Source organism: Cinclus cinclus, chromosome 6, assembly GCF_963662255.1.
Source record: "Cinclus cinclus chromosome 6, bCinCin1.1, whole genome shotgun sequence".
NCBI classification, from domain to species: domain Eukaryota; kingdom Metazoa; phylum Chordata; class Aves; order Passeriformes; family Cinclidae; genus Cinclus; species Cinclus cinclus.
Window position 1 is genome coordinate 11673418 of NC_085051.1, and position 288358 is coordinate 11961775.

Genomic DNA, 288358 nt, shown 5'->3' on the forward strand with positions numbered 1-288358 from the left:
CAAAGTGGAGAGGAAGCAGAGAAATAACATGTTAACTTTGATTCATTTATTTGTAGTATGCTAAAAAGAGGTCAAATATGTCACTCACTAAAAATTCTCAGAGGTTGTGGAATAACTGGGCTATAAGTAGGTTTATGCAGCATTGGTTTTAAAAAATTATGTATGGGACTCTTCATCACATATGGAAGAGAAGTTATGTTTATAACCCAGAATATAAATGAGATGCTAACTGGAACAGCTTTGTAGCATGGAATGTCTCTCTTTGCTTCACAGCTTTACATAGTTCAGTGCTTCCCCTTCTCGTGTCCTCATGCCTAAGGAATGCAGACGAATAGCTGGAAAAGGTTTGTCTTAGTGCTGTTGGGTCATTAAGGTTCTTGGCCAAAATATACCCTGACCTCCCTGGTCAGAGGAAATTTCATCAACATCAATAGTTTTACTGAGACTTTAGCTAGAGTGTCTCAGCTGTTGTGGATGAGGCCTGAGGGTGCTGAAAGGAATAGATCAAAACCTGCTATAACTCCTGTTAAGTGTGTGTCTGGTGTAAACCTTTATGCCTCATTTCATGCTAAGAGAATGCCTGCAGACGACACAGAGAGGCATTCCTCCTGTGTCCGTATTTTTGTAAAACTTTAGGATAATTCTCATCAAAATCCCTGTAACAGAGGGTCTGTTGGCCTCTCCAGCTGCAGAAATTCAGCTCTTAGAAGTAGCTGGGCATTAATTATGAAGGTGTGTTAACACTGCACTGATGGTACCACAAATTTTGAAGCAGATTGCTTCCAACAAATCTATGTGCATGGTCATGAGGCATTTTTGTTTTTCCATAGAGGAGTAATCTGCATGGCTTTCTGCTGTGCAGCTCGTGCCCCCAGCAATCTCTCTCTGAACTGGAGCTGTCTGCAGCCTTGCAGCACGAATGGAGCAGTGAGCAGTGTGATCTGAGAGAATGTTTGTGAAAAACACCAGAAGTGTTGCCAGGCTGGCATCAGGAGGAACACTACTACCTGATCAAGGGGAAGAGCCAAATTCTAGGATCTTGAATTCCAGCCAGCAAATTGGAATTCTGCAGGAAGCAATTCCACAAAAATCATGTGGAATGTTCTATATTCTTCTTGCATTACAGACAGCTGTTTCTATGTATCTGAATATAATCAAATATTCTGAATAGGCCATAGAATCCTTTAGGTTGAAAAAGGTGTCTAAGATCAGTGAATCCAAATGCCAAGGCCACCATTAAACTGTGTCCCTAAGTGCCACATCCACATGGCTTTTAAATACCTGCAGGAATGGTGATTCAGCCACTTCCCTGAGAGCCTGTTCTAGTGCTCGACACCCTTTTGGTGGAGAAATTTTTCCTTTTATCCAAACTTAACCTCCCCTGGTGCAATTTGAGACTATTTTCTCTCATCCTGTCTGCTCTTACCTGAGACAAGAAACCAATCCCCACCATGCTACAGCCTTCTTTCAAGTGACTGTAGGGGAGTGAACCTCTCTAGCTTAATTAGGAAAGGTTACATCAAAGCACTTGATCCCGTGCAAAGTGGAATACCCTAAATGTATATTAAACCAAGCTCTCAGTAGATATTCCTGTGATGCTGGGAATCCTTTCCCATTGTCCCTCTGAGGAACATGAGAAGAGTAATTGAAGAGCATGTCCCTTAAATGCAGATCAATGTGCAAGTCACATCTGTTATTTGACAGTGTAAAGCTCCCTTTCTGATAAAGATCCCATATAGGGGGAGTTGACATAATCTTCCTCAAAGCATTAGTAACTGATTTCTTTCAGATAAAGTTTATTTTCTTGCAGTTATTGTTGTTCTTAGTCCCAGCCTTTCCTGTTTTGTGACCCTTGTGGGAAGGCTAGATCTCATGATGGGGCCAGGCTAATTTTGCCACATCCAGAAGCCTAATGATTTAAACTTCTGGATTCAGTTCCAAATGACCTATGTTCCCATAAGGCTTGTGCTCATTGAGCATTGTTTTATGTATTTTCTGTGTTATATTAAAGCTTTGTGAATGTGATCACTGTTATGTATAAGTACCTGCAGAACTGAGTGTCTTTTGGGGAAGCTGAGTTTTAATTTTTTGAGCAAGCATGCAGTATTGAAACAGAGCAATGCAGACAATGTTAGAGCCCTAAATTTGTCCTTAGGGAGAGAACATACAGAATCTCTCTTCCTCCAGGTTTCCCTCCTGGAAACGTGGACTACCTGTGGGACTCCCAGAATACACATTCCACCCCACTTTTGCTCTTTATTATCTCATGCTGTCTTTCCACGTGTCTCCAGAATATGAGTGTGACTTCTGTAGGCATCCGTACCCGAAAACCGGCAAAGGGCAAAGCCCCCTTCTTAACTTCAGAGGAATAAAAATTAAAAACCCAACCACAGTCTCTTGCCCCCTGCCCCAAACCTCCCATGGTCTCTGCGCGCAAAAAAAAAAAAAAAAAAAAAAAAAAAAAAAAAACAAAAACAAACAAAAAAAATCCACCAAAAAAAACCAATACCACACCTAGAACATGTTGTCAGTAAGACATTGCAAGAGTTTTTTTTTGTTATTTAAAGACAACACTGTTTAAGGGTAGTGTGTAGGTGGATCCAAACAATGCAGGTACATGATTTAGAAAGTAGACAGCTCTATGTAAAATGGTATCTCTTCTAAATAATCTGCCTCCAGAAATTCTGTCTTGGTTTGCAGGTAGCATACAGTGTAGGATATCACTTATGAAGGTGCCTATACAGTCAATACTATTTTGAAAAAAACCCCACATTTGAAACTTGCCTGTGTAATTTCTTTGTTAATTGTATGCACAATTTTTGGCCTGTATTAGTTTTGCCCATCACTGTACCACTTTGTAGAACCTGCAGTAATTTCTGAAGTTCGTATAGTGTGGCTCGTTCTTGGTGTCTGTTCTTAGTGAAAATCTGCACTCTTGATTTTGCTGCCTCTACCTAGGAATAGGAAAGAGAGAAAAAAGTTTGTTTTGTTTGAAAGGATGGTATGTAAAGAGGAGGAGTGACTCTCCAAGACGAAAAATACAAAACCTCCAAAACTGGACTTTAGTTTTCTTCTAATGCCTCCAGCCTGCGCTTCCAACAGGCAGAGAGGCGATGCCAGGGTGCTCACAAGGATTGGTACCTGTCCTGAGGAAAACTCTCTGGTGCAGTTCTAGTTTTTCTGCGGGGCTCTAAGGATGCTCCCTGCCACATTGCATTTAGTACAAGTGGCAGAAGCTTTTGAAATTTTGTTTCTGTGGGAATGAAAAACTTAGTTTAAGATTTTGTTTTTATCTCAGACTAGCTAAGAAAGTCTGGATAGCTGAGAACCTTGCTAAGTGTGAATAATTAAATTTAGCCACTAGCCCTTTTTGTGAGCAGGAATTAGTGTTTCTGTGATGCAGTGTTTCTGTTTGAAGAGAGATGACTTCTTGCAAAGGTCCTTTCCTGTTCATACATCTGATTACATAAGCAGGGATATTTTGAACTCTGTCTGAACCAGATCAGTATCTTACCCTGGAATTAATCACCAGGAAAACCAGTGACCCAGTTTCCCAAACCTGCTCTGATACCAGGTTAGCTGCTATTTCTTCAGATTTTCCATGAATCAAAACCAAAGTGCTGAATCCCTCTGAAAAGTTGTTCTGATATTTCTCCTTCCTCTAAAACTCCCTTTTAATACCAGCCCCTGGCTACCATGCGATGCTTGTCCTAATCATGCTCCATGGTCTGTCAAGCCGGGAGGGGGACCAGCAAATGGAAACAGTGTGGGGTGTGTGGCTCTGTCAGGGAGTGGAGAGCAAAGGCTGAACCATGAGAGAGGATGAGCCAGGAACTGAAGGTGACCCCAGCACAGGTAGGACAATGCTCTCACTGACCTCAGCAAAGCCCCATGGTGTCCAAGTGGGACCAGGTTGGTGACAGTGACAGATGTCACTGATAGCCCGGTGATCACTGTATAGATGCAGAAGGAAAAGTGGAGACCAAGCTAAATCCACATAGCAAGTCAGGCCCAGCAAGGACAGGGCTGGGGATGGGCAAACTTGCAGCATGGCTGAGCCTGAGCTTACCATGGGCTTCTGTTCTCTTGGGCAGTGGCTTTGGGGGTACAAGTCCCAGGTGTGGCATTTAAGGGTTGGTGCACTTGGGGACCTGACAGATGCTCTGATGTGGGCCAAGCACCGACATAATTAATGGCACATGTTATTTACTATGTAAGGATTTCTTCCGGGCTGTGAGACAGCTCAGTGACTGAAGTGCTACTGAGCATGAGTAAGGAACAGTAGGCCCTCCTTTCTGGAGGCCCAATGGTGAATTATGAGTGTACCTCGGGCCAAAGCAAGGAAGAGTCTAACATTTCACTTCCTGAGAAGCAGACTGAGAAAGTGGTTGAGTCCTAATGGGCTGGGGCTCCTACCTGTTCATGTCCCCTTCAGTCCCAGGATAAAGCTGAGGTGGGCAGTTATGCACCAAAGAGAAGGACATTTGTGTTAATGTAGAGTTTGGGTGAAAGTGAGTTTTGGAAAAGGGAAGGAAAATATATTTTCTCCAAGTTTCTAGTCTGAGACTTATCATGGCCAATTTGTGTCTAATTTTTCTCTATGCCGGTGAGAAGAAAATAAACAGAGTGAGTGCAGTGAATGTCTGCCTTCAGGGCTTGTGGAAAAAGCTGGCTGAGCAGGTCACTCTCCTGGCCTTGCAGCAGTAGGGTGGTGACTCAACACTTGCCTGAAAATACTCAGTGCTGTTCTGATGTCCTTTAAAATGAAGGAATGTGGATCTGGCCTCAAGCTGAAAGAAGCCTGTGCAAAGGCCCTTGTTGACTTCAGTGGTCTTGAGAATGAAGCTGTGCAAGGTTTGCAAAGAGCTGGCGCCAGATGCGCCTCCCACCCACAGCTCCAGCAACGAACATGTGTGCACAAGGTCGGTGCAATAATGAGAGAGTTCAAAGGGAGCTCTACATCCAAGGAGAAATGTTCATAGGCTGATCTGTGCCTCAGCAATGCACTTCCACACAGCAGCCCTGTCCCCCAGGGCTGAGCTGTGTTGTCTAGGCGAATGAAGTTGCTGCATGTGGGGTTCACAAAATAAACATGTAGGAAAGTCGTGCAGCTTGCTTTCTTGCAGTTTGATCTGTAAGAGAGGTCTGTGGTAGCATGTGTTTTTGTAGTCAACACAGATATTTTTGGGGAGTGAGGCTGAAGTGTAGGCAGCACCTAATGATTCATGTGGAAACAGTAATTGCAGGAGTTGCCATGGAGGGGGTTACAAGAAGAGCTAGTGAGTAAGATGATGTTCTTTAACCATCATGGCCTCTTGAAATAAGCCTGATGTGTAGATGAATCTGCTGATATTTGCTCCAGGGAAATATCAGAAAGTTTGATGGTATGAAACCTCCTGCCCTGGGTTGGTGGATCTCATCTAAGTTGTTCTTTTCCATCTCCAGAAGTGTGATTTTTTTTTTTTTTATTTTTTTTTTTTTTTTTGGGTATGAAAATGCTCTGGTGGAGCAGGGAAGAGTTTACCTTCATTATGTAGAACATGGTGGGTTTTGTCACATCCTGAATCCCTGTAGGGGCACTATGGCTGTGTCACACCCCCAGTGTAGTGGCTGCATCCTGCAAGAAGTAGCTGTCAGCTTTCACACAGAGAGACAAAGCTATACTTGAAACACCAGATGGTTATCAAATATCTCTCGTTTGTGTCATAAGAGGTCGCATGGCTCACACTGGGTCAGGGTGTACTGGTCTGGCCCTCTAGTATTCAATTTCCAGACTGGTTGATTTCTCTCCTCTTCATCTTTACACTTTGTGTGAGGCTGCTATGTTGTGGTCCAGGTGCTGCTGTATTTTGCTGGCAAGTGAACCAAATTTTGTTTGTTCTGTATACAATTACAACGACTAAGGAATTTTGAAATGTTGTCACAATGTGCTCTTACCCAATGTTATTGTGTGGGAGACAGTGGGTGGTAAATGCAAAGGAAAAAAACATCAAGAGTTTTTCTTCCTTACTTGTTCCTGGAGCTAAGTGACTATCAGAAATCTTGACCCTCTCTGGCTTTTATAGCTACACTGGAAAGCTTTAAAACATGAGTCCCAGAGGCTTGAGATCTGTAAGCCTAACAGGAGGAGTACCACCTTTATTTATTCTTAAAATTCTGTGATTTGTTTAGGTCATCTCACAACGTTTCAGGGATTTATTTCAAGACATAAAGTACCAAACCCAGTAAAATTAATTTTTTCTTTTTTTCACTGTCCACTTGCTGCATGCTGTTGGAGGGAGAGCAGGAGGTGGGTCTGTGACTCAGCCCCTCTCCCAGCAGGCTGAGAGGCATGACAGGAGAAAATTGTGTCTACCTGGAGTGGTCAGAGATTGTGTTCACTGAAGGGAAAGGAGCTGGCACTTTGCTCAGTGCTTGGGTGTAGAGAGAACTTGCATTATTTTTCACACTGAGTATTTGTAAGGGATGGACAAAGCCATGCTTTTTTTCTAACTTATTTACAGCACAGTTACTTCCCTGCTGATGTCACTGAAAATACATTTAATTGCTGTAATCTCCAAGCATGGCCAGAGGTCAATGAGAAGAGGATCTGGCACTCCAGAATTCCAGCTTTGTGTAAATAAACAAATATTTTGGTAAATCCCTGAGAATGGAAGCTGGGAGCCATGGCACGACAAGCAAACCCATCAAAAATAGGCTTGTTGCTGTTGTTTGTTTTGTATTTGATTTTATTAGCGGGCTGAAATTTTCCGAGCAGGAGAATTGCACATACTGTATGCAGTTTGTCTAAAACATACTTTCTCTAGAAAGCTAGGGGAAGGAGAAGAGGAGAAAAGGAATAACTCTTCAGAGGCATTCTCCTACTGCTTTTGTCTTTCATTTAAAAAGAGATGCTAACTCATAAGCTAGAAGCTTTCTCCTGCATCAGGATAGTACAGCCTTATGGCCATGCTCTCTGCTTTGCTCTCATTTCAGGAACTGCACTGAGGGTAAGCAGGGCTGTTTGCAACCTAGGTACTCTCCTCCTGTAACATCTGCTTTTCAGAGCAGAGCTTTGCAGGAAATCAGATGTGATTGTGCATTGAGACTTTTTATCTTCCTGCCAGCCACACAGATGAGGCTAATTTGCTTCCAAAGTTTTTAATTGGGAAGAAAGTGTTTTGGTGTTTCATTTTCAGACCCTTGAAGGTTTGATTGGTCCTTGGCACCTTTCACTGCCTATCCATGTCTATTTGTTAAAATACAAACAGGTTGAAAACACTGAACTATTAAAAAAAAACAAATTGATCCAATCTTCCACCAACCCCCTGCCTCTAAAACCCTTCCAGGATTTGAAGTTCTATAGAAACTCATTGGTTGATTCTGAAAGCATGGCATGTGGGAGGAAGGTCTCCTTAGCACCAGCGACAACCAAATTGAGTGAGGACTGGCTAGTCACTCTGCTCTGTTTTTTTTTTTGACTGCGTTGTTACAGCTTTAAAACTGGGCAGATTCCCAGGGTCCTGTATATATTTAAATAGCTGTATGCTCCTGGTCAGCTTGGGAGCCCAGTGGCTGGTATGGTGTCTGCATTTTTGTGGATTCATTAAGAACAGGAACACTCACCTTCAAGTGTCTGTGGATAGAGTTTCTTATCAGTTATTTCAGCTCCTGACTAGCAGGTGCAAGCAGGTACTTGTTAATCTAAAACTCTGGCTAAATGAACCGTGCCTTCAAAGCTACATATCCCACTGAATGAAGCAGCCTCTATTGGGTAGGTGCTGTGCCTTTGTAGAGGACTAGCACAATTTACCTTGTATTACCTTAAATTTACCAGCTTAAACCTATATTGCCTAATATCTGTTGGCTTTTTTTAGATCAGTTTTATAGGGAATCATTTGTTTCCTTGCTGACCTCAGTATGCAGGTAGTGGTTACAGCTTTATAAGGCATCAGAGGAGTATGAATCATCTGTGAATGGTAACAATTTGGTTATTCTAAGCTGCATCTTTATGATACCCCATGTATTAGGTAAACAAATGTAACCCTGCATTGAGGCATTGAGATGTTCACGTGACTTTGGGTAGGTCAGTGGTACCATGTTAAAATGAAACTTAAGGTTTGGAAGGTCTTAATCTGTCCATGCTGTCACTGACTGACTCCTGGCTCTGAGCTTGCCTCCAGGTGACCTTCTTAACTGAGGATTGCAGAATCTCATTCTTCTGACATCTATGTTTTTATTTTGAGGAAAAGAGGCAGAAAATCAGGACAGCTAAAAATAAGTTAAGTATGGCATTCTTAGGAGCCAGAATGGCTTTACTTTGCCAGAGGAGAGTCATACTTCACAAGTGAATGATTTTTGACCAAAACTTAAACCATGAGTTTGGGGAACAGCCATTTATAGAATTGGTTAGGTCTGTAATTCACTGTGTCAATAGCAGGATGTCAGAAAGAGAAAAGAAAGATCCTTACTTCTCAATAATGAACAGAATAAAGAGTATCAAATTCTCTTGGGTTTTTTTTTTGTTGTTACTTGTGGTTTTTTCACTTTTTTTTTTTTTCATGGAGAAGAATTGGTGGAGTTTCAGAAATACTTTCAATCAGTGCAAACCATTTCTTATTGTGGCTGGCAGCTGTTCTGTGTTTCAGATGATGGGCACAGCAATACTTCTTAAGAAACAATTGCTTGCAAAGAACAGATGAGTCTGAGGTTATGGTTAAGGGAGAATGCACCCCCATAAATTACTGCATTATTATATATCAAGAATACTTTTGTAGTCTGTAGCTGAAGCAACCGTTGAGTGGGGTTCTGCATCCCACATTTGAAAATTGGTGCCAGCTCAGCCAAATACTTGAGCATGTGCTTGAAAGCTGAGCATTGAGTTCAGCAGCTTGCCTAAGGGCTGACTCAGGTTCCATGCTGGCCTGGAAGGCTGATGGAATTCTCACGACTCTCATGTGGTGTTTCCTCTGGCGAGAGTGGACAGCAATATTTGTGTGCTTCCTGTGCTTGTGAAATACAACGATCACTCCTTCTTTTGCAAAGCTTATTACCTGGCTGGATCACTGGGGAGGGGGGTGGGTGACATCCACTGGGGTGGTGTTGTTCTGGGGTGGGTTGGGCTGTGAGTTGCTTGAAGTTCACCTGTTGTGAGATAGGGAGTTGCATGATACAGGGAGCAAAGTTGACATGGAGCAAACAACTGATGTTACTTGGTGTAGCTGTCTCCCATTAAGGAAAGAGAGCCATAGCAAAAGATTTGATTGCTCGGGATTGACTAATGCTCTTGGTTTTCCTTGCCACCATCCTGACTCCTGTAGCATGTGACTAGCAGGGGTGATATGCCTTAGTCATGATGTCTCACCCTGAGTAGGACAAGATGTGGCATTACTTTGCTGGATATGGGTATTGCCATAATAATGTTATTTTCCCCCTTCGCAATATTGTTTTATAGTTTCTTTTTTTTTCCTTTTTTTTTTGAGATGGAAAGTACTAATCCAGTCTCAGCATATTGATGAATTGACATATCAAAAACGTAGTTATTATGTCAGGTAGGCAGCTGGTCATGTGCAGCTGTAGGGTAGGAGATGGGGTGTAACCTATTGAGCATATATTGGCTCAGTTTTTGTACAGATTGCTGGGAGATCAAATTCACCATGCTTGTTTATTCCTTCTGTAGTGATTCAGAGTTCTAAAGAGAAGATAGTTCAATGCAGAGATAATAAAGAGAAAGCAAGTCTGACAGACATTTTGTCATTTTTGGCAAAAGTAAATAATGAGTTTGCAGAGCCCTGCCTTTGTGTTTGTAGAGTGCACATGATTTACTGCGGGAATCAATTTGGCATAGCGTAGCTGTGCCTATTCAGCAGGACCTACCATTATCTTGTCATGTTTTTTAGCAAACTGACTTTTACAAGGCAGCAATTCAAGAACATGAAAGAGAAATGTGCTGAACAACCCAAACCCTTCTTGTCCCTCCATCCAGTGTGTGCTGGTGAAGTTGCCGCAGTCGTGCCCACAGGCATGATGATGCTTGGCTCCATCACTCGCTTGAAGACTCTGGGTGTTCCATGTGCATGAGCTGGTGTGGGTCTTCATTTTATTATTGTGTTCTCAAGCTCCCAAGTTGCTGACTTTTCAGCTAAATGCAACAGTTCACACATGGCTTTCTGTCCTGCTTTGCTTTACAGATTTAATAGGATTTTAGTGGTACAAGAGGAGTAACAAAAGCACTGTTAGCAACATTTTGTAAATCTTGCTGCTTTTCAGCTCTGCTCATATACAGCTTGCAGTCTCCCACGGACAGAGAAAAACGGCCAGAAAGCAGCAAGGTTCCTGGGCTTGTCCTGACTAGCACTGCCTTTCACTGCCTCTGAAGGCAGAGTATTGAGCTAGAGGCACTGCTGGTCTCACCCTGAAGGGCATTTTTGGTGTATTTCAAGTACATCTCTGTTCCAGTCTTAACACTGAAGTACCTGTAGACACAGTATTTCTGCATTCTTTTGTTTGGCAAATGAGAATGGATTTTGTTTATTTTTAAGGGGTTTATTTAAAGTGTGTAAAAATTTCCTACCTCCTGGGAATTTGGGATGTTCAGCCCCTTCTGTGCATCAGCAAATGGCTTCCATTTAATAACATCATTGTACATTACCATTGAGAGATGGTTATCTCAGAGACCTAATCTGTGTATGTGCCCAAGGGTGAAAAAAGTGAAAAAGACTGAGAGGAAGGGAGATGGGAGAAGAAACATTCTTTGTTTGTGCAGGTTTTTTCAATGGATAAAGTGTGGGGAAGGGTAGGGAAGAGATGCTCCAAGAGTGCTCTGAGATAACAAAACAGCTTGTTTAGCTAACAAGGATGGAAATGACAGCCCTACCCATCATTCTGTCTTGCTCTCCTATGAACTAACCAGCACTTAAGCAGCATTCTTCTTGCTTGAGGCAGGACTGTGCCAGGCAAAAGGACAGCTCCTTTTCTGTCCTTTGGGTTTTGAGATGACACTGCAGAGCTAGTGGGGCTTTTCCTTCCACCTCCTGTGTGTAGCAGCTTCTGTCCAGAAGCCGATGACGCTGCCAGCTCTTTGTGTTTTGACACGTCCTCTAGCACCAGGGTGTGTGCCTGTATGTCACCACACTCCATGATCCTGCTCCACAAGCTCTGTCTCAAGCCACAGTGGTCTTTTACTTGAAGGCATGACTATTTCTTCTATAGAATTTCCTTCTGTAGTAAGTATTTGTTTCCCTTCCTTTCCTCTGCAGAAAATATTTGTTACTCAAAAGACCCATTCTGAGGATTAGCCAGGCACACCAGAGATGCCAGTGAGGGAGACCCATCCTGAAGCAGCAGGTTTTGGATCACACTGCAGCCCATCACTTGTGTAGGTTTCCCTTCCTCTCTCAAGTAAGGTCTTAAAATCTTCTGAATGACTCACTCAATAGGAAAAACTCTACTCTGTACTAACAGTTAATGGGTCTTTCTAGCAGATGTAAAATCCAGTGAAACATATACAGTTTCTTTAGTTTTAAGAGGAACAGATGATTTAATAAGCAGCTATAAATCTCTTGGGAATATACAGACATAGTCCAAGAGCAAGCTTCTGCCAGAATTTTCACTGACTAGACTTATAGCCTATGAGTCATAGCAGTCTGCTTCACTCTCCACCTCAATTGCCTGTTGTTGTTTTGGCTTTTAGAGGTGCTCTGTGCTGCATATGGATTTTTTTGATCACCTTCTCCTGTTAATGGGCTTGCTCTTTCATCCAGGAGACGGCCTCCAAGCAATTGACTCTCATTCTCTGTTTGTGCATGACAGTGCATGACATTTCTTTTCCATTCGCTAGCTCACTGTGTGAATTTAGAATTGTGTAAGAAAAGTGTTTCTGAGGAATGTATTAATACAGCCTCCTAAATGGGCCTAATAGTGGGAGTCCAGTTAAATTAAAAGACATATAGCCAGTCTCTTCTTAATATAGTAATACTTTCCTTCCAGCAGTTTGTGGCCATCTTATTATGGTTAATAAGTTTATTGCAACAGAATTTCCAATAGATTCAGTTATTATTAGCCCTTTAGAGATAAGGAAACAGGCAGAAAGCAGGTAGCTGTTTCGATTGCCTGTGTCTCATGCTGAATTGCAAGGGATATTTGTATTTTCTAAAGTACTGAGCTGTCATTCCAAAAGGATATAAATTATACACAGTGTTTTACAAACATCTTCTACATTGTGGTGGCCTGCTGGTGCTCTGAGTGTCTGAGATATCTGGGAAGGGGGACTGCAAACTCTTGTTTTATTTCACAGCTGGTTCACAAGCCATGTGAATTATACCTGGGAGCTACTCTAAAGGAGGTGAGGAATTAAAATTATTAAGATTTGCGCCAGGACACACCCAGGTAAACTAGAGATAAAGCTAATGATAAAAAAAGGCTTTGTGAGGAATATTTAATCATTGTAGATGTTTTTACCAGACAGGTGCATTGCAGCTTATTTTGAATGTAGCTGGATGGAGGAGATTTAAAAAATTACTCACAGCATACATTTTTTGTTTGTTTCTTTTAAATCTCACAGTTTAACTCCAAGAATACAATAGAAATTGTGCAAAATTCTGACTTTGTCAGAATAAACAGGCAATAAAAATCAGGTTCTAATTCTTTCAGAGGCTCAGGACAGCATTTGCATTTGTTGCTCTCCAGGTAAATTGTGAGGGAAAGTTCTTTTTTCTGGGGTAAAGATGTTGAGGAAACCCTGTTCATGTTTGGCCTTTTTGGGGCTGAGTATCAAAAATGCATAGCTGTGAAGCAGGTAAAGAAACCCGAAATATCTTAGAGGTTGTTTAACGTACAGAATTATATAACGTAATCAAAAGTAGATACTATTTGAAGTTCATGGTGGGATTACAATTTACTGCATTGTTCCAGCACCTTCAGAAAGACAAACAGGCCTTGCGTTACTAGGCAAGGTAAGCTATCCAAGGCCATGTACCTGCATGGTGTCAAAAGCAAGAACAACATTTGACTCTTGTGACTCCTTGTTAGGCCTCTCCACACAGCGCTGGAGGAAGTGTAGAGGTTTTCAACATCATGCATGTGTTCAAAATAGCCCTTTCAGCTCTTTCTGGCAAACTGAGAGGGTTGCTTTATGCTTTCAGTAAGCACAGAGCTCTCACGTTTGCTGATGGGACTTTCACACGTCAGGAAATAAGAAAACTGGAGACTTAATCAGCATGTCTGTTCTTGAATGAGGAATTTTCCCCAGAGCAAGTTGTGATGTGTGCTCCTAATGATTTGCATCTTACAGTTCAGACTTTCCATGAGCTGCTTCAAGCACTGTAGGCACTAACTTGGGTTTGCAGTGCACACACACGCATCCAGCTGCAAGGGTAACAGTCATAGCTTACATGTTTAGATCTTGGCATAACTCTGTGGGATTGACTGGGGATGTCTAGTTCCTCTGGCAGCCTGGCCCAGTTGTGGGATTTAGGTGGAGATGCTGGTGCAGCATTCACTGCTACCCCCAGATTAGTGGTTAGCTAGAAATTGAGGCTTTTAAGAGAAGTTTTGCTTGCCCTCCTTCACTGGCAGCAAGACCTTTTGCAAACTTTATGGTGTGTGGTCTGTGCACACTGGATGGCTGACACTGATCCTGTGTTGTGGGATTTCACCACTTCCATAATATGAACAGCAAGCAGCAGCAGTTCCAGGGAGGGAGTGTTGTCCATCCCCTTAAAATAATGTGCACAGCAATGGGAAATATCATGAGGCCACATGGACCTTATCCAGTGTTTTAAAGGCAAAATATCTCTAACAGTGTCCTGGCCTATGTAAACTGTATAGTTTTCCCAGACTTGGAAGAAAAGCAGTGGTACTTTCCCAAGTTCTGCCCTTTTCATTTTGACGTGAAAAAAAAAGGGGGTTGATTCTTGCTTTCCTTTTGTCTCTAAAACAGGAAGTAGTTTGATGAAAATGAGAAATTATGCTTTTCTGTGTTAAGGGGCAAAATCTTATCTCTCAGCCATCTATTTTGATGAGAATGAAGTAGAATGTGTACTTTTTTTCCTTAAATAATAACCTCTACTCTTAGTGGTGAATTAAAAGTATGTAGGTGTGTGATTCTCCGGCAGCCTAAATGTGGATGTTGGGACAATCAATCCTTGGATATAGGGCTATTTGCAGCGATACCGCCCCCCCCCCCCCCCCCCCCCGCCGCTTTGTTTTGAAGAATGCACAGAATTGAAGGAGGAAGGATGTCCTTGCTTTTAAAGCATTCATCTTGGGTGCTGAGAGCTGAATTTGGGTGCTGGGACTGGCTTCCTCTGGTCTGCAGTGTGTTGCTCTGGGAATGTGCGTGCCGCACAACGGATGTCAGCACAAAGGACCCTGGACCCGAGTCCAGGAGGTCTGCACTGCCCTATAGTGCAGTGGGGTACTGTGTGGTGCCACAGCACCCTTCCCAGAAAATACAGCTGCACCAATTCAAGCACTCTTTTGTGCTGTTTGAGCCGTGCTGCTTCTAGTTCTGGTGTTAGGGTGGTTGTGGTTCATTTGGACATCTCTGTACCACACTCCAATTGTAAACCCAGGAAGCACTGAGGGTACTGAGAAACAAACACAGAATTCATAAAATGCTTTTGAACTGTCTGCATGGTCTGGTTTTGGATTTCTTTTGTTTTACACAAGCTCATCCTAGTCACTCCAATGTCACTGACTTTCATTACCTCTGTGGCACTGGAAACTAGCTAGAAAAGAGAGCCTCGTTTTGGCTGTTTCCCATGCCCAAATTGTTTTCCAGAAAGTCTCAATTTTGACTGACCCCAGCTGCCTTCCAGGCTCTAACTCTGGCCTCGGGGCAAGCAGCAGAGCCTGGTGTTTAGAGCACTGTTGGTCACACACAGTTTTCCAGAGGGCCACTGTGCAGACTTTCTCACAAAGCCATTGAACTCCTTTTTTCCGAGCAGCCACACTGGAGTAACATTTATGCAACCTTGCAATGCACCCTGAGGGCCTTGAATGAAAAGAGCTCTGCATATTCAAAGCAATATTATGTTTATCTGTTCTATCCAAAGTAGAGAAGAAAATGTTTTATTGTCTGTGGCTTAAAATTTGCCTGCTATGATTTTTATGACAGTACAAAAGACACACTCTCTGTATTCCTGAGAAAGAACATGCTGCCACTGGCTTTGATTTCCATGGAGTGAAGGTAATGGGAGTAGTACTCGGCCAGTGCTTGCACAATCCATTCTCCCAGAGATGGGAAGTGGGGCTCACAGGCACTCCCCTGTTAGCAGCAGTTCACAGGGTCTCCAGACCAGCTTGGAAGTTCAAGTCCTGACTAAAATAAAGGAAGCCAACTGTGTTAGCACACAGAGAAGTCATTGCCTTTTGTCCAAAGGAATGTCAAGCTGACACTTTTTTTCTTGGAGTCTCTTGGCTCCTAGCATTTGGAAGATAAGATCTGTCCAGTTAGAGGGGGTTGTATAAACTTCCTATGAACTTTCATAGTTGATGATCAAAAGGAATCACAAAACATGTTGTCATTATTTATCTATTTATCTATTTAGAAGTTCAAAGAATGTACAGCACTATTGGTTATGATTTTTCCCCCCCTCATGTAAACAAGGTGATATCATACTGGATGCACAGCCTTAGGCCCCACATTTTCCATTTTGACTTTGAGAGCTCTTTTGCTCTGGAAAGCATCTTTGCGGGGGGGGAAAATGCGAAAAATGCAACCACCACCCATATTCTGCTTCAGAAGTCATGCCTGCAATGTTATCTGTCCTTGTGTCCCTTGCTTTGCTAAAAGATTCTTGTCCCTTTGCTAGTTTCATATATCCAGTGTAAAAATAGAGATGGTTCCCAATAGCATCTTTTTCTTTGTCCCACTATCTGGATGCAAATACAGCTAGTGGGGTACCTTGACAAGAATTTGCTTCCCCTTCAGCCAGGGATTTGTCTTATATGACCTGTATTCCCATAATTTATATGCTCTGAGAAGGATTCTGCCCCTCTGTTCCCATTAAATCAAAGCTTTGCAGCACTTGCTCAGATTCACACAAGATTTAGTCCTCCCAAAGTTATATGCTTGTGTGTTCTGCTTCAGTGCAATTCCAGGTGTGAGGGGATCTGTTTTTTGAATTGTCTTCTAGTTCCCTGTGTAGCATCTTGCGTCACAGGACGTGTACTATGAACAGGGGGCAACAGAAACTTATCCTTTCATTTCTACCTGAAAGAAACAGTAATGAAATGTGACAAATGGAGATCTTGCATTCAGGTAAGGTCAGATCAGAAATCCTGTGGAGTTTCAAGGAACTCATTGACATCTCTCCTGATACGGCTGGTTCACAGAGGAAGCCCGCTTGTCTCATTTGCCCTCCTGCTTGGGGCAAAAATCCACCACTGGTGGGGATATACAGACAGAAAAAAATAACCTCTCCTCGGGGGCTTCTCCCCCTCTATCAGTTTTGGACCTACAGCTTCCTGTCTCCCTTTTGGGCATGCCTGGGATGCAGCAGAGCCATACAAAGAAGAAGGGTATTGACTGGAAGGAAGATGGGTTGCAGACAGGGCTGGCTCTGGTGAGTTAAGGAGCAGAAGGGCTTATTTACATGAGATTCCCACCTTTTGGTTATCACCCTGGCTTGGCTTGTGCCTTGGCCTGGTGCCATCTGACACAGTTTGCTGTGCTGGGATGTTGAGGGCTGGCTGAATTGGCTGCCTGGGCCCAGAGCCAGTTTGTATGGCTTGTTTGGCTTTGCACTGCTTCTCTAGAGGGGTGAGCTGTAATATGTGTCTCCTGTCATGAATCAGACGATAGGTATGGATAATTCTCAAACCAGGCTTTTGCATGAGTTAATTCCACACTGTTCATGTTTAAAGTTGTTTCATTAAGGAATTATTCAGCTTTTTGCTCAGCAAATTTTCAGCGTCATCAGTAGGCTTAGCATGCAAGCTGTCCCCCAGTATGGCCAAACAGTGTTTTAAAGCTTTAATTGCCAAATAAAAACTTTTTCCGCTTCTCTTTTCTAAAATATATGACATTACTAAACCACCACTTTGGTCAAATATTGTAGCACATACATTTAAGTGTATTTTTCAGTTCTTTTGAAGTCAATGTTTAAGTGCTTTGCTGAATCAGGGCCTAAAATAATAATATCCACAAAGTTAAGCCACTTTATATTTGAATGAGTGTTTGCACAGCAATTGAGTGCATGTCAGCTTCTTGTCATGACCCCCAGGTGCAGATATCCCCTTACTTTCAGTGAATTAGAAACTTTGTCAAATTGCTGTCTTGCACACAGTTGCAGTGTTAGGGTCAGACCCAAGAATGGCACGCTCTCATTTTCAGAACGAGATCAAACTGAAATGGGATATAGGGCCATAAAGGGATTGGCAGCATCTCAAAGAGATCACAGCTATGATTAGTCATTTCCTATGTACGTACTATATAAATACTGGGAATATATACATACAATCTTTTTTTTTTTTTTCCCCTGGGTTAGTGAAACCAGTACTGTGCTGCAAACCTGGTCCTTGCTGGATTATTGATGAGATGGTGGAAACTTAATTCTCCCGTTAGAAGGGAGTTGTGCGTATACTGTAAGTAATGGATCTGAAATGGGGGAAGAAAACAAATCCAAAGCTGACTGATCTTAGTCTTTCACCTGTGCAGTCCCCTTGCAGCTGGGGAGCTCTTATGTTGAATTAACTCCTTTGCTATTGTTTGCAAGGGTACAATCTACTTTTGTGCTACTTAATTGGGTACCGCAATCCCTGCAAAGCATGCGGTGGGGCAAAATTGAAGTTAACATACCACTGAAGGCAGTGGAAGGTTTCATCGCTTTGGTAGAAAGATGCCTTTGGGATCAGAGTGTTATCTTGTGCCATTTGCTTTTCTTTTTTGTTCTTACACCATCATGTTGGAGTGTTACCAATAAGGGCCAGTGCTGTGCACTGTTAATTTAAAGAACTCATTGGTGCTATGGGACTGCTTCAGAGTATGTGGTGGCTGCTGCCTTGCCTGCCATCACTTCGCCCCACCTGGTACACCACAGAATTCCCTATGCAAAAAGTGTTGAGTGCTGGGTCTCTATAAAAAGACCAAAGAGCACAATTTTTGTAGTGCATGTGTGCTTTGCATTAAGAGCTGGCTCGGGCTTTTCCCCTTATTTCCATACCTCTGCAAGTCGCTGCCTGGTGATGAGGAAGTGCTGCTTCCAAGCTCCCTGCCTCTCCCAATGAGGTCAGCAGGAGCTGCAGGCACTTGCAGCAGTATTGGGTTAAAAACATACTGGGACCAACTAACTGAGTTTCACTTTTTGTTGTTGAGTGTTAAATTATGGGATTTCCAACAAATGTGTATTTGTTGAGGTCAGTGGAAAGATGGCCAGTAAATGTGTAGAGATGACATGAGGAAGAGCAATAAGGTGGCCATCTTCAATGGAAAAGGGGAAAAAGCCCTTATGAAGGGCAAAAAGTTATTTGAGGAGGGGAAAAATCCATAGTAATTTTGCAAGAGTGTTTATCTAAAAAATGCAAAGGAAAATGTTACTGAAGCTGGAGCAGTGGTTAATTCCAATTTATACATACCAGCGGTTTGTACTGGTGTTGTGGCTGGCGTAGTCTGGAGCTCACCTCTGGTGTGTTTTCACCTACTGAAAGTGATAAAATTTCATGAGGAACAAGTCTGATTTTTGTTCCCTCTCCTGTTGCTGATGATGGCTGCTTGGAAAGCATTCAGTAGAGGCTCTCAGACCAGGCAGCTCATGTTTCCTTTGCTGGTCTCCAGGCAGAGACTCCAGGTGTGCCTGGTGAGGGCTCCTGCTGTGCACTCACCCTGCTCAGTGCATGTCTGCTCCTGTGCCTCACGTGGCTGCTCCATCTCGGGGCCAGGAGCATAGGAAGGAATGTGTTCAACCAGTCAGAAAAGGGGAAGTGTATCGGAAATAAGAAACTCAACATCAGCTGTGTGTGAGTAAGGGTTTGTCTGTCTCCTGCAGGGGATGAGGGTACACACTCTGATACATTTTGATGGCAGGATAGCTGTTTCATTGTAATTAATGCGGAATCAGTTGTTCCTTATCTCCTCTTCTTATGATTTCAAACTCTGTCCAGAGCCTAAATCGTGTTCTGAGGTACTGATGTGCTTAAATGAAAGTCCAGTGGGAAAAAAGTAAAATGTGGGAATGGCTCTTGTTTCACTGGGTTCAATCTGAGCTACATATGTCATCTTTTGGCAAGGAACTGATTTGGGGTATATTCATGGGGCTTAGAATAGAAATATGCTTGTGCTTGTCTGAGGCTTCTGTGGTAGTCACCTGCCCAAGGCCAAAGCTTGGGTCATCGTTTTACTGTTGTGCCTTGCTCGTACATATTTGTGTATGCGTGATGTATTTTAACAACTTCACTTGCTTTGCTTGGAATTTTAAACTGTAACAGAGTGTGTATGTAATACACACAGCATTTTCAATGATTTATGAATGCCAGCTTGCCCGCTCCCCCAGATCCTTGCCATATATGCAGATGTGGTCACTGAATGAAGTGCCACAGAGCCTTGCCATGAGCACTGGAGTGGGATGTGATGCAGATGGCTGGTACATACTCCCATGTTACCAATAATGGGGTCTAGAGAAGAGCTGACCAGGATCAGCCATTCTACTTGTCTATTCATCAATTCCTAGAATGTTATTTTATTACTTCTGTGTCTTTGAACAGTCCCTCTGCAGTGATGCAGTGTAAAATCTTTCTTTCCTGTGAGCAGTTAGCAGTTTCCCTCTTACTCCAGTTCCTGCTGAAATTGTGCCCACTCGCAGCATGTGATGAATTTACCTTAGTCATACACTGAAGGAACTTTCCAGGACAAAACCAAGTCATAATTCCTTAATATTTGGCCCTCATGGCTCTGGCTGGGCATCACGGGCGCATTCTTAGCGGAACTTAGCATATGGTACTTTCATATCTAGGAACTATTGGATATGATGTCAATTCAGCATCTTTTGGACCTTTGCAGCTTAAGCAGCTGCTTTGTTATATTTATCTACCTGCGAGTAGTCTGCACACAGCTTTTGGTAGCAGTGTAAAATATACCTCATGTGTATGCTTTTGTGTGATGTTCTTGCTACAGAGAGAGGTGGTTTAACTGTGCAATCTGCTGGGAGCCCTGTCACCCACAAAATCCAGAGTTTTCTGAAGTACAGGCAACAATATGCTCTGGTGTAGTTTATATGTGAGAATGGCTAGATGGAGAGAAGACAGGAATTCCCATGAAGCATCTTGGTTATCTCACACAACCAGAAAAATAATAGATTGGAACTCTTTAATCTCCTCATGTGGAAATCTAGTTATGTTGTTTATATCATGCATGTTTCTGGTGTTCAGCTCCCAAAATAGCATGCAAAGGATTTCATATGCTAGTGCTGAGTTTTAAATGCAGGCGTGGAGCATCATAATAGCACAATGAAGTGGTTAATAGATACAGAAGAAATTGATTTCCTATTTAGCTCGGTATAGGCAGCTTTGCAATTTTCTGCCCACTAGAGGGACTGCTGCTTATACTACTCATTGCAGAACACAGACTCATGAAGTCCCTTCAGTATCTTTTATGAAATTTTAAAACTTTGAATGACCGACTGATTAAATCCTCTAAAGAGTAAGTCTCCAGGGTATTTCTCAAAGTGCAATAGCTTTGGGCACAGTATTCTTTTTCTGAGTCCAAATACTTTTTAAACTGAGTTTTCTTAATAAATGTTCTTTCTTTTTTTATGAAGTATTTTCTCTTCTTGATTTATCAGCCCAGACTTTCCTATATGACGTTGGTGGGGATTAATTTGGATTCATTTTGTCAAGGAAAAAATGCTGTATTTATGTTTGGAGTAAGTTTTGTTTTGCAACCATGGTGCCAGTGAACATGGTAAACTAATCAGTTCTTGTATTCACAAATGTCAGTGAAACGGGTTTCTCCTTTAACTGGGAGATAGCAAATTTTGGGTAAGCGGCACTTAAACTTACAGTCAGTATGAGGAAACTTCCAGATGTATCTCTGTGTTCTTGTTTAGCTGGGGGATTTTTTTTTTTTCTATTTGTTTGTTTGAGTTGCATGCTCCTGACCTGTCTAATTTTCTTCTTAATTACAGAAACATGAAAGAGTACAGGAAGTCCTGCATGACCTTATGAATACCTGTGCTAATTGAGTCACTGGTTCAGTACTGGGAGCACAGCAAGGTAAGCAGCAGGCTATGTCAGCAGCATTTCTTGTAATCTGCATGATTGTATTTCAACAAAGCTTTAGTGCTTTCACATATCAAATTCATAACTAGGCAGGCAAAGACAAATAACCTGCAGGTCTGAATGCGATAGATTTACTTTTAGTTCAAAGCTTTCGTGAGCAAACATCTCTTTTTTACTTCTGGGGAAAAAAATTACAAGTTTTGTGGTAGTTTCTCTTTTTTTAAAAGGCAATATCTCTAATTTCCACAATCAATTCCTGCCCAGATCTCAGCTTCCTGGGCTGACTCTGGGGAGGGCCTGGAGGAGGGGTGGAATGTTTCAAAACTTAGCTGATGAAAAGGCATGCTGTTTTGTGGATGCCTCCCAGAATTGTTTAAATCTGTGTGTGCGTGTGCGCGCGCGCTTATGAGAAGGGGGGGAGAGAGATCTCCATGACAACTGGCCTGGCCAGTCTGTGTTCTCTGCAATCATTTTAGCTGGAATCAGTGCTGCGAGAGGTCATATGAAGGAGTTATGGGAAGCACAGCAGGTATTAGACACTAAACGACTGGTTTTCTGATTGCCTCAGATAATAACAGAGGTTTTGTCTGGGAAATACAAATCTGAGAATGGAGTGGAAAGGGAAATGCTCCAAATTTCAGGTAACAAAAAATTGCCTTTTTAATGTTCTGTCCTCCCACTGTAAAGTTTGATGATTTTTAAATTTTTTTTTAATTGGTGGTGGTGCTTACTCCCAGCCGAGAGTGCCGGCGTGAGCTTGGATTCCCTAACTCTGGGGAATGATGTCATGCAGAAACAGTTGGATTCTATTAGCCAGGGAAAGAGGAAACATCCTGCATTTTTTTTTTTTTTGTTTTTTGGGGTGGGAGGGGGGGAAGGGAGTTACTTTGGCTCTTTGTTGGATCTCGTGCAAAGGCTACAAGAAGTGTTTAAAAAAAGTTTGTAACAAACTAACTCCCAGAAAATATCATTTAATACCCAGACAGCACCAAAGCTTAAACCCACTGCAATGATTACTCCTATATGCAAGAAAATTATTATGGAACTATTACAGAAATAAGAAGACTTTTGTTTCATCTTGACTGCTCCTATATTCATCTTTAATGAGAAAATGAATTAAACAATAATTAAGCAGAGGATTTCGTGCCTCCCTGCAACTTGGGATCCTTTAATAATTGTTTGGAGAATGTGCTGCTATAGAGTTTCTTCTGGGTTGGGCTCTCTCTCAAGTGACTGCTCTTGAATAGATGATGCTGGCAGCGTTGTTCTTCATAAGGTTTTCAGTCCTAGACTGTGTATTTTGTAGCTGTTGACTACTCTTTTTGGGAGAAAGACAGTGGAGAAAGAAAGCAGAAAACTCCATAATTTCAGCAATTTAAAAGGGACTTTTCTTCCCAGCTTTCCTTTTGCTAAATGGTGTATTAAAGACTCAATGCTAGGGCATGATGCATGGCATTTTAAGCAGAAAAATACCTAATGATGAGTGTACAACTGCTGTATACTAATAAAAAGCCTAAAAGACTTAATATAATCCTACTTTACCAAACATCACAAAACCACATTGTATCAGCAACCGTGATGTATCTATTAGGTCACCATTGCACTGTTTAAATTCCCCTTTGAAGATGCTAATTTCTACTTCTATGCTGCTTTGTTCCCTTCGGTGTGTTTCAGGCATGATCCAAAGCTTGCTGGAGTCCATGGGAGTTTTCCCGTCAACTTCAAAAGGCTTGGGATCAGCCTCTGCCTGAGAACTTCCCAGCCTCTGTGTCAGTCTTTTGACTGCAGGACCAGGCCACAGGGCTCTGCCTTTTCTTTCTTGAACTTTCCAAACAGAAGGTCTTTTGTGTTGCTCCAAACAATGCCATACGCTGCTGACTGGCTTCAGTGTGGCTGCTAATAACACATGCTGGAGATAATGGTGATGCTGAGCTCCACTTTCTCCTCAAACCTTCCTAAAGGGGAAAGAATGGAAATCAGATCCTTGTATCCCACCTCCCCTCCTCGCTGTTATTTACAAGCGTGTGTGTGCAAGTTGTTCCTCGATTGAAGGGCTGTGCTTCAGAGGGGAGTTCCAGGAAGACTTCAGGGGAAAAAAAACAGTGTCATAGCTGTGACCTACCCTAGAGCACTCATGCAGGAGGAGCAGGCTGTGCTGGAGCAGAACTAACAGCTGTCATCTGCAAACTGATGCCTCATCAGCACTGCCTAATGCTTTGTGTCCAGCTCTTGCCTACTGGCTTGATTCCATAAAGAAATACTGCTGTTGGCAAATATTGATAGCCTGGTTTAGAAATGTTGTTGTTTTTCATCTCTTTGATGGTTGGAACCAGTTTAATATGAAATCCTTGTGCTGTTTTTGACTAGAAATGAAATATCTGTGGAGCTGGTGTGCTTAATTTGGATCATCTCCCCTCCTTAAAAAGGAACACTGATTATTTGCCAGCTTTAAGGTTCATTTGAGGGAAAAATGCTATTAGTTCCTGAAATGTTTAAGATGGATAAATCTAATGGTTTTCAGTGTTAGAACCGCTGCTTTTAAATGCTTACATTTTACAGATGATCAGTCTTGGGAATCCTGAGAGATGTCTCTAAGGTGTTGTAAACTGGGTATTCCAAAGGCAACAGTGGGGTTTTGGTTTGTATCTGTTTGCTGTGATGCAGTAGGAAGCCTGATGAATTCTCTCTGAGTGAAAAAAATCTGTAAAAGAAAAGAAAAAACAAGTGGCATTTCCCTTAATGGTCTGTGCTGTAGCATTTGCAAGTTGCTTTGAAAAGTGATACAAGGCATCATTCCCTTGGTCCTTTAAGATAATTTCCATATGTTTTAGTATTCTGAATGGTTTCAAATGAAGTTTTCATATGTTATGCTATACATACCTTACAAGTAGGAAATAATAATATATTTGTAACTACAATTGTAAGAAGATTGACCCATTGTTTTTTCATCTATTGAGGGAGAGCAATTGAGGAAGGCTACTGGTATAGCTGGTAAGGAAAGTGAAGATCTTGCAGGAGTATGTGCACGTATAACAGCTCTGTGTTCAACACAGCACCCCTGGACAGGTCCTGAGCTCAGCATTTACAGCTTTCTGTAGTTGTCACTGTATAAGTGCATTAATTTCTGTGTTTCAAACAGAATTGCTTTGTGTTGTCCTGATGTAAATCTCCTCACTGGTCCCAGGTGTCCACCATGTTTCTGCCAGTGACTGAATGTCCATGTTCTGTCTGTGGATAGTCAGTGGCTCTGAGTTTTCCAGAGACATTGGTGAGGTTCTTTGAAATTAATTGCTTTCTGTCCCACTGTACTTAAAATGGAAAGTGAAGGGACATAGTAGAAATATTTTTTGTTCTCTTCTTGACTTCTACTGAGTAATTTCTATATTCTGAGGTACAATGTTTTAATTGCTTGTTTCATCTTGCATAGTTCCAGTCTTCTCTAACTCCTTGTACACCCTCTGTCCATAGGCTGACAGCAGATGTTTGTGTTGTCTATTGAGGTCAATTCCTGGTTAACTGCTACCCTGATGTATTTGTCCTTATTACTTAGAAATACACTGCTTTGCAAATGAGCAGAGGCTATCTAGAAGCCTAGGACTGACTTTGTCTATGCCATTCAATACTAGTTTCTGCTCATATTCCTTTTTCTAGACTACTACAGAGTCCTTTCTATTTTTCATCTTAGGGAAAGTCTATGAGACATTGGAAACACCCTGTAGTTTTCTTTTTTCTACTGTTTCCATTGAAGGTTGATCTTCAGAGCACCTGGTGTTGTGGGCAGATGTAGCATTAAATTCTTGAACACGAGATCAGTATTCTTTATCTATAACCTAATGCCCATTACAGGTATAATTAATTGATTGAAAACAAGTGCTACATGTTTGGTAGAGCTGCTCATGAGGATGCTCAATTCTTTCCCGATTTTTCTATAAGTAAATTTCAATTCCAGTATGAACTATGCGTTCTCAGTTGTTTCCTCTCATGTTCTCTTTTCTGGTCATCAGTGACTTCCCAAGGTGTAAAATGTGACGCACAAAAGGATCTGTTCTGTGCAGCTCACACTGGATACGGGTATAGCTACCTTTAATTACAGCAAGAACCTCAACATGATGGCACTGTCATTCTGCTCTGCGGTGAAGGCTTTCATTAGTGCTAATCAGTGATCTCTCTTCTGGCTGTGTGTTTTTGACCCAGTTACTTTGCTGAACTTAGCACAGTTGCTAGTGTGACACAAAGCAGACTCTTGGCACAGCCCTGACCACAGAGCAGGGTAAGATCTGGCAACTTTCACACAAATCCATTATAATTAAGGCTTCCGGTCTGAGACCTAAACTTCTTTCTCTTAAAAGCCTGAGAGGCTGCTTAAAGTATTTTTTCAGGCTTAAAATGGACCCTCTGTTGGTAGAAACAAAGTCCCCAGATAGTACTAGCTTTGGGCAGACCTGGAAGAAGCAGGTGCTGCTCTTGTTCCTTCATCAGGCTTTGCAAACATGCTTCCGACCTGAGTGCTTTTTGAACAGAGCCTCCCAGTTTTTCCTCAGTTTCATGTCACAACAGAGTCCCCTTAGCAGTTACAGGAATGTTGCACAGTTGGCTTTCCTCCAGTGCCAGCTCTTATTCTGAGTTCAAGACTCATGTAACGTTAATCTTCTCTGTCCACTTGGAGCCGAACTGCTGTAGTCAAGGGGCTGTTCAGAGGAGTCTTGTTTCCCCATCCTCTCAGAGGCTGTACTTCCTCCTGGAACCCATTATGCCCATCCTGTTGCAGTTTGCTGACTAAAAGATGAATTGGAGGCTAAAACTTCTGCCAATGGCAAGCACATAGTCTGGCATCCCCTGGGCTGCTGGCATCCAAAGGATACAAATGATCAAATTATCTCTGCTCCTGGGCCAGCTGAGCCTGTTGGTTTATGACCAGAGCATCCCTCCTGTCTTTTAAGCTTCCTTGAAAGTTAAAAGGCATCACTAAACATTTACCACATTTATGGGTGTGCTGAGGGCACTTGGGCAATTTCGACAATCCAAAACCTGTTCCCTACAGGTTTCATGCCTTCCTGGTGGAGAGCAAAAAGCAATTTGAGAGCTGCAGCAATATAGAAACACTTGCAGCTGCACAACTCACATTCCCATGTTTCAGTCTCTCACAGGCTCATGCAGACCTTCTATTATTAGTTTTAAAAGAATAGCTGACAGCTGATTAATTTGAACAGCATATTCCAGAGAGAGCTGTTTTATGACTGTCAAGAGTGTCAAGCCAAGAAAATATTGACTGAAGTTACAAAGAGAGATTTCTGATGTAGAGCGCAATCCTGTTTATCCAAAATATTTGAAGAGGACAAAACCATCTTCACACCACTCTGCTGTCAACATGTTCAAGCCCATGCTGGGGAAGGTGAGAAGCTGAGCAGCTCAGCCTGTTTCACATTCATTCCCTTGCAGTTTTCTGGGAGAGTTCCTGGGGGTTTCCTGGCATGTTGTCACAGGGCAGGGGCAACTCAGTCTTTAAAAACCCACGTAAAAATAATTTCAAGGACTCATTCTGGTGTTGGTTTCAGAGGGAAGAATGAAAATAAAACTGCTTTTGGACAATGGCTATGCTCTGTGTAATCAGCTGATGCTCTGGATTAGAGCTGCTCTGCTGTGCATCACACAACATTTCACTGTTGTATTGACCCTGCTGCACTCAGGCTCTGGGCAGCAGATTGGCTTTTGGAAGGGTGTGAAGATCTAAGAGCAGACATTGATTTTTCAGTGGTGTCTGTCACCCCTTTAATTTCCTGTGGGAAGCACTGCCCTTGTATGCTACTTGTAAGCAAGACTCTTCTTACAGCCTGGACAGCTGAAGCCAGTTCCAATACTCTTGCCCTGATCTGAGGCTTCAGTGTGGAAGAAGAGCCAGTCCTGACCCTGGAAATCCATTTAGGCCTTCTGCCTCCTACAGCATCAGGCCTCTGCTGTGATGTTGAAATGTTGCTTGCTTTCACAGGCCTGTTACCCCAACCTCTCAATAGAGTGGGAGACTCTAATGTGGCAGGAACTACAAAAGATCAGAGTGAAGAGATGCTTGGGGTAAGAAGGCAAGATTGTGCCCTAGTGATGATATTTGTTTCATGTAAAAGTTGGATGAAGGCAGAGGTTGAACCAACTGCATTTAGAAACACTGACTTCATGCCCACATATTTGGAGCTCCCTGTATGGTGAGGAGGCTGCTATCCAAGCTGATTGTGCAGAGAACCTCATCAATGGGTTATACTCTCTTCTGCTCCAATCTCAGTGCACAAGAGAATGTGCTGTCACATTTTATATGCTCTCCTCTCCTATGAACACTTTATCCAGGTTTCTGCTGAAACACATGAAAAACTGACGTCCCTGCTGTGATTTATTTGCTATTGGCTGACACTTATGGACAGCAGAAAACAGATGTAGACATGACTCAGTAAACAAATGTAAACCTGACCTGGTGCCATGTACTGCAATAGCACAGGATGGCTCCTGGGATAAATAACCTTCTGGAAGAGCAGGGCATTCAAAAAGCAGCCCCAGGTCATCAGCCTGCAGCACCATATCAGCAGTTCCCAGGGAAGTTCTGTGCTTGTGACTCTGATAATAGTTGTGCTACCTGTTCTAAAAGTGTGGTGACATCCTAGAGGAAGGCAGTGGAGTTATGCTAAAGGTTTTAATGATTTCTCTGGAAAATCTATGCAGTTCTTGTTCTAGGTAGGGCAGGCTGTTTGAAAAGTGGCCATCTATTCAGAGATTTCAGGAGTCAGGCAATGGCTGCTCCAGTCAGATGTCCTGAAATCATGAACAAATTCCTCTTTCCCTACCTCAGTATTTCCGTGTACAAAACCAGACTGCATTAGGTGAATCCGCCTGTGTACCAGCCTCTTGCTGAGCTGTATCAGGTGTGTAATATTGTTTTGGCAGCTGCATTTCTGCAGAGATCTTGCCTACAGCACCACTGCATGTGGGCTGACTGTCTTCTGATATCTGGCATTCCAATAGTCTTTCAGGGGTAGAGTGACAGGACAGACTCCAAAGTGAACTGCCACTGGTTCCTGAGAAGGGTGAGTTTTTACTACCTGTATTGGTGCCAAATGATATGCTGGCTTCTGGAAGTATTAAAATGTTTACTATTAAAAATTACTGGTCATGAGGAAAGGAGAAACCCATTGCTTGAAGTGAGGGAACAGTCACCTGCTCCTGAGTCTGGGTGGAAAAGGGAAATTCTAGGAAATAGCTGCAGGAACAGGGCAGGAAAAAAAATGCCAGCTGATATTGCGAAGGAGTTGAGAGAACCTTGTTAAAACATAATTGTTCTTCTGGATGAGAGGTGGCTTTTCTGTAAGGTGGGCAGAAGGGGAGCAAAGTCAAAACCCAGGCTTCTGGCTCAGCTTATAATTTCAACAGTTACCATTACAAGATTTGCTTATGATCTTATTTAAAAGCAAACTGACCCATCATTGTAGATGGGGAAACCTGTAAAATACTTTTTCACTGTCATGGACGCAAGGTGTTCCCAAAACAAAACAGTTCAGGACACTTGTTGCAGTGGGGTGATGCTGGGACCTGCTGGGCTGTTTCACTGCTGAACAGGAGCAGGAACTCTTGCCTCGGACACATTGGCCTTGTGACAGTGGCTTATTAAAAATTGTCCCATCAGTTATGTTTCCATGACCACCTCAGGTCTGACAAATGTGACAAAGTTGTGTTTTATCAGCAAATCCCCTGTGGGCCCTAATCAGGAAAGCATATGGATAAGGAGAGAAAATTATTCTTCCCGCTCTTTGTTATTGACCGATTGCTCTTTGTGTGTGAAGCAGCCAGCCATGACTGGCTACATCTCTCTGCAATTTGCAGTAGTTCCTGTGTGGGGCTGAACCACTGCTGACGCAATACATTTTCCATTTTTAAGAAGTTTTAGTTGTTGTTTTGGGGACCAAGTAAACTCTAAAGGCCAGATTAAAGTTCTGGAGACTGAAGCACCAGTGGAGTTGCTACAGGGAGGCTTGGACACCCTTGAATCAAACTGACTTTTTTGCAGAACAGTTACGGAAATTCAGATAACTATGTTGGCCAGGGTTGAACCTGTGGGGTGAGCAGTCAGACTTGTTCTCTTGCAGTTATTAAAAAAAAAAAAAAAGAGCAGGAGCATGTCATTTATATTCAACTAATATCTCCCTTTGGAATTCCTCAGTGAACACTACAAGATGCAGCAGTCTGCAACTGCTTGTTATCTGTAGGTTACCTATTAGTATGTTGTACACCAAATCACACTCATACGTAAAACATGGAGAAAACAAAAGGATAAAATTATAGATATGGAGCGGTCTCTTTCTGTCATGTACCTATCAATCTTGATTCCTAGAAGGACCTGTAATACCAGTATTTGCCCCTTCTACGTGGGGAAGATAAAAGAAGGGAAATAATAGTTGTAATAATAAGATAAGATTTAACTAATAAAAAGGAGGAGAGGTTTTTGGAAGCGGAACATGATTGCCCCTTCCTGAATAGAATCAGATCTGCTTAGAAGCATTCAGTCTATCTCTAAGGGGAATTGCAAACAGGATGCAGCTTTGCTAATATTGGCAGGTATTGGAGTTTTTTTTTTTTAACTGAAGTGGTAGACCCTGGGTTTCTCTATCAGGTGGTCATGAGTTGAATCCTGATGCTACACTCAGGACCCCAAAACAAAAGGAATCAGGATGTGTCTCAGACAAAATTTTGTCACTTGCTAATAGCAAATTGTAATTTCTGAGAGAGTGGTGAGACAGAGCAACATGTTGCCCAGAGAAGTTGTGGATGTCCCATCCCTGGAAATGTTCCACGTCAGGTTGGATGGGACTTTGAGGAACCTGGTCTAGTGTAAGCTGTTCCTACCCATGGCAGGGAAGCTGGAACTAAATGATCTTTAAAGGTCCCTTCCAGTCCATACCACTTTATAACTCTATAAACTTTGTGACACACCAAGCACAGTCAGTGCGTAAATGAAAGACAAGGAATGCAAATGGGTTTGCTCACAAAGGATGAGATGTACCTCAGCACAGATGGGTATTTTGTGAGGGAATACCTTTGTTTTGCATTTTTAACAAAATCAAATCTCTATTTTCACAAAAAGGAAAAAAGGCTTCTTAAGAAGGAGAAAATGTTGCTTAATGAATGAAATATTTCTGTGCAACATTGAAATTCTGTTGTGTTTCTGGCATTGAAAGTAGCGGAGGCAACATTTGAGGACAGTCAATCAAAAGGACTTCACAACTATTTTATGAGGTGTGATGTTTGTATGTAGACTCTGCTGGCAGCAGTGGTGTGCAGCATTACCAATCATGCTGTATATTCTTTTGCAAAACTATAGCAAAATGAAGCATTAGGTAGCTCACACAGTTTACCTCAAAGTTTTCTTTGCCTCCTGGTAACAGCCAGTCCCAGCAAGGTACCTCTGCCACAGCACCCTTGTTGGTATGGTGTAAGAAACTGTGTGGATGACACCACAGCAAACTCAAATTGCCACAGTGTTTGAAGAGAAACTACTCAGGTGAGACCAACATTTTGAGTTTTGCTTGTATAGTGCTCACTATGCTAAGCCTTACTCTCTTTCTGAGCTAGTGGGTGTAATAATAGCTGGTTTAGTAAAGTTTAGGCCTATGAGCACCACTGTTAAACTGAATAGAATATTGTGTTTTTCTAGCTGTAGTTCCTCTAGAGACGCACACATTTTGATTCTCAAGTGCCATTAACTATCTTTTGGTTAAAAGGGAAGGTGAATGAGTCACTACATACCAATTTGCTCATGCTTTCTCCTAGTCCTGTCACATATCTGTGGCTAAAAATGCAGGACTTAGGAAGTCTCTTTATCCTGTATCTCAATGGGAAGTTTGCATTTTTGTTGTTTGTCTACAGCCAGCACATTCTTGTTGGCAGTACAGGTGGGGAAGTGGAAAACCAGCTTAGAATTGTGAAAAAGTGCTTTGTTTCTCAGCTGGCTGCATTGTAGCTTACATTTTCCATTCTACCTTGAAAATCTTCCCCCAGAAAAGTGAGTCTGAATCCCAGACAGTATTCCTATAAAAGCAACTGAGTCCTCTTCCTTGGGAGTTGGGAGAGAGCACTGTAGCCTGGGCTGACTATCTTAGTGACTAAGATGAACAGATAGTTAGGAATTTGCTGTAAATCTATGTTACACCATTAATTATTGTCTCTTTAGTGTGTAGTTATACAGGGAAAAAAAGAGCCAACATTGCTCTGAAACAGGCTGTGCTTGCTTTTTTTGTTCTTTTTTTTTAATTAATGTTTTTCCCCCATCATCAAAGCCTTCCAACCAATATGCTTTTGAAACAGTTCATGTTTTACAGCTAAGTGTTAAGTTTCCCCCACTTGCACTAGCTAGGTGGATCATATATTTGCAGTGTCACAGCTGAGGCTTTATGAATAATCTTATGTATTTAGGTAAAAGTAAATGTGACAAAATATCTTTGTGAGGGAGTTAACTTGCAATAAATCTGTGGTGTATGCAAAGCAGCAGATCAGGTCTCAGCAAAGTGTCTCTGAGTTGGCGATTATACATATTTTTATTCTTCCTCGCTCCCTAGGTAAAAAGGACTATATCCAAAGGGGATGTGTGTTCAGTATTGTATTCAGTCCTCTTCTTCATCTGAAAGCTGTTATGGGTGGGAAAGAAATTGCCTGCATTTCCAACTGTGGGAAAGACATGTGGACAAATGCCCTGAAGGGCAAGAGGTGTGTAAGGCTGTCATGAAAAAAGGAAACGAAAGGCATTAGAACTAATTGAATAATTAGATCTCATTCAAGCAATGATTCATAGGACTTGGTTTTGGCTGTCTTTGGACAGAAACTTTGGAAGAAGCAGTAGCCAAGAGATGAATGAAAATGCACCACAGTTCTCTTGGCATATTGCCTTCCAAAATAGATGGTGAACTATGTCATGGAGCTACTGTGTTTCTTAGTCACAAACAGAGCTACCCAGAGATGAGTTTAAAAAAGATATTCTACAGCAGCTCAAGTCAAAGCAGAGTTCATTTTAAATTGTCATCTGTGCTGTCAAATGACTGCTTAGTGTAAGTCAGACAGGTAGAAGGCTTGAAGGGATCCAGATTGTTTTATTAGGTGACCAGGTAGACAAATTATATTAATGCATTGCAAAGGAGACATGGTAGTGGCTTTGACTTATCAAAAGGAAAGCTTTTTGTTGTTATGTAGAAGTTTGGTTAATAGTTAACAGATTAATACATTTTACTGTGTAAGAATTCTCTACCTGCTGGCTGTCATAATTTCCTTTGTCTTCATTTAAAGGTTAATGTTAACTGAAGTCTAGTTTCTACTTTTCTATGTACTGTGGAAATCTGATTTGTGGTGTGGTATGAGTATATAATGATCAACCTACAGATTTCTAGTATGATAAGATCTGTGAGAAAAATTAGTATTTAGAAAGTATGTGTTAAATCACAGATTGGATTGCTAGATCACATCCTTGGGCTGAAGGACCATGTCACCAATTTCCCTTCCCCTTTTCAAGAAGAGAAAATTGTTCTAGCCCAGAAGTTGATGGGATATTTTTTTTCTTTTTTGTAATTATTTAAATTGCTTTTCCCTTGTTTGTATACTGACAGCAGATGCTTCTTTCATCTTCCTGTATGTGGACAAGAATCAGTGAAAATGTTTTCAGCTCTGTTGCAATTTTTGGAGCAGTCTTTTTGCCAGAGAAATATTTTAAGAAACTGGAAAACTGTAGACAACTGGTGCAAAATGCAGTGACCATATATATTGATATTGGTCATACCAGTGTTGTTGAATCCTAAATTCCTTTTAATTTGAACATCAGAGAGTAATGATTACCTAGAGGACCCTAAGGATGTTCCTGGAAGAGCTCAAAGTTTAGCTGATGCAAATAAGCATGTACCTTTGTGGCACATCTTAGCTGCAGAATATGCAATGACTGGGAAGCACTGGTTATTTATTTTGGGGTTTGAAGTTGTCAGGGAGCATTACTGTGATCTTACACAGGAGTAATAGAGCTGGGCTGCTGCACAGACAGTCTAGTGGTAACCCAAAGACAGAGCCAAAGTCTGAGACCCCACTTATGCTGTTACTGAGCTAAAAATTTGAGATCCCACTTATGCTGTTACTAAGGGAAGAACCTTTCTGATGCCTTTCCAGCTCACACTGTTGTAGCTGCCTGTACACAGTAGGTTTTCTTCTTTTTTTAGCCATGTGGTACATAACTGGACTTGCTTCTTCATGTTTCTGGGCAGTTGGATTCTGCTGTATTTTTTCTTTATTGATGATCCTGCTTGAAAAGTCTGCTAATCTCCATTGGACTTGACAGAAAAAAATGTTAGGGATACGGTTTTGAAACTGAAAAGTGCAGCACTATAATAAATTGTGGCTCTCTGGTTGAACATGAGGATAAAATTTATTCCAGACCCTGTGTTCAAATGGAACAGTTTATGAATTAAAGCACAGCCCCTGGATTGCATTTCAGCATTAGTCTCTGGTTTGGAGTTGTGCTGTTTCCAACACAGACAAGGATATATATTTTATAAGATTTCATTCTTCCACTCTTCAGATTGTTCGAGGATCAAAATCTCTCGTGCTGGAGTTGGCTGTGGATTATATGCCATAGGAAAAATATTTTAGTTTTTTGAAAATAGCTTTATATTTGGCTGGAGGAGAACTGGGTAATACTTAAGAGATACCGTATTTGTATTTCTTCTGCTTCACCCTAATTTCTTGTTATCCATGTTTCATTTAATGTTCATCATCTCTGTCCCAGCTCTGACACCGGTCAGATGGGGATAACTCTGTCAGGTGACAACACAGCCATGTGTGCTGTCATTTGAGCAATCGGTGCTCAGTGAAGGGCACCAGCTGCAGTAAATGTGAATTAGCATTGCCTGCGTTCAGATGGGCAAGCTGGAATACAATAACGATGTAGTTATTAATGAAACAACCAAGTCAAGAAAAGACATTCTTAAGCAGCACGTATTAGGAAACTAGGAGTCTTGGACTGAAGTCTATGAATGTTCCAGCCCCTGCTGCAGAGAAACAGCATCTGAGTAATAGATGCTTAAAGATGAAGACAGAGCCAAAACCTCCTGTCAGTTAACATACTGTGGTTTCACCCACTGCTTAGAACTGTTTAGCTTAAAATCTCTCAAATGGCTTATGTTACAATGTTGACAGAAACAAAAATGAGATGCAAGAAAGAAAAGCTTAGGGAAAAAAGCTCGAGGTGTGTTTTACGTATGTTAACTGGAAACTTAATTTTTTAAAAATGTATTCCTTCACCCTGGGATACTTAAAGATGTTGAGCTCCTATAACTTTGGCTGAGAAATGTTTATTGATATCTAGCAATTTCTTCATCTTAACTGACAAGACAGAGTTTTAGTCTTGCTTTTACTGATTAATAAGGAGGTGAAAGACCTTTGTTCAAATAGGATGCTTGCTCAGTCTTTCAAAATATCAGTTACTTTTATTTTTTAAATAATTGGAAAGAATTAAATGGGGGACTATAACAGGGCTTCTTATTTCAAGCAGAAAATTGAGGCAGCTACAGCAGCTAGTTTGTAACATCAGATGGACTAAATTGTTCAGGTACCTAAATACGAATGACTCCTGTAAACAACTGCTCCAGCAAAAATACCTCTGGAGACATTCAAACCCCAACCTAGACAAGATCCTGTGGAACTTGTTCTAGGTGAACCTGCAGCAGGAGTTTTAGCCTGGATGGTATTCAGGGGTCCTTTTCAACTGCAGTTATTGTGTGATTCTGCACAATAGTCTTTTGCACTTTCTGCACAATTCTGACTTTTATAGCATGTTTGGAAATTGCATATATAGTATGTTTTCCAGGAGAGGAAAATTCAGGTCAATAATTCTGATTATGATAAACCAACTCGGAGGGAAAGGGGCCTTGGAGTTTAAAAGTAAAAAGAGACTGTGCTGAGCACTGTGATAACTCTGCTCTGTTGCAGACTCAGAGAAGTGGAATGTTGGTTCTTTTTGGGCTTTTGCTTGCTAGCAGAACCACAGGTATAAATTTAGAATCAGTAGAACAACTGGAGAGTGAATTGATAAGGGTGTTAATATGAACAATATCGTGCTGTACAGAGCTTATTAATGAACTGCCACATAAGTGTCTTGAGACTATTTTCAAACACTGTCTCCATAAAAATGTTCATTAAAAGGAATAAGCAGTTAGATTTGCTCCTTCTAGACCGCTGAGTTGGTGATTTTTCAGATTGAAGTAAAGGAAATGGCATGACGGTGTCATCATCTGGAGATGAAGACAGTTTGGGTGGGCTGAAGGCAAGCAAACACAAATTTAAACCACCCTTGTCACAAGAACTAGGGACTGTATGAAGGGGAAGCAAGGCAAGATTGTTGTTATGGCAGGTCCTTCAGGTCTTCTATTTAGTAGGTAGAAAAAACACCCTCCCCTTCAACTGCTGAGTATGATTCAAAATTTTTCTTGCTTTCAGTTTTAGTTCAGCTTCTTTTCATAGCCCTTATTAGTAAGAACATGTGTAGGCAACAAAGTGGGAACGGATGTTGCAAGTCTTTTACTGACGCTTTGAAAGCTGTAATGCAATTGAGATAAATTGGTGTTACCAACAGCCTGTGAACTCTTCTCAAGAATGTTCTCTTAAAACAGAGGGTAAGAAGGTGGGTCAAATCCATTTGTTAAGTGGTGTATATTTTTTTTTTTTTTTGCCAAAGCATTAGTTGAAATAATTATTTGTCTGCACATTTCTATTTTTTGTTTCTTAATGGAAGCATTGATGTGTCTTCTAAAAATGCTTTTCTATCCATAAACCATAACTTGAAAATTTCCCAAAAGAATTTTTAATAGCAGCTTCTGCTGAAACTAATTCTTGGGGGACCCATTTGCTGTTTTATAAAGGAAGTGTGGGTTTTTGTTGTTGTTTATAGTGCCCAAAGAGAACTTTAATTTCCACTCTCACGCACCCCCTGACAAACCCTGAACCCCCAGGTTCTCAGAGAGTACTCAGTGAGACTCAAATTGCTGAGCTAATCTGAACAGGGCTCTTGGACCCCTTCAATCAAAATCAACACTTCTTTGCCCTTTCCCAGTTCCTTATAGAGAAGAGTACTTGTAATTTAGTCTTTGTTTTTCCTTAGATGGTTGAGTTATCAGGTGACAGGGTAAGTCAGGCAACAGTAATAATGTAACTTTTGCACTATGTAATGCTAGATAAAAAACAATCAAAAGCAGTTAAACTTTGTGAAACAAGTAAAACTCTTGACTAAATTAGAACGGAGTAAATACTTTTTACCTTGGTTTACCTTGACCTTATCACTGAATTTTTCAGACAGCTTGCTGTCTTAAATCTTCTGTACGATCTGTGGACATCAAAGCAATTTTGTCTAACAGCACAATGATTAATGGGGCTTGACTGAAGCAGGGTAGCTTTGAAGAAAAATATTTAGCTGGCAAGTAGCTTTTGCTTCTTCCAATATAAAATGAAAATTATTTATTAAAATATATTTGCTTCTCCTTAACATGGGTAAAGTACCTTGCTGACAGTGTTTTGAAAGATTTCTGTAATACTTTTAATGAAATTGTTATGCTGTTTCCTCATGTGGAATTTTGGCTCCGTGTTTTTTTTGTCTATTTTCATTGGGCATTCACTTGTGGAATTACTCTGAAAATGTACTGTATTGAAACCATGCTGTATTGAATGTTATACACTGAAAATTTCCCTCTTTTCTTGTAACAAATAAGATTACTTTCACAACCTGAACGCCTCATTGTGTGTGGCAGGAGTGAAATAACTTCTGAGAAACATGAAGCTCAACAGATGCTCCCTTGAAGGTGCCTGTTCAGCCATCCCTTGGGCTGACTGCTGAGCTTAATACTTTTGTGTTGAATGAATTGTCTGCTTAAAGCAGCACTGAAAAGAAAAGCTCATTCTAGCACTTGTACAGCACCACGAAATACACAAGATGCAGAAGAAACTACTCTTCCTTCCCCACAAAAGGGGAAGGATGGATTGATTAATCTCAGTGTAGTGAAACAAAATGCTGGGTACATCACTGTGCATTGACTCATCTTTAGTTAAAGATTTAAATGTTGTACTCTCTTGTAAGAGAGCAGCCATAGTGGCATCCGAAAAGATTCACTGTCAATAGCCTGTTGAGTTTCAACTATGTAATTAATAAGATTCTTTCCTTCCTCCAGCTGTTTACACAAATTGGAAAGACTTTATTTCAATTTATAAAAGCTATTTCCCCATTGTTTGTACCCAGAGATACTTTCCATGCCCAAATATCCATCCTCCCAAGAAAAGAAATCCTGACCCTATAAAAGAAGCCATGTGGAATGATCCTTTGAGGAGAAAGTCCAAAATGGCACAATATTGGATTTGCCATCTGCAAAGCTTCAACAGCTGGTATTCCTCTGTTGTGTATCTGTGGGTGGGGACATGGGGACAGAGCAGAATATGAGTGGGGTGTGGTTGCATTTCCAAAGAGCCCTCATTTTTGTGTTGTGGTTCCAGCTTTCCCAACAAAACTGGAAGGGCCAAAACTCACTTCTGTGAGAATTGAATGGAGCAGTTGCTTGATGCTTTGCTACAGCATGAGTTGAATTTACTACACACAGAAACTCCAACCTTATTGGCTTTTTGATGAAAAGACTGGTTAAAGGGTTAAGAAAATGCAGTTGTCTGAAAGAGCGGAGATCATACCTTGAAACTGCCATAAAATTAAACTGCAGTTTGAAAAAAAAAACCCTCAAACTTCAAACCATTTTCTCACATACATTTTCTTTAGAGCCTCACTGAGAATACAGCTACTGTGAGGAATCAGCCAAAGTGAATGTCATGTTTTTCACACCTTTGGATTCCCTAGGGTCAGGAAAAAGCTTCTTAACATGACTTTTTGCATCTAAAACATAGTATAAAGCAAACCTGTTGCATATGGATGTCCCACTGTGCATTCCTCTTTAGGTTACATAGAAGAATATTTGTCTGGGGAAAATGAGGTAGGACTTCAGAGATTAAGTAATAGGCACACATTAGAAGAGAGGGGCAGTTATTCCATCAGGAAGCTTCAGGAATTCACGCTCTGTAGGAAACTGTGCATCCTGGTGTATTTATAACACCTACAAATTTCAATGCAAATTATCCTTTAGAACATCTCATCCCTAAACCCTCAGATGAGGACCTAGGCACAAAAGGTATTTGGAGTCATAATCTTATAAATCTTTACCTTTTGGAGTTGCAAAAGGCATTTATCTTGTTGTAGCAGGGTGGAATCTGCTGTCACTCAGCTTTTGTCCACTGTGCACTAGTCACAGGTACCATTTTATCTGCCTCTATAACAGAAATCGCTTTCCTGGCATCACAAAAATGTTCATACCTTTTGGAGGACTAGGACTGAGTTTTGAATTAACTGCGGCAAAGTTTGTGGTACCACCTGGAAACCACGTGGAATTTGGCAATGCAGACTTCATGCCAGACAAAACTATTTAGTATCTATCTTGAATGTTTTGATTTGTTCATTAATCAAACACAGGGAAAAATACATTGACAGAAAGCTTACACCAAAGAGTTTCTGTGCAATAGATTTAACCTTCAATGACTTATTTATTCTGTGATGATGGAATTTTTAGTCTGAAAGTGTTGTTTATGCTCCGTGTGTATACTTTATTCTGCTCAATTTACTGGAAAAGAAGTTTTATTTGTGAAGGTTATTATCAGATTGTGTGTGCAGTATCTCAATCTGTAACCTTTTTTCTATTTGTAGATGCACATTTTTCAATTCTCTGTTTACTGGTATTGGGAAGATGGCTGTGCATACAACTGAACTGAAGGAGAAGTAGTGAAAAGAGTAGGCAATGAGAGAAGTCTGAGCTGTAATATCTTTTCTGGAATCACCCTCTATGAACAGTAGCAAATGAGTGTCTAAAACTAGAATTAAGGTGAGAACTGCATAAGCATAAACTCCATGAAAGCAGAAGAGAATTGCAGTTTTCCCTTTCACTAAATGAACTGTGTGTTGTATGCGGACTTGGAAGGGACCCATGTGGATCATGGAGTCCAACTCCTGGCCCTGCACAGGACACCACAATAGTCACACCAGCTGCCTGAGGGCATTGTCCAAATGCTTCTTGAACTTTGCTGGGCTTGGTGGTGTGCCCGCTGCACTGGGCAGCTGTTCCAGTGCCCAACTACCTCTTGGGTGAAGAGTCTTTTCCTAATATCTAGCCTAAACCTCCCCTGACACAACTTCAGGCAGTTCCACAGTTGATCATAGCAAAACCTGCTTTGACATTTTTGTTGTGAGTAGACAGGTCCAATTCTGAAAGCCTGGTTGATGCAGTTATTGTCTATAGTAACCACACTTTAAAAGAAACAATAGAAATATTTTTTTATAGGGAGCAGATCCAAATTTGACTTCTGCTGCATTCAGCTTAAAACCACAGGAGAGAAGAAAAGAAAGATGAATGCCAACTTTAGTGCCAGTGCCATTCCAAAGTTCCCTCAAATATGGTCTCCCATGAGATGGGGAAAGTTTGAGTCAAATTCTACTGTAGGCTCACTTGTACGAAGTAAGAGAGCATGTGTGTTCAGATAATAGATTTTACTCCCTGGCCTTGTTGTGAAGAAGATATTTCCATATGGGTGCTATACCAAATTTACCCTACTGTGTGTGGAATGCTTTCTGCTTGGCAAAATGCCAAAACATTCCCTGCAAGGGAGAAGGGGCTGAAATTTTACCTGATCAGAGTGTTAATCTGTGTCCCTTAGGCTTATCTTGTAGCTCTTTCTGTGTTGGAAGGGCAGTACTGCATATGCCTTTTCAATGAGATCATCGCAAAATCAAATCGCTATTAAATTATATTTCACTCAGAGTTTTGAACTGAGCTAAAGTAGGAACAACAGTGCTAAAACTTGGAGTAGAAATGCCTGTGCCAGAGCAACATTCCAAATCCTGTCTGGATAAAATTAATAATTTCACACAAATATTTCAAGTTAATGTTACATGTTTCAATATTGTTAAACATAAGTGGTAGCACATTATGGCACTGCAGCCAACCTGGAAACAAGAAATGGGACCCTATTCCTGCACGCACTGGCTACTTGTTATTCCTGGACACAGCCAGCTGACTGCAAGGGTATGGGATCTCATTTTCTACCTGACACATTTCTGAGGCTGTGCTCTCCTGTGCCCCTTCCGGCATTACAGATGTTCAGACTTGGATTGCAAGCAGAGAAGTGGGATTTGGGAAATTTGGGAGCATTCTGCAGAGGCCTGTGTGATGGGGGCAGCGCTTGTCTGACAGCCCCTGTGGGTTTCTCTCCCCCATCTGAGAACAAAGCAGTTCAGGCTGTAATGCTCCTCTGTGTCAGGTTTACTCCTGCTCTCTGGCCTGTGAAGAAAGATTGTTCCCTCTGCAGAACTTGCCAGCACAGTGGGTCTATTCAAGCCTGCATCTGGGAAGATAGTTAATGCCTTCATTTATGAAATTCCTATCATAGAAGTGTGAGTTCTTTGGAACAGTGGCTAGTCTCTTGAGAAGTCTCCAACATGTCATGTACGCAGCTGCATGTAAATCATTTTCATAAAAGGAAAGAAAAGAAGCTCTTTCAAATAATCAAATACTGTCTCCTAGCATGTGAAGGTTTAAAATATATGTGATATCATTCAGTTTGTTTGTGGATTTGTTTCTGTTTGTCTCCATTTAACCTCCCAGTGGTTCCCTCCTGCCACTCTGGATGCGGCTCACATGGGAACAGAGCTAGAGTTTGTGGCTGCAGCTTGGTTTTTATCTCTGCTGGGAAAGGCTGTTGCTGCAGAAATCCTCAGCAGAAACTCCACTGGCAGGAACCACTGTCCAGAGTGGTTTGGTGGCTGCAGTCAGCTCTGGTGGGTAGATGGAGAGGTTTCCCTGCCTCCTTCTTCAAGGAATGTTAAAACATGTTTAAGTGTTTCCAGTTGTTTCTCTGGCTAGTGGTTGGAGACCTGACGAAAGGTGATTTATAACACTTTTGCTTGTGGTAGCTTGTTGAAACTTTCCTTTCATGCAGATGACAAAGGTCATTGCTGTGGGAGCTGAACTCTTTCCTTGGGAAAAGGCTGTGTGTACCTGTGACTGAGCAATAGGTGGGAAGGTACTTTCTTCAACTCACAATCAGTTCGTGATAGTAAGGGAAGAAAGCTTATTTACATGGTTGTTATAAAGCCTGCAGGTATCATTGAGGACCATGATATAATTCAATTTTCAATACATCCAGTTCTTCAGCATTTTGCCTTATAAAAATATTCTTTCTAGGAAGAAACAGCTCCTTCTCTGTTGGATCTTACTGGCATTTTTTACATTTGTGAAGGGCAGCTCTTGAAATTCCTTATGTTTCTTCTACCAGCTTTTCAGTGTAGATTCACACTTTCCATTTTATATATATATTTTTGTTTTGTTTTGTTTTTGTTTTGTTTTATTGTGGAAGAGTGAAATTCCAGCAAGGCTGGCTTAGTGAAAACTGAATTAGTGTTGATGGCTGGAGAGAAATGTAACTTGATCTTCTGTCTCCAGCACTTGAATCAGGAACTGAAATAATTGTTCTAAGACTCTGGTCAAGTTGCCAGAAAACTGAGCGGTGCTTCTGCCAGATGGTCACCACAGAAGTGCCAGACATTCCTCCTCTCTTTGAGCTCACAAGCGTGTGCATTTGAGAAGGAAAATGCACACAGGCAGCAGGGAACTGAAATGCTTTTCTCCCTGAGATGCTTGCTGGGTGTGCAGGGCCGTGCTGCGGCAGCATTCATAGGGATATCAGTGTGTGATGGCTGGCAAAGGGATGTAGGCACAAAGGCTGAGTGCAGAAGATATCTCTGTTGAGCATTAGCCCCTCTTTCACAGGGCTTGACAGATAGTAGGAGGTAAATCCATCAGAAATGGGGCTGCAGGGCACATCATACAGCAAGGGAAGCTACTTCAGTCCCTGAAGGAATCATGGCTCACTGGAAGAGACGATATTGCCTGTCAACTGCTAAGCCCAGCTGTACTGGTTAGTGCTTGGTGCCTTTAACTGAAACTATTGTGCACTACTACTGCCTTGCCTGGTAGGAGCTGCTGCTGCCATAAATCTTGATTTTTCCATAGCAGAAAGCTATGTTCTTTGGGGATATTGAAAAGTCTTGGACTTTTTTACCTCCCTGCCCCCCTTTTTGTTGCTATAGCTACTATAATTTTTGTTAACAAAGGGAATAAGAAGTAGTTTGCTGTGCTTAGTTTGTTATTGTAATTCTGCTATATTGTCATTCTGCCAATATTCTCTCAGTCATTTCTTCTCTGCTCTTTTTCCTCCTATCTCCCTTAGAACCAATTCTGTAAAGAAACTGCAGTAATCTAAGAACTGCAAGTCTCCTGCAGTCACTGCAGGGCTGTGTGTGTGTGTGGGGGGGGGATGAGGGTTCTACCTATGAATCAGGGACTCGAAAACTTCAATTTGGATTAGAGTTTGGGTTTGTGTATTGAATGACCAGCTATGCAGACCCTGAGTACTTCTCACTCTCATGGACTTGCACCTGCTTTGCAGGACTACAGGAATTTCTGTGTCTTTTGCTGAAGTCTCGTGGCAGGTTACCACAGTATTGCAGATCCATTTTTCTTGAAGTATCTTCAGAAAAATTCAGAGTTTATTCCATGAGAAACATTTTAGCCATGGAATGAAAACATCCTGGAGCATGAGGAAAGGTGGACTGGTGGTGTCTGGGGGACACCAGAGGGACACACCCAATGTGGAGGGGAAGAAAGGGGTTTTTCCCCATGTGGTATTTCCCTTTCCACATAGGGTTTCTTATTACCCTTTCATCTTTCTAAAAAAAATCTCTTTACTTTCTTGTTTCCCATTTGTGTTTTTCTCATAGTATGTTAGCTATTCTTCACCTCACCTTTGCTCTACCAGACTTGAGCTCTTCTGATGTTTGTCTGGACCTCACCCTTCCTCTCTGCTTCTTCTGCATACATCCTCTGTTTCAACAGCTAGGAGGGAGGTTGGGGTTCACTCATTTTGCTGAGCCCATCCTTCTCTGTGATAATTCTTTACTTAGCTGTCTGAGGTGGGAACTTGGGCGGGACATGGACTGCACCCTTTCAGTCAGGCTGCTCAGACCTCATTGGAGTTTATAATCCTGGGAGCATTGGGGATTTGGGTTTGTTTCTTTTGGCTTGGAACATGTAGAGTTTGAAGGAGAGGGAGGTGGTAGCCAAGGTATTCACAGACATGAAGGGAATCTGAATCAAAAAAACACTGTGCCTGAGAGAGCTGCTCATTGCCTCAAGTCGGGCTAGTTTTAAGCCTCTATCTCTCATAGAATAGTGATATTTGGAGATTTGGATGGTTTCCTGAGGTAGTAGGAGAAATAGAAGTACCTTTGAGAAAATGGGCCATAGAGCATTCCAATGTGGGTGGTGGGCTTTAATCTCTGGCACTGAATTTGTAGCTCTTACCTCTAAGCTGGTTTCCTAAGGCTGAGACTGAAATCGATGTCAGGACTCCAACACAGCTCAGAGCTTCTGCATCCTGCAGATGTTGCTTTCAGTGCAAGAACATAATTTCTAAATGTAAGCAGTTACCATCCTGAAAGCTTCCTGCACAAATCCCTAATACAAACAATGGACTTACTTGCCATCCTATTTGTTGCTGCTAATGCCTGTGTCCAGGTTCACTTTTGGATGTACTTTGGATACAGAGGAATTAAGATCTCTAGGGGAATTAAAATGTTTTGTGTGCCTTTCTACAGATTCCCTGGGTAACTGCCAAGAGCCAAAGAGACAGACCCAATGTTGTTCTCATGTCTTTGTACAAGCCAAGACAGCTTTGGCCAGTGTTTTCTACTTATATCCATGAGGTCTCCAGCCCATACCTCATCCTCCCAGGGTGCTTTTATATCATAATATTGAGGCAGTCCATGCAAATTAATAGTTTCTTCACTGGAAGCATTAGCACCGGCAGCTTGGGTCTCACGGACAGGACCTGCTTCAGGGAGATACTGGCTCAGAACAGTCACTAACACACAGTGATCTAACCAGAAGGAGGTTCATGGTATCACCACGTATCAGCTCTTGACCTTACTGAGGTATCCAAAGATGATTACCCTTCCTCCCATCATGTATCATTCAAACACTTTGCAAGGCCTATAACTGCAAAAATTTTACAATTCTTACTCTAGCAGAGCTCTGAGTGGGAGCCACGTGTGCCTGACAGGCAGGAAGGGAAGTGTGCTGACAGTTCTGGGTTCAGCAGCTTACTCTGTAGGATGGCTGTGACCTGTGTTTTGCCTCAGATGATGCTCTAACAAATCAAAACTTACAGCCATTGCAAAGCTAGTATGCTTCTCAGCTGTCTGGCAGACTTTGTCAGTCAGCCTTGCTGTGAGGAGGGTTCAGTCATGGGTGTCAGCTCAACTGGGAAGTTCCTACTAGGACTTGCTAAGACTTTCATCTTTGTTTGTTCACTCTGTGAATTGCATTGGGATGTTTTTAGGGACTGGTCACACCCTGTGGGAAATACCAAAGGACACTCTATTTTCTCATCATATCCTTTGTGACACAAGAGATATTAATAAAGAAGAATTTTTGTTCCTCACAACTAACCAGCTCTTGTTCCTTAGCAAATTTATAATTTGTTTTTTTGTGTCACAAGAGCAATTCATTATTGTGCAAATGGTGTCAACGTCGCTATTAGAGCATTATGACCTTACTGAGGAGTAAGCAACAGGAACAGGTAAGCTCCCGAGACTTAAATGGTTGTTTTTATGCAGAAGTCCTGAGGATGAAGGGAAAGAACAAGGGGAAGAATAATATCAAAGAATTGTGATATATGTTGGGCATAGTTTCTAAGTAGACCCTTTCTACCCTGGTATCTCAAATCAAGGTATTTAAGCTTGAAATAGTCAATGTATTTTTAAAAACCTAAACCCTTTCTTTAGCATACACAGGGAAATACTGATTTCTGATTCAATATAAGACATATTTTCTGTTCATCCCTTCTTCTCTAAATGTCTTCTTCTTTGATTTTCATGTTGTTTTCCTTCCATTTGGAAGCTGTGATTGCCCTAGGACTGCTAAGGATGATACCCAGCTTAGAACTGAATTCTTACCTAGTTCAGGCATTAGGTTTGGACTGCTGTGTATTTCCAGTGAGGTCTGTTCTCTCCACCAGGTATTACTCATTTTCAATTAAGGTGGGGGGGAAGAATAACTTGAGAGAAGATAAATGAAATAATAAAAAGATAAAGTAGGGTGAGGAAGACAGAACAAAGGCACAAAATAGAAAAGAACAAGAACATCAGAAAAGGGAAAAGCATTTTAGGTAGCAGAAAAACAGGAAAGGAGGGTGAAGGGTGAGTGGAGAGCTGTCTTTCTTTAGGCAGAATGTCTGCTCTTCACCTGTCTGGGGGAGGTAACTTAGTTCTCCAGTAAGTGCTGCAACATCAGTTTCCCAGTAGTACCAGTTCAGTTCAGTGGGGACTGAACTGCTGCGAGGATGGTTTTGGCTATGGTTAATGGCAACCAAGTTCACCACTCCTGCTGGTTATAGTAGGAAGTTTGTGCTACAAGTACAGTTGCCACCTAGCTGTGAAAGCTTAACAGAGAGACTGGTCACTGACTTGGTTGGAAACAGTCTGTGGGTTGTAGGGAAGGAAATTTTGGATGAGACTGTGGAGTTAATCCTCATCCAGAGAACAGGTATTCCTGACATAGTTGTAGTCACAATGCTCTCAGGAGTCTCTACAGGCGCCCTCTCAAGGCAGGAATCTTTAAACATTTTACTGGACTTTCCAGTTCATCAGAACTGAAGTTGTTCTGGAAGGACATCGTTATCTGTTTTACTGGAAGGGAGTAGGCAAAATGCCACAAAGTAGGCTGCAACTCCTAAACAAGAGTTCAGCTGTACTACACCTCTTGACATGTGGGCAAGCTCCCTTAAAGCACTCAAAAAGCAAGATAACAGGTTAAGCTAACTTCTTAATGGCTAAAGCAATTCTGTTGCAACTACTGTCAAGAGAAAAATAAGTAGACACATCAAGTATTATAAATACATTGATGACAGTTTGTATTTACAGTAATTTTTCAAAAACATTGGTTTGTTTTAGCAGTTATGACTTCCTGTTATGCCTCCAGGTCTCTGCCCTGTGGGACAGATCAAAGGAGTAATATTTTCCCATATTTTCCAGATCCCAGATCAGTGGAATTTCAGGGAGAAACTAATCTGTATGAAAAAGCTTCAGAACTCAAGATCACAAGTAGATTTCAAGCCATGTTAGTGACAATGCCAGGAGAGGGCTTGGGAACCTATGTTGAAAAGCTCCCTTCTAAGGTCATCAGACACCACATGTAAATTCTTTTTCTGGGTTCAATGACATTCACCTTCCACAGAAGGAGCGGAAGGAATCATTTCTTGGAATGTGCGAACTGATGGGCACTGTGTATTGGAAAGCAGGAGATTTTCTTGAGACCTTAAGAGGCTATGAAATGATTAAAGCACTCTGGGTTGCCTTGACTTTTCAGGTGCTTACTCCAAGCCTCACTCCTCAACCCACTCCCATTGACAGCTTTTAGTGAAAAACAACTTCCACTTTTTCAGTAGTGGGACTGAGAGTGGGTACTTTCAAAGTGCTGGGATGCTTCAGGAAATTTAGAATAATTTTAAACTGCAGAGGGGAGGAGCAGAGGATTGATCCTTCCTCTGCTAACACCTGTTAATGGAATCAGACATTAATGGTGCTGTACTGTTCATTAGCCCAAAGTGATGGCTTTCAGTGCCCCATAAAAAAGCTCCAAGCCACAGTTAAATTTTAAAAGTGTAGATATAGCATTAACAGGGGGGAAGATGGTCCGTAAGGAATATTCTGTCATTGGAGCTTCCTGCAATGATGATCTGTTAGGAAACATCAGCTTTGAAGAAGCCCTTTTTAGTCAGGCTGCTGAACCTTGCCCGGCATGAGCAGCAGATCCCATGTTGCCATCACATAATTTCTCATGTTTGTCTGTCATCTTTACTTTTTGATCCTGGTAAAGGGTTTGTGGAGGTTTTAGGGAAAAACAATATAATGATTCTACCATTTTGGCTCATTAATTTGTCACTTTGAGAGTTGTCCTAATCAAATTAGTGAAACTATGTCTGGAGCAAAGCACAAATTGTGGCTAAATAACGGTTTCAGAGGAATTGTCTACATTTGCAAATAAAACAGAATTCTGCATTTTTAGGTTTGTTAGATGGTTTACAAGGCAATGCAGAATCTGTGTGACTGACTGTTTTTGGATTTGTTTTTAATAGTATGTCACAGTGCTTGAGAGCTTTTGGTTTCCATTGCTTTGTGAAGAATAATTTGCAAATACTGTAATGAGGAATTCTCTCACCCAAACCCAAGTGATGTGATTCTGACCCTACAAAGATTTCAATAAACTTGAAGGCTGTCAGACTCATTTGAAGGCTCTAAAACAACTTTCTACATAACCATTGCATTTACTTCCTTTCTTTGTCTCTTTGTGTCAGTTTTATTTTTTCCCTTTGTTTTTGGGGTGATGTGGATTGGTGGATGGGTGGGTGGGTTTTTTGGGGTGATATAAGTCCTTGCTTCCAGGCACCTCTGAATACTTATCTGCCATTTTCATGTTGTTTGTGTTTTCTTTGCATATACTGGGATGATACCAGCATCAGCTGCAGTAAAGTATTAATCCAAAATAAGCATTAAAGAAAAATTGAATAGATAAGTCAGTGGATATCACCACATCTGTCATAGTCTTAACTGCATGGGGAGGAACACAATTATATCAGTAAATCAGATTATCTTGAGAAATTGTCTTTAGGAACTCAGTTTAGTTGAAAACTAACCACTTTGTTCTACTTGACATTTCAGTGGCTTTGAAATGTAAGATTTAAACAATCACTCCTTTTAAATGTTTGTGATGATGATTTTTATCAACCTTTGACATATTTTTCCTCTCCCACCCCCTATCTGCTTTTGGGTATGAGTAAAATGGGCTCTCAAAAACAGCAGAATAAAGTACACTGTATTTTTTTAAAATTTGTTAGATCGGTATCCCATCTTTTTGAGGGTCTCTTCAGCTTGTTTTTGGCTTGAACAGAAAAGAAATCTTGGAAAAGTAATGTTACATATTTGATTGTTCTCCTTATGCTGCCTTTATCTCTCTTATTTTTCTCACATTAGGTTCTATTAAGTGATTTAGATTTAACACAGTAAAAGTTTTCCACTGCTGAGTGGAAAACATTAAAAAAACTGCTTACTCCCTGTGGAATGTACAGTCCTAGAAAGCTTGGCCAACATTAGCAGGCTTCCTTTTTTGTCCCGAGCAATCCCTTTTCCAGTCGGAACAGGCAGTTCTGTAACAGTCCTGTAATCTTGATAATGTAATGCTAACAAAAACAATGAGACACTGGAGGAATTTAGGGAGCTTCAGTTCAGAAAAAAAGTTACCAACCAGGAGAAAAGAATCTCGGCTTAATCTGGGAAAATTGATACAAGACAGCAGAGAAGGACAAGTAGACCTGGAGTCTGTGGTCAGCATGATTGACTCTGCCTCTGGAGCTGCAATCTGCAGATTTTCTGACTTTTGTTGTGGCAGAACTGCTTGGAATAAAGTGGTTTAGAAAATGTCCTTTGACTGTGATAGGTCTGTTAGTACAAGGATTTTTGTTTGTTGTCAGTCCCTAGCTTGCTTTGCAGCATCACATTACAGTGGCTTCTCAAACAGTCTGGACTTCCTGTGGGTTTGAGTAAAAAAATAAGTTTTGTAACACTCCTTATTTTTGCATTAGCTGTGCTGTTAATGGTCATAAAAATTGGTAGTTGTGGTCAGACCTTGGGTGGCAGTGTTGTAAACCATGGTAGATACTTTAGTTTAAAAACTAAGCAGCATCTCAGAAACCACTCAGACTGGTGCCAGCAGAGCCACAGAATCCTTCACAAATGACTCCTGCAGCATCAGGTGGATTAAATACTCTTCATTTTCTTTCTCAAGGGACTCTGCTGGCATTTTAAGAGTCTTATAATGACATGAAAATACATTCCTCCCTCATTTTGCAAAATATTTCTCAAGGGATTACGGTGACAGAAGGAAATGGCACTAAGAGCTGTGCTTTACACTGGAGGAACATGGGGTATATTCAATGGAGGGGCACAATATTAGAGATTCTTGCTTTTGCGTCCCTTGGATGACATCCTGGCCTTTATCCACATCATCATGTTCTCCCTCCAGTCACAGCATGACATTGCTATTAAGACAGCAGAATGAAGGCAAAATAAATCATGGTACTGGGCTGTTTCTTTGCCAGTGTGCAGCAATAGGTGACATCTCACAGAAGTGAGACCTATCTTTTGGGCACCTAACTTTATACACAGGGCTGAAATTCAGTTCACTGCTTTTGGGAATACCAAATTGCTAAACCACCCCCCCCCCAAAAAAAAAAAAACAACCAAACAAAAAAAAAAAAAAACAACAAAAAAAAACCCAGCTAGGATTTGCTGAAGATTCTTTATATTACCTGAGGTTTTAAAAGTGTCCTAAGACAGCTTTACTTAAAGAATAATGAGATCAATAGAGAAAGCCACTTGTGATATTTTCATATCACAAACAGATTTGAAAATTATATTCAAAAATCCATCATTGAATACATTTCACTATTAGAAAATATTTCCATAATAGAGCTGCACTTTAAAGGTGAGAAAGCTCTCTTTATTCCTTGGGATAACTGTGATGTGGTCAAACTCCCAGTCACAGCTATGGTGTTTGCAAGTATCACACAGTGCTGTTGCTGGGACCTCCACATACTCTGGAAGAAGAAGGATGGGAGAACCACACCAAACCTGTGATATTTTGTGAACTTCGTATCAAGCTCTGTTCATCAGACAGGCCAGCACCTGAAGCACACACCTACTTCCCATAAATTATTTCCATTTATAGTACTGGGCTCTGATGAACTTGGCTGTGGATGTGCAATAAGAGCAGTAGAGAGGTCGGGTTTCATTTTTCAGGATCATAACCACACTGATTACATTTTATAGAATGAAAAGCAGCCTGCCTTTGCAGGTTGCAGTTCTGCCTTTACATAGCATAGTAGCTCAAGGAGTTAATTGTCATTTGGGCTTGTTGAAGCTTAATTGACTTTTCTTCTCACAGATATCCACATTTCTAGAAAGCAGAAATGACCATGACTGCCAACAAGAACAGCAGTGTCAACAGCAGAGCTGGAGGGAGTAAAGTGCCTCAGGACACTCTGGATAGGTAAGTGGAGAACTGCAGGATTTGTAGATTTTGGGTAGAGTTGGTCTGTGATTGAACAAGATGTCTGTTCAAGGGTAAGCAACCTCTATTCTGACACAGAGAGAGCTTTGCCGGGCCGAGGGAAGTTTTTTGTGGGGAGTGGAGCAGCCAAGGTATGAGGAAAGGTTTTTCTTGTTGACTGATTGCTGCTCATGGGCTGGTTATGATGGGAGTGATTGCAAGGAAGGACCTGTGTGAAGGATGCTGTATAAAGCTCAGAAATTTTGGGCTGAATTCCTCAGCCATGTGATTTGTGACTGTGTATGTCAGTTTTCCTGCACTGCCAGTCTTCAGTTTGTGTTTTGTATTGGTTAGTGTCCCATTTCCTCTGCTGTATCTGCCCTCACAGACCATCAGACCATCTCCTATTGCACATCAGGCAGCAGGTGGGAAAGAGCTGAATGTAAAGGGCTCATCCATGTTGCTTTGCTTTTCTGTCCTTTCTGTAGCATTAAAATAATTTGCAAAGTAGATTACCTTTGTAATTCACAGTTAGAGGAAAAATGAAACTTTTAAAAATGTGCAGTCAAATAAAGATGCAGACAGCCAGCATCCATTCTGATGATTTTATTAGGTATATTATGCTGGGGTAGAGCTCAACAGAGGTGGGCTCCATATCCTTGTGCACTTCTCAGTTTGTGTGTTTGCCATCTCCTAGCACAAAATAGTACAAAGATAAAATAATGAGGGGCCAAGGTGGCTTAAGGAATTTCTAGAGAGATGGTCATACGTAGATATAAAAGTTGTTTTATCTCAAGTTGTTTATTGTCTTTCCACCAATGCAGACAGATTGGTGCTGGGAACTTAGGTCTAGACTTTGGCAAACTTTAGACAAGTCTTTTGTTTCAAAATAATTTCCATTCTGACTAGCTTAGAAAGTACTGTGGGATACTAAGTTATTAGATAGTAACTGTCAAATAAACTGTCCTTCCTTATCATCGTCATCATCTGTTTTGATTAGAACTTGTCAGAAAAAGATTTTCTAAGTGCAAGTAAGAGCCTGAAACTAAGGAAAATCTTTGAGTTGCACTTGCACACGTGAGGAGATGAATAGGTGGTCATGCACCATTTCTCCATACATTATTTTGCCTTATGTAATCTCTGCCTGTCTCTGAGAAACCCTGCAAGAGGATGTTATTTGAGTCAGCCGTGAGCATTCTTCATTTGAGTCAGACTGTACATCAGTGTTGTAAGTGCTGACATCATAAAGATTAAAGCTTGCAAAATTTATTGCAAACGTGTTCAAAGATTCACTCAAAATGAACAATCACTATCTTTGTTTAGAGTGGCATTTGTCTGGGCATTTGGAAACCTGCAAATGTACTTTATAATTTGTGGTAGCAGAGTTTCAATTAGTGTTGATCCTGATATAACACAGGTGTAGCAGTCTCTTGGTTGCTAAGATATTTTTAGAGATATTTTCTTGTCAGTCTTAGTTTTGGGGGGTTTATTGTTTAAAGACTGTTCAGTTGATGATCTTAAAGGTCTTTTCCAACCTCAATGATTCTGTGATTCCAAGATGCAAGGTGTGATTCAGGGATATGGTGACATAAGTTGGTTCAACATTTTATGATTCCTTATAGGTCAGAAGCAAAGGTCAGTAAGGTCTCTAGAAGACTTTCTAATTATTTTGGCTGTGATTCAGATCCCTGTAGATCATGGATTTAAGTTCTAATAATAAAAATCCTCAGTGGAAAGAAGGTGCCTCCACATAAATATCTATATAGCTGCATGCTTTGCAGGCATTAAGATTCTTGCAGTAACTAAAATTCCCTTCATCTTCACCAGAGTGGGAATTAACTGTCATGAATCACCAGAGCCATTTTCCCCCCAGAGCTGTTTGAAAGGCATCTCAAGAAATGAGGGAAAGACAGAGAGCAGAGTAAGGACATTATTTGGGAGGATAACTGTGAGTTTCACCTGAGAATCTGGTGGTGGGATTCATGGTATTCTTCTGTGAGCACAAGAGGGGAAAAAAACCTCTTGGATCTGAAGAAAGTGAAGTGTTTTAAATATAACCACACTAATGCTGCTTCTTTTTTTTTTTTTTAAGTTACATGAAGTTCATTCACCATTTGTTAAAAATTGAGATTTTTGTGTGTAGTAGGAGAGAAAACTTGACTGTGCTCTGAATTGGAAAATTGGAGAGCAATGACAAGGGTGGTAGAAGGTAGGAAACTTTTTCACTACAAGGCGAGAGTATATTAATTATGACTCTTTGCCCTAGAAAGGGGATGATTGAAGGGGAATAGGAATATCTGAAATGATATATGGAACAGAGATGATAAATAGGAAAAGAAAAAACCTCTTTCCATTTAAGAGCTAATACATATCCAATGAAACCAGAAGACAACAGGTCAAGGATCAGTTGAAAAGAAGGTACTTTTCAGCAGCATGTTTTTAAAACATGAAACTTACTGTTATGTGATGCTGCAGTCAGACAAATCCATAGAACAAAAATCTTCCAAAGCCTTTTAGACACAGAAATAAAATCTGTGAGCCAACAGACTCTTAAGCCAGTTAAGTTGTACTGCACGTTCATATTCTTTTCTCCGGGCACCTGCTAACTCTCATGGTAAGTGACTGAACCTTGGACAAGGAATGCTATTTTGGTCCAAGCCAGTGGGAACATTCTGATATTGTTTGGAACAAGGGTTAGTTACAGGAAGCAAACTGGAGAAAATGCAGAAGGGTTGTTACACTTGCAAAAGGAGACTCTGGCTTTCACTGAACTTCAAGGGTACAACTTTAATCCTTCCTTGTGAGTCACTGAGGTGAATGCCAAGGAATGGAAGGATAGGAAAGCACCCTGTGTGTAGCTGGAAGTGACTTCTTAGCAATTCTGGCAGGGAGCAGCTCTGTGAAATCTTCTTAATCCTTCAGCAGGGGACAAAGGAGCCCATAGCATGATTGCAGCACCAGCACAACCATAACCATTTTACATCAAATGAGTTGGATTGCACCATAGTTATGAGGATCAGCATAACTCTGAGCAAACCTTTAGAGAACAGAAGTCACAGGCACAGTGCTATTTGTAGCTCTCTCTCCTTACAATGTGACTTGCTTTCCCTTAGCAAATGATTGAATATTTATTTGGAGTATTTGTGTTAGGTATTTGTCTAAAACTTGTGCTTTCTCCAGTACAAACAAAGGTACATATAGAAATGGCACTACTATCTTGGACTCCAATATCACCTCTACACTGTACTGTGTTAAAACAAGCCAATAGTTAATTCTATGAAGTCATACTCTAGTTAGCAAAATACAGCTTTCAAACTTGTAGGCTGTGTAGTATAACAGATGCAAGGAGTAAAAAAGTTCTGAAAAAAATAATTATATATTAATATATCATTATATCTTAAAATTGTACCTCAGTTTGAGATGCTAGATGCAACAAGGACCGGTCCAGAGCTGAAAAATATTTAGAGCTGTGTGGCTACATAACTACTGTAAATAATTCTTAATGTCTTTGCCTCTGGCTAACATGCCATCTCTTAACTCTGCATCTCAAAGCATTTTATACACTTGAGCATTCTCACCTGCTGCAGCAACTGAAGTACAGGCAGAGTTTGTTTTTAGAGGACCCCATGGATTCAGGTTTTTATCTGAGTTTATTGCCTGAGGCATGAATAACATCAGATATTGGAAATACAGACTTCTTCCAGTGTATTTGTAAGGGGCAGAATTTAAATTTGCCTGTAAAATTTTCTGTGGTGCAAGGGTGTGCCTTATGTACAGGTGCCACCTTGGAGAACAGGGAGAGAGCTTTTGAAAGCACAAAAACAATTACAGTGAACAAAAACTAAGTTTGCTACAAATAAATGTTTTACTAGCATGGTGACTTTGGTATAATATATAGGGGGACTGCCGTGATGAGCTAGAACAAACATCTTTCAAATTTAGTGTCTCCGAGTTTGATTTGGGAAGATAGCCAAAGCAGAAACCAGCCCTGATTCCAGCTGTGGAAAAGAACTGTGTCTGAGGAAAACTGTTCTCACAGGCTATGTGTCCAAGGAAAGCTCTGCCACTGGAACCACAGGAGTTTTGTCACAGACTGGATTTTGTGGTGTGGATGGTTGTCTTTCCACCCAATCTCCACAGGAAAGGTGGTGTCCTCACAGAGGATGTTGGTGGAGGGTGTTCTCCAGCTGAGCAATCATGATTTATTGGCACAATAAGCTGGGGGCGCTGATGTCATGGGGTGCTATAGCAAGAGACCTGAGATTTGTGCAAACAAAGGATTACATCTGCAAATTGCCATGAGCACCAAGTTGCAAAGTGTCTGTTCAAATGACACTCATAGAATTCCTTTCTAAATACTTTTAGTTGAATCTTTGAACCAAATACACTCTTACTTGGTTAAAACTGAAATCTGGTATCACTAGTTGGATTTTTCTTCCAGCTTGGGAAGAACTGAGCTGAGTGCCCACAAACCTCTAAATATAGGCTTTGGTTTGTATCTCCCAGCAGTGTGTGAGGACATTCCTGTTGTCCCTGTAGTTTGTCACCTCCATTAGCCTAATGTGCTGAGATATGTTTGCACTGTCTTTGCTGCTCATAACTTTTTCCTTCTTCAGAATTTAAGTTAACAGGACAGAATTTTAATTGGTGAAGCTACCTTACCTCCAGTGAAAACAATGGAGATGCACCACATGGTCTGGACTAATATAACTAGAGACACCTCAGGAGCATTTCAGATTGATTGTTTATGATTCTTTAAGTACCAAATAAAAGAATGGCTTACATTTCTTAACAAAGTAAGCTGGTGGGTTGGCAAGTAGAAATATTGTTTTGGGTTGTTTTCCTGTCTCCATCATGTACACAGTCCATGCTCAGCTGTTTCACATGCACATCAAGGTCTTGTGGTTTATTACAGCATTTCTCTCAAGGCAGAAGCAGTCTAAGAAAGGTCTTAGAAACGAAGAAAACTTCTGGAAAAATCTTAGTTGAAGGAAGATTTTGTGCCTGTGCTTCAGCCTTTAAAATTTGAGATGTATGATCACTTTCAAACAAGTCATATTCAAGCCAAGCTCATTCAGTTTTGCATCAAATGTATTTATTTATTTTAAAGTGAAATTAATTCTTGGTCCACATTACTAAATCCAACTGAAATACTTTGTTTCCCTTGAAAGGATTATGTGGTTATGGGCTGGGCAGAAGTCTGGAAATATTTTGCCTTAGGAATTGACACCTCCAGGATTCTTAAATAAAAGAATGTGTAGACACATCCAGTGCTGGAGTTAAGCAGTGCTCTGCTGTCAGTGATTGAGTAGGGCTGGCAGTTTTTTTTCTCTGCTGGCTTGTACTTAGAGTGCTTTATTCTCTTCCCTTTCCACAGTACATTTTTCATTTCAAAAATAATCTCATGTCTTGAGGAAAACTCATCTGTTTAGGGAGAAGGGTAATCTTCAGAGAGGCAATGTCTGTGCAGGACTTCTCTCATTTAGACATCCCTTCATGGATGCAAATGTAGGGCCTTTTGTTTGTGTTATCAAATATGTGACAATATGACTTTAAGTTGATTCTTATTCATTCAATCCTGCTACTCCTAATACAAGAAAAGAAGTGCAAATTAACCAGTGTTTCTCAGCTCTGTGTTGAACTGTAGGTACAGCCCAAATTTATTGTCAGGTCATTCATCTAGATGTGATCCAGTCTGCCTGCAGTGACAATGAATTATCTTGTGACTAATGCACAAGAGCTGTGTTCACATCCAACGTCGATGACTCCAGGGATATATAGGGCAGGACAACACTGAACAACTCCCTCACCATTAATTACCTTGAGCCCTGGGAGGGAGATAACTCCAGATCCACCACAGTGGAGTCCTGGTTCTACTTTAAAAAATTATTACCAGTATGATAAACAAAATGTAATTAACTGCATTTATGTATTTCACATGAATATAAATGCAAAAACTACAAGAGTTATTACAAACCTTGAGTTTTCTACTGGAGAGCACTGTGAAGAATGCAATAACTTGCAAATCAAAAGATGCATCATCAGCTCTCTGTGTTTCTCTAAAACAATGAGGTTTTGATCTTATTTGAAATTCTAATGTGTGCAATTTTCCCACTAATTTTTGTGTGATTGCCATTGTCCTAGCACATTTATGATACAGTATTTTCTCTTATCTTACTCTTTCCTTGCTTAATATGTGAACAGTATTGCTGTGAGTGATAGAAAAGCTGCTTGTTTCCCTTGTGGGTGGCTGCATTTTACGTTGCCTGGTCTTAGACTTGGTACACAGGAACAGGGAAGGCAGCAGGTCTAGATGTGTCTACAACTTTTGGGACATTTGTGCATGGTTTGGAAGGTTAGTGGATGCTGTTTTGTGCATATTTGTGTATGCAAGTTTTATTTGAGGGCTCTGAGGAGGAAGGAGAGAGACCAGCTTGAAAAGGAGAGTCAGTTATATATGCCTAAAGCAGGAAGCCGAGGTGTTTTTTCATATTTATTTTTATAATAAAAAATGTTGTTGCCTTATCAGTTGTGGGATGGCCTGGGCTAAAGCATCTGTCAGATTTTCCAGCCAGAGCTGCTGTCAGGGGCTTTGTTAGAGCAGCAAGAAGACAGTGGTGTGAGTTAAACTCACATGGTCTCAGCATGTCCCAGCCTCTCTCCACTGCCTGAGCTGGGACCTCTCCTCTCTGCTGTGGGAGATCTCCTGGCAGCTGAGCACGGCTCAAGGCAACAAGGCACTCCACACTGAACTGCTGAGTTGGATTTTCCTGCCAAAAGTATTTGCCTACTGCTCAGAAGTACTAGTGAGAACATTTATGAGCTCTTCATGAAGTTGTGAGAAAGAACAGCAAACCCCCTGTAGAAAATGTTTGTCACTGTAGAAGAGAACCAAGTTTTAATATTTTGACAGTGAACTTGAGAACAGGAAGAATACTGATTTAATGAAATTCTAAGACTAAGCAATATGCTCAGTTATTTGAACTGTGATGAAGCACAGCTTTTTTATTTTGTTTAAACAACTGAGATTTAGAAAACCATACAAATAAACTTCAGTCAAATAACAATGAAAACTGAATAACTGATATGAAATCTATTAGCAAATATTGTACCCTTTCCTTTACAAGCAGAAACAGCCTGAACCATGCAGCTGACACATTTTCTGCAGCTCAGTTCCCAGCAATGCAGTTTCATTTGGTTCAGAAGGGACTAAGAGCTGCTCTTTACCCTGTAAGGCTGGAGGTGCATTTGGGACGTGAAGCTCTGACAGCTCAGCTCTGAACTGGCCCATGGGAAGTGGGAGGGCATCTACTGCCATCGGGAACAGAAACAGTTGCAGTGGGAACAAGTCGAAGTGCTGGTTCAGATGACCCTGAAACTGGGAAGGGTTTGAATAGAGGCTTTGACTGTCCTGCTGCCCTTTATCTGGGCGAGTGGCAGCGATGCCGTGCTGATTTCCGATGGTCCGAGGCACGACGTTCCCCTCCCTCGCACTGCTCAGCACTGACCCCAGCCTGGCACAGCTGAGGCCATGCTGGAACCTCTGCAAGTCACTTGAGCAGGGCTGCACAAACATTGTGATGAGCGCAGTGGTCTACTGACTTGAGAAAAATGGTGTGCTAGACAAGGTGACAGCTTCTAGTTAGATCAAGAGAAAGAATTGGAGAAGTGGAGCTGGATACATCCTTTGGGCTTCCTCAAGCAGTTGATAGTGGGGAATTTTGCTGTTCCATTTCTATTGCTGGCTGGTTTGTTTCACTCTAATTTTAAAAGTCCATTTAGGAAGAATGTCCTTGTCAGACAAACAAATCCCCTTTTCTTAGCTGCAAGTTTCATCAGTATCTCCCTCCCATTTGCAGAGGTTTCAAAGAAAACACCCCAACAAACCCTAAAACTTTGATTGAATTTTGCTTCATAAAGCTTCAGATCAAGTTGACTTTATTATTACTTAGAGGCTACAGGAATGTAGTGAATTCCTTCCTATTGTAATTTAATTCTCATGACACTTTGAATGTTTTATGTTTTTATATGAAGCGAATCATACCTTATAATTAAAATTACCTTTTCTGTTAAGGTTTACATCTGCCAAAACCACTGCAAACTAAAAAATTAAAAAGATAAACTAACAAGTCTTTAAGAAACAGAGTTCTAGATGAGAGGTTACACTAAAGAGGCATTTTTAATGCAACTATTGCAGTATGAAGACTACTTTGACTAACACTGAGATCTTTATTTGTTTAATCACTATATTTACAATAATGTATTCAGGGATACTAAGATCTGAACTAAACTCAGTTGTTTTTTGTTTTTTTTTAACAGAAAATGATTACAAGAGCTTGATTTTGAAAATGCTTCGGATATCTTTCTAGTGCTTTTACTTCACTGAACTGTAGTGAATAGAAGCAATAAGCAAGACACATGTTAAAACATGCACAGGAGTCCCCACCAGTGCAGTATCAGAGGATCAGAGCACAAGTTTCATGTGAATTTGTTTTTTGGGCAGTGATAAGAAGTGAGACTGAAGTCTTCAGGGAGTAGGGAATAGTAGTCATGTGCATAACATTTTTACGTCATAATGCCAGTATTCCATTTCTTTCTGGAATGAAACTCGGTTGCTTTCTGGACCAGGGAGGTGCTGACAATCTCACTGAAAAGACCGTCAAAAATGCAAGTGATGAATATTGCAAATGATATTCCATGTTCTGTGAATATCTGTCAATTTAGTAGCTAAGACACTCATCTTTTTACACCTGAACTCTTGAAAAGCTACCACTGTGGGACAACAGTCTCCCTTCTGTGCCCTAATCAGTTTGGATTGGAATCAGTTGCTTAGAAATGAAAAGGTCTGTGTTGTCTTATCAGTTTCCTGCACTGTTTGATTATCCTAAAATTATATTTTCTACTTGGGCAGAACAGAACATTGAAAGAAGACATAGCAAAGTTTTTGAAGATAGAATTTGAAAGGAAGATCTGAATATAGTAAGATAGATAATATGTTTCTCCCCTGACTGGGAAAAAAAAACCCAAAAACAACCCATTTGCCTGGGAAAACAGAACAAGAAGAGCACAGATATAACATCCTCAATGGCTTCATCCTCTAAATAACATAGTCACTATTCACCAGGAAATAATGTGTAATGAAACTGGCAATTAGCTCAGTGCTTGATTCAGTCTCCACATCGAGCATCACCTTCAGTTTTCAAACATGAGGAAAAAACACTGACAGCAAATGGCCTTTAAGAGCAAAACAAATTCTGAGCATTTTTCTTCAAGCAGGAAAATAGGTGCTAATGGAAATACACAGGTAGCATCTATATTATTACAATATATACCTGCAAAAATGCCCATAGCTCCTGGGAGACTTTTTCAAAACTTTTGTCACAATTGCCATCATGCACTCTGAGGTTATTTCCAGTCTGGCCAGGTCCTGTGTATAGAACTGGCTGTGTGCCACGAGGATATGTGTCACACTCCCTTGGCACCAGGGAACTCTGGAGCTGTTGTGCAACAGGCAGCAATGTGGAGGCAGCTGGTAGGATGGGCTTTAGTGCTGAAAACATGACTAAATATAACATATAATTATAATAGATATGATGTTCCTAATAACTAAATAGCACTTTAAAAACTGATTTATTGAGTCATTCTGTAAAATTCTATTATAGTCAATGGGACTGTCAGTTCTTATAACACCCTGACTGCTTTTTTAGACAGCCTAAATATCCTGTTTGTTATTAACCAGATATGGAAATTTTGCCCAGAGTGTTCATATTTTGCTCCTGAAGGTGTTTGTTAAAGCTATTATTATAAATGAAATATTTTATGCTTATCATATTGATGATAAGCTTCAATGCCAATACGTTAGTATTTTATTGTGAGGGAACTGTAGGAAATTGCTGTAGTAAATGAGAAGTATTAATTTGTTTTCTTCTTTCTTTAGTTATAGAAAGAAAATGTTAGGTCTGTAAAGCAGGGTTACTTCAACAGGGAGGATCCACAATACTGTGGCTGTGCAGCAAGTACTTTTTTGACAATCAATTAACAGCAGCTAAGAGATGGAAATGGTATTCTTCATTTTGGGTTCTTAGGATAAGCCCATCATGCATCACAGTTTCTTAAAAGTAAGCTTTTTCCAGGTAACAACATAACTAATTGAGCTGTAAAAGCAGAATTCATTGCAGTGGCAGTAGCACAGAAAGGGTTTGTGATTCAAATTCTGCTATTGAAAAGCTGAGAATGCCCTTTTAACAGCTAATGCAGGCAGGCAGGTGGGCTGCAGGTACAGGGGACATCTGTGCCTGGGATGGGGCAGTGCTGGTGGCACTCAGGTGTGGATGGTGTTGGTCAATCCTCCCGTTGTCACAGCGTGGATATCTCCAGCTGACTCACCTTTTTTACTGTGCAGTGGGACGCTCACCCCACGAGGCAGCTGGGGCAGAAAGAGGAGCTGTCGGTCCAGACACTGAACAAATGCTTAGTGATGAGACTGCTCTCACACCTGACCCCTGCCCCTCGGGATCTGCTGAGAAGGGAAGCCACTTTATGTCAACACAGGCAAAGGGGAGATAGCAGACAGCCTGTGGCCATTTGTTGGCAGAGACCTGAAAGCGTTTGAATGTGGATTTTTCACCTCTCCCTTTCCTGTCAAACAGTACTGTCACCCGTGTGGGCTTCACGATAGGGGCTGAGCCTGGCAGGCTTGCTCTGTGTGTGTGGTTTAGTCCCTGACACAGCTTCTATGATTTCTTTAGCATCAGGCAGCTGGATTGCCTCAGTTCAGAGCTTCAGGAATGAATTATGAACTCTTGGTTCCTGTAAGTTTAAAATAAAAACTCAATTTTTGTGGGCTACCTGGAGCAAACTTCTGGCTTGCCAGATTTCCCACACACCGGTCCCTTCAAAGCCAACACATGAGATTGCAGAGAAAGGCTTTGCTCCTGTTTTGTTAAACATTAATGGCAGTTTCCTCCCCTTAAGCACACAAAGGGACAGAGGTTTGACAAACCCTCTCAGTGTGTCATTCGCTGCTTGACAAGAGAAGCAGGCAGCGTTCCGGGAGCACAGAGGCTATGGCAAAGCACGCTGGACTGAGAATTCCTACATCTCCATTCTGCATCTTTCCAGGAGGGAAGAGCTTCTCAGTAAGTCTGGGTAGGCTGAAGTGACAGCCGTGGTGGGCAGCTGTGTGCTTGTGAGAGGCACGAGAGGTGGAAACAAAATACATCGGAAGGGGGGAAGAGCATGAACTGCCATAGCACTGAATTCCTTAGTGTCCTTTCCCATAACCATTTTTGCAAGAGATGAACTGTCTACTCACAGGCAGGAACTCAACACCAACCTTCTGCTTACTGAAAGTAGCTATAGAAGTAGCTTTAATTTCCAGAGTTTGCATTTCTGGTGTAGGACAAGTGACTTTGTGGGACTAAAACTCATTTTTACATCCCTTCTCTTCCCTTGTTCCCTCTACCTCTCTTGTTCTCATGTCTCTAAAGGTAAATGCCTGTTTCTTGTCTATTTGATGATATTCCTTTTTATCCTCTTTAATTCTTAGAGGTGATTTTTAAGTTATGCAGCAGTGTTCATACCCATGCTAAGCTGAATTTGTTTTTATTGTATAGAAAGTGTTGGTCCATTAGAAAGAGATCATACTTGTTATACTTAGGATGAATAGTCTTACAGTGACTGTATTTTCTAACTGCTGAGATGAAAACACAGCATTAAATGAGGTGCTGCTGGCACACTTTTGTGTGTTGTGTTGGTTTTGATGCCTGCTTTTAGGTTTTGGGTTTTTGTGGCATCTTTTTTTAAAATATACTTTCTATGAAATGTGTTTTCTTGGCTATGAGACAGCTTGCGGTGTTTTTTCATTGAATAAAGAGCATAAGTCACAGGTCTGTGTTTTTTCAGGAAAAAAATCAGTATTATGGGTCCAACTCTGTAAGGTTCTGAGGGATGTAATTTAGGGTCAGAATCTGGACTTCAATTTACTGCTTCAAATATTCATTATCTAAGACCCCATGGGTTACTGGAAAGAGTTTGTTGTTTGTGTTGTAGTCTATAGGGAGCAAATATTTTCAGAGCTGATGAATTTATAAATGCCACCTGTTGGTTTTTCTTGCTGCTATATACACAGATGTTGGTATTGTGTCACTTGCATCATAGCATTTTCATTTTCTGGATGCTTTACTTGGCGCTACCTATGTAGCTTCCTGTAGGGACATGAAGTTTAGTTTTGTCCTGGAAGGAAAGGACGTGTGGACAGGAGAAATGTCTTCTTGCTTTTAGTTGCTCTAAGTTAATGTTTAATTGCCCTAAATTAAGTAAACCTTTTTTTTACTGTGCAGCACTTCAGTTGCAGGGCTGTGGCCACAAAATATTTTCATCCTTAGGGTTATACTACATACAAATTCTCTCATAAGAAAAGTGAACTGAAATGTTAATACATATTGGCCAGCTCCTTATAGAACCTTGTGTAAAACTAAATCCACAGTTTTATAAGAAGCCAAGGTCTTGTGAGAATCAAATGCTTATAAAGGATATATAAGTCCCCCAGGTATTATTCTGACTCCAAATTTAAGTTTGAGATCCCACAGCTCTTGTAGGTGTGGTGTTGAAATGTGGTCTGGGAGGCTCATTTCAGGTGGATGAGTAATGGACACGTTTAAGTTACCCTTGATCATGGTGAACAAAGTCGTGGGGAGTGCCTTACCCTCACCTAACTCTGCTCCTGTTAACAGTTATGGGCAGCAAAAGGCAGAGAGAAGCCAATGTCTGAATCTTTTGGAAAGTTTCCTTTGGATCATGTTTCTGAATGTTGGTGTGCATGGTGCTCCAGCACTGGCTGATTGTTCATTTGTTAATATGCAGTGAAAATGAATTATGGCCAGATGCAGTCCTCGGTCAAATTAAATTTGGCTGTGTCTGGACTCTTAGGTAAATAAGTATGATAGCAACAAGCTCTGAAAAGTCACAGCTTGGCTTTTTAATTTTTTTTAATTTTGCCTCCCCCCCCCCCCCTTTTTTTTTTCTTTTTTTCTTTTTTTTTTTTTTACTTTATAAGTGTATGCCAACAGATTGGGGAATAAATAGATCAAAGAGTTTTTCGAAGCTCTGTTCAACTGAGGAAAAATCCCAACAACTTTTGACTGGCCAATTTTTTCATGTGATGCTCAGTTGCAAGTATGCCCAACACATTTCCTCATCTTCCTGGCTTGTTTAGCTAAAAGTAGACTGAGGCATAGTGTCACCAGTCACATGTGGTAACCTAACTTAATTTTCAGTGCAAATGTTATTGGAACTGAAACTTTGTTTTTCATAAGTGTGCATTTGCACAAGATCAATGCCTTAAATCTTCCTGCAGTAACTTTTGCATCAGTTTGGATCTTTAGCAATTTTCCTTAACAACACTTGATTTGTGCTAACATAAGCCAGAAGAAAATCAAACACTGGTTAATACATTTTTTTAAAGGAAGTGAGTGAATAGAAATTCCCTCATAAATTCAAGTCAAGTATATAATTTCTTAATCTGTACAAAGCCATTGTATCAGCCAAGGCTGAGCCCATCAGTGACAGTGGCAGCGCCTCTGGGATGACGTATTTAAGAAGTGAAAAAAGTTACTGTGCAGGAGCTATTGCAGCCGAAGAGGAGAGGAGTGGGTATGTGAAAGGAACAGCCCTGTAGGCATCAAGGTCAATGGAATAGGAGGGGGAGGAGGTGCTCCAGGCAGTGGAGCTGAGATTCCTCTGCAGCTCGGGGTGCAGCCCATGGTGAGGCAGTTGTGCCCCTGCAGCCCATGGAGGCCCACAGGGATGCAGAGATCCAGGTGCAGCCTGTGGAGGACCCCAAGCCAGAGCAGGTGGATGCCTAAAGGAGGCTGTGACCCCATGGGAAGCCCATGCTGGAGCAGGCTCCTGGTGGGACCTGTGGACCTGTGGAAAGAGGAGCCCACACTGGAGAAGGATTGCTGGCAGGACCTGTGATCTTGGGGTGGACCCACACTGGGACAGCCTTTTCCTGAAGGACTGCAGCCTGTGGAAAGACCCACCTGGAGCGGTTAATGAAGAGCTACAGCCATGGGAAGGACCCACCTTGGAGAAGTTTTTGGAGAACTGTCTCCCGTGGGAGACACCACATGCCGGAGCGAAGAAAGACTCTAACCATCTCCCATGGGAGAGACCCCATCCTGGAGTTGGGGAGAAGTGTGGCTGCCTCCAGTGGGAGTGATCCTCTGCCAGAGCAGGGGGAAAATGTTCCTGTCTCCAGCAGGAGCAACACCATTCCAAAGCAGAGGAAAAATGTTCCTGTCTCCATCAGGAGCAGCCCCATTCCAGAGCACGGGAAAGGTGTTCCTGTCTCCAGCAGGAGCAACACCATTCCAAAGCAGGGGAAAAGTGCTCCTGTCTCCAGCAGGAGAAGCCCCATTCCAGAGCAGGGGAAAAATGTTCCTGTCTACAGTCGAAGAGATCCCATTCTGGAGCAGGGGAAAAATGTTCCTGTCTCCAGCAGGAGCAGCCCCATTCTGGAGCAGGGGAAAAGCCTGCCTATCTCCAGTGGGAGAGACCCCATTCCAGAGCAAGGGAAGAGTGTGCCTTTCTCCAGTGGGAGTAGTGCCATGGTACAGCAAGGGAAGATTGTAACCATCTCCAGCGGCAGCAACCCCAGACTGGAGCAGGGGAAGAGTGCAATAAGTGTCTCCAGTGGGAGTGATCCCATTCTGGAGCAGGGAAGAATTGTGACTATCTCCAATGGGAATGACCCCATTCTAGTGCAGGGGGATAGTGTAACTGTTTCCAGTGGGAATGACCCTATTCCAGAGCAGAGGAAGAGTATGACTGTCTCTGGTGGGAGCAAGCCCATTCCAGAGCAGAGGAAGAGTGTAATAATTATCTCCAGTGAGAGCGACCCCATTCTAAAGCAGGGGAAGAGTGTGAGGAGTCCTGTCCGTGAGGAAGAAGGAGCAGCAGAAACGCCGTGTGATGAACCGACCACAGCCCCTGTTCACCATAGCTCTGAGCTGCAGCAGGAAAAGAGGTAGAGTAAATCAGGAGGAAAGTTGATCTCAGGAAGAAGGGGGAGGGTGGGGGTAAGGTGTTTTTAAGATTTGTGTTTATTTCTCATGATGCTACTCAGATTTGATTGATAATTTATTATTTTTCCCCCAAATGGTGTGATAAGGAATATCTTCCTGTTCTTATCCCAACCCATGAGTTTTTGTTATATTTTTTGTCCCATGTCCAGCTCAGGAGGGGGAGTGACAGCACAGCTTTGGTGGGCACCTGGCATACAGCCATAATTATACACACTGGAAAATGTACCAAGGGTCATGTTTGTCATCATATCTGGAATGTATTTTGCATTCCATAAGGTCAGAGCCACTGAAAAAAATTATGATAAGAGAGGCCAGAGGTATAAACGTTGAAATCTTTCCTCCTTCATATACAGGATGCAACCTCCAAAGTTGAGATATGTATACTCAATTAACAGGTTTCCTTCTCTATTCCTTGCTTTGGCACCTCCATGATTCATCTTTTACTTATTAACTGCTCCCTTGCCTTTCTGCTTTTCCAGGTGCCAAGAAAAAAAAAGTCCTACATCTGATTTCTTTCTTTCAGTTGTTTACATAAAAAAAAAATATATATATATATTGTGTAGGTGTGAGAGATATTACTATTGCTTCTGTCCAGAATCTGTTGTGAATGTTGGGCTACCTCTCAGAAAAGAAAAAAAAAAAGTGTAACTTTTGGTAGGAAAACTGTTTTGCCTATTCTCAAAGGTTGCAATTAATGTGAGTATATGTGTGAGTGACAACTTTAGGGGTGCAATTGCATAACTAAATGACTGGAAAGTTCACAGAGGGTGGTAATACTATTTATTTATTTATTATGTTGGAAAAATAGTCCAAGTTTGAGACAAAGATATCTTTGGTGATTAAAGCAGGTGGAACAAAAGAGAGAGCAAAACTTATAAAATGAAGTTGAAGAACAAGGGCACATTTCTCTGGCTGTGTCATTCTAAGAGTAGTGCAGTAACAAACAAAAAGCTGTCAGACTGCTTTATCCATATTACAGAGACATGTACAAAAAATGTCCTTCAGGGAACAGATAAGTTTTCCTAGCATGGAGTGTGCTGGTTTTATGCCAGCGCTTCAGCTATTTGCTTCGAGAAGAAGGTTGTGGCAAGCTGAACTGAGTTGTTGCAGTTGTCTTGCCTACAAGATGGCACCCAGCTGCTGGTCAGAGATGAGTCAGCCCCTCAGAGGCCTCAACACTCTTTGGACAGAGTTTGAGATCAGAGTTAGTTCTTCTTTTCCTCTGCCTCAGATGGGAATGGTCCACATGGTCCATGACTTGTGACCTCCCTTCCCAGTGCATGAGCCCCAAGTGCACAGCAGTGAGACAGGCTGGGTCTGCTAGGGTGTGTTTAGACAGGCTGATGTTGAGGCTGTTCTGGAATCACAGAGATAGTGCAGGAGATTCTATTCTGCTGGTATTTGAAATGTTATTTGATTTTGTTTTGCTTTTTATTTTATTTCATCTGCAGTTCAGTCACTCCAGAAGTAGCCAAGATATTCTCAGATAATTTCAATCACTTTATCACTATCCAGTGTGACATACTGTATTTTCTCCAGATATCTCAGGCCTCAGACTTGATGGACTGTGATATTGGTAGTTGAAATGATGACAGAAATTAGAAATGCCTGTTTCATAGCGGACGGATGGACAATGGCTTTTGGTTTTACAATTGCAAAAGAAACCTCTACTGAAAGATCTCACTGGGCACTGGTAGCACCTCAGGGACCACAGCTAAGCTGGTGGAACTGGAAGGAAAATGTGGATACTGGTAGGAAAGGCAAATAAAATACTTTATTCTGAAACAAACTCCTCTGGGTGGATGAGATTAAGAAAGTTTGTAGAATGTGGGAGTTCTGAATTCATATACCTTTTCTGTCCTTGTTAGATAGTTATATTTGAATCTATTTGATGAAGTTTTGCATGACCTAGAAGTTGATTAATATGAGAAGCAGGGAAAGCAGACCTGTCTCTATTCTGGATTAGTGTGCAGCCAGGAGTTAGGAGTTTATGACTTCCTGTTCAGTTCTTTTCTCTGTGGATATAGGGTATTTCACTAAAGTACAGAGTGATCTTGTAAGGTTTTCAGATTTGTCAGGGTAGAAGAGCGATGAGCGTATTTTACAACAACTTTTCAACCCCAAATTTCAGATTGGAGGTTGCCAAACCCAGAATGCCCTCAGATATCTTGAAAACTGAGTGTCACAATTCACAAAAAATAAAAACAAAACAACAACAACAAAAAAACCAAAACAAAAAAAAAACCCTCTTCCCAAATTGTGTTTGTGTGAGCACAGAAAACTTGGAAAGCTTTGTCAGAATTAGTTCCACAGAGTTTGTTGCTTTGATATTCCAGGACAGATGAGCAAGCATGTTGAAAAATCACCTGTGCTTTGAAAAAGCAAAGTTGAAAGACTCTATGTGCACTGGGATTTTTAACAGTGAGCATGTTCAGACATGATGCAAAAGAACAAATTTCGAGGACTGGCAGTTTTTAAATAGACAAATGAAGGTTTGTGCTTTTTGCCTGGTTTAAGAAAATGCCATCACTTGCTGCGCTGCCACTCCCTCTGCAGCAAAACTCCCAAGATATTAAGAAATCAGGTGAGACTAAAACATACTAAGCCAATTCCAGAACAGTAACAATAGCAGAGCTGTAACAGTGGAAATATCTATCTATTGCATAAATGATTATTCAGAACAAGCTATGGGAAAAGAATAACTCCAAGGGAGGCTTCCCTTTTTCAACTTTGAACCATATTTTTTGAGGAGAAAGTGAGAGATTGTTCCAGTGGTACAGTTCAGTGTACTTTGGTGGAAAAGAGAGAATGGCTTACTCTGATACCTCTGTTCTTGCTTTTTGATTTTTTCACGGTCTGCTTCTGGTGCTTGTGATGGATAATACAGTCCAGGCTCCTTGGTATTTTTTGCCTTGGGTAGTTATTTGTGTCTGAACAGAGGAGGTGAAAAAGGCTTAAATGGGGAATTGTTTAAAGATCATCCTGTCCTTTCGTGGTAACAGAACAGAAGATGGCCATAAATCTGGAGTGGCAGGGAATCTAACCCTCTGAGTCTAGATCATTTCACAATTTCCTGTTATCTTCTTCCCCCTCACTTGGCAAAGACACCTAGTGCATGTTGATTGATGGCTTTTGATTTTAGTCATTGCTCCTGGTCTGCTTTGTCTTGCTGTCTTGTCTTTATAGATCTGGGCTAATTCAAGTATTTAGGATCTGACTCATCAACTTTGATTTCTTTGCCCTTGTTTTGTACGGTGGTAGAGCCACTTCATGTAATTTACTTTGGCAGAATGGCTCCTGCATTTCCCTGGTGTAAATCGGACCTTTTTGCTCCTGAGCCATAAAACACAGCTGAGTCAGCTGTGATTGTGTGTACTTCTCTTCATGAACCAAATGAAACAAAGACCCAGAGCTCTAGGGGGGTGTTAAACACAAGAATTCACCACAGCACCCCTGCAAATTCACCCCACAATTGTTATCATTGACTCAGTTCTATTGGGAGCACAGACCCTGGAGCTTTTAAAAACTGCACGCAGGGCTTGATCTTTTTTTGTTTGTTTCACAGTTCTATCATTCTGTGGCTAGTTGTGACATTGTTTCAATTTTTATTTAAATGGAAAGTATCAAAACTCCTTGGGGGGGAAAAAAAATCAGAAGTACAAACAGGAAAATAATTGGCATTTCTATTTTTGTTCTGTCTTTAAATGTTTCGTGGTTTGTTGTCCACTCTGGTTTTATTGCTCATTCTCTCCAAATGCTGGGACTTTTCCATCCCAGCACATGTCCATGAGAGTGAACCTATTTCAAACAATCTTATAATGCAGACTCATTGTTCAGTTTAGAAAGTACAAGTTTTTGTCTTGTTTTTGTCACAATCCCAAAGTCAGCAATAACAGGGAGATGTTATCTGGAACGAAGATTCTCCGGGACTTTTAGCCAGACTCCTGGTGGGAACTCAAAGATTATAAAGGGTCTGGTGCAAGAGGGTATTTTCTGCTACTACGTACATCACCTTCTTTTTCAAGAGAGAGGCAAGATATGACAAGTTACACCACTTGTTTCATCACCAAGTTGAATCAACTCAAAAATCACCTTCTGGTGTGTGCGCAGAACTGAAGTGTGAAAAGTTCACCTCCTTAATTTGCCATAAACTCTTATTTCGATTTAAGATAATTAAATGCAATCTGTAATTATCTAGTTGAGTTATGTAGAAAATTAAAATGCTGTGTGCTGTGAGAGTGCAGAATATATTATAACAGAAAGATTTACTGCCAAATGAGAGTGGATTTAAATTCAGTAGTGCAGGAGGTTCTTTTTCTTAATGTTCCTATAATTCCTAATTAGAAGGAGTAACAGTAACACAGGTTTTAAAGTCCTCTTCTGCTCTTGGAACAATTAATATACTGAAAGAAATCAATTTATATTCTTTGATGCAGTATACAAGGCAGCTGTACAAGACTAGATGATCATTTATATTTGGAAAGAAAAAGTCAGAACCCATAGGATCACGAATACATGGGATCCTTGTGGGCCACCTCAACTAAGCAGCAAAGCAATTTCATATCACCTGAAAATTGTACATTTTACCCTCAGGCTAACCCAGTTAGAACAGCCTGACTCCCTGCATTTGTCCCCTGCTTACAGCAATGCCTGGCTGAGTCTTTGCAGTGGTCACTGTCACTGCCTCTGCCTGTCTGTCCCCTCTGGTGAGGAAAGAAAAGGAAATGGCACATTGTCACAAGCAAATAACTCTGAATCCACAATGATCTGTGAAATGATTAATTCCAAAACTCATCTCAAAGTGCAACCACACCACTGACTGCTGCTGTTTGACAGCTAAAACTGGACTTCTCACTGTCTTTTGGAGGAAAGCAGAGAGGAAATTTATTACTTAGTTCTTGTATAGAGAAATGAAGAGGGAATTTTTGGAGAAGTGTCCCTCATCATTGCTTCTATCAAAGTCCTTAATCTTTTTTGGTCTGCTTTGAATTACTCCTTTTTACACCTGGAGAGGCCTGGGAGATTTCTGTACTGCAGGGGTGTGTTCAGTTTCTGTTTGTGCAAAAGTATTGATTTATACTGGGAGCTTTCCCAAGAATGTCTCACAAAGGCAGACGAGTTTATGTGCTCTGTTTGTTTGCTCTGTGATTTCCTGGTAGCACTGTCCTTGGTGGGGTGTGAAACTGTACTGGTTACAAGGAGCTGTGGTTACTGAACCTCTGCAAAAGTTCTTATTCTGCCCAGGTCACAGAAGGAATAGAACATAAACACCAGTTCTAATTTGAGCTTCTGTTGGTCTCTACGTGTTTTCTCTCCTCTGCTTGCTTTGTCAAATCAAATGGAAGTTTGATATAAATGAGTATCATAGTGAGCCATTGCATCTGTTCTCAGCAGCAGTACATCAAAAAGTGCAGAGTATAGTGAATGGTTCCAATTAACAGGTGAGCAGGGTGTGCTTCCCTCGCACTTTGCCTTGCTCTGGGAAGGATGGTTTCCAGTATCTGCACTCAGAGTGGCTGGCAGCTGGCAGCTGAACATTCCTTAACATTCTCTTTTACAAATTTCCAGAAAATTTCAAAGTTACATCCTCATTTATTTATCAAGGCAGCTTTAGTGTATGTATTAAACATGAGTTTTGCTGCCCTTGCAAAGAGAAATTTCTGTTGCTTTTGTTTCAGATCTCCCTAAATATTGGCTAGTGCAACAAGAAGTCACTAGTGCTGGCCAAATCTACTCATTCCCAAACTCACAATCCCATGGTGACAACTGATTCTGATTTTATTGTTACCCTGGAACAGGTTAGGTTGTCCTGATGAAATGGCACAGTGCCCTGAGAAGAACTAGGAATGTGAAAAAAAAAACTAAATAAAAGACTAAGAAAGCAACATTTTTCCTAACAAAAGTGGGGAGAAAGTCCTGAGGAGTAAAACCAGTGCTGGGAGTCTTTGCACCCAACATCAGTGTCACTGGGAAATGATCTCATCAACAGGAGCCTGGAAAACCCAGCACCCTTTTGTCATCGTGTTTCTTGTTCTTTTGCCAGTAAATAGGCTCCCATGCATGGGCATGCTGAAGTGGGAAATTCCCTGGATATGAGAACCAAAATCTGTCCTACTATTCTGTACATGTCGGTTTAAGTAGAGCAGATAGGATTTGCAAAACTGAGTAATTGCTGAGTTGCTTCTTCCAGCTTGCCTTTCCTCAGGACAGGATGATCTGTGGGGTCACTCCTGACACTTCAGGAAAGTTAAAACAGTGCTGCAGAGTCTGAGCTGCTTAGCTCAGAGGTCAGAACAGGGCAGTGGGAGTTGGGAGTCCTGTAACTCTTTCAAGGCAAGTCAGTTAAGCACCTCCAGTCACTGTTAAAGCTTGAAATGCAGACTAAGATTTTTCTTAGTGTATATAAGGTGTTTAGATCTTGGATGCAAATGCCTCAATAAATGCCCATGCTGATTATCCGCCCATACTCTGATTTCCAAAAGACACAAACCCAGCTCTTGAGCTACCCTTCCTGCTGCCTCTCATTGTTAAAAGTTACTCATGAAGTCGTGGGAGTTTCCTGCACCCATCTCTCCTCTTTTCTGGAGTTGATGTTTGGCATTGGAAGCATGAAGGAGCTGTGCTTCTGTTCAACTGGATCAAAAGGCCAAGCCCCCTAGTTTTAATACTAATTTTATATTGCTCACTTTCAGAGTGGTTTCCAGGAATTAAATTTTTCCTCTTCTATGAATAGAGAAATGTTGTTAGCACCCACATTTTGCAAGAAGAATATTGGCATTTTGTCCAAAATTAAAGACTTTTTGACTTTTGGGTCAGATAGAGGGTGAGAACTCGGGCTCATCTGGGACCAAGAATGAGTCCTTCCCCATCCCCATAGGTTTCTAGTACAAGTCAGCCTTGCTAAAACCTGCTAAACTCAGCTTTTTCATATTTTGCCTTGTGATGAGTAGGTTGCAAATTAGAGAAAACAATAGAATATATGAATATTTGAGACCAGCCCTCAAGAATTACAGTTTTTGTAAATTACAAGGTTTTTTTATGTTCGGGTGAGAAAAAGAGACACTGAAGAGAAGAGACTGAATCAGAATATGAAGATCAGTTGTATCTACAGCTCAAAATCCTACAGAGCATGACTGATAATATAAATTTCCTCCTACTGGGGGTGACTGCTGATTTCTCAAGGAGCAAATCACAACAGCAAAGCTGAGCATGATCTAAACAGCTGGAAAGCACCTCTCAGATTCTTGGATTCTGTCTGCTCTCCTCGGTGAGCAGTAACGAGTCCCAGCAGAAAGGTGGTTCCAGGATCTGTCACCTGTTCAGAGGACATCATAGGCTGCTTGGCAGCCTTTGAGACTGCAATGCACACCTGACTGGCCAGGGGTTTGGGCACTGCACACCTAAGGCTGCGTGTTGGAAGAATGCCCTTATGGAATCAGAGCAACTTAAAACAGTGTCTTTTGTGAAACGCTGGTATCCTCAAAGAAAAAGTCCTTTTCCAGAACGAAGGTGTTGGTCAGGGGAACTTGTTAAGAAAGCTAAACTTGATTCCATAATCTCTATTTATGCTGTTAATATGTGGTATTTGGAAAGTTTATATAATGATATGCAGTGTAAGGTACTGTACCATATAATTCTGTATGTAGAAAGCTTCAATTAAAAGCGTTTTGCTTTACAATCTTCTTGAAGAAGGTTGCAAGTTTCTTAATTATTCATCTCTGTCCAGTAATACTGGTTTTAAAGTCTGTGGATCTATTGTGCCTTCAAGAGAATATTCTTCTAATGGAAGTTTCACTCAAATTTAGAGTGTAACGCAGTGTAAAAGAGAATCTATTTCTTAACTGAGGTAACCCAGCTCTTTGAAGGAAAATCCTGTAGAAGGCCTGTGGCTCTGCAGCCCTGGTCTAGCACAGTGGAAGTGATGTGGAGTTTTGTAACTGAATTTGGGGGTTTCAAGATGAAGTCTTAATTGCAGTTATCTTACTGGGAACCTGGGGTTTAAAAGAATGGCTCATACATCTGGAGAAGAAATGTTTTGCAACTTCTTCGGGTTATGAAAACCATTATTTTCCCCTTTTCCTCCTTCCCTGATGAATCACCAAACCTTCTCCTGATAGCAGAAATAGATGAAAAGATATTTCTTAGATTGTAGGAAGATAAAGATCTATGACTATGGTGTTTTCTGTGCGGTGTGTCAAAGGTAGAGAGAGGTGTTTGTGATTCTCTGATTGTCAGCATGTTCTTCATCTCTGCTGTCCCATTTTACTGGCATTTCCCCTGTTATTTTATATTTTATTCTTGCTACTGCCAGTACAAATCAGAGTCTAATAAGTAAGCTGTAACATGCTAAAGCATTCCACAGGGCCTCTCTGTCCTTATCCTGTAGCTGAATCCTGACAGTGGATTTAGCTAACATGCAGCTTCTAAGGCTGTAGTGGAGGCTGTAGTCTTTAGACATAAAACACACTTCCACTGGGTGATGCCTGTTCCCTTGAGAGAAATGTCAGTGCAGCTCTGGGATGGGTCTGCACGACATGAAAAATAGGAGAACGCGATCTCAAATCTAAGCTAAAGCAGCGTTATGAATAACATGAAAACTTGGCTTTGTGGGATTAACCTGAAGAAACCAACAGGAGACAGGCTGAAATAATGAAGGATCAGGGTGCCCCAGTAAGCCTGAGGAGGCTGATTTAGATTTCATCTTCAGGCACTATAAGGGCATGTCTGCCAAGGTAATTCCAGGTAATCCACCACAAACTGAGCTGCAACAGCCAGCCAAAACCACTCATGGTCTGTCACCTGCTTTTGATCTTCTGCGATCTCTTGAGACACCTGTCTGCAGCTGAATAAAACAGCAGGAAATTCAACTTCTAGGATGCAAAGAGCCTATTCTGGCATGCGTCCTTTCTGTCCTGAAATAGCTGCTTTAGGCCGTTGTTGTAGGAGTATTTGCCATCATCTTTGACATGAGATCTCTTTTCCTAGAGGCATGTTTATCTTCCAAAACGATAAAGAAATAAAAGTCACCAAGCAGTGTAACTTCTGTGACAAACAGACTTGCTTGTCTCAGGCCTCAGAAAAAGAGATCAATTCCCTTTTGTGATAATTTGATTATTGTCTTTTTCTGACCAGAACTTTTTTTTTCCTGTGAAATTTTTGAGCTTTGATTATGAAGTATCTGCTGTAGGAAACTGGGATGAAATCTGATAATTTGGTTTGGGGTTGCATTTGAAGGAAAAGAAAATATTTCTTGTGTCAAAGTAAATTTTTTTAGAAATCACTCCAGTGCTCTGGATTTTTTGGACTAATGCACAGAAATTGGCACTTCTCCTGTAGGTATTGGGTAGCTGCTGGGAAGAAGACAGTATAGTGGCAGAGATCTTCTGAATCTCCTCTCCCTTTGCTGTAGTGCAGACATTTGCTCTCCTGATTTCGTTTGGTCAAGCAGTTCTTTCATTTGGATCTTGCCTGTATACAGGACAGTTGATAAAAAGCAGCATGTTGTCCACAGTCTTCACATAGCTTAACTTAATCGCATGTGCAAGGCTTTGCTTATGGGTCTTTCCTCTTTTTCCTCTACTGTTTGGAACAGAAAGGAGTTAATGTTAAAGGAGTTGTGATTATTTTTGCTATGATTTGTATGTATGGATTTTGGCAGGGTGACAAACCCCCTTTTTTGACGTGCTTTTGGCTTAATTTCCTTACTGCTGGCTCATCACTGATGAGCCAAATTATTATTGTGTTATTTAATTTCCTTGTGTCTTTGTTCTTGAAAGTCCTAGCAACAATGTACAAAACCCCACTAAAAATAGCTGACTTTGCAAACCATGGCTAGAATTTGTTCCAAGGATTTTACCCAGGGTAACACTGAGATCTTCCTATCTAGTTTATATTTTTCAACACATAGTGCGAGCAGATTGATGTGTTTTCTCACATGTAATATTTTTTCTCACATGTGTAGTATTCTTTTGATAAAAAATTACTTATGTTTGATAAGGGGAATATAATCTTTTGGCCACAGCATCAGACCAAAGATGAACAAGGTTTACTCATCTGCAGGTGATAGGTGCTTTCAAGGCAGAGGTTTGCTATGAGAATTTCAGCTGTGAGAATCTTTGCTATGAGAATCTCAGCTTTGAGTTCAGGAAACTTGAAAGAGCTGGGGGTCAAACAGAGGTGAGTTTGGATGTGCCAAGTGTCCTGCTCAGGCCCATCACAGTTAAAGGCTGCCACCTACCACCCCAACTCCGTGGCTGAATGGTCACTGGTGTCTTAATGATGCTCTGGGGTGGTCTTGCAGGATGGAGACCTGCAGCCAGAAGAAAGTTGGCAAATAACTCCAGTTTCCCCAAGGCTTTGATTTTTTTTTTCTTTTTTTTCTGTTTCCAGGTGCCAGTCAGCCACTCTGCCACCCCTGTTGTCCCCACAAAGAAGCCCTGCCTACCCCCTCAGTGACAGTGAGGACTCTTCCCGCTCTACTGGTCTCTCCAAAGTCTCCAGCTCCAGGCTGTGCCTCAAGGACCGGAACGGCCGCACGTCTACGCTGCGAAGCACCTCCACGAGCCCTTCAGACACTGACTCCCCGAGCCACCCCCTCAAAGCCATCAGCGTGGGGGCTTTGGACAAAAGGCTGTCCGTGTACAAGGCTGACCAAAAGGAGAGGCCAAATGAGGGTCAAGATGGGGAAGCAATAGGGAGCCATCCACTCACCCGGAGCACTCTGTCCTTGGGCACTGCCAGCAAATTGAGAACCCTCTCCATCAGTAGGGTGAGCGTCCGCTCGCAGGCGCTGGACATCAGGCAGAAGATCACAGAATGGGAATGCCGCCGGGAGCTGTCCCCGAGGACGAGCTTGTGTGTGGACAAGAGGGACGCTGGGGAGAGGTCGGGCAGTGAGAGCTGCCCCAGCGTGCTGACCTCTCCCTGCAGCGACAAGACCTTTGATTTCAAAGGACTCAGAAGAATGAGCCGAACATTTTCTGAGTGCTCTTACCCAGAAACAGAGGAGGAGGAACTGCTGGACAGGGATTCCTGCCATCGGTTTGAAAAGAGACCAGGCAGGAGCGAACCTCCTTCTGCCACTTTCTTTAAGAGCCATGTGAGGAAAGAGTCCTCTGCTGTGCTCAACAGAATCCAGAAGATCGAGCAGGCACTGAAGGAACAGTCAGGCAGAGGACTCCCCCAGTTACCGAGTAGCTGCTACAGTGTTGACAAAGGGAGGAAAAAGTCTGGGACTCTGAGTACTGTGGAGGGACTGAGTGAAACCCTGAGCGATAGCAAAGGAGGGAGTATTATTTTGGGGAGTGAACCAGAAACACCTCCTGATGCTGAGAAAAGCAGTAAAACAAAACAGGGGGTTACTGGGAACTCAGCCGGTCCCAAGGCGCTCCTGGACAGCGCGGCTAACAGCGCCGTGAATCCCGTCCCCAAGCCCAAACGCACCTTTGAGTACGAGGCAGACAAATCCCACAAAAGCAAACCAAGCAATGGCCTACCTCCATCTCCCACACCTGCTGCTCCTCCTCCCCTCCCGTCCACTCCTGCACCCCCCGTGACAAGAAGGCAGAAGAAAGAGTCGCGTTTTCACAGAAAATCCCAGAATAGGTAAAAGTCAAGGAAATGCACTAGATTCTCCAAATAAATAAATAAATAAGTGGGCTATATCCTTGTAGTAGCAATATTTTAAATTCTCCCTCTGATGAAGTGCTTTTGGCAAAAGAAAATCTAGGAATTGCATACAGGACAAGTGGTTTTTTTCTGCTGGTCTGCACTGGGGCAATGCACTGGTATGATACCTTTGAATATCTTCAGTTTTGGAGTTCTAAAATCTGCATCTCTCAATCCCCCTAAAAACCTCTAGGTTAGGTATGCTAAAGGTTATCTAATTCATTCTGGCACAAATGCCCTTATTTGTGATTTTTAATGGACCATTATTTCATTATTGTCCAGTAGTGGGACCATAACTGATCCCTCACAGTCTTTTCTTTCTGTAAAATATACCTGCAGAGGTTTTTTTTTTTTTTTCCCGAAGTTCATTACTATAGCAGTTGTGTCAGTTTTATGCAATGTAGGTGATTTTATTTAATTCAATCCTTAGGAATATTATCCTAAATTATCATCAACAACCACAGAGGATAAATGCTGAGAAAACGGTTTTATCACAGAAAGTCCTCTATGTCCTTCCTGAGTTAATGGTGGGGAGAGTGTATGGCTACATTTCCCCAACAGTTTGTGGATCTTGGATTGTTTTAAACACATGATTCCTCTTGTGTTTTAGACATGGTAAAACTTATTCTGCTCATTGTTTGGAAAATTGTAAGCATAGTTGTTGCTGAGCATTCCAATTACAGCATTTTTAATGAGTTCACCTGTCTGTGCATGTGTATGATACACACCCTCCTTTGATATTTAGTGATGAGATTTGCAAGGAACTGCTAAACAGCATCTCAGATGCATGCTATCCCTTCAGATTATACTGCTTGGTGTTGGCTCAATTATTAAAAGTGTTTTAGCACAACCTCACCTGAATTATATTGGGACAGGAAGAGAAGAGAAGCCTTCAGGTTCTGTCCTTTTCTCTCAGGAGGCACCTGCTTCTGAAAGATCAAACAGCTCTGCTGAGGCACATTGTTCCTTCCAGAAAGGCGTGGGGGGTGTGCAAAGTCAAGCTCTCATCAGCAGTGCTTATCTTTGAGTCCTGGCAATAATCTCAGAGGAAGTAAATCCAGTTTTGAAGGATAATTTGTGAAGTAAAGCTGCCCTCAGTTTGTTCAGCGCAGCATTTACAATGTGCAGAAGACAAACAACAAATTTTAAATGTTCTGGTGTAAATGATAGCCTTTATTGGAAAACAGACAAGTTATCTAAGACTTACAGTATTTTATCACAATGGGTTTTTGAGATGAAGTTTTGAAGCTTCTTTCCAGAAGAGGTATAATTCTGCTCCCACCTGCTTTTCTGCAGATTCAGTCTTCTGTCATAGCAGAATTAGACAACAGCACAGATCAGCAAAGGAGCTTCGGGCTTGGAGTAAGGCTAGGGGAAACAAGCATTCCAAAAAGCATTATTTAGCAATTTAAATTGTAGAATATGAATTGTAGGATTAACAGGCTTGCCATGTGTATCTGATAATTCTTGCAAATCAGTTTGACATTTTACTGGGTAGGTATCCATTGATCTGTAAAAGCTTAACCCCCTGTACTTTAATGATTTCTCTGGATACATCTCTTGTTAATCATGATCTAATTAAGTTGAAATCAACCTCCCAAAAATTTCAAGTTGTTTGGCTGACTTCAATGCTGAGTGGAAATCCTTTATAAAAATCTTAATTTTATTGTCTTTGCTACTGCTCTTTCTTCAGTTAGAGAAAGGAGAACTCCAAGATTTACAAAGCACTAAAGACCATACAAGTCATCTAAGAATGACAGTATTTGGTTAATAGTAATTACTGAAATCTCAGTACCTAAACTGTTCTTATTTTGAGAAAGGATATGACTCATTGTGCCTGCAGCTTGTAACTGTGTGTTCAGACTGAACATATATGTGATTTGAACTCACTGCAATGTCATGAGGATGGGCTGAGGGTATTTATTTTCCCAATATTTTGGTTGAAAGCACTGATTTTAGTTTTGGTGGCTAATCAAACATTCTAGCAATATGGAGGAAGTGTCTCATGTGTGCCTGCTAGCAGAAAGCCAGGTTGGATCTGGAGAGCCTGATGCTGAGAGTAGCTGTAACATTTCAGAGTGGTGTGAGCTGGGTGTTCCCTAGCAGTTGGAAGTCCTGTGTAACACACGCAGTGCAGGAGATGAGTGTCACAGGGTAGACTTGGGAAACACGGACCAGAGCTGGGTGTTGGTCCACAAAGCCATTGCCATCATCCTATACAGTGTCACCACACCATAGAGGTGCCTTGAAATCTATCGGAGCTGGAAATTTCACTACATTAGAAAGTCTCATCTCATACACAGCTGTGCTTTCAGTGTGTCAGCATCCTTTGTAACTGTGAGTAGCTGTGGATGGAGGAGCAGGTGTCTGGCTCTGACAAGCACAGATTGTTTCTGACATAATCCTCATGTGAATAACTTGGATCTGGATATTCTGAAGATTAGGGAAAGGAGAGAGAGAAGGCTCTAAGCCTGATCCCAGCTGTAAGCCTGTCCAGCAGACAAACAGGAAATGCTCTTTTCAAATACACCATTCTGTGTGACAGTCACTGTGTCACCTGTAGGGATGCTCGTGCCAATTCACAGGCAAAGTGTCTCATGAGACTCTGCCACTGCCATATAGATTAGCTGTAACATATGCACCCCTCCAGTTGGTAAGAAGAAGAAGAACAAGGGGGGGTTGATGGCAGGTGATTTATTGTTAATCTAGGCTGGGGCTCAGTGAGTGGAGCATGGGCACCAGCACAGTCCATGTAGGCCTTGCAGCACCATGGGATTATTTAGACTCTGACCTGAGCCTGCTTTTCTCACTGTTTCATCCTCAGCAGTAAATAATCCCAGTGAATGCCAGCCCCTGTACTGATGCCAAATCATGTTCATCCCACCCTGAGTGTAGGTACTGCCCCAGAGAACAAGGACTGGATGAACTGGGGAGTGGGAAGAACTTGGGTTTATCTCCCTCTTGAAGTGCTCAGCAGCACTGGGGCAGGTGTGGGTGGGAGACAAATTGTGTGGGTTCATCTGACCCAGCTCGTCCTCACCTTCCTGCCAGAAAGGCCAAAGCTTCAGCCTCTGAGCCATCAGCCCAAGCTGCTCATGCACCCTAGAGAGCATTTTCCTCAAAGCTTCCTCCTTTGCTACCAGTGCTTGGCATGGGCTGTGCAAGGGGTATGGGTGACTGGCACATGAGTCTCCCTTTGGCATTTGTGCACTGAGCTCTGCACAGGAACATATCCAAAGGTTCAAGGCATGTGAGTGGTGTCAAACTAAGGGCTACGTCTCCCAGAGCAACCAGTGCAGGAATGCTTTTCAGAGACTGCCTTTCTTTAGGACAGAGGACCACATCTTTCTGGAAAGAGCAAAGTAATTTCTAATCTGAGGACTGTGCTGCTAATTTACTCTACAAACTTGGAAAAATAAAACATATTTTCTTGGTATTTTCTTCATGTCTTCATAATGGGGATGACAATAATTCCAGCTTCATAAAACTGTCATAGATGGCTCTACTAGTGCCTGCTGTGAGCACAGGACTTAATGTCCACTAAAAGCTAGTCCTTAAAGCATGATGTGAAGGTTTTTTTTTGTAATTATGGTTCATTTAATATATATTTGTTAACATGCAAATGCTCCTTTAAATGTTGAATAATTTTGCATTCTTGTTATTAATTATTATTGTTTTAAACTTTAGAAAATCCTTTGAGTTTGAGGATGCCTCAAGCCTGCAATCCCTGTACCCTCCCTCCCCGACTGAAAATGGGACTGAGAGCCAGCATAAATTTGGGTCCAAGAGCACTTTAGAAGAAAATGCCTACGAAGACATTGTAGGTAAGAAGCTGCTGCAGAGCACGGGCTCACAGCAGGATGCTGAGTGGATGTGGGCAGGCCATGGTACTGCTGAGCACATGCCCTGTGCAGGCACTGTGCTGTCAGTAAAGACACATTAAATGGAGGCTAAATGGGTTTGATCTTTCAGTGCAAATGTAGCTCTCAGGCTGCGTGCAGGCGGTCTTGATTCTTTCAGACTTCACTGGGTAGTATTGGAAACAGACTTTGGTCAGATTTTTGCCAATGCTTTTCAGGAACCAAACCATTCTTTTTATCCAGGCCTTGGCTTGAAGCCTTGAGTGGTGTAAAAATGTAAAGAACAGGACTCGAGACAGTGTTTACAGAACTATCCAATAGCAAGATTAACCTCAGAGGCCTTGTGTGGTTAACCTGAGCTTTTCAGGGCTCAGGTGAGGACTGCCCCAAAGCAGTTGTTTGTAGCACTGTTCCTGGTCTCCTCCAAGTCTCAGTTCCTGGTTAAAGAGGAATTAATTTCCTTTAGCTGTACACCATTGGGAATGCACAACAAAAAACACTGTTTTCATTAAACTTCATAAGAAAAACATGTTTCTTTTGGTCTTAGAAGGAAATGTATGGCCTATGCATACATTCTTTTAACATCAAAAAAATGTTATAATTACTGAAAATTGGGCAGCCCTTCAGAGCACAGATTTTCCACACAAGTGATGAATATCTGCATTGTTTTTAACTCTTTCAGTGTTATATTATTACAACAGATACAAAGGGAACTTCATTTTGCTTTGGACAATGAATCTCTGTATACTGAAAGCTGGAGGGCTACCAAGACAGTGTGGGACCCTAGAGCAAACATCCTCTGAAGAGACAGACAAGCTGGGCCTGTTTAGTCTGGTAAAAAGGCACTCTAATAGTGCTTACAAATGTTTGAGAGGCAAACAATAGGACAAAACTGTTCCTGGTCATATCAGTTGATATAGCAAAGAACAGTGGCCACAAATTGGAGCCTGGGGGTCTTTGTCAGACCCAATTTCTGTCTCTGGCTTGTCAGCCTTAGTGAAAACAGGAATTTACTCTTTCCATTTATTTCCTTTATGCCATTAAAAAATTGCTTTCAGAACAGAAGCTTTCAGCTCCTGCTCAGTGTCTGTAGGTTAAAATGAAAGCTTTTGTAGATACTGAAAATCTTTTTCTGTGTAGAGCATCCTTATATCATCAGCCATTTCTATGACAGACCAACATGTTATTCACACTTGAAAATTTATTGTGTGTGTTAGTTACAGTGCTCATCTTTGCTCAGGACTTGTCCATGTAGCACCAGATTTTAGGTAGTAATGATTCTTTTCCTTGTCTGGTTTGTTAATTATGAAAATAAAATGTGCAGATCTGGTAGGGAAGCTTACTTCAAATGAGAAGTCTTGGGTTCAGTAAAACAAAATCATAATGGGCTTTTCCAACTCATCGGTACTATAAACCAGCTCCTTCAAGACTATAATTTGGGCATTTTGGCAGGGCAGTGGAAAGAGAATGCAAAATTTCAGATCTGTGGACAAACACAGAACTTCATTGTTTTGTACTGCTTTTTAACAACCTCTTTCCAAGTACTTCATTCAATATGGCAGTGCAGAGGGAATACCAAATCAGTATAATTCTTATAAACTGTCAGGCATGATTAAAGACAAGCCAAAGTGGTTTGATCTGCAGCTTTAAAGAAACTATCGTAGTTTTGTGTATCACATCTGCATAATTTATGCCAGTGGTGTTAGACCCCAGTCTCCAAGTAGCACTTTTGTGCTCATGCAAACCAGGTGTCTGCAAGAGTGAGTTTATTTTATAGATCTACATCTGCTTCAAAGCTATAAAGGGGTCTGTCACTGTGCTTTGAGTTTTCTTTGCAAACAGTTCCCCTAGAGTTGCTGGTTGGTCTCTTTTTTCCTGTACCTTGTTGAATCTCCTTGCCTCCCTAAAACTCGTAGGCATTTAAAACATTGTTGCTGCAGTAATTAACTTAATTAGGTGTGTCATGTCCCCCCATCCCTTAGAATTAATATTTGTAATGCAAGGAAGTGTTGAAATACAAGAGAAGAAAGCTGTGAATCTTGAGTAATACTCTAAGCAGTCTACTGTGAGACAGAAACATAGAAAATTCTGGTTGCAGGAGACTGTGGAGTCAGCTGGTCCAGCCTCTGCTCAAAGCAGGGCTAATTTCAACTTTAGATGAGGTTGCTTAGGGCTACATCTGGTTGAGTTTCCAAAATACCATGGGAGGATGGCTTCACTGCCTCCTGTGCAGCCTTCTCTACTGCTTAGCTTCCTTTGTGAAGAATGTTTTCTGGATGTCACTGTGAACAAATTTTTCTTTCCATCCAGTCTGGATTCTCCTTGTTGCCATTTGTGACTGTTGTCCTTCATCCTTTCACCTCCAGGAAGTGCGTGGTGCTGCCTTTTCCATTTTCACCTTTGTGGAAAGTGGCAGTCAGCTGGGTTATCACCCAGCCTTTCCCAGGATAAACAGCTTCTAAGCATGTAAGTGCTAAGCCTGGAGTCATTGGTTTTTTGGTTACCCCATGGCCTCTTCACATGGGGCATATGCACACTAAAGCTTTGTCTTCCTCCTGGTGCCCTTGCACTGCTTCTTTAATGACCAGGGCAGCAATGAACTGCTTTGTGTAGTTTATCTTATTTTGAGAGCTGACTCTTTTAAAAAAATAATAGTAAGTTTTAAGGTGTATTGAAATCAACGAGGATTGTGCTTTGAAATCCAGTGACGTCATGAATCAGACACTTTGTTCAATTTTGTAATATTTCTGTAGACTTGAATAGACGAAATACCTGCATGGTAAGTTCAGGACAGGTATTGGATTGGAACATAATTATCCATTCTGCATTAATCAGGCAGCCTTTGTATAAAGGCGTGCACATTCCTAATACAAATCAGAGCTGTATTTCATGTTCAAGCAACCATGTGGACTTCATTCATCTTCTGTACTAGCACTCACAGAAATGTGGCAGTCATAGTAAACTTAACATTGTTTTGCTTCTTGTGGTTTTGAATGAGCCTTTAATCAGACCAAAATTGATGTGGCTTTCTGAATCCGGTTGGGGAAACCACGCTTGGCTTTGTGTGAATTCAAGAAACTATCAAGTATTAAGAGATGGCTGAGATTGTTGCTTCTGCTGTGTTTGTGCACAACAGTATTTCCTGTCATATGGACCATACAGTTCCAGTTTTCCAGTCTGCTCCCCCAAGTGCGACTGAGATGTTGGAATATTGTTATTTAAGGTCTTGTGTCTCTGAAGCATTGTTGGCCTGGCATCTAGGACAAAGCACTTGTTATCATTACCAAAAAAAGTTGAATAAATAGAGCGAAGTGAAGGTCAAAGGGCATAGTATTAAATTTGAATTGAGAAAATCTAGTAAAACAAAAGGAATAGCACTGTATTTAGAAATTAAATGTAGTGGAGGAAACCACTGACAAGACAAGCCTTCTTATTTTGTAACTCCCCAGAGTGCTGTACACAGCAGAACAGGGGGAGATTTCCTCCAAGAGGACATGACAGCTGTGCAGGAAACCCATTGCCCAAGCTGGGCTCTGTGTGTTGCCTCCTAGACTGAGAATGTTTGATTGAATGCTGCATGGCTCCATGTGTGCTTTGGCACCTGGATCTGAAGCAGTCTAGACAGTAAAGCAATGCCTCAAAAACATTGCAGGGGAATCTCCAAAACCAGGATGAATTTATAAGTGGGATCTTGCTGGTGGGTTCCCATTTGGAATGTCTGGCAATTCACCGTCCCGGGGCAGCTGACCCTCTTGGGGAGGGTTTCTTATGCACCCTACTGCACTCTGGGCCTGTTTGGTGTCACGTTTAGAAGATTTTAAGCTCTTTCAGTAGCTGGACACTTCTATTGACAGATACTTTTTGCACCTTAAGAGGTCAACTTAATCACTGTTTCCTGTACGGGCATATAATATAATTGAATCTTGTTACAGCTGCCACCAAAGGTGACTGATAAGTGAAAACAGTGGAGTCATACAAATTGCTTGGCTGTTTTTCTCCGTCAGCTTGAGTATTGCTTCAGTTTGGGATAATTGGCTTCTTGTTTACCTCTGCTTTAAAACAGGACAAGTCACTCCTTTTTCCCCTACTGGTAAAGAAACTCATCTCTCCTTCACCAATTAGTCGGTTCCATTTCTTGTGTAAATTTGACACAGTGCATGTCATGTAACAAAATGGGATGATTCAGCTGTTCTACTGAGCCCTTTGCTGTCTGTGTGCGATCAGAGCTGCAGAAATGATGACTGAGGTCAAGATGGAAAATGTTCCAGCTTGATATTGCTTTCAAATTAGAACATTTGCAAAGTTCTTCCAGTAAATGTGGGAAAAGGTTAGAAAGGGAGCAAGCTGATCTTTCGAGTAAAATCCCATCCTCACATGCCACATTATCGCCTGCCATGCTTTTGTAGCACATTTTAGTCTGTCATATTATCATCCCATGACAAATCAGGAAGAAACTGGAATTGCAGGGCTGCTGTGAAACTGAAGCAAACTTGGAAAGATTGCAACTCTGCCAGCAGTGCTGTGCTAGCTTCTTCTCAGAAGACTTTTTGGGTTTTCAGTCAGACACCAGCAGATCTCTGGAGCTAGAATTGATGGGAAATGATGGTACAAGCAGTGATCACAGAATAATATATTCCTGTCTTATTCTGCACCCACAGTCTGCCATTGATAGCCTAAAAAGAATGTGAGACTTTGGAGAGTGTAACAGTGGCAAATTTAATAATAGACACTGTAGGGTAATGGCAACCAGAGCACATTTAATCAAACAGTGCTCATGTGTGTCTGTCAAAGAAAGGCCAAATACTTCAGCTGATGCTATTGACAATCAGCCTGCTGCTTTGTTGTTACATTTGGATACATGGATTCCAGTTATTTTTAATAATCAATCTCATGCCCTATTTAGATCTCAGTTTTTCTCTGTGGAGTCTGTCTCATCACTATACCTTCCACTACAGCTTCTCGTGACAGTCTCTGTCAGCTTTACTGCCTAGTCAATGCTGCAGGTTAGTAAAACAAAAAAAAAAAGACCATGAGACTGCTCTCCTAAATCCTCCCTTAAATTCAGAGACTGTGTTTAAGTCAGCAGGGTGACACTCCTGAAATGCAGGCAATTTAGGCAAGCTGCTTCTGTACTGTGCTAACAGTTGCTCATCAGACATTTTCATGCACATGGATTTTGGACTGAGGGGTAAACAGGTGGGTTTTGGGGGTTTCTTGTTCATTTATCAGCCATGCTAATTCTTTTCCCTTATGCTTCATTATGATTGCACTCTCAGCAGTCCCTGCAGAGATAGCAGGGAGGTGAAAGTATCTGCAGTGTTTCTTCTGCTTACTGTAAGGTCTGGAGAAGTTCAGAAAGCACAGGTTGTTGCCTACAAGCTCCGTGGACCAAGACCTGAAAGGCTGATTGCATATTAGACTTGCCACTCTGCTTGTTGTAGGTGCTCTACTGCTTTTCTGAGCTCAGGGTACTGAGTGGATACAGGGTGGATAGAGGGTGATAGGACTATAAGCAAGTAATGGCCTGTAACTTAGTGCTGTTTAGCAGCAGCTTTTCAAAGCAGCTGTAAATGTGTGTTAGCTGTAATTTGAGATCGAAATAGTTCCTCTTTCTTCAGATTCCTGAGATAAATTCCCCAGCTGAGATGCACAGTTGCAGCATCTCTGACACTGAAGAAGCTCATCTATGTACCAAAGATCTAAGCTTGGATATTTTATGGGAGTGTGGAGACTTACTGGTTTTCATCCATTTGATCTGAACATGCTCATAAACATCCCAGTGGCCCAGTTTTCCTCCAACACCGGTGGTGTGGATCTGCTTTGGTGTAATTTTATGACTGAAATGAATGAACAGTGCATGTGCACCTCATTTGTGAGGTGATAACTCAGGCCCCTGGGCTTTCTAAGCAGCCAGGGGGAAAAGCAGCAGCTCTGAGCTTGGACATCACTCTGTGCATTCAGTATCTTTGCAAGTGTTGGTTCCCAATTTAGTCACCCAACTTAAGTTTAGGAGCCCATTCCTTTACTCTAAACCTGCTGTTCCATTCTTCTCTCTTCCTGGCAGCACAAAAGGCTGGAGTTACAATCAGCACTCTGTGAATCATTTAATTCCTCTGATAATTGCTTCTCCCATCTCGAAAGAAATGATGCCTTTCCCAGTTTTCTGCCATTTATAGAGAAGTGTCTGCCTGCTTCATTTTTTTTCGTCTCTCAGCCTTACTTTTCACTCCTTTCTCAGCATGAGACAGGCTTGTGAGTTTGCCTCTGCTTGCCATTTGCCACGTGTGAGAGGCTGAGCAGAGGAGCATTGTGTGCTGCCTCAGGACTCAGTGGGGCTGACTCGCACCGCATCCCAGAGTGAGGAACTGCAGCCCCTGGAGGAAACTCATCGATGCTTAAGCTCAAGGCATTGCATTGCTCAGGACTTTTCTAAATCTCTGTGGTTATTTTATCTATTTTTTGTTGTTTTTTAAATTTTCTTTCCCTGATGGACCATTTATTAAGTTGTCTTTGAGATCTTCTGAAGATAAATGTCGTGTAGATAAATGCCCTGTGTTAACTCAGCACTTCGGTATGTAGAATTTGAGAAAATGGGAAACTTGGAAAATATACTTATAGAGGGAACTGATCTGGGAGTAGGGATGGTGATTAGAGACAGTGTTTGTCAAAGACTTACTGTTTGTGATCATATGCATTCTGGGGGTATGATTCAGCTTCCTTTGAAGTCAGTGATAATCTGCTGCCGTCTTATGTGGCTGTTGGATCAGCCTCATTAAGACAAGCCTGGCCTCTGTACTGCATAATGTTTCTCCTTTTGGCTTCCAATAGAGACATCCATATGGCAGAATCAAGGACGTTTCCTTTCTCCTTCATTGTAAACATGTTTTCCTTTTGCAGCAAATCTAAGCACTGCAGCTTGCAAACATTCCTTGCCTGAGACTTGGGACTGGAGAAGTGGTGCTGCTGAGGAGAAAGCTGTAAACCTCTGAACCAGCCAGTGATATGGAAACTTTTCTCCTTTTTGCTGCAGCACAGCAGTAGCAACCACCACCACTGGTGCCCTCCAAGACCTCACTCCCACATGGGACGTGCACCTGCTGGTGACCGCCACTTCCCAGATGTTCCTCCCGTGGAAGGGAGTCTCTGTGCAGTCAGATGCACTTAAATACTGTTTTAAGGCAGTTCAGGGTATTGCCAGCATTTTAAGTTTACCTGACACCTTTGATTCCTTGTCACTTGTACAGAAACCAGTCTGGCTTGCCTCTTTTTGTATATCTGGTCTTTTGTGTGTCTACCAGGGACAGCAGATACTAAGTAATGGTGGTTGAAAATTCCCGAGGAGGTAGTTTATTTGTCTGTCTCTTCTAGTTCACAGCTTGAACCAAGTACTTCGTTCAAAACTCATGTCAGCAAAACCAGGTGGTTTCTGATGGAGCAGACTATTTCATTATCAGAGATTTGGTGTAAATGTGCTTCTTTAAAATAAGGCAAAACCCCCCAGAAAAACAACTGGTGAGGTAAAGAGTACTTAATCTCAAGGCATTATTTCAAAGCAACCGCCCCCCCCCCAACTCTGAAATAATTTGTTTTTTAAGCAAATGAGAGAAAGAATAGACACAAGAGTTCTTGAACAGCAAACCAGTCTTCTGCAGAAGCTCTTACAGCTCTAGGGGAAAGGGTTAAAATCCCTGTGGTGTCTCCTCTGACCTTCACATTACACTGAAGAGGAATTTGGCCCAAGCTCTCTTTTTGGTAGAGACTCTGACTCAGAAAAACAGCCCCTGCTCATGCTTCCTTGCTCCTCCCTCTTCTCTCGATCCAAGACTTCTCTGGGCCCATTTCTATACTTAATATGTCAGGTCAACATTATTTATGTTGAGTTTAACTGGGTTCAAGCAGTTCTGTTTTACATTGTATTTTGGAAAGAATCCCCCTAACATTTATAAATGCTTTACACTGTAAAAGGGTTTTTTTTCACTGATGGGCTTGTTTCTTCTGGGGAGTTTGGATACTCTGTAGACTAATGCAGTAACATTTGTTTTCACAAGGAAGCTCATGTTTGAGTGGTGTCTCATGTAGCTGGGTATTTTGAAATCTATTAATCCATTCCAAAATTCTTGCTTGACCTGTACTTGACTTGGGCTTACAAGAAATTTTATTGTGCTACTAGAGTCCAATCAGCTGTAAGTAACAGTGTTTTGCAAATTTTACTCTTCGTCATTGCTATGATTATCATTTCTAGAGCTATAAAGACTACAAGTAACAGAACCAGGGTGTGATATGTATTTTTTCTTCCCACACAAAGAATCAACCACTTCTATAATCCTCCACAGCATTAAATATTTTAAAGGAATATATATTGCTTAAGATTTATCCTGTTCACTGCATGAATCAAAAAGGCTTTCTTCCTGTACCCCATGCACCTGAAGGTGTTTTTTGCATGAGGCATGAGGACTGGCCACAATGATAGTACAGCCTCTAGAATCAGATTCCCTCTTGATGAAATAATATGCTGTGATTGCCAAATAAAACATTCTTCAAGAGCAGCAGTGATTCAAGCTTCTCATTAGAGCAAAGCTAAAACATTCACTCTTGTGCTTATGTTTGACTAGAAATCTTACTATGATGCACTACTGAAGCAAAACTGTATTTTTATTTGTATTGTGAATATGTGGACTTGCTCAGCAAAAGTTCTTGTGGCTGTAATTGATGAATCGAGCAGTCTCACGCTTCCAGGCTCAACAATAAAGTAGAAAGCACAAACTGCTTTTGTTTTCTTTTGTACAGTAAGGAAATTTAGTCTGCCTAGAACAACATAGCTCGTAGTCACACAGACTGTGTTAACCCAGGCCTTGCTCTCACTGAAAGCACCTATGCCCCAGCTGTCATCTCCTTAAATACTGTGAATATTTTATGTAACAGTGGGAATTATGCTGTAGCTTTCTGTCCTCAGTTCTCAACAGAATTTCTTATATTAAATAGCTTGTATTGCAATACATATATATAGTACTAAACCCATGGGTTTTAAAGTCATCTTTAGGTATAAAACCAAAAGCAAGTTGGTTTAAAAGCTTTTAATTTCCTGTATGTTTCTGTAAGTTCAAGTCTTTCATTTGAGTAGATCACTTTTTTTTTTTTTGGAGATGTTTTTCTGTTCAAGATGGTTGGAAAACTGGAATGACTGTGTTTGAAAAACCTGAAGTTATTAGTCAGTTGCTGATTATCAACTGTTTAAAAAAATCCATACAAGATGTTAGTTTTATTGATGGCACTCATTCATCTTCGTGCTACTTTGTTTAGTGAGAGGTCTGCTAAATTCAAGAGTTTTGAGAAGATGGTGTGTATAGGATCTCAGTTAAGTATAGACTATAAATTTTGGTTCTGGTTTTCAAATGCTAAAAATTCAAAGACTGGACTCTGCTTTTTAATGTATTTTTCATTTAAGTAATATTTAATGATTAATTGGTTAAGCCTCTATATTTTACTAGCAGGATGAGTTTCCTTCTGGGAGACAGGAGTTTCATGTAACTTAAAATGAATGGTTGCCTAACTGGAAGACAGGATACATTTTAAAGAACACTTTGAGGATGCAGTATGGTTGGGACAGAGATTCTTCTCCTTTTGCGTTTTCAGTCTTGTCTCTTGGCACTGCTGAGCTGGAGTGTTTATTCTCTCTTGGCCATCTCTCAGAAGAAAAATGAAGGTTGCATCAAATAAGAATTGTCTTATTGTGTGTAAGGGTGGCGTGAGCACAGTTATTTATTGGTCTTCATTTCACCCCCTGAGCGGCTCTTACATATATATAAAATCTACTGATACACTTTCAAGAAGTTAAGTGCCTTAGCTTTTATATATTAATGAATTTTCCACAGCTGCGGATGCTCAGAAGCACGTCTTGTGAAATCTTCACATTTTAGTTAAAAAAAAAAAAAAAGAAAAAACAGGGGGACAGTAAAAAAAAAAAAATCCAAAGAAACTTGTCGACCTTATAGCCAAGTTCTCCTCCAAATACTTCCAGCTGCAGCTAGAGGGATGAGTCATGCTGAAAGCTGAGGAGCTTTTCTAAAAGCCTTTCACTTGGTTCACATGATTTTTTTTTTTCTAATTTTACATTCCTGTCTGTTTTTCTTTCCTTAAAAAAACCCCCAAAAAAACAACAAACCCAAAAAAAACCCCCAAACCCGAACGTGCAGGCGAATCACCCAAGGAAAACCCGTACGAGGATGTGGAGCTGAAAGGCCGTCACGCGGGGCGAAAATCCCACCAGCTGTCCGAGAATTCCCTAGACTCCCTGCACAGGATGTGGACGCCGCAGAACAGGAAATACACAGCACCTCCGCAGGTAAAGGCAGCGGCTGGCCGCGCTCGGAGCCAGTTCAAGCCGCCCGGTTGTGCGGCATTGCCCGCAGGAGGAGCGCGGCGCGCCCGGAGCGGGCTCAGCCCTGCGAGCGCTCCCGGCACCGCGTCCCTGCGCGCCCGGCGCTGCCCCTGGCCTCAGCCCCCAGCAGCATCCTTCCACTGCTTGTTTTAGAGCTGAATCTCCGCCTAAATTACCGCTTTGTGCGGCTGCACCTCTTAGGGAATCGCCTCTGCTGCCGGGCAGGGACAGGAGGGCAGAAGTCAGCTGCTGGTTTTGTCCCTGTGTTGTTACTCTGGTGTGACTCTGCTCATGGGAAGTTAGTAGTGTGGCATGTTTATTGTAAAACAGAGAATTCCAGGTGAAAGCCCGAGTAAATACTTGAATAATAAAATAGTCTGAAAAATCTGAGTGCCTGCAGTTAACAAGGCTGTATAAATTGTGTTTATTGTATAAAAAGAAAGATGAGGAACTCCGCAGACTTTCCCTTTTGTGGTTGCCAGGAAAATTAATCCACAAACACCAGAGGTTTATGACCAAAAAGGAGACAGAGGAGTCCTTTTACTTTATTTGAATAAAAGGAGAGGCCGTGGAGCGTTCCCCCTGGGGTCTCTCAAATTTTTGGAGGACACAGCCTCCCTTTTTATCCTAATTTCCCAGCTGCATTTCCCTCTCTCTTTCCCCACTGGCTGAGGTACTTGAGAGGCACAGACTTCCTGGAATGCCTGATACCTAAGATTCCCCTCTAATGTATAACCCTCCTTTTTAATTTTGAATTCGTATGGAATTTATGGTTTCCCCCCCATTGTTTATTTCATCTTTCAATGTCCAGTTTCACTTATCAGCAAACCTACAGTTTGTTTGTAAAGGCAAATATATACATATATATTTTTATTTCCATTCATCAATCAGTGGAATCCTTCCCATTAGTTCTTTTATCTCTCAGTACTACTTTTATCTACCAGCAGACCCACAGCTTGCTTGTAAAGACAAATCTGTCATTCCTCTCATGGTGAATTTTCCAAAGCAAGCCCATTTTTTGTGAACACCATGAAATGCCAGGTTGCTTTGTTGTTTGTGGAATCATAAGGATATTCATAAGGAAAAATATAAGTGTCATCACATACTTAATTTTTAGATTCAAAGCACCTTTTAAAGGTCCTTCACCATGCACTGAATTAACAGAAAATTTGCATTTGAACAAAAGGCCACAACAATTTACATTTTTGTCTTGTAAAGAGACTTAGAAAGAAAACTAAATGCATTTTCTTCTACTTGCTGTTGTGTGCATACAAACATGACAATCTAAGGGACAAAAGAAGCATCACCAGGATTCTTAGTGTGCTCCTGGCACATCCTTTGTAAACCAGGAGTGACTTCAACAAAGCTGCTGGAAAAGGAGCAAGTGGAAAGTGGTAATAAGGCAGAGTAAGGAGAAACAGGCACTGCAGTCATGAGGACAAGAGGGGAACGTCCCTCACAGTGGGATGTGGTGCATAACAACGATTTCTGGCTGTGTGTGTGTTAACAGGAGGTGTGCAGCATCCAGAGGATCCTTGAGGGTGTGTCATTAGGCTGGGAACCATACAGATCCATAGGAACATAGAACACTGGCCAGTGTTATCTGTTTAACAGAGAGTTACCAAAGAATTTACAGATTTAAGTGGCTTCCATAAAGTTGTTCAGTAAATAAGAGCTCTCTGGTACCCTTTGCAACAGGCTGTCTTTATTCTGGTAGCTTCTTTTGGAAATGCTGCTGGGAGTGCCCTGACAGGAGTTAGTTGTGCTATAATTGCACTGTCATTTTGCTGATATTTAAAATGAAGAGACACCAAGAGCGGGTCAGCTTTGGGCCTGGGTAATTCTCCAATGACCAGAAATAGAAAAGTCTGAATTTTCTGAAGAATGGTAGTTTTGGCAATGATTTATCAGCCAGTTTTTCCATCATAGCAACACAGCTGGGTTAGCAACATAACTTTTCAGTCATGGATGATGATAAACAAGATGGAAGAGATCAGAAGGTCAGCAAGCTTCCAACAATCATCTCCAAAAAGAATTACTTTCAATAAAGTATAGACTGCCACCAGTTTTCCTGGCATGCTGACCTGTGGTGTTAGAGAAACACTGGTGGTGGTGTGGTTGTTTTGAATCCTTGTGCATTTTCTTTTCCCGTTGATTATTTTCAGTTTTTGAAGTCACCAGGTATGAAAGGAATGTTTTATGATGACAGTGTATTTGTGATGCAGCCCCTCTCCACAGAAACACCTGTGCTTAATCCCAGGTAGGATGGCACTACAATCAGTCACACAATAAATGGGACATTTATTGCTGCAGGTTTATGGCTTGCAACAGAGCTGATAGAATGTTAGCATATGCCAAATGACAGATGCTTGACATAATAGTACTTCTTCCTGGACATGCTGCTGAAGCTTCCTTACAGTGTTTGTGTTTGGGAGAAGGCAGACACCTGGAGCTGGGCAGAGTTGCTCCTAGGACTGCTTCAAAAGACCCCCAGTTTTTTAAAGACAGATGTTACCTGGTGCTTAATCCTTCTGTGAGATTTTCCCTTTGCCCTGCAGTGATAACAGTTTTGTGTTTTAGAGGGAATTCTTTGGGAATGCAGGGAGGGTTGTAACTGCACCTCTGCTGATTGTCAGGTCCTAAAACTTCTTAACACCATAAAAATAGAACAAGCTTGATTCTTCTACTTTATTTTTGCTTGGATAAAATAGCTTGAATTTGCTATTTTAGTTATTACCTTTTCACTGAATTAATATTACACTGAATTGTGTACTTTTTATTTTCACTCCTGCGAGTCAGAGGAATGGACCAGCCTGTTGGGTCAGTGCTCTGCTGTCAGCCAAGCCTTCAAGTTAGATTTTAGGGCTCAAAGAATTGGTGGGATGTGGGGGCATCAAATGCAGCAGGAGAAACAGTGTTGTAAACGTAGCAGGTCAGAAAAGGTGTTGTTTTCTTTGAACTTTAAAGTCATCGAGGTTGACGCCTGTCCCTTCACCGTGACCTGAGACCCTCTCTTGACACGTCCTGCGGAGTTGTGGCTCACCTGGCACGGTGTCCCTGTGCGGCCACCACTGTGTCACGAGAGCTGCCTCTGCCCCAGAGGTGTTGCCAAGAGGGGAAGAGCTCAGTCTGTTCTTGTCGCTGCAGCTGCCCTCGAAGGCCAGCAGCCACTCCCTGCGCGTTGGGAACTGGTCAGAGAGGAAGAGCCACCGCCTGCCGCGGCTGCCCAAGCGGCACAGCCACGATGACATGCTGCTGCTGGCTCAGCTGGGCATCCCCTCGTCCCCCTCCAGCCTCAACGAGGACAGCCTGAGCACTGCCAGCGAGCTGCTGTCCACGCGGCGTGCCAGGAGGATCCCAAAGGTACTGGGGTGTCATCAGCCTTGGGCTGAGGAGAGCTCACCTGTCTGCGAAAGCTTGTGGATTTGTAGCCGGCCTTTAGTCATCACTTAAAGCTCTTTTTGTGCCTTAAAGGAACATTTAGATCAAAATTCCTTCCCTAGAAGAGCTAACTTCCAAGTTCTCCAGGAGGAGCAAACATCTGATGGCCATCTTTGCACAGAAAAGATTTTAAGGCAGTTCTGTTTTCCACACTCTTCTTTAAGCTCTGTGGACCAGAGCATTGCTGTGTATATATCTTTAAGATCTGGGATGGGTAATGGCCAAGCAATTATTATTTATAACATGCAGCAACATCTGAAGTGGTTTATTTCCCCATCATTTGTTTCCAGGAAAGTAACTTATTGGTCTCATGGATATCCCTTCATCTACTCACAACTGACCCCATCCTGATAACCATGCTATCTTGATGGATTTGAAGTAAAATTTAATTTTTCATTTTTCAAGGAGCTTTTCAAAAACCCAAAGCAACAAGACAACAACCAAAAAACCAACAATACAATAGCAATAGAGAGGGGAGAACTGTCAATATGCTTTATTTTGGCTTGTGAACAAAGTTGATTTTTACTGTATATTCAACTCTTTCCTGTTCTTATTAGAGAGCATATTTTAAAGTACATGGCTATAAATACTGTGAATAGAGGGAGATTTTTGTTTCTGTGATTTTGTTGGAAATTCTGTTTAATGAGGAAATTAATCCTACATCCTTAATATTTACTGTATTTTTACTTTCATGGAATATATTGCTATACTTCACAAATGGGCACATATCTCTGGACAAAATCATAGGGTTACTTACAGAGTAACTTACTACCTGATTTTGAGTAAAACTTGGAAAGTTTGACTATTAACTTTATACTCAATTTTTTAAATTGAAGGGACAGATATTCTGCTTATGTGAAATTATGATTTCAGCATATGAATGTTCACAATTTTATTGCAAATCTTGTGGGAATTTCTATTTTCTTACTACTTTACCTTTCAAGATCACATATTCCTGGAGAATATAATTTTTTAAATGGAGGTAGTGTTGGCTTTTAGAAGGAAAACCTAAAGCGGTTTTGTTTCAGTCAGTGCTGTTACTGCCCTTCTGCTGTGTCTATAGCAAATTGTATCCTTTCACTCAGTTTATTTCTCTCTGGAAGCTGAGGTGAAACAGCTTTTGCAAACTGTATTATAGTTCTATGAAGAAATCTGCTGTGGAATGAAATATACTATTTCTGATTATAAAACATCATGAAGATTAATTGTTACATATTTGTGACTCTCTTGAAACTATAATCTGTTTAATGCTGAATTCTTAGTAATTCCAACCTCTTGCTGAAGACCATAAACACAAATAATCTCATTAATATTTCCCATCATCCCAGGTATTTTTGGGGCAGACAGTTATTTTCTGCATTAGCTGGTCTATCATCCATGTTTTGTTTGAATACATTAATTGAAAGTCTCCTGGCAGAAAAATATTTAGTCTTACTGACTCCTCATTTTCTTGTTATGCAGCTTGTCCAAAGAATCAATTCCATCTACAGTGCAAAAAGAGGGAAAAAACGACTGAAAAAACTTTCTATGTCCAATATTGAGACAGCATCCCTACGAGGTATGGTACAGGTGTCATGGTTCAGTGAATCCATTTGGATACTACAGGATTAATCAATTTCCTTCTTTCCTACACATCTACCCTGGACTCCAGTTAGTTTAGAACTTTTTTCTGTGAACAATGATAATTTTCTCTCTGCAAGAGGAGAAAATGGCGATGAGCTAAAAATAAACGAGGTTCTCAGTATTGTGTATCTTGTTAATCCCATGGTCAGCTAGACTTACCCAGCTGCTTCTTCAATCCACATTTATTGTAAATTTTGTCCAAAATTCAGTTTTGAGCCTGGAGTTCTTGCATGCTTTTTCCTGGCACTCACATTGTGTAACTCACCCTGTGCTTCAGATTGCTTTGGAAAAACAGGGGCCAAAAAGGAAATTCAGGCCCTGTTTGTATAAGAATAGGGCTTTAATACAAGAACCCCTCAGTTACACATCTTGTCATAAGGTTACTTTTGCCTATTAACTCTAACTTGTTTTGGTGAGTTCTGGTGATCAGGAATGTTGTCCAGGCAGACAAAGCTCATAAGGCTTACTTTAACTTCTCAAGTGCTGCACAACTTTGAAAAAAAAAAAAAACAAAAAAGAAAAAACTTGAAAACAAGAAGTGAAAGGGTTAAGACCTGTTTTCCAGATGACACTTTTGCAGGTCAGCATAGATGGGGATTCAGTGCAAACCGTTGCTGTAATGGAGAATGAATTTTGCCCTTTCATCAAAATGAAGTTCTTACTCTCAAGCAATATTGAAACTGAATCCAAGGAAAACACAATGTAAGGAGTAATTCAAACTGTTTATTTCAAGATATTTTAAGACTGAGGAGAAGTGCATGTGTGTATCACAAAGCTCAGAGATGTGAGATAGGATTTTTCCCAGCTGCAGTCCAGTGAACTGAGTTTGTTTGCTCTGGTTTTGCATTAACTGATGCCCCTCTGTCCTCTGCAGATGAGAACAGCGAGAGTGAGAGTGACTCAGATGACAGGTTTAAAGGTAAGGGATCAGCCTTCAGTGACTTCTAGTTAGACCCTGTCACAGACCTTATCCATGTATGTTCTCCTGCTACTGCTACATTGTTCCTGCCCATTGCCTATATTCTCTGTTGTTTCCTAACTCCAGAGCTCCCAAAGTTCCAATACAGGAGCATGAATGTGGAAAGCAAGGACAAAATGAGCTGTGAAGGTCTAACGAGGATTTGGTAACTGGGTCATTTAATGAAGAACAGGACCTTTGATAGATTGGCTTTGTCAGCCACTTCAGAGATGATGATCTATTCCAGACTGACTACTGGGTGCAGGCTTAGAGGGATCAGATTGGATAAAGATGCTCCTTTCTTATTCACATGCTGCTTTCAGGGTTTACTGCTCACTGCTGTTGGAGGCAAGGATCTGGGTCTGATCCAGTATTGTGGTGCTTAGACTCTTTTAGAAGTATGCAGTCTACAAATTGTAGAAATTCCTTTATCAGCACCTGCACAAACTCTGCCTGGGTCAGGCCAGTAAATTAATCTCTCCTTTTCCTAAATCCTGATACAGAAGAGGCCTATAAGATCCTAAAAATGTTGAAGACAGCAGCAACAGATTTCATTAGTAAAAGTCCATCACGTTGTTAGTAGGTGAGGGGTAAAAAAAGACAAGTATGTGGAGCTCTTATATGGGGCAATCATCCATGGCTACCTAGTACAGATGACACCTGCTTACTGTACAGACAGCAAAACTTTCTGGAAAACATTGTCTTAGGGAAACAGATTTGTGCCAGATAGGTGGTGGTAAGACCATCCAAAACAGGCTGTATGCAGTGTTGTACGGTGATGTGTGGAAAGTGACTCCTTGCTCCTTTGCCCACCTGTACCAACTCAAAAGCACTTGCAGTTCTGTTTTTCTTTGTGTCAGAAAGTAGAGAGATTGCTTGTTCTCATAGGCCATGAAAGAAGATAAACAGGGCCTGGCCCCTCTCTTGTTACTGGGAAGATATTCCGATCTCACTGGAAACTGGGAGGCTTCTCCCCGTTGTTTTGGAACAGAGGCTCTTCATTCTGATGTCTCTCTAACCAGCTGCTCCTGAGTGACTTGTGTTTACATTGATGCTCTCAGGGCATCCTGAGCTAAAGACCCCCTTGTCATGTGTAGCACGACAGGACTCCCTGGGTGCCCATCTGGTGGGGTGGGCTTTTTGGTTTTCACCTCTAACAAGCAGATGAAACAGTGGCTGCAGTGTGGGGCTGCCTCAAGGCAGGAGCAGGCAGGTTGTTTCTGGGGATTTAGCTTCCTTAGTTGTGCAGTCACATTGAGACGCAAGTGCTTTATCAGAGGAATTTTTAATTTTTCTGTTGAACCAGATGCATGAGGGCTGGTCATTGAGGGCTTTCCCTTAGTGCTTATGACACCTTATTTTCCTGTCACAAGGGCCAGTCAGCCTTTGGAAGTTGTGGGCAGTGGCAGTGAGTAGATCCTGAAGGGTTTGGGGTGTGCTGCCAACAGTTCCTTTACCATTGCCCAGAGATTCTAGTATTCAGGGAGCTGCTTTTACTGAGCTGCTTTTGGATTTTGTTTTATGATTTTTTTTTTTTGGTGTACCAGAACTGGTGGTGATTTTAATGACAAGTTCTCCATAGATATCAAGCAACAAGTCACTGGACCAAGGAACATCTTTTCCTTCATGAGTGACCATTAACCTAAGATCATCCCCCAACTGAATTAGCACTAACAAAGTAACCCAGAGGAGGCAATTGGCACTTCTTTCCTCCCTGTCCCCTTTCCCTGGAGATTATTCCATGGCTTGCCTTATGTGGTCTGTAGCAAAAAGCTGTGCTGTGTAGGGACAGGGCACTGAACTCTTTTCTACCAGGGTAAGCCAGACCTCAGATGTGTCACCCTGGAGGCCCCAGTGCATTTGCACAATCACATAAGGGCTTATAATCCAGTCTTATGTGTGAAGAAAAGCCAGACCTTTGGCAGGGTAGCAGTTATGAACTGCAAATTATTTCAGTGAATGAGTGTTGCATAACTTCTGTACTTGGAGAGAGTTTTGATTTATGGGTGCAATTAATGAAGGAGACCACAAGGTTTGCTAATTAGAAGGTTTGCTTTTGAAAGGAGAACATGCTTGGAATAATACTCTGGCAAATTGAAAGTCCTTTGTGAATGGCTGTGGCTTACACAAACACATGACACTCTCAGGTAATGATCTGTCTCTTTTATTATTCCCTTCTCTTTTTAAATGCCAGCTCATACCCAGCGCCTTGTACACATCCAGTCAATGCTGAAGAGGGCTCCAAGTTATCGAACTCTGGAACTGGAGCTGATTGAGTGGCAGGAGCGGGAGTTATTTGAATATTTTGTGGTAGTGTCCCTGAAAAAGAAGCCCTCTAAAAACACTTACCTGCCAGAAGTGACATACCAGTTTCCTAAGGTAAAAGAAAAATTCCTATGTACAGCTCATTCCTAAGATCAGTAAGGTGAATAAATGGAAAAATGAATAGAAGTCCAATTCAATGGAGCTTTCAGAATTGTTTCAAAGCAATGTGTTAGAAAGCAAAGGGCATAGAGAAGATAACTGAAAGCTTTCTCTGTCTTTGAATTTATCTTTTCCAGAGCTGGGGAATTTGGCCTGATGGTGGATTCTTTAAAGACTGTGTTTAAATTCAGTTTCTAAATATTTCACTTTAAAGTCATTTTGGCTATATTAGGATTTGTTCCAAATCTTGCTGAAGTCAATGGAAAGACTTCTGCTGATCTCTGGAATTTCTCTTGTGCTCTTGCAGCAGAAAGGTATTTGAGTTAGGGCTGTGTTTTAAGTGGCCATCATACAACAAGAGAGTTTCAGACAATTAGAAAAAAGTAAAACCCTAGCAAGTGATAATTTCTTTTGTACAAGCACCTATAAGCCTGTCCTGGACTCATGGCTCATTCTGCCAAGCACAAATACAGGGCAATCTGATGGGGCCTGTCTCTCAGAGCTGCTCAGTGACTCTGGCCCTGAGCAGAGCTGGGAAGGGACTCTCCAGGGACTGTCTGAACCTCTCTTTTCTCCTGGCAGCTGGAGAGACCAACCAAGCAGATGCGGGAAGCGGAGGAGCGCCTCAAGGCTATCCCGCAGTTCTGCTTCCCTGATGCCAAGGACTGGCTCCCTGTCTCTGAGTACAACAGGTGAGTGCTCCAGAGCTCCTCTGCATTGTGGAGTGATGCTTGAGTGATGCTGGAATGGAGTGCACTGTAACAGCCTCAGCCTCGTCAATGCCCAATTAAGGAAGCAGCAGTTTGAGTCTTGGCCACTTTGTGATCAAGAAGCTGTATTTAATTTTTCTTTCTTTTGAAGTTCTGTGTTCTTTTTCTTCCCTATTCTGCCTGCCTCACAGGCCTGTGTGGCTGAGGGGAAGAGGCTTGAAGGTTCTGCTGAGAGCTAAACTCAAAAGAATAAATGGAAGTATTTAAAATAAATCTTAAAAAGGACGGGGCCCTGGCCACCCCCTACCCAAGTCATTCACCTCAGAGTGCTTGTCTAACATTGCAGGTTACCCCTTCATTTGGCTCAAAATGTTGCTGTCTGAGAGCTATCTTGGAGCTGTGCTGTGTCCCAGCAGAGGAGCTCTCTTCCTTCTATTGGAGATGAATGACTGCAGAAGAAGGGCAAGGAAAAGGAGAGCCAGGCTTACATTTTCTTTTTCATTCAAATAAAATGTATAATTTTTTCCCCCTGCACTGATATGTGAGAACTGGTTGATCCAAATGTATAGAGTAACAGAATAGGCAAAAGGGGTGGAATCATGGAATGATTTGGGTTGGAAGGGACCTTTAAAGGCCATCTAGTCCAACCCTTCTGCCATGACCAGTGACATCTTCGACTCGATCAGGTTGATCAGAGCCCTCTCCAGCTTGACCTTGAATGTTTCCAGGGATGGGGCATTCACCACCTCTCTGGACAACCTGTCCAAGTGTTTTACCACCCTCATTGTGAAATATTTCTTCCTTTTATCTATTCTGAATCTACCCAGTTTTAGTTGAAAATCATTGCCCCTTGTCCTATTAATAAAGACTCTATTAAATAAAGTCTGTTCCCATTTTTCTTAGAAGCCCCTTTTATGTATTTATTAAAAGGCCACAATAAGGTCTCCCCAGAGACATCTCTATTTGTACAAACCTGGGCATTTCAGCACGAGGAAGTGTTATATAATGCAGTTTAAAACTTACAAAGCAGTCAGGAATGTTTCACAGCCCAGGCACAAATTCACAGACCCATCCCTTTACCTGTGCTGTAATTACAACCTTTAACTGTTGTTTTATTTCTCCCTGTAAGAACAAAGCTCAGTCGCAAGACAGGATCGAACTAAAGGTAAAAGAGCCCTGGAATATTGCCCTCAAAATCTGATTCTCATGTTTCTTCTGCAGTCACTGACACTCAGCACCCATCTCTTCTGATCAGACAGCTAGGTTGTCCTTAACTATACTGCTGACAGAATTTTTCCACAGATTATGTCCTAATGATGAAGACCTTCCAGTGGGTAGCATCTCTCGCTTGATGAGTGTCCCTTCCTAAGTGATCTACCTTGTAGCCATGTTGTAGTTCTGATATAAGCTCTGGGCAATTCACTTTCTCCTAGTGAGACCTTCTCTTTCATGCTGACTGGGGAGGATGGGAGCCGGAGGTTCGGGTACTGCAGGAGGCTGTTGGTAAGTACATCACCCTCACTTCAAAGGGCAGAATTCTCTTGAAAAGGATCTCAAAACCACAGTCTGAACGGAGGGTGTCTCTCATGGTTGTTAAAGGGAACGGGGTTTTCTCACTCTGAAATTTGGAAATGTAAGGAGGTCAAATTAAAATAAGAATTTGTAACAGCCATTTTGATCAGATAGATCCCAAAGGTTTGTAGGGAATTTCTGAGAATGTGGAAAGTTTCTTGTGTGAGCACTTACTTCATACATTTCTTTATGTTACGTACTCTCAAGCACAATCAGAAATACTACAACACTGGAAACAAAGGCAAAAGCTGGTATTTCTAAACATGTGTGAGGAGTGTTTATCTCTTGGGCAGCTGCTTATATCTTTAAGGACTCTGCCACCACTCTCATCTGTCTGCAGCTCAGAACCATGCAACAGGCTGGTGCCAGCAGTGGGAAGTCTGGTTTCTCACACAATTTTCAGTCCCTGTGACCAGGGGTGGTCAACAGGTGAGGTGAGGAACCTACAAACAGTGTTGTCTCATCACTTATTAATCCTTGGACACTTGAAATCCTTGGACACTTGATACTGAGAGGACAGCAGTGTGTGTGTATCAGTGGGGAGGAGGCATGCACAGAGGCTTGAGAGTGTGGTAAGGGAGATGGAGCACAATGCAAACAGGGATTCTGGTGTCCATCCTCCACACCTGACAGGATGGCAGCAAAGCAGAAACCAGTTGGTTGTTCCTGCGCTGGCCTGTCACCTCTTGGATAGGTTTGGAGCTGTTTGGAAGTGACTGGATGGGGAGCCACAGCTCCTGTCATGTTCTCATGACTTACCCACACTGCGCTGGGTAGCTTGTATGGACATTGGATGCTGCAGGAGTCTTTGGCTGGCTCTGTGTGCCAAATAAATGTCTGCAGCAGTTTGGAAATAAGTGTTTCCCCCCCCACTCTAAGAGTAAGGCAGCACACTGGCACCTTCCCTTCCCTTCCCTTCCCTTCCCTTCCCTTCCCTTCCCTTCCCTTCCCTTCCCTTCCCTTCCCTTCCCTTCCCTTCCCTTCCCTTCCCTTCCCTTCCCTTCCCTTCCCTTCCCAACAGGGAACACTGCCTTCAGTAGCTTCCAGCAGAGCAGCTCCCAGTCACTGGCACAGCTGTGTCCCCTCTGTCCTGCACTGCTGCTTGTGTCTGACCCTGCTCTCTGTCTGTGGCAAAGCCCTTGGCGTGCAGACAGCAGATGCTCAGTCTGGGAGGTATTGCTGTGTGTGCTTCCTCTATTTGTAAGAAGTTTCATTAAGCTAACATAACAGAAGACTTGTTTATCAGTTCTGGAGTGGTGTTTGCCATAGGTAGCATCACAGGAACTCTGTATAAAACAGTGTGTCACAGTGGGCCACAACAAGGTTGAAGTGTGGGCAGGAAATGTCACTGAAGGCTTGTGCTGCAGTAAATCTAGGGCTGGTTGGGGGGTAGCTCAGGGATGAACAAGGAAAGCACCTAGAAGTCATCCTTGCTGGTGTAAATAAGCATAACAAGATGTAGGGCAGCAGTACAATTCAATTTTTTTTAAAATGAGTTGTCATTTAATAGGATAAAAAAATCTCTTTGGGAAAAAAATAACAAAACACAGAAAATGTTGGTTAGAATTAAATTATGGAATGTTTTCATTTTACCAGGTGAAGGTGGTTTAAGACTTTTATCTCTCTGAGAATGTCAGTAAATTTGTAATCATGCACAGAACTTGCCTTTGTGAAATGCCAAATGGTTGGTCCAGGACCATGCTGACACTGAACTAACCAGAGACAATAAAAGACAAAAAACTGTATACACAGGAGTGTTGAATCAGTTTTGCAATGAAACCTTAATATAGGCCTTCTTTGCTCATTTAAACCTCAGTGAAATTCATCCTACATTAAGGACAACATAAAAATAGAACACTGACTTTCAGCTGGTGCACAAGCTGTTGCAAAAGATGAGTATATTAGGAAATACCAGGGAAAAAATTAAATCAATAGTGCACACTTTTATATAATTGTGGCTTGAGACAGCATTGGAGATTTTTATCCTCCGCTGAATAAGGCAAAAATCAATAAACAGCAAAAACAAGAAGGAAAAATAAGTACTGCTTTGCTAAATCTATCTAATAATTGTAAAGCCAGTTATACAGCAGATCTGCTGCAGCCACCTTGGGTGATCACTTAATTCAGGTTGCTTAATGTGAGTTCCAGACCCTGGCAGAGAGAAGCTGACATGTCTCATCCCACTGGTACAGCCTACTCAGCCAAGCAAAGGAAGGAGTAATGCCAGTGCACTTGACCAGCTTTGTCCTTTGTGGGGCAAACCCAGCCATGTCCTTCTGATTAGAAAGAGAGGGGATAGGTAACAGAGATCTTTTATTTGGGTGCTGCAAGCTCCTTCTGTCCTGCTGGAAGACCTGTGGAACCTGGGTTATTGCCTGAAGTGCCTTTTCCACAGAGCTTGGCTGAGCTCACGAAGTGTAACAATTCCATGTCCCCTGCAAAGGCTGGTGTGTGGTGTGACACGGTGTGTGCCTTGGTGTGATTCATCTCTACAGAAAACACAGATTTTGTACAGTCAGCAAGGAGCAGGTAAATCCTGCAGGTATTCTTTATATACCAGGAGCAGATTTTTTTTGTTTGGGGGTCCAATTTTCTGAGCAGGTTTTGGAAACTTATGCCAGGATGGCTCTGATGTCAAGGAGGGCACAGCATCTCCTTCAATTAGTCCCATTCCCGGCCTGCAAATTCTGTCAAATGCAATAACCATAACTTGGGAACTACATGCAGGTTTTAGCAGGCATTATGTGAGAGAAAGGCGAGGCCACACTGTAACACAGAACCATGAAAACCCTCTAAAATTCTTATAAACTGCTCCACTTTAAGCCAAGCCAACTGCTGTGAGGCTAATTCCTTAGAAAATGTTCCCCAGCTGTCCTGGTGAGGGATGCTCTTGTCATACCCAGCAAGAGGTGTCTCACACCTTCTGATGCAATTGGCAGCCTCCTTGGCATAAGCTCCATGGCTGGCTGGGCCAGGCAGCCTGATCCTGTGAGGATGGCTGGCTGCTCTTCTGCAGGGTCTGATGTACAGATTCCTGCATTTAGGGAACAATTGTGTTTTGTCAGCCTTGCTCTCCTTTGGCATGTTGTGATATGAACAAACTGTTCCCCTTTTTTTTCCCTTCAGATCTCAGATTCTTCAAGAATTTTTTGGGGGGTCTGTGTGCCAAAACTACCTCAAGGGATACAGTGACAATTATGTTTTGTTTGTTCAACAAATCCTGTACAGTATCCCCTTTAAATGTATTTGTATTGTTTTGTTTCATTTTGGAACAGGATTAGAATGGAATGTAACCTATTGTCCCACAGCAGACAGTCTGCATTTCCATAGATAGCATGAAATTTTCCAGTTACATCTTGATACCTCCAAGGCAATCCTGCAACAACTTTTCTAGTGAGTGCACATGTCAGCAGCAGAGATGACTTGGGCACCCTTGCAGGGGCTGTTTCATCCTACGCCTTTCTTCCCTCTCACATAAAATTTGATCCTGCACCACTTTTCTGGGCTAAGACAAGCCAGCCCCAGGAGTCTATGGAGGAGCAGATGCCTGAATGTGAACTGTGCACCTGAAAACATGGAAAGCAGTTGTTAGGTGGGACTAACCTGACATCCTGCATTTCCTGGAGGCAGGAGAAGGGCATTCATTAATGTGTGAAAGCAACTTTTGTGGGGTGCAGACTGTTTATGGAGCTGCAAAAAGCTCATTGGAAAACCCTTTTTTCTCCTTGGTCCCTTCCATCCTGCCCTTGCCCGAGCAGTTTGACAGCCCTGTGTACACTGAGTGCTCTGGCACCCAAAGTTCATGTTTCTCAGAACAAGAAGTCTTTAAGAAGTGCTTTTGGGTTTACAACACCCACAGTTTTCTCATGGTCAGAATTTGGATTGGCCCTAACAAGGAATCAAGAGCCTCCACCGAAAACTGTTTTGTGACTGACTGTTCACTTTAGCCTCCCAGTGTTTGAATTGTTCTGATTCCTGGCATCACTAAGGCATATCTCTGTTTCTGGATATGCTGGCTAGTGCATGTGCTTCGCAAAGGCCACTTCCCTCACACAGCTCAGGGCTATGGCAGACTGAGAGGAGATCTCTGAAGGCTCCATAGAATCCAGGCACAGGGAGGTGGAATTTGAAAGAGAAAAATGGCAGGCTTAGTTTTTGGAGCAAAACCTCCTGTTTCTCTTGCCGAAGATTTTGGAGTCGGCTTTTGTCAGTAATATTCAGATTAAACTCACTATAAAAAAGATTGTGCTGAGCCGTGTGTGGACCAGCACGGATGCAGAGCTCATCTTCTCCATCTCAGCCTAGTTCTTGTCAGTTTATGTTAATCATTTTGGGAAACTGTCTTGTTATCATCAAAACTCATTAGCATTTTAATTCTCTGATACTGGACTAAGGCTGAAAATACCCTGGGCTCCACAAAAACAAAACAAATCAAACTCAAAACATCATCCCCTCCATCTCTCTCCTTTCAGGAGCAGTGCAGTGCACCAAGTCAGAGTCACTTGGGTGCCTCTCAGCTGGGCTATTTATCCTTTTGCTTTCCTCATCTGGACCTATTTTTTTGTGTGTAGGAATTGAGCCTTGGATGGAGGACATGACTCCAAGACTGTGTGGCTACCTTTCAGAGCACAGCCTGCAACTTGGGAGAGCTCCCTTTTGTGAAGAGAGGAGGTTACACTGGTACTGATGGGCACACCCAGAGCCCAAGTTTCCCCTAGTGACAAGGCAGGAGTCCAGGCAGGAGTGTCACGTGCCACAGGATGTCCTTTCCCAGGAAAGAAGCAAACTAAAGCACAATAGGTTTTTTAGATCAATCTAAAGAGAAGTCTAAACTGATGGCTGAGGGGAGAAGTTATATCGAGGGTTGCCAGTGCTATAAATTTGAGAAGTTCTACCCCTCAGAATGGTTCTGCTTGAGGCTTTTGCTTGCTGCTCTTACAGCTGATGTGTGTGCATCTGTGAGGTTGTGCTCTTTGCAGGAAAAGGTCTCTGAGATAACAAAAAAGGATGTCCTACACAGTGAGAGCAGGGAGGGAAGAATCCCAGCTGCCACAGACATGTAGCCTTTAAGATATTTGAAAGCAATGATATTTCATAAACGAGTAACTTGGAATAAATGCTAAGCAGTTATTGTTTCTGGTCTTATAGATGACCCAGGAATGTGATGTTTTTACTGGCACTCAGTGAGACAGCTCTTGGTTGGGAACTGTCCAAAGCTCCTGGCATGGCTTCGGCATTCCTGCAGATTTGACACAATGATTTTAACCAAAATCCCACATGCTTGATATAATCACTCTGTGCCTTTAGAAAGGATTTTATACCTAATATGGGCAAAAAAGGGCTCTGCTTTTTCAGAGATGTGACGCGTAGCGAGCAGGTTTGGATCCAGAAATAGACTCATCTGTATTCACTTAGCTTTGGTATTTTTTTTGTGATCTTTATTATAACAGGCATGCACCTGCTGACTGTCCAAGTCTAGAGTGCAATATTCAGGTTTAAAAAGCACAGCTGCCTCTCAGTTTCTCTTGATTATCATCTCTGTGGCATGTGAATTTCAAACACTCCACAGGGAAGTTGATCGCTGCACCAATAGAGTCCAACAAAGAGACAACAATATGTGGAACAAGCAGGATAGCTGAGTCCAGTATGCTGAGGAAGTACCATTTGCTTCTCCAGGACCAATCTTATATAGGATGGTTATAGAGGATGGTCTTTTACAGTTTCTCTTGGGGAGGGGGTAACAGGGATGTGTATCATTGATTAATACTTGCCACCATTAAAGTTATGTGAGTTTCATGTTTATCATGAGTTGGTCTGAGTAATTTTAACGATTTGCTCATGCAGCCTGCCTTTGTTTAGGTCGTGAGCTTGCTTTCAGTAGGCTGAGCTCTCTTTGAACACCATGGAGTGAGGGAGTGGGGACTTAAAGCCATCATGGCTTTAGGCTTCCCTTAGTGTTGCAGTTCTCCTCTTGCAGCTCATGGGCCCAGGGTGGCCCCACTCCTCGTGCTGCAGCAGGAGCAGGGCACAGAGATAGCAGAGGCATGAGTTCCAGCCCTGGTTCCATGTGCTTTTATGGCTGCAAGCAGGAGTGACATTGGGATACAGCTCCAACATGCTGTGATTTCCAAAGAGGATAAGCTCTATCTGTGCGTTTTGGTCTCCTGTCTCATGGAAGAAATATGATGCTTTTCCAAGAGCAGCTATTTGTTGGAGAAGCAGATAGTGAGAGATGTCAAATGATGGCCAACTGTGTGGTCAGAGAAAGAAGTGTATTTCCTCATGGCTCCACATTAATATGTAATTCCCATCTCCTCTTTGCTGTTATCAGCCCAATGGAAAAGGCCCACGCCTACCTGAAGTTTACTGTGTCATCAGCCGCCTGGGGTGCTTTGACTTATTTTCCAAGGTAAGGACATCTTTTTTAATATTGCTTTTTAATTTGATTGTTTACTGAGACATATCTGCAGTGATGAACCAGATTGGAAGAATTCCTTCCTTTGATGGGAGATAACTATTTTACAGTTGCTGTTTTGGATATTCCATCCCTATTATTTGATTCATCAGAGAATGTCTTATTATTTCTGTGACTGAGGCAGAAATTGATTCAGAAAACATCTGGGTGTCTGTATGATCTGGCTGACAGAAGTTTTTTCCATTGTTTTCTACAGCCGTTCTGTGCCGAGCTGTAATTCTTGGCATTCATAGTTTGGATGATAGGCCAGTACCACTTTTACTCCAACACTCTGTGGAATGATGAGGTTGAGAAAAGAAGATTATTTGACATGTGAATTCTATACACTTAACACTAGTGACACCTTTTTTTTTCACCCTAGGAATCTACGATAAAGCACAGATGATCTTTTAATTGGCTCAACTTTAATTGATTGTATTTTAATTTACCAGAGGTTTTCACTTCAGATATGGGAAGTCTCTCAGAACTTTCACAGATTTTACTTGTTAATTTTCATAGGAATAAAGTTGAAAAGAGCATGTAAATCGCTGATGTTAATAAAAGTCATAGCATTTATATTGATCATATGATCTAATGATCATACAGAATATTACCTTTAAAGCAGGTTTCAAGTTTTTCTAGATAAAACTTTGTTTAACACAAACCTTATGTGAAGAGCAGCATTTGGGTTGCAAATAGTTAATTGCAGTTTTGCTTCTTGCGTTTTTCATAAAGGTCTGAAATCAGGGGTTTATAACAGTGCCTCTTAGACATACTATGTATCTAAGCACAGATATCTGTGAGTGAAAGGGAATGCATTGTTCTGGGAGGATCACCCAGCTCACCACATTTGTGGTGTGGACAGGACTCCTGAGGCTCTTTGTTTGCTATTTTGTTTTTATCTAATTTCAGTAGCGCTCTATTTTTCAAAGCAAGACTTGGGAGAAGGAAAAAAAATTATCTTCCTTACAACCAAGTATCACTGCAGCTGAGGTATAAGGTCAGACAACTGGCCTTCAATACAATGAATAGCTGTCTCCACCTTACACCGTGAACAATGAAAGACCATGGGATATTAAACCTTGGGTATTATTTATCACAAAAGCAAAAAGATTCCTCTGGTTTAAAATGTTGAAATGTTTTAAATGTTAAAATATTTCTGATAACTTGCTTTAATTTTGTCTTCCACAAAGCATTTCCTGCTCACTCAGTGTAGTAATACCAATCGCTGAGACTGATTCGAGAACCACAGATATTTTAACTTTTAGCCAGTTCCTTTGGTTGTGGTTTCAACAGATGCTTCTGACCATTTTATCTCTTGGGATCTCTGTTCAACTTTTATTTGGTTTAAATGCTCATTTTATTTGCACTGTGAAGGTCCTTGGAGCCAGGCATATGCCACACACATGACCCCAACTCCTGCAACCAAAAGCATCAAATAACAAATCCTGCGTCTGCAGGAACACTGGCAGTGTGCAGGAGCACCAAGGGACCTGGGGCACAGCCCTGCATCATTGCTGCTTCCCACTTGGGCAGCTGGTTTTGTCTGCTGAGGATGACTGTGCTGCAAATTACATCAAGAGTGAAATCCATGTCCTCTTTTATGGTTATCTGCCACTTCCAAGGACTGGAATGCAAGTTATGTATACAGGGGCAGCTTTGCTTTAGTTAAACCTTCATTATGTCACAGGGAGGAAGGGGAAACTGCACCAGTGAATGCCTCTGCTGGAATTTGGTGTCACCAGCTCTCGTTACAGGTCACCAGCCTGTGCTTAAGTGTCTTTTAATGTTCTGCTTCAGTGAAAATAATTTCCAAGAGAAACAAGAGAAAATGCCTGGCTCAGGCCCACTAACTCTTGTATGGCCTTTTGCTCTGGAGTGGTGGTTAAAAGATCACCATTGCAGGTCAACCCACTAACTGCTTTGAACCTTGCTTTCTGTCTTCTTTAGCTTGATCATCTATATGCTCTGTCTAATGTGGGAAAACTTAGCTGTGATTTAATTTATGTTGCCCCATGTGACCAAAGGGAAAAGAAAATAATGGTATCCTCTATCTTTAAGAAGTTACATCTGGTTATTTCAGGACTAGATTGCCCGCTGTTTCATCAAGAGAAAATGACCTTAATGCAGCCACCAGTGGGTGTGCTGCAGAGGTGCCTCATGGTCCCCAGCTAGCAGACTCTGACTTGACAGTCACTGCTGAGACCCTTTCAAGAGCTCTGTCCTGCTATCATAGTGGCAGCATTGTTTCTTTGCTACTCTGGCTTTTTCCTGCTCTCTCAGTTGAAATGGAAGAGATGCTCTGTGCATAAGAAAGTTTCTCCTTGATACAAATTTCAAAATGTACCACTGAGACGTGATGCTGACCTGGGCTGTGAAAAGGGGATTTCTCTTCGCCTTTCTCCTTCAGCTCACCCTGTTGTTCAGGCATAATCCCTTCAATATATAGTTCCCTTTAGTCATATTGAGTCTTCTTCCTATTTTCCAGATTTGTTAATTCTTCTTTGCCTCTGTGTTAATTACATTCACAAACAGGCTTTGTTTTGTAACCAAAAAATGTGGATTGATGGTAATGAAGAAATACACGGCAGAGGAGACATAAACTTAGATCTACCATGTGTTTAAGCACACATGGGTCAAAGGATGCTTCAAAAGTCTATGTGATGCTGACATGTTCTGTCTCTCTCACTTATGTCTTACTAATGGACCAGATCCTGGATGAGGTTGAAAGGAGAAGGGGAATATCTGCTGCCCTGGTTTATCCATTTATGAGAAGTCTGATGGAATCTCCCTTCCCTGCACCTGGAAAGACAATCAAAGTCAAAACCTTCCTGCCTGGAGCTGGAAATGAGGTAAAAAGCAACTGCAAACATTATAAGTCAGAGCTTTACCCTTTACCACACCGGTATCAAATCAGCAAAAGCAAAAACAGGAGGAGGCAAAGAGATGCTGCAGGGATGTGGGGTGGCAAACACTCAAAATGAGCAGAGCATGAGCTGCACCACTGTGGACATGCTAATGCTAGTTTCCCTTGATGATTACAATCCAGTTTATGATTATGTATTTATTATTTTATGTTTATTAATAAGATGTGTGTAAGAAAAGCAGCCAACACAAATGTCCCAGTGTGCCTGGCCTAGTACAGTTCAGAGACTACAGCATTTCTGGCCTTTATCACAGTGATAACAGGCAAGTGTGAGTTTCCCATGCTGTCTGAGCACTTCAGCAGCTGCGTGTTATTTCAAGCCTTGTTATTCCTCATCCTGGCCATGGTAGGAGTGACCAGCAGCATTTAAATTGCTCTCTTTGGTAATAAATACCTTTTAACTAGCTTTCAAAGGAAAGCACATAATGTAAAACTTTTGTGTGTGTGCACACATATAATAGATATAATTTCTTTTTATTCCTGACCCAAGTAGCTAGAAGCTCAGCATTAGACATGTGCCTTACTGGAAAATGGCAGTATTGATTAAAAGCCTTTTGCAACTTGGGGCTGGCCAGCCATTCATGGTGTCAAATTCTCTTCTCTGCATGCCCCTATGTAAGAAGAATACAGTAGCTCCACTCAGCTGGGCAAGCATATGAGGGGATACATTACTGAAGATAGGAATAGAATTTGGCCCAGTTAGGGAAAGCAGAGAGAAAAAAACCCTCTCCTTCAGGGTTATTTTACACTCCTTAGGGCTGGTTTTACAATGCCTTTATTTTTGCATTGAATCTAAATGTAATGCCACTGACTTCAATGGAATGGGCTGTAATGTATGGTATGAAATGTAAGGGGTTCCTTGTATTAGTGACTTGCAAGGTGTTTTAAAGGCACCTGCATTTTCTTCTGGAGAGGCAACATCTGAAAGGGTGATTGGCATAACAGGGAAAAGATCTGACCGTGCTTTTTCTGTGGGAATGTAACTGGGAGCCATGGATCTGCAATGTCTCTATCCTCTGCTCAAGCTTCCGAACTCTCCCAGAGAAAAATATTGAGATAATTCCAACAAACAAACAACTCTCTTCTGGCTGAGCTTTGCTCTCTGTTGTGCTAGTACAAACTCGTTGTTTAAATGGAATGCACTGGCTTAATTAGGAACAGAATCTTGTCCTTCCATTGTGGCTCCTCTTGCCTAAACAAAGATGGTGATTAATTGGGAAGCAGACAGTGTATTTCTTTGTGATGAGCAGACTGAGGCAGCAGGCTTTGCCAGGCAGCAGAAAACATCCCTGGTATTTGTAAAAGCTGCCATAACTTGCATTGCATCCTACCCTGCAGCAAGATTTTCGTGTTGGCAGGTTTGCAGTAGAATCAGCTCCTCATGATTTGGCACACAGACTTGATTTGAGCTTGCAATCCCAGTGCTAAGGAATGGAAGTGGGCACCTTTGCTGGCTGTGATGAGGAGTTAGACAGCATTTCCAAGGAGCCATTCCTGGTACAGTCACTCCACAATTTGTTTCTTACTGCTCTTTGGGGCAGCAGCTGAGTGATGGGTGTCTATACCTCACACTGTTCCTGTATTTCAGGCTTTAAAAAGTCAAATCTATTTAATTTGATACATACTGTTCTAAGAGTGGCTTTCTTTTTATATTTGTGTGTTACTGATCACAAACAATATCACAATTAAACTAATAGAAACTTATTTTGTTTACAGTATCCTGTGATCTTGAGCATATCCTTAAAGCGATGTATATGAGGAATTTTGTAAGGGCTACTCCAGTCAAAACCTGATCCTGTCTGCTTGTGGAATGTGGTGTCATGTGCATGAAAACATAAAACTAGTCTAAAGCAATAAAGTGATGGTGATTTTTGGACATATGGAAAGGAGATGACGTATGCATGTTCCTGTTAATTAATATTCAGAGATTTCAGCAGATCTTTAAGTTGCCCAACTTTTTCCCTTTCCCTTCTGTTTCCTCAAATTCCTCAATAGTCCATCATTTGCTGTCTTGTGCTTCATATTTTTCTCCTTCTGTTACTCTCTTCTTCACGTTATTTTTCCCTTCTCTTTTTTCTGTCCTCTGCCTTCAAGTTCCACATCTGAACATGTCAGTTGCAGAGTGAAAGGAAGATATAATAAAAGAATCAAGGAAAAGGCATTTGAGAAAAGGAAGGAGAGGGCCTGAGGTCATGGATGAAGTATGAAAATTAGACTGTAAAGGGATGTCACAACTCACCATCTAAGAACTTGTCCTGACTCCCCAGTTAAGTATATATATATATATATATATATGTACATATCCTTATGTGAAAAGAGAAAGGTTTTAAACATCATCTAGTGAATTACACATCACAGAAGAGTGGAAATGAAGTAAATTTGGTTTAAAGTCTTCCTGGCCTTTTAGCTGAGTTGAGTTGAAACACCTTCCTTTGTGAGTGGTTTAAGTCATATTACCTCAGTTTGACTGACTGTAAAACTCTTTGTATTACATGAATTATATGCAAGACAGGAATAAAATTAAATACCTCTCCTGAAGACTCTGTAAAGCAATGCAGCAGCTTCCTGAACTCAAAATATCTTTTGCTAAGAGTGTCATCAGATGTGCTGGTATTGTATTGAAGTATTGAAGCAGGTAGCTGGAAGTGAACATCTTTAAGGAGCAGGCAAACTGCTCCTGAAATCACAGCAGCTAAAAGAATTTTACCTGAAAGGATGCACTACTTGATTGTTACCCACCCCAGAGCATATTCCACAATATATTTGAGCCAGGCTTCTATCTAGATGTTAATATGAAATGTTAGCCAAGCTTAGAACCCAATTTACCTTGACTTTATGGCTGTTTCAACCCTGTAAGCTTCCAGCTCCAGTGTTTGATTGTTACTTGCTTCATACTCTTGACTCAGCCAAGCTTTACATCTCTTACAGAATGTTTGGAAGGGAGAATTATGCTTCCCTTGGAGATGACAGCAGACAGTGCACACAGCTGTATTCTGGGAAGAATGGCATGACAGGAATTGTGCAATACACCGTTTTTCTGGAGCGCTGTGCCTGCAGCCTCAGTTTGCGCGAGGGGCTGGGGTTCATTCATTCATTCATTCATTCATTCATTCATTCATTCTGTGTGCAGCACGGGGCAGTGCTGGCACTTGCAGGCACTCTGCCCTGCCCCGCCAGCCTTGCCAGCGATGCTGACCGCTGTGTGTTGGGTGTGTGCAGGTCATTGAGCTGCGGAGGCCCATGGACTCCCGCCTGGAACACGTGGACTTCGAGTGCCTCTTCAGGTGCCTCAGCGTGAGGCAGATCATCCGCATCTTCGCCTCCCTGCTGCTGGAGCGCCGCGTCATCTTCGTGGCAGACAAGCTCAGGTAAGTGCTGCAGGCACCTGAAGCACACGGTGCTGTCTCTGGATGCAAAAGGCTTCAGCAAACGTGCAGAATGGTTTTCAGATGTGAGGATGTTCTCATTGGAGGATTTAAATGTCTTTTTACACCCATGGATGTTCTGTCTTTCTTTCCCATCTCTAAAATGGCGATACAACTTCTCACCTTCACAGTCAGCAAGTGTTTGTGCAGCCTTTTGATGCAAGGTAGTGCCAGCAGTGTTTCTTTCGGGTTTTGGCCATGGAGTATTCATAAAGAGCAGCAGAAGTTGTCACTGAGGTGCTTCATCTTGTGCTCATGCAGTGCAGCCAGGCAGAGAAGTGGGGTGCTGAGAGCTCCCCTGATTTGCTCTGTGCAGTGCTGAGATTTTATGGTGGAGCTATGATTCAATTCCTGCTTTGCCAGACCCATCCAGTGGGAGTGTTAAACTGCTATCACAGTCCTTCCCAACTATTTAGGATACTTTTCCTGGTGCTCATGTGACCTGAAAACATTTCCTTTTGTAATCTCCATCTTGGGTTCCTTGCTAGAACCTTTCAACACACCTTTTGCTTCCTTACCCTTTGATTGCAGTCTCCCCTCTTTGTTCCTCTGAAGCATGAACTGAGCCCAAGGTGTAAGGAGTGAGAGCACCAGGCCACAGCTCCATGTGGCCTTTCCCAAGGAAATGGGAGCTCTGTGTAAGCTGCACCCCTGCCCCACAGCAAAGAAACGTCCTATTTTTTAGATGCTTCCGTAATCCATACAGAAAAGAGTGGGTAATGTAAAGAAGACATTATTTTCTGTGGCATGACACATAATAAAAAATGGCAAATAAAAATAAAGACTGTCATTTATTAGACTCAGGAACATCCAGCATCTTTTAAAAGGACACCAGAGACTCTATGGGAGGTTAAAAACACAGATGGATCTACCCAAACAAACTCTGCTAAACACTTTATCAGTCCTGACCTCCTCTGAATGACTGCCAGAAACAATAGCTGCACTTAGTGGTCGCCAGTGTATATAATAGCAAAAATACTTTGCATAGTAAAAGCTTTACAACCTTTAGGGGAGAATTTCTTAAAGCTGCAGACCCTTCTCAAGTTATAAAATTACTTCCTTAGCAGTCTTTTTTGTGTCTAGAACTACAGGAACATTTTATGTCATCCTTCTCTTGTCAGTAACCCTTGGTTTGAATGACCATGTAGGATGACTTAATTTCACATAAGTCTGTGATGAAAACTGTGTAACTAGTCCAGGGTTTCTGCAGTACTTTAGTTGATATATGAATCACGCCATGAATATTGGGGCAGGTAACTTTAGAAATACTGTTGATGTGTTCCTTCTGACTTCTTCTGCATCATGTTTACTCACCTTATTCTGTTTGTTTCTGTTTTACTATTCTTTCAGCACCCACAAGTCTGACTGTAATTCAGTTTGACACATTTCAGATCTGCATTTCTTCCAAGGGCGCAGTTACCTGAGTGGAAACTCACAGAAATGGTATAGCAGAAGTGAGGGCTCTGCTGTGCTGCTGCCAACTGCTGCTCTGCTCTGGAGTTCTCAGTTGCTCCTCTGTAGAGTTCTGTGGACCACAGACACCATCCTGCAAGGATGGCTTACTGTGGGAAAGATCCTCAGCCATGAGGGATGAGACAGACAGCATTTCCCTGGGACAGCTGGCCTAGCCAATGTCATATAATGCTCTGGGCACTGTGCAGAGAAAATCAACAATTAAACCTACTTTGACAGGGTCAAGGTAGCTTGGCATGGAAACAGTTGTGTTGCTGATAATGAGGACTTCTGGAAACCCAGGACTTCATCAGGTAGCCACATTGCATTATACACATTGCAGCCCTGGCTGGAAGTTCAGGCTTGTCTCTGCAATTACCTTTCTCTTGGTAGCTGCCTAGTCCCACAGGCCTTGGAGCATGGAATAAGATTTCTGCTTACAGGCAGCGTGATGCTCTCCCTTTTGGCACACAGAAATAAGGCACCAGGACCAACAGGAAACAGAAATTATAAAGATCCCTTTTGGGAAGCACTTATCCCTACATTGTGCTGTCCTGCGCAGTGAGCTGTTGTTTCTGTGTGAGAGGGGGCCAAAGGATAAGTGCCATAACACAGGAGAAAAGGGGGGATTCAGACAGATCCGAGAGGCTTGGGGGGTTTTGCAGTTGCTCCTGTAAGAAGGGACAGAACCTTTCTTACAAAAAGTGCTTATGTTCATATGCTTTACTACATCCACATGTGCCCTTTATTGTACATATATACTTGGTTTCATTTGGTAAGAGGATGACAAAATCTGATGTGGTAGATAAGGTTCTGCATGCGGACTTGTGGATCCTGAGCTATCCTTCTGAACCCTCTGACCTGCTGAGTGTCACATGCTGGAAACATAGCACTCTTTCTTATCTTTGGTCTGGTCTGTCTGGGATCCCAAACATTCTGGGATGGAGACCACTTCCTGCTTTGTGTGTGCAGCAGCTCTGCTTCATGCAGTGTGGTCCCTCTCAGCATGGGGATCTAGGAGGTACTGTAAACCAGAAACTAATAATGAGTCCTTTGACAAGAGCCTGGAGAAAGTGACAGTGGATTTAAATTCAATACTTACTGAGATTTTCATGGTTTAAATAGGGATGAAGTCTAAAATGAAACACTCTGGCTTTGAGCTAGTAATTGTCTTCTTGGAACCTTGGCCTTGTCTGACATGAGTTTTGTTTATGGGCATCCTGGCTGAAACTGGAGTTTACCAGTAATGTGAAGAAAAAAAAAAAAAAAAAAGAGAAGTGAAATATCTTACAGGTCCACTCTGTGCCCAAAGAACAAAGAGCAGGAAATTAAAATGATTTTACAAGGGTTTGATTTCTGTATGCACCCAAAAACTAGCTTAGAAATAAATGACGTTGAGGTTTAGGCTTCAAATAATAAGATGCAATGGGCTTTTGTGGCTGCCTTTTTCATGGGTCTCCCAGCAAGAAATGATTTCACACATTGTACAAGTCTGGGTAAGTTATGCCTAGTGAAGTGAGATTCACTCAACAAGTTGTTATTTATGGTTCTTATAGTGCACAGAATGTGCCAAAATTTAAAGTCCTTGATCTTTGCAGGAAGAGATGGTTTGTCAACACAGAGAGTGATGCTCCCAAGTAGTGAGGAAACAACAGCAAAGTTCTAAATAACAGCACCATGAGGTCGGCCTGGTTAGATATGTGCAGATAGGTTTGGGTATTTTTCCCCCCAGTAAGTTGATTATGTACTTTTTCTGCTTGAAATTGGGTGAGTAAATCCCTGCAGCTATTTGCTCACCTTCAAAAATGAATGTGATCTTTCAGAATTTTGCTTTCTGTGAACAGTGAAGAAGAAAACAGGGAAACAAAAATAATGATAAAGAAACTTGGATTAATAATAATAATAATAATAATAATAATAATATCACCACTATTAAAGAGGTAACTTAAGGCTCCAATTCCTTAAAAATCTGCTGAAAGCACAGCTGACGTGGTCTACCTCATCCCAGCTCTAATCACTCTCTCACTGGGAATCCCTGTTTATGTTCCCAACATTCTGCCTGTTCACCCCAACTCTGGAACAGTCCTGTGCCTGCCCACTGCAAAGGGGAAGCTGCTCTAGTGCCATCCTCTGGGGTCTGAAAGGCAGCAGATGCAAAACCAATGGGGCTTTGACCCATTGAACCAATGGGGCTTTCACCATTGACCCTGCTGCAGGCACAAAGGTAGCAACAGAAAATAAATAGAAAGCAAACACTGGAAGAAAAATATTTCTCTGCTTATTTTAGTTTTATGCTAGGGAAACAAATCTTTGGACGTGTTTGCTGAGGAGGTGATGTTGTATCCATGTGTGTGAGAACAGTCTCTTTGTCTTCTGCATGTTTGGAGAGGGAAAAGAAAAGCCCTGGACATAGCAATGCCCTTTTGTTATAACCCCATTTTTTGTAAATAAAAAACACTCCTGCTGTAATCCACTATATTGGGAAGGACTCTGAGGATATTTTGCTTACATTTCACATATGGGTCCAGTCCAGTGCCAGCCACAGTCAGTGGGAGTGTTTGGATGAGGCTTGTTTTTTGCTATGGATCCAAATCCTCCAGTATTCCTCTCTGTGACCTTTAGAAAACTTTTGGGGCTGTGAAATGTTTCCAGAGAGACCCTGCTCTTTAGAAAAAAAAAAAAACAACTTTTCATTGCTGTGAATTTTGGTTTTATATGAGCTATTTCAGCTACTTCTCAGTGAAGCAGGAGCACAGGCCTCAGGGAAAAAACCCTAACCCTACTCCTCCCCATGGTATTTTGCACTGCAGGAGGAATCTGTCTTCCAGCACAGCTGTAGAAAGTCCAAGTGGATCCCAGACCTGACCAAAGGTTACAGGCTGGAGACAGAAACACTGACTAATACAGGACAGAGCATAAATATGTAAATAGTGGGGAAGTCAACCCACAGGCATGTCTCGGTTAACTCTGGAGCAGAAGAGGAGCAGAGTGTACTTGCCTTCAAGGGCAAGGGCTTTCAGAACACACAGCAGTGTTTCCCTATTCTCATGCACAGATGCAGCTCAGGGCTGTCTGTGCTATGCCCAGGATGCTCAAGGAGTGGTGATGCTTCTCCTCATGTTTGAATCTGTTGTTTTGGGGCCATGCTGGAAAGTGGCAGCAAGAGGTGAGAGGTAGCCTGGTCCCCATTTCTTAGTGCCTATCTCAAAAACATCCTTTAACCTAGTGGCCAAAATCATAGCATGATCTTGTAGCTCAAGTTTAAACATGCAAATTTAAATAAGAGATAAGTGGCAATGTTTTAGTAGTAAATCATTGCTCCTCAGTCCAGTAGCAAGGTCAAGTGGAAAAGCAAGAATAGCTAAACTCTGGGGCAGATTACTAAACTGCAAGCTCATTCTCTATTTCCTTATTGTTCCTTTTTTATTAACAAAAGTAGGATTTAATTCTTACGAATTAAACGAATGATTAAACAAATCATGGCCATGAGACAGGTCTGAACAGTTTTACCAACTGCCTGGGAATGCTCCTTTCCAGTAGCTGTCATCTTGTAAAGCTTATAAAGTCTGACAACTCGCAGCTTAAAAGGTGAAAACATGTATTAGCACAGAGAGAAGTATGCTTGGTACACAGATGTGAGCTTTGGCCAGCAATAAAGACTTCCTTTACTTTCCCCATCACAAAAACCTCCAGAAAAGGAAAGGTGAGAGAAATTTGACAACAAATACATGCTAGGAACCAGCTTGAGAGGGAGAATTTACTGCTGCCAGTCTCTGACTGATCTGTACCATTTCTGAGCACAGGCTACAGGGTCTTGGTAGCTTTTCAATTATCAACTGTGCATTAAAGATGATATTTGGAGATGAAAATTACTGCACCTGTGGAATGTGTAATAGCTCATAGATCTTCTGTCTAAACCCAGGAGAAGTATGGATGGCTGACATTTCTTCTGGTATTTTTATCCAAAGAACTTGAAGTGCTATCTTAACACTATCAGGATTATTGTGCTTGTCTGGTCTGATATGCTGAAGTTAAGCTAGAGAATTTGTTTTGTTAATTCCTGCAGTGGAAGGAATGAGCCCTTATATAATTATCCAAAATACATTTATGCCTAGTAGACAGAATTTATTCTACACTAAAAACATCCATTTCTCATGTACGTAACCAGAGAGTTTCTGTTTCCTCCAGTGAGAGCCAGACCAGCCCCTGTTGAGGGGGCTAGCAGAGATTCTTGAGAAAAATTTTGCACTTTACTCCTTCTTCTCAAGAGATAATTAAATTTTGTACCACTTGGATTACTTTCTCCAGCACTTAGATTGTGTGATGGCTGATGCCAACAAAGCAGCTGTACATGGACAGTAGGAAAATGTGTGTCAGGAAAAAGGGACAGACCAAGAAACAAAATGAACATTCAAAGTCTCTGGCTTGTTTAATATTCCACAGTCCCAGAGAAAACAACCTAATAGTGACATTTTTAATGTGCAGTTAACTCCAATGGCATTTTTAATATGCCATGTCCCAAGAAGGGTAGAGCTTGTATAATTTTCCTTTTCTTTCTTCCCTCCACTCCTACTTTTCATTGGTATTTATTTATGTCACTCCAGGCCTTGGCCAATGTTCTACACTGGGAAAACATAATTTTTCCACTTCCAATTTGTGTAAAAAAATTCTCTCTCCCTTCCCAATGAAAGGAAATGGGATAGGAAGACAACCACCATGCTGCTTGATAATTCCCTTTAGGATTGCTTATTGGAACAATATGGCAGTAAATTGCAACATCGTCCCAACTTGACTTTTTGCTCCTTGCAAGAGGATTTAGATTCCCTCTTTGCATCTTTTGAATGAGACAGATTAGGGAGAGATTATTCCTCTCCTCATTGGTTACTACCTAGAAAAATACTTCATCCTGCTCTACAGCTGTCCTGCTGTTAACAGTGGGGCAATGGCCTGGGAATCTGAAACTCCCAGTGTGAGCAGGGACTAGTGGGAGCAAAGGTCCCAGTGTGGAAAGAAGAAGGAGTTAACTCTCCTCTGGAGCATCTGTGCAGAGACCACCTTTGTTCGGGATTCCTGCTAACAAATTGTCCCGCAGGAAAGGGATTGGATAACTCTGCGTATACAAAGGGTAACTTCACACTTGGAAATGTCGGGTCTGTGTTTTCTTGCAACCACCTGATAAAACTTTGGCAGGTAGCTGATGTGACAAAGCAATGGCTTTTCCCCCCAGATCCCATTTTCTTGAAAAGGCAAGTCCTCATTCTGTGGGATGGGACACTTTGCATGTCTCTTTCTCCAGGGGCTTTCATGTGCCTCGCTTACACACAAGTATTACAGGGGTAAAAAATAATGGCTTTGTTAATACCACATTCCCCTTTAATCATCTGTTCTCTGCTTTCTTTTAAATTAAGTATTTCAAAGCTACTCTCTGAGAGAGAGCGAGCTTTTCTAACAGTGTTCTCTGCTCTGCAGCTCTCAACTCCATGGGATGCAGCCTTGATCTTTGCACGAACTAGGGTTGTGCTTTACAGATTCTCTGTGGGACCCCACACTTGTCACTTGGGTGTTCCCAAAAGGTGGGGGCTGGTTGTGAAAATGCAGCTCTTACTGAGCTAAAATGTGGCAAATGATGTAATTTTTGGAGATTGTTGCAAAATTTGGATGAGAACAAAAAAGAAAGCCTCCTGTATAGTCAGAATGAACTTGCACTCACTTCTTTGATATGTCCTAATGAGTTGTTTAATTATGAAACTTTGAAAATATGAATTGCTTTATGTGACTGAAAAATCCATTTGCTTTAATAAAAAAGAACCTCGGAGGGCACATCATCTTTCATGCTGTCCATCTCTGTTAAGCTGTGGGAATGTGTTCAGTCAGTGTCAGTGATGGATGCTGGTAGGGTAAAACAGCACAAGCCAGGAGAGGATGTTGCACACCTAAAGCTGAAGGGGATGTGGCCAGAGAAGAGTTTATCAATGAAGATGCTGCCCACTCAGTCTTCTATCAAATATGAGGATGGGGAACCAGAAAAGGAACACAGATGATGACACAAAACATTGGGCAAGTCTGCTCTGTGAACTGTGCTTGTTATCACTGCAGTGAGGTAAACCATGGCTCCACGAATCAAAGTCAGGGAAAACAATTCCAGAAACAGGGTTGTAACCTTTGGTTCATCATAAAAAATCTCCTACTAGGAATCATCAGTGGCACAAAGGCATTGCTGCCTGTGCTCTCCATAACTCACCTTCAGTAGTCACTGGACCTCTCCCAAAATTAAGTGCGTCACTGGTGCCCCACTGATAAGGAACTGCAGCACTGCTTCTGCCAGACAGGTGAGGACATAGTTGGATTCCTTTATGAGAATTTTACAACCTTGGCTGTTCTGCTGCCCTGTAGAAACCACCAGATAAAGGCTGAAGTGTGACTTGTTACTTGTAAAAGAAGGCTTAGCTTTGGGTTTAGCTCCTTTTCATGGGCCAAAACAACCAGTAAAGCCGCGTGAAGCTTAAACAGCTTCACTCTTTGAGCTGTAAGTATAGTTAAAAGATTTTGCAAAGGACAATAACTGATAATTGGGCTGATGTGATGTGGAAAATATGCATTTCCTCTTCAGACTCAGTGCCCCTCTCTCCCTGCCAGTGTTATCACTTGTTTGCATTCCATGAGATATCACAAAGGTCACTTGCAGCAAATATGTCAGCATTCAAATTAGGGGAGCCACTGTGGTTGGACTCTGCCCTTCACCCCAGGCAGAAGCAAAGTTTGGTTCTCACTTCTGCATCAGGCTGCTGCTTGCCAGGTTCGGGAAGCCTGGCTTGGGTGGAGTGGATGACCTGGAGGCTTAGGGCACAGGGTACAATGGCAGTGCTGCTGGGTTTTCAGAGCAATCACCCACCCTAGGAAGCGTTCACTTGTTGAGCAAGGTTCTTGCTTTGTCAAGCTCCTGGGCAGAGTGCAGGATTTTCACCTGCTGCTGTACTGAGTTGTTACCTCACTGCTGGTAATACATGTGAATATATATGTGATTCTGGGTAACAGATGTTTCAGCCCCGAACAGACAGGGGAGATCTGTTGATTGTGCTTTAGGGAGCTCTTTACCCAGTGCCAGAGGTTGACTGTAGCAACAATTCTTGCGGTGTGTATGATGATTAAGTTGTGAAATGTTCAGAACTGGCCGCTGAATTTGAGATGAGCCAAATGGTGATCACGGGCTCACTGTGATCCTCACAGGAATTGTACCTGTTCCCATCTATCATCATATTTACACTGGAGAATTCCTAATTTTACTCAAACTCTAGGAGCAGAGCCTTCCATTGGCAGGTTTCCTGTGCCATCAAGAGAAAAAGTAACCTAAAATATGCACAAAAATATTGTCTCTGTTTCCTGAAAAGAAGGATATTGGGTGCTGATCAGAGATACAGTAGTAGCTGCTTAGTTTAGGCCAACTACTAAAGACCTCATGTAGTGACTCTTAGTTCACCTCTTATTGTTTGCTGTATAAAATAAATCACAATGCAAAATATTACTCTGGCTTTTACAGCCCAAACTCATGCAATTTTTCATGTAATATGAACCCACTATTTTGATTTTAAACATCTTATTGATTAGTCTAGAGAAATCAGATTTATTAACAGGAAATTCAGCAACTTCAGAACGCTCTTTTAGGTCACATATGCAACCACTCCATCCTAAACTTCCTGCAGACACCCAAATTTTCACAGATTCACTTGAAGGTCAGGTGAGGAGAAGTGCTTAGCAGCAGCAGTGCACCCTGTGCACCCCTACATAAAGTTGGACCCTTTACAGAAGGATTCTGCCACAGGGAATTTTCAATCCAGGATGTTAAAGTCTAATTATTTGACTTAAAAAATAACTTATATTCTTAAAATTAAAAATTTTATTAATAATACATTAACATGAAACTACAATATTTATTAGCTTCAAAAATTACACTCTCTAATTCGAAACCACCTTAGAAAGGCTTGAAGGAATCTCTGTAGTTTGCCCAGCCCCTGAAGGGCTTCTAGAAAAGTAAAAAATTATTCAAATTTCCAAAGCTTCAACATGTCTTGCTGATGAGAAGCTGCCTTTGCAGCAGCCTCTCCCACAGCAGTCATGGAACTCGTGGTTCAGAAGGTGTTATCATGTCTTGAGGGCTGGTCTGATTAACACAGAAGCAGGAGAATAAAGGTCTTTGAGGCTTCATTCCAGCAAAGTATTTCAGCACAATGAAAGTAAATTAAGGCTGAAACTTCTGCTGAAATACTGTGTTGGATCAAAGCCTAAAACAGTGATTTGCATGTCCCCTCATGCTTTAATTGGTGAGGCGAGACATGAACTGATTGTAACTCCTGCTGCTCTGTAATCATTGGAAATAATTATTTTATTAGTGCTCAGATAATTTACTGGATTAGAATTAATTTGGGTCAAACAACAATACGTTAAGCCCAAATTCTGATGTTTGTTTTGGTCATCATATTTTTCCTCTCAGGTACAGGTAAATATACTTGTTGTGGAGGAAACTTCTCAGTTTGGGAATTATTCCTGGTAAAACTGTGGTTTGTTTCTGTCTGCTTAGCAGCAGTGGCTGAAGTGTAGAGCACTGGTTATATTTGATTTCCATCTGTGCCACCAGTGGGCTTTGAGCTTCTGTCACCTTCAGCTGTCCTGGTGTGTGACCTTCCCTCCTGCAGCTGCAGCCCCTCTCAGCACCTCTGGTACTGACAGAAGAGGGGAAATTGGCATCAGACAGCCTCATGTCCTTCCATCTGCCTATAGCAAAAGGGAGGAACGAGTTTCACCTTGGGACCTAATAATTTGGCTGTGTGTGTGTGTGATAGCTTTAGTCATGTTTATATTAAATGGTTTTCCCTGATCCTTGTATTGTTCAGCCCAGACAGTCACTGTCTTGTCCCTTAATTTTACATCCTGGCCCCTTTGCCCTCAGTTTCCTTTTCACCTGTTCATCAGGCTCGTTTTGTCTCCCTCCCTTCCCAGTTCTACCTTCCAGATCTTCATTTTACCTTCTTGCATTTCATTCAGTCTTTTCCCTGCTTTCCTTTCCTTTTCTTCTCTTCCCTTCCCTCAGGTTCCCTGCAGGAAGATGATGATCCCTTTCTCCCAGAGGAGCTTTCATTTCTCAGTGTAGCCCAAGGCTACAGAGGGAGGTCTTGTTTAGTGCTAACAATTTATTCTGAAGAATTTAGCAGCTAATAAGCTAAATAAGTCTCTTTTTATTATGCACAAGAAATATTATTTTAAGATGGCTTCTAACATAGCCAAATCAGAGTGAGTTTAGACATCACTACGTAGGAGTCCTTGGCACACAGGGCACTCCCTCCTTCACAAAAAAAAGTGCAGCAAAGATGTTTAATATAACAAAATAATGTATAATTTCATTTGGTTTTGAAAGCAAACTGATCTGCCGTCAAGCAAGGGGGAATTGCATCAGTTGATCTCCTGAGGCTTCTTCCTATCTGAATTACTTTGATTCTATATAGCTTTGCTTTAAGTTGGAAACCAAAATTATTATCCAGAGGCAGACATACAAGCTCAAAAACATCAGTGAAAACAAGTCAAATTTTGAATCCATATAATGTAAAAATAGTGCCTTACAAATGCAAGCAATCCTACAAATGGGGAGGCATCTCAGAGCCATCAGGAATTGCCTTATGGGGTAATTCTTCGTGTTCAAAAAGCTGCAAAAACATGCAATTTCTTCATTTTGAGTCAAAAGACAGGAATTGAAGATTTTTTCCCTTTTAAAAATCCTAGAAGTGGTAACACAGAAACAGCAGTAATTTTGTATAGGAAGAAACACTATCATGTCTGATAGTTTTATACTGGCTGGAAAACTGGAGACATCCTGCACCATTATAGCAAATGAACTCTTGGATTCTTATTTTCTTCCTCTCTGCCCTTTTTAGTGAGTTGGTGGTATATGGGTTAACAAAAAATGTACTTTCACAGCACAGAACGCCGGGAATGAAGGACAAATTATTGATGTGGGGGCTCAGGGGGACTCAGGAGCAGAGCACCTGGGGATCAGGGGGAGTCCTGGAGCTGAGCACCCACCATTTGGAGCAGGGAGAAACCAGGAACATGTCCCCATTGTCAGCCAGCTTTTCCAGGGCCAGGGATCCTCCAGGGCTTCCTTCAGAAGCTGACCTGCAGGAATGCTGCAGGAGCTCATTGTAGACAGCTGGAGTTGGGAGACTGTCACTTCTGACACTTAGAAGTTTTCATTCAGCATCTTGTCCCTGATGTTATTACTTAGTCTTATCAACCTGATTAATAATGCTGATTAATAATTTATTCCCAGGCACCCAGAGAAACCATTATTTTTTCAGAGTCTTAGAGTGCATTGTGTCTGGCACAGCACAGCACTGCTCCGAATTACTGCCAGCACAGCAACAGCAGTGCTGCCAGCACTCCATCTCCACCCAAAGTGTATCAGTCTGCACAGTTCTTACTTCCACTTGTCCTTCACTTGATGCTTTTCAAGTTTTCTACTTCGTCCTTTCCACCTCTGCAGCTTGTACGTGTTGGAGGGCAGATGGGCTGAGTCCTTGGCCTGTAGCCTTTCCCCAGAGTCCTCTGCAGACCTCTCAGACTATTTTATCTTGCAGAGCTGTCACTGACCTCTGTCAGAGAGTGGAGTTAATCCAGGATTAGGAGAGGCATGGAAGGGTGCAGGAGGGAAGTGTCAGTGATCTGGTTTTGTCATGCAGTTCATCAGCACCCAAGGGTAGGAGCACAAAAGCAGAGCCATGGCCTGTGACGAGGAGACATCTGGGTGTGTAATACCCATGTGGGTCAAGGGATTACACCTGGGAAGGACAGAGCCTCCAGACTCCAACATCCAGTGGGAGGAAACTCTCCTGAGCAGTCAAGGGATGTGTGTCAGCGAAGTAACGCAGTCTCAAAGTGGTTGTGGGCTGGAGCATGAATGTGTCAACAGGGCAGATGAAAGACTTCTGCAAATGTGGACAGAGCAACAACATTTCATCAGCAGGGAGAAATGAGGAACAAATAAAGGTTGTGGAAAAGTAAACAGTGGAAACACTTTTTTGTGAATTTACATTTTTGGCTAGGTTTCTCAATGTGAGGAAGCAGGGAGCCCAGATTTGGTGAGTTGGTCCCAGTCCAGGGCACAGTCCAGAGCACTGGCACAGCACAGAGCTGGCACCAGCCCCAGGTGACAGAGCTGCTGTGTGGCTTGGCCATGCCTGTAAGGGGTGGCCTCCCTCCTCTCCAGGCTGAGGAAGCTTGTCTGTCCCTCAGGGAAAGTAGAGGAAGGGAAGGGATATTCTTGGCTTCTCCTTCAATGGAAATGCCAAACTGACTGAGGAGATGCATGTGAATAGTAAGGTGGCACCAGGGAGCCAAATCAGCAAGTGGTTGTCTGTGCTGGAGGCTAAATTATGGATTTGGGAGATACTCAGTGTGTGATGCTCCCTTAGGCCTGGGATAAGTTCTAGGTGTGGAGGGAGAAGCAGGAAGGAATATGACTGTTGACTATTTTTAGAAAGAAAAGAGAGTTATCAAGGGTATTTGTGGAATATTTCTATTGTGAGTAGAAGGTGTAACTGAATATGACTTTAGCGATTTGAGGGAGTTGGTGACTTGCAGTGTCCAACAAGCCACAGTCCTTGAAACAAACACAGCCAGCACCAGTATCCCAGCCAGGGCAGTGTCCATCCCTTGCTTGACAGCTTGTCCTTCTCAGAGTGTGCTAATTGTGCTGTGAAAGATACAGATACAGTCTAGGCTTGGGGTTATTTGTTGGTTGGCCAACCCAGAAATTGCAACCAGACATTCTCCCTATCTAAAGGACAGAAAAGGTTCTTGTTAAGTCACAGTGATTTGCTCTTTCATGTAGACTTACACTGTGTTCATAAGCAGCCTCCAAAATTCAGCTGAGTCACAGCTATGTCTGAAATTCTGGTGCCTCAGCTCTTAGTCTGAACTTGTGTCTCCCCAGCCAGAAACACAACAAGAAAAATGTTCCACGTGCTATCACGAGAAAATTTTGGGGAACAAAATATCCCAGAGGAACATAAATCAACTTTGAGTGGGAAAGCAATGCTATGTTTTGCCTGTAACATGATAAAGGATCTCTTCAAGAGAAATTTGTCATTAAGAAACATCTCAATATACTTGTATAATCTTGTATTACTAGAACAAGATCAAACACTGAGGGTTTTGTTGTTTTTTTTTTTTTCATCTAGTAAATAAAAGGCATAGAGAGACTCAAAACCTTGGCAAATTCCAAATAACTTTTTTACAAGATGACAACCATGGAAACAGAGAAGTGTTTTCCGGTAGAACAACAGCTAGAATATTATGCAGCATTCATGTAAAGCTGCACAGACCAAATGGAAAAGCCCATTCTCCAAACCAGCTCTCTAGAACTGCCCTAGAGAATTAAGAGAAAATATTTTGAAAAATCTTTGACTTTTCTATTGCTTTACTTTGTGTGCTTCACACACCTTAAAAAAATAAACAATCTATCTGACCTTACTGCTTAATTCTCATAAACAAGAATAGTTGGATAATGTGTGGGTTGCACATTTTTAAAAGGAAAAACTGGAGCAGACTTGGTTTCCCAGGGTAGGCCTTTCTTTTTTACTTTACTGGTTCTCATCAATAATATCCCTTTAAAAGGTTCTGATCTGTATTTTAGAGATTTAGGCTGGAGGTTCTTTTACACCCATCACCTCTGAATTTTATCTTACAAACTGTGAAATTTCACTGAAGTGAAAGGTGTGTATCCGTTCTAAATATAAGTTTTTCCAGCCCTGGGCAGAGAGACACGGGCACTTTGTGCAAGCAGGAGTTTGGTGACAGTGGTGGGAGTCCAGGAGGAATGGCAGCATGAGGTTTTAGGGGCTGACAGCTCAGAGGGAATGTTTCATGGGGTTGAGATGTTCCACAAGGAAGGATTTTCTGAGGCTGAAATTGAAGAGCTGTGTGCAGAATCCCGAAGTGAAGATGCTGAGGTGTTGACTGGGTGCTGGCGTGACTTGTGGGGTGCTGGCAGGGCAGAGCTGGGTGCTGCCACAGGACACCCCCACCAGGGCTGCTCCCTGTGCTCTGCCATGCCTTGCCCCAGCCAGCTTCCAGGAAAGCTCGGGAAGAGATTCCAGTGTCCTGGGCTGGAGCCTGAAGCCTCCCCTAGTGTGGGAATAGCACGCACAAGAGGATGTAGGGGCTGATTGACGTCACAGCACTGCGTGTAAAACAACATGTTACAAAAGGGCATTTTATAGAAAGGAAAAAAAATACTCACTGAAGAGCAGAAGAATCTTTGTCTTCCTGCTTTTAGCTTAACATGGCTCTTTTTTTAGTTGCTCAGCTAAGATTTGTAGTAGGTGAAAATGCCAGGGAGTCACCGAAGTGATCTTGAGAAAGTGGTGGGAATCTGTACCGCATTCCATGGCTCTTCCAAAACACACCGCTGTGCTTGTTATGGTAGATGCTTGAGACCAAAATATGAGGCAATGGCAGCACCATTGCCAGTTATATATAAAAATATAAATTAGAGAAATGCATCATTTTACAAGAACCTTGTGTCAGGCAACATATGTTATAAACCCATGCTGGAATTGTCTGATCTTAAAGGAAGTGTCAATTAAAACCAAGCTAGCAGATTATTTACAGTAAAACACAAGGATTTCTTCTTCCCCAACTTTTTCTCTCTTTGTTTCCTATTTCTCACTTTTCTCATTCAGCAAACTTTGAATGTAAATCACTGACAGGAACAAACAGGTGAAACCTTTTCTCTGATCTTGGAACAATCCACAACTGAAGTAAGAAAAGGCTCATGAAGGTTGTTCTGGTGGAGGTCTGATGCCACCTAAAGTCTCCATCAAGCCTTGCAGCAGAAGAAATGAGCATCTCCCCCCAGCATTTTAAAGCAGTAACAGCTCTGCAGTTGTTATTTATAGTTCTTTGTGGCTACAATAAACACAGCAGAAGTTTGCAATGCAAGAAAATTAGTTCAGGCATGTTGGATCCAAATTTCTGTCATCTCAGCTTGCAAGAGGCAGACGTTGTAGCTGTGATACGGAGAGCTTGTCTTTATACCCCTGATGTTAAAACTCACTTGGTAATGATATTCCTTAATTTTTAACATTTGGAAACCATGTGACTGCAAAAGGAAATCAGATTCAGTAGATGGAAGGACAACATATGCATGACATTTTCCATAATATCAAGCCTTAAACTTTAGGAGATACCAACCTGTGTTTTAGAGTACTCTGCTGAGCAGGATCAATACCTTTATCACTGAAGCTGGTTAATAAAATGTATTATAATGCCCTTTAAAATGTATTATAATAAAAATATGCTGTCGTCAAAAAAATACACAATCTTTGAATAAAATGTTGCTTTCATCAGCTTTCCTTTGGAATAAGTTCTGATTGTTGGGGGCTTTTTATATCTGATTTGGTACAGTTTTCCTTAAGGATTTTTTTTTTTCAATTTTATTTTAGTTTTCATTTTCCTTTGTTCATGCATTAGTGCTTGACTTAAGAACATTGCTGTTACACATTTTTATGATTACTACTGATGTGGTCGTAACAGCCAAGATCTGAAGTTGCTTTTGGGTTTTAAGCATTGCTCAAAGTGGCTGCTTTTGAGTGCTTTTGGGAACATTGAATCTTGACTTCTAAATCAAACCATTCCCTGACTGCTATACAACACATGGATTCCAGTTTGAAACAAAGAGATTCTGGTTTTGTACCTTTAATTTGAAGTCTGCTGTGAACTGCCACACTGCACAGTACAGAGAGGGTAGGGACTAGAAGGGGACCAAGGCTGCCTGAAGTCACAAGTGCTGGAGAGGCAGCACCCGGGGCACTTGTATTTCAACAGGCTGAGTTTCTCAGCAGGTGGAAGGTGTTGTGAGCCAAGAAAAGCCTTTGCTAATCTGGTTGTTCCTCTCTCCCCAGCACCCTGTCGAGCTGCTCCCATGCTGTAGTGGCCCTGCTGTACCCCTTCTCCTGGCAGCACACCTTCATTCCCGTCCTGCCCTCATCCATGATTGACATCGTGTGCTGCCCTACCCCCTTCCTGGTGGGACTGCTCTCCAGCTCCCTGCCCAAACTCAAGGACCTGCCCGTAGAGGAGGTAGGAGCCGGCACCACAGCTGTTTGCCTGGAGTAAAGCTGGCCTCTCCTAGGAGAGGGTGGCCACTGGGACATAAATCCTCACGTTTAATTTTTAATCTACCTCTTTGTTTCTTCTCTGCCTGGTTCTCATTGGCAACTGCTTCTTGGCAAAACTGCAGCAGTAGCTTTATTCTTCTCTTTTATTCTGCCCCTCTTCCATACCTGGCACCTTGTCAGAGACAAGTGAATATTTACCTGGTCACCAGTAAGTAGGGTGTAAATATGTTGCTTTGTTCTGGAACAAGAGGAAGCCATCTGCTGTGACATTTCTTAACCTTTATGGAAGCCGTGCATGAAGCCATAGTCCACACAGGAAAAAAAAAAAACCTTTAACAATTTTAACTTCTAAGACTCTGCTGATACTATATTGGAAATCAAATGAGAGTTGCACTTCATCACCTCTTCCAGTGAAATACAACAAAAATACTCAAGGACACACTCTCTTCTGTCTTGCTCCTTTTTGTTTCCTGTCATTTTTTCAAAGGAATTTTTTTGTGCTTGCTTCCAAGGCCCTATGTGTCTCTGGCCGACATAAATCTCTGCTGTTTTCCTTCTGCTTTCCTAACGTTGCTCTTCCAAATCTTCCCAGCTCCATCTCTCAGCTTTGCTGCTTTGTTATCATGAATATTTCACACCCTTACCCCGTGGAATCCCCATTGCCTCCACACTGCTTTCTTTAAACCCCGCTGAAACACTTTCCAATTGCACGTTAACAAAAATGATTAGTTATAACTTGCATAAATTTAAGAAAAAACCCTTTTAGCTTTTTTTAATATATTAATCTAGTATGAGATCTGTTGTGTCTATGTTAAATTAGACTTGTAGCTCTGAAGAAAACCTTCATGTTGTTTCACAAAGCACACAACCTCTTGTTTCACAATAGGAATTTGAATCATGCTGAGGCTTGTTCAGCAGATGATCTTTTGCTATTAAAAAGCAATGTACAAATGAATGTTTTTCTGTATCTTCAGATACATTTCACTGCAGTGTTTTCTTTTCTCTAGGCTTTGATGGTTAACCTGGGATCTGATCGATTCATCAGACAGGTAAAGCACAGCTCAGAATGCTGCCATGCAGTCTAGCAAGCTGTTTACTCTTAGAGTATGACTGGGTTTCTTTGATCAGAGGGATTTGGCAGGAATTGTGTGTGCAAAGGGAAAACGATGAATGAAAAAAGAAGAGTTTTCATTTTCTGTTCCACCTGCAAATAAGAACTTCTCAGGTATACAGAAGGGATTGAGGCTGCGAATGTCAGAAGGAATCAAGAACTCTATTCGCAGTGGAAACAAAAGAGTGGAAAGAAAATCCAAAGATAATCACATCACCTTAGCAAGAAAACTGTTGGAGGTGAAAAGCACAAAAATAGCAAAGAAAATTACCGAGTGAGACCACAAAAGTGGAGAATATGAATATTAATGTGATAGGAAAAGCAGGAGCCTTGTAAACAAGGAGATGAGGGATCACCATCTCCTGACAGTCATGTGGCACTAAATAATTGCAAACCAACAATCTGCAGGTTGGATGAGGAAACTTTTGTGTTTGATTCCCTGGCTGGTGAACAGTGGCTGCAGCGCTAATGCTTCTGTACCTACTTGGCTTCTGCTGAAAAAGCATAAAATAAGATGAAGAGAGCAATGGGGCAAGACCCAGAAAACAAGACAGGCTACAAAACAGTAAGAACAACTGTCAAGGGCCAAAGGAGCTGCCTAAAACCAACTACAGCAGCTGTGTGTACACCTAGCAAGGCTTCACATGATGTATATTTAGTTAAACACAACTGTTTGGACTCTTTGTCATGTAAAGAGCTGATTTCACATTTCTGTGTTTACCTGCTCTTTGGATTATCATTCCTGACTTTAATTTTATTAAGAGTGACAAGAAATTTTGTTTAGAAGTATTTGTTAGTTGCACATAGATTCTTATTCTTTTATTTATGTAGTCATGACAGTAGCAGATACAAGTATTTTTCATCTGAATTCTAAACCATTTGGAAGTATTTGCTGTAGTTCCTACATAGATTATTGTGGCTTAAATTTTTTTTTCCCCTCTATCAGATGGATGATGAAGACACACTATTACCTAGAAAATTGCAAGCTGCTCTGGAGCAGGCTCTAGAGAGAAAGAATGAACTGATAAATCAGGATTCAGATAGTGATTCAGATGATGGTAAGTTCATTTGGAAACAGAAATTTATGTAATAAAACCAATGTAGGTAGAATTGTGACTTTCCATGCAGGAGAAACAAAGATGGGACTTGAAGTCTCAAATACCCTTGGTGACATCAAAGGCTGTCTCTGAGCAAACAGGGAATGAGACTGACGGTATCAGCCCACAGTGATACCTCCCCCAAGATTTATTTTAATTTCTTTGTAAATGACATGGACTCCCCTGGGTCCTTCTGAACCTTTGCTCAAACAGAGGTTTGCAGTTAACTTGGCCTGAACTCAATCCAGATATCTCCAGCCTTAGGGGTACGTCTGAGTTTGGAGTTGCTCTTGGCACTCATTATTTTCAGGGGAGAGAAGCAGGTACCACCAGAAAAGAATTTTAGTCCAGGAGGGGTTGGGTTGTCTCTGAAGGTTCATATTTCTCTTCAGCAGTGATAAAAAAACAGCCCAGGGTGAATTGAGATGCCTGTGGTTAAAAGGCATGAAACAGGCCCCTATTCAGTTTTTGAAATTTATTTCTAGTCAAATGTATTACATATAAAAGACTGATTTAACATCTCAGAAACAATGAAAACCCAAATTCTACAACAGACCATTTTTGACCAGTTTTTGGTACAGGCTTATTATCCTTAGGGAGAAATATTTTCATGCTGAGTCAGTCATTCAGAAGTTTCTGAAGAGAACTTGCTCAGGAGTAAAAATCGGAAGTCTGATTTTGATGAAACACCCATCAAATATTTAATTTTCTGAGCTGTTTCCTGAGGATTTGTAATGCCTGGCTCTTGGTCCCAGAACACCAATTCTGCAGACTGGCACTCGTGGTTATGGCACTGCCACCCTCTCCACCTGCATGCAGGTGTGCAGGGAGCCGCTGCAACTCCTGCCAGATCAGGGAACCGGGACATGCACAGCCTGGCCCTGCGGGGATAATGCTGACAGCTCTGGTAGCAGCTGATTGTGGTGTCTTATTGCCGCCTTATTTTGCAGAATGTAACACCCTGAATGGATTAGTGTCTGAGGTTTTTATCCGATTCTTTGTGGAGACAGTTGGCCATTATTCCCTGTTCCTAACCCAGAATGAAAAAGGAGAGCGTGCCTTCCAAAGGGAGGCTTTCCGTAAATCTGTGGCTTCCAAGAGTATCCGCCGCTTCTTGGAAGTTTTCATGGAATCCCAAATGTTCGCTGGCTTCATCCAGGACAGAGAGCTGAGGAAATGCAGGGCTAAAGGTAAGAGTGGGTGTCTCCCCTGCGGGTTTCGCTCGGATTGCGGCAACGTGGGCTCCCCGGTAAAGCGGAAACACATCCCTAAAATGCTGCCCGGTTACCGGAAGGTCGCTGGGAGCGGAGGCTGCCGGGGCCGGGAGTCGGGAGCGGGATCCGCCGGGCACGGCTCACCCCGGTTCCTGTCTCCGTCCGCCGCAGGGCTCTTCGAGCAGAGGGTCGAACAGTATTTGGAAGAGCTGCCGGACACGGAACAAAGTGGAGTGAACAAGTTCCTGCGAGGCCTCGGTGAGGAAAATCTATAGAAGTATTTCTGAAATGAGTTTTCATGGTGGTGGAGGTTTTTTTTTGTTTTTTTTTTTTTTTTAATTTGAAAAAGCCGTACTCGAGGTGAAATGAGGTTGTCAGTTGGTTTCAGCGTGATGGGAATTACAAAAAAGGAAAAAGTGAAAACATAGTTAAAGGTGATAAAATCGGATTTAATTACGGTGCTTGTTAACGCTTTTATTTTCACGTGGGGACGGGGGAACCGAGCCATGATGGAGGAGCGGAACAGGAAGGTGTGGGAGCAGTCGGTGTTCGGTGACTCAGCTCTCCCTGCTGCTGCTGGGTGCAAGAGTCACCCCACAGCAATTACAGCTTAGACCCGTTCGCTGTCACTTCTGATTGACTTCCCATATCTGCTGGAGACTGACGGTGGGTGTGCTTCCTGCAGGTAACAAAATGAAATTCCTCCACAAGAAGAACTAGCTCCTTCCTGCTGGAACACCAGCCCAAAGCCTGTTTATTGATGGCACTGCGGGGGACACCTGCGGGAGGAGAGAGGAGCGAGCTGATGGCAGCTCCAGGCCATGGCCCATGGATGCTGTGCCACTGTGCCACGTGATGGCTCCTCCGTGCATTTCGGTGGAGTTTGTACATAATGTGCTGTAAGCTTTTGTGACTGATTTTGTAATGAGCGAGAAAACTTGTGGTAAATATTTGTATATTCCTGAGAATACCAGGTGCTTGATTTTTTTTTTTCTTTAGTATGAGTTGAGTTATGCTTGGTGCAAAAAAAAAAACGAGTAGCTGATTATGTGCAGCTGACTGTCTCGGCAGAACCACTGACTTCAAGGGATGTTTGATGCCTGAACACTGCGGGGTGAATGAGCTCGGGTACATGGGAGAGGTTGTACACACCAGGGCACAGGCGCTTGTCTGGCTGCTTGTTCCCTTCAAATTAATCTTAAAGCAGAAATAACAAAGTAACTTGATAATAAGGTACTTGGCTCACATTACAAAGCCTCCACTTGGTTTGAACTCTGGTCAGTAAACTCCTTATAGCCCATTCTGCACTAAGACTGCTAAGCCTGGGGGGATTTCGGCTCTCTGACATGCAAGCTGCAGCGAGTAGGTACAGTACAGCCTTTCCTAATGTATGTATGTATGGATCCTAATAAACTCTGTAAATAGACCTGTTTGTTTATATTCATTGCAAACCTCTGCACTTCCTCGTGTGGAACAGGTACACACCCAGCAACTTGCCTGTGATTTTTAAATGAATTTGTAATTAAAATGTAAAGTGGTAATTATGAACCTTTCTTTTTGGTAGGTTTGCTATTTCACAACATGTAGTTTGGGGTTTTCTCCAGTGTTTTTCACCAGGGCTGAGACAAGGCATTTTATACCCCTTTTTAACAAATTTTATCCTAACAGAAGCATCTGTTAAAACATTTTTTTTTCATGGATTAGCTGCAAATAATGTTATTGTTGTATCAGAGATACTGGTCCTGACCTATGGTATTTTGTGCATCGTGTTCAAGTGTCACATTCTTCCTTGATCTGGAAACAGAACTCCTGTTGAGGTTCTGTAAGTTTTCCCATAGTCTGAAAAAGAAAATAAAAAAAAAAAATATATATATATATATAAAGTGCTTCAATGTGTTGCAAGTCTGACAGCTAATGAAAATTAGCTAAAGCCTCTTCCCTTTAAAGTAAACCCACCATGCTCCGGTTTTCATCATTTGCAGCGTGGTTGCTGTAGTTAGAGTGGCTTTGAGGCTCGCGCAGTTCCTAACCTGAGAGTGGTTCTGGTTTGCTATCAGCCTCATACAGCAAATTCGAGGGGCTAGTCACTAAAAAGGTGAAGTCGTTTCCTTTTTCAATTACCTCCCTCACACTCGAAAGTACACCAGAGCTTCTTAAGTGTACGTAAAATGTCTGTAAAATACCGGGTGCTTTTGATTTAGGGCAAATGTCACCACAAATGATAAGTTCCATTAGTCTTTTAGTTCTGCTCCAAGTTCCAGAATGATTCCTAGATGTAATTCTTGAGAGTGGAAGGAATAACGTCATTTGTACAGGTGGCTTCTGGCCTTCTTATAAGCTGCTAGTTAAATGTAGGGGGAAATACATATTTCCTCTTTTAAGAAAAGGATGGATAAAACACTATCAGGATGTGCTGTGGAGTTAATGCAAAGGCAACACAAAGCCACGAATGCCGATGTCCAAGAACATGATGCTGTAAAACCCACCTCCTGCGCCAAAGCTGCTTTCCTCCATTTGCACTTTGAAAATTAAAGGAGGGTGCTTTTAAACATTGTATTACCGTCAACATGTTCCTGCTTTTCTAATGTTAATGAGAGGATACTACTGGACAAGGTGAGACGATGGCCCAAAAAAATCTGTAAGTGCCTTTTTCAGACTGCAGCTGTGTAAAACAATCCTTGTGGTACCTGGAGGTCTGTGTTTGAAGGGACCAGATGAACAAAAAACAAGGAGTTCATTATTTTCCCTATTCAATTAGTTGAAACTAAGGGTGTTCCTGAGCATGGAACATTTTAACAGCACTAGGAAAATTCTAAAGAAAAATAAGTCCACCGCTGAAGCCTGTGTTTAAAATCTGAAAAGTTTTAAGATCTTAACAGTATAAAACCCATTTAAAAAACCCCTAGAAACCACGCTTAAGAAACAGTAACACTCCACGAATTCACAGTCCAGTGCGGCAAATAATTGTGTTTAAGGACGTAGTGTTCATTTTCCCACTGTTGAAAGTGACCGAACTTGCAAACGTTCCTAAAGCGCGACGGAAACGCCGCTTTCCGCGCAGGGACCGACAGGGCCCTCAGCCCGCCCCTCACGGCCCAGCGAAGCCTCGCGAGATCTCGGCCACGCCCCCCGCGAAGCCTCGCGAGATCTCTGCCCCGCCCCCGCGCCTTTGCTCGCTCTCGCGAGAGCCACGCCCTTTCTCTCCCTCGCGCACGCCGGCAAGATGGTGGGAGCAGGGTCCGGGCCGGGAGGGGATGCGATGGGATGGGGATCGGGACGGGATGGGGACCGGGACCCCGCGGCAGCCGCCCCTCGCTCCCGCGGCCGGACGGGACTGCGGAGTAGCGGAGGGGGGTAGGAAGGCGCGGCTCCGAGCCCGCGGCGGGCGGGAGAGGTGCGGTGAGGCCGGTCCGCCATGGCGCCCGGCTGCGCGGGCCCCGGGACGGGCAAGGGATTGTCTTGGCGCTCGCCGCCCGCCTCGCTCACGGCTGCTCTCCCCATTCCCCGCAGCCTTCCAGGCTAAGGAAGACCCGGAAGCTGAGAGGACACGTCAGCCACGGCCACGGCCGCGTGGGTGAGTGCAGAGGAGGCCGCGGGTGCGCCACTGCCTTGGGCGGAGCGGCCCCGCCGGGTCTTCCCCAGCGCTGAGGGGATGCTGCTGCTGCTCTTCCCGGATCCCACAGAAATGGGGCTGTGGGTGCAGGGGCCCGCCGGCACCGTGGGAAGTAGCGAGCACTGCTGAGGGAAGGCCGCGGCATGCGGGGGCAGCTGCCACGGTGATGGCTGATCAAGTCTTGCACGTCTTAGACTCCCTGCGTTTAAAACTGAAGTGCTGCTCAGCCGATCAGTACTGGGTATGCGACATCCTAAACTTACAGGGCAGTGCAGTCTCCCTTTCAAATCTCTCCATTCCAGCCTTATCACACCACGAGATAAAATAATTAGTGTAAGTTGACATTGAAAGTACTTGTAAGTATTATGTGTAATGTAACAAGCTTATTTTTTTTCTTCACAGGCAAACACAGGAAGCATCCTGGAGGACGTGGTAATGCCGGTGGTTTGCACCATCACAGGATTAACTTTGATAAATAGTAAGCCAACGTTTACTGCCAACATGCATGTGCCTGCAACTGACTTTTATATGTGAATAAACAAAATTTCCTGCAAAACGATTGTTTTTCCTTTAATGGGAAGTGTGGCATTATAGCTGCTCACGTCCCCACTTACCCTAAAATCAAAGGCGTTTTCACTTGGCATCTTGGAGAGTTCAGTGTAGCATTAGGTAGAGCTGACCAAGTTTGCCTGCTACAGTATGGTCCTTGCTTAGCAGGGCTCACAGAGCACATTCAGAATGTGATATTAAATCCAGACTGCATCCTGTTGGCTGCATCAGGTGAAGGTGAGGGATGTTGTCTGATTCCCGAGACTATAGAGTCACATCTGGGCCCTGCCTGTGGTCCTGGTGTGCTGGAGTCCTCGGACAGGAACCACTAATCTCTATTCACTGGCTGTGCCCTCCCTGGCTCAGTCAGTCACCGAGTTAGTGACAGCAGTGCCAAAACTTCCCAGGCAGGGCAGCCCTGCCTAGGATCCTGGAGGTGGAGTTTCCCTGGTAATACATACTCAGCAGTTGAGGGAGATTGAGTTGTGAGTTCAAGGGAGAAGAAACACAGAGAATGTAATTTTTCCTTGGTTTGGATACTAGTCATTATTACACCTAAATTCTACGCATCAGTATGAAAAGAGGTGTAATGTGCTATTTTGGATACTTGGGTTTCATAAGATGCTTGTTTCAGTGTTAGTTTAGAGTTCTGCTTGTTCAGGATGAATTAAAAATGTGATCTAATGCAGAGTGCGTTTCTTCCACAGTCACCCTGGTTACTTTGGGAAAGTAGGCATGAGGCACTATCACTTGAAGAGAAACCAGAAGTTCTGTCCCACTGTCAACTTGGACAAGCTGTGGACACTGGTCAGTGAACAGACGAGGCTCAACTATGCCAAGAACGAGGCCGGACTGGCCCCGGTCATCGACGTTGTGCGCTCGGTAAGTTCCTGCTGGGACCCAGCCCTGGCATCCCCGCTCTGCCATGAGTGCCTGAGCTGTGCCTGTCCCCCTGGGGAAAGGCTGAGCTGTGGATAAGCTTCAGCATGCTCAGAGGTTCACCAGACAAATCCATGGGCTCTGATTACAGAAGCACTTTGGCTGTTACGTTTTTCCCTGTAAGAACTTTTCTCCTACTGGTATGTGTTTGTGGACAGGCACTGCTCTCCTTTGGCTAGGCAGTGAAAGATGGCTTGTTTGAAATGTTCCTGAAGGAACAAAGCCATGGTGGAGCCGGTCTCACACCATGTCACCTGTCCACCCTCGAGACTAGAGTCACATCTCCACATGTTTGGTTGTCTTGGTGTGCTATAGTTCTCGGACAGAAACATCTGATCCATATTCACTGGCTCTGATGTCCTGTGTCTCAGCCAGCCACCGAATCAGAGACACTGCTCTGCCAGGTGCTGATCTTCTGCCTCCCTGTTGGTCACTTGGGGCACACTTCTCACCTCCAGTGACTTCGGTAGCTGTTTTGTTAATTGTCTTCATGTCATGATTGTCCTTAAAATGTAATTAATTGACTGGATGAGTTAGTTTTGTTTTTAAGTGGTGTATGCTAACAGGCGTGAATGTGGGAGCCTGGAAGCTGGTTACAAGCACTGAACTTCTGTTTTAAAACTTTTTAGGGCTACTACAAAGTGCTGGGCAAGGGGAAGCTGCCCAAGCAGCCTGTCATTGTGAAAGCAAAGTTCTTCAGTAGAAGAGCAGAGGAGAAGATCAAAGAAGTTGGTGGTGCCTGTGTGCTTGTGGCATAAAAATTTTTGTTTTATTCAAATTTTTTGAATAAACAATGCATAAAATGAGCTGATTTACAGAAGTTTGCGTAGTTCTGATTTTTCTTTCCTGACTTGTCCAGAGGCAGTTGACACTTTAATCTTACCTGCATAATTTTTTAATCAGTGCTTTGACTGCTTCTCACTTCATTTTGAAATTGCCTGACTACAGTGTTCAGTACCTGCCATATGCAGACTCCTCATGTTTTGTCTTTTTGCTTTTGGTGGGGATTCTTGAGCACTAAAATGACATTCAGGGGGAATCTGTGGGGATGGTTCCCTGGCCTGTGGGAATGGAATAGCAAGAGTGTGGACAAAGAAATGCAATGTGGCAGTAGTGTACCAGTAACTTATTTAACATTTGCAATTTCTGCCCTCCCCAGCGTGGGTATGAATTCCTGCAGTTCCTACCTGTGGGACATAGTTGGTGCCAGCTATCCTCAACATTCCTTAAAGCTGGCAAAGCAATGGCACAGCTCTGAAACTACTGTGTGTGAAGTTCTGGTGTACTGGCTTTAAAATGACTACCTGAAACGTCCTTGCTTGGTTGTAACATCAAATGAGGGCTTCTGGTGTCTGCAAGACTTGACCCTGCGTGCCAAAGCAGGATTTAATGGTAAAAAAAAATCAAACCACTACGCTCAGTCAGCTGTTTCTCACATGTAAGACCAAAAGCCTCTAAACACTGTAACTTATTTAATGTTTGATGCAAATTAGCTTTTTGTACGTGTGATAGAACCGTAGTGAATTAACTTCTAACCTAGCGTTTGGTAACAAATTTAGAGGGCTTTTGGGGTGAGGTTGATGTGCATTCCCCTTACAAATTCTTCATCTTAGCCTGTGGTACTGCTACTTGTGAGTAGCTATGTCATAAATGGACAGTTTGTTCCAAACCACAGAGGAGTTTGGGAACTGACTCTCCCTGGCTGCTGGGACTGCTGTTCCCATATATGTGATGCTGGATGTAGCTCCATCTGCCACTCCCTGGCCCCAGCCATCCCACCAGCTCTTCATCCAGTGACCAGAGCGCCCCTCCAGGCCATGAGCAGCCAGTTTCTCCAGGAGAATGTGTGGGAAATGGTGTCTTAAGGCCTTCCTGCAGACCAGACAGACAGACAGACAGCAGCTACAGCATTTCCCTCATCCACCGAGTGGGTCACCTTGTCAGAGGAGCTCAGGTTGGTCAAACAGGACCTGCCTTCCATAGACCCACACTGACTTGGTCTGATGCCCTGGTTATTGCTCAAGTGCCACTTGATGGTGCTGGAGATGATCTGCACCAGGACTTTCCCCAGCTCCAAGGTCAGGCATGTAATTCCCTGGATTCTCTTTCTGGGCCTGCTTGTAGCTCATTACATGCATCAGCCTCCTCCAGCTGCCTGACTTTGCATACCTGCCTCAGAACAAAATTTTTAACACATTTTTTTCACTCTTACCAGAGAATTCTACTCAGTTTTGTATGTTGTTCAAAAGGCATACATTGAATATTTCAGTAACCTGCTTCTGCTCATCCGGCCCCAGATTTGGCTTCTAGGGTGACAGAGCATTTCCCAGTATCGGGCTTTGTTTGCACTGATTCTCTGTGCATGGATACTTTGGGCTGTGGTTTCTCTGTGTCAACAATGTGGTACTTTCAGACCTCAACTTCCTACTGCAGACATTGCATATTTTTGCAACTTTGTCTTCTTAGCCACAGGAGCTGCAAGAAATGACAGAGGTGAAGTGAGCTGAGAGGCTGTGCTCCTTTAGTGACATTTGCCTCTGGTAGAAGATGGTGGATGAAGATGCACTATAAAAAATTGGCTCATGTAATAGGCACTGACAAAATGTTAGTTAAACCACAGGTACAGCTTTATCTATTTATCTAAGTAATTTATCAGTCAGGTTGGTTGTCTACCTAGTTGCATGGGTCTTGGATATGAAATAAGATGCAGACTTTAACATAGGGTCCATTTTTCTTCTAAAATATTTTAAATACTGATGAATTCAGGATGCAATGATTTAAAAAAAAAAAATCTACCCCTTGTTAATTTGAGACATTCTTAATTTTTTTGCATTGCAGAATAAAAACCCAAACCCAGATCTGCTTCCTAACGATTTCCACTGGAATCTACCAGCAGAGAGAATCTCTCAGGAGTATAGGTAGTCCTAAAATTAGAGCTGCTACTCTTCTGTGCTGGAGGAATCTGGAGACTGTAGTTTCAGTTGCATCCTGCTGGTAGCAGGGCCACTGTGCCAGGGCAATCAGCAGCTACATGGGACTCTGGTCAGCTCTGGCTCAGCTGGAAGAGTGACTCCAGAGGAAATGAGGCTTAATCTGCTTTTTCTCCTCTGATACAACTTGCAGGAGTTGCCCTCTGCAGTCTGGATCTGATCAACATCTCTGGAAGTCTCAGAACTGAGGATGAAACATGAACTGTAAAACTCTCAGTTGACCTTGGGGAGCTTAGGTTGGCAGGAGGAACATTGGGGAAACTCGGGTTTGGTCTATAATCTGATCTCTGGTCATCTTGATAGCTAAAGATTGATTACTGCAAAGTGAATTTTCTATAAAGAAGACTGTCAGAAGGTGCTGTACATTTTTCAATGCAGCTTTCTAACATGCATTGCTGAAATGATGGATGTATGGGTATTATTTTCTTTACTGGAAACTGTAAAATATTTGAGTGAAATTATAAAAGCAGTCAGAGAATCTCATCATTTTATTGCACAGTTTCAGTGCTTCTAGCAGGAAATGTACAGCGTGTGACAATTCAGCTTTGTAAGTAGATCGATAGAACAGATTAGTTCAGTTTTTACAGAAGTTGCAAATACTAAAGAGATAGTGGGATCATGGTTTGTAAACCTTAAACCACACTTTCCTGCACAACAATCTGCAAAGATACTCTCCTCTGTAAAGCAGGTATGTGATTTTCAGCTGCAAGGAACTTCTTTTTTCACAGGGGCTACATGAATGTTGTTTATTTGGTCGTGCATCCCGTGTTGCCCTCTGGTTTGTGCTTGGGCGATCAAGTGTTCTGTGAAGTGCAGGGCTTGTCATGAGCCATTTTGTGACTCTTCATGTTTTCGGGGCCAGACTTCAGCCAGCAGGGATGGAGACCCTGGATCTGCTGAGGAATTGTTTGGTGTGCAGGTGGGAGCTGCGGAGGAGGGAACCCAGGATGCTCCCCTGCCTCCATTCCTTCTGTAAGGACTGCCTTCCAGATTTGATTCAAGGATACAGCTGTATTCCCACTGAGTATGAGGTTCTCTGTGAAGGTAATATTTCAAAATCTCTGGCTTGTGCTCTTTGCAATATGGTATTATAGAAAGAGAAGTACATTTTGAAGCCTATTCTTCTACAGCACTATTTAAAATTGATAAACTAGGAGAGTAAAGATTTGTGTGAGCAAAATTGAGAGTAAAGATTTGTGTGAGAGTGGGTTGGGAACAAGCCACCTTCGTTATGTTTTTCATCCAAAAGCAGTGTTTTGAAGAGAAATGACACAGGCAAGATTTTAACATGTTTCAGAATGGGCTGAATGTTCCATTTACCAAGTTGACATTATGAATATTTGATTTTCTTAGTTTGATAAATGAATAAATGCTACAAGATAGCTGCCAGAGCAAATTTTTTTTGCAATCTTTTTCACATGCTGGACCTTTCTATGATATTGGTTGCAGTGATAGTTTTGTTTTTCCTTTATCCTCTCCTTCAGTGCCTCCCCAACAACACAAAACACCCAGTTCTTTGTTGCTAACAGAGGTAGTAATAATAATAATAATAATAATAATAATAATAATAATAATAATAATAATAATAAACTGTAGTATGTGTATTCTGGTGTACTGAAACTCTTATCTCATTGTGAGTGTTGTTTCTCTCTACCTTAACCCTTGTGGCTGTAACTCACCCTAACAAGCTGAGTAAACTAGTGAGGATAAGAAGCATTTTTTGGCTGTGCTTTTTGAAATCTTGGAGTTTTTTTGTGCAATTTTCAGTTGTGATGTCAATAGAAAATGTGTAACTTTTTTAAAAAATAAAATCTAGATGACAGAATATAGTAATTTTACCTGAATGAGTCTTAATTGCTGTGGAGAAGTATTCCAGACTCATTATTAATTTACAAGAAGAGCAAAGGCTTATATAGATAACTTGTATTTTCACCGGCTTTGAACTTTAATTGAGTAGGAGGCATCACTTATTATCTCTTCTGTAGCAGATGTTAGAAACATGTAGGAAAAGAAAATACCTTCCCTGAGGTGGGAGTGATCACAATTGGTGAGATGGCACAAACTAGACTAGGTCAGGTTTGAGAACAAATGGAATCAGTGTTAAGAGGTCACTGTTGGAAGGCTGGCAAAACACAAAAGTCTAAGGAAAAGGCAAAGGAAGAAGGCTATGCATGTGTGGGGCACAGACAGAAAAAGATATGAAAGTAGGAGAAGGAGAGGAAGAGAACAAGGCAGTCACTGCAAGTAATATCTCCTTAAAGATGTTTATGCTTGGTCATAGTAGGCCTGAAGTCTGAGGGACCTCTCTGTAGGGAAATACTGTTGAACAAAGCACTCCAGTCCCATGTATCCTCATTTGACATCTCAGCCATTGCTCTCCCTCTTCTTTCTGTTTACTAAGTGGAAAAGTGAATTTCTAGCACTTGCTGATCTTGGATGAAGTGCAGCTACAGGTTCTCCTGAGTTGTTAAAATACTGGATATTTCTTTAAGGTGGATCAGGAATTGTTTGCCTATAGCAAAACAAAATAAATACTAGTTTATTTCTGTATTCCTGAAGTTTCTCTGTTTACTTCTTCATTCATTTGTAGATAGGGAACTTCTGTGGGAAAGAGCAAGACCAGAGGAAAGAAATAATGAACGGTGATAACCCAGTAAATGAAGTGAGACACCAGGTGCAGAGACTCAGTTAATCTATGAGCAAGGAAAGCAGCAAAACCAAAACATCTGTGTCTCTTAATTAGGCCAATCGCTGAAGCTGTAGCCACCATAGGTCAGACAGGATAAATTTGTGAACTCTTCTGGTGGTGTGATGTTAAATGTTGCTTGTCTTATTTGCACTGATTTATGAGTAGCACAATTGCAGTTTTCAGTGTCATCTTTAAGTCTGATTATATGCAGGTGCCAGTGGTAAACTGTAAGTGCTAAACTATTTTAACTGAGTAAATGTAAAATATTGTCTCTAAGAGAAATGTGCTTCTTATTCACTATGAATTTCTCAAGCAAAATTCAAGAATGGAAAAAATAAATGTATTTTCAAGTGAAGTCATTCTGACATTTGCCACAAAAAGAATATTTGAATGTACAGGATTCTGTATGCTTTACTACAAGTAGTCCTCTGCTAACATAAAACTCTTTTCTAGTTTCTTGTTTTATATTGAAGCTGCTGAGAAGCTGGAGGTAAGATCACATTTGATGGGGGTTGGTGTTGGAACTTTCATTCTTGTGCGTGTTTGAGGTGACTCATGAATAAAAGGCCTGAGGTAGCAGCCAGAGCTCCTGTGGAAAAGCTGCATAGCCATCAGACTTTCTCTATAGCTGTGAGAACTGAGAGTTTGGGAGTAATTGGAGTGGGAAAAGGAAGTTATCTTTGTGAGTTTGGCTCCTACGTATGCTTTTTCTATGAAGGGGGCTTTAAGTTTCTGAGTCTTTTTTTCTTTTAGCCAGTGCTGCTTTCCTTTTTTTATTTCTTGTCTTCCTGTAACAGAGAATCCACATTCTCCTTCTCTGCAGATCTGCATGTTATGTGTTTCCAGTCAATTTACTGCATGGGAAAGAATAATTTTCAGGAGAGGGCTTGAGTAAGAAAAAGAGAATGTTCTCACCTCTTAAGGTGGAAATGTTGACTCTTGCTTTCTTGGGTCTACCTCTTTCTCATGGAGATCTAAATACATTCAAAACCAGATTCATAAAGGTTCCTATCTTTATTTCTCTATCCTGGCCTGGAAGTGGATGCCAAAATAAATTACCCCACATCTGCAAATCTTCCTCTCTGTAAGATGTTCAATGATGTAAGTTGATTAAGTGCCTTAAATATCAGCAACGCATTGATTCCAAAAGTAGTCAAATGAGGACCAGTGGAAGGGCACTGGTGGGAGAAATTAATGTTTTTGCAGGACGGTCTCAGCTAAAGGGTTTTTTTTTTTTTTTGTAGGTTTTCCTTTTTTTTTTCATTAAAGAAAAATCACAGGTAATTGCTGCTCAATCATGGTTAGGACCACTGAGAACAAGGCAGATCAGAAAAGGTGTACTGAAACACCTTGCAGATTTCTGCTAGCTGATATAAGCCCTGAAATTCTTAATCTTTTGTGTAAATTGTGTAATTAGCATAACTTGTAAAGTGAAATGTTAGTAGTAGTTGCTCACCTTTGTAAATTGCTTTGTGAAATGGTGGATTTAATTGTATTATGTTTTTGTATTGAACTTGTGTGTTGAACTATTATTTTTCTGCAATTTGATTTAAAGATTTCTTTTGCCCCTTTGTGTTTCTCTGGGTTGGATAAAAAAAATCCTGAAAAATGGAGGCAAAATTTTTACTCCTGTTCTCTGCATAACTCAAAAACTGTCCATGCTTGTGTTGTGTTAACTTAATGCCATGAAATCTAAGAGGGCTATGCGTCAGAGAAATGCAAACAGATTGGGGAAAACCAGGAAGAGCAAATGTGCCTTCAACTATTGGCAGATGTCCACTTGCTGCATTTTATTATTTCCTGCTGAAAATAAACAGGTTTTTTTAGCTTGTATCATGGGTGCCATACATATGTATATGACTGTGGATCCTTAATTGTGAACACTTGTTAGTAAGGCACATCCAAATGTCAGCAAGGTGTTGGTCAGGGTTTATTTCAGGAAAAGGACTGAGCTCTAGGGCTGCTTTGGCTCTAGGCTCACTTTCAGCATGAAGTTTTGGCACAGGAAGTGTGGAACGCTGGTTTCAGGAGACTCCAGGTGTCAACAAACAGTGCCTTAGCTTGTATTCAGCCTGCATTTAAATAATAAAAATAAACAGACAAACAGAAACATCTACAGAGTTCTTTAGAGCGCAGTTTAGTTCACAGTCACACATTTAGCTGCCTTGTGGTATCTCCAGGATACCCAATAACTTTGTTTTGATGCACTCATTTAAGAGAAGTGATGCAGTGCAATGATCTATTAACTCTGAAGGAGAACACCCTTTTGCTTTAATTAGAGCCACTTAGAATCAGGTGCATGTTTTACCTCTACAAAGGGAAGTAGAAAGTTTATTCTGAAGAAAGAGACTGATCATAATGTATAATTTTAGTCAACTTAAAATGGGTTTGAAGCTACTCAGCCCTTTGCACTGTGCTGTTTGGCTGTCAGATCCAAAAGGCAAATGAAACAATGAGGGGTTTAGTTATATAAATATGAAAATGTGGAGTGGGAGGTTGTCTGCAGAGCTCTTTCCTATAACCTATAATTGGGTCTCCAAGGAAATGTAAGTTATGCCTGCAGCTTGAGCTGTAGTTAATGCTCTCTGAGAATAATTATTCTGTTGGTTGTTGGAGGAAAAAGAGCAGAGGAATAGGTGCAACATGTGGACAGCAAGAACAAATGTGGTGTGTAGTAGCTCCGTTGTTTGTTTGTTTATGCTAATCAGTCCTCATGACAATATTAAGTAAATTATCTGCATTGATTTATTTCTGAGGCAGATAGCTTGAAGTTTCTTTCTATTTAACCCTGACCAGACTGGAAGATCTGGAAACAAAACTGAGCTGTGGCTTTTCCTGTACTTGGTGTCCATGGGTGGTGGAGAGGTTACATCTGGTACTTTAGAGATCATTTCTGTAAATGATCCAGAGCTCTGTTGCTTAGATTGCTGTAGTATAGGTGGAGTAAAAACCTTGTAACCACTCAGAAATTCTATTTCTTTCTTTATTTGCACTTTTACAAAGGGACACTGTCTGTTGTTATTGCTGGGTCCAATGCAGTGTAGCAGCTTCCATTAACAGGGAAAGTGCTGTGGATGTGAGAGATCCAACCTGTGGGGAGCTGGGCTTGAACAAGATAAGGCAGAACCTTGTTGTTTTCCTGAAAGCCAATTTTGGATATCCCAGGTGTGGAGTTGGAGTGTCCAGACTGGGCATCTGTGTCTAACAGGTCCATTGCCTCTGAAATTCCATTTTCCCCCAACCTTCTGTTGAGTTACTCTGGCTGATGGGAATGTGAGAATGGAAATAACCATGGTGGCTGCTGAAAAAGGGCTACAAACTAATCCAGCCAAGTTAATATCTGCTGCTTAAGCTTTCCAGGGCTCAGAGGTGCCTGTACAAGCACAGCCACACGCAGAGTTACACACCTCTCTGGTGCTGGTGCCTTTTGTGGTGGGGATGGGGGTGAGAGAAGCAGTGGGGCTCTGGAAGGATTTAGATGTAGGACTGTTCCTCCACATCCCTCATGTGCTGACACTTGGTAGCAATCTGTTCAATTCAGTGTGGAGATTCCTCCAGAGGGTCTTCAGCAGCTGAGAACTCAAATGCACTAAGAATATCTTATATATGTCTTGGGACCCTAAAGCCTGGGAGTTGTGAACTTTCTGTGCTCTCTGACACTCACCCCCAGGAGAACACTGCTTCTCACCTGAGGCCTTTGAGAAGGCTTCCAAAACTGAGTGATAGAGTTGGAGTCACTGCTGTGTAGTTTGAATAGAAGTGTGTGATATCACATGGGGAAGGGTTTGGAATTTGGGGTTTTAGAATATAGTAATAGCTATGGGACAGGTGGAAGGTTTCAGGGCGGTGGCTTTTTCTTCCTTCTTGCTCCTTCTTCTTGGTTTTAGGAAGCAGTTTTTGGTTGGATAGAAAATCCCACACTGTGGGTCACAGGTGTTTGGCCATTGGGTCAAAAGTATAAATAATACAGATATTAGTTTTTAATTGGAGTGTTTGGCTTTAAAAGACCTTGTAATGAACGAGATCCAGCTCCACTTTTTTACTTTTGGCTTGTTAGCTAGACGTGCTGTAGCACCCACTGTGCTATGGATAAGAATTAATAAACAACCGAGTCTGAACACAAAAATCCTGTCTCTCGTGCTTCAATCCCAACTCTGACTGAAGGCAGAGGAAAAAAGAAGCTAGCCACTAATAATGTGTTTTAACCTGCATGTAATTCTCAAGTAGGGCTTAAATCCAGCATTAGGATCCTTTCTAAATTGATGGTCATCTCTTTAGCAGTGAAATGGGATATGATAAATAACAATTTTAAGTGCTAAGCAGCAGGAGGCACTGAACTTCTAAAAGATAATTTATGCAAATGTTCCTACCTCCTTCCTACCAATTTAATTTCCATGCAAAAATAGAATGTGTCAACATCTCTGTCAACTTTTTGCTACTTCTATAGGTTTGGATGTCAATACTGGCCTCCCTTTAGGCATCATGATTGTGTCTGATCTCCTAATATGTAAACTGTTGTTTGAGTCCTGTAATTCCTTGTTGAGTTGCTGTTTAGATCCAGAAATTGCATCATTCTCATACATACAAACAGCGAGTCTCCAGGGCTTCTCACTACTCTTCCCTTCACCCACAGTGCTCTGATAATGATATATTTAAATGAGCTGTCTGCAAAGTGCAGGTTCTTAAAACAGATTAACAGTGTTGTTTGGAGGCAGTGGTAAGGTAGGAAGGCAAGAAAAATATTTAGGTTATGTTCTCCAAAAAGTACTGTGGGCGTGAGTGTTGTTGTAGGACCTGCTGCTACCTGGGTTTGGAAAATCTCTTTGTTTTGCTCTTCTGCTCCAGACTGAGGATGGAGTGAAGACCCAGTCAAGAAAGGAAGTAGGATGCTGCTGTGCGTTTTGACTATGGGGTTTTTATTTGGGAAAAATTACAACCAAGGCAAGCTTTCAGAGGCATGAATGAATCCTGGAGGGAAGAAAGAAGGCAAGAGGAAAAAACCTGTGCACCTTGTAGTGACTCAGTACACCTCTCTTCCCTGCTGATTTGCCACAATTCCTGGCCAAAGAAGAGGGAGCAGCCCCAGGGAGAGGTGTAGTGACTTCAGTCTGCACCACAGCACTGCCTGATCCAGGGAATTCCTGTGTGTGCAGTTTTTACCACCCACCTTATTCCCCAAAACAGGTGACTCTGGGCAGCTCTCTGGCTCTCTATCCAGAGCACAGGTAAGGGGTTTCCAGGAAAATGTGCCTTACTGGTGGTTTGCACTCTGAGCACAGCCTGATGCTGCTTGTGGCTGTTTGTAAATATGTGTGTAATTATTAGCTCAATTTCAGGTTAATTGCTCCACAGTTCATGTTGTAGCGTATTTATTATGCCAAGCTAACTTTTGATTCTTTAGGGAATTCATATTGAAAAAGATGGGGCATTTCTAGAGAGCACAGGTTTTTATTAAGTGGAAAAAGTATCAAGCCCAATTAGCTGAACAAGTGTGATCTCCAAAGCCATCATGCTCAGGAAATCTTTTAGCAAGATGCAAATTTATATCCCATGTTTTTATTAATGTTTTACCCATAGGATTCACTATTAGGTGATTTTGATTAGCCTACCTAATGTGAGTAGGAAATGACTTCCAATATTCTATTGCTGTGATGACCCCTTTATTTTTCCTCTTAACTACTCTTTTTGAAGAATATAATTTTTTTTATTTTTTTTTTTTTTTAGTTAAGCTGATGACTCTGCCTTATGTTCATCTCAAAGGAGTTTTAGATTTGAAATCATTATCATTTACAGTTACTTGGATATTTAAGACACACTCTGACATTTGCACAATAAAAGCTGTACTTGGTGATCTGTGGTCTAAAACAAAGCTCTGACCTTGCTCCATGTGTATCTCTGGAACAACACTGATTTTAGTGGCGTAACATGGGTCTAAAACCTGGGAGAAAATTGTGCTGTGCCATCCAGGGCATCACATTTGATGTCCCTTAATATTAATCAGCAGTAATGGCATTTACCTTCAAACTGTTGATTGTGTTTCTCAGCACATATATAGGGGAGGTTTTTTGTGGAACTGAAATCCATGCATGATTTGTGTTTTTAAGTGTGAAAGTTATATAAGTTTTCTTTTTTTTTTATTTTAATTTGAAAACACTATAAAGATTGTCTTGCTCTTTGTCAAATGAATGCATCCTAATTATGCTGTATTCTGTACTTTGCTGGTTTGTAAAAAGTTAGCAGAATTTAAAGCACACATGCACGTGCCTGAGGCCATAAGCACTCCATGAAGTATCATTCAATTGATTTAATTTAATTTAACATTCTGCACTAACAGAATAGTGTTGGGACATAATAAAAATAGTAACTTCAATAGTAACCTTTTTTACCTTGTGTGCTGTGTTGGAAGTTGTCCTTGTTGGGACAAAGCCTTTGTTTCCCATTAAGCAGCTATTCCCAGAAATGTTTTGTGTGTGCTCACCCACAAGGCACATAAATGAGGGTAACTGTGAGAGCCATGGGTTTCTTACCCCAGAAAGTCACCTGTTGGCTGTTTCCCTTTTGGTCCATCTGCAGAGTACTGTGTAGCCTCAGGATGGAGGTTTTCTCTCAGTGTTAGCCAGATCAAGAGCTGCCAATGCTGTTATGGGAGAAAGGAGCTGGCTCCAAGTCTCCAAGGGCTCTATGAAGTCAGGAGCTGGTTTCTCACCAGAATTAGAGCATGTCCCCTGAGACTTATTTGAGAAGCTGCTTGCAGAGTAGTTATCTTGCTTCCTAGCTTATCAATCAGAATGTATCTGTCCTTTTATTCCTCCAGCTGTGCCACTTTTTACAGAGCTGGCAGGGAAACTTGAGGAGCGTTTCAGCTCCCAGGAATTAGCACTGCAAAAATTCACCAGAGGTTGTATTGAGCACCATTTACAAGGAGCAGGAGGCAGTGTCAGTGTAACACAGCTTGTCTGACCTCCTCCTGTTTTTACATGTCTCCAGAGGACAGAGCTGCTGGCAGGCACCTAAACGTCTCTTACTCTGTGCTTTGGGAAAGCATGGAGAGGTTTCAGTGCCACCAGTATAAAAGGACTGTGTTGTGAAAACGTGATTAATTACAAAAATTGTAGGTAATTCAGATACTTTTTCAGCTGCAGGCCTTATAGGAAGGATGCAAAGCAGAGGAATTGTTAACAGGACTTCAGCTTTGTGCCATCCTGGGCATCTTTATCAGATAATTTTTAAAACCCTTTGTAACCCCTGCCAGCAAACACCCCTAACCAATGCTCAGTTTACACTCCTGATGAGCAAAGCACTGGAAATTGCTCGTGTTACCCTTTCCCCTGGGGTGACTTGTGGCTGAGTAGCACAGTCACCCGTGGGCACAGCCTGCTCCTTCTCATGGCTGCATGAACTCTCAGGGTTGTGTGAAATGCACAGTAAAATGAAGAGTTCAGGCAGATTGTGGTCTGCTACTTGGGCTCCAAAATCACAGCTCTGTGGTAAATGCAACCTTGAAAAATGGAAAAAAGTTATGCTTTGGGTTTTATACAAGATTTGGGCTAAAAAAGGTCTAATGGTAGTGGTTCTTAGTTAAGGATATTCTTCAAAGGAGATGTACCAGAACTCCAAGTTTCTTCAAAGCACTTGTGAATGGAAGTGAACCTGTTCACACATCTGAGTAGTGCTTTTGTCAGAAATGGAAATGTAGGAATGTTTTGGGGGCCCTGTCAATATGAAATGCTGCTGTTAAAGTTACAGTGGCCCGGCTCTGAAATTTGGGACATTCAGCATTAGTATTCTGCCCCTGGTCAGGGACTGCAGGAGCCCTGTCCCAAGGGAGAGGTAATACCAAGCACCTGGAAAACAGGAGAGTCTCTGATAATGGTGTAGTCTGAAGAGTGATAGATAACTTTAGGTTTAATTAACTCTCCATGTGCAAAAATAATTTTGAGTTAAGGGAAAAAAGCAATTGAACAGTAGAATGTTGTCATTGATCTTGCTTTAAAACTTTGCTTTAGGTGAGTTTAAACCAGTTAGTCATGGAAAGATAACTGTTGTTAGTTACCATAAAGAGATGGCTTGGCAGGGTGAGCATAGCATGGAAATTATGTTCTTGACAGAAAAAAAAAACCGTGGATTAAAAAAAAAAAAACAATGATGCACCTTGATAAGGTGAAATAGACTGACACACCACCACCTTCTTCTACATCTACAGTAGTTTGCAGGAATGTGGCCAGATAAATGCAGTGTCCTTTCACAAAAAACCCCAAACCAACACAGCCAAATATAATAGAGCTCCTAGCCCAAGAAATCAAGGAATGAAATATCAGAGGTGCAAAAATGCAGGTGCACTGAGATTCACCCCAGTTGTGCTCAGTTATTAATGAGGGTAATTAATGGAGCCAGGTTCTGCTGCTCACTTTGCTTTGCTTTAGGGGAGATTGTTTTGCCATCTCTGGATTTACTACAATAATTTTCCTTGTGAAACTTTTTTTTTATCCTTTGTCTTTTTCCTGACTTGTTGCTTCTGCCAGCAGCATGTTACTCCCCCATCACTTCACTCGGATTGCATCCTGCACTGTAAAGCTGCTATTAAGGAGGGTGTGTTTTATGCTTGGGTACACCTCTGGTGGGGCAAAGCTGGTCCAGAACCACAGGAAATCTCAGAAAGCACAAGTAGATCTGTAACAAGCTAAAAGTGCAGCTCAGTTTTAGTCATCTCCCAGCCAGGTGAGAATTTGGACGTGCAGATATCATCAATAGACACGGAAATAAATCAACTGAAATATGGTGTTTTTTCTAGGAATTTTGTTGCTTTGTTTCTCTTTTCTATATATTGAACCAGGTCTAGCCGCTTAGGGCTTGAAGGATGCCTCAGTTTCCTGGAACTGCCATGTGATACAAAAATGCCACAACACTGAAGTGTGGTTTATATAATTTCCTGGCTCGCATGGCTGGTGTACATTGCTTTATTTTGTGGTGGTTTTCTTTTTTTATTTTATTTTTTTTAAATTCAGGTATCCTTTCCTGCCCTGTGTGCAAACAGACCTGCTTTGCAAGGGATGTAGTTGAGAATTTCTTCCTCAAGGACTTTCCCAGTGGTGATTCAGCTATGGCAAAGGTAAGTGAAAGCCACTAAGTTGTGGCTTGTTGAAACACTGCCAGATGAACACTGAAAACAGAGCAAATCTCCTTTTGAACAGCAAAGACTCTCTTCTAGTTTGCTTATGCAGTTCTGTAATTACTTCATTACCAGAGATGAACGTACTGCCTTCATAGTGATTTTTGAACTTTAGGTGAAGAATGAGTTTTGCTCTCTGTATTATAAATAGTCCATTAAAAATATTGATACTAATGTATCCATGATTATCAACATATTAGGAAGGTACTGAATATCTTGGATTCCTCGTTGTTCTCTTTCTGCTCTCACGTCCAAGTAAACAATTGTGGAATTGTCAGGGTTAGAAGGGCTCTTTGGAGGTCATGTGAGCAGTTATAGTTTTGTGATTTATCTGTTTTAATGGTGAAAAAAGTCACATACTGCAGTTTCCCACTGGGGAATGGATTCAAAGGAAGGTATTGGGCTGCTACTTTTACCTTGAATTTGCATTGTACATAGGTGGATTTCACTTCTGTTATATACCCAGTGAGCAGGCAGGACTATTCTGACAGCTTCGTAGTAGCTGCTAGTTTGGGTGGAGAGGAGGGGCAGAGAAAGTTTGGTGTTGTTAAAAAGTAAAGAATGTGTAACCTAATCCACAGAGTGTTCTGGGAAAAAAAATAATTAAGGCAAACAAACTGTATTGCCATCTTCAGGTGTACATTGCTTGCTGAGTGAAACATAATTTGCTCTAAACCAAGAAGGGGTGTATTCACATGCACTCTCCAAAGAGAGGAAGAAAATTCATAAGATACTGCTGAGTTTTGAAAATGCACTTACTATACTGGGACTTGTTAATTACTGTGACTTGCATAATTTACTTTTCAAGGAGAATTTGTGTAGAAAGGAAATCAAATGAGAATATCTAATGTCTTCAAAAGCGTTAGGTTATTTTTTCAAACCATACTTAAAAGAAGGTTTTTCTTTTCTGCAATCCCTCAGGAGTCCTAAGAGCAGTTCAGAAACGCAGATTTCTCACTGGAGCATAGGAGTACCCTAGAGCAACTTGTGAACCTTCATAGTTTACATGTCCCTTTTTATGAAGTCAAATAATGTAGCTTTGCTTGTTTGCTATCTTTAACCACTACCATCACACCCCAAATTAAAGCCACAGTTTCACCACCAGTGTCATGAAAGGGAGAAGCACCAGATCATTCACCTGAGAACAGCTGAGCTGCCATCATTGTCTTAGTTTTCCTTATCTGCTCAAATGGGAGTCTGCCAAGGCTTGTAACAAGGTTTTTGGAAGCAGCAAGATGTCTCTCAGTGTGTGAGTGTGAAGCATGAATGACAGAATTTGCTGCATGCCAACAGCAGCAGTTTCAAAAATACACAGTTCAGAATCTCTTGCCCAAAAGCCCATTTCCACATTATAAATAATGTAACTCTGGGAAGCCTCTGCAACTTAAAAGTGATGTAGACACAGTACAGTGTCAATATAAATTCCAGTCAGACTGACAGCTGAAGTGTTACAGGTAAACCTGTGCTTCAGCAGTTTTGGCAGAGAGGGCAGAGCATGCCTCAGCTTTTTCCTAAGCTGGACCTAGGTGGGTACATTTTAGATTGGTCACTTCATTTTCTATAACAGTCTTTCCCCCCCAAATTAAATGTTCTTGCATTTTGGTTGTGTAAGTTTTATTAGGCTCCTTATTTAAATTATTGTATATACCTTTTGGAAAACATTGCTGATAAGCAGATGCCTAAAATAGTATATTGGCTTGCACAAACAGTTCCCTCTCTAGACAATTAAACCCATTTAAAAGTTTGCTTTGTTGTCTTGCTGTCAAGAATTGGCCAGTCTGTTTGCAAATGAATATTTAAAATCGCTAGAGTAATGGTCTGATAAGAGACCTGTTGTGGAATGCAAGACCAATGGAAGGAAGTGATAAAAATCAAATTCATTTTAGCGGAACAAAGATTTTTCTTCTTGTGCTGAAGTGAGTCAGAGCTTGACTCACTTGTGTCTCCAAATTCAGGTGGATATTGATGTTCCACTAGATGTTAAAGATGTGATTTAAAACTGAGATAACCAGCCAGGAACTGCAAGAGTTCTTCCTTTAGGCTATTTTCTGAGCCACCATGAAGAGGAACCCTTCCCTTAAACTCACCAGAACTTGCATCAGGGGTTATGAGCTGAGCAAAGGCTGCTGTATCCTTCTCTTCATGTTTCCCATCAAATGGTTGGGATGCAATATTCAATTCCCAGCAGAACTGAAGATAAGATGATGCCCAGAAGAAAGGACACTGTAGGAAGTGATTTTTGCCATCTATTCCTATTTGCTTGAGTAGCCCTGAGTAGAAGCAATACTGAGGAGATGTGTGTGTACATAGCTGTAGTAGATATTTTGTAATCTTGAGGGAAAGGCTTCAGTTTAATGAAGTGGTGGTAAATGCTCCTTTATGCTTTGATGATGGTAAATTTACATGACTGTGCTCACTCTGCCCATTAGTACCTATCTGTGGCTGTGACGAGTCCAATACATGAACATCAGGAGTTTTGAAACAAGATGTCTTATGTCTAGAGCAAATCCTTTCCAAAAGAATTACCATTGTAGCTGCCTTGAAATTACTCTTGAGTTCATTCTGGATACCAGATGTTGAATAACCCACTTCATTTCTCTGCTGCTCAGTTCATTTTCCCCCATAGTGACATGTCCAGGCAGCATGGCCTATATAGCAAAGGGCATTCCCTAAATTGTTGGATCAACAGAGAGAATACTTAATTAAGGCTTTCAGGTCTTCTCGTGATCCTGTGCCTTGTGTTTCCGGTTCACCACATGTGATATAAGGATAAAAACTGAACTAATTTCTGGTCAACTCTTTAGAGGATAGGAACTAAGTTTTTCGTTAATAGTATGTGGGTGTCCCCACGTTGTTTTCTAGATTGTCTCACCATTAGGATGTTTTATGTGTTTTTCAGAATGTTGCACAGTCAGAGCCAGACTCTTAAAACAACTTGAATTGCTTTAGTCTGAGGACAGGAAAAAAAAAAATCCACCACAATTAAGCTCACCAACCTGAATTATAGTCTGTTAAAGTGGACAGTTTGTACAGATGATTTGTTTTGTGTGTGTGTAATTGTACTTTTTGTCCTTAGAGCTGCTCCATGTGCAAAGAGAAGAGACCTGCCCACAGTCTCTGCACAAGATGCAATAAATGGTTGTGCAGCTCATGTACCGAGGAACACAGACATGGCAAGGAACCTGGAGACTGCTTCCTGTCTGCATCCCTGAAAGGCTGCACAGGTACTGTGGACACGCTGGAATTTTCTTTCTTCCTTCTCCCATCAGTTATTCAGTTGCAAAAGGAGCAGTTGCAGCTCTGTGCCACAGACACCAGGCTCTGTGTGACTCAGAAGGTTCTGTATGAGCCAACAAGAGATTATGTGATTTTTCTCCAACTTTAGAGCTATTGCCACAGTCAGCATTCCACTGTATTGGGAAAAAAATTGGATATTTGTGTTTCACAGATAGGATTTTCTCCACCTGCCTTTCCAATCTATGGAGTGATGGGACAGGGTTAGAAGGGCTACAATAGCAGCAGGCCTTGTCCTTTTGGTATTTCTGTCCCAGATTTGGGTCATTTTATTGAGGAAACTGTGACAAAGCAATTCCTGTGCATATGGACAAGGTGTGTGAGGGAGTCACAGACAGCAAAAGGCTGTGGTCACTGCAGGATGTTCCTTTCCTAAGCCTGGAATGAGAAATGTCTCCTGAGTGTATATGAACAAGCACAAATGAAACCCAATGGCAAATATGTTTCATCCCTATACATTGGTGATCTACACAAAGTATTACCATCTCCTATTATTACTCATTATTTTCTTATATGTCAGAAATCTGCTGCAGAGTATGACAACTTATATAGGCAATTTTTAGCTAAAACTAAGAATTTGTGCTGCATGCTTATTCTTCTTCATAAGGAAGATGAGGGACAGAAAAAGGAATAAAAATAGCCTACTGATTATTCTTTTTATTTTATTTTTTTTTTCCTTTTAGGATTTTTCTTGTAGAAGTCTGTACTTTCCATGGATGGGGATTTTAAGTACTGGGTGTTCATCTCAAATAGTTTGAGGCACTTGAGACAAAATATGCCACTGCCGAGTAGAGTGTAAGCAAAAGAAGCCCATAAGAATAGTAATGTTAAAAAAGCACAAATTACATTTAAATGTTTTTTGGGTCTTTTCTAGAGAATAACATAAACTGAAGTCCCCCCTCAAATGTCCTGATTAGATGGACAATATGTTTTTTTTCTCATGCTGATGACAAGATAAGGATTGTGGTTTTGAGGCTCCAACAATTTATAATTTCATGTCACTTAAGATGAGAGTACCAGCTCATATTGTTGACAAATACTGGTAAGAAATTTATATGTGTGGCTTAGCTGTGGGTTTGAGTGTGCTATATAAATAAAAAGATGCAGACACATAAGAACATGAGAGAGAATTTTAGTTTCGTACTTAATTCCATGTGCTGAACAAAACACGAACAAGGAGCCTGGTAGTTCACATGTAGACTAGTTAATACAGAAATTATTTGGAATGTTATTTGTGTTTTTGTATTATTTTTATGATTTATGTATGTTTTATCTATTTATGACCGATGTCCCTTCAGAGCAGTTCAAAGAAAGCAAATACTAGGATATACTAGAACTCAGACTGTTGTTTGTAGTTTTTTTTTTTATTTCTGGAAAGAAACACACACCATCATCAGTCTGTGCAGGGTGTTCTGAAAACAGCCACCTTCTCTGTAAGCCCTTGGAACTATTAAGAAATCATGCACTTTTGGACTGCTAAGAAACTGCTTTTGAACTTTTAATTTGTTCCATCTTTTGCCATTTCCCTTGTAAGTGCCAGACCTTTTTTCAGTGTTACATTCCTTGGGTCAGAAATGAAACACCATCACCAAACACATTAAATCCTTCCTATTTCTATTAATTTTAATAAACTATTTCTTGAGTGTCAGAGCTAGAGGAGCCTAGCTCCCCTGGGAAGCCTTTCTGCTATGCTGTTGTGTTCTTTCAAAATAAAGCATGAGCCTGTAAAACCAAAATCCGAGTCACTGTGGATTATGCAAGTGGAGGCAGAACTTTTATTGGCTGAAATTGCTTTTCCAAAGTTGACATCAACTGATCAGAGGGGCAGAGATTTAAAACTTTGTTAATTATTCAAGAGATCCACCTGAGATAAAAAAAAAAAAATAGAGGCTGTGTAGAAGACGGTGACTCAAATGATGAATTATCAGAATTTAGGGCAGCTGAGCTTTCTTTTGTCACCAAGGGAGGTTCTTTTTAGGAAGCTTAAATGGGTAGTTGCGGTTAGATATTTGCTTCTAGAAAAAAAAACAGGGTTGTTTTCTTGTTTAGTACCTGATTTCTAAGTATTCAACTTATTTCAAAACTGGAAAGTGTTGCTCTGAGGTGAGTAAAAAGTAGGTCAAGAATACCATGGCTCAGTGGCAGCTCTCACTGATATGTCAATTGAGTCAGGGGATTACTGAGGCTGTGGGTCTGTACTGCAATTAGATAATACTGATTTTATTCTTAGTTTGCGTTTGAAGTCTGCTTGTCTCTTAAATCTGACATGGTGTTAAAAAACCCCAAAGAATTCTCTGGGATGATTGCAATCACCCAAAAGCTAAAGAACCCTGCAGAGAGAGAAAAAGAGGGAAATCCTTTTATGGATTGTGATTGTGACTTCATGATACATGGACCTTAAAGACCACATCTAATTAGAAGTTTGAGTTTAATATAGGAAACTTGATCTTGAGTTTACAGAAAAACAGCTTCTATGCTCTACGGATGCTGAACCCTTTGAAAGTCTTTTCCAGTCCATAAACCTTCAGTAAGTTAGGGTAGTTTTTTCTTTTTTCCTTTGAAGATATAAAATCTGAACACCTATGGGATGATCTTTTACAACTTTGTTGGATATATATTGGTTGTACAACCTTGTTATTTGCTTGTCAGCTGAAGGTATTAATACAAAAGTGCATATTTGCAATACAATCAGAAAAAATTTGCTGTCAAGGTGAATTCAGTTTGATCCTTTCTGGTAAGAAAATATTGGAATGTTTTCCAATATTAAAAAAAAAAAAACAACTAATCTAATTTCCTCCTTTATTAATGTTATCTATTAGCATTTAATTCAATAATGACATAAACCAATAAACTTCCCTGAAGAAAAAAGCATGATACTGCAGTAAATAATTCATAACAATGTAAACTATGTGAGGCTGTTACATGATGTCTTGGCCTAATTTGTCACAAATTATTTTTTTACATTGTTATGAAGGCGGAATGGAAGTCAATTGAATGGGAGGAAATAAATCAAGCTCCTCAGAAATATTTGGAGTAGATAGCAATCTAAAAACTGGGCAATTTGACGCTTGTTTTTTAGAGTAGCATGGATTTTTTTCTCCCCATTTGCATTACCATTGTTAGCCATGAGACTTCCTTAGCCTTTCTAGTGCTCTTTTGTGAATGTTACAATTCAAAAATGAAGTGACTGAGCCAGTATAGGATGCTGTACTCTGTGGGTCTGTGTTACTGCAGTAGTTATCACTTCTGAATCTATAAAAGGCTTCATTTTGCTACAGGTTGAGATCATGGCCTCTGGCCCAGGTTGGGTTTTTTAAAAAAATGTATAGATAAGAGGTTTGGTGTGGGAAAATGGAAATATTTATTTCATATGAGCATATAATGATGTATAAATTTTTAATGCCTTAACACAATTTAAATTTTATCAGCATGTATTATCTAAGAATGATTGTTTTGTTTAATTTCTCATGTGTTAGTAAAGAATGATGGGATAGTGTCTTTGTTGGCGTACTGTGAGGAAGCTATTGAGCTTCTTTGGGGGTAGAGGGTTGGCTTTGTCATGGCTTATCTTTGTCTTTTTCTGGCATCTTTTGTTGACAGTATTCCCTCTTTCTTAAACAATTTTACCATTCAGAAAAAAGGCAGGAATAGACTGTACAGAAATTATGTTTCTGCTTTGCATGCCCACTGTCCATCCTTACTCTTTATCACATTGCTCTTTAGAAAATCCTTTTAAGAGGAGATTTCAGGTCCTGCCAGCCCCGGCTGCTGAAGTTTATGAACTGCATTGCAACAAACAAAAATTTGGAAAACAAGTGCTCGTGTGACTTTTTCAGAACAAAGGATTTCTTTCCTTCCACCGTGACTGCAAGTTTATTTGCTACATTTGCTACTCTACGTTTTAAAATGGTTTTGTTGAGTGGTTTGTTTTAAATGGTTTTAAATGCCAGACCAGGGCATGTAAAGTCATGAGGCAGGTGCTCCAAATCATGATACTTTAAACTCACAAGAGTTTAGGGGACAGTATGGTTTGTTGAGATGGTTTGCTCCTGAGCCCCTCTGGTGTGCTCAGTTTGTAGGGTGTGTAAGGGAAAAAAAAGTACAAACAAACCCAGCCTCAGATAATCAGATGGTTCCAGGTTCTGTGCCTTTAAAAAATGTCACTGAGACTTTCCAAGAAATTCTGACTTTGGCTATTCTTTTTCTGAGCTCTCCTCCTTGCCAATGACACCTTTGCCTTGCATTCCTCAGCAGCTGAAGATGAACCAAGGGAGTTTTCCTTGCTTTGCCTGGCTCACCCTCAAGAGGCACTGAGAGTGTTTTGTGAGACCTGTGACACCCTGACCTGCCGCAGCTGCCTCCTGGCAGAGCACAAGGAGCACAGGTACCTCACTGCCAACAGAGCTCACCCAGGTCTCACTCTTCCCACCCGTGTTTTCCAGCTGGAGCTGCAGGCTGCTCTCAGTGTAAAAGCCACAGCAAACTCAGTTCAGTTGTCTCGCCCACGAGTGATTTAACACCACCCTCACAGAAACCCTTCCTGCTCTCGCCTGCTCGCTGGTGAACATGGAAAACCAGGGGCTGAGCATTTCCCCTTCTCCCACAGGTTCAGGCACCTTGATGAAGCTTTGCAACATCAGAGAATTATCCTGGAGAATGTCGTAACTAAGGTGGAGGAGAAAAAAAATGGGATTCAGGTTTCAGCTAAACAGATTGAAGACAGGTAATTGCTACTTTTTTTGTTGTTTTGTTTTTTTCCCCCTCCCATGAGAGTAGGTGATAAAAATAGTATTTTCGCTAAGTGTAGGTTAACAGAATTAAATGCAGCTGCTGTTTTTTTTTTTCTTGGAGGGTAGAAAAGAATAGGAAGATTAAAAATATCAAATTCATGTTTAAGTGGCGCTGACAAGTCATGGTGTTGTAATACATCATTCCATACTCTTTGTAAGGCATGTGACAGCTGACTTCAGAGTCGAGATTTCTTTGTATAATCTGTTTCTGTACTAGAATTTCACAGTATAAGGATAAAATGTAAGATGTGTTCTTTCTTCAAGAAACCTCAAAACAAGATGCAATTTCAGTCAAGATGAATATAAAAATGAAAATAATTAAATTTTTAAACTGGATTTCAGCTACTGATTATGCATTTAGTAGCTGTTGGATCTCTCTTCTGCATAAATAAAACCTTTTCAAGAGTACAAATCTATTTATGCTGTTTATAATCTAGTATAAACTGGAAGTTTTGGGTATATTATGTATATATTTGTTGAAAAAGAGCTCAAGACTGTTCTTGGCATGATGTTTAAGAGAATCCATCAGTATTAGCATGTCACAATCCAGAGAGGGGTGGTCAGGGTTCAGAGAAATGATGAGAAATGACACAACTTTCACTGCAGTTCTGTCAGCAGACAGATCAGTTCTTGTAGCAAATAGCTGCTGGGCAGTGAATAAATGACACACAGCTGGCTCATCCAGGGGTATGTACCTCTTACCCATAGGTTGCTTGAAGTAAAACATCTGTACAAGAAGGTGGAAAATCAAATAAAAATGGCCAAGATGGTGCTGATGAATGAAATTGATAAACGGACAAATATTCTCCTTGAACAACTGGAAGTAAGTAAGGCTAGTTTATTTGATACTTTGGGAAGTCAAACTAAATTAAATTTAATCCCAGTGCCAGTGGAAAGAATATAGACTGTGGGAGCTATTGTCCTTTTCCTTATATTTTCAAATATTTGGGTTTTTTTTTCCTGCAGAATTTTATGTGGAATCAATGGTTGACAAAGATTTAAGGTGAAGTGGCAAAATGTTTCCTTATCATGAGTTAACCCCAGTTTCCAATGCATTTGCAGAGAACATGTGTGCAGCTTTTGAGTACTTGGAAAACAAACCAGCTCCTGCTTTCAGTGTTTAATTTGTAGGAGCCCATTAGCAGCACAATTAATACCCTGTTTCAGAAATGATTCTTTGGTCTAATTTCTGTAACAGAACTTTTTGATGGTTGACTCTTCGGTTTTTGGATTTTTTTTTTTCAGTTGAAGTATATAAGATTTTATTTTGAAATATGCTGAGGAGAAAATCTGCTGATTAGAATTTCCAGATGAGAAAATGGCCCAGGTGCAAATTTGATCCAACCTCTACAGCTTTCTGGGGTTATGTTATTCTGTTAAACCAAGGCCAGAATGATGCAGATTCTTTGCTCCTGGGGAAGTCATTGCTCTTCCTCAATTCAGACTTATCTCCCGAGCTGGATTTGCTTCCTTTCTGTGATCAGTGTCTTAAAGAGGTGGTGATGAGCAGTATTGCTGCAAATACTGCATAATGTAGTGCCAATGACTGCATCTATTATGTGTGTGTGTCTGAAGAATGACAGCCCTTTTCTACTGATTCCTGTTATTAACAGAAGATCACCAGCGAGAGGAAGCAGAGGCTGGAACAGCAGCTGCAAGGTGTTGTGGTTTTAGGCAGACAGGTAGAACATGTCCAGAACTTCATCAGCTGGGCTGTGTGTAGTAAAAAAACCATCCCGTTTCTCTTCAGCAAGGAACTGGTAAGATTAATGCTTGTTGTGCAGTAATGGTTAAAGGATTTGATGTTGCTCAAATAGAATGTTTTTCACGATCTTAGAGTGGTGAGTAAAATCATTGTCCTTTGATGTGTTGCCAGATTGTGTTTCAGATCCAGCGCTTGCTGGAGACGAACTGTAACACAGACACGGGCCCTCCTCTGAAGATCAGATTCACTTGGGATCCCTCCTACTGGACTAAGCAACTCTCCAATTTGGGTAAGGAACCTGTAATAGGCAAATGCCCAAAGCTAGGCTAGACAGATTTAGACAATACAGTACCTCCCCTAAAGCACTCCTCTCTTTGGTTTTGACATCCAGTTTTGAAACTCTTTCTGTGTTCTGAAGAAAAGCGAGTGTGGCTGAACTTCCCTGCTTTTCTATCCATTTATATCCATTTACCAGAAGACCATTGAGATGTCTGCTGCTTTCACTCTCTTAGTGGCCAGATGAGCTGAGCAGTGTTGACACTTGGAATTGACATAGACAAGACACCCACTGTGCAATAATTACAGTGTTACCTATATAACAAATGTTCCATACTGCGACTTTGTTTCCCAGCAGCTACAGATTTCCCAAGTGCAATGGGTTTATACTGCAAATACTGATCTAAAAGACCACTTCTCTTCCCATTTTACGGTATTAAAACCTAAAAGGGGTAAAACACTAGCAGAAGTGTTGCAGGGAGTAATCTCTTGATGAAAAGCATGGACAGCATAATTTCATAGGTCACTTCTATTTCCAGCTTTTATGAGCCTCACCTACATAACATCAATCTCTTTTATTTTTGTCACTTGCACCCTGGAAGCTGTCTTTTATACCTGTGCTTACGGATGAGAAGATAAACTCATACTTCAGTAAAAAATGAAAGTCCGAGCCATATCCATCAGTTAAGATAAAATAAGGTCAATTTTTCAAAGTGTTTGTTGGGTAATTCAACTGTGACTTCGACTGGCATCAGTGGGAGTTTGGTGTGAGTTGAAATAACTAGATAAATATTGGAAAATTTGTCTTGAGTGTATGTTGGCAGACTGTTTGGATAGGATATTTAAATATGTTTTATATTTGAAATGTGAATTATGGCCATTTCCTTGTGTACAATTTTTGTGTAAATTTTTCAAGACCATAGGAGGGAGTAAATTTGCTGGATATTTTTTTTTCCCAGGGGGTTTCACAGTGGAAGGTGGACACATTTCTCACCCAGATGTGCTACTTTGTGGAAATATTCAAGGGTTGCAGCCCTCTCTGTACCATGGGCACCACTCCCCAGCCCCACAGCTGGAGAGCAGCCAGCCACACCAGTTCCCACCTGCGATCCAGTGTTCTGCACCCCTGTGCTGCTCCCACTGCCTCAGCATCCCTCACCCAAACAAAGCCCAGCCTTCTTACCAAGACATGAACCACCACAAGAGCTTCCACCAGCCTCCTGCACTTCACCAGCAGCACTTCCCTCTGCAGTACAGCCTGCAGCACCAGGACAGGGAGCCACGGGGTGCCCCCCAGCCCGGAAAGCTGCTGCAGGCTGAGCTGGAGCATCAGCCACGCTCAGAGCCGGAGAACGTGTCCGGGAAGGTGGGAAAGCCCTTCCCACCCCAGCAGCTGCACCAGGGTTGTGCTGGTGGGCCCCACGAAGCTCAGCAGGCTCACACCATCCACCCCCAGGCTTCTCTGCAGACTTCAGCTGTGGGAGTGCAGCTGGGCCATCTTCAGAAGATAAAATCCAGCCATGTGCTGCAGCCACCCGCGCAGCTGCCGCTGGCATCCCCCTCGCCCGGGCACGATGAGAGCACCCACAAGCAAGTCATCCAGCAGAGCCTGGACATCATGCACCACCAGTTTGAGCTGGAGGAGATGAAGAAGGATCTGGAGCTTCTCCTGCAAGCCCAGGGACAGTCCAGCTTGCAGATGAACCAAGCCAAGCCACCTCAGCACGTTCAGCAGACTATAGTTGGTCAGATCAACTACATAGTGAGGCAGCCAGCTCCAGCACAGCAGCAAGTCCAAGATGAAGCACAAGTATGTTCTCTCAAAGTAATTTCCTACTGTATTTGGTCAGCGTAAGTTTAGAAATTGGACACACCTTTGAGATTTCATGTATTTCTCTGAACTTTCTGTTGGTATCTTGTCTATGTATGCAGCAGGGAGGCTTCATGCCTCGTGCAGATTGGGCCAAAAATTTTCTGTAAAGTGCTATATAATCATCCTGGATGCCAAAGACCTGAATCCCTCCACGGAGAAGGTGAGGAGCAACGTGGGAGAATAAAAGCACCATCACTCCTCCTTTGTAAAGAGGTGGCTGGAGGACTGCAGTAGTTTCACTCTGCATTTCAACTTTTTTTTTTTTTTTTTTTTTTTTTTACTGGAAACATTAAGCACTGAGTCCTTAAAAAACATTAGATTCAGAATTATTTTTGAAGAGAGTGAAGACAATTTCTTGGTCTGAGGGTTATTTCCCATTCTCTTGCTGCTGCATCATGTAATTTAAGATTATCATTATCCACACATGCCGTTGTGCTACAGTTTTGTCAGCAGGTCTAGTTTCTTCTCTTTTCCTCTGTTGGTAAGAATCCTTTTGAAAGAGGGACAGTGCTTGGTAGTTAGCATCCAAACTACAGGGAAGATCAGCTGCAGAATAAAGTGGCTTGGAAATTCATGTAAAACAGTAGGAAGGGGGCTCGGACTTCCCATTGGGTAAATTCTGTGGAGGTGCCACCTTGAATAATTCTCAAAGCAGATTACCTGCAAGGGCAGACTGCAGGCTTTTGGTGTAGCTGTACATTTCAGCAGCTTTATTGAGTTTTTTTTCTTTTTTTTTTTTAATTCATTAGTATTTGAGAGAAATCTTTCTCCATATATCTCTCTGCTTAGGGTTGCCTTGAACATCTCTGTTTTAGTCTTTTTGGGCCTTTCGTCATGTCATAATGGTTTGAGTTTATGCAAATTTGTTACCATTTTTCTTTCTGAGATGTTGAGAAGACAAATTCTCATTTGTGATTTGTAGGTCTGTGAGAGCTCCACAGAAGCTGATGCCCAGAAGCCTGTCATTCCTCTGGACAAAAGTGACAGCCCCTCCCTGTCACAACCATTAGATGAAGAAGCCAGTGTCAGGAGCCACTCCCCTGAGAGCACACTGCAACAATCAACTTTCCATCCAGTGAGAAAGGTATAAAGAACTTCTTTAAAAAAAAATTAAAGGGAAAACATGGTTTGATAATATTGAATGTGTGGCATTGGCATTTGCAATCAGGTGGAAAAAATTAAAACGCAGTAAAAGTCAGCCAAGTGGCTTGTAAGTTTTAGGAGACAGTCACAGCCTAACCTTGTGTGTTGTCTCCCAGCAAGGTGCCAGGATAGTGCTTAGGTCTGGCTGGCATGACTGTTAGACGTGAACTGGCAATTAAATAGAAGCTCTTTTTCTCCACTACTTAAATTCTGTCTGGCTCCTATGCCTAGGGATTTAATTACTAGGACTTGCTAACTACTGTACCAGAAGCAGTTAATTTGGAAAAAAATAAATAAAGCAGGAGTCAGAGGTGCTGATGAAATCAGGCCTGAGAAGCATTCTTTAGAATAGTTACCTCAGAAACAGTGCCACTAATTACTGCTGGAGGTGAGGTGAGGTGCATTAAATTCTGTTATACTTTTTCTCATTGTTTATAAGGAGAAAAATCACAATTTCTGTATATCTAGAATATTTTAATACACAATGGAGGCAGGTTTTGATCTTCCCACCTACTGTGAGGCTTTGACCATTGAAGAAGCAGCATGAACGCGACCAGAAAAGCCACTGGTTGTCAGTAGACCCTTGCTGGCTCTGGACATCACCTGTGCTTTTGAAGCAGAGAAGATGCCTTTTACTTCTCTGTACAGTTTGTTCAAAACACTCTAAGCAAGACATCATATTTTAGTTTTTCAAATCTGTTACTTCAGTGCATGACTCACTTTGTGTGCCATGTAGGAGACTTCAATGATTTTTTTTTTCTTGGAATTTGTCTGTGGAATATTGTGGACGTACCTGTCTTTCTATCCTCAAAAAGCAAGTTATTTTTCCTTCTTTTGTATGTAACTTTGTTGATGCAACATATTTATGATGCAATACCCATCCAGAGAATTGCTGGAGATCTCTTTGGGAGTTGCAGAGATACAGGCCTGGAAACAGCATGCAAATCAGATTTGAAAGCCACAAAGAAATCTGTTTTATGGACCTGTAATGGAAGGCTATTCCCAACAGCTTAAGCAAGAAACGTCAGACAGAGGAAAGAAAATGGAAGCAGATGTGCCAGGGAGAAGAGAGACTAGTGTAGTCTGATGGGAAAAGCAGGAGTAATAAAGGAGAAAGGGCTGGTTTGTTACTGGAGAAGTTGAAAAAGTGGCAAAAGAAGGATACTTCCAGGGAAAAGCAAAAGTATTTTTTCCTAATGGTGCTGGGAAGTGTATGCTCTTGTACAGGAAGCACAGGAGTGTCTGGTTTTTTTTGAGGTGCCTGGTACCTTTTCAAGAAGTGAGAATGTTTAACAGAACCATATCTTTGCTTGTATTCATCTCTTCTAATGAGCTGTTTGGGATGAAGACATCTGGGTGGGATGAAGATACTGACAGCTCTGGCAATGACAAATTAAAAACGATGAAGGGGAAAAGCACAGCAAGTAAACCCTTGAAGTATATCCTTCATGAATGCTTGTTGAAGATGTCTGGGTGCTTTTGCTGGATTAAATCTCATTTTAAATGGTAGATTGGTTCTTGTTTAAGAACAATGTCTGTTCATTCTCATCTGGTTCACCTGATTAAATGTTTTCACACTCATTTCCAGTCAAAAATGTCTGCATAGGTGTTTGTCCATGTGCTCTCACATGGCCTATATTCAGAACATTTCATCTCTCACAAGATCGTCTTGGAAGATATGGAGAAAACAAATGTGGACAAGTCTGAAATACTTGAAAAATATGCTAGGGGAAATTGTAAAGAAAATAGATAAACCTGCTGCCTGAAGAAGTTCTGCTGTTCTGTCTTGTGGAGAAAAATTGCTGTTGGACTCCTTGGCCTTGTGGTGCATTTCTACTGAACTCTGACAGTTTTCATCTGGGCACAGAATTCCTAGTGGAGTACATAATTCCCTGTCTGCTGAGATTCTTTCATTAGAGAATGTGTGCACCTGAATTAACTGTTTAATTAAATGATTGTCAAGATCTGTCCAAAAAATACAGAAATAAAAGCTTTCATTAGCTCAGTGGTTTCCCTTTATTTTGGAGTGCAGCAAGGCCTGATTGCTCATGTAATTAAACCTCTGTGCATTAATTTTAAGCATGTTTATGGTAGGAATTTGATATTATAGACTGATAACTAGATTAATTGTCTGCAACAGAATTATATTTATTTGTAAAGCAATATAGAGAAGATGCTCTTAATAGTACATGATTTAAATAGTTTGGGATAATTTTAATTTGTTTTGCTCATTTTGAAACAGTAATGGTGATATTTTGTCAGTCTTTCTGTCTTCCTGTATATTCCTCTAACTATTCTTTTTCTGTGAATTAATTGTTTTGTGCAGAATAAATGTTTCTGTATTTAGACCATTGATTGATATTAGTCAAGTGTTGCACTTTGCATAATTCTGGGCTCGATTAGCACTTTTTTAAGAATGTCACACTAGGAATGAAAGCTATATGTTGATGTGGTAAATGGATATAGTTTTCTCTTCATCTTCTTCTGTCAGAATACTTCCCTTGCATTGCCAGAACCTCTGGTTTGGATTGTGGAGTTGCTTTGTCTCCATGCCTGTCAAATATCCAGCCTCTATAGTAAGAATGCCAGCAAGACAGAGAATAAATTTCCGATCAACTTTTAGCGTACCTGCACTGCATTTCCAGGGAATTCTGCCAAACTCTAGCAAACAGATTTTACACAAGCTATGGAATTGCTAAGTTGTAGTGTGAAGGAATGAGTACTCAATTAGTTTAACAGTTTTGTGGAAAGGGTTACTGACCTTCTGCAATGATATGATCTTGCTGTTTTTACGTAGTATGATATCAAGTTAGTAATTTGTGCACAGGACTAGAGAGGTCACCTATTCTGGAATAAAGGCAAGAATAATAAGATATTTTGGGCTTAATTGTGTTTTCAGGTGTAATAACAGGAATGCAGTCTCTGTTTTGTTTGTATGTACCTAATTGTAATTTCTGGCTGTGATGAGCTAGAGGTCTGCTCAATATAGCTTTTGAAGGAATGTCATGATTATTGTACATCTAGAGCACAGATTTGTAATTTGAGCCTCAGGCACCACTGCAACAGACATTGGTGTTGATGCAGGGCCAGCTGGACCCTTTTCCTCCTCCTCACAGTCCATAAAGTGCACCCCCTTCTGTAATTTGGAGCAAGACCCTTACCTCTGTTAGTTCATCTTCTTCTTCAAGTGAATCTCTGAATATATTGTGCACTGCATTAGTAAGTTATCACTGAACAGCTGCATCTGATCCTATAGAAATATAATTAACAGCACATCCTTAGGGAAGGGCATCAGAAATAGACAAATGTGAACTGATGGTCCACTATCCCACATTCTGAAAGCCAGCACTTCAAAGACTTTCTGACCAGACCATTGTGGTTTAGAGCTCTTTATAGACCCCTTGTCTGTGAATTTGTCTAATTCACTATTTTGAGTCTATATTAATACTAGTGTAGAATACTCCTCAGCATTCTACACAGAGTTTTGCACTGCATGAGAAGTTTCTATGTTTGCTTAAGTCTCTTGCCTGAGAGTTCAGTCAGGTACCTTCTAGTTTTTCTGTTCGGAAAAACAGTGAATAATCACTCTGTATTCACCCCATTAATTATATCTGTATTTTATAGGCATACACTGAATTTATTTTTTAAAGTTTCTTTTTGAATCTTAAGAGTGACCACTTGTCTCTCTAGAGTTAGGTTTTTCTTTCATGGAAGCCATTTGGTCCTTCATGTATTTGACCATTTTCCCCATACTCTGTGATTTTGATAAATAATTTTTTAGGCAGAGTGACAAAGATTAGTAATGAAAGTGTAAACACGTGCATATGTTGTGTGGTACATTATATTTGTTGCATTCTTTTTGATTCAAAACAAGATCCAGCTTCTTAGTTGAAGAGCTCTGTTTGTCTTAAGCACCATAAAACACCTAAAATGGGGAAATCCTGAGAAATATTCCATGCTGTCCAAGGCGCACTCTTCAGAGCACTCTGAGAGGCTTCTCTTTTATTACAAATATATGCTGTAATAGCACTTAATGAAAGACTAATATGGTGACAGTTCATGGTGGAACTTGTTTTTTTTCTTTAAAATATATGAAATTTGTGGGAAGGGGGCTGGAGGACAGAGTTCTGATTTTGTTTGATGGTAGTATTGCACAGAGCATGTTGTGATTACTTAGTGACTGAAAGTAATAATAATTTAATCTCTAACCCTAGAACTTCATATCTGAGCTTGGGACCAAAATGGGTTTGTTGTTGCTATTTTTTTTCTCTTAATGACTATTAATTTTAGAGGAATTTGTGATGAAGGAAATAATAGCCTGGAATTTGGGCTACTATAAATTTCTAAAGTAACAGACCGTGTTTTTTTACTTTATAGAATTGAACTCTTCATAGCACGAATGCCTTTATGCTTAATGCAATTAGGTACATTTCTCAGAACGTTAATTTTACAAAACCTTTTTCCTTTGACCTGAAAAAAAGAAGATAAATAAAACATGATGCTGCTTGCTTCATGCAATCTCTTCTTCCTTCCGCTTTAAGCCCGCTCCAGTTTATTCAGACAAATTATTAAGGAAGATTTGGATTCTTTTTTTTTTTTCTCGTGGAAATGGAAAGGAAATCTTTCGGATTCTGTTCTGAAGCTGCGAATGGGAAGCATGTGCAGCCCGTGTTATCAGTGCTGCTGTGTTAAGTAACTGGATTGGAGTAGTACATTTGTTTAACCTTCCAGCATAATGAGCTGCCAGGGGGATTGCTCCACTTAATAGCAGCCGTTCATTACTCTGCAACCATTTGCAGCGTGGTGTTTCTCCCATTGCAAAGAGAATTGGCGCTCCCCAGTTTTTAGCTTCCTTTATGAGTGGCACTTAATGTCAACAGCCCTGAGACTTTGCCAAAACAATCCTAACAAATCCTAATCCCACTGTTTCAAGGTAAGTATTTGCTTCTCAGAATTCTTCTGTATTGGTGCTGCATGTTTACACTGGACCTTTTCTGAATGAAACAGTGATCAAAGAAATATTTGAACTGAACCATATGTCTATTTTTTTGTTCTCTGAAGGCAATTTGCATGTTCTTTTTTCTTAATTTTCACTACTATAGCTAAGAAAATTGTGGTAGCAGGCATTTAGGGGTGGTGATGCTGCCATTATGTTATAAGGATCATCAGACCAAAATTAATTATGAGACAATGAGAATTCCATTTTTAGTGACACAGATGTAGTTCAATGTGCCAGACTGTACATTAAAATGTCAAAAAGTTCAAAATTAACCAACAGCTGAAGTCACCCTCTGCCCAAGAGCATAATTAATGCTTGTTGTTGTTCAAATGTTGCAATGCAAGAGCAATAGAGATTTTATATAACAGATAAATCCTTTAAAGGCATCCCATTTGCAAAAACTAGCTGAACTGTCAAGGGAAAAGAGAAATTTTTGCTAATGGCAAAAGAAATGATTATTTTAGGGAGTGAATTAATAGTCTATTAATGAGCCTTGTTCCCAGTGCATTGTTCACTTCACACTTGACAGCAGCTCCATGGATCAGGATGGAATGTGTCTTTTCTTAACTGTGAGTTTTAATATTTTGTACTGAAAGATCATAATGTTGCTTCATCATTAAAATAACCACAAAATTAACTTTTGCCCCAAGGGAAAGACAGATGGCAGTTTGATGGCCTCATTATTCTTTTTAACAAGAATGAGGTTTTACACTGGCTTATAAAATCTAAAGAGATCTCTGAAGAAACTGATGCTAGCTAGAAGAGTATAAAAGGACATAGCCGCGCCATACAACTAAATTTCACCTTTCTGAAAATTATAGCTGTAACCAAATCTTATGTGTGCATCTCCTTATTTTTTTTTTCCTTCAGTGGGAGTCTTCCCAGTGACTACTCTCAGTAAATAAACTTGTCTCACTGGAGCCAGGAGTGATCCTACATTGCCTTAAGAGGGGGAGTATTCACCTGAGTTGCACACAGAGGGTGAGGTCTCACTATGTGAGGTGATGGCACATGGTTGTAAATGAGTCAAGGAAGATGTGGGTAGTGATTGGAGGAACTTAATGGCCTGAAGGTCTCCAGTTAACTTGGGAGCAAATTTGGGTGGTGTGCCTGCCATATGTATGCCTCAGGATGCCCATTCCCAATGGAGTTCAGCTCTAGGGTAGTTCCCATTGACTCAGGAATTTGTGGATGCTCCATGCTTTGGAGAACCTAACTAAATAAATATGTAACTACCCCACAGGGGCTTAATTAATGGTCACAATGGACTTTGAAATAAGGGGAAAATGCAAGGGCTGATTACAGTTCATCTTCAGCTCAAGCATGGATTCTGCTTGTTTCTTTTAATTTTTTTGTGAGTGGTACGGGAAAAACTCGCATGTTAATTTTGTCATCTGAAAAAGCCTTGTTAAAAAATGAGTGATGGAATGAAAAGGAAAACATGTACTTCGTAGGTCCTGTTTGTCACTACAATTGCAGGAACCTGTCACAAGCAAATTGTGGTGGCAAATAAACACTTTTGATCTTTGTGGACTTTAGGATGTGTGGCCATGAGAAGCGGATTCCTTGCTGTCCTATGGAGATAACTTTGGTTTGAAACCTCAGCATTCTTAGGAATGCCCTATCAGACAGACTCTATGACAAGTTTGGGCCTCCTCTGGTGCATTTCCTTGTTGGTTGTGTTCAAGTTTTCAGCTCGAGGTGGTAAGAACATCTGTGACCAGTTCCAACTGCTTCCTAAAAGTTGTTACGGCTCAGACAACTTAGATTCAGGGGTGTCCATTTGACTCAGGATGGGGAGATTGAGCAGTTCCCTGGCTGCAGGAACCCAGTGCTCTCTGGGGTGCCTTCTACATGGAGGCACTGTTCACAGCAGGCTCACTGCAGCGCTGCGTGGTAGAATGGCACAAACCTCCCCTGGCTCTGCAGAAGAGCTGACCTCTTTCTGTCTCAAACGCAGGCGTATTTTGTCTCATTGCATTAAGTGGTCACTCTTCAGGCAAAGCTCCTGTTGTAGCATCTATTGCAGATTGACAGAGAGGAAATTAAGTTGCATCTGTTGTTAGGTGGAAATTCATGTCAGCGGGCAGTGTTGTCTTAGCACAGAGTTGCTGTGTGTTGCAAGCAGGGAAATCCAAGAATGGCATGAGGTAGGATTTACACAGACATATCTGACAGCTCAGTCTAGGCTGCAGTCTGTACCACTGTGGGGTTAAGATGGGCAAAAGTATCAAAATCCCAAATGGAGTATAAGTTGAGAAAAATACTAATTAAATTTAGGAAACGTGTCCTATCTCAGATTCACTTCTGAGTCACAGGCCTCAAGAGGAGAAATACGTACAACAGTAAATTTAAACTCTAATGGACACATTTATATTAAAATGAGTGCTACCTACTGTATTGCAGTCAAACAAAAAGGATAGAGTCAGTCAAAGGTCAAGGGTGAAACACCAATGAACCATGGTGAAATCAGGGGGAAGTTGTACATTCAAGTGACACAGATCCATACACTTCCTAAAATTGCTTCTGTTAGCTTCACCTGGATGCTAGAAGAGCCATGTTTTCAGCACAGTCCCACGTTCCAGGCTCTGAGGCAGCTTAGGGAAGTCACCTAGATGAGTGGGCTTGCTTTGCTTCGTGTAACAGTGTCTCTGTGGGTCTGGTAATGACAAAGCATGACACAGTAAAAAATGCATATTGATAGGTTGATAAATATTCCCTTTCTTTGGAAACTGGACATGTTTCTTCATTAGTACATGTAGGATAGTTCTGCATTTAATCTATGATATTTAAAGGGGAAATGCTTTAGGTTTTAATGGAAGCGACTCACTATCATAAAGTTTTCAGCATCATTAACAGGAATAATAACTTCACGTACTTGTGTTAGAGTTAAATCTTATTTCTTCTGAATCTTCTTTCTGAATGAAGTGATCTGATGATCTTTTAATAAAATGACAATATCTCTGATTTGAGTCTTATTTCTTCTGGGAAAATTTAATGGAAAATAAGTTAATCCTCGACATAAACCCTATTGGTATGGTGTTCTACATAGATTTCCCAATAAATGTAGGAGTGAAAAATCAGTTAAAAATCAGAATACTTTGAATTGATCTAAGGAAAACATTTTTTGTAAGCACCACAAGAATAACCCAGTTATGTCCTTTTCTAGTTTTCAGTTTTAATGGTGGAGAATCTAAAGCTTTTGAAAATAGTATAGGATTACAATAGATTCTTACAGCCCTTGTGACACAACTGTTTGATTATATCAAGCTGAAACCGAGCATGTCATCTATTATAGAGCAAACAGTAGTATTTTGCTGCTGAAAAGCTTATTAATATATTGGATTTTTTTTTCTTTTTGCTTTTCCCAGAGTTCAGCATCCTTAAGCCTTGTGGGCTTTCCAAACAGCACAGAAATGGAATTATCTCCAACAAGGTTATCCGGCTCAGCCGACCCACAGGTTAAAGGTGCAGCTGCTGTGACACTTGGCCCATCCCCAAATGCCCTCTGTGACTGTGACACTGCACCTGAGTCCCTGCCCAGCTACAGCCTGGCACTGGGCAGGGCTCCCAGTGACCCAAACCCTGGGGCTCCTGCTGGCCTCACACCAGGTGATGCACTCCAGGGAGGCACTAAATGCAAGGTAGGGATTTCTCAAACTCCTCTGCTGAGAGGGAATCCACTTTCATTTATAGCATGTTATTGTTGGTCAGTCAGTCAAAATAAATTACTATTTCAATGAGTAGAGTCTTCCTTATCTGGTATTTGAAGACTGATTACAAATGGTTTTCTTAACATGGAAAGAAAGAAAACTGATAATAGCATTCTGCATTTCTTTCTCCCCTGCCCCCCTGCCCTGCAGCTAGAAAATGAAGACCTCAGTGCTGTGGATTGTCTTCTAGAAAACAGCTTGGCTTCTGCTGGGCAAGAGGTAGTTAATGAATTAACTCTTTCTATGCAAAAAGTGATGGAAGAACCTATTAATCTTTCAATCAAAAAGTCTCAGCATTGCACTTCTCCTTCTGAACTGCTCAGCAACACTTCTTCCCTGCCTGTGAATGCCAGAATGAGACAACCTAGAAGCAAAGAAGGTACCTGACTTTTAATTATTCCCTTTAGGTTTTGGGTTTTTTCTTTCTTAACACTGTGCATTGCAAGCATGGTAAAGCAGTAAGCTTATTAATATACTTACATGTAAATGTACTTTTCCACCAAGCTTCAAATGTTATCAGAGTACTTAATCCAGTGGAAAAGTGTGTTTGATCTCATTTGTGGAGGAAAAACAGGGAAATGATATGCTTTGAATTTGTAACATTCCTCATCTGTGAAGCAGAAATGAGTGTGACTGTGTGAAGTACCTGGAGTATTAGTTCTCTTAGAAGCACTCCTGTTAATGAGACCTGCAGTTATGACTATTGAAGAGCTGGTTTGAAGAGTCCAAATTCAATTAAAAAAACCCACATTACTTCTGAAATGTAATGTGCCTTCTGCCAAGTCCTTCACATCAGTAGCATACCAAATTTTTGTTAACACATGGCACAGCATGTGCTGTTGCTTGGCTCTGTCTACTGTGGAACAATCCCTTCAGCCAAGGCCTATTTCTTCAGCCCTAATGGAGAATTAGACTTTACTTAACTCTTTTCATGGGCAAATTGCCAACATCATGCTACACTGTAAACCCTCATTCCTGCAAACTCTGAAAGTCAATGGGACTATTCATGCAAACAAGGGATTGCAGGATCAAGCTGCTATCCCGTGACTTATGCTGATATTTGGCTGCATTTCTCTATAAAGGATGAATTAATATTTCTCTCTGTGCTGTATTTTTATTCAGAGAATTCTAATTAGTACAAAGGAGGCCTAGCCCAGTGAGCCAAGGAAATGTATTTGTTTTCTCTTCTATGTCCTATGCCAAACCGTGGCAATTATGCCACAATCATTTGTGTGAGTTGTAAGAATCAGAAGCACTCCTAAAAAGCTGTGCCCAGTCGTGCTGAAGTGTCCTGGTGGGGAGCGGCCATGTAGGGTCTGGTGTGGGGTGTGTGCCACCACACACAGAGGCACCCCAGTGTTCAGACTCTCACTGTCACTAGTGGATGCTATGGATTTGCTGGGTATAAAATGGTGTTTTTTACCCCTGTTGTGCGAGAGGGTGGAAAGCCTTGAGTGTTGAACTCAGTGCTGGTCCCATTTCATGAGGAAAGATCAGGAGCAGGCGGTTCCCATCCTGTCAGTGTTTAAGGGTGTGAGAGGTGTTTAAGTGAGGAGAGACCTGAGGAGCTACAGTCACCAGTGCACAGTAAAACATGAATTCTGCTGCAAAGGCAGTGTTAACTCTGCTGGTGGCTCTCAGTAGGACTTGGTGGCTTCAGCATTGCTGTGCTGCCAAGCCTCATTCCTTCTGGCGTATGTCTCCAGTGACTCATCCTTTTCTAATAGCAAACCTAAACATTTCAGCTTAGTTTAAAACTAAACAATTCTTATCCTAGCCACACAGGATGTGGTGAAAATGGTACAAAGCATGATCATTTTCTCTCTTACGGCCACTTTTCTTTCCTATGACTTTCATAAACACCCACCCCTCCTCTTCTCTTTCCTAGACTAAACAAATCTGATGGTTTCAGTCTCTCCTCGTGGGTCAGGGGTTTGATATTTTTTCAAAACCACCTCATTCCTCTGTGCTATTTTTGGGTTCTCTGCAATTAAGGAGTGCTGCCCACGGCCAAATGCAGTGCTCAGCTGAGCCCTCTGGGGTGCCATGCAGGATCAGGGTATCTGCTCCTTGAGTGTTACATCCCTTGCAGCTGGCAGTACCCTGCAGGATGGCATTCCTCTCTTCTACAGCAGCAGCATTAGGTGGTCGACTCCTGTGTAGAGAAAAGCCCACTTTAACCCTTAGTTCCTTCCAAGAATATTTTCCTAGCCAGTTGTTTTCCTTTGGGATTACATTCATCTGACCCTTCATGAGCATAGTACAGTTATCTCAATCCAGTCTTACTGATTTAAGAGGTTTTTTTTTCTCTGATGCACTAAGGTCTATTTTTAACTGGAAACATTCTCCACCCTTCTGGTTGGGTGTTTCCCACAAATTTTATAGGCACTATTATTTGATGGGCCCAGTTGCTGGTAGAAATGTTGGTTAATGGAACATCCTCTGCTTTGACAGTGTACAATGAGAGCTGCTCCTTCAGCTTGGTGTGCAGTCTCCCTTTAATAATTCTGTCCATGACAAGGCTACCCTGAGCAAAACCTGAGCAAAAATCACAAGTGAATAATGCCTTAGGTGTGATGTGAAATACCCCTTTCCTTGTTAGTCTTCGTTTTATTGTTTCCTGTGGCTGGGAAAAAGAATGTACCTTAGAGGCACATTGCTTTCAAGCCATGGCTGAGGTACTGTTGACCTGAGTTAGATTTTATTTTAAAGATCATCTTTATTTGGCCCTCTCCTGTCTCTCGATAACCATGATATTGCATTTGTTTCTTGTGTGTACTGGCTATGTCAAACTAATCCCTAACAAAAGAAGGTGAGATTATGAAATTTTTTTTCAGTGGACTTGTATTTTTGAGGGTATCCACTGGGACATTTGTCTCTATCCTAGCCCATCTCCCCAGAGCTGTTGTTATTTAAGTTTAATGTCAGTCAAAACTACAGCCATATGCTGATACAGCTACATAAAGCTACAGCTAAATGCTCATCTAGCAGACAGTTTTGAATTCATATGTTTATATGTTCCAGAGGCTGGAGGAAAGAAAGGAATTATACTATAACTTTTGTCCTGTAGTGGCAGATAGGAGACACAGCTTTTTCCCTGTTTTCAAGTAACTGGAATTTATCCAGAACCTTCTTAGCATGGAGCAGGAGACCACAAAGATTTCCTGAGCCTTGGGGTTTCTGACCTCATTGGGTCTGTTTTTCTCAAGTGAAGGCTGTATAGCGAAGGAGATTACCTACATTGTTCCATGTATATAGATGTATTTGATATGGCTGTGTACATATATAATTCCCTGGGAATGAAACTATTTCCACAAAATATTTTATATATGCTTCTTGTATTTAGAACAAAAGCTGTGGTTAAAAGTAGAAAAGAAAGACAAAGGCTCTGCACCAGAACAGAAAATAGCATGCATATTTTCTGTACATATAGATGAAATTATTCCATAATTCACTTATAATATCATATTAAACACCAGTCAGAAGTACATGAATATTGAAGTACTTTCTACCCTAATCTGCCTGTGATATTATGAATATTTTATTCATTTTCTTATCTTCTGTTCCAGATTCCAATAACTGTGAAAAAGAACATTTTGAAATGGATATGAAAAGCAATCAGAATGTCAGGTAGCAGAGTCTTTTTTTTTTAATACAAAAGCATGGGCTGTGAAATTTTATACATATATTTATAAAATTTGTCATACTTAATGATGATGGACAACTTAAAAAGAATTCTAGATTCCTTATAGATAATAGTTCTGGAAGCTGTAAAGTGCCCTCAGACTTGACAACAACAATGGAAAAGAAGTGGCAAATTCATGTATTTCTGTAGTTTTGCAGAACGAATAAATATTTGCAGACTTATCTCACTTGGACGATTAGAAAAAGTTCAGCCCCAATGAAAACTAAAAGATATAATGGGAACAGGATTAACATCACCCCAACAATTTTATAAAATTTGTTATGCAGCCACTACTGCGATAATAATGATGGTAAAGTTGATGATGTGCTGTGTTCCTGTTGAAGACAGACACAATGAAAATATAACATATGACTTTAATTACGGTAATTAAGGGTATACAGAGTAGGGCAAAGCTTTAGAACAGGAGTTAGTAATGTATTTGCACATATGATTCATTTAAAGCGCTCACATTCACATTTCCTAAAGAATTGGTTTATGAAAAATACCAAAATTTCTGGCGTTCGGCCACCACAGTCACAGTTAGAAAGGAAAAGGAGCACAAACAACAAACGGTGCATGAAACTGAACGGGGAGGAGAATTTTGTGGAACGTGGATGAATTTAATCACGTGTCCTTTTGACTCTAGAGCTGCCCCGAAGGAGCAGAAGATCCCCTACGTGCGACTGGAACGGCTGAAGGTATCTGCCTCGGAGGTGGGGACGCTGCCCGTGTTTAAGCTCCAGCCCCAGGACAACGAGCAGGAGGGCAATTTCCTCCTGGTAATTGAGTGTGGGACACGGTCCTCAAGCATGTCTATAAAGGTCAGTGGGATTGCCATGGGGTTTTACCTGCCTTCTCCCCTTCATCCCACTGGTTTCTGGGCATAGTTTCTGGAATATTGTACAGTAAAAAAAAAAAAAAAAAAAAAAAAAAAAAGTCTGCTGATTTGTTTGGCCCTCAGGTACTTCTGTGATGGGTTGTGGTAAAGACAATACAGCTTTGAGCTTGGTATGGAGCTCCCTGCATCTTCCATTTCTGAGAAGTTTGACGCTGCAGTGTTTTCATATACTAAGGAACAACTTGGCTCACCTGTCTGGTTACAGACAGAGGATAAATAGCTTAAAACTGCCCGGAACATATATTTGAGTGATAGGAACTGATCCCATAAATCACAGTGTAATAGTTTTTTAAAGCTTTGCATTGTATTGCTTCAGTGGAGTCTTGAGTAAGAACTTCCTTCCACAGAAGGAAACAGGAATTTCTGGTGAGAAAAAAGACCTATTCTGTTTTTATGTCTGGGTTTTTTCTGGGGGGATGGTGGTAGGTTTGAGCTGTTTACTATGAAATTTGCAAGTGAGATTCTAGAATATCATATTTCTATCACCTGTGGTGTAGCTCTCTCACAGTGCTACTACACTGTGCTATGTGGAGGGAATGACCTGACCAAGGTGGCCTGGCCAACTAATGGCAAATGCCAAGAGTGTGGGTGGACCTGCTGAACCTCAGTGCCCTCCCCAGAAGAGTTCACTGCAGAGAGGGACTTGGAAGCACTTGTTGGAAAATTGTTGGTAGTTGTGTCTTCCAAGTACAAGTACTTGGTTATCTGCAGATAACCAATGATGCTTTATGCTGATGTGTGAAAATAATGGTTGTGTGATCCCAGATTTTTCTTCCTTCAAGATAAATAAAGATAGTCCAGCTGAAGGATCAAAATCCAAAGAGAAGAACTCAGAGGACAAGAGATCTCTCATCTCCCAGGCTGCAGGACAGATACAATCTCCATCTGTTGATCAGAAGCTCAGCAATGGCATCTCCAGCATGAAAAAATCCCCAGTAACTCAGGAAGTCAGTCCAATTGAAAATGAGGATTTCTGTGCTGTGTGTCTTAATGGAGGAGAGCTGCTGTGCTGTGATCACTGCCCCAAGGTCTTCCATCTCTCCTGCCATGTTCCAGCCCTGCTCAGCTTTCCAGTGTGAGTATGGATGACATTTCACTATTGTGCTGTTCCTGCTCACTGCCTGGGAGCAGAAGACATCCTCATGGATTGATGTTTCAGCCTTATACAAGGGTGAAAGGCTGAGCCTTATTCCTGCTCGCTTGCTTTTTTGGATACCTTTTTGTCTTACATGCTAATAACTAGATGAATTATGAAAAAGAACTGTTGCCTGCTACTGTGCCCTTTCTGCAGTTAACTGGCCAGTACAGCAAAGCAGGCTTGAACTTAAACTTTTGTATGACTCACTGGAGAAAAATAAAATCCTTACTCTCAAGTAACATCTGGAGTGTAAATATCGGCTCTTGACAGAACAGAGATTAGCACAAGGGAAGGACAGGGAGTTTTTACTTGGTTTGTTAGCAAATTTTATGGGAAATGTAGGATTATCAGGGCTTTTGTGGAAGTATTTCAGTCACTGCTTTCCTTAAGATACATTCTCTTGCAGCTTATCACAGATGGATTGTATGCAATGAACCAGAAATAGATACACGTCCACATACCAAACTTAAAAGTGAGACTGAATAATGTGCATTACTGTGGTATGCAATTCTGAATTCTGTTATAAATCATTACCAAGTGGAACCAAAGTCTACCTCATTTGAGCCATGCTCAGATAATTGTCTCAGCTGAGAAAAATATGTTGTAAGGTATTAATTTTGGATATTCTGGTTTCTACTTTTTGTTCAAAACCCATGACTTTTCAGCTTCAGGCTTTTCATTCTTTTCTCTAATAGTTTCAAAGCAATGTGAAAACCAAGCTTTTCTGTTAGAATAAGGCAAAGTTAAACTCTAACGAAGTAAATTAATTCCCTTAATTAAAGTTCTATAGTCATAATTCTTGAATGTATCTTCATCTGTAGTTATTCAGACCCTGATGCTGTAGAAGTTGCATCACTGCCTTCATGAAATTCTTCAAGAGGTTTCTGAAGGTGCATCTGCTAGCATGGACACACGTGACCTTGCAAGATTGTCTGTTTGGTTTGGGGACCTGTGTATTATCACACCTTTTCTGATAATGTTGATTTCTTAGTTAAGTATGTCAATATTATAATATCAGTTGTTAATAAATATCTCAGTCATCAAAAGGGTCTGGGTTAGTCCTGTGAACAAATTGCTGCTTTTTTTTCCTTAGTATGTTTTTTTCGAAGTGCCACTTGAATCAGTGCAGCTGCATACACTGCTGATAGATTATTTCAAACACTATTTTGTAGTTTTCCTTTGACAGGAAAAGAGCTGTGAATAGGAACTGAAATTATTATACTTCCAACTGGACTCAAATCCAGTGAAGAATTTCTAGTACAATGGGCTTTAGATTACCTTCTATCATAATGCTAGTTAAGGATGAAGCTTTCCAAAGAGTGATTTCTGAGATTTGCAGTTTGACAAGGTTGTGGAAAAAATTCCTTGCAAGTTTTTTGGTTTCTTGTTTTGCAGGGGGGAATGGGTGTGCTCGCTTTGCCGTAATCCAGTGAAGCCAGAGGTGGAATATGACTGTGAAAATACACGCTACAGCCACAGCTACAATGCACAATATGGCCTTGGTGACTGTGACCAGAAGGTGGGAATAATTATATACTGCACTATTTAGAGCAGGCCGTATGATCTCAGCATGAGGTTGTGCTTCTGCATCAGAGAGGTGATGGTTTTCACTTGGCTGCTACTCAAATGTTGCACACAGTAGTAAATACAACAAAAGCATTGTTATTATTTGGTTATATCATTCTCTTCTTTCTAGACATTGCTGTTCAGTTTAAAAATATTATAGAAAGATGAAGCAGGCAGATGTGGAATTCTTTTGTACTTTGAACAGGGAAGTCACACAAGAGCAGATCTTCCATAAGTCAGTTTTGCCTGGTTTGTGGCACTGAATCTTTTCCCTTTAAAAATTTGGCACCTTCTCAGACATCTGCTTGGGCCAGTGTAATGACATTTTTGTGATGAAGACACTTTTTGACTTTCAGTTGGACTGAAATCATCATACAATCTTCTGCTAATGTCCCATTAATTCCCTTGAAGATATTTAGGCTCTTAACTCAGCTTGGAAGAAAGATTATCACTTGACATACCTATTACTAGTTTTCTCTACCAAATCTTCCATTAAATAAGTGCCTTTTCCTAAAGTACATGGTATTTGGAAGGCACAAATTCAAAATAGATGTCGTATGTATATTGGTGATAACTGGACAGAGGGGAGGAGTCCACACAACTGAGTGCAGATGCTGAGCTGGCCCTGTTTCTACTGGATTTGGTACAACTGGGCAAAAAATTTTGGGATTTGGGTCTCAAACAGTGAAGTCCTATTTAGAAAATTGAGTTGATTAGGAATTCCATTGTTTTTGAGAAAATATAGCTTGTAATGTTTATGTAGTGCATTTTTTTATTAATGAATGAGCCAAACACTAGTATAAGTGTTTTACAAGTTAATGATGATTAAAGGAAATTGTTTTCATACAGTACTACCAGTTTACATGGGTTTGCATGAATGGATATGAACAGTGGGAAACACTGCTCATTTAATTATTTACATGTAGTTACTGCCCTTCTTTCAGTTGAGAGCCAAGGAATAGATCTGGAGCGCACAAAACAAATAATGATAGTGACTAATTCCCAGGAATTTCCAGGAAAATGTTTCTTTTCTTGCATTTCTCGACTATCCTTATTTTCCAAAGTATAACAATGCTAAGAGGCAAAGCATCCCCCTGACTAGAGTGAAGTGTGCCATTTTGCATCAGAAATGGACAGTTTATATGAAATTTCTCTTTTTGTTAGTATGATTGATTAACTAAGGGCAAGAATAAAACACCCCTGCATTGAATTAAAATGTATTTCAATTTTGGCTTCCACAGAAGTGTGAAAAGCTGGTGCTTTCCCTGTTCTGCAGCAGTATGAGCCTCCCATTCCATGAACCTGTCAGTCCCCTGGTAAGTACTGGATATGCAGGGATCAGAGGGAATCCAGAGAACCCCCCAAGTTTCTCCTTTGTCTTCTTGAAAGATATTCATGAGGGTTTTTTTCTGAATAGTGTTGCTTCCTGGGGAAGGGTGGGTGTTTGCCTCCTCCAAGTGCCTTGAAGGTGTCAGGCCAGAGGCAGGGAAATGTTTGGCCAGTGTTCAGGCCATGTTTGAGTGCCAGTTAAGAAGCTGGTAGAATGGCAAAGGTATATGAGGGGTCCCAGTGATTAAAAAATTGACTTGCCATGTACTGGAGAATGTTGCACTGTCATAAGAGAGGTCTGCTCTAGAAGCAACCCTGAGCTCCCTCTTTTCTCGTGCTGTGCACAAAGAGGGTAAATGTGACTGTGTGCAGGGGAAGATGTAGAGACATCTGCTTCATCCATGACCTCCACATGTGGATTATTAACTGTCTGCTTTAAGGAAGGTGGAGACTCACACTATTGTAACAGTAGAGGACCATGTGCTAAAAGTTGAGGGGGGGGGGGGGGAAATGTTTTATGTGAAGGAGTAGTTTAGATAATGATGTAAAACCCATTCTATTTAGTAAAGCTTGCAATGAATTTATGGAACAAATTACCTAACAAGCAGGCTTAGACCCAGAAAGATTTAAGGAGTGGGATATCCTGGTAGCTGATGCCCACTGAAAAAGACTTTTGTTGAACTTTGGCAAGAGTGTGCCGTATCCTTTTTTGAGTCACTCTTGACAGACTACTTCCCGCATTATCAGCTGAAAGTATCACAGCACATTCTTGTAGTAATTGCTTGGGGAAAATGTCAGCTAATTATCAATGTTACATGTATTATTGATCATGGTTAAATTGGGGTTATGGTTATCTGGGGATAAACTTTACAAAGTGCAAGCAGCAGAGTATGCTATTTTTAGGCTCAATCTTGCAAACAAATGTGTTTTAATCAAAACAAAAAGCACCCAGGATGATGAGATGCAAGTGCAGACACTAAAAGATTAGAGCTCTCTACCCTCATGCAAGGACTCATCTGCAATGACTTCTGTCCAAAATTGCACAGAAGTCACTGGAGATGAAATGTTTTAATTAAAAATGTCACAGACCTGGCTTTTTTTCTTATTGCAGGCTCGGCATTATTATCAGATCATTAAAAGACCAATGGATTTGTCCACCATACGAAGGAAGCTGCAAAAAAAGGACAAATCCCACTATTCTGCACCTGAAGAACTTGTGACTGACGTGCGTCTCATGTTTTGGAACTGTGCAAAGTTCAACTATGTATGTTTCTAATATGTATGGGTGGGGGGAGACAGAGCAGGGGCTGGCTCTTTCAGGGCTGCCACTACTAGGTCCATGGAAATCAAATACAGGATTGGGATAAAAAGAAGTATTAATCAGTTTTATTATTTGGTAATTATGTTAGGGGTTTTTTTAAATGACAGGAACGGCATTTATATGAAGTTATATATGTATCTGAGAACTTGAGATACAAATGGCTCTAAAATTAAGGGGGGCGTCTTCACAGACAGCTCTATGGAATGTTGCTGTGTTTGCTGTGAGAAGTCAGTCACAGCCAGCAAAATATCTAGGGAAAATAAAATGCACAGAAATTCCTAAGCAGTGGTGACTGCAGCTCTTTCTAGTTCACTGCATCTCTCTACTTCTTAGAGGTGAACAAATGTGTTACTTAACAGCAGCATCTGGTTTTTACTTACACTGGCAATGCAGAGGGACTAATGGGCTGTAGAAAGTGTGCAGAGACTACTCAAGAATGGAGATGCAGCAGACAGAGCCAAGGAGAACTGTTGGGGTGGGGTAGTTATCTGGGTTTGATCCCAGATGATTTCTGCGTGTGGTAGCACTGAATGGTTATTCATTCCCTTACAGCCAGACTCCGAGGTTGCTGAGGCTGGACGATGCCTGGATGAGTTCTTTGAGGACAAACTGAAAGAGATTTATCCAGACAGGCATTTCCCTTCAATGCAGCAGGATGACTCTGATTCCGAAGACGTGGAGAGCCAGAACAGCCAAGTGCCATCCCAAGATTTCCAGTGGCCGTCGTATGGGCAGGATTGCGTGCAGCCCAAAAGGAAACGGCGCCATGCTGTAAGATTGCAAAAGCAAAAACATTTGGTTGCTAAGTGGCCTCCCTGCTAACTGTGTTTACAGCTACTGATGGGAAGTTTTGGCAGGGCTGTCTGGGAAAACTGTCAAGCTTCTATCATGGATGTGTGATCAGTTCCACAATTTCATGTCACGGTCCCTTGAGTGGAATAAAGTGTCAGATGTGTATAAATGTGCGAGCTGGAGCAAATGAAGTCTCTCAGGCTGCATGGTTATCTTCCTGGCAGAAAGCTCTGTCAAGGTTTGTAAAAAGACTAAGCCCTTTAGCTATTCATTGTTTGTTTCCTTTGTATGCAGGAAAGCGAAAAAACTAAAAGAATGATGTTTCAGCCAGCTAACAGCCTTCCTCAGGTATGACCTCCCCAAGATATGAGATTTGAGGAATCCAGCAGCCTGACTGGCAGAGTTAAGGTGTGTGGGAGGAAAGCAAAGCGCCCGGGCAGTTTATATAAACTCTCCTATTCTGCTGACCATATGCCTTATTTCTAGATCTTGTGGATAGACAACAGATTTAAAACGTTTAAATCTGTCAATATTCCATCTGTTAAATCACATATATGTTTCACAGTGTTTACACTGAAGTACTGATGTCTTGGTCATAGGTAATGATAACTAATAATAAAAATAACATACTAATAATACCTCATACTGCAGTACCATTTCATAATCTGTTCAATGTGACATCTCTATTTTATAGACCACAGGTAACCATGTAATAATCTTGCAACCTCATTGTGAATGTTGGCCATACTTTTGTGATGATTACAACACGTAGCCATTCAAGCTGTAATCCTGTTGTCTTACTCAATGATTTTTCTGGGAGCCTGGCTGCTCCAAACCCTATGAGATAGGGTATAATGTGATTATCTGGTTAGCTGTTTTTTTTTGAGGCACAGCATTTTCATTAAATCAGGAAAGAACAAGTGCTAACAGTGCTAATACAAGGGCTCTGTGAGAGCTGGTTCTCAGTGCATACTGGGTGCTCTGTTTGCAAGGCCTCATTCTTCTGGAATCCATGCTTGGTAAAGCAGTGTGGGATTTCGTAGCTCTCAAAGGCAGCATTTTTATACAACCCACGGCAGTTGCTTTTCTATAAATCAGATATTAGAATTCAGCAAGTTAACTGTGGAGTGAATTACATGGTTATAGAAGTGCCTATAAAATAACGTCATTTATTTCTGATTCTTTTTGCTTATTACCTGTAATTGTGATTACCAGCAGTACTAGAAGATGATGATAACGCTATATATGTAGAAGCTCAAGCAGAAAGGCTGTCTAAGATACTTGTTTTTTTTTTTTTTTTTTTGCTAAATTTCACACCGTATAGGCAGAACACAACCAAGAGCAGATTTAGAGTTCACTTGAACAAATGTTGCATGTCACTTGAGAGTCTGAAGGGTGGGATGGGAAGCAAGACATCACACCTGAGCAAAGAGTGATAGTTTGCAAGCTGCTTCTCACCCCTTCCAGCAGCAGGTGAGCCATATCTCTGCATGGCCAGTGCTTTCTTCATGTGTGTGAGGGGCCTCTTCCTCCTTAGAGCTCTGCCCAGCAGAATAATCCAGGCTGGGGCCCAGCTCTGAGACAATAAGTTGTTGCAAACCTCAAACACAATTAAAGTTCATTTTAATTAGGTTCCTGTAAATAAAGATGATATTTTCAGCATAGTTTATATGGGCTATTTTGTCTGGTAACCATGTATGTTATTTTAGATAACACTTTAAAGTAAAGGTTTATATATGAAATAATAATAAGACATGAATGTTATATTCTACTATCTGTGTGAATTACTGTTTGCCCATAACTTCATAGTGTGCTAATATTTTCTTTTCTTTGAAGAAATTAAAATCAGGATATTAGAAACCAGCTGGCAAACTGTGAGATGGAGGGACAGCCTTTACCCTTTTTAAATGTGAATTCATATATGTTTGCTTTCTGTCAAATTCCTCAAAACAGTGAAAATCTTGGCACAGGGCAATGAGTGCAGGTTTGTCACTGAATGAGTCACCCTTATATGTGCTACAGGTATCACTTTTTCTCCTTTCCTCCACCAAAGACCTGTCTTTTACCATTAATAATGTAAAAATGTTATGATTTTAGATTCATCTAGGAGCAGTTGTAGAAGTGTGAGAGATTTTTGATGGCTTCCTCTTTTCCTGGAAGAGCAGAGTCAACAAGAGCCTCCTTCTGTTTCTTAAAGGCTGCAAGGTTATTAAATGTACCATTAATTTTGGAGAACACCTATTTAAATAAAATTTATTCAGGTTATACTATGCTTTTATTAAAAAAAAGAAGTTTTCCAATTTTCATTATAAACAGAATACCTTTTGGGTGTGTGCTGGCAGGACTGAATGACCTGAGCACTCCTAAGGCTAACTTAGATTCTGATTAATACTCTAAGACTAAATCTAACTATTGAAAAAAATAGTCTTGTTGGTAAGCAGAACAAAAACTGAAGCCCTGTGTATGACTTCATGTATTTTCAAACATGAATCAGCAAAATCACAGTACAGTGCAGGTTATAAGAACAATATATTTTCCCTACGTGTAAAGGGTTACATGTATAAAGGGAAATATAGGAAAATTTAAAACACAGAAATTTTAAACCCAGAGATCCTTTCTGTGTTTAAACAGTTGGAAAAGATGTCTTTCGAAGAAGAAATGACAGCTACTGATTTGGCTTTCATTCCCCCCCAGACAATTTCAAAGACCTGCTTGTTCCAGTGTCGTGACAGGAGAATGGCATCACAGTTAATACAAACAGGTGTTTGACCACACAGGTTAACCAATGACTGCATGTTTATATGTGTAATGTGCATTGCTAAACAATAAAACATGTGAAATGTCTTTTTGTACATCAATCTGAAATTTTTGCTCTCAATCTGCTTTCAATTCATGTATGGATGGTATAACATAATTTAGCAATTATTAGCTAGGTTGCTTATAACTTCTGATACCAAAACAGAGCAGTTATGAAAGCAGCTATGCTAACACGGGAGACAGCTTGCTGTTTGTGCTAACATTTTCAATACCAAGTAGATATTTTGCCTTTTTGATTTTCAGTTGCTCTAAGTTATTGGGAAAAAAACATTACAAGAACAAGTAGCAAAAAAATATTTGCTGTTTCAATGTCTGTACACATAAAGTGCCAAGAAATAGGCTACTTATTAGTAAGTGTTGCTATTACAACATATTGTAATGTATTAATCTGGAGCAATCACAAGACGTATTCTTAAACTGAAAATGCCAAAAATTGGAATAATTTACCAAAAAAAAAAAAAAAAAAAGAACAAAAATCCTCTATTGGCAAAAAGTCAAGCAGACACTGCAAGTGTTTTTATATTATTATTGGTTTCTCTCTGTTTGGTTTATGGGAAAATAAAACTATCAACATCACTTTTCTGACCTGGGGGCCTTTTGGCTTGAGGGGGAAGGAATCCTTCTCTCAGGGGTTACATCTGTGTTGATCTTCAGATGTAATTAGGAGATAATTTATAATTAGAGATAACTTTTTTATTTTATAAATAGGAAAACATAGAAAAGCTTCTGGGCTCGCAATTCCTTCAGCTGTTAATTACAGGCATGGAACTCTATTATAAACAAAAAAGCTAAATACCAGCTGAGTTTCTATGTTTTTTTTTTTTTTTAGCTATCAAATGAGATAATCTGGGAGAAATAAAGATAGGCAGTAGTCATAGGCTGAGGAGGATGCACATCTTTTGAAGCTGTATTTGTAGACCAGGAGCAAGAAGTGAGAAGTGGTTTTTGAGAAGTGGTACCCTACTGTTCCTGTCTCTTAGTAAATGTTTGTGGAAGTGCGTTTTAGTGTGTTTTCATGTGTGTTCTCATGAGAGCATTTAGTAGACTGGAATTATTTAGACTAAGGAGACTTTTGTAAGAGCTTCTATTAGGATATGTAAAAGCAGGAAGACAGTTTTTGGATTTTTTTTTTTTTTTGGGAAAACTATTTGCTATGGTGGGAATATTACTGTGGAGATGAAAAACTGCAATGTTCAAATTTGTTGTCACATATTCGGGATCCAGAAACTGGATCCCTTTTCATTCCAAATGTCTAAAAAGAGGGTCTTGAAAGAATTTTCACATGACTTCTGCCTGTTTAGGGTGAAATTTGTAACAGGCTCTCTGTAGATTTTCAAATCAGAGCTGATGTTTGGATTTAAAATTCAAATTTAAAATTTTAATTCAGTTGAAAATGGTGAGATCTGTACATTGCAGAATTAACTCATTGCCAAGTCTTGTGCAGACTGCCCATACCAGGATGAGCATTTCTCCTGGCTGAATGAACAAACACAGCGCCCTGCCAGGGCTTTGGGTGTTGAACTCTGCTCAGAGAAACTCACGGAACATAATCTGGTTTTATACTGGGCCTAGCAAATGTCAGTGTTTAGAGATCATTAAAAAGTATCAGAATTGTGCTATTGTCAGATAATGACAGCAAAACAGACTGTTGTGCCAGGACATTTTATACAGTTATTCCTGGATTTCGTGGTAATATGTAAGTTATTGTTCATTCTGTAAATAATCACATTTTTGCTATTTACTACACTTTTAATGTTTCTTGCAACAGCATTAAAGCAGGCCTAGATTTAAGTCAAGGAAAGAGTTTATGCACATGTCTATACCACACTGTGTAGCCTGTGGTGCACAGTGCAACTCTTCTGAATTTACAGCCCACTGGGCCAAGCTAAGCAGTCCTTTCCTGTGGCAGAACAGCAAAGGGAAAACACCCTTAATTTCTAATACTGAAAGTATTAATAGAATGGGATGATCACTACGGAACCAGCAGACTGTGCAAGTGTTCTGTATATCACAGAAATTAAACCAAAACCTTACAGGATATTTTATTCTATGGTATAAATAAAGGAACAAGGTAGAGCTTAGATAAAGTAAAAATCAATAAAATTCAAATTCAAAATTAATCTTTAAATCCTACACAAGCTCTGTCCTGCATCTTACATATAATTTTGAATCCCTCAGGCATCTGCAGTGCAGTATATTATTACAGGTGGGCTTTGGCTTATAAAAAATAACTTTAAAGAATTCAGTGCTTTAAGCAAACACTGGACATCCCTCTGTTTCTTTTTCCCTGTGGCCTCTGAGGGCTTTGGAAACATTGGTTAATTGGCTTCCATCCATGTTTGTGATGTACTTATAAACATTTCCCACTTATAACTGTGGAAAACAGCATGACAAGCTAATGAAATGAGTGTGCAGCAGAGAAGGAAATTGAATACAGCCCTTGGACCTGGCTGCAGGATTATCATGGAGCAGTGTTAAATTAAAGCAGTGTGAGACATCTCAGGTTCGGGATACTAAAACCTTTCATTATGGAAGAGGGAATTTGGCTCTGACAGCACGCTGCAAATGATACTTGAGCTTAGCACCTCCAGTCCTGAAGCAGTGTCAGGAATCACACAGGGCTTGTTTTACCTACAGGGCAGTTCTGTTCAGTGAGGGGGAATGGGACAATGCTCAGTCCGCTGCTGCAAACTCACCAGTGCCCTACAGCTCCAGAGCAGCTGCAGGAGCCTGGACAATGCAGATACTACAGCCATAACCTCTGGCTGAGCCAGGTTATCTCAGGGATAATACAAACAGCATGGATTTTCGCCGGAGCATGAACCACCTAAAGGCTCCCCAGAAGCAATATCCCATACCATTCAAGAAAGCAGCAAGTCTTAATCTTTATTTTTGACCTTTTAAATACCACAACGCTCTCTGGAGCGAGCCTGCTGGACAAGGAGTTCACGACACTGACCTTAGGAGGCGACGGTCTCACTTGGTAGCTCTTGCATCATGTTCGAAGCTCTTCCCCCTGTGCTGTGTTGTGTTGCATCATGCCAGCCTGATCCCGGTGCCATGGGGCTGGGAATCCCTGGGGGAAGGAGAGACAGCCTGTGCTGCCCTCGTGCTGGAGGGGTGGGAACACCCTGGAGACATGCAACCCCTCAGCTGGGAAAAGTGCTGCTCCAGCACACCCTTCATCGGCTATCTCGATGACTCATATTGTGAAAGGGTATTTAATGGGATGGGGATATGTAATTTCTTCCTTTCACTGGTCCTAATTAGGGTATACTGTAAATATATATTTATAGCACAGAACTCAACCTTTTACTTCACTTGCGAGAAACCTGCAGATTTAGCCTGATTCTGTGTTTATTCACTTTACTGCTTCCAAATAATCCACAATTTACAAATAAACTTACACTGGTTGCCTCACCTCTTCCCAGATGTCAGTACTATAATGACCTTCTCATTTTGAGTCAAGTTCTCCATTGTTAATTCAGTGGTTTGTAATTAAATTATTAACTAATCAAATTTTTTCCTCCTGAGTGCCCGTACAAATGCATTGAAGACTGATTGATTTAACTGGGGTCACTCAGACAGAAATTGAGCCTTAACATTATGAAGTGTGAGAAACAAAGAAGAGGCTCTCTGAGAAGGGAGTAGGAGGACTTGTGACTTTTAGCCTTGTTTTCTTGGGGGGAAAAAATGGTTCTTGAGCTAGAGATCCAAAAGTTACATGAGAATTAGGGTTAGTACTTTACCTGACAAAACTGAGGTTCAGATTTTGGAATGTATGTCACAGCATTAGTTCTTGTCTCTCTCCCTCTTTTATTTATTTATTTTTTTCTTCTGATCATATGGGAAGAAAATGTGAACTCTTAATGGAATTGAAGGTGAGTAAACACCAACGGTGATGCTGGGGATGGGGGGGGGGTGGCACTGCAGTCTTGTTGCTGGTTTTGTCAGAGAAGTTTTGTTTATAAATTTCCTCACCAATCTGAGCAAAGGTGTTTCTGCAGCTCCTATGAAAAGATAAAAATGCTTACACAGACATGAAGGAGTGGGAGATGGAGAAGTTTTTTTATTTCTTGCTCAGTTATACTTTGCAACTGAATATTTTTTTACATTCCTGGGGACCATTTAGGTTTTGCTCACTGGCAGAGGGGGTGGTACAGCCTGAATGGGCCGGTAACTTTAATGATGCAGCAAAGATCAGCCTTTTCTATTATTTCCTGTACAACGACACAGCCTCTGGGAAGAGGAGATTCACTGCCCCGAGTATTGGGCTGGCTGAAGCGCATTAGCAGTGCTGATACCTCCAAAGCAAAGCAGCTGGCTCCCTCTGCTGCTTTCAGCACGATCTGAATCGTTTTAAACAGGGACAATTTGTCTCCTCCAGGTCCTGCGGGTTCCAGTACCGTTGCACCTCCTGGTTTTAATATGGTCTCCTCCCATGGGAGGTAGCTACGGGGCTGCACGTTCCCCCTGAGGTTAAAATCTCTGCAAATACATTAATCTTTACAAAAGATTAATATATGTATTTGTAACCGAGAATCAAACTGTAATGTGGCAGCTGAGTGTAGGCATTTCAGGTAAGACCTCCATAAAACCATAATTACACCCATCTGTTTCCCTTAAGTACACAGTAGAAAACAGTTAGCACTTATGTATGTCTCTTATTAGCTCTCTCTCAATCTGATGTTATGGGGAAAGAGGGAAATTAATTTCCCCCTTTATTTTCTCTTTAGAAAAAGGTAGTGCTTAAATATAAATTTGAGAGAAAAGCAAGCTGAAAGTGTTTGTCAAAAGAGGTTGATTTGTAGATGGAGAGTGTCAAAGCAACAGTTTTTCTCAAGTCTCTCTAACCCTTACGCACCAATTATGGAAAAGACAGAACAGGCACATTAATAAAGTTGTGACCATATAAATAGATATTAAAATAAAAACTCCCACATACTATTGCTTAAAAATATGAGTGGTTTCATCGAAACTTTTGGATAGAAAAGTGTTTGGCAAATAGCTGTAAACTGAATTTTCATTGAGAAGATGCACAAATGAGCCTTGCCCTTATGGGCTGGCTGTTCTGTGATTATTTGACCCGATTAGCCTCACCGGGGGTAAATTGGTGAGCACTTCAGTGGAAGAGTGGTGTGAGAGGTCAATTTTCACTGTGTCAGGGCTGTGATGAGCTGGCTCTGAAACGGATGCATTTTAGACAGCAAAATCAAGAGAAAATAACTGTTTTGAGACATTATTGGGAAGGAAAAGAAAAAAAAAAAAGGACTACGAGAAGCTGTCTGCTTGTGGGATTTTTACCAATAATATTTAATAGCCACTTTGGGGACGTTATAGAGTTAGGACATCTGACAGTGCACACTTTAAAATATGGTCACTTCCATTTGCCGACCTGGGTGCAACCAAGTTCCTTAAAGGTAAGCTCCTCATTTCTTTGGAAATGTCCTCCTGTACCATAGCACTTGGAAGTGGCTCTGGACTCTCAATAACTTTTGGGGTCATCTGAAGGAACTTGAGACCTTCCACAGCCAAACGATCCAGGGACACTCCACCTGGAGAGGGTGAGCGTGGGAACCGGGCGGTGCTGCCGCTCGGCAGGGAATGATGTGACCAGGGATGGTCCCGCTAACCTGGAAATGACCGGGGCAGGAACCCTCATCCCGAATGTGTCCCGGGGCCGTGTCCCCTCATCCCGGGGCCGTGTCCCCTCATCCCGGGGCCGTGTCCCCTCATCCCGGGGCCGTGTCCCCTCATCCCGGGGCCGTGTCCCGGGGCCGTGTCCCCTCATCCCGGGGCCGTGTCCCGGGGCCGTGTCCCCTCATCCCGGGGCCGTGTCCCGGGGCCGTGTCCCCTCATCCCAGCCGTTTTCCGGGGCCGTGTCCCCTCATCCCGGGGCCGTGTCCCCTCATCCCGGGGCCGTGTCCCGGGGCCGTGTCCCCTCATCCCAGCCGTTTTCCGGGGCCGTGTCCCCTCATCCCGGCCGTGTCCCCTCATCCCGAATGTGTCCCGGGGCCGTGTCCCGGGGCTGTGTCCCCTCATCCCGGTCGCTCCCGCGGCACCGGTAGATGGAGCTCCAGGATCCCGATTGCTGAAGGCACCGTGAGATCGGTGTCGTAGGGGCAGGGGACATCTCGGTGTTTTCCCGAGGTGCTGCCTTTTGCCCTCTGCTGTGCCGATGGATTTGCCTTGAGAAATGAATACGAGCGCAGCGCTTCTCGGGATCTGAGGAGCCAAAAAAATATTCCTTAAGCCTTTTACAGAGTGATAGAAGGATTTGGTTTGGCAGGGACCTTAAAGATCACGGAGTTTCCATCCCCCCAGCAGGTGTAGGGACGCTTTCCAGCAGACCAGGGTGCTCAGGGTCCCATCCAGCCTGGCTTTGAGCACGGAAGGATGGGGCATGCACAGCTTCTCTGGGCAGCCTGTGCCAGAGCCTCACTGCCCTCAGAGGTAAGAATTTCCTCCTGCCATCCAATCTAAACCTGCTCTCAGTTTAAAATCAGTCCCCCTTGTCCTTTCACTGTGTGCTAGTGTAATCAGTTCTCTGTCTCTCCCTTCAGGTATGAGTAGGTTGCACTTAGGTCACCCTGGAGATTCTTCTTCTCCAGGCTGTGCAAACCCAACTCTCTCAGCCTTTCCTCATAGGAGAGGCTCTCCATCCCTCAGATAAATTTGGTGTCTTCCTTCGGACTGCTGGTGCAGCTCTGAAGGGGGGTCTCACCAGAGCAGAGCAGAGGGGTAGAATCCCCTCCCTCACCTGCTGCCCATGGGGCTGTGGATGCAGCCCAGAATAAGGTTGGGTTTCTGGGCTGAGAGCTCACTCTCCTGGGTCATGTCAGGTATTTTATCCACCATTTATTGCTGGGGGTCTCTGCCCAAACCATGCTTCCCAAATTTCACCTGCTGCCAGCGACACTGCAGCTCTTAATACCAAATTATCACTGTCAGGACAATTAAAGATACTGGCGCTTACTAAGCCTATTCTGCATATTGTATCTATCTAAGTAAAAACTTCTGTGTGTCCATATTTAGGCTCTTACTAGAGCCTGTATCACATGATTGCATGATAAAAGACATCATTTTCCACCTCAGGGAACCTGTTTCCTCAGTTATTGCTGGGGCAGGGTGGCTGGTGGCACTTTATCTGCTGTGTATTTCGTGCCAGACCTATCCAAAACAGAAATAACTCTCTTTTGGCCCAAAGGAGAAAAGCAGGTGTACTCACACAACACAGGATTAATAATTAGATAAATACCAAGGATATCTAAAGCTCTATCTAAAGCTTTCCCATGGAGTTTTGTTTAGTACACACTTATGCTGGATTCTGTTCAAAGCACAGCTAAGTAGCACAGAGCAGTCAGAACTTTCTAAATTCGCTTTTCAGATAGAGAAGTTTAGATGTCACATGTCAAATGTAATCTGACCTCAGGGGTTTCAGCCTAGCCTTTAGCAGGCATTTCTCACCCTTGAGAAAATGCCTGGCTTTTGAAACAATGCCTCCTTTCAAGAACTTTGGCTTAATATTGTGGCATGAAGGTCAAAATTATCTTGTACTGACTGACAGGAGCACAGCTTTCACAGTGGTTCCTTTCTTTATGTTTGGCTTTTACTTGTGCTTAACATTTTGAACTAGAAAATGAAGAGAATGGGAAAGTATCATTTTCTGTGCGAGGTTTTGATGCGTTTTGTCTTTTAACCTCACTATTGTTGTGGTATTGTCATAATACTGGATTCTTATTCTCCTACTAACTGATGTTCTTTATTTGACAGGACTGTTTACTTTTGTTTGTCTTAAGTTTCTCGCAAGGTACACAGACAATTTTGACTTGAACCTTTCAGTGGAAGGACACAAAGACAATTCAGTGTGTTTCCTCTGTGCAGGCTACCAATGGAATAAACAAAGAATGGACCTGTGCAATCCAGGTCAGCTCAACCCAGAAAAAAATGAAGGTAAATTACAGCACAGGCAGGCTGGAAGCAACCACCAGAAGGGCTGGAAAAGGTTATATCAAACCAGTTATATTCTCAGATCAGAATAGATGTTGTAAAAGGAGCCTGCAAATTGTACATGTGCAATTGAGCCCCAGAGGCAGTCAGCCAGCAGACAGCTGGCTGGGGACAGTGGGGAAAATTCCCCTGGGAGCAGCCCTGCTTGGGTTAGATTACATCCTTGTCATCACCCACCCTTGTGAAGTCCTTCTGTTCCTGCCCTGGGTGGCTGTCAGGTGAGTTGGCTCCTGGGCTGGGACAGCATGCCAAGAATAATGCACTTGTTTGGCAGATGTGGATTGGAACATGAACCTGCAATGTGGGGGTCTTAGAGGAGCCTGTGTTGCTCTTGATTCACAAGCCACAGTGGTCAAACAGGCAATTTTAATTTTTTATTTTTAATGTAGCTGGCATGTTATGTGTGACCTCTTCTACTGGAAGTGGCCTTTTCTCAGAGGTACCTGAGTCACTCACTGTCACCTCAGGCTACGCTTGCTGTGATGTATTTTTTTCTCAGACTGAAACTGAAGTAATTTAGAAAGGATGCCTGGAAGGACAAGAGAGAGATGGCTTAAGTAGTAGGGCTCTTCCTAAACTCACAGGCATAGCAAATGTTGAGGAATTGAAGTATACTTAAAACCCACTCCTTTTTTCCTTTTTTTCCTAAGTTGCCTTTTTGCCTGAAAGGCATTGCTTTTCATTAAGTAACCCTTTGCAAAAGCTGTCTTAGCATTGGTACTCATGGTCACAAGCTAGGAAGAGAATTGGAGGTGGTGTGCCTGAGTCACAGTAAAATTGTAAATGGGGACTCCTCCCTGAAGCTCACCCTATGCAAGGAAAAAGTCAATACCCCTAAAGAAATGAGAACACAAGTGGTCAAATTTTAGTGGCAATGCCATGAAATAGTATGTAAAACAGGGAAAACCCCATTTTCTCTCTAAATCACCACCTGATTTCAGGTTATTCCTGGGCTGACAAATACATCCCCATGTCTTTACATCTAGGAATCTCATAATCTTTCTTCAGGGAAAAAAAAAATAGTGTCAACTATGCTGGCATACAAGGAATGCGTAATGGTCTACCTGGAAAAATAGATACATCTTTTACCTGAGTCCTTAAAAGCTCAGTTCCTGTATGGGTGAATATCTGAGATCTAACAGTAATTTTTGGCAAGGTGGCCTATCTTTTTGGATTATAGTGGTTTCAAAGTCCTGCGTAACATGGTGATATCTAGAGTTGGGGAGAATATCTTTTAAACCTGGCTTTTTAAACTTCTGTTTTCTAGGACTAATTCTTTCTGAAGCAAACCTGGGGAGTCAATAGTAGGTTTGGTAGGAGATGCCAAGCTCTTAAAAACACAGTGGGAGAGGCCACTGGGGTGAGCCACTTCCAGTCAGCATGAACTGAGTGCCCTGAGGTAACTGAGGGAGATTGCAACACCTTCAGAATCCTATTTCATAATGTATAATGAGCAGAATAAAAGCACTTTTTAAAAATAGAGCCTTTTAATATTTTCTTTCCTTTTTTTTTTTTAACTGGAAAATCAAATATATTTCCATCAGGTACTTCAGGCATTGGCATCTATGAAAGAAAAATGACATTATTTTTGGCATGGAAAGAATATTGGAAGATTTAGAAAAGGAAATGGATAGCTACTACATGAAGGTAGCTTTTAATGTGCTCATCCCCAGAGGTGCTGCCCCTTGGGCTGGGAACTGGCTGCAGGCACAAGCATTGATGTGATATTTGCTGCCTCTCCATTGGTGATTAACTTTGGAAAAATAAATTGAATTAGTAATTAGTACCTTATATGTCATGTTCCTAATGAATGTTATCATTTAAGAATAGTACTTACAGTTACTAGAAATACCTTTATTAAGAGTATTGTTTTGTTGGGTTTTTTCCCAAAAATCAACTTATCTGGGTCTTAATAATTCCAATGACAAGGATTAAGGTCTCTGTTACAGGCAGCCCGTGTAGTAGCTCCTACTGTTCCACTTCTCCCACAGAATTTTATGAATAAACAGGATGTATAAATACATAGCATTAGGTATGGATTCACCTGCAGGATGTGTCCTGTGTGCAGGGACAGCCTTGTGCCTCCAGTTCTCATGAATCATGGGCAGATTTCCTGGATGGCTCTGAGTTTATTTGTATGTAAAGGTGATTTATGGGTCATAGTTGAGTTAAAAAGTAGAGAGTTAATCTACCTTACAATCAATAAATTGGAAGTATCTAGGTTTTTCTGGCATACCAGCTGAAGATTTTGGTATTCTCTCACATTTAACAGTCTGTCTGTTTTCATTATTAACTGAATTTGCAATAAAGTACAGGGTTTAATTTTGATAAAATTATTACTGGGTAATGTGCATTGCTAACTTTCTCTGTTTGCCCATAATAATCCAGTTTATCCAGATATACAGAAAAGGCCATCTAAGAGTCACTTGTCTGTGTACAGTGTGTTGGCAATATGAAATGCCACCTTTCAAAATCAAGACATAAATAAGTCTTTTAACTTTACTGCTACTTTCCCCCCTCTTTCCCAATAAAGTAGCTATGTTGTGATTGTATTGCAGTACATTCAGATTCCTTGATCAAATCTTCTCCATAATTGTGCTGACCTTGATCCTATAAAGCCTTTGCATCCTTCACATAGAAGCTTTGCTTTGTCTTGTACTATTCATTTAAATAGATGTACTATTCATTTAAATAGATAGAAATAATGGTTTGCAGTGAATTTATTTTGATATTCTGAAACCAGTAAACAGTGTCCATGTCAGGACCAAGGCACAAAGGTTAGCTGCAGAGTCTGGCTCTGTTGCAGAGCTATTCTGGGGTTAAGATATGTGCTTAGTGTTCCAGATCTCTGATATTATCCATAAATCTAGAGAAAAAATGAGTCAGTTAATGAGAAGCAAAAATTTTTTAGTTATGTAAATTATGTCATGCAGAAGACATGCAGTGAGATGGTAGGATTGCATCTGAGTGCTTACCAGCATTGAAAATGTGGCAGAAATATGGTCCCTTAAAAGTAATATGTTCTTCCTGAAATGCATTGTTTACCAGAAACAGGGAAGTTGTGGGAATTTGGGTTGGTGTGGAGGTGATTTTAATTCACCATCTGCCTCCCTGGACCCTAATAGCCTTTCATTTATTTCATATTCACTAGGGCATAGAAAATGGTCAAGGTGTTTAAAATATTATGTGGTTTAAAAAGAACTGGAGAAAAGAAATTATAATCATTAAGTATAGTGGGAATTACAGTGAAAAGTTTTTGAGTGCTTTCCAGGAGGATGCACAAGTTCAGACTTGCCTGATCTATTTCCACCTATGTCCTTCCACAGTCTCTTTTTCTGAGCCATTTGGGAAGCTTCCTTATCTGCACATTGCTCTGTAAGGGGTAGCTGTGCCATCTGCATATTACTGTGAATTAGAGGATCCATCTACTATCTTTGATGAGTATGGCTTTCCTGCAGGACTTTGTTAAATTGTGTAAATTTAATTTTCATATCCCTTCTGGAATATTGAACAAAACTAATTTTATGACTGTAGGGTTTGAAAGCAGAAGGGGCAGTAAGTTAATATAATTAATCATTGTGTCATTGCTGCAGAATAATGGACTAATTCTCTTCCTAATTTCCAGTTACTTATCATTTGAAATCTCTCAGGGAAAACAGTGTGTAGAAAGAACAAGGAACAACCAATTAATGTAAGTGTTTTGTTTCATCATCTTAAGCAACTATAACAGAACCGAGGAAACTCCAGTTGTGATTTATTAGTTGCATTTTTTGAGTTTTTGTATACAGTCAGATATTTGCCTGAACTGCTTTATGTGGAAAAAGTAATGAATTTCCCCATATTGACATATTTTTATGCATTAAATTTGCATTTTTAAAAAACAGTCAAGGACACATAATAATTAGCTTGAGTTAAAATGAACAAAACAAGCCATCCAAAACTCTCTGTTAAAAATTTTAGATAGCTTCTATGCCAACTTTGAAAAATTGAATCCCCCTGAAGTTATAAAAGCCCTGCCATGATCTGCCAGCAGGTCCTAATTTGGCCCTCTTTAACTAAATACTTATGTTTTACTTACAGGACTGTTTTGAATATTTATTTTACAGCTGATCATTTTAAATGTACCTACTACCTGTCACTCATTTTGGTGTGGGATTGTGAGCTCTACCAAGTCTTTGCAGGTTCAGGTTTAGACTGGCACAACAAAAATGACCAACATCTCTGATATCCCTCGCTGGGTTTGGAGTCTGGAGGATTTTAGAGAGAATACCAAGAAGGTGAAAGACAATGTAAAAGAAATGAAGCCCTGGGAAACATTTGATCAGAGATAGAGCTAAGAGAGCAGCTGGGGAAAAAAGCCATCACAGAAATGACTGTGTGGAGCCCACAAAGATCCAGGTGAGTTCCAGATGAGGTGAGGGAAAGGCAGAGTGGGACTGGAGGAGGGAATAGGAAGTTTTGGCATGTGTGAGATAAGACTCCGTGGGATGGGTGGGACAGGCAGTGAATAGAAGAGGAAGATAATTTGGTGGCTTCTGTTGCTGTATAGAGTTCAGCATCATTTCTGGCAGCAAGCTGGACAGCATTCAAAGGCTGAGTTTTCAACTAAAATTTCTTTTTATCTAGAGGCTCAGTAACCCTGTCTGAAAGGTTAAAGCAAAAGCAACCAAACAAGGCAACATTTTCCCCACTGTTTTTTATGTAAGTACAGCTAATTGAACTGAACTTGGAGGAAACACTAACTTGAACCTTTTCATTTTCTTTCCTTGGACAGGAATTCAGCATGAACTAGCTCTGTTAGTTTGTGGTTTTACTAATTTGGAACAACTTTAGTCACTGCTGAACCCAAATGAGAACCAAACTATGAATGAATAACATATTTGACTGTCTAAGTAGATGTTAAAATTCAGGATCAGTTTGTGGCAATACTGTTTTCTGCATTTTTTGTTTTGATCCCGCTTTTCATTTATCCTGCCCAGATCGCTTCCAGGCTCCTGCTTTGAATCAGGTGGTGCTATGGCTTGTAGAAGACCTAGTGGGATGAGTTGGAGAGAATTCATGTTGGGGTTTAGACTGTGAGAATAGCATTGCTCAGAGTCCTCTCTTTTTGATATTGCTTGATTAGTGCTTCTATCCTCAGAGGGACCTTCAGGAAGGGTGCAGAGCACTGGCCTGCCTGCCTGCCTGCCAGACAATCGGGAGAATATTTCTCCATGTTGTGCTGTGCTGCCACATCAGCTGTACTCACTGCCTGATTGTCAGATGATCACTGCTTTTCAGAAGAAACAGGTATTGTGTGGGTTTTCATCTAGAACTGACACCAGGTGTTTTTAGGAAAAACGTTGGGAGATTCATATAGAAATTGCCACGCAAGAGTTCATGCCAGTTATGTTGTTAGCAAACTTAAACGCTGCACGAGCAAGCTTTTGGAGTTTGATTTTTGTTTTCCTCTGTCTAGAGAACATGGTGTCAAGCGCCCATTTTTTATTTTAAGAATAATCTCAAAGACTTGATTGTTCTTTGATCCTAATGCTGTGCTGAAGGTAGTTCAAAGTTATAAGGAGTTATGTATGCTGTGTCTTAATGAAATGCTTGTCTGAAATTGTACTGATAGCCTGCTGTGAAAAAATCAATTTGCCATCAGCAACTGAATGTACTTGATGCTCAATTTAGTTCACCCAACTATTTCACGTTTGTTCCCTGTAGTAAAACAAAAGGGTCCTGAGAATTAATTACAGTGTTAGCATCTGCTCGTGGCAGCTTTGCTGATATACTTGGTGGAATAAGCTACTTAAAGCAGGAGGGAGATGGAGTGTAAAGTTTTTCCCACTGCCATTTCTTATGCAAATATCTTTTAAAGGACAGACTCCTCTACTTTTTCTTCTGGCATCAGAGAATTCAGTCCTGTTTAAAACTAGCAAATACTAATTGCTTCCAGATTTGTGTTATGTCACTTTTTTGTAGTTTGTGTTTCCATAACTACACAGTGGAGTACTGTTTATTTGAATGCTGGTAATAACATTTCTCAGTTTAAAGTAAATCCCAAACATTTCAGGGGATCAGTAGATGAATGAGAAGTTGCTGAAATTGCAGGTTCCTGACATTCCCAATGTTGAATCTTGTGTTTGTGTGATTCCAACCCGCTGTGCCAAGCACCCATTGGAGCGGTCCTGATTGCTGGACAACAATACTTTTTTCTTGTGCAAAGTAATCTTCGACAGTTTCACCTTTTTTAACATTAAAAGTTGTCAGTGTGCTCACATGTCAACCTAAATTGAGGTTTTGTTGTGTTGAACATAGAAATTGAGCTGCAACACAAGCAGACAAAATATCAGTAACTTTAGGATTTTAATATTTGATAATTTTGTATTTTAAGGCATATTCAAGTAATTAAATCTTGGTCACTTGCTCTAGAAGAAGGATCAGGTCCAGTACTTTTTGCCTGGGCTTTTTATTTATTTTTTTTTTTTTTTTTTTTCCTGAACCATCACAAGGTATAAATTATCTTTCTTAGAATGCCTGAGAAAACATGATCTCTCAAATCCAAGATATTTTCATTATTTGTAAGTTGTCTGTAAGTTCTGTCATATATTGAATTTGTATTTTGGAGAGACTCACCTTAGATTTCTATGAGACAGTGCTTGAAATTTAATCTTCTCATGGATGATTGTGATTCCTGTAATGGTGGTGGAGTTTTCCTGTTTGCACTGGATAACAATTTCACTTCATGTAATTATAATAAACACCCTACATTTGGTGAAGTAAGACCAGGTTAATGTAAATTTTCTGCCCATTAGGTTGCCATGTACCAAATGCTTTTAACTTCTTAACTCATAAGAAGATTGTTGAAGCAGTTCCTGACACTGGTCAGGTGCAGTGGTAATTAATGCTGAAGTGAAAATTAAAATATCTAAATGAAATATTTAATGAATCAATGCTTTTATAAAACTGCAGTAACCTAGACATTTAACATAGCATTGCAGGAACAGGTGACATTTAATATGCACACCTGCATATCTTTCTCCTATCCTCTAAAATTTTAACTGCGGGTTCAAGGAGATTTCTTTGCTCCCCATTGGCTCAGCAATGGAAGAACATTTCTGTATTTTGCAGATATGCTTTATTAGAACATCACATGGCAGGAAATTTCAACTCTTTGCATGTAGAACAGTTTTTGAAAGAACATTTGCTGCTCCTCCAGAGTAAACACATCCTGTAAATAATTATTTTTTTATCTAGTTAGCAAGGCCATTTCATCAGGAAAATAGTAATATTTCTTTATAAAAATAAGGTGGTTATTTATTAAAAATGCTGCTGAGAATGTTTGTGATCTCTTTAGCCATGAGCAGATGTTCAGGTGAATTGAAAACTAGTGTTTTTTATGATTCTTGAATATAGTTCTTATCAAGGTATATGTTTCCTGTGTTGTTTGGCAATATTGAGGGGACAGAAAAGAAGAAACCTGTTCTATCATTTTATAATTTTTATACTACATAGTAATTGTTACCTTGAAAATACATTATACATATTTACATAAGCTATGCGACTTCCAAAGTATTTTTTTCTATGTTAGTTTTGGTCCACAAGGCGTGTGCAATCTTCTGATCTCCATTCCTTGCATGAGAAATAATTGTCAAAAATAAAAGTTTTTGGTTTTGGTCTTTATTAAATGCTTCAACAAAACAGAAGTGGGAATTTGTATGTGCTTTCAATTTGATAGGAAGGGAAACAATTTTTTTTTTTTTTTTTTTTTTGTGTGTGAGAAAAGTATTCCTGATAGCCTAGTGTTTAAAACTGTTGGGAGGAAAACTGTAGGTTTTGTACACCACTTAATTTCTCTAGACATTGAAATATTTTCACCTGGAGAAGCAGCCTATTTTGTGTCTAGCATTTTTCATTAAAGGTGCTAATTAGCAGTAGCTAACAAATGATGCTGTTATGCATTAATACTCAGAAGTGAATTCAGGATGGATGGATCTACTTTGGATCCATCACTGAAATTGGGGACACATGCTCTCAGAGTTCTGGGCAAGATACCAAATACAGAAATGGTCTTGAAACAGTGTGTATAGCATATATAATAAAGTTTTAAATATATTTGTTTTGTGGCTTTTTTTGAAATAAGCATCCTTTGTGAGGTTGCCTGCACTGCTTGGAATTGGACTTGATCATTCTGATTGTGCCAGGTAGAAGCTCCAGTGGAGGGGTGAGGGGACTATTGTCCTCACCCGTGTTTGGTGTCAGTAAAATATAGAATATTTTATTACACTCCTGTTTAACATAGATCAGTTTTCAAGCCAGACCATTGCCCTGATTAACTCCTTACTAGACTTTTTTATCTCTGCGGCAAAAAGACTTTTCCTTCAGCATTGAAGGGCCTTCATTGCTTATCTTTCCTTGATTTGTGGTAGCTACATACATCACATTGCAGCCCTTATCTTCTTTTTTGGTAGCAGAAGAGTTTCAAGTCCACCTTAAAATACTTCGGGAGTTGAACTCATGTGTGTAGTTAAGAAAAATAAATTCAATTAGGTCCTTGTTTTAAATAACCCCCTTTCTGTTGACCATGGTTGGAGGCATGGGGCAAAAGCACACATGACAAAACTCTCCTTTCTTCTGTTCTCATTTCAGTCCAGCTCATACGTTTGCCAGATTATTGGGTTTTTTCCCCCTGACGTTTCCTAAAATGATCAATTATCAAATCAAACTGATGTTATTATTTATAAGGTTACAGCACAGCTGCTGATTTTTTGTGCTCCTGTACCTACCAGAAAACCAACTAAATGGACTTTTTATTTGTGGGATGTTTTTAATTTGTTGTTTCTTTGTTTGTTGGCTGTTTTGCACTGAAACGATGTTTTCATCTGCTTCCTTACCCAAAGCAGAAAAATCTTGATTTGTACTTGTCTAATTTCTCACGTTTTTAGCATGTAGGTACAGAAAGGTTACAGGGTTGGACTTGTTACATGTTTTTTCTTTTCATGTATTGTCTGCAAACCAGAAGTTTAGAGGGAAGGCAGGGAATTATATTAGAACAAGTCTTTAATAAGCCATCACAACAGGTACATATATTTTATTGGAGGCTATTCCATTTCCATAGCCCAATGCCTACTAAGATAAATATTTATGTAAGAGGGTGTTTTTTACCTGCATATCTTATTTCACTTATATTAGTTTGTTTTTTTTTTAAATGTGGAAACCACTTCATATTCTTTGTACAGCAGTCTGTGCAAAAATTCTGCAAGAGCTTGTGCCATAACTGAAAAACTTTTAGGGGTCTTCCAGTTGAAGAAGTTTGGAACAAGATAATTAAATTTGATGGCAGGCAACCTTTAAGGAGGAATATACAAATCTAATGGATGGAAAAAGTAAAGTATCAGTAAGAATTAACTTTTACTCTTGACATTTCTCTTCAGTAAATAACAATCTTACAACAGTGCACATAATTCACGTGCCCCTGTTTGTATTCTTAAATTTTGATAGATTTCTGCACTTTACAACTGCTCAAACTGCATGGTGATGGCAGTAAAAATGAATGACATTTAATTTAGTACCACTGAGATTTCATTTTCAAGGAATATCTTAAGTAAAATGCACAAATGTGATATACTCTGGAAGATCCTGGGAACAGTTTTCCATACCCTTTTCCCCCTTTCCAATATTTGAGAGCCAATCTTTGAGATTATAGATGTTATTTTGAGATTTTTTTGCATAAAGAAGATAGCTGAGCATGTGTTTGTGTGCTCTCAACCATGTGTGCTCCTGGGAATTTTTTATTTAATGTAAAAGAGAAATTGGAACCTTCCCAGCTCAGGATAACAAAGTATGGAATTAGGGAATACATACATTTGATTGTGGCAGAAAACCAAACACAAAAGAACAGCACTGAAAACAAGACTACAGGGTTAACAAAACTTTTAGGGTGAAAGGCAGGTTTGGTTGCTTACCTTTTCCTTCTACTTAATATAATTACCTCGTTTGTGACTTTGCATTAAAATTGGCCTTACTCTCATGTAGAAAAAGAATTTTTAATTAGTGTTACCTTCAGTGCATTTTCAGAGACCCGGTGAAATATGTAATCACTTGCAATTTTATAATTAATTTTAAATACATAATGACCTAGCTGTTTACCTATGTTATCTATGTACTGGTATGTAACTTCATGCAGTGTAGAATGCTTTTTTTGGCAGGCCCATGTTGAGCTGATGCTTGATTTAATTTTTTAATGATTCTGTGATTAATGATAAGCCTTAGATAGCTTTTAAAATTGAGATTTTTGTGTGTAAGTACTGAGTGATTGAACTGTTTTGTTTCATATCAGACAGGTTTAAGGCTGGCTTTGCATGTTTAAGCTAGCTTTATGCATGTTATAGAGTTTTCATCATGAAAGCTTTAATACTGAGAATACAGGGTATCAACACACAGAATACCGAGAGATTTTTCTGCAGTCATGTCTAAAGCACTTTCTCTTTTATATTTACTATGGGAAAAGTGTTGAACTGGATGCCATGACTCACAAATTGATCCCCATCTCAATGATAAAATCAGTTAATGTTTGATCAGTAAGGAAGAAATATTGATGATTTCTGAATTTAAATTCTAACAAGTCTTTGTACAGTGGCCTCCACTTTTCATCTGAGGTCACAGCACCTTTTATAAAGGATAGTTTGATCCCCTAGGCTATTAAAAAAGGAAACGTAGAATAAAGATGCCACCTTGTGGGTGAACTAAATGATGCAGTAGATGATTCAAAATGTTTAACAAATAGATTCTATGCATTTGTGAGTGGCTGCTGGAAATTTAGTTTATTTTTTCTTAAACATTTAGAGTTATTTTTGGAGTTTACATTCGTGAATTTTTAATGAAGTGTCTGAGTAACTACAGTTGGACTATTCTGGAGCAGGTGTTAAATGACTGCTAAAAATCTTGCTCATAATCACCCCATAATTTTGGCATCAAATTCAATGCGTTGTTCCTAATATATTAAAACACAATTTTAATGCTATCATCCTAACCTGAGGGACAAAGAAGCAAACAAAAAACAAAAACAAAAAAACACCCAAAACAAAACAAGAAAAGTTTTTGCAGATATTCCCAGTATGAAAACAGAATGGTGATGCATTCAGGTTCCTCTGCTGGTATTCTCAATATATACTAAGATTCACATATTACATGTGTTAATTTGTTCTTAACTGCACGTCATGGATTTCTTGCAGCATTCAATGAAATATCAGGTATCTATAGACCTTGGTGGTACCATGGTTTTGAATCACCTTTGCTTAGGGCTGGTTTATATAGAATGCTCTGGATTTTTGGACTTTATTTCAGTGTTTTTTGACTTGTTCAGTGGTAATGGCCCCTCACACCTGCTCTGTGTGGGGAAGACAATTGAGAGAAAAGGCACTAATGCCTCTACTCTTGTACAGATTTTTAGAGATTCATTCATTTTGGATTTTGCTTTGGAAAATCCATGTTTTCTGTGCACCCCAGGTTTCTTGCATAAAAATCTTACAAATTCTTCAAGGTCACTTTAGCTTGTTTGTGGCATTGTGAACCTTTGATGTGACACTGGTGTGAGGAACACTTTCTGCTTATTTTAAAGTACTATGAGCAGCATTGTGCTCCTTTGGCTGAGGATTTATTTCTTCCTGGTTTGTCTGCAGGTTTCAGGAGGACTGTTAATGTAATCAATGTGAGTACCTCGGTAGGATTCTTCTTTTCCATGAGATTTGGTTCAGGTTAAGCAAATGCAACTCCTCTCCCTTTTTTATGGACAATTGGATTAAGGCAGGTGGGGGCTCTGCTGTGCAGCTGAGCAAGTCATCACTGGCAATTAATTTCTCCACATCTGGCATCTCAGATTATTTTATAAAGGTGTGGTTTCACTGCTAGCCAAGAGATAGAGACGGACCTTTCATCTGGCAGCTGGAATGGTAGAGGAATTCCTGATACCTAGTCACAGCTCTGAAATCTGCTTCTTGCTGGTGTGCATCCCCCATGAGCTAATGAGAAGACTGTGGGAGGCTGCAGCAGCACAGTCTGCCCTGTAAACTCTGCTGTGTCAGGGCTCTCCTGGGGAATGAATACTAGTGTGATGGCTTTTCTTGGCTGATGTTGACCACAAAAGGTCAGGTATTAAAAAAAAAAAAAAAATCTATTACACCACACTGTAAAATATTCCTAGCTTGAAGATGTTTTAGGCTGTTCTGTATTATGCTCTTAGTTATCTGCCTTGGGCACCCTCAGGAAATAATCAATGACATCAGAATCATCCAAGAAGTCAAGCAGTAAGTGCCAGATGGAGATGATTTTTTGTGTATTTATGTGTATTTTTGTGAACACCTTTTAAGCATGCCAAGCTTTAATAACCCCATGTCCCACTATTTCAGTGGTGTTTATGTATATTTAAACACTAGTGCCAGAAGTTAACATTGTATTTGCTGGTTCAAAATCTATTACTGCAGCTGCCTATTCCTAATGTCCTGTAAGAGTGCTTTTGATTTGAATGATTTTTCTCTTCTATGGCAGCTGAGTATCCTGAACTTAATGCTTTGTGCCCTGCTCAGATATTACAGGGTATACAAAATATACCCTGAAATTCATTCAAACATTTAAAACTTATTATGTTTAGCAGAGACAGATTTAAGATTACTGAGGTTTCTGGTTGAAGTACTCCAAGCAGAAATCCATACTCCATTAGGTTCTGAAACATTTTGTGACCTTAATTTTCCAGGTATTTTGCCCTTCAAATTGAAGATAGTATTTTAATACTATTTAAGTCTCCTGAAGAACCTTGTAATATGATAGGCTTAAGTTGTGAAACATTTGAACAAAATGAAAGATAAAAAAGTAATTTAGATTTTGTATTTTTTTAACATGTATAGCAACATAAAGATATGCATCAAATAACACATCGAAATAGGTGATAAAAATTGCATCTTTTCAGTGCATTTTTCATTGAAATTATGTGTACATGCAATCAATTTTCTATTTCTGGTAGAAAGGTCTTTGCATTGGACTTTTTTAGGCAGAGGCATTTACAGTGATTTGAACCTAGGGATTTGTCTTTTATCTTGTGGTGTACTTCACATAAAATTCTATCTGCAAAGCAGATGTAGGATCACATCGCAGGAGATGAAAGAATTTCAGAGCTAAACTTACTTTGTGGGGAAAAAAATAAAAAGGAGAATTAGCTTTAAAAAATCTTATAGAAAAAGTTAGGGGAGAAATTCATGTTTTCCTGTTAAGTGCTAAGTTTTCTTTCAGCAATATTAAATACAAGGAAATGAAAATTATCAGCAGCTGGTGGCATGCCCAACTCCATGAGATGTTAGAACTGGACTAATAAATGACAGCAATGGCTTCTGATATTTTATCCCCTCTAACATAATCCTGGAGTGCTCCCATGGCTATGCAGTATGAGAGAAGCAAAATACATAAATTCCAAAAACCTGGAAAAAAGGAAGAGTATGTAATTGAACTATAAGGGCACTTACTCTGGATGTGAAATTATATATATTCATGTGTGTATTTGTATATTTTGTAAGTGTATATCTCGATGTTTACCCTAGGTTTTGGTGGTTTGGGGTTTCTTTTTGGTGTAAAAAACGTGTTTTATTCATGTACACCAAAAAAATGTTAATGGCAGGTCTTTCTGTAACTCCATACAACACTGGTTGTTATTATATACTCTAACAACTTGGTGTAGGTTGCCCTACCTAAAGATTTTCATTGATTTGCTGATAAGCCCAAAATCCTTTTGACAGACCTGTGCACTGATAGCTGCCTAACAGATTATACAAATGTCACGATGTCAGAGAGGATGGCCTGGGATGTGGGTGCCAGCCCCGAGACATTTTTCAGTCACAGCTTCAGGCTGGGCATTCTAGTTACTGAGCACAGGAAGGAATGTAAAACATAACCCAGCAGGCAAACATTAATTGCATTTTGCTTGTCTGAGCTGCTGTTTGCCTGTTCTAGGCTGCCAAACACTGAGTTTTCCCACATATTTCATTAGCTGTTTCCCAGTCCTGGGGATTTGCTGCATATTTGGGATCGCTCTCTGAGAGCTGCAAGTGTAGTGGTCAGCGGTGGCTGCTGAATTGGGTTTTAGTGGCTGGTCCAGTTTTGGTGAAGTCAGAATAAATTCCTTTTGCTGACAAGAACACCAGTTCTGGTTTCCAAGCGTTGCAGGCTGCCTTGGCACTTGGTGAGTGTGAACATTCACCCTGTATTTCTGCCAAGCTAGGAGTAGGACAACTGTGAGTGCAGAAAGGCAGCCAGGAATCTTGAATCAGAGCTGTTAAAAATGATGTCCCCTTTAGTCTGTACTTGTGGGTTTTATTTTGCCAAAAACTGCAACCTTGACCTCTGATTTGCTAAATTTTACTAACAAGCAACTGCAAGCAATCTAAGAAAAGGCTGTTTCAAATGATTCAAGATTGTATATTAGTTGATTTTTTTTTGTTGTTCCATCTAGAAAGCTGTGAAGTTTTGTGTCTACTTTACTAAGAGTAATTAGCCCAGCACTCTGAAATGCACAGAGTGAAGGGAGGAAGTTAGAAAGATTGTAGAAAATAAAATGTCATCAGAATATGAACAGGTTAAAAGCTTATAAAAATCTCCAGTGTTGGTGGGGTTAAAGAAAGACCTTTTTCAGATTTCTAGAAGTACTCATTATACACCATAACACATCCACTTACTACTTAGAATTTTTGTGAGCCATAGTTTTTGTAATCCCATTAGTCTTTATTGAGAGAACAAGCTTCAGTCTGATGCTGAAAGGATGAATCTGTTTTTATATCTTACTCTAAGAACTAAATAAACTTGTGGCCATTGTTTCTGCCCTTTGCAGAATCTCTTCCAAGTGTTATGTCAATTGTAATCTTGTAATCTCTGGATCTGCATGGCAAACACTCTCTGGCATTCTCAAATGAAATCAAACTTTCCTGTTCTTCACATTCCAGTCACAGGAATATTTTATCTAATAAAATACTGGGCAAGAATGTTTCTATCTATCATTTTTACAAGAGAAGAACAAAACTAAGTTTTATCTTTGAAAAAACAACATGATCTTGTTCTTTTAATTGAAAGAAGAGATCCTTTGCCTGTGAAAATGAAATCCTCCACAGTTTGTAGTTGCTTTTCAAACTCCTCAGCCTGACAGTGAAATCGTGCAATCTGATAATAGAATGCCTGAGGCTTGTTGTGATTTTTTTTTTGGGCAGTGGTATTAGCAGATGCTGTGCTCTGTTGATTTTAGTCACTTAGGGTTTGATCCTGATCCCACTGACCTGAGTATAAATGTAGTGTGACTACACTGACTTCACTGGAATTACCATAAACATTTCAGGGTAACTGAAATCCACGTTTATTTAATCACACTTGTGGTTCTGCTGTGGGCTTTTCAGAAGTCACTAAAGAAAGAGAGAAAGAAAGGTATGGGTGACTTTCCCCATCTCTTTGTGACAGCCTTCTTAACTCAAAGAATGTTTGTTGCTGGCCAGTTGTTAGAATTTCTGTGTATCTGTCTGCATGTTTGTACTGATGACTCAAGGTTTTTGTGCTAAATGCATGCACTGGTTGACTTTCCCTTGTCTTACAGCCAGTTTGAGTAAGATTCCGATGCCTTGTCACTAGAATTTCTCTTTATTCATGAACCTTCTCACTGTCTTTATAGTCAGTTTGAAGCTGATATGAATATGTTTAAGTGTCTGTGGTTGGATGGAGTGATTTGACATGTTCTAGAAGTGGTAAGCCGTTGGTGTTGGTAAGTGGCCATAAATAAAAACTGGCAAAATGTAGGATCTAATCCCGCAGTCATTTTTTCCCCCTCTGATGCTGTCAATGGGAGATCTGTCTTTATAACAGGGACTAAGGTGTCAGGATTGTACAGAATAGAAATTGTAGCTTGTTCACAGCAGATTTTATAGCACAGATGTCTTCAGTGGCACAGACATGAATGTTTCCTATTTAGTGAAGGCTTTTTCTTAACTCTGGAGCCTTTTCAGACTGGCAAACCAAACTCTCCACAGCAGACCTTTCAGATTTTTCTTATAATAAGACTAGTTAATTTGATGTTGAGCCTCGTGTGTTTTTTTTCTCCTTTATTTTACTGACCAAATAAACTTTATGGAAATCCTGTGACCCTATGTTTCTCATGGTTCTCAAAATCTGCCACTTTAGTATTTTAATACTCCAAGTAAAAGATGCTAATGGCTTAAGGTGTTAGAGATATCTGTGTTAATAACTACTGATTTCTACTCATAACTGGTGATTAAGTAGTAACCACTGTCAGTAATGTCTGATAATAAACTGGTTCACTGTATATTTCATGCATCCTCAGTGTAATTTAGTGATAACACAGAAATGTTAAACAAAATCAAGAGGAAAAAAAATGAGGAGAATGAAAGGGATTTTTGAGCTGTTTTTTTTTCCTGGTACAAGGGGAGCTGTTTTAGAGACATGTGTAAACAGGATTTTAGCTGTGGCTCTGGGAATCTCTAGGAAAGTGTTCAGGTGCTTTTTAGGAATTCCTAGCCTGCTTTCTAGGAGTTCACTTCTCAGCTTTCCAGGCATTTTCACTGTGCTTTCTAGGAAATCCCAGCTTCTGCTTTCTACTCATAGTACACATATTTCCTCAGGGTGGTTTTTTTATTTTTTTTTTCTTTAATTTCCCCTGTGCTGCATCATGATAATTTCCCCTCAATTTATAGGAATTACTTATACACCTTCTGGAAATTTCCTCTTTGATTTCCAGGAATTTATCTCTGGTTTTTAGTAATTTTCTGTGTCTGCTTGCTGTGAATTTAACCTCCTATGTTTTGTGAATTTTCCTTGTGCTCTCTGAGGAATCTCCCCTCTAGACAGGTATCCTCCATAGATTTTTGCTCTGTACTTTGTAGGAATTTAGTTTGCATGTTCTAGAAAATATTCCTTGTGCATTCAAGGAATTCCCCTCTGCCTTCTAGAAATTTTCTCTGTGCTGCCTAGATATTTTCTCCTGCAAGTTCAAGTAATTTACCCTCTGCTTTCTAAGATGTTATATATGTATTTTGTAGAAATTTTATGCAGATTTTTGAGGAATAAACCCTTTTCTTTCTAAGAATTTCTTGCAGGCTTACTTGGATTTCACCTTTCATTTTCTGGGACTTACATAATTTTCATTTAAACTGAGGGCAAAAACATACTTTTCTCTAATGGTTATATATTAATTTATTAGCTAGTAGGATCAACTCTTTATATGGTATATATCTCAGGCCTTTTGTGTTGAGCCTTTACTTTTTGCAAGCTGCAATGAGGTCCTGGCCCCATTTATTTTCTGTTCTGGGTGCTGCTCTTTTTAAAGTAAAATTGCAGGATGAGGGTTCAGTGTGCATTCCATAGCTCTTGCAGTACTTGTCTTCCTGTATGAATCATTTGCCATGTAATAATATTTTAAAATGTTAATTGTGATAACTGACGTTATCTTAATTTAACAGATAAGGAAAATTGTAGCAGGAGGGTGATGTAACTTCACAGCTCCTAAAGGATCTTTGAGAAGATTTAATATCTAGCTTAATTTAGAAGCAGATATGCCAAAAGTAGCTGTGAACAATCAGTAAGGGTTGAACCCCAGCATTCTGGTTTTCTTAATTTTTTAAAGTCAAGTTCAGGTGTTGCAGATGCTAAAAATCATGGAGAAATTGAAACAAACAAAAAAAAAGCTCTAGAATATTAGATTCTAATCTATTGGCCACATAGCTCCCACCTTCCAACACCAGAAAGTTCAGAGTGGGAGTTCCCAGTATGGCCATTTTTTATCCATGATGGACACCGTGTCTCTTGGCATGTCCACCTTGACCAGCAACAACTGAACATGTCAGTGTGAGCCCTCAGTGCCTTGGATCTCTCACAGTTTTGGTTTTGATCAAAAACACCTACAAATACCTGTGGGTTGGGAAAGAAAAATAACTTCAGTAAGCTCTTTGGTCACATTGTCAGTTCAGAAAGGAAGAGAAAGCCGACTGCAAATGTGATAGGGAAATGCCTCTAGGTGCTGAAAGCTGTCACATAACAATTCCTCCTCACTTTCCCTGTTTACATCACATAACATTAAAAAGAGACAAGTAATCTGCTCCTCCTGTACAACTTCTAGCTGTATAAAGTGTGCTTTTATCATAGTTACCTCGAGGGGTTGAGATGGATAATTTGCTGCTGGAGTGTTTGAGATTTTTATCTATCTGTGGGGCAGTCTGCCACAGAATTTGTTAATTCTTTAATTGGTTAATTAAATATGTTATAGCTTCTAACAGTTTCAGAGATTAATAATAGCTTGCAAAATAATCTGTTAGGTACACAGAGGATGGGGTAGGCTTTGCCTGGTGTCTTGCCCTATGGTTCTGACACCCGTAAGGGTCTGAGAAAGACCACATGACTCTCATGAGGGGATTAAAATATCATGAATAGGAAATCTTAATCAAAAGCTAATGTGAAATCTGTATTTTTCTTTTCTACTTTTACATTTTTTTTTATATTGTCAGTAATCTGTATTAAAAGAACTGCATGCCCCTCGCTTATGTACTCTTTTATTGATTTATTTATTTTGAATTAATAGTATTTTTTCTTGTGCCTAGACAAAGGGTTTACAAAGATGTTTGTGAAAAAGTTAGTCCTCCTTTTTCTTGAATTGTTATATTGATAATATTAAAGAGCACAATGAATATTCTTCAGTTTATTGATTTATCAGCAGAAGACTTTACTCTGGTTAGGATTTTTTAATACACACATTTTGTTCAGAAGCAAAATGTAAAATAAATCCAGGATTTTAGTCCTTTTTTAATGTTTTCAGAACATCTTCAAGAGAACAAAAAGATTTCTACGTATCACTAAGCTTATCTCTTTTTTGTGCTAGTTATCACTTTTTTTTTTTCCTGGTACATTTCAGAGAATCAAGAACTGTAATAACTTTATCATATTACAGTTAAAAATTTCTTAGATAGTAGGACCAAGCGTATTAATATTGTCAGAGACTTAAATATGGAAATGGGGTATTAATCACATTTTGTGTAAATTGCAAAACGTAGGCTATTGAGTGAGATTAGAAGTTATCTCATGATAAAAACACTCTCTCAGAAAAGAACATTCTCTTAGGAAGTTTTTGTCTCCATGTAAGTATTTTGTACTATTGTTTTCTAATAAGTCATCTGTCAAATAGAAAGTCCTAGATCTGGGAAATGTGGGGCTAGGGTGGAACCAAAGGGGCTTAAGGATGTTCAAGTGACATCTGAGATTATCTCTGAGGTCCATCAGGGGCAATGGAGCCAAGGAGATTTTGTAGAATGCTGGCTGAAAACGTGCTCCTTGTTTTCTGGGGGCATGCAGGTTTCTCAGCTCTCAGCCGAAGCCAACGTTCTGTGTTTTCCTGCAGCTTGGATCCTTCTTTCATCTCCCTGGTGTCTCCCTGTGTCTGAAATGCCAGCACTCTCGTGGTCTCCAGAGGCTGAAGCCCTCCTTCCTTCCCTGAGGTGAGCAGTGTTGCTTTTGTCACTGCTAGGGGATCAGGTGCTTGCTGAGGGATGACCCCAAATTTCAGCACTCTGATCCCTGTCCTGCAGGAGTTGAGCCAGTTGGAGGCAGTTTCCTGTGCCTCACCTGCAGTAGCCATTTGCAATGGTAGAATGAGTCTCTTTATGAAAGCTGGGCAACTTGGTGGCATTCCAGGAGTTAAAGGCTTGTTTATCCCCCAGCACTTACAGGGGCTGCTTCTTCTCTGTTGTCTGCTGTGGAGGAACTGAGCTCTGGCCCTCTTGTCTGGAAATGTTTAGCTAAGCTTTCCTTCTTTGGTGCATTTTAACTCCCTCTGAGCCTTTTTGTGCAGCCTCTTTTTTGAGAAAAGTAGACTCCGAGGAATCATGTGCAAATCAGCTCTCAGGGAATTGCAAGAGTACACAGAAATCCTTGCTTTTGTTATCCCTGTTTTGGCAGCACTCTTGAAGGATGTTCTCACATGATGTCAGTTAGAAGTAAAAGCTCATTTTTATTGGATGCTCCAGATCAACAGCTTCCCAGGTTTATTGAAGTATTTTGAAATCCTCTTAAAATGTGTTGTATACCATTTGCTTTGAAAGTAAAATCTATTATACTTTTGTACTGTCTGGTGGAAAAAAAGTGTTTTCTTTTTCCATCTCTGAATGCACCCAGCAATTCTGCAGCTAAAAAGCTGAAGTACCGTTTCTGTCTGTGTGTTTTTGGTTTTTGCAGATCTGCTGTCCAAACCAGCACTCTGTGTTATGCCAATTCAGTGCCTTGTCAGCATGGCAGACAGCTGTAGTTAGAATACAAGGCTTTTGTGTTCCTCCCGCCCCCTCATCTCTCAGGTTTTATTCCACTTCTTTGAGCACTGGACACATTCCTGCAAGTCTCTGTTGTTTTAATTTAATTTGGGCACAGACTATATAAAACTGAACAGATGTCTGAAAGCAGTGAAGACCCTAAAATGAACCACATGCTCAGCTCCATTCAAACTAAGCAACGCTGTATATTTTTTTTTGTCCCCATTGCCACAGAGATCAGACGTGACTTGGAGGTGTGTGGCAAGAGGATCCAACATGGGGAGAAGAGGTAAGGAGACTGGACTTGGACCAAATTTTCTTTGTTGTGTATTTTTGAGGTGTGTTTTCAAGACTGGGTGTTTCTTCATCTTTTGCATTACCAGCGCGCATTCCTCCAAAGTGAAGATTATGTTTCCCAATAAATTAGAAAAAATATTTTTTTAAAAAATAAAATCTCTTCCACAGAAAATATTTTTTAACTCTTGCCCCTAAGAGACAGCTTGATATTATTTCCAATGATCATAGAAAGTGCTGGTTTCCAAGAAATTCCTGGAAAACACAGGGTAGTAGTTCCTTCCAGTAGGCAGGCCAGGAATTCCACAGCACAAAATTTTACTGCCTAGAAGAATCCATTCATTAGAAGTTGAACTAATTAACCTGAAATACTGAATTTTTAAAAACGCTTTATTTTCGAAGATATTTAGCAGTAATTTTTTTACCTCAAGGTAATGTAATAAATGAGATTAATTACATAATTTTTAAAAGTTGCCATGGTTGTGACATGATAGTGATATTAACATGTGATATCATGCCTTAAGTTTGAGCCAATTCTTGCAGAAAGTTTGTGTCTGCATGAGTGTCTCCAGTAGATTTATTTTCTTACCACTATCTAAACTGATGAAGAAATACATGCTCCAAAGGATTTATTAATCCTACAAATAGCCTAGCACACATTAGATTAAGTTTACAGGCTTTAAGGGCTTTGTGTTTTGAAAAATAAAGCTTTTGTTTTAGGAGTCAGAGTTTGCATATGATGGGCAATTCTCTGGTTTTCCTCCCACCCACTTGTACCCTGATGTCTTTCAATTATGGTACCCTTCAGATGCAGAGGAGCGTTTAAATGGTAATACCATTAGAAAGGTAGGAGGTCAAAAAACTGAGAACTGAAGCTGGCTTTGAAGTTGATTGTCTTTAATTTCTTGGTAGTTCACTCTCATTGATGTCTCTTTTCTTATCATTCCTGCAGTAGTTAACATTTATGGAGACATATTTATCCTGTATCATAATCCTCTCTTTCATACTGAGGGCTTTAAAATTGTTCAGTTGAAAACTTTAAAAGCTTTTGTTGGAGGAGTTTGTTACAGGTACATCTGAAAAGAAAATTGAGAAAAGCACTGAAACTGAAATTTCAGAATTAAATGCATCACCTTGGAAAGCAACATAAATAGATTCCCTTTCTAGAAGCACTTCTACAAATGCATTTCTTCATATCATGGGTATAAGGTAACTATCATTCTAAATTAGAAATATCTGAATGTGCAACCAACTATTTGTCTTTGTGACTTACGTGCAAAGTGTGAGTAGGAGGAGGACACACAAAGTCTCAGAAAGGAATATGAAGATGTGTAGCCATAAATGTTGGTCACCACTGCAAAAAAGGTGTCAAATTATATTGGATTGTCAGCCCATCAATTGAAGAGGTCATAGCTCTCTAGTTGTGTTACTGGCATCTAAAATGTATCCACTTTCAGATCTCCCAGGAGTTTTTATGAAAATGCATGAGAAAGTTTGCTTAAATGACACTCTCTTCAAAGAAAACATGCTCGGGAGGCTGTGGGGTTTATTCAGTATTTTATTCAGGAACTGCCACTTCATTAAGGATAGTTTTTAATATATACATTCTCAGTTATGGACAGTTTTGCAATTCCTAAGCCATAGGCATTATTGAAGATGGCTTTGTTTCCTTTTTTTTTAAAAAAAAAAATTATTATTATTTTTTTAATTTACCAATAGCATTTACACAGTGACTACCCACTCACTTCGTCTAGTTTCCTAGAGCACCAGTGAAATTTCTGTAAATCTGTAGGAAAATGCATGGAAAGCAGCTGGGAAACTGGGAAGGCACAGGGAAATTTTCTAGGAATCACTTAGTAAATTCCTTAAAGTTGGGACAGAATTCCTAGAAAACAGAGGGAGATTTTCCAAAAAACACATGAGGCAAAATGCCTGCAGAGAAAGGGGAAAGTTTCTGAAAAAACAAAGTAGTACAGCCTAGAAAGTGGAATGCAGATAAAGGAGGAGACCAGCCAAAGTGAATATTTTCAACAAAACACTTCAGGTTTCTAGGAGGTTGGCAGTGGATTCCCCAAAAGCACACAAGGAAGTCTTACAGAGCAAAGGGGGGATTCCCAGAAATCTTGTGCAAAGTTATGGGCACGGGGAAAATTGTGGAAAGTGTGGAACATATGGAAAAATTCCCAGAAAGCTGAAGATATTCCTTGAAGGCACTGTAATGTGCTCTTGCAAAGAATGAGGTAAATTCCTATGATTTGGGGTGTGGATGGTCACTCCTGGAAAGCAGAAGGGAAATTTTCCAGAAAACATGTAGGAATTCCAGACAATGACAGGTGGCTGGCTGCTCTTGATACTTTTCAAAGTGAAGCAGCAAACTTGTACCAAACTCTCCAAGCTGCTGATCCTAAGCCTTACAGCAAACATGCATGAAGACTGAAACTTATTGAGTAGAAAATACTGCAAGTATTTTCATTGGAAAGATCTGATGGCTTCTCTGATAGTGAAAACATCTTTAGAACATATGATTGCAAGGTTTAGAATAGTTTATACTAATGGATAATCAATATAGTAAGATTTTTAAATAGTTCCAGTACTTTTTATGGTTATCTGTTTTTTAATTAAATTCAGCAATTTGGAAGGAAGCTAGAAGGTGGCAGCCTTGGGATGATAGTTAAAGTGAAACACAAGGCTACTGTCAAAAAATAAGCAATTAAAAAAACTTCATGAAAAGAGTAAATATCTTGTAGATGTGTGATATTCTTTAAATTATTCCTAGATTTCTTATTATCTAATGATTCTCCTCTTCCAATATCTGTTTGAGCACCAAGATACAGGTCATCTTAGAAACAGAATTTTTATTTTCAGTTATGGAGACGTTTATTGTCATTTTTCAGGTAGTCCTTTGTGTCTCATTCATTGCCCCTGTGGCAGAAACCTGTAGCAGCATACATTTTTGAAAACACTCAAACTCTTCTGTCAAATTGTGTAATTCAGGGCTCTTATTCTTTCATGAAATAATAATTGAGAATATATTTGCATATTGGATTGCAAAGGAACCAAATCCCTTCAAAGGATGTAAGCAATTGAAGAGTGTTTAAATATTTATTTGAGTTTTTAATCAATAAAGTAAGGTAAAAATAAGGAACAAAAAAAGCATTCAATTCACAAATCAGTATGATTAGTGCCAATTTTTGCCTCAAGTTTTGTGGCTGAGCTGACAGATAAGATTTCTGGACTTTATAATGGCAGCACGTACTATAAATACTGCAGTAGGAGATGTAAAACAATATTTGCTGTTAGCTGCATGTGTATGATTTTTTCCTTGGGATATTGAATTGTTTGGAAGTCTCATTTGACTGAAGCATTACAGTTTTAAGTCCTAGTTGCTGAAAAGTTGCATTTTACTTTTTTTCAAGGGTTGGTAATCACGCTTTCTAAAAGCCATTTGTAATGCCTTAAATAGAAGAGGCTTTAAGGTAAATCCATACTTAGCCCTTAATTTGAAATCACTGTATTTTTGTACATTTTTAAAATGTATATGTTCTGAAAGATTGAGGGTTTGTTGTAGTAAACACAATGCTGACAGTATTTGTGGCTGGTCAATTGTCCTTTACCTTCTGCCCATAAAATACTAAGTGCATTGGGGCTCTAGGTCATCATGACAGCTGGAGCATTGCAATTAATTATATATTGTTATTACATTAGAAGAAACTAAACTCAGAGAGAACAAAATCATTGCATTCTCTCTTTTTTAATATTAGCAGACATATCTTGTAATGGAGCTGTGTGAGGGTGGAGAACTTTATAAAGTGCTATGTGGTAAAGGGCATGTTACAGAAAATGAGACAGGACACATCATTCAAAGCCTTGCTTCAGCAATAGCGTGTCTGAACACAAACTATAATTACATTCCTCTGTTTCTCCCATATGTTGATTGATTTTGAGGGTCCGTACATTTAAAAACAGTTACTGATTGATATTTTATCTATTATTTATTTCACAGGATAAAAATATTCTGGTAAAGAAAAAGTAAAATACACTCCATGAATGCTATTTTAGAACTTTATTTTTCTTACAGATGCAATATGTGCTGCCATTTTCTTTAATGTCTCATCCTGCACCAGCTGTGGCAATAACTGTGGTATTATTTCTTAGCTTGCAACTGTTTTGCATTACAACTTGAACTTAGTTCAGTTGTTATATGCACAGTGTATTACAGGAGGTAAAAAAGTAGAAGTGAATTGTTCCTGGTATTTCCTAGCAGCATTTAGGGTTCAATAAACATCAGCATTTCCATCCACCATGCAGAACCATTGCAATTCTGCACAGTCCACAATAGAATTAACCTATCCAGCCAAAAAATGTAGAATTTGTAGAAGGTGCAGGACTTGGAATTCTTGGGGTTTTTTTGCAACATAGTTACAACATAGTGCTTTTGGGAACCCTTCCTTTTATCTCTTTTTCCAGAGAGATGTATGGCATTATGGAATGGTACCTACTGTAAGGCCTTGTTTCTTCTGGGCCCTCATCAAAAACCCTTGACTGGTTTGGTAGATAAAAATGAATTTCAGGTATGAAAATACAGGCAAATTTGGTAAACAGGCAAGATACGCTTGATATTTTTTGTTAGATGAAGTCAGATGATCTGATTTTAAAAGACCAAACCAGTATGTGCTTTTGCCTTTCTAACAGGATTGTGGTGAGGAATGAGATTTCAAAATTTGAAATTCTTATATGAATCCCTGGAAGAAGTGAGGAAGGTGGTTTTTGTTAGGCTGCCATTGGTTTAGAGTAAAATGCGTGGGAACTGCTCATAGGAATTAATCAAAAGATTTAGAAATGTTTCTGTCAGAATATGTTTGCTGTAACTGATAACATTTTATTTCTTGCTCTCTCTTGGCAGGTATTGTTCACAGACACCTAGAACTGGAAAACATTTTAGTTAAGAGCAGTGACATCAATGAAGTAAATGAAGTGAAATTAGACATAAAGTTAAGATGACAATTGCAGCAGTTTGGCTTCAAGAACAATTTTTGATATCCAGGTATTACTGGGAGACCCGACTTTGATACCTATTAGTAGATTTTGAAATGAGTTACTAAACTGTGTTATTAAGGGGAAAAAATAATTTGGAAGCTGAGAGCCACTGTTGAAAAGAATATTATTCTTTTTAATGGTAAGTACATTTCTTGGTCAATTAAAGAATTTAATTCCTTAAAGTAACCATACCTTGTTCATCCAGATCCACATTTGCATAGTCCCAAGCCATTAGTTACAGGAAGCCAGCAGATGCTGCGGCATGTAATTAATATTTAAATTAGGATTGTTTTCAATTTAAAGTAAATCTGTAAGTAATTCAGGAAAAAAAAATCTATTTACATGATATCTTGATTGAAATGCAAGTATATTATAGGATTCTTTTGATATTAATAAGTATTTGCTACCTAAACACAATGTTCCATATGCTTACATCTTCTTTTGTATTGAAGAAAATAGTCTTTGATGCTTTATAAATCATGTGTTTATTGTGCATCACTAATTTGCTATTTTACTAGTAGTTCCTGTTAAAATGCAAGCATCACCATGTACAACTGAATTGTTGGATCAGGAATTTACTATCTGGGATAGAAGATTCCAGGCTGAGAAGCATTTTAGACACTCAAGTGGACAACTTAGTAATTTATAATGGGTAAATCCAGACTGCAAAACTCTGTTTTCTGTTTCTTAGACCTTTGTATCTTTATATAATCTCATGCTCATTTAAAGAAACATCATATGGATTTCTCTGTACCCTTCAGTTTGGGACAATGTGTGCCTCTCTTCCCTAAAATGCCAGAAGTAGGTAAGACATTGATAAATTTTCTGGTTTTTTCCATGGGTTTTCCATCTTTTCATCCCACTCACCACTTCCATCAATAGAAACCACCATGGGCAGCTGTTCTTTTTTCATGGCCTTGCTTTACAAACCCCTTTGGAGCAGCAACTAGCACACTCTGATGTCTCTCCTTCAATGTGTAAGAAGTTTTTTAATGTTCCATCCTGTAAATGAGGTCAGATCTTTCCTCACTTTGCTTGTTCCTCTCATTTTAGAGGAGAATAATTCCTGAATGACTTCAGTGGGAGAAGCTGAAAACACAGAACCAAGCCCCAAAGCTGGTGTGGCCAGCAGCAATTAAAGTGACTACAGGAAAGGAGAGGTCCATCACACAATGTGAGATAAAAAATCAGCTAAGAACAACATTTACTTCACGCTTTCAGGCTTGAGGCAGATAATGTTACCTGTCAGGCTAAGGTTCACACCCTCCTATTTTTGGCTGTGCAAAAGTCTTCCTGGATCTTTATGATTTTCTGGTTTTGGGCAGGATACGCAGACAGAAATATGGGACAAATCCAAATGTGGCTGGTGAAAGAGGTTCTTCCACGTGGCACATGAGTACATGGCAGAGGTGCATACTGGCATGGGGCTGAGGTGAAATTTCGTTAATATTTATAGGAAGACCTTCTTTTTCGAGCCACCTCTCAATATCAGGACATTCCTTCCTGAACTCACAGATGCTGATATCTTCAGATGTATGTATTGTCTCACAGACTTTGATATGAAAGGTATAAAGTATAAAAGTATGCTGAAGAATTTGACTTCTCCATGCATAATACTTGAACAAGGCTTTCCATACAAGATAAAACCCTATCTTGTTTTAAAAAACCCAATCAAACAATCATCAACAAAATCAGCATTTTTTCCACCCTTTGAAATGTCTTCTTCATGGACAGTTGATGAATTGTACCTTTCTGGTAAGATTTCTTTTAACTCTGTATCACTCTGGGGGTGACCTCTCTCTGGTGACATAGAGCTGATTTTTAACTTATAATGTGCTGCAGAAATATATAAGAATCTCCAGCTAAACAGTGGGAATAAATAATCAGCAATATTATTTTAAGGCAATTTTCATCCCAAAAATGGGCTTACCCCAGTGTATGGGACTGATTAATACTTGATGTTGAAATGGAAGTTGAAAAACCCCCACCACAAAAGCAGGTAATTATGACGTAACCTGCCCAAAGGGGATGCTTTTCATGTCCTTTGTCTATTTTCCCTTGTCTATTTAGGCAATGAAAACTTTGCATTCCACAACATGAAGATTTGTAACCTTTTCTGATTTATACTGCATGCTATAACATACTTCACTCCATTTTCCAACATAGCATTATTTTTTTTTTTTTATTTCTGTGGAGTCTTTTCCTCAACAGTTTACACCAGGAGATTTCACAGCTTGCTCATAACACACTGAAGCAAAAACGAAATCATTTTCAGGGGAAGATAATTAGTCCTTCCAACATTCTGATTTATTAAATACTAGTAGCATTAAGTACTCTTTAAGTGAGGGGGTTGTACAGGGTAAGATTTCTTTCCAATTTACCAATTATGACAGAAACATAGAGTCTCATCACTGCAAGGGGCCTTGAGTTTGATTTATTTCTCTGTCCAAAGGAAGAAGCAGCTATACTGAGGTCATTTCTGATGAGTATTTGTGCAAAGTGTACTTAAAGACCTCCAGTAATGGAGAATCCCATAATCTTCCCAGGCATTCTATTCTGATGCTTCATTATCCTCCTAGAAATTTTTCCTGCTGTCTGCCCCGAACCTTCAGTTTGACAATCAGCTTAAACTTATACCTGCAGGCCATGATCTAATCACTTTTTTCATTATAAAGTTTCAGTTAACTCACCTGCAGCCACATAATTGCTCTAGCTGACCTAAGGGAGGTGGTGGAATCCTGTGTGTGGGAAAAGGAAAAGGGTGGCAGTGCGGTTCACATTACCAGGCTATTATTTCCTCCTCTATCCAGCACAGATATGAAGAACAGGTTGGCACCTTTCCACTGTCAGCAGTCTGTTACTTCACTTCTCTCTTGGTCTTTTGCTCTTCAAAGAGGACAGACAGCTACAAAACATGCCTTGACACAGCCTCCCACTTTGACAACAAACAAATAGCAAATGTTTGCTTAGAAGCATTTTTTATGGACCTGTGCATTGCTCCTGTGATATTTTAATGTATTAAATGATTATGTTAAACACAATAATTTGAATTACAAAAAAAAAAAAAAAACAGTATTTAAAAAAAATAGAGACTAAAATAAAGATGTGTGACATTTTATGTTCCTCTTGTAACCCCAAAGCCTGTCACCCTGTGCTGTATGGGCATTTGCTTCTGACAGGTGCCTAATATCTGTTACTCACCTCTTTGTTTTCTTCTGGGTGCCTATTAATTACAGTATTTTCATGGGAGTTAAAATTCATGAGATGCTTCTATAATTCTTTGATGCCAGCTTTTTCACTCTCTTACAAATAGATACATACCATGATTGCCTTTTTCAGTTTTCAAGTATTTTATCTGCCTTCCACTAATGGTTCTTGAAGAGCTAATAGCTCTGAGAAGTCTTGTCATTTTTAAAGTGCTCCAGAATGAATTTTATCGGTTACAGCTGATTTTAAAATTTCCAACTCAAGTACTTGCTGACCTTTCCCTTCTCTGCAAAAGACTGAGGTCTTGCCCCTTTGTCATTGATATTGATTGGACTATCCACTGCTTGCACTTGACATTTTGGTTAAAATTGATGCAATAAGACATTAAATACATTTGCCTTCTAAGCATCATCCATCAGTTGCTTTCTTGGTTGAATACAACACAGATGTCTTTATTCACTGTCTTCCCACCACTCATGTTCTTATAGATTATTTCAATTTGGGTTACATCCCTTGCTAGTTGCTCCTCATTTTTTCTTTCTGATTTTGCTCCTCTATGCTTATGTTTTGCTTTTGGTCTCATTTCCATTTTTTTTTTTTTTTTTTTATATCCCCCCTTGTTATGTGTGAGACCCATGGAAATTCAAAATTTAATCAGACTGGTGTAGTAATAAAGAAAAGATATAAAAGTAATATCAGCTCCTGAGTTGGTAATTTTATTTTGTGTAGGATATGTATTTAAGAATATAAATGTATATAATGTTGTAAGTTTTCCCAGAATGTAAATAGCATTAATTACAGATAGTTTAAAATGTTATTAAAGTGATTGATTAAAAATGAGTCCCTATGGCAGGTTTGGCCAGTTTGACAACATTAATGGTTAGAATTTCCTTCAAAATTTTATTTACCAGCTGTGGTATTATCAAGCTATTAAGTTAACCATTTCAAGATCTTTGTCATAATAATTAGATATTTGAAGCTTGGTGCCTACCTAAGACACAAAAAAATCTGAGATCACAGTTCAACAGACTTTTTTGATTTAGTGGCACAACACCAAGTAAAATATTCACTGTCAATCCCCCCTTCCATTGTGTGAAGGTTTTTTATTTAGTTATTTGCTGGGACTTAGTCTGTCACCTCCTCTGACTCTGGAATTAAAAACCATAGATCTTTCTGTGAACTCAACCACATCTCCCATGATGCAGCAGATAAAACCTCACTGACATGGCCCCAAACCAGTGTCGTTCTGACATGTGACTGAAATAATATAAGGTGAGCAGGGAATTGGTTCCAATTTCTGAATTTTAATCTAGGACTCAAATAGTGGGCTTGAAAATTTTTATTTGAGAGTATTTTGGCACAGTTTTTGTTAATCATGTGATGCATTCAAGAAAACAGAGACTTTGTGTTTTGCAAAACTGGTGTGCTCTTATGTGTTACCTTTGTGTCTGGTAGAAAACCAAGTTCATGTGATGTCTTGCAGTACTTTAGGTCAGTGTGTTATGAATGCTGCTTTCATAACTTACTGTGGAGAAGAAGAGTAATAAGTTTAATCACATAGCTAATGTCATAATGTCACCACCCTCTTAACTAAATGATGAAAGTGAGGACACATCAGCATGAATTGTTAAGGCCTGTACATTATTCATTTAAACATCTGCTGTTGGTTCCTCTTTACGTATGGGAATAAATTATACCACATCAGCACATTCTTCATGCCTTGTGTTTAAGCATTTTAAAGGGTTTTTTTTTTCTATTATTAATACTATTTTTTCTGCTTGGTTGGCAGCCCACAAAGTTATCAGTGCCTGTGACTACAGCCAACAGTGTGACATTTGGAGCACAGGTGTCATTATGTACATGCTGTAAGTAGCTTGTAAAAGTAATATAAAATGTACAGACCCATTTATAATACAAGTACTTACAATTTTGCACAAAAATAAAAAATAAGCCTGTGTGCTAAATCTTCACAAAAGAGTGAACTTTTATAATTGCTTGTATGTAAACAATACAAACTTCTATGCAAAATGAGGTAAAAGATACAATTCAGTATTAAAACTTGAGTATTTGATTTATGGACCACTAAATAGTCTGGAAATAACAGAATATTGCAGTGAAACACCATAAAATCAAACTGAGAGTTTAGGCCTCTCTTTTTCATTGTTGTCTGGATCTATAAATGAGGACTGAGAAGTTGATTTACAGATTATTGGTCCAGCTCTGACATAGATCGCACAAACTGTGCAATCAGGGTAAAAGCTTTTCTTCTCCATCTCTGACTCTGGTAATTCTGTAACTGAGATGTTCCAGGGCTGCCAGGTCTCCCTGTACAGGTAAACTGTATGTCTTGGAAGTTTATTAGTTTGCTGGTATAAGAGAAAGAAATGAAACTTTGTCTGTAAGACTACATGGATATTTATATTGAAATTTTTCATAATTTAGAACATTTGCCTTGGCTACGAAGTAATTATTCCTCTCTTAAAAATCTTAGCCCACCTATGCTAGCTAAAAAATATGAAAATGTACCCCAGTAATTGAAAATGAATTGTTGTAAAGGATGTAAATTACTGTTTATATGACGCAACTAAAATGTCACATTTTTTTCAGGGATGTTTTTCGATCATAATGCATTTGCATGTTTTTTCTCCCCACTTTGTGATTTTCTTCTCCCAGCTGCCACCAGATAATGCTTTAATGTCAATGTTTTAGCACACCAGAACCATGATTTCATTGGTTATTATTTCTGTTCTGTGATTGTTTTGCTTTTGTTGCATACCACTGAGTTCTTCTATAACGTAAGACTTTGTACATGGACCTGTGGATACAGACACAGTTTCACAACCTCCTCTTTTCTGGATTTTCTTAGTTTGATTTTTCTTTCCACTTAATTTTGGTTCCTCAGCTTCTTTTCTGTACAATTAACCCACTTTTCTTCTTGTGTCAGCACAATGAAGTTCTCATAGCTTTATTGCCTTCATTTTTATTCATTCTTTTATTTCTAAAATCCATGTGTACAATTTATGCTGATACAGATTGAGTTTTATCGTTGTACTTCATGATATTAATGTCTTCATCTCAGTAGTAGGATTTGTACAACATAGCAGAATATATTATAAAATGTTTGGTAGAACTGGAGTGGTTCGACTGACTAATAAGAATCCAGAGCTGTGCCTGCAATCAGCACAATTCACAGCTCAGAACTTGTAAAATTCAGAGCAGTGAACTGTGTTGATTACAGCTGGAGCTTAGAACTTCTGACCTTCTTCCTTAATTAGCAATATAAATATTTCTTAAAATTAGCATTTTGTAATCACAACAGTGTCAGAACAAAGTAGCATTAATTCACCCCTTGTTGTGTTGACTACCCAAGAATGAAAACACCGTGTATGAATTAATAGAATACAATTCACACTCCTTTTTATTGCTTAATTTGAAAACAGTAATACAAAAACCATAAGATCATCTTCTGATTTTAATTCTGCTTTTGCAAATTGCTTTTCTTCCCACCCTGAATAATAGCTCATGCTCCTGGCGCTCCTCTAATGGGCTTAAGGATTGTAGATAGATAGCTTAAGGATACTCTTAGAGGCATTATTGCTACCAGCACTGCTTTGACCCTTCCTGGCTCCAGCTAATGCTTCCCTGCTAAATTCCTGGCTGCCCTGGCTCCCCTGACCATGCAGATAGCATATTTCCTATGGGTGCCAGGACTGTTATTGCCATCACAGGCTCTGTCTGCACCTGGATGGGGTGACTCTAGAACTCTGTTAATGCACAGTTTCCTCTGCACGGTGGGGCAAGGCCAGCCTGTTGGATTTTTATGTGCAATTTAAGGTGTACTCCACACTTCCCATTTCATTTCTATCTTAACACATGCTAATAGAAGCATCCACAATAGCAACCAGCAAAAAGAAAACCCATTGAAATACAGAAGTGTGCCAGCACATTGGAGGATTAGAGCAGCAAGAGTCCGTGCTGCCTGTCACGCTCCGAGAGTGTGGCCCATGTGCTGCTGTCTAATAGGAAAGGGTCAGGGGATTTTTTTTCCTGGACAACCTGTACTATTGGATTTCTTCCTCATTCTTCCAGGTATGCTCTGGCCCCCACAGTAGTTTTCAAAAACCTTTGTGCAGCTGAAGAAGCCTGGGATGCCTAATAAATTACTTCCTGCATTGCAGCAATAGGAAACCTATTAAGAAAGTGTGGTAATTCTTGCTCCTTTCTAAAGGCACAGAAAATTTCTTCACAGATTTTCGAGGTGCCATGTGATATGTTTCACCTACTTAACTTGATTTCTTCAGCTGAAGTTATCTGTTGTCTGTCATTGCTTTAGTCTGGAGAGAATTTAGTCCTATCTGTGCATAGCAGAATAATGGGCATTGTCACCAGCCAATACTTAGGGTATCATGTCCTGAAATGAATGCATTCTGCCCCTTTTCTGTTCCTTAAATTGAGTTCCATGTGGATTTAAGTCCTGAGGGAGACTGGGAAGGAGAACTGGAGGATAAAAGAAAGGTAGCAAATTTTGTCAAAGACATTTTGAGATTAAAAGTTTTGGGGAAAGTGCACCAAAGTATTAATTTTATGTTTAACCTTAAAAAATTAAAACCATGTGAATGAAACAACACAGTATTTTGCTTTGATATAAAGTGACAGGCATCCTTCACCAGGATGTGACAACTATATTTTTCAATACCTACTCCTGTGTTTTGGGAATAGAACTAAAAAAATTATTGCAAATAATTTATTTGATGAAGTTAGCTTCTTTTGTGATTGTTTGTTTTAAATGGTCACAAAAAGGAGTATGAGTTTTTCTCAAGTATTTGCTATGTAATTCTTGCAAGTCAGCTAAGCATGAACAGTATGATGTAAAATCTATTAGGAATTTAATCTTAGTTTTCATTGAAAACACAGACCCCATAATATGGTTTTCCATTCTATGTGATTAGTAAAACACAGATCAATACTTACATTCAAAATATATTCTCTAATAATCTTTTACAGTTGATGTTTCTGCTTAATACTCCTGTTGGTACATAGTCACAGAAATCGAGTACCAAGTGTCTGATATTGAAACTTCTTTTTTTATCGGAATATATTTGGTTTTAGTTTACTATATGTTTCAGTTTTTTATTTCTTTCCACATTGTTAAGAATATAGTCAGTGTAAAGGAAGCAGATGACACAGAAAAATTAAATTGAACATACAGATACTACATTTATTCAAATATTGTCCTCAAAATAACAGAAAATAGATACAGGACAAGAATATAGCTGAGGTATATTTTTCCTCTTAATATGGACACTTAGGGATAGGTCTTCACATTTTTCTGACATTTCTGTTTTATTATCCTATTTCTATTGATAAATAACTTTGGATGAGGCCAAACAAGGCAACAGTCCCACTACATAGGTAAAGAAGATAAATCTAAATAGCGGAACAAAGAGTGAAGAATTGAAAATTATGCTTTGTTTCTTTGTTTCTCCCAATATTTTCTGCCTTTTTTTTTTTGGTTTTCCTGAAAAATGTCTTTTGGACCAGTAAAAGGAAATTCTAGACTATTCTATTCTAGAATCAGAGTTGCTTTGATTTACTATTACTCTATGAAGAATAACACCCTAGTCTGAGAATTGAACACATTTCATAGATTTTAAGACTTTAGAGCTGAGTTCTGAACATCAGTGGAGTTGACTTTAGGGATACAGGCACCTACTATGTAAGACCATTCTGACATATAAGAAATCTGCAGAAAAAAAGCCTACAGAATAAAAGTATCTAGTAATTATTATAATGGATCTGTGATTTTTGTTTGACCTAAAACCTGGTGTTAGAAAGACTGCTGATGGGGACTCCAATGCTGAAATTGAGAGTGGTCTGTTTTGTCTTGTGGCTCTTGTTTCAGTTCTGGTGACTGCTATTAACCCGCTAGTCCAAAAACACTGGCCCATGAACTACTGATGGTTCTTATCACTGCAGTAGTGATTGACAGTACAGAATTGTTGAACTGTTTGATGGAAGATATTACTTGGACATGGAATCAAAATAAATAAGTACACAGGTTTTGCAGTAACTATTTCTGAGATAGAAACACTGCACACAATGGCAGCAAGTTAGCCAAGGGTTGTTTTGGGAGGGTGAATTAGGGAGTATTGAAATACTCTGTGTGTTCAGTTTAATATTTCCTAGCTGTTACTTCAGTTGTTTCTTGGCAAACCTTTGGCTAACTACTTAAAAATACATGTAATACCAATTACCTTTTACCTCTGTGGGTACCTAGTGACAAAGATTAAATCACCTCTTAACCTCATAACCTTTTTCCTTTTAATCTCTCTGAGAGACACATTTTTAGAATTTGAGTCACATTTGTAGAGTTCTCTGAAGTTTTCCCAGTCCTGCCAACTTTTTGGAGTGATCCCATAATACACAGGTTTTGCCTTACCTGTGAAAAATGGTAGGTATTCATTCACTGACCCTAATTTTCTTGTACCTTGTATAGCAAGCTTGGAAAAAAGCTTTTGAACTTATAAGAAAGGAAGACCTCTGCTTTGAAAAATTTGGTCTGGGAAACAGTTACCAAGGCTGGTAAGTACACAATGCTCTCACAGAATAAATGTTGACTACACTGCAATGATTTCCAGAATTACAGTAGTTGTGATATTTTTCTTAGCTTTTAAGTAGTACATGTTTTCCAAAAAACAAAATTGATGTTAAAAATAAATTGACATAAATGATCTTGTGAGCTAATTTCACAGCACCGTAAGAAGAAAGGTCTCTGCTGTATTAAAACACTCAGTTGAAAATGTGTCATGTTATTAGTAGAAATGAGAGGTTGGTTTAAAGTTGCTGTTTTCATTCCTAAAAGAACAAGTTTTGAAACTACTGACAGCTGATGATGTTCACCAAATCACAGCTAATGAATTACTTGATAACCAGTGGGCAGCTGAATTATGAAGAGATGCAACTTCTCGTATTGTACCTCTTACTGTCATGGTACGAAAAGTTGCTGTATTGCCTCAGTGGAACCCAGCAGGTTGGAAAATTTTAAAAAATGCAGTCTAAGCAGCGTATAACACTTGTTAGGGGTCTGAGCCAAAGCTCCCAAATCCAAGCATGTTTTGCTTGTATTCAATGGGCTTCAGATAAACCTGTTAACTAAGTTAACCCCTTTATACTGTATTCCTTGCCCAAAGCAACTTTGCCTGGCTTCCCATAGGCTTTGACATAATATGAAAGTATGGGTTTGGGTCAGTTTTGATTAATTCAATGATAAAATGTTGTGGTTTTTTTATTATTATTTCCTATTTTATTAAAAAAAAAAAAAAAAGAAAAAAGGAAAGAACTTTGAACTACAGGGCCACTCTGAAGGCAAGTGAAATGTAATGCTGGAAGGGAACCTGAGATCTGGGCTGCAGATCCTGTCACTGTGAGAATACTGAACTTTCATCTGCCTCATGGAACACTTGTGCTATTTTGTAGTTGAAATAAAAGGAGAGGGAATGGACATAGCTGCCACTTAAAGATAACCCACGACAGCAAATCCTAATTTCTTCCCTGTCTGGCTTCTGTACCATTTAGAAACAGAAATTCTTGTGAATCACTGCAAAGTATTCTGGTATGGTGGGAGGATAAATAGCTCTCTCTATTCAAGATGGAGCACTGGTTTTGCCTCACACCTTCCTCTACAAAAGAGAGCCATTCTGGACTAGCCTGCAGCTTTCTTCCTTCCTGCTAATTGAGTAGAGCTGAGCAGGAAGCTTTTTCCCCCAAGGTTTCATTGCATTCTTGTGTGTGGGAGAATAGCCACAACCAAACGTGTTACTCTACAATGGCCTGGAAAATGAGGCAATTTTCATCCAGCTCTGCCCTGCCATACTATGAGTGTCACACTGTCTTTGCTTCACAAAAATGAAGATCTGGAAGACTGCCAGCCATGTGATTTCACGGCTTCTCATCATGTAGATTCACGGAGCTTGAGACTAATTTCCATATGAATATCCTTGCATGTAACAAGACCTCCCTATAGTTCATAGAAACCATTCCTTCTCTCCATACTACACAACATTTCAGACACAGTAGATTTTAATTTTTAATAATTCTTTTTATGAGGCAGGTATCAGACTGGCTATCTTATCTACAAAATACCTACAAATTCAACCCTGCATTAGTTAGTTTCCATTTGCACTTCCACAATAAATGTGCAACAAGTCAACAAGTATTAGTTCAAATGCAGAACTATATTTTAGATTTTTTTCATCAAGTTTGAATGGTTTCTAAATGTTGAGAGGTGATCATCATAGGCTGATGACAGAATTCCCTCATGCCAGGGATCACACTCTAGGGCCTACAACCATCCTTGGGCCAGAGTCCAACAGAAATGAGCTCTGGAAATACACTGAAGCCATTTGTACCTCCAGCTGATCTACTCCTAACAGTTTTAACTGCTTCCTTAAGGGAAAATTTTCTGGGTGAGACAGTGCTTGAGGCAGTGATTTTTGGCTTCATTCTTCAGCCTTTTCTGTAGGTGAGCAGCCAGTGTTTCCTATTACTCAACCCTTTGTGCCTCACACCAGGCACCAGAAAGGACTTTCATGGTTTGACCCCAACTGGCACCTAAGCACGATGCACCCAACTCACTCCTGTAAACATGTACTCCTCAGCCTCAGTAGGCAGATGGTGAAGGAAAGTCTTCTGTTCCATACCTTCTACATTCCATCTGCACATTCCATCCAAAGCCCCTGCCTGCTTTATTGGCATTCTCCTATGATGCTTCTGGTTTTCAAATGCATTACATATTGCACTGTTAAATGCTTTTCCATTTCTAGTAAAAACTCTAGGTTTTAGAGGAGCAGAAAATAAGAAATGGGAACTTCAAGTGACACTCAAAGTGAAAAGTCTCACTATTGCCAAATTCTTACAGAAATGCTCCTGAAGTTACCCTAAAAACGGCCTGGTTTTCAGAGCTGTGGGACACCTGTAGTTGCCTCCTTACTTCAGCAGGAGTTGCAGGTACTCAGTACCATGGAAAATCAGGACACGAGTTTCTAATTCATGTTTATGCCTTCACAGCCTCTGTGATTTTACAATAGCCAGATGGGGAACATGGAAGTGCATTATCATGTAGAGAATTCTGCGTGTAAAAAAATTAACCCCTTGGAGCCATGTGACACATGAGCTTCTGCATAGGAGAAAAATGCATTTGGCACCACAGTCTCCCACCAGGAAATCCCTACCTTCTGTACCAAAAATTTATGAAGTCACAAGTCATTCTCAGTGATTAAAACTGGCATTTTAAACATAGGTGCAGCAATTTTATATTCCAGAACAATACTTTAACAATAAAAATTTTAATCTAAAAGTTACCACGTTCTTACAGCTAAACAACTGACCTCAAGCTCAATTCAAGTTAGTGGAGACCTCTGGAGGTTTGTGCGTGTTGTCAGTTTGAGTCCATATAGAGTTTTGGCCGGGGGCTATGCAAAGGGTTGTTGATTAATTATTTACCAGAAATACTAATTAATGCAGTCCTGTTACTAGTTTTGATTATTCTGATCTCTGTACCAGTTAAAACCTTTCCAGACATGTTTAGCTTTTTACATCTGCTGAAAAGTGAGAGCCATATAGGTGACAGGATAGCAGAATATTTTTAAGTTTCTATGAAACATTGAGACTGTATTATATATGGTATTTATGCATTATCTGCACAGAAAATTACATATCCAATGAGTATAATATTTGTGAAACATAAAGTAAATCTAATTTTGCAATAAATATCCTTATGGATACATATACTTTGGTTTGATATTATAATTTACAATTACTTTAAGCTACATTTAAAAATAATTTCTATTCCATTTCCTACCTATATATTGTATAGATTGTGATACATTTCAACTATAAGAATATTCTACCTCATTTTCTTCACTTCCCACTCTGAGAATTTAATATTTTCTTAGTTCTTGTTTCATGGAAGTTGGTGCTCCTTTCAGGTGGTTTAGTGTTTTTTTCTTCTCCTGCGTTGATTTTTGCTTCTGTCAGAAGAACTTTTGAGCACATTGATTGTGAGCTCTGATTTTGAATTCTGTATTATTGCTGTGATTTTTGGTGAAATTTACAGGCATGTGAGTATGCTTGACTGGAGAAGAAAAGCAAAACCCTAAAAAATAAAATTTACATGTACAGCATGCGAGATTTCTTGTTTCTTTTCAGATTGACTTGTACAAGGAAGCCAAATGCCTAAAGCTCAAATCCTCTTGTGTCTGAATTGCAACTCCAGTTCAGCAAAATGCTTGTGTATCTGTTCTGCAAATTGCTTAAGCACATTTTCAAAATTATGTGAGGACTTGAAAATTTTGACTTAATGACGTACTGAGATCCCTAAGGATGCCTAACAATTCTGAGAAGAAATCTGCTTAGAGCTTTCACTTCCCATTTTCTCAGCTGTCTGGATTTGGATCTTTTTGTACACCTGCACCTCTATACCCTGGGCGGTTTGGAGCAGAGTCAATTCATTGTTTTTAATTCCATAGTTACATTTGGCTTGTTTTTAGACTCTAAGACTTCTCTACATATCAAGATTTTCTCTGTCTCTCTCAACTTTCCAGTAGTATCAGAGGTATTTTTTTTCTATTTTCAGGTATCTTATTCTTCCATTTACTGTATAACTAATTTGAAGGGTTTTATGTTTACCTTTACAACATTTTAATTCTTTCAGTGGAATGATTAATGTATTCCCAATGTTCAATTATCATAAATCAAGACTTTCTCAGTTTCGTTTCCTGGTCTTGGTGTTAGCTAAATTTTTTTTCCCCTTGAACAGATAACTGAATTATTAACCCCTAAGATGTCTATTTAAAATATTCCAGACTAATGCATTGAACTGTTCTTGCAAATTATCACTTCAACCAGTCCTTCTCCTGGTGTTTTAAAATTGGTATATGTCAGTGAGATAAACAGAATATGGGTGCTCATCAGGCTTCAACCTTTGTATGTTCCATGTGTTCATGAAGAAAATGCTTTATAGCATTCTCCAAGAGCAGCTGGTTATCTGGCATTTTTTGTCTTGAATCCTGCTAAAGTTTGCTTACCAAAAATTGAGGAGGAAAAAAAAAACCCTGTGAAATTAAAAAAAGAAACATAAACAACATAATCTGTCAATTAGTGACCCTCAAGCCTGCTATCTGCTGTTGGCACCAGGTGCTGATGAATTAAACCCAACAGGTGTTCAAATGAGCCAACACAGATAATTAACTTAAATGGTCCCATTTTCTTAAAAACTGTCATGAAATAAAACCCCTCTTCTCTTTTATGGGGTGTACAATTATCTGGCACTTTGTAAGGCCTAGCTGTTTTAAAAAGGCGTAATCTCAGCCTCTGATTTTGTGGGTGCAATTCACTGCATGCTGCACATTTAACTACATAATTGTTCATGCAAAGGAGGTAGTTAAAATGTGTGTCATCAGTTATGCCCACAGTTGTCATAATTGCAGATGTAAATCGGCTTGTGCAGCAAATGAGGCTGTTTTGCACAATCCAAACCCACCTTTCTAATGGCTGTGAGTGTTTATGCCTTGGCCATTTGCTACATAAGTGACTTTGCTCTCTGTTTCAAACAAAAGAAATGCTTTCTAAACACCAGTCCTCATGTAACAGAAAGCAAGTAGTTTGAAATGAGAATTGTCACTTTATTGAGATGGATGAAAGAGCTTTAGAAACTGTCTCATCTGTGACCTCTTTCCTCTGCTGGATCCACTGTGTTACCTCAGAAAAATAATTATATTTCTTGTGTTGCTGTTTACTGGTCTGTACATCTAGATAAACTACCTAGTTACTGTATGTCATTAATTAACGTTAGAAGAATATTTCCCTGCTGTAAGTGAAGTGCTCAAAGAATACCAGAATATTAATAATATTAATGCAAAATATTATCTCTTAAAAATAAGTAACAAGACAATTCTAGTTTTCAGAGTTGTGTATAAACATTGCATATAGCATGTGCTTGTCTTTTTCTTTCCAAACTTTCAGATACATAATTGCCAGCTTTACTGAATAGCCAAGGTAATAGGTAATAGAACCAAAATGATTTCAGCTCATTCAGTGCGAGCTGAGAGGACAGATGCCTGATCAGTTTAAAAAGAATTGTTCCTTCGGTATCCACAGATTGTTGCATTACCCATTATGGATTATGCTCAATAAAATGGGAGCGTTGTCTTGGCACATGTATTTGATCAGTAAATAAAGAAACATGGATAGGTAACAGGGAGAGGCAGGGACAGTGGAAAATCTTGGTTGTGCTCTGACTCTTTGGGTTTTTTGTTTTTTTTTATTTTTACAGGAAGAGCTAAAATTCCTTTCCCAAAAGCACTGAAAAGTACTCTTTCTCAGAAATGGTCCCTGAGGAATGATGGCGATGGCTCTATTAAGTAGGAAGTCATATCAAAATAGCAAACAAACCTAGAAGGTAAGAAATCATTTATGGGGTGAGATCATCTATGTCAGTGCTCTCTCTGATAATGATGACAGGAAATCCTATTTGGGGAGAATATTCAAGCCCACCTATTTCCTCCTGTGTAGCACCAAGCTTGGATACTTCCTTTCGTTTTGTCCCCCAGTATTCAGAATTATCCTTAAGGTTGCGAGAAGACACATTCCCACATAATCCTGTTAGCATTCATCATGGCCCTGTTGTCATTGAATATCTCCGATTCCTTGTTGAATACACCAATGCCATCTGCCTCTGCAGCTGCCCAAGGCTGTAAGATCCAGAAATGCACTATTTAATGAGTAAATAAATATTTTTGTCTTTTCTGTTTCAAAATTATCTCCTAGTCTATTCATCAGATGGCCCTTATTTCTAGGAGAACAGGATATGGCAAAAAAGCTCACATTCACTAGTGAGTAAAATCTCAGTCATGTCTCTCTTCAGTCACCTTCTCACCAAACTGGTGACTCCAAGATGGCTTTCTTGACTTGTGACTCTAACTGCCAGTTGGATCATCCTAAGCATCAGGAAGTCCTGCTTTAGATCACTTTTCCCTAAGTGTACAATTTTGTTTGTTTTCCCTCTCTTGTTTGAACCAGTATTTTCATTGGAGGTGACCAGGGCATTTAGAAACTTGAGTTTCTAACTGTGTATTTAGGAGTAGGATTTCCAGCTTTTAAAATATCAGACTACTTTCCTTGTTAGTATTGAATATTATTTGAGTTAGCAGGAGTGTTCAGAGGATTTGTCAAGAATCTGTCATTGTACTGAGGAAAAAGTCTTACCTTCTCAGCAGGTATAAATCATTATTATGATTATTACTTAAATCACTGATTCTAATCAATTAAAGATTTGTACCAAGGAATATTCAGCTGTTTTGCTAGCTTTGTCTTGTTCTCTGAAGAGATAAATCTAATGGGAAAAAAATTTAACTTCATCCCATGAGGACCACTGATTCTGGCTTGGTTGAATTTTAGCCACAAAAGAGACCAGAGATACCAAAGAATGTATTTTTGTGAGAGATGAAGACACAAATCTTAATCTCTTGTTTTAATATTATGAAGACACCATTTTCCATTGTGTTTGAATATTGTGATGAGGTATTATGTGACATTTTGATTAAGAAGCCTAGTTAGTGAAGATTAAAATCAAGAGGATGGTCGTTTTCATTTGTTGAAGCAAAAAAAAGTTTTGTCTCAAAGATTGGATTTAAAATTTAAAGACAAGAAACTTGTCTCTGTGTACTGTAGGAGAGATTTAAAGTTATCTGTTATAATTCTTTTATTTCTGCATGATCTTAGTTTTGCATATTTTATGATATATATATTAGAGTAGAATTACATTAGAATATTATTTTGTGATTGCTCTCTGTTATGGTACTTAGTTCATATCTGTATGCTTCCCATCTGTTTAGTGTATTTATAATGTTGTAGTCTTTATTTTTTTTTAATTGCACTCCCCTGAAGGTAGATCAGTATCTCTCATATAAAATTCAGAGCAGAATCAGTATTTCCAAGAAAAGAAGGGAGAATTTTACATGTTCTTGGTGTCTTCCACCCAGAAACTGGGAAATAAAACCTCATGAAGTCTGCTGTCTCACTCACAGTCAGACAGAAATCACAGGACATCCATTGACTTTGAACAACTCAAGAGTAAACAACTATTTCTTGTGCCAAAATGAGCAAACTATATAAAGATGGACAAATATATCCTGGAGTGTTTTGTCTCTTTACTTCCCTGAACCCTTTAATCAGAAAGCTTTAGTTTTCCATTAGCACTGAAGAAAATCTTACAGCAGTGTGAACTCCTAACCTGTAAGAGGACATCTACTGATTGTATTTTTGTCAGAGTACAAATTATGGAATTGTCTAAAATGTATGTAATTTATTTGTTCTATACTAATAGACACCCTGCCAGGTAGGCAATTTTCTTTCACAAATCCATTTTGGTGTGTTTTACTTGCTTTTACTTTCTTTACTTTTGTTACAAACATTGGGGGTGGGGGTGACCTGTGTGTGATGAGGCCAGAATCTGCAATAAGGATTTCTGATAACTGCATGCTTCACACTCAGAGAATATTCTTGGAAATTGCTTATAAATTTGCTTGAGGCATTTTAACACAAGTGCTTCAGTCCATGGAATTTGTTACTGCTATTTTAGGTTGCTTTCAATTGCTTATTTTTGAGCAGAACTTATATTAAACTGCACAAATAAGAGATGTTCTTTAAAGCACAGTAGAATTCTGGGGTTCTCGCTACTGAAATTCTGGTGTGTTGATTAAACTCCAAATAAAACAGGTGTTAGAGTAATGGCCTTTACAAGTTAATTAATCTTCATTTTCAAAGCATGAGCTACCATTTGGCTTAGGTTTATTATACGTAAGTGTAAATTACAACGTGATTTACTGTTCTAAAGAAAAAGCCGCTCTCTAAGGACAGGTCTTGCCAGTAAATTGGCATTGTGGCACATGGTGTGAGCAAATTATGCACACTTTTGGTTGAAATCATTTCCTTTAATATATGTATTGATTTATTGCTTATTCAAGAAATTTTGCTGGGAATATCAGTTTGAGGAAATACCACTTATTTAAATAGCTTCTTATCTCCAAAATAATATTGAAATTCCTCTTACAGTCATTACATCCTTTATTTTATTTAGGTGAGAAATATTTCTACTACAGGGCCAAAATCTTTACACATGTAAACACCTGGAGAGATTTTATTTGCAGTAAATTAAGAAAGAGCTTTTTGATATAATATAATATTGAAAGAGTAATATATCCCTCTCATTCTCACTGTAGAACATAGGTGTATGTATAAACAGGCTCCTTTTGGGAGGATTGATCTAGTTTCTGTTTTTTCAGATCAGAACAAAGTCAAACCTGTTGAGGAGAAAAATGGTGTGCTGTACAAAATGCAGTGAGTCTAAACCACAGATTTCTGTATTTTTCTGACAGAATTCTGTAAGATTTTTCACTTTAAGCAGAAAGTTGTCCTTTTTTTTATCTTTTTGTTTTGCACCCACTCAGCAGCAGAGTCAACTTCACTTATGGGTTCTAATAGTCACCCTGTTTTTATTTGATGTGCTTCAAACCATTTACCAAGTCCCAGCTGCTTTCTGTTTCTCATGACACCAAGATGGTAGGTCAGAGCGTGGCCTGGCTAACTACCTTCTCAGCTGTCAGGTGACACTGCTCATTCCTTTCATTTAGTGAGAGTCACTCGGAGGGCACCTCTGGTCCCATCATTACCGCAGTGGCTGCATCCTCAGCCCACCTCGTGGCACTCCTACCCCATCACTGCACTTGCACAGCAGTAAACTTGGGGCACAGTGCTGCCCAGTGCTGGTATTCTGTTGCCAAGTGCCCTTTTTTGGAAGAGAGATGAAATTTTCAGAATCCCAGCAGACATGCTGATGTTTTGTAACACCCCTGCTCTTTCAAACCAAGGGAGCTTGGAAATGCACTGCTTCACATCAAAGAGTTATATCATTTTTGCAGCACTTGCAGAGCACAGTGTAATTTGCCTTTAGAGAGTGAGGTATTTACTTTTTGTGCGTACATTCTCCAATCCAGAAGTGTTAAATCATTTCCCATCTCTGTCAATTTTAAGATATCTTGGTTAGAGCACAGCTTTTGTGACTGGCTCACTTACAGAATTAACTTTGATCTCACTTGATCTTGTGACTTCTCATTTCCTCCACACTTCAGGATTTATTTTGCATGCTGCACTGTTTTGGTGAAGTACAATTCTGTTCCCACAACTCCTCACATTTTTTGCCACAGACCAGATGTGCACCCTGCATTATCCTGTGTAAGTCTCATGTATGCCTGGTGTTGTCCTGACACATCAGCGTGCTTTGGCGAGCTGCAGTGGAGCTCCCTGGGACCCATGGCTGTGACCTGTCTCCTACCCAGAGGTGACTTGTGTCAGGCAAAGAAAGGAATGAGTAGTGAGCATATAGGGTGGAACTATCTCGAAGGCAACATTGCCAGGATGGAAACAGGTGGGAGGTTCTAAATGGTTGAGCTTGTGCAGGAAATGCAGAGGAGTTAGAACATCATCTTCCCAAACGCATGAGAAGAAACTTTCATTCTGTCAGTGACTCCTAATATTAAACCCCTTCTTAAACAAAATAGAGCTCTTACAGTAAGCTCCATGTATTTTTCCTTTTTCTTCCTTATCCCCTTTTTTTCCTTTATCCTCTTTTTTTGCTCCTTTTCAATACCTTCATTTCCTCAGTTGATTTTTTTTTTCATTTGTCAAAAGATTTATTTTTTTCTTCCACAAATCCCTTTCTTGTTTCTCCTTTTGATGTGGCTTTTCTCTGTGTTTCCCTTTCAACCCTCAGAGCTTATTTTAGTCTCTGTATTTGTTACATGGAGGAGTGATATTGAAAAATTAAAAGTAGATTGCATGGGATTTTCTTATTTCTCTTTTTCCTCTAGAGGCCTGTTTCTCTTCCCTATTTCTATGAAGTTTACCATTCCCAAATGCTTCCTTCCTTTTCTTCCAAATTATTTTGCTCATCTTTTGCTCTCTTGCTCTGTCCTTCAACTTCCCCTTCACTTATTATTGCTTGATATTTAATTTCTCAGGTAGGGTCAATCTTTGTGGAAAAATTCTGGGTAAATACTCCAATCTGTACCTCAGCTCTGCTGACAAACACCAACTTCCCAACTGCATTTATGTTGGCTTTCTGCTCCATTTTTTCCTATTTCTCCCCCAGTAGGAGCAGGGAGGTTGGCAGTATTAAGTGCTACAGCCACATTATAACCACAGCCTTGTATAACCCATTAAAGATCAGGTCTGTATGACATTGTAATTCTAATAGCAATCACTGGCAGGCTATCTCTGCTTGTTCTCCTATTATTACAACCAGCAGTAGAGCTGTTCTACTGGGAAATTTCAAGTGTAGACAAAGCTTTAATCAACAGTAATCTGATCCTTTAAAAATGCAACACCAATTCATTTATTTCTTGTTTCACATATGAAATTTTAATAGGTACAATCACCCTTAAGGATGTTTCAAATATTAACATTATGCACAATTACAAAACAGAATCTTTTTTCTGTATGAAACTGTCAGCATCTTTGAACCAAGTAAGTAGTTTTCTGTGCAGACATCAAGTTTACTATCAATCAGAAGCTTATTAACAGCTGTGTTAGTCCTAATTAAGTGCAAAGCAATGGCAGACTTTTTAATTAAGTCTTATTTTCCTAAGAGGAGTCTGATGGGCTTTTTTTTTTCTCTTTCCGTTCCCCACCTCCATCCTTATTTACTGTGTAAAGTCAGCTTTAAAAATAACTGGGACACAAGATGGGGCCTCTGACAATGAGGCCAAGGCACAAGGAAATATTTCCTTTACAGAATGGCTGTGTTGTGATCATACTGACCATATTTTATTCCTCTGGTTTTGTAAAATGATTCTGATTTTTTTCCACTCTTCTGCAGTGTTTTTAATTTTGTTTTCTTTTTTAGTTCTCCACTTGTCTGAAATGTATTTCCTGCATCCTCAGATTCAACAGAAGTAGAAATTAATTTCAGTGTGTAAAGTCGCATGAGAGAAAGTGGAAATGTGTGACATCATGTACACCAAAAAGTTCTTGTGGCCTGACTAGACCTCTGTGTAGTACAGTGTAGTAAACACTCCGTTGTTATGAGAAAGAATCGGCCTCACAGGTAAGCTGAAATTTAGAAGTCTCTACAAGTGTTTGATTTTCTTAGTCCTGAGCAGTGCCCAGGGGTGTCTGTGTACAAGTGAAGGAGGGAGACAAGTGCCCTGAAAACTCTCTTAATCTGCACTTTCTGCCCAGCACTATTTAAGCTGGAGTACTTCTGTAACCATGAATGATGTCTAGATTGTTATTTTGCTAAGAGGATAAGCAGCGTGTACATGTAAGAGGGCAGAGTAATCTCTCGCTGCTCTTGACAAAATAATGTCAAGCACAAAGATTTCCCTGTATGATTACAGGTATAAAATGCCTTTACCTGAGCTCTGTTCAGTCTGTCTTTTAACCTGAGATAAAATATCTCAAGGCAGATCCTGGCCTGGATAAGCTCACAGATACACCAAGAACTCCTGTGAAATGCTGACTGTTTACAAGGGGTGAGGGTCTGAGGATCTGTCCTCTACAGTTTAAAGATAGGGTGGATCACCACATGAGACAAAGTTCAGAGATTACTTCTCTAAACAGCCCCCAAGCTCCTGGGTTTGCTCTTGCATGTTTTAGGCAACAGACTGTTTTCTTTTGGACAAGGTGTTCAGCAGGAAAAACTTAACGTGTTCCTGTAAAAAAGTGCTCCAATGTGCAAGGAGGGAAAGATCAAGGCATTGGCCGGCAAGCTTAAAAGGAACTGGAGCCTAAAAGTCATTAAACCTCATGGTGTTGACTAGCTAGGCTTAACACTATGGGCTCTGAGAAGCAGGAATTGTCATTTTCTGAGGGTTTCAGACCACTTGTTGCTACTTGAGCTGGCTTGAGCCTAAGGCACTGGTGTAATGTAAGCACTGAGGTCAGTAAAATCATAGTAACAGTCATGGTGGCTTTAAAATGCTCTGGCTCAATTATGGCAGTAAATCCAAGTCTACATACAGCAGCTCTTCATTTATGGGCACACAGGTATGTCATAATTGTCTGCAATAAAGTATGATGGAAATGAAAATGGCAACATTTTACCTCCTGCTTTGTGGAGCAAACCAGTGAATTATTTTTTTTTTTCATCTATACATATTGTGTGGTTTCTGTGCTGTTTCCAACACAGGTTCTGGGTTTGTATATTTAGAAGTTTTTGTTCAGTAATCAATACCTGGTACGTTCTGGTTCATTACAGCTGCAGGGGTTAATGAATGACTATTGTTTATATGTGTCTGACGTTAAAGCTTAATCCATATTTGAGTCTGATGCCAGCCTTGTTTCCAGGAAGAAAGAACTGAGATAATGGCTAGGCATATTTTAAAAGAGAATAGGGTTTTTATAATGGTTATGGATCATTTTTATACTTTGGTTATCTTGAGTACATTGGGCCTTTATGCTTCAGGATTGCCCAAGTCTGATTACTTTTTTCCTCTTACTTTAATAAAAGGAAGAATAAGCTCATGAATTTATTCCACTTCTTTTTCCCTGTCTCTCATCCACTTACACAAGGTTTATATTCTTATAAGAAATGCTAATGTCCACTGAAGAATAAATTTTAAAAATGCCATTTCACTTCTTTTGATTGCAATAGCAATGTTAAGATGGGAGCCTTGACATCCAAACAGGATTCTTTAAGGTCCTCTGGACAAGGCAGCTTCTTGTAACCAAACTTGCATTGGCAGCTGTTTTTAGGAGTGCTTGGAAAGGGTTGTCAGACATTGGAATGGGCTGCCCAGGGAGGTGATGCAGTCCCTGGAGGTGTTTAAAGAAAGACTGGATGTGGCACTCAGTGCCATGGGCTGGTTGATATGGTGGTGTTCAGTCATAGGTTGGACTTGATGATCTCAGAGGCCTTTCCCAGCATAAAAATTTCCACGTTTCTGTAATGGAGACCTTGGAAATTACTTTTTAAAAACAGATAGTACTGTAAGATTCCTGAAGCTCCTGCCCATTTTCCATGGAAAATACCTTCTTTCTAAAGCTGGAAATTTGTTTTGCTAAGTCCTACACTGCCACGAGCTCTACATACCACTCTCCTATGTTTAATAAGGATTTTTTTAATTGTTGGAATTTCTTTGGTTTTATGTCCAAGTTAAACTTTTTAAGAACCACTATAAATGACAAAGTGTTTATTTGATTAACTACTGTTTTCTGGCAAAATTTGAATTACTCTTTAACAAAAATATGTGATAAAGGTGAATTTATCTTTCATATTGTTACTGTTAAGTAGCGCAGCATAGGTTTTCATTTCAATTACATTTCAATTCATTTCAGCTTACAATTTCCAAGAAAAATAGAGAAGTATTGTGCCAATATTACCATATCCAAATCAGAGCCTGCAAATAAAAGATGGTGCTTAAAAATATTACTCTGTTTTCATAAGTAGGTGGTTTGCTAATTATTTATACAGATACAGGAATAGGGCAGCCATAAGTGTGACTGCTGAAGACTATATTAGGTAGTTGTTGGAGGCTTCTTAGCTTTAATTAGGAAATGTTTTGGAGTAGATGGCATGTTAGTACCTACTGTCAAAAAAAGACTGTGGAGTGAAAGAAAAGGAAATGGAGCCAGCAGCCCAAGGGTGACTGCCATTACAGGTCTCTGATAAAGAAAGGAGACTGCACCTGTCTGGAATGAGGAAAGCCAGCAAGAACATCTTTGAAAGAGATAAAAGGACTCTCATCCCCCTTTTCTCCCTTTATTTATTCAGTGAACTTCAGCCCTTGCAGAAAGCACCTGGCTGACAGCTCTGTACCTCGTAGTCCTTGGTGTATTCCCAGCAGGGTGTACACTACAGACATCTGCAGTACCCGTTTCCCGTTTGCTCTCCTGACAGGAAACGTGGGCTATGCTTTCATTTCCAAGGTGTGTCCTGTCATGGGCCTGTCTGCCCACCTCTGCAGTGGGGTGGGCACAGGCTGGGGGGTCTGCAAGGCTTGGAGAATGGACTGAAACGAGGCAGCTGGTGCTGTTAGTGCCCCAGCCATCATCCCCACCCTTTGGTGGATGTTGCCACCCCTGAGGCAGTGATGTCTAATCCACTCATGAATCAATTATTGAACTGTCGCATTTTTCAGCCTGGCCTATTAAATTAAACTGACATCAGTCTCATCTCACAAAGACATTAGATAGTGATGAATTTCAGGTACTGTTAACCTGGTTTTGAATTGGCCTGCTAGAGACAGACAGATTCATTTTACATTCCAGCTGCCAGAACCACTGTCATGTCCTATCTTACTGTTGTGGCTTTTTGATCAATGGCCTTCTTTGCTAACTCCTGAGAAGGAGCAATTTCATAAAAAGAAAGAGAGCATAAGAAAGCCAAAAAGGTCAAATGCTGGATTTATTTTTTCTGTTTTTAGTAACATTGTGAGCAAGAGGGTGCATATGTAAACAGTGAGATTGGCTGGCAGGTTAAAAAAGTTTCACTAAAAGAATCATAGAACGGATTAGGCTGGAATGGACCTTAAAGATCATCCAGATCTTCCTGCCATGGGTAGGGACACTTTTCACTAAACCAGGATGTTCAAAGGCTCATCCAACCTGGCCTGGAGCTCCTCCAAGGATGGGGCATCCACAGCTTCTCTGTGCAACCTGTTCCAGTGCCTCACCACCCTCACAGTGAGGAAAAAACCCAGTATTACCTATACAGATTTAAAAGGCACTGCTTGGAATGAATGCAGTGTGAGTTACAGGAGTTTACATCCTTGGAAAAATGGAAAAGAAATATTCCATACTGCCAACAGCATTGCTTTGTACCTGTAGTACACCCATTTTGGATAGGTCCCGCTTGCTCTGTGCTCTACTTCATCCACTGGGTGCACCTGGTAAGTAAAATGTTAAAACTTATTTGGTTTTGCCTGGTAAAATATGGAAGGTCCTCAGACTGCTCTGGGATGAACCTGCATCTGTCTGGCATTGTCTGTACTCATTCCCTTCTTGGATTATGCATTTATTGGTAACTGAAAAAGAATGAAAAAGTGTTGGTTCACTGCTCTGACAGTTTATCCTCTTTTTTTCCCCCCAGGACTTAGGGGGAATGGGTGAGTATCTCTGCTTCTTTTGACTCCTGAAGGCAAGATGTAGTCACTGGAGACCTGATACAAAAGGGTGCCCAGAAGGGCAGCCTGTGGGTTTGCAGGGTGGGAGACTGGCCTGTGCTGGTGCCCTGTGAAACCTGTGTTGGAGTGCCCATCTCTTCAAAAGCACTTGTCTTTTTCGCTGTGGGGAAAAGAAACAACAAGGAAATACCGGCAGATATTTCCTGCCTGCTGGAGCTCTGGATTCATTACTATTAATAGAACTCTTAATTGACTATTTGAGAGCAGCCGTAAAAATTGATTAGATACATATGAGGAAATAAACACGGGTCACTCTGTAACAGCACAATGTTATGAATTTGATGACCTATTAGGACACTTCTGTGTCTACCAAAGGATTTTTTTAATAAACATTAAACACTTCGCCCAAATTCTGCCCTCTAGCACTTCTCCCAGTCTAATGAATGCATAATGAAAGCAAATATTTGGTATAGCAAAAGAATCCCATTTTTAAAAATCTCATTCCTGTACATTTTTAAGAGGTTAGGTTACTTGACATGTAAAGCATCTATGAATTTTAAGTGAGGCCAGATTAGTAAGGCTCTGTAGTTGGTCTTTCATCTTAATGTGTCCAAGAATGTCCTCTAGCTCACTCTATTTACTAAGAAATTAAAAAATAGCAAATTGCACATCATTGCAGGCCATATGTCCATTCCTCTCCTGGGCTCTGCTCTACAGCAATGTTAATTGACTTGCCCAAACCCTCTTCTCCTGAGTTGTGACCGCTGCTGATGAAACAATCAACAATGCTCTGAGCAGAATAGGGAATGAAGAAACAACGCAAAACACGGAACCACATTAGGGATAAATTCATTTCTGCAAAAGTACGATAAAAATTTAATACTGACATATAACCTCGGCTTTCAAAGGTAAAATCTTGTTTCAAGCTCACTTAAAAAGTGGGAGTTTCAGCACGGCCTGAAATTTGGAGACTTTTAAAAGACACTTCACACTGAGAAAACAAAAACAGTAATATACAAATTATTAACTGTTACTTATCTATTTCTGGTTTAGTAGACTTTGATTAAGGCATGCAACATTTTTAAGAAACCTGCAAGGGCAGTAAAATAAAGACTGTATATTCTTCTGTTGGGCAAATAATTTGATAAATCTATATGGAGAAGATGGATTAGACTACATTGAACAAAAGTAAAAAGGACCATAAACTTGTCGTGTATTAATGAGCATGCTCTTTGCCTTTTCACTTGGGTCTTCAGAAAACCTCCATGAAATCACAAGCTTTGTCTTTTAAGGCAATACATAATATTTAGGTGAAGATGCATTACACCACGCCCACAGCACAGCACTGTGGAGTGTTACAGGACACACCTGAGTGCAGGACCAGCCGAAGCCAGTTTTCCCCACAGCCTGTGGCAGGTGCTGGCAGTTGCCCTGGGCTCCTTGCCCAGCCCATAAAGGGGTGTTAGTGGGCTTCTGCCCTCTTTGGGCAGCGAGTCTTTTGTTTCAGACCTTCTGGACTCAGGGCTAAGCAGGGCTGTGGGAAGGGGAGATGAAGAGCCCAGACTGCAGCCCTGCAGCTGCTTGTGCTTTCCTGCTCAGCTCGAACTTTGCCCCTGCCTGCCCACTGTCCCCAGCATCTGCAGCGTGCTCAGTCCCCCACCAGCCAGGGAAGCTCAAACACAGGTAACTTTTGTGACTGCTTCTTCAAATGCTCACCTTTGGGGTCTCTGTGGGGCTCTTTCTCAGTGTACTTCATCCAAACTGGATGCAGAATGAGCAAGTTTATGCAAGGAACTCTTCACTCATTGCCCCCACCGAACTTACTTTCTTTTTTAATTTTTTTTTTTTTAAGTTGTGCTAGATAACATAATCGGGTCAGAATTCCCTGCACTTTCCTTCTTGCACTTTTTTTAAAGAAACACCTAAAACAGTAGGTCTTGTGGATGTAGAGAAAATACTTCAAACATGAAAACTGAAAATACTCAGACATGAAAAACAAGTATAATGAAAACTTCATTATCATTAATAGCCTGATCACTTTCTCTAGCAGTTTTGTATTTTTTTTTACTTCTTGAAGCTGGTGGTGCACAAAAATGGAGCATGACTATGTCAGGCTTATTACAGATTTCCTCTGTAATATTATTTGGTTAGTAGCTATGACGTTAGAATTTTAATTTTAATTGCCCCTTTTTTTCTAAGCACGATCAATCTATCTTTTTACTATGACAAGTTATTTTAAACTACTTAGTATTCAGGATATTTGCAGTTGCAATGAACAAGTTCATTTAAACACCAAATCAATCAGTATTTTCACTAGAGAGAAATTTTTAAGTACCAATTAAGAATGAAAAAGTGATCTACATTCTCTAATACAATATTAATGTGCTGAGAGGGGTGATCCCAACTGCATGGGAAAAAATGCAGCTGTGCATATGCTTGTCTTAAGAAAGGTTTTTTTTTTCTGTCACTAAGAATAATTTAATGAATAAAAAGTGGTTCTTTTACTGCTACTAATGAACGGAAATCCCATCAAATTGCAAGGCATCAACACAAAGATATTACTCTTAAACTAAAAGTGCTGTAGATTATCCCAGTGATAATGGAGGGCATGAGCACTTTGTGGGATGGATGGACTGTGCTGGAGTTACCTTTCAGCAGTGCATAGATCACAGCTAAGAGTTATGCTAGGTGCTTTATTCTGTTTTCTCTGTTGAAATACCCACCTATCTGCTCATAATGAGGCCGTTTAAAAAAACAGAATTATGGAGGCCGTGGGGAAGTCATGTCCTTTAGGTTGATCAGGGTGTGCACTGATCTGCTGATGGAGTAACTCATACCTGTGTTGATGGATCAATTGGACATGTAGTGGAGGGAAGGATACTGGCCTGGCTCTGTGTTCCAGTGGCCTTGTTCTCCTCTGGTAAAGCCTACAGTTTGGGTTTTGTGTGCTTTGCAGTAAGGGGTGCAGGGCATGAAAAAGCCTTGGGGGAAGGGGACCTGAGTTTTTTACAGGAACCAGCCTTGGGTGGAGGTACCCTCTTTAGGTGGGGATTAGATTGCATGGAGAAAGGATTTTACAGGCCTCCAACAACAGGAGGGCAGTTCAGGAGACCTAAGAAAGAAGGCACCGGTGCTTTAACAAAAAAAATTTTATCACCTTCACTTAGATAGCTTTGTTTCAGCTTAACATCCACTTGGCTCTTCAGAGATGATGTGCCAGGAACACCACTGAACAATAAGGTGACAACCTCACCCTATCAAAATGATATAAAATACATTTTCTTCTGAGTTGTGTTTGAACTTGTCTTACCATAAAAGCATTTTTAGAGCACAGGCACCTTGGGGAAACATCTGAAAATGTGAACAGGAAAAAAAAAAAAACAACCAACCTGAAGTTCAATTGTTGAACCAAAGATTGTCTGGCCTCACCAAGGATTTCATTAGTGGCTTTCCTGTGAAACAGTTTCAGAAGCCTATTTACAACAATTTTGGTTTTCTTATCCTAGTAGCTCTCTTGCATTAATTTGTATAAATGCTTATTTTTTTACTGTGATATTTCTGTAAGTGTTATCTAAATATATTATTTAAAAGGACTGTTGTCTTAACTATTTTAAGATAGTATCTTTATGAAATAGACTTTTTTTAGGACAGCAAAAAATAAAGATTCTCTTTCTGATTATCTAGACAGAAAAAAAGTATTTATTATTCATAAACACAAGAAATTGTGCATATAAAACCAGAGCCATTGAAGTTAGCTCAATATACAAAAACTGAAATCAATCCATGTTGTTCTTAAAGTACTTGTTTTGCAGTTTTGGCATGAAGAGTTTGCAAGTAAAACAGTAAAGTTTCTTCTCTCTTGCTGGTTTATAAATAGTTTATATATTAGGCATTTAGTATGCGTTTTTAAATAAATCATTATTTGTCCTGAAATTCAGGATGCTTTGATCTGTGCATGCTTTTACAAATACATAGTACCTCCAGGATGACCCCAGTGCTTGCAGCAAACTGCATGGGAGGGCTTTTCACAGGACTATTCCAAATTTTGCAGTTTGGTGGGCAGCAGCCTTGGCTGTGTGCCCCACCATCCTTTCCCTGCACACCACTGAGTGGGTGCTGTTGGAGATACCACAGAATCAGGCTCGAAGTTACTATGCACAAGATGAAAACACCCTTGTGGGATATTGCTGTGATAGTCCCAGCCTAGCAAGGTAAAGCTACATCTAAAAGATCCCTTCAAAAGAGAATAGGAAATGCAGTAATTGGGGGAGTGAGTGGAGTCATGTGGGAAAATATTTATAGCAAATGACCCTTTTCCAGCACTGCAGCTGTTACATTAAAGAGCTAATGTGTAAGTTAATGCAGCCTGAGGCAGGATTAACTTCTGATGTGTAGGGACTGAAGATTGTTAATGGCCTAGCTAGCATGAAAACCGTCTTGTCTGGGAAGGTGACTTACTGTACTTTCTTCTCTTATCTGGTTGTTGCTTGGTTTGTTTTACTGAGCACCTGGCACTGAATTTTCATGGTCTGCCTAGCTCCTGAGGGGGCATGAGAGCTGTTGCCAAATCCAAGGCAGGGCAGAGCCATTGGTGAGGTGAATTGTGTGTGAGAACAATCAAGTTATGTGACTGACTGCTCTCCTCATCTCTCCTTGGACTGTTCTGCTGGCATAAAGGAACTTGTGCTACTTCCCTAGACCAGAGACTTGTAGCTGCTGCCAGTGAGTGAATCCCAAAGAAAATGGCAAATTTGATAATAATTGATTATGTTGATGATTATGGTGATAAAAGCTGTGATGGATAGAGATAAGAGTATGCCCTCTTCTAGCCCTAGCTCTTGCTTTTCTCCTCTGTTGTGGAAGGGTGGCTGTGGTCCCTTAGGTGTGCCCCAAGTACTGGATGGAGGAAAAGTCCCATGGAAACCTGCTTCCCTGTGCCCCTTTCCAGTTTGGGTGTGAGGAAATGGTCTCACAGCATTGCCCACACATGCAGCAAGGTAGACTTTGTTTGGGTGAGAATTCTCAGGAGATACTAATTTCCCATTGGATGCTGTCTTTGTAGGGGTTTAGTCTCTTTTTTTTTTTTTGCATTTCTTCCTCAAATGTGCTACTAAGCCCTTCCTCTGCTCCCAGCTCCTTCTCTTCCACTGAAAACTACTTCAGTGTGCTCTGCTGTGCTGAGGGCACTATTTCTTCAACTTCTGTCTGCTTTCTCACCTCCTGTTTTGCTTCTCCTGGTGGAGAGGCAGAGCAACTTTATGTATACCAGCTGTAGTAGGTTCTGTTGATTTGTGTCTCTGTACTGGCAGTTGTGTGGTCAATCTACTTTCTTGTTAAAGTGCATGATGTTTCAATACTGCTATATAACTGCCCTCTTAGGATAAAAGGGAATTTAAAAATAAAGTCAAAAGCAAGAGATGGGTTAAAACAAATTACTTTTCCTTCTTTTTATAAAATGCCAAAAATGAGGGTGGAAGTGCTTATATAGACTCAGCAGTCTTGTATTGGGTTTTTTCCTTGAAAATTTGTACCTAGAAATAGTATTTCAAATATAATATCTTTTTTTATGTGTCATCTTTTTGTAACTATACTACTGCTCAGCTGTTGCAGAGGTAACAAGACCCATCAGCATCTATCAGTCTGAAGGTGATTTCCATTTCAGGGATTCCTGCCTGTTGTGCAACTTTCAGGCTGAGTGCTGAATGGAATATTTCTTCAGCACATGTGTGAACAGTGGCTGTGTGAGGAGGAGAGGGATGAGTGGTGTTGGTGAGAAAGCCAGGAATTCCCTCAGCAGCACCAGGACACATTCTCCTCCCAGTGAACATGGATAACTAAATGCCAATGGGTGTTATGCACAAGGGAGAGGATCTACCCCATTGCATGCTCTGGGAAGTGCAATTTAAAGCTTTCCTGAGGCATCTTTAAATTAAATTTCTTGGACTATTTTTGAGTTGTCTCACATGCAGACCTCCCACTGACTCAACAGGGCTTGCTGAATGCAGATCAGTGGTGGGAGACTTCTCTTTTGTTGTATCTTTTCAAGAGATGTAAAAGAGATAGAGGTAAATCACCCTTATTGGTATATATTATATATATATACGATCGAAAGGTGTTTGCCTGTTTGTGTGTGGTAGGGATTCACCATGGGATGTACACTTTTGGGTTATGTGAATGCCAAAACACGGGAAAATGTAGCCAGTTTTAAAATACGTGGTCAGGAATTTGCTTCATTCCAGAGGAACCTCCCTTTTTTAGGAGTACACTTGCCTGCTGACAGGACTGGAAGGAGAACAGATTGGTGAGATATGCTATAAAGACTGAATGTTGAAAATGGCTAGCAAGAGCATATGAATTTGCTGTGAGAAGAATTATACAAAATCCCCGTGGCCACAGGGTTTGGGTGACAAAGAGGTGTACCCATAAAAGATGCATTCTGTAGTAGGTGTGTCAGGGTTTTTAGCATCTTCCTCAGATGCATCTGGTATTAGCTGTGGTTAGTGATTGTAATGTGGGATTCAGCTGACCTCTGCAGCTGACCAGCTCCCATGTTCTGGTTTTATCCAGCAGAATTCAAAGAGCCTGGATCCTTTTAACTCTGCAGAAGATGGACTTGTGTTATCATAGTTATGCAGTGTTTGGCCAAATCCCCCCCCATTTTGTTTGTGAAATGAAGGAGGCAGAATGTGGATTGTTCTGCTGAAACCAGAAGCTTCAGAGTAACACGTGATGCTGGTGTCTGCAATGCCAAACTGCTGCTTTGTGGTCTTACCTTATTTCTTTTTCCTTCTTTAAACACAAGGGAAATTTTGAAATGATATCTTTTTCTTGAACAGATTTTTGAAATCAGTGGGGGTTAATTAAAACCTAAATTTGGAATCTACAAACATCCAGAAATTATTTTCACTGTTGCTAATTTCTTCTTTAATATTCATAAGTGTTTTCTGTTAATTAAGAAGAGAGGGAGAACAAGAAAGGCTAGGAACAAAAGCAGTCTGCATACAGATTAGGGACTGAGTTCTCAAAGAACCGGACTAAATACATACTGCCAGCACTGAGTGAGGAATTTATATGCAGTGAATGTATCTTGCAGCCAAAAAATTGGGCAGGCTTTTGTCTTAAACTTACTGCATCAGGATTTGACATGATCCTCTCTCCCCCATGGTTGCCACTTCCCTGCTTTCTGGCATTGACATTCTGCAGTCCTAAAGCAGTTTTATGGAGTCATTGAATGACCAGGGCTGGAAGCGACCTTAAAGATCACCTTGTTCCCACCAGCCTTCCACCAGACCAGGTTTCTTAGAGCTCCATCTAACCTGGCCTTGAACACATCCAGGTATGGGACATCCACAACTTCTTTGGGAAACCTGTTCAGCAGGCATAGGTGTGTACCGCCCTCAGTGAATATCCTTTTCTCACATGTGGAGGTATTTGCAGCCTCTTCCACATCTGGGACCTTCACCAGCTTTGTTCTTTCCAGTTTTTAGGAACACCTGTTTAGCTTCATTCCAGTGTATATACCTTCAGTATTTAAACAACCTCCTATTGTATATAATTTTATTTGTTTTGAATATTGACTTATTGGGCTGCAATTTTTCAGCTCTGTAGGATGTGGTTGAGCTTTAAATAATGTACTTTAGAATATACTAGTGAATAAAAGTGCTGTATTTCCCAGCAAGATTTGGGAATCTTGTGTTAGTTGTGAATAGTTGCACTTGATGCCTCTGTGATTCTCAGTGTAGAGAAGAGATTGAAAGAATGACCTTAGCTAAAGATGTATTTCATTTAGGACATTGAATATACCTGTGTCTAAGCTGTTTGACAAGTAGAAAACACAAACATCTAGGCCCCTAAAAATTGAAAACAGGCTGTGTGATTGGCATTTCTGCACTGATGGCTGCTGTCTTGCAGGGCTACCAAGGCAGGCCTATTTTCAGGTTTCACACTCTACCATCCCTGCCTAACATTGTAGCAATCTTCTAAGAATCATCTGTGGGGATAATAGAAAACTGGAAGTAAGGAAAGCAGCACTTTAAAGAAAAAATAAATTAATTGTAGTTCTTACCTCAAATCAAAGGTAGCATTTTTTTTTTTCCTGAGGGTGGAGAATCTGGAATGTTGCTGATGGAAGAAATAGAGTTAAAAAGGAATGAGTTCCCCTGTGCTCCAGGGAGGCTGTTGTATTCTCTGAACTCATAGAACACTATATTCTAAGCTGTGACAGCAAGTCAGAATTTGCAGAAAATTTTATTTTGGCAAAGGTTTATGGAAGAAATAAAGGTTATAGGGAAGTCTGGAGAGAAAAAGCATACTTCAGACTTTGGCAGCTTGAGCACAACTTAGAGATCTGGGTTAAAGATGAGCAAGCTATATATACAAATACATTTCTGTGATCTTTTTGATAGGAAAAAGATCACAAATTATATCAGAAAATACAGGGTCAGCTGCAGCAAGAACACCTTGGGGGAGATGGGAGTTGCAGTAATATCAGAAGACATCTGGTAATGGGGCTACAGCAGATATTTTTCCCCCTCAGGGATGACAATGGAACAGTAATTACCAAGAAAGCCAGCAACCTGCAGAGCGCAGAAGTGTCTTGCTTGTAGTTAGAGATGCTGAAGTCTGGAATATACAGGAATCAAAATTTGGTCTCTGAACAACTGAATCTGCAGATGGTGATAGGTAAGAATGCAAATGGAATGGGGAAGGAGGAGGAGGAAACGAACACTGGGATAAAGTGACTTCCTCAAAGAGCTAATACACATTAGTTATACTTTTAAAAGGTTCATCAGCTAATGCAACTGCATCTCTCTAACCCAAATTTTATCTAAAACTGAACCTATGAACAGGAATAGTCCAGGTATAAATGGGTACAGTTGGATCAGTCCCTTATGTCACTAAAATAAAACAGCGTGGCTGTGCTTTTTATCTTCTGTTGTTCTCCCCGCTGCTCTACAAAAATATTGTGCTGGATTAGCTAGTGATTTTTAACCCTTCATGTTGTAATTGCAAACAGCATTTGCATGGGTTGCTGGTGTGAAGATGAAATTAAACTCTGCTACAAGTAATAAGCTGCAATGTAAAAGGAGTATAAAAGACATACACTGTTTGAAGTGACAGTGATTTAAGATGCTTGAAGTTCAGCTTCAGTGAGAAATCTGAAAAGAAACTATGCTCTTGGGACTACTCAGACACCTCTAAAGATCAGCCGACTCTATGCTATCTCAAGGAGGTCACTTAAAAGCTAGATGAGGCAAAAAGCTGTCTCCCAGCAAGACAGGTAAAAGTGAATGCCTGGAAAATCAAGTTTGGTACATGTGTGGCACATGTTTTCTTCAATACTGATTCCAGAGGTTAGAACATACCGATGTGTTTCTGCCCTTGCCCATACTTCTATTTCCCCTACAGACGTAAATGTAGTTTCTTCAGGCATCTTTTGTTATTTGTGCCAGTGAGCTCCAGAGCAATCTGCAGTGTCAGAGGAAAAACAAATATAAGGGCTGGGATTTCAGTGGGAAATTGCCTATTCCCTCTTCTCCTGAAGGTGCCCTCGGAGTTGCTCATTCCAGTTGCTCCATTTCTCTTGGAAAAAACCTTCAGATTGCTTGGTTTCTGCTTTGTGCTACTTCGTCTGACTTTGATAAGTTGTTATACTGTATTTATATGTAAGCATGAAACATTCTTCTCTTTGAGTAAGAGGTGAACAAGTGGCAATGAAAATGCAATTGAGAACAAAATTCTAGATAGATTAATTAATTCTACCCTTTGCATATTAATGAAGATCTAGTGGGACAAGCAGAAGGTACAGTGGTAGTGAATTGTTTGAGTGGGTCTGTCCAGCCTCCGGGTGAGAATCAAAGGAGATGGGAGTTAAGTCACTGCAGAGCAGGGTTTAAAACCCACAGATTAAAAAAATCATAGATGTTGTTTTTAAAATAAATAAAGCAACAGGTACTGCTTTTCATTTTTTAGCTATGGACAGAAATAATTTAGAACATACATTTGTCTGTCAGGAGACCACTGGCTGCTCACTGGTGAAGTGGAAATCCACCAATATAATAAAGCTTTTCTGTTTGTGAGTGTTAAAACATCAAACACTGAGTAGCTTTGAAATGTATGTTTTTTAACTGAGGTCTTTCTAGAAGTAAAATTAACTGCACATCACTATTTAATGCACGAAACCACGATTTACTGTCCTGAGAACTAATTTCAGCTTGCTGCAGTTGTAAACTTGCCCTCAATTAATGTGCTACTGGGCCCAATTCAGAGATGGGTAAAGTCAGCAGGTCTTTCCAATTACTTTTATGGATATCAGATGAAGTCTTTAATTAATGCACCACTGAGTGCTCAGGCTCATTTAAAAATTTCTCATTTCTAGATAGAATGCAGATCTTTCAAAATGTCATTGTACTTTAAAGCTGTTCTGCTCTCTTGGATGAGAAGTTATTTACACTTGTGTGACTACATCTGATATATTCCTTCTTTTCTCACACCATAATATGCCTACAGTATGTGTTTTGATATATTATGTGTATCTTTGAATACATAATATATTACCAGATGGTATGTGATTAGCAGGGTACACTAAAGTAGAAAGATGTCTTCTGCCCTGGGTACATGTACACAGTCTGGTAGTGTACATATTTAAAGTGCATATTTCAAGATGTATTTTTAGGAGAGAAAATAATCTGTTGGTACATGCAAAAGTTCTGTGTGTGCAGTAAATGAGCTACCTGGGAAAGTTTCATATCTAACATGCTGCTGGAAGTATTGGAAAACTACCTTTGGCTCATGAGGTCAGCCTGGTGAAATTTTGACTTGACAGGACTTTATGTTCAGATGCCACTGGCATGTCTTCAGTCCCAGAAGCTGAATAGTTCATATTTGGAATATGGAATGGCTGTTCCTAATTTGTAGAGGAGCAATGAAAAAGTGCTTTTTGTGGGTTACTGCCTACTTGGGTGGAAGCATGTGAAAGCCATTGCTTTCTCAAAACAAGTAAGCAAAATGCCAGCTTTGGGGTTGAGTTCCAGTATCAAGGAAAGCTTATGGAAGTATTTCAGACTCCTGAAAAGACAACATTTAAATCAGAAACATTGATGCAGCCTTGCCTGAAGTAATGTAATTTGCTGTTACAATTCAGGCTGGTGTTGTGAAGACACCTGAAGTTATGGTCACCTTTTCCATGCATAGATTTTAGTCATCAGAAAAATGAATGCCATTGGCCAAACTTTCAGCTCTTAGCAATAAAAATTACCCAGTGAAGAGGAATTATAGACATTCCAGAAGCGCACTGTCCGTGGGTCGATTCAGGTTTGGAGGTAGGTTTAGGTTGGTAACCGATAGAAAATTCATGCAAGAGCCTTACCTCACATAAATCAATAAGGCTTCCTTGATTGTAATGAGCTAATGCCAATTTATACCACCTGAAGAGCTATTGCCCAGATTTACAGTGTAAGTATAATTGCTATGACATAGATTTGCTTTGGTTCACTGAGCTGGCAGCCAGCAAGGTTTAGAGTATCGTGTCTTTTTGTTCTTGCTTAAATTGCCTTTCTAGAGGGTGGCTGGAGTTAGAGCCCAGACCAGAGCTTGCCTCCCAGTCTGCTCTTTTGATGGTATTATGTATAAAGTGTGGCTCGTTCTTACCGGCTCTGTGTGCTGTTGGCACAGCAGGGAAGGGCCATTCCAACGTGGTGCTTGGTACAGCAGAAACCTGCTGACTCCCCAGTACCTGCAGGAGTAAGCAGCTGCAATTTATCTGTTATTTTGCAGAAAGACATTGCTTGTCTGGCCACAAGCTTTCCTGGTCTCCAAAGTATCTTAGCACAGGTCTCCCTCTGCCTGGCTAAAGGCTACCTTTCAATTTCCGTTAATTTTCCCCTTTTCTGTTCATGACGTGTCTTTCCCAACTGTTAATATCAGTATAAAAAAAAAAATCAAGAATTATTAGTAAAACATGGGTGGCCCATTGTACTGGGTGGGCTTGCTCTCTCCAAGTATAGCTTCTGCACTCAGCTGTGCAAGTGAACCTGGACTTACTTGGTGCAAGCACTGTGATCTCTGGATGTAACTGAGAGCAGGATCTGGCCTATGGCTCCAGGAGATACTCTTTTAAGACCTTGTTAAACACAGTAAAACTTCTGCTTTTAAATGGTTGAAATGCCATTTAAATCAGAGAAAATTGTGCAGGAAGGAAAAGAGCTGGAGTGAGTCAGTGAGCAAGCTTTTTGTGTTTGGAAAAGAGAGAAACTTGTTTCCAAGTGCTCTTTGTGTCACAAATAAGAATAGAATAGTTTCAATGCTAGCATCTAGTAGTCATTTCCCACAGTATAAATGCACCATAACTTAGCATGATTTCTGTGCTCCTGGGAAGCCATACACTTAAATAATAAGGGTGCTCCAGGTCACAGATGATATGCAATTAACCCTCTGATTGAAGAAATACCTTCCCAGCTTCAGGAAGGATTCTCATTTTGAATAGCTTTCCGTTTGTTTTCTGTGGGAATTACACAATTTCAGCAGAATTTCTGGAACTAATGTGACAGTCCTAGCCAGGGAGCAGCTTGGCTATAGGTCCTTAATACTTCTGTGGTCACAGGAATTCTCTAGGCTTTGAGTCAGGCTCTGTCTTCTGGCTATTGGGATTTTTTTTTGCCTTTCTTCAACTGAGGTGATATGTGGCAGAAGAAATGCCATGCCTATATTTAACAAGGGCTGTGTTTGTGTGTATCTGAGATGTGATTTTGGTTGTTTGTTAATTCTTTTTGCTCCCTTGGGTGATCTGTAGACCTGACGATGCAGATGTTTTAAGCTGACCAAAAATATTTAGATGTTTGAAAATCCATAATAAACATGTGTTTCTGTCTGAGAAATAACCTGATAAATAAATTGAGTAGGCACATTTATAAGAATCAGAGCTTCAGGTTATTCATATAGTTAGGGTCACCAGGAAAAGTTTGGGAATTTGAAAGTTTTAATTTTTTTTAACTTAGTGTTAATTTTTCACTCATTATTAACTTGACATGTGTCTGAATTCCTCTGCCTCTTTCTCACAGAATTGATTGCATGTTCTTTGCTTCTCTTCTACAAGGTTTTTAGATAAACTGATATATCCAGATTGATGCTGTTTGCTATTCAATTACTTAGATGTTCTTTTGTTTTTTTTAGTTTTTCATAACTCTTACTTTACTGTAGACCTACTTCTGTAGAGGGACACGCAATAAAATGAGGGGGACATACAATAAAAATGAAACAAAAGAGGAAATATTATTGTAGAAGAAACATGGTTAATGACAGGATGTCCTTTATCAAGTGTGGATGCTTGAGATGTCCAGCATGAGATAATCCCAGGGAGAAGAGCCACATTTATCTGTAGAATGGGTTTTGGATGACTAAAGGTTTAGTTTATTGATACTCCTGAAAATTTGTGCACCTGGGCTGTGGGACATCCAAAACCACTGGCTAAAGGCAGAGATTGACTTAAGTTGGTTCTTGTGAAATCTTGGCGACATGGTCAGTGGACTGAGTCCCTGATACATGAGAAGAGGACTGCAGTGACTTGGACTCAAGTGCTCTGCATCTTCTTCTTTCCTGTCTGACCTGCCTGGCTATCTGGGACTGTGACTTGATAAGTGCTGCTGTCACCCACAAGGAGACGATAGGCAGTGCTGCCAGTGGCTCGTGTTATCTTTGAAAAGCAAAATCTGCAACGTCCTGTAGAATAAGAGGCAAAAATATCGAGAGCAGTGAGATATAGCTGCAGTGATGAGGAGAAAAGCAATAGCTGTAAAAGCATCACAGAGACAATCTGGCTCATCAGTGCTGTTGTGTGTGTGCTTAGGAAGGGATTATTCCTAGTGACCAGTTCCCACTCTGTCAGATAACTCAAAAAGTGAAAATATTTAGAGACATAAAAAAGGCACAGTGGATACATATTTTAATCAAATGAAAGTGGAAAAAATATTGTTACTTTTTGAAAGGGATCATGAGGTAAGTAATTACAAGTACTTATTTACATTTATAGTTATTATTGAATGAACATCCAATTTGGGAAGTCAGGGATTTGGATCAGATGACTTTCTAAGGTCCCTTTTGACCAAAATAGTTCTTTGATTATAATTTTTGATGAAAGCAAGAGGGAATGAACTCCTAAAGGATGTTTTGGCCTGTAGTCCTCACCTGCCATATCATACTACTGAGTCCATAATGTTAAATAAGATAAAGAGGATTAGACATCAGTATAGATGAAAAAGAAAACCAACTCCACTCTTGGGTTGGGTGAGATACCTTTTGCCAAGGGCTGGATGTTGTCAGGTCAGAATAGCTTGTAAAGAATTGTAAGATTTCTAAAGAGGTGAAAAGGAGTTTCCTTTCCTTTCCCTGGTCTAGTTGATGTGGGCCATGGACAGAGCTCAGCTGATTTGCCAGGACGTGGTCTGTGGAGGGCGAGTTCAGACTTCAGCTATGAGAAGATAGGTCACAAGATCATAGCATGGGAAATTCTTTGTAAGGCGGTTTGATTTAATACAAAAATTACTGGGGGGAAAGAAAAAATTACTGCATACATTTTCCCTGGATTTAAAACTTGCATTTCACACTGGCACCAGATCTGCTCTGTGTTGGACGGCTTAGAGGGATGGTCCAATTCACCATGTATTCTGTCAAGGTGCTAGGCTAAGAGATGCATGAAGGACTTAATCAGGGAAATGCTGGATTTCTTCCTTGAGGAAGGCACAGCCAACCTTGTTATGCTACTCTGTGACCCCTGGAGTAATGTTACCCCAATGAAGCCAGTGGTTTCCTACTTATTGCAAACTAGGCCAACAGATTCTTGAAGTGTTAAAAAACTAGTCATATCTTCTTGAGTAAAAACAGATTAAGGGAAGAGGGATGGCTCTTTTCTACAATAAATCCACCAACCTTATCCAGAATTTATTTCAATAAAATACTGTCTTCAAGAGTGGGTAATAAGATTATTTTGAAAAGTGAGAGGAAAAGAATAGAAGCCTGAAACCCACTTTTGTTAGTGCTGCAGTGTGAATTTGTTGCAAGGTTAATAATAGAGTTATCGCTGTCAACAAAGGGAAGAGTCTGACAACAGCCAAGAATTCCAAATGGGTTTGAGTTCCTTGCATAATTGTTATTTTAATTACCATGTTCAGGAAAGGCTTCAGAGGTTCCTCATACATTGCTCATATCCAGATGAGATTTACCAGAGCACCACTCACAAGCTTTCTTTTGAAAAGTCACTTTCTTGTTTTATCATGTTTACAAAAAACTGAAGTGAGAGTTAGCTATGAATCTTCTGTTATTTGAGTCGATGGCAGATGCTAGGAAGGCTTTACTTTGTGATAGAGTTAAACTCTCTGGGACTGATTACAAAGAAATTCCATTAGCAATATTTAAATGCCATCTTTGAAAGGCACTCAATAATATGTGTGTTGGCGCTGATCAAGAATAGTACCTTTTAAAAATGAAAAAGTAATGTGACTGTTAGTTTAACATAAAAATGTCAAACTGTGGGCAGTCTCTTGTCAGTTAAAGAATCTGGGCTATTCCTAATGGGAATAAGGATGAAGGGGCGGGGGAAGAAGTGGGTAGTAAAATTGCAGATGTGCAGAACTACTTAGAGATAATTTGTGCTGGCAAATAACACTGTCAGCCAGTTTGGGCATAATACAGGCAGCTTGATACCTGCTCTTCCTGAGCCACCTTAGTGATTTCTTTTTCTTAGTATCGTCATTAATAGCTAGCAAGGCTTTAACAGCAATCAGGGGTATGGTAATGGTGTGCTGAATAGAGGTGGATTTGTCCAGGTTTAAGGAATATTCTTGCAAAAGTTCATAAAATGTATTAAAATGGCAAACCTGCTTGTTGCTGGACTGAGGGATATACCTGTGAGTGGGGAGGGGAGGGGGGGATTCTTTAAACTTTGGAGGCTGGTGCAGCTGATGTTCAGATAGGAGTCAAGGGATGAGGATGTGCATTTTTGTAACCTGTCAGTTCTTGTTAGGGATATGTCTCCATAAATAAAACACTGTAGTCAAGTTTCAAACTTTGCCTCATCTAAAAGTAGCTTCCAAGGAAAAAAAGTCTGGTAGAATTTCACTTGGAGGGAATGCCATACAACTCTATGAGCTCACATGGGCCACTTTTGGAAGGTCAGTGCTTGATTTTTTTTAATCTTAAATCAGTGTTATTTCCATGGTAATTTACACACATTTCCTCAGCTATCTTTAAATGAATCTATTTATTTAGTCTTCCCTCTTCCTTCACACGTTTCAAATCGTTGTCACTTTTTAGAGAGTTTCTAGGCATTTGCTCCAAAGCTGTCCCACCTAAAACGAGGCTTGTGCCACAGGTGCTGCTGTGGTAGTACGTGGATGCACATCCAGAGCTGTCTTACGAGCTAAATGTCAATTGGAATGGAAACCTGAGCATCTCTCTTTTGTAACACAAGTTTGGAGCTGAACATGAGAGTGTGACATGACCATGGTCATGCAGATCTGTGGCAGGTGTTGAAGCTGAACATCCAATGTGTTGTCTGAACCCCAAGACACTTTTTTTTTTTAAATCTTTATATAATAATGACAATTTCTGATTTTCTATCCAAAAAACTGTCCAAACAGATTTCTTATTCTTCATCCTAACATCTTACCTTTTATTCTTTCATTTTTTCAAATTCCTTTAACTGCTTCTTGTAAATTGCTTACCAAACTTTTTGACACAATACTTTTGAATTTTCTTCTTTCATTAATCTGTTGCTCCTTGTGCCTTAATTTTTTTTAATGACTCTTATCCCAACTTCTTAACCGTATTTCATCCATAGATTTGATGGCTTTTCATGTGAGCTTAATATTTTGTCATCCCTAAGGGCCACCAGTCATTGGCTCACCATTTTTGACATTGCTAGTTGTTATACTTTGTTTTATTGCTCTGCCCTTCTATTATCCTCTCCTGATACTTTGCTCAAAGTGCTATATAAATGACTAAAATATAGTGTTACAGCCCAGCTGTAAAGTAAATTAATGGGCAATCTTGCTGTGAGGCCAAAACCTGGGATCCTCAAGAACTATGCTGTAGAAGGCCAGCTGAAATTTGAGCTCTGATTTCTCTTAGCACCAATACTGTCAGAATTTCTCAGTGTTAGTCCCCAATATTATATATATATATATATAGTTTTACTATTTTTTTTATATCAGCATGTATATTTCCCTAAAAAATGTATGAATTTTGGATCTTTAAATGAGCTGTGGATATTCTAATGACATTTTCCCAGTGTTTGGAGGTTGTTAGAGCAGAGGTTGCAAAGTGAGGAGAGGATGCAGCAGGAGCAGACACAGAGCAGGCAGTGGGTGGTGCACATCTCTCTGGCAGATTGGGCTTCTACCCAAGCCTAAAACAATTTTATAATTCTTGCAAAACCCATGTACCCAGTAAAGTGAGAATTTTTTCACATAGCTGAAAGTTTAGACAGCTTTTAGGAGAAGCAAAATGTACCTTGTTAATTTGACGTAGGAATGTGTGAGCCTTTAATTAGGGACTCTCTAATAAGAGCAACAGCAGACTTCCCCTCGTGCAAATGCTATGGAGGAAACTTGCTCTCCTAAACTGATGAGTGTGTTTTTTATTCTTATTACATTTTGTCTTGAAAGAGGGAATAAGCGTGTTTATTAAGGTGGTTGTATTTACCCTTAATGCCATGTATTAAGCACCTGTTTATTTCGAAGAAGTCTGCTTTAGCAGAGAGTGTGCTTGTAGGAGAGCAGAGCTATTGATTAGACAGTGTCTGAGGCACTTTGCTGCCATTACAGTCAGAGCAGATTTGATGTGGTGGACTCTGTTCCTACTAGCACTGTGCTATGCATGCATATCTTGTCCACTGCATGTTTAATAGTTGCTGTTGGAAGTGATTTTTGCTCTTGCATGGCATTGGTATTGGTTGAATAGTGGTGTTTCTTCTTCATTTCCATTTGTTCTGTCAATGGTAATAATTACCAGCTGTGATTTCACTTTTATTTATATATTGATCTCTCACATATCGCAAATGGAGTCTCAGTATCTGTACTCTTGCATGAAATGATGCTCTTGGAAGCTCTGGAATTTATTGCAAACAGCTTTTAAAAACAAACAAGAAAAGAAAGAATCTTTCAGCACAGGTGTTCCAAAATCATTTACAAAAAAAGGGTTCAGAAATCTAGACAACAATACATGACTTGAGGGATTTTTGTAATTTTTGACTGTGATATTGCACATATATAAAGACCTGTCTGCAATTTGTATATGTTACAGCTTTCACAGACTTGGTGTCAGCAAGCTCATTTCCTCTTTTTAAAATTTTGTTGATATTTTTGAGAAATGTGAAAAAATTTTTTCATGAAAAATGAAGTATTTCCTGTATGGCAAACACTGATTTGCTGCTTCCTAACAAAGTTCCTGCTGCATGGTGTGAATGCTTTCTTTGCTTTTTCTCTTTGCTTTTACTTTTTCCTTTGTGTGTTTTGCATTTGGTTGGGTTTCTTTGGTTTTAGGGAGTTTTTTTTGTTTGTTTGTTTTGTTTTGTTTTTTGTTTGTTTGGGTTTTTCATTATCTATTTTTAGGGCTTTTTTTTTTTTTTTTCAGCAATAAAATTTGCCACCTTCTTGTGGGAAACCAGAATCTCTTGTGTTCATTTTGGGACACTTCTGCTTCCTTTCCCTTCCTGTCTTGCCCTGAACACAGCGTGAGCAGCAATGGCAAAACCTGTGTTATTCATGGGCATGAGAAGAAATGAGTTTGAGAGGTGGGGAAATTAGAAATACAATACTAATTTCCATGTGTAGGAAACTTATTTCTCCTTCCTTGTACTGATCTGCAACATCATCATCAGAAACTGAGGCTATGTCTCTTGTCTTCAAGAACCCTCACCACATTTTTGAGACAAGTCTGTGTGGTTTCTGGTGTTCTATCACAGTGAACTTAAATTCTTGTCAGCAGCCTTATGAATGCTAGACCTGGGGAAAGTTTGTAGACAGCAACAGCAAAAGGGCTCTACAGAGTCTGAAAATAAGCTTTCTCTAAATTAGAAAATTAAGGGGAGGCATGAAATTTAAACTATTTCCTTTTCAATCCTTTATTCACAAGATGTGTGTGCATTTCTGTCCTGGGAAGGTACCTGTGTGACTTTCTTCCCTTGGCATGCCTGGAAAATTGGGTGCAAAGATTCTGTGCTATCTTTTCAGCAAAGCAAGTGCCAGTGCTTGAACAGCTGTAACTTTGCAACTGCTATAGCAGAACTGAGGCTTCCTGCAAATTCAAGGCTGATCATAGAATCAGGGTTGTTCTTCTGGAAGAGCCTTTAAGTTTCTGTTGTGGAAAGATAAACACATTTGTTTTGTTCTTCAGGGAGTGGAAAAGAAGTGTTTTTGAAGTCAGAAACATTTTAATTAACAGAAAATTAGATTTACACTAGACATATTAATAAGGGTGGATGTCTTTTTTCTCTGTTCTAAGTATTTCCTTTAAATTTTTAGCCAAGGAACCAAAAAATTCTTTGGTAGCTATTTCAGAATATAATGGTGGGTACCGCTTCCTCACAGTGGTTACTGCCTAGGTTTCAAACACTCCAATGAAACAAGTGTGAAAGAGGTGTTGGAAAATAAAGCAATGAAAAACACAGAGTCTAGGCAAAAGTAAACCCTGCCTTGTCATTTTAATAACCAGTGCCACATATTGAAGCAGTGGCAGTGATGCAACTGCCCAGTAAGACCAAGGACAGACTCGACACTTGCTTTTTCGCTTCTGAATTTCATTCTTTAACCATGTTAAATTTCTTGCCTTGGACTAAATGTTACTTTGAACCAAACCCTGACTATTTCAGTTTGCCTGGGGAAGGTAGTAACTGGAAGCAGATTGTAAAGATTGTGAATGGCTATTCTCAGCATTCGTATCCCTGTTGCATTCTGGATCTTCATAGTACTAAAAACGCTAGTTAATCAAGAAATGGCATGCAAGAGACTGGGCAACAAAAAGTGGTCTTAGCCTTGATATATCTTTTTGGTGATTACCATTGCTTATTCTTTTCTTCTTCCTCCTGCTGTGGAAATTGTATTTATTAAAACTGTTAATGCTCCTCCTCCTTTGTTGATCTTGAGCATCATGGTAAGGCCAGGCAACTGTGCCACTGCCATGGTGAAGAGGGCAGGCACAACTGCTGCCTTCAAGCATGTGTGGCCATTTCCTTGGAAAATGCAGGGAATTGTGGAATTCTGTCTGCTATCTGGAATCCTTCACCATTCCCTAAATGATTTTATAGCCACATTCCTCGATTTAGCCAACCTGCCATCAGCAGAGGGGCCAAAACAAGTAGAAAAGGCTGTTCTATATAATATAACCATTCCTAAACTGAAATACCCTTTAGGACTTCGTTCTTGCTTCACAGGCAGGTCTGTACCCGTGAGCGTCAATGGTTTTTGGTAGCAAAATTCCAAGTTGTGGGTGTGTCTGAGCAGAGGGGTGTGGTGTGTGCAAAGCCAGTCCTGGGAGGGTACCTCAGCTCAGGTTGTTAGTGTGCTTACACACACAGTTAACTTACTAAAATTGAGACTGCTTACACATGGATTTACTCTAGTAACATCCCTTCAAATCCCATTTGCTTGTTTGCTCTTTCTGTGTCTGGCTGGACTGGGAGCCCTCCTGAAGCTGCTGTTCTTCTCCCCACTCTCTCCCCCAGAGGCTGGTGGTCATTTGCCCAGGATGGAGCTGCTGCTGAAACCTTCAGATGGTCTCCTTTCTGCTAGTTACTCCCACATTCCCTCACCAAATGCACCCCAGGACCAGTATTTTTCCTTTTGGGTGAAAAACTCTGTTTTTGGGGCCTGGCAGCTGCTTCCTGGGGCTGCCTGAGGGGTCTGCCCTGCTTGGGGAAGTTCTGAGGAGACACAGAAGCTCCCCTTGGGGGGGGGGGGGGGGGGGGCACCTGGGCACAGCATGTGGCTGACAGCACTTCTTCAGGTTAGAAGGGTTAGAAGTGTTGGAAACAGCCTCGTTCTGGAGGGAAAGGTGTGCTCTGAGGAAGCAAGGATTTGGTCTTATGCTGCTGTAGGAGTGGGGTCTGATGGCAGTGGGGCTGCCTTTAGCAGGGCAGGGATGGAGTGAGGGGACAGGCTGGGCACTGAGCAGTGCCAGGAGGGGAGGCAATGTGTTTGGGAACAAAAATTTCTTCTCCCTGGCTATGGTATGCTGGTGATGCTCAGTTATCCCAGGAAAGGGGAGAAATCTCCTGAGGACAGTCCCACAGCACTGCTGTGTTTGGAACCCTCCAGCTCATTAAACCAGGCTAATCCTTTGTCACTGGATGGCCTATCCTTGCCATTTCTTCGATTTGGTTTTTCCTTACTGATATTCCTAAAATATTAAGCTCCTTGCCTTTTCTTGTTCTTTTACCGTAATTTTCTTTTTTTTTTTTTTTGAACTGCAGTCATGGAACTGCTTCTCTGCCTTAGGCCTCAGGTAAATGGCAGCAAGTGCTTCACTGTAGGTCAGGGAGCAGGCTTTCTCCTGGCAGAATTGTATTTCATTCCACAGGGAGACAACATTTCTTTGCAAAACACTCGTCTGATTTTAAAATAATACATAATAACTATAAAATTACCAAATGTCAGGTAAACAGAAAGTTATTAAGAATGACCTTATTAGTTCTATCTGCAATTCACAGAGCGAGGTAATTGTCAAGCCTCACTGTTATTAGGTTGAAATAATAGTTTGGGGACCATCAACATTAAAATTTCATTATGGTGGGACAAAAAGGCTCATGTATAATCAATAGTAAAAATCCATTATTATTGACTTGGAATGAATGAAGCATGAACACATTTGTGCAGATATGAACAGTTAGCAATCATTTGAATAATCAAGAATTAACACTACACAGATAATGCCATTCTGGGAATTGGACTTGAGCTCAAATTGGTACACGTCTCTTTGTTATAAAGTCAGATCCACCTCCCTGGGTAACTTCCATTAGGTATTTTCTCAAAATTCTCACTGTCTACAGTTTTGTATTCCTCAGCTCTGGTTCATGAGGGAGATGGGCATGCAGGCCAGGGTTGTGCTGGAGCATGCTTTGCTTGCAGAGTTTGGTGATCCTGCTGGGAATAGCACTTCTTTGGGACACAGTGCAGTGGGCACAGGTGGCTGGGAGCAGGTTGGAAGGCTGCAGTTACTTTCTGCCATCATGAGCCTGGCAGAGCCCTTTCCATGAGACGGTGTTGCTGCTTGCATCGTAAGCACCAGGCTGAAGTCGGTGAGGGATGGTGAGCATGGAATAGAGAAGAGCCTGTGGAATGTGCTGGGGATGTGGCCAAAGCTGTGGTTGGGATATACGACATGACCTTGTCTGTGTGCTGGGACGAGATGTTCCCAGCATGTTCTGTTCTGTCTCTGTGGGATATGTCACATTGGCAGTATTGCTGGGCTTTTTTATTTCACTGCTGAGGTGAACCCAAAATGTATTTCGTTATGTGCTAAATCTGATGCATTTCAATTTTTTCTGTGTACTAAGTGCCTTTGAAAGGTGGTTTTTAAGGGTATTGGAACCCTCTTCCATACTAACAGCTGCCTCTCAGCATTGTCTACTTGCTGTGGTTTACCTGCTCCCTCATGCTGGCTCCCAGCTGCTCTGACATCCAAGGCACTCTGAATCTCCATTGACTTAGACTGCATTTTTACAGGGAAAAAGGTTTGGGTTGCTCCAAACCTGCCTGCTATTGAAGTGGAAAAGGTAAAACATGTAGTGTTACTTGTGGGTTTGGAGAGTCCTCCAGTGCTCCTACTCCCACATCTTTCAAATTCCCAGTCATGGAGCACTACAAGGGAGATTGTCACCTGCTTCTCCAAGTATCAGATGTGAAATCTTAGAAGCATTCCTTACAATTTCTGGTCCAGTCAAAGAGCACCTAGGAACAGAGCCTTCTGGAAATCTTCCTGGTTTTTTGGGTTTTTTTTCCCCCTGTGGCTCCATTCTGTAGCATGCCCTACTTCTAATAAAATTTGGGACATCACCTGATGACTTAAAAAGAAGTAAAGGGATCTTGTGGCTGTGGCACTTGACAGGCTCAAGGAGACTTTCTGGGGAATCTGGGAAATATATATATTTTTTTAACCTGTGAAATGGGAACAATTATTTTCTTAGTCAGTGGAGAAGGAATTATTATTTATTACTTGCATTGCAATAGCACTAAGGGCTGGTTAGGCTGAATGCCCAGAAATAGTCATTTAAAAATTAAGTGTATTTTTTTTTTTTCAAAGGCACTCATAGTACTTTGGATTGAAGTGGGAATGAGTGGTGTATGGCAGTGGCACCTGCTTTAAGCCATTAGAGTGAGCACAATCATGAAAGCACAGGTGTGTCATTTCCTTTCACATTTACTAACAGTGCATTTCTTCTTCCCAGTACTTAACTTTGAGACGCCTTTCAGGGGTAGGAAAGGAAAGCAACTGAGTGAAAAAGGGCAATACAGTGAGGCAGAGGGAAAAACCTGACCTAATCCTGGGAGAGAGGGAGGATTATACTGGTTCATTTCCAGTGTCCCTTTTTCCAAAAAGAGGGCTAGAAGACAGGGAAGCCTTTGGCCTTTCCACCAGGAAGGCCAGAGATCCAAAAGTCTTAGATAATACAGATATATATTCAATTTGGCTTAATACCCTAAGCCTATTTTAAATTATAGGCATACCTAATTTTTTGTCATTTCTCCCTGTGAGAGCTGAGGTTATGGGCAACCTGAGATGTTTTCAGCAAAAAAGATTGAGGGGAAACCTGAAGAATGGAGACACACTGAAAATTTTTGTCGTGCTGAATTCATGAGCCTCCTCTTGCTCTTTTTAATTTTTTTTTTCTGCTTGCTTTTCCTGTTGACACATCATGTAAGCTGTTGATGTTTCTTTACTTCCCTAAGGATGAAGAATAAGGAATAAATAGTTGTGTATGAATTTATAAAAAAGTGGCAATTTATATTACTTTTTTTTTTGGTATAGAGTTTAATTTCTGAAAATGTTCTTGAATTTTTGCAATTTTTTTTAAAATGAGATACACATGCAGGGCACATAGAAACATTAAAAAGATTTTACAGAACACATACCATAAATCAATGAGTAAGTTGTTCAGAGCAGCACAACAATGAATATAACGGAGCATATATAAATCCAGGGAGATGGAAACCTTTTTTTCTAATCTTGTCAAGTCTCCTGCTGATTTATAAAATAAGTGAGTAGCCAGCAAAATCATCAAAGTGTGCCCAGAAATTATATAGTGGTCTAAAAATACAATACTATTGTATTCACAACACAGAGTATTCATCACTGATATGGTTCCATAATTATAATTGTTAAACATGAGTCCTCTGTACCAGATCTGATACTTTATTAGAGTGACTGATCACTGCAAAATTTGTCTACAGAGAAAAATTCCATTTTTCCTCCAGTGAATTGCATCAACCTATTTTCCTTTTAGTGCTGAAACTATTTTCAAGTACTCTATTTCAAAGCCAACTTCTTAGCATAACTAAGTTTTCATTTAAGTTGAAAATTTAAAGCCCAAGTCTTTCAAAAGTTTTTCATACCTAAAACTAGGAAGTACTATAGGATATAAACTTATGGATCTTGTCTTCTGCTTCTTTTGGATCTGCTTCCCTGCTATGCTGCTTGGATCCCTTTTGGCTCCTGTGTGTTTGTTTCCATTTGTATGTAAGTTTTTCTGATGCCATGCGTTTAATGTCTGGGAAGGGACTTGACATACTTGAATTCTCTTCATGGGAAAAACATTTCAGTTCTGCCTTTCTTGCAATCTACTCCTGAAACCTTGAGGAGAATGATAAAGTTGTAGTGCTTTCCAAAATGAGTAATATTTCAAGTAAAAGCATTTACTTATGGGTCATAATTGTTTTAAAGTAGTATTTATAAAGGGAAAATGCAGTGCAATTTACAATAGTTTAAGCCAACCATGAGAATGCTTCATGCTCATAAACTGCATTTCACTTTAAACTGTTACGAATACCCAAGAGACCATGAACTTGCATACATGCATTTTAAACTCTGCTTTTACCTTCCTTTATTTGTGTGCATGGTGACTTTTTCCTTGCTGAATTGCTGCCTCATGTCTCTGGCCTTGTTTTTATTGCTGTAGCATACCTGCAACAAAATAATTGCAAGTATGGGCAAGGTCTAATTTTATTCCTCCTCCTTCTTACCAGTTGGAGAGCACATAATACTGCTGAAGAGACAAACAGAGAATTTGGTTCTGCTTAGGCATGAGCATGTGTGGACTGGATAGAAGCCCTTTCTGTGTGACCTCCCCACTAATGCAGCCCTTTGGATTGGAGAGGATTTCTTCTCCTTAGCAATGAGGTAACCTACTCACAGAACTGTTGGTACTGCTATTTCTACTTCTGGATAGAAGCCAGAATAATGACAGAAAGTGTAAGTTGTTACTTTTAGGTGGTTTGCTTTGTAGAAGTGGGAGAAATTACCATTTTCATGTGGCCTGGCAGCCTTCATATTCAAAACAAATAATGACCTTTTGCTTCTCAAAACCAGTGTGTCCAAACCCAGACAGAACACGTTGGCTTGTCTGGCTGACACTTTTAAGGATAATTCACATCAACTGACTCTTGTCATTAACAGGAGATGGGGCTATGAAATTGATTCAGTCTTAGTCCGTGCAAATGGTTCTAAAGGTTTTGTAGTTACTCCAGTCTAGTTGGCACATTTGATGTCTATCAAAAGAAGAGGTGTGAGCCATTGAGAAATGAGTCTCATCTTTGAAACAAATCTGTTCAATTTTCTTTTCCTTTGAGTGCAGAAAGCATCTTAAAAGATTTAACTTCTGTTTCTTTGTGACTTTTATAGCTCTAAAATGCTAGACAAGTGTTCTTGAACCTCAGTAAAACTCTGTGACTGGTACTGAATTTTGAGTGGTGGAAGGAAGATTGTGATGAGAAATACTTCTGCTCATATCAGGTTCCAAAAGTTTTGGTCCTCATTTAAACCTGCTCCAGTTCTTTGATCTGGCAGATGGACTGGAAGTCTCTTGGCATCTGATATTTCTGCCACTGTAAAAATTTTCTGAGAAAGCTGTCTTACTTGGGTCCTTTCCCTTCTGTTGGACAGAGCAGGTTGTGTGGCCTTGACTTTAGTTAGGACCTAGATCTGGACTTCAAAACCATGTGGGATACGGAGTGAGGGAAAATTTCAAAGCTGATTGCTGGTAATATTGCTCACCAAATCTCTCTTTTTTTTTTTTTTTTTTTAATACCACCTTATCTTACCTAAAATATATATAATTCTGTAGTAAATTCTTAGAATAGTGCAGTCTCACAAACATTTGAATCTTTACGTCTTTTAGTTACAATTCAATGAAAAATGATTCTGCCTGTTACAGGCAACTATTTTCCCTGTGATGTTTGAACTTCCATTATGACACTCATTATGTAATGTAATATGGAGAGTTCTTTATAATTACATTTTGACAGATACACATTTCATGTTCATGACGTTATACAAAATAACTTTCCTTTGCTTAACTCTTCAGTTTCTTCCTTGTTTTTATTTCACTGCGATAGGATTTTACTGTTCCTGAGCAGCTTTCTTTTTATGGAATGTATGTATAAAAAGAGTGCAGTTTTGTAGCTTAAATATTCATATTTGTAATATACACAGATCAGTCTTTGCATTTTCATTAAAATAGTCAGGAAAAGCATGAATAGGTGCAGTTGTATCATATGATAGTTTTAGTTTATGTCCAATTATAATTTTTTCATAGAATTGTAATGGGAGATTGATTAGACTTGATCATCTGAGAGGTATTTTCCAACATAAATGATTCTGTTATCAGAACTTTCTCTTTGCATATCAGTTCTATTCAAGCAGTCCAGTGTAAGTGTAGTTTGTGTGTTCTAAGCAGCAAAGATTCCCATTGATTGATATAGGTGTCACATGGAATAAGCTGAAGCTTACCTGGTGTTTGGCCATCTCTGCAGAGTGCTGGGCAGCAAAGCTTGTGTTCTGTATTTAATCCTTTGAGAATTAAAGGGAGTTCATTCCCCTGTTGAGCACAAGGACAGATAAAACCCTGTATGAACAGAAGCCCTTGAATGCTTATAAAAGCTGAGGTGAAACTGTGCAAGTTGCCTCTAGTATTCAGTTTTGTTTCCTAGCATTTTCTGCTCATCCAAATCTGTTGAATAATATAACTGGCAAGGATGCACATAATATTTCTCCCTCATTTATTTAGAGGGAAAATATTGTTGTGGCTTCTCAGCTTCTAGGTTTTTAAGGTTGTCCCTTTCCTTTTGCTGATTGTCTTCCACTTTGCAGACCATTCACAAATGAGGCCTGACACCTCTGTGCTGACAATGTATGAGAAATCCAAATACCTCGTGTTTGGTTTTGAAATCACTGTTCCCAGAGAACTGTTTCCCTCAGCTCTGTCCTTTAACAGTAGACCACATTGTATCGCATTTATTTAAAAGACCATGGGAATATTGTTATCCAAACTAGCAAAATTGGAATACGTACAATCCAAAGAGATTTTCCTCTCTGCATTCAAGGCATCAAAATTTTTCTTCCATCAAAACATAACAATTGTAATGAATGATATCATAATACTGAGAACTGCTTAAGAGCTTCCACTTTAAAACTGTAATGGGCCATGCAGACAGAAGAGGAAAAAAAGGCTAAAAGCATAAATTGAAGATAATCAATGTGAATAGACCTTACCCATTGTGCAGTTTGAATAGGATAAGCACATATTATCTGGCATAATTGGTTCATGTGATTTTCTAATTGAAGAGAAGAAGTAATTAGAGCCTAATTGAAGCAAAGTAACACAATGTCTGTCAGCATTTCTCCTTCTACCACACATTATATTATTACCTGTCATCTTTTACTATAGTGGGAGTGAAAAAATGAGGAAAAAACACTAGTATGAAGCCTTTGGAGTTTACCTAGCCAAAGCAGAAGTACAGATAAGACACTAAATAAGAGCAAATAGGGCTGACATTAACTGGATGCTTTTAAACTAGGAGTGTTCAGTTTGCCCAGTTAAGAAACTAATTACATTGGTAAAACGATATTATAAATCCAGTCTTATTAAATATTAGAAAAACACAATTTAGAACTTTTTTCATTTGATTCAGGGCTCTGTACTTTCTGTTTCACATTTCTAAGTGAAGAAATTTTCAGTGACAAATAAAATGGTTTATATTTTTGGCAAAATGATGGAAAACATAAACATCCTTGCAGCCCTTTCTTGCTTTTTCTTTTTTTATTAACAACATTATTTCAAAACTGTCTAACATGAGAAGACCAATTGCTCTCAGTGCAGAAAACAGAATGTACTCAGAAGTTGTTTGGGAGATGCTTTGAATAAAAAGAGGGGAATTTGCAGGTTTTCTCTGTCTTGGGAACAAAAATATGTTTTTAATATTTTTAATTCCCAGAAGAGAGAAAAGAGCCAGGATGATGAATTAGTTTTTATCACTCTAGACCCATAAATTCAAGTGTAACTTGAAAACAAGTTCCTTGAGACAATATGCAGTAATTCTTGATAAGAAAAGGTGATCTTAATGGAATAAGAGGTTACATTAAATAAAGAGGGAATAATGTTTTTGCTAAAGAAATTGTAACCAGTCTCCACTCCCTTTGTTGCTATCATGTCTTTAGTGTTGAGTCACTGCCAGTGGAGCAGTGTAGTGAAAATTAGAGATCAATCACCTTCATATTTCACGGCCACTCAGGTTTCTGGCTGGCCAGCCTGACATCAGTTATTAACCTATAATGTTGGTAACAGATCTGAAAAGTTTCTGGTGGAAGCAGTGAGAACAGCACTGTGAGACAAACCAGCTAGCCATGATTAGAAGAAAGCAGCCAGATCACAGCAAGTTCAGGAAGGCTCACTTGGGCATTTTTATAGAGTCTAGAACAAGTACAGACCAGAAAGGCAGAGGGATTGGTTAAAGGATTTTTCTGTTTGTGTCTTTGAGGAGCCTAAATTGCTTACACTGAGTTGTTTGCTTTTTGTCCTGGTGCTGTTTGAGCTTCAAATAATACATTACCCAGTTGAAGCATGTTACTTGTGAAAACCATACTAATCCTGCTTTGGTGCTGGGGAGGTTTGTACTGCCAATCGGGAAATTAAATTTTATTGAGGACAGTGAGAGATAGTGGAGGAAGGTCTGAGGAGCAAAACTGGGCAAAGGTATGCAGCCTGATGCTTGAGAATATATAGAATGGGCTGGTTTTGCTTGGAGCTAGGCAGGCAAATAAAACACCGGTTTGTTACAAAAAAAAAAAAAAAAGAAATGGAAGTTCCCAATTTTTTTGTTGTTGTTCCTTAAAAATATTGGAAAATTACTCTTTTTTTCTTTTTTTTTTTAATGTAATCTGAGGTAACTCCTAGCTCTGCTAATGCCCTTAAAGAAATAATTTGGATGGAAAGGCTTTGTGTGGAGTACCTTTCGTATTTGTTCTCTGTGGTCACAGCTTGGTGGGGAGCTGCCTAGTATGTCCTGGAAAGGCTAGAAAGATGTGGCCCATAGACATTGTCCTCAGTTTGGTGTTTTCTGTAGGGGACCTTGACAGTAAAACAAAGATATTGTGGGCAGTGAAGGAGAATAATAGTCTGATAATGAGTAAAAGCCAGAGCTGCATAAAGTGATTACACTTGAAGCTTTGCCTGCCACATTCCTAAGGCCAAGGAAGTTGCGTTCATTTGGGAAAGTTGACGTAACATTCTTTCCTTGAATTTGGCTCATTGCTATGAGAGGAAAGATTTAAGTTAGGTTCTCTAAATTCTTGGAGAAACTTTGATATTAAATTTGGAAGCAAAACTTCAAGAGATTTGTAGCCCATAATGTTCCTTTCACCACATAGCATCCAGAGCCTTCCATCATTGCCATCAGGGCTAACTTTTAGCTGTTCACACGTATTCACTTTCCCATTTTATGATGTGACATTGTGGGTAGAATCTGTTACCCTCCCATCTGCTGTTGACCACTACTGGGGCCAGGCTCATTCCCGAATATCATTTACTATTCTGAAATACATGATCAACAATGAGGCTGTAAAAATGCTTTGCCACATTATGTTGATTTTTTTTTTTTTAATGGAGGTGAGAAAGAATTACATTTTTAAAATAAAACACTTCATATGAAAGTAGATATTAAAATAGTAATGCCTCCAGATGCTGGCACTGCTGGAGATGCATCCATTCAATTTGTCAGTCCTTTAACATGAGGGCTTTTTTCTCCTGTGCTGAGTAAATGTGGCACATTTTTTCTGCGTGGAATAAAAATTGAATGTAATGACATGCTTTGCACAAGCTGATGAACACAAAGGGATTAAATCTGTCACCTGGCTGGGTGGGAATACCCAGTGTGAGAAGCTCTAGCACTGAGCCAAACACCTTACTCTTGCATCACCTCCTGTTTGCTCTGATGGAAGGCATATGTTAGCAGGTGACTGTGGGACATGGGCTTCCCAACCTGGCCAGCAAACACACCTTGCCAGCTGATGTCAATTAGCCTCTTCTGCCTGCCTGCCCCCTCCCCACTCTATGTAGGGCACAGAACCTGCCTGGGGACTGAGGTGTTGTAACCATCTCTCTGACAGCCAGTACTGGGGAGGCAGGGATGAGCTCTGCAGGCTCACTGCTCACCCTCAGCTTACATAAAGCCTGTTCTACTGTGTCTTCCCTTCTGTTGATTAAATTAGTTTGATTAAGCCTAGCACATACGACTGTACGCTGCAGTCATACATCCTGGCTGATTACAATGCCAATATGTGTATAGTTAAATTCCCTTTTGCTTTCCTTAAGCAGTATGGAACTTTGACTGAGTTCTATCTTTAATAGCTCCGCAATTTATGTTCATTGACGATGGATGCAAAACAGAATGAAATTCAAATCATAGTGAGCAGCCTCTCTCAATCTCTGTGCTTAATTAAATGGTTCTTCTCAGGAACACTAAATATGAAAAACTTGTTAGCACAGGAGACAAGGCTACCAATGCATTATGTAGGCTGTGCACACTGAGAGCGAGGTTCTGATCTTTGTGTACAGTTTTCTTTTTGTTTGACAATGCATGTCAGTAAGTTTTTACCACCATTGCCTCCAGTTCTCCTTGAGGTTTGCTGTGCTGATGCTGGAATGCGTGCTTGCTTTAAATGCATCTCTGCACTGTTGGCCTCAAACGTGAGTGGAAAAGTGTAAAGATCAAACGGGTATCGTCTGAACATTTTTCATCTAATTCTTGCAAAAGCCTGGAACTTCATTGTTGAAGATATTAATGTGGAAAGAGTAATCTCCAGCAAAGTCAAAGGCCAAGCTGTTTTTATTTTTCAATACAATGAGCCTCATTCATTTGGAAACTGATGGAAAAATTAAATTAAGCATTTACATGTACTGTAGATTGATGGAGGTCATGTTTCCAGCTTGCTTTACAATTACTTACATTGCAGACATCCTCACAAAGCAGATAAATACTGTAGGTAATGCTGCTCAGGGCAGATGTGACAAGGGGAGTTATTTGAATGTATCCGTAATAATTTTGATGTACTTTTTGATGTTAAAAATGCCAAGAACCAAACCTAGGCCCTAGGAGCAGCCTTCTGCCCCCCACAGATGGTCTTTTCATGCAGCTGTTTCTTGTGCCTAGGGAAGGCTGGAGGTATTTTGTGCTTACTCAGATACAAGATGTATAGTTTGACCCTGTTGTTTTTGTTAATATTTACAAGGGGAGAGTGTGACAGAAGCTAATAACAATGATTGGATTATAAATATCTTGTTTATGAGTCTTTCCTCTCTCTCTCTCCCAGTGCAAAAATTAAGAGGAATCAAAAGTACCAGGAAACAAACTGAATGAAAAGATAAATCAAAAACAGAGATTGTTAGCATCTCTGAAGTTGTGTGTTGTGTGTGAAAGAGAAAACTTGCAAGCATATATTCTGATTTTCTCTGATCGTGTGCTCACCTTGTAAGGCTTGAGAAGTAAGAATTCTGATAGCATTGCATATGGTTTGTCATGCTGAAATGAGTCATTCTAAATATCCTGGAGTTTTTAAGGCTTGGGTTAGACCTTTTGCAGTACAATTTCAGCCTAGCCTCTAATATGCCACCATAAATTATACTGAGGTACAGTCATATATTTAGCCATCTGTATGTGATAGACTTGTGCTAGTAAACAATTGCATGTGCAAAAAAGTGAAAGCAAATACTTGAAAATCAATCTGTAGCTTATTCTGCAGTAACGTTCCATTTGTGTTTTATACTGTGGTACAGTAGCAAGCTAAAATAGAAGCCAACAATTACTTGAAAAAAAGAATCTCAATTTTGCTTAAGGTGTTAGCTCTTCAACAGTGGTATAAAACAGTGAAGTGAGGGAGAAAGAGGAAAGTCTCAGTGAGGAGATTACTCAATGCAAAATAGAATTCAAAGCAAATGTGTTTACCTGTGTCAACATGTTAAATGTGTTAAAAACAACCAGGAGGAAAATGTTTAGGAGTGATAAACCAAAGCTGAAAACATGTGCTACAGCACTTTTTTCAGCAGTCCTGTCTAGAGAAGGAAAAGATTTTAAAAAAAAAGTCTTGAAAACATCAGAGTGCTATATTGCTGCAGAATGCAAGGCAAATAGATGCAAGCAGGCATTACATGAATAAGGCAAAAGAAAGATTCAAAGATGTTGGTATTTGAGATTCAGGTTGGAACTAATCTAGAATCCTACTGTGCAGGAAGACTATTAGAAGAGAGATGGTTAAAATGGTGTAAAAAACCCCTCACAGATGCTGACCATTAGCAATATTATTAACAAATGTTGTTCTCAAATAAGATTAATTTCTAGTATTTGTATACCTTTGTTTAAGTTTGGTTTCCTGGCACTAGGACTTCTTGTCTTTCGGCTTTGAAGACTTTTCTTATCCGAATCTGTTACTCATTTATGTAGGGACTGCAATCACAGTTTACATCTTAACCTCTTGTTCAGGTGCAGATTCAGCTGTGCGTTAGTGACCATGTAGTATCTTCCAAATCTTCGTTATTCTTGAGGCTCTTCTCACTTCTAATTTATTAATAACACTTCTGGACTGTGGATATTAAAACTAAAGCCTGTATTCCAATACTAATTACCTTAATACCAAACTAAGGGAAATAAAACTTTTTGATTTCATCTTGCTGTTTGCTTCTTTCAAGCATTTTAGGACCAGGTTCTTGGCAGCAGTGTTGTTTAGGATCCATACTTGGCTGAATATGAGAATGACACTGAAGGTCTAGTCACAACTTGTCCCACGGTCTGCACATATACACACTGTTCCCAGATAAATTGCTTTAATAGTGGCATAAGTATGCTCACAGGACAACAGGCTCTTCAGACTCTCTGCAGCTCCAGGAGGAGTTGGGTAAAGATTTCGGGAGGTAAAGGTTTTAGAGGGTAAAGATTTCAGTTCTAAATATTGTGAAGTAAGGTGATGGAGACTTTAAGCTTTAAAAGCTGAAAATTTTCTGTGCACGAAGTCAAGGTGCTGACACGTTGCCTCTGTGCCAGTGACTGCCTAATTAGCATGCATAGTTACTGTTAATGACTCCCTTCTGCTCCATTTCAGGCCAATTTGCCCACATAGTGGTGCCTCAAAACACCATGAGGGAACTTTCAAACTACACTCTTGTCAGCAAACACCTCTAAGCTGCCATTTCTGCTACAAGGGAGGAAGCAAAGGTTGTTTAAGAAATAAATAATGCAACATTGTAGGTAATGTTATGCAAATTGATTTTAGCTCCATGCACTCCCAAGGATTTCCTGGTTTATCTTCCAAGGCTGAAGCAGATGCTTTTTTTTTTTTTTTTGTGTGAGGTGGAGCCTTATCTTTAAAATATAAAATTAGGATGATAAACGGGGTCCCAAACTTCATATGAATGAGAGGCTTTAATATGATTCTCATTGGTTCTTTTGGAATGTCTCACTCTGTCTGCTGCTGTTAGTGTAACTTGTCTCCTGTACCCCCTGCCATTAGCTCTTTAAAGAGAGAAGCTAAAGACTTTCCCAAAAGGTCAGGTGTTTTCTGCAGAGATGGACTGCAAAAATAAACTGCAGAAGACGGCAGATTCATGAACAGGTGTGATCAAATGCATTTGGACTGCTTTGTGGCAGCTCCATCTCGTTTCCTCCCTGTGTGTGATAGTCTTCCAGCCCCACAGAGGGCCATGTGTTCAGCTGGTCTGTACAAAACACTGAGTAGCATGCACTAAAAGCAGCTGGAGATCTGAACTCCTTGATACTTAGCTCTTGCCTTTTGTGAGATTTGACTTTAATAGTAACTCAAGTAAAGAATGCAAGCCCAGTGCCTTTGTTGTCTCTGGATATGAGGTCTTGTTGCAGAGCTCTCCTGCAAGCAGAACTACCTTACACCCTTCTTGTCCTGAATTGTGCTGGAAGGTATAATCTTTCAAAGAAAATAGAACAGGAAATGGCCAGAATCTATTTCCAAGGTCTTTCTTCTTGATATGAAATTGCATTAACAGCACTTTGGGACTGCTTTTTAAAGTGTGATGATTTTTGTGAGTAAATAGAAAGCTGGACAGAACTGTCCATGAACTTACTTTCAGTTTGTGTTATTTTATTATACAATCTAAGCTACATGATTAAAGGCAGTGTGTTATTTGCCATTTTGTATTTGGCAGTGGCTCAGAACAAATACAGCGCAACTTGAAAATACAGTTTTATGGGTTTGTTATTTTCAGGAAGTGACAAAACTTGCATCTCAGAAGTTCAGCCTCTGTATTAATGGATGCATTTTTAAAACCAGGGAGATCTTTGTATGATATTTCAGGAACCCCACAAAGTCCAGGAGAACTGATAAGGCATAGAGGGTATGTTCATAAGTATATAACTAGGCTGGTACAAAATGGACATAGTCAAAGAGAACATATTTGCAATCATAAATTCTAAAAGCCAAGGAAAAATTTGGTTTAGTTATATGTGAATGAAGAATCAAGGTCACTGCAACTGGATTTATAGCACTTCTGTTTAATTGTTCCCAACATTCTGAAAAGCTGGAATAAAACAAGAATTCTATTGCTGGTATTCTTGGGCCTTTTCCAGACACAGGTCTAGGCAGCATTGATCTTTAGTTTCCTTTAGAGAAATATAATCCTGGAGTCAATTATTCAGAATTTAGATTTAAACTAATGCAGAAGAGAACAAAATGTGTCCCCCACTGTAAGCCAAATGATACTTAAAATTAGTCCAAATTTGGTGAAACCATGCTGTATTTCATCTGCATTATTAGCATTACAGTCATAGGTTTTTCTCATATGTTATATGCTATTGAAAATTTACCGCTGGATCTGGCTTTGATTTGTTGTTATTTAACTTACCCATATCTACAGTTGGCTCTGAATTTGGCCATTCTGTGTTTTTTTTTACTTTAGTAGGTGTTTTTGCTTTCTTTTTTCTTTCTTTTTTTTTTTAGTGGACTGAAAAATAAAAATCAGTTTCCTACTTAGAACTTTTAGGTCTCAAATTCCCTTTTTCTGTTTGTGTCACTGACTGGAGTTTTTCAAATCATTCTTCTCTGTGTCTTGATCACTTTGTTGCCTTGTAATACAGAAGAGCCAGTGATCTTTTTTCCCTTCGACTCATATGTGGAGGCTCTGGGGACAACAGAGGAAATTATGATGGCAGCTTAATACAGGCCCATCAGTAAGACTTGGTATTGATAGTATGCATGGAATGAGTCTATTAAAAAGTCAAAGAATAGCATTTATGAAAATACAGCATTTACAGCAATATTTTGCCATAGCATCAACCAAGAAATATATTCATGTAGAGCCACATAAGATTCAGTGGAGTGGAAAATAGTTTATGTAAAATTGTCCTGACTATGAAATTGTATCAATACACAGGAAAAAAGGAGATATTTTTAAAGGTAAGAAGCAAAGCTGTTCTGTTGCCTCATGCAAAGGCTTTTACATGTGATAAAAATTACTTTAGACAGCTAAGCAAAAAAGCTAATTCACAGGAATTACCAAAGAAAACAAGCCATAGGCACTGTGAAGAGAGGTTGCATTAAGGTCAGGACCTCATAAATGATCATGACAGAAAATCGTATGCTCTTTTTGTCTGACCTGCATGAAATATCCATGTCTGCCCTAACTCATAAATGATATTGGGTCTGCAGTCTGACTCATTCATAAACCAGTCTCTGATAATCCTCTGATGGATGGTGATGATTCCCAGTGATGAGAAGTTATTTATAGTCTGGTATTTTGGGTACTCCTGATGCAGAAAATCTCTTCCCATGGAAATAGGGAGCGCAACAAGACAAAACTCTTTGGTGAATAGGTTTGATTCCTGCCCAAATCTTTCAGCCCCTGGGGATGTGTGGGAGGACAGAAATGTCTTTCAAGCCTGAGTTCTCACTGTTCTTCCCGGTGCCATTGGAGCTGTGGCTCTGAGGTTCTCATCAGCTGTTGCCATTGGCCTTCAAGACCACAAAAGAAGATATAGAGCAGTTAATGCAGCCTCAGGCTTAGGCTGTGTGGCTGTCAGCTCCATTCACTTGTTTTTTTCCTTTTTGACTGGGCCTAGAGCCAGATCCCCAGACTTTCATCTCTAAAGAGATGGTGCTGGAAGGGCATGGATGCAAGTGTAAAGGATTATGCACTCAATTACTTGTAGCCAGATGGTTTCTGTGAACCACAAAATCCCTTCCAAAAGGAGGAAGAGAAGGTGGGTGTGATGTTTTTTTAAATATTTTTTTGTATCAAATATCACTGCTTTATATCTGTAATTATTAATACTGTGGTCTCCAAATAGATTTTTACCAAAAAAAAAAAACCCCAAAACAACCAAAACCTAAAACCATACCTCTACCTTTTTAGCTGTTAAAATTCTGTGCTCTACTACAAAAACTACAATTGTCAGGAAGTTCTGAGTTCCAGCATTATGCAGTTTGCATACCCTGTTTTTTACTGGCCTTTACCATGCATAGTTTAGGTATATTAGATAAATTGACTTAGAAATGCTGGTTAGCTTGGTGTAGAGCCAGTTTTCCAAAGTTTAGGGCAGGATGCAGTGATTTTATATGAAAGACATCATTAATCTCTGAGCTTAAAAACAACCCCAAAAAAGCTATTTGAACTTGATACCCATAGAAACTGCTTTTCCCTGTTATACCAGCCATAAAAACAGGAGGGTTTTCTACTGATGACTTGTCTATATTCTAAATCTTTCTTGCATGAATTTTTATGCATGTTCTGTTATTATAAAACTTTGTAGGATATTTGACCTGTGACTTCTTTGGGTTATACAAACACGGAATCCAAACTATTCCTCAGTAGAGTTAATTTTGCAATGTACTAATTATCTCAGAAGGTTCTATTAAGCTCCAGAAATATCTCTCACGTTGACATTTTCTCTAATTGACCAATATGTGGGAAATCAGAGATGCTCAGTCTGAGTTTAAATAAGTTATCTGTGTATCTTGGAAATCTTCAGTGGCTGCCTTTCATTTCAGTGTTTTACTCCAAACTTTGCAGTTTTCTTATGCTGGCTAAATGAGGAGAATTACCTGTACAAATGCCAAATGTCTGGGCTAAATATGAAAAAGGGATCAGCAATGAGTCTTGCTAAAATGGTGGATACTCTGCATGGAGATGGCAAATGCTAGCTTAGTCTTGGGTGGAGAAATTGATTGCTCGATGAAACTGTAAAGTTTTCTGAATTTTGCAGTCTTGATACAGGAATGTTACCCTCTGTTAGCTGATCTCTGGGTGCATTTAGTAACAGGACTTAGAGGTGGCTGTCACATTACACTGAAGTGATTTTCTATTCTGGTAGTGGCCAAGTTTTTGAACACCTGGTCATAATGTCTGTTCAAAATTGTGCACTGCAGACATCAGGACTAAATGATTCAGCAGTCAGCTCATTGTTTTAATTTGAGACAATATCATCACTTAAACCAGAGCTTTATCCTACTGCTTTAAATGCTGCACACCAAGTATTCACATCCAAGAAATCTTTTGTGAAAATGCAATAATTCTTTACCGGCAGCTTAAGAAAAGGGATGGGAAAGTGGACTCATTGTCTGTGCCCACATGGCAGCAACTTTCATGTCAAAAGATGTACTATTGTAACTTAAAATCTGCCTCCAGTGAATGAACATTCTTTGCATGCTGCTCCTGGGTATGTCAGTATAATGCAAAGTAATTATTTTTTCCTTAGGGATTGGATAGGTTTTTAGAGATATACTTTCCTTCATTGCACATACTTTGTGGATCTGACATTAGTACATTAATGTGAAATTTGTTGTACCTAACAGTGTACAGAAAAGGCAAAATTCTCTTCCTGCTTATCCTCATCAGTACGGTCAACTGAGAGCAATGGTTGGGTTATATACAAGCAACCTGGTTTGTCTTTCCCTTCCAAGGTCTCAAGCCAAAGGCAGGTTTAGTGAAGCAGGTATGCCAGTCAGTAGAGAAAGGGATTTTTTTTGGCCTTTCTTTTTTGGTTTTTAGAGGTTTTTCATAGGTTAAAGGGGGAAAAAATTGCTTGTTTTTTTAGAGGAAGATGAGAAGGAGCAGGTGAAAATATTGACATGGCAGTTGCTTTGTTTTTCTTGGACAATGAGGCCTGCTTACACCCTCAAAAATGATGTGTTGGGACTGGGTTGAAGTATTTAGAGCAAACTTGATACAGCCATCCTTGGGAGCAGGACAAAACATGTTGTGTAGGAATCAAGGTGTCTCCACATATTGATTACATAAAATTTTCTGTGGAAGGAAAGCTGGGGAATGGAATCAGATCAATAACATTGCTAAGATCTGACTTTTCAGAGCTGCTCAGCACTCTGAGTTTGTACCAGTCCCACAGAAATGACTTCCTTCATCTAGTAGCTGGAGCACTTCAGAATATTTTCCTGCTCTCTGTTATTTACTAACTCACAGGCTA

At 40.4% G+C, this 288358-nt stretch overlaps 3 protein-coding genes and 2 non-coding genes across 9 annotated transcripts; all 5 read left to right on the plus strand.

Moving 5' to 3' along the window:
• Positions 1 to 76526: 76526 nt before the first annotated feature.
• DENND2B (DENN domain containing 2B) lies at positions 76527 to 137226 on the plus strand. Of its 4 annotated transcripts, XM_062494443.1 has the most exons (19): positions 76527 to 77182; positions 83356 to 83363; positions 89170 to 89190; positions 91293 to 91447; positions 94631 to 94846; positions 96386 to 96482; positions 97422 to 97466; positions 99700 to 99884; positions 100512 to 100621; positions 102073 to 102142; positions 108543 to 108620; positions 111377 to 111517; positions 114811 to 114959; positions 131420 to 131597; positions 132643 to 132684; positions 133693 to 133804; positions 134794 to 135033; positions 135229 to 135315; positions 135743 to 137226. In XM_062494443.1, the coding sequence occupies exons 1-19, from the start codon at positions 76542 to 76544 to the stop codon at positions 135775 to 135777; spliced, it is 2610 nt and encodes an 869-aa protein (XP_062350427.1). In that variant the 5' UTR covers positions 76527 to 76541; the 3' UTR covers positions 135778 to 137226. The 4 variants fall into 4 exon arrangements, with proteins under 4 accessions (XP_062350427.1, XP_062350428.1, XP_062350429.1 ...); XM_062494446.1 differs by lacking the exons at positions 76527 to 77182; positions 83356 to 83363; positions 89170 to 89190; positions 94631 to 94846 and having other exon boundaries at positions 91391 to 91447; XM_062494445.1 differs by lacking the exons at positions 76527 to 77182; positions 83356 to 83363; positions 89170 to 89190; positions 100512 to 100621; positions 102073 to 102142 and having other exon boundaries at positions 91377 to 91447.
• A 1009-nt stretch (positions 137227 to 138235) lies between these two features.
• RPL27A (ribosomal protein L27a) lies at positions 138236 to 140964 on the plus strand. 2 transcript variants are annotated; one of them, XM_062494674.1, is made up of 6 exons: positions 138236 to 138283; positions 138568 to 138631; positions 139073 to 139148; positions 139927 to 140101; positions 140530 to 140624; positions 140788 to 140826. In XM_062494674.1, exons 1-5 carry the CDS (start codon positions 138281 to 138283, stop codon positions 140617 to 140619), a joined length of 408 nt encoding a protein of 135 aa, XP_062350658.1. In that variant the 5' UTR covers positions 138236 to 138280; the 3' UTR covers positions 140620 to 140624; positions 140788 to 140826. The 2 variants fall into 2 exon arrangements, with proteins under 2 accessions (XP_062350658.1, XP_062350657.1); XM_062494673.1 differs by lacking the exon at positions 140530 to 140624 and having other exon boundaries at positions 140788 to 140964.
• LOC134045881 (small nucleolar RNA SNORA3/SNORA45 family) lies at positions 139477 to 139609 on the plus strand. Its single transcript, XR_009933338.1, has one exon. It is a non-coding gene; the product is annotated as a small nucleolar RNA SNORA3/SNORA45 family (small nucleolar RNA).
• Positions 140422 to 140553, plus strand: LOC134045882 (small nucleolar RNA SNORA3/SNORA45 family). Its single transcript, XR_009933339.1, has one exon. It is a non-coding gene; the product is annotated as a small nucleolar RNA SNORA3/SNORA45 family (small nucleolar RNA).
• A 13920-nt stretch (positions 140965 to 154884) lies between the features above and the next one.
• Positions 154885 to 187882, plus strand: TRIM66 (tripartite motif containing 66). Its single transcript, XM_062494457.1, has 19 exons — positions 154885 to 154946; positions 158083 to 158230; positions 162552 to 162684; positions 162907 to 163023; positions 163799 to 163913; positions 164704 to 164850; positions 164967 to 165084; positions 166031 to 166881; positions 167867 to 168028; positions 176458 to 176730; positions 176950 to 177178; positions 180369 to 180429; positions 181131 to 181305; positions 182165 to 182457; positions 183916 to 184039; positions 185328 to 185402; positions 186527 to 186679; positions 187289 to 187507; positions 187823 to 187882. The coding sequence occupies exons 1-19, from the start codon at positions 154938 to 154940 to the stop codon at positions 187880 to 187882; spliced, it is 3462 nt and encodes a 1153-aa protein (XP_062350441.1). The 5' UTR covers positions 154885 to 154937.
• The last annotated feature ends 100476 nt before the right edge of the window (positions 187883 to 288358 follow it).

Bases quoted from the DNA above. Each gene is read 5' to 3' on its own strand.
- DENND2B (XM_062494443.1), top strand. From the start codon at position 76,542: ATGAGCCGAACATTTTCTGAGTGCTCTTACCCAGAAACAGAGGAGGAG. The intron at 91,448-94,630 runs GTAAAGGCAGCG...TTGTCGCTGCAG, and splicing joins AATACACAGCACCTCCGCAG to CTGCCCTCGAAGGCCAGCAG. The intron at 111,518-114,810 runs GTAAAAAGCAAC...GGGTGTGTGCAG, and splicing joins TGCCTGGAGCTGGAAATGAG to GTCATTGAGCTGCGGAGGCC.
- RPL27A (XM_062494673.1), top strand. The intron at 139,149-139,926 runs GTAAGCCAACGT...TTTCTTCCACAG, and splicing joins AGGATTAACTTTGATAAATA to TCACCCTGGTTACTTTGGGA. The intron at 140,102-140,787 runs GTAAGTTCCTGC...AAAACTTTTTAG, and splicing joins TCATCGACGTTGTGCGCTCG to GGCTACTACAAAGTGCTGGG.
- TRIM66 (XM_062494457.1), top strand. The intron at 163,914-164,703 runs GTAAGTAAGGCT...TGTTATTAACAG, and splicing joins TTCTCCTTGAACAACTGGAA to AAGATCACCAGCGAGAGGAA. The intron at 186,680-187,288 runs GTATGTTTCTAA...ATTCCCTTACAG, and splicing joins ACTGTGCAAAGTTCAACTAT to CCAGACTCCGAGGTTGCTGA.